General features: G+C 44.9%; 3 protein-coding genes and 3 pseudogenes across 14 annotated transcripts; 5 read left to right on the forward strand and 1 right to left on the reverse strand.

The window, feature by feature from the left end:
* Positions 1-32,798: 32,798 nt before the first annotated feature.
* On the forward strand, positions 32,799-32,871 carry LOC129507411 (U4 spliceosomal RNA; annotated as a pseudogene).
* A 3,929-nt stretch (positions 32,872-36,800) lies between these two features.
* ENTPD6 (ectonucleoside triphosphate diphosphohydrolase 6) lies at positions 36,801-82,807 on the forward strand. 10 transcript variants are annotated; one of them, XM_055321464.1, is made up of 15 exons: positions 37,434-37,619; positions 38,823-38,918; positions 53,622-53,942; positions 55,532-55,608; positions 58,806-58,949; positions 60,070-60,145; positions 60,813-60,848; positions 61,750-61,838; positions 62,554-62,633; positions 63,252-63,316; positions 75,867-75,968; positions 78,441-78,581; positions 80,231-80,287; positions 81,477-81,589; positions 81,701-82,807. In XM_055321464.1, exons 3-15 carry the CDS (start codon positions 53,651-53,653, stop codon positions 81,797-81,799), a joined length of 1,371 nt encoding a protein of 456 aa, XP_055177439.1. In that variant the 5' UTR covers positions 37,434-37,619; positions 38,823-38,918; positions 53,622-53,650; the 3' UTR covers positions 81,800-82,807. The 10 variants fall into 10 exon arrangements, with proteins under 10 accessions (XP_055177436.1, XP_055177433.1, XP_055177434.1 ...); XM_055321465.1 differs by lacking the exon at positions 37,434-37,619 and adding an exon at positions 38,028-38,049; XM_055321461.1 differs by lacking the exons at positions 37,434-37,619; positions 38,823-38,918 and adding an exon at positions 36,801-36,875.
* Positions 82,808-108,691: 25,884 nt separating this feature from the next.
* PYGB (glycogen phosphorylase B) lies at positions 108,692-168,220 on the forward strand. Its single transcript, XM_055320877.1, has 20 exons — positions 108,692-109,031; positions 123,627-123,728; positions 137,644-137,722; positions 140,922-141,025; positions 145,660-145,791; positions 147,626-147,737; positions 148,116-148,198; positions 149,341-149,484; positions 150,065-150,157; positions 151,319-151,465; positions 152,707-152,870; positions 153,736-153,850; positions 154,824-154,925; positions 155,637-155,784; positions 159,077-159,135; positions 160,618-160,759; positions 162,732-162,939; positions 164,268-164,402; positions 165,616-165,682; positions 167,005-168,220. Exons 1-20 carry the CDS (start codon positions 108,789-108,791, stop codon positions 167,155-167,157), a joined length of 2,532 nt encoding a protein of 843 aa, XP_055176852.1. The 5' UTR covers positions 108,692-108,788; the 3' UTR covers positions 167,158-168,220.
* LOC129507410 (U4 spliceosomal RNA) lies at positions 150,562-150,690 on the forward strand (annotated as a pseudogene).
* Positions 168,221-169,821: 1,601 nt separating the features above from the next.
* ABHD12 (abhydrolase domain containing 12, lysophospholipase) lies at positions 169,822-239,718 on the reverse strand. Of its 3 annotated transcripts, none has more exons than XM_055320878.1 (13): positions 239,351-239,718; positions 194,636-194,760; positions 187,303-187,408; positions 184,264-184,383; positions 180,853-180,883; positions 179,191-179,236; positions 177,055-177,184; positions 175,913-175,950; positions 175,418-175,497; positions 174,206-174,288; positions 172,297-172,375; positions 171,268-171,395; positions 169,822-170,375 (listed from the first exon to the last, which is right to left on the reverse strand). In XM_055320878.1, exons 1-13 carry the CDS (start codon positions 239,539-239,541, stop codon positions 170,336-170,338), a joined length of 1,197 nt encoding a protein of 398 aa, XP_055176853.1. In that variant the 5' UTR covers positions 239,542-239,718; the 3' UTR covers positions 169,822-170,335. The 3 variants fall into 3 exon arrangements, with proteins under 3 accessions (XP_055176853.1, XP_055176854.1, XP_055176855.1); XM_055320879.1 differs by lacking the exon at positions 239,351-239,718 and adding an exon at positions 239,161-239,288; XM_055320880.1 differs by lacking the exon at positions 239,351-239,718 and adding an exon at positions 238,756-238,774.
* On the forward strand, positions 228,376-228,837 carry LOC129506894 (ubiquitin-conjugating enzyme E2 L3-like; annotated as a pseudogene).
* Positions 239,719-243,793: the final 4,075 nt, after the last annotated feature.

Raw genomic sequence — 243,793 nt, forward strand, 5'->3', positions numbered from 1 at the left:
CTTTATTTCCCCCAAAGAAAAATTACTTGTAGAGTTGTTTCCTTCACATGCATCTGGATTCAGTGTGACAGCCTTAGAGGCACAGCAAGTATGCAACAGTATCAGGAGGATGGCAACTAGACTCCAGGGCCTGATGGGTGTGACCTGCATGGCCAGCCCAACGCTCCTCAGGAGACTTGGCTTCTGGGCCTCTTCCTCCAGCAGGGGCTCAGCTTACCCCCTGCCAGGAATCAAGCGTATCTCAGGGCAGGGCAGCAAAGGGGCTTGGCAACCCCCAGGACAGAAGTGGTACAGTGCAGTGATGGCTAATTTCACTTTTTGTCAAGTGGCCTCAGCAAATTATGTATTTGTGAAAAACCCGAGGATGCTATCATTGTTCTATAAATGCTACCAGGGGCCCTTCTGTGATCCCCCTCCTTGAGAATGGCCACATGCATCCTAGCCCGGGCATCTCCCCTGGGAGTGTATACACCAAGGACACCAGAGTCCACTTCAGCCCTAAGCACCATGTCTGGATCCCCCTCACAGCTGCCTGAGGTGTGACTATTTCAGGGTCACAAGTGGTGCATTGGGAGGCCCTGGGTGTCCAGCCAGGTGTCAGGTGCCTCCTGACAGGGGCTCGGGAGCACAGCCCCCCAGCACTTCTACCCATGCCCATGTCTGTCTTGCAACCGCACCCATCTGTCTAAGCAGAGCCCCCTGAAGACCTGCTCTCTTGGGTGCCTGCCCCTGCCTCATCTCCCGAGCTCTGACCCACACCATTTCTTCCCAGCTCTCCTAACCCAACTTCCCCTTTTTCATCTCACCCTTTTTGACAAGACACTCCTAATGCCAACTCTACAGGATGAGCTCCCTCCACCACCTATGCCTGGCTCTCAAAATTGTTCTGTGATCTCATCCCCAGAAGTACTCTTGATATGTAGCCTTCTGGAGAGCTCTTCCTGGCACATTATGGGTCTTTGTTCCTAGCACTCTACTGGCTGGACCTCAGATGTCGGTAGCATGAATGGACTGGAGCCATGCCTGCAGTCCGCTGCACGCTGCCCAGCCTTCCCATGGCTTGGGCAATGTCCCCCAGAGGAGGCTTCCAGGCAGTGCTTGGATGGCTGCTCTGCCACCTGCCCCAGGGAACAGATAAGTGAAAAGCCAAAGCTGGCAGAGAAAGAAGAGCTGCCGCCAGTGAGCCAGTGAGGAGGATGTGCAGCCCAGGCTTGGGCCCAGGCCACCCTGGGTCTGAGTCCCCATGCCAATGTGCTGGGTCCTTAGTCCTTTCAATGCCCTGGTTCCGCTGTCTCTGAAATGTGGGTAATAATATCACCTCGCAGAGCTGCTGTGGGGATGCAATGAGAGAAGTGTAAGCACTCAGCGTGAAGCCCGGCCTGTGATAGGCGTCTGTAATGATGCTATTGTCATCATTAACGATCATTTTTCATGTCTTTGAAGCCTCTTAGACAGAAAGCCAGCTGTTATTAATGAACACTTGAGAAAGGAGAGCAGATTTTTGAATCAGCATGACTCAAAGAATTTTTGTCCAGCAAAAGTTGTTAAATACAGGAAGCCTCACAATTTCTTTTAAAAGAGCATTCCGGGGATTCCCGGATGGCTCAGCAGTTGAGCATCTACCTTTGGCCCAGGGTGAGGTCCTGGAGTCCCGGGATCGGGTCCCACATCCGGCTCCCTGCACGGAGCCTGCTTCTCTCTCTGCCTATGTCTCTGCCTCTCTCTGTGTGTGTCTCTCATGAATAAATAAATAAAATCTTTAAAAATAAGCAAACAAACAAAAACAAACAAACATTCCATAGCACCAGATTTGTGGTTTCTGAGAAAGAAGGGGAAAAAGTTTAGATTATTGCTCACGTTCCCCTGGAGCCTCAATATCTTGATTTTAAGATTCCTCAAATCGCCCTAATTAAATTGTCTGGTTAATCCAGCTCCTCCAGCCCTCCCCCTGGCCTCAGTCCATCCCGGGCATTGCAGCCACTCCATGCACACATCCGAGCAGGGGACAACTCACAGCTGCCTGTTTGCAGATTCACCGCCCTTCGACAATATGCTGCACAGACAGACTGCCCTGCTCCACAGCCACCCCCTTTGTGCAAAGGCCAACTGGTAACAGGCAGTTGGAATGTCTTTTCAGCAGACAAAAGAGCCGCTCAAGTGTGCAAGTATTTGGGAACAGCCGCCACACCCCCGGCGGGTGGTTAGGGTCTGCGCTGCCCAGAACCAGCTGCTGAGCCCTAGGAGAAGAATAGACTGGGCATGTGGGCCGGACAAAAGCCACCGGCCCTGTGCCCTGGCCAACCTGCTGCGAAGAGCATCCTCAGCATATGGGTCCCCAGGGCCTCCCCTCATTTGACAATCATGACTTCCCTCTTCAGGAGACAACAATATTTGGAGACGTTAAATGGGCTGTGTGAGTAGCTTAAATTCCCAAGGCAGCCCGAACCAAGATGCTAATTGGCTTGGCTCAAGGTTCTTCCCCTCCATGAAACAGATTGGCTCATTTTTCAGGCCACTAATTATTAATTGAAGCCATGAATAGAAAAAGTGGGGAGGACCTGTCACCTCCCACTTGGTAAATGTTAAAGCTTTGTTATCTGCAGGCACAGTAGAGGGCTGGTGAGGTAGGGGTGAGGGTGGCACAAGTCAGGGATCCAGTGTGTTCGATGTGTCATATTGTTGATTTTCCTCTGTAAAATGTGGTGACAAGGCTGTTTGTGATGAACCATCACCATCAGACAGGGTAGAGGGGCAGAAGGGAATAACGAGGCCATATCATGTCAACAACTTCTGACTTTGGAGACATCACCAAAGATTGCAGAGAAGTCTGTGTAAAGTAGAGCGTAATTCTGACTTATATTGTCAGAATTTAAAAATTAAAAAGTCGTACATACCACTTTCAACCTGTGTCCCATTATGAGAATCTTTGATACTATAACATTTTTAACAAATCTAACAGTTATCTTTTTTCTTTCGTAAAACATTTCATTTTCAATATATTAACTATAAATATATAAGCTTCTCATGATATATATCTTTTGGGTCATCTAGTAAGCTATAATATTGTCCTGTTTGTTCACTAAGAATTCAAGAGGATGTAAAAAGGTTTTCTTCATTAAAACAAACCAAAGAACCCCACAAATAAAAACTATGGTACTTTTCCTGATAGCCTTTCAAACTACAATCATCATTTATTTTATTTATTTATTTTTGCTTTTTTAAAGCAACTTATCTTTGATATAATTCCATTCCATTTCTTTTTTTTTTGATTAAATTCAATTAGCCTACATATAGTAACAATTATCTTATAAATAGTACAACTTTCTTGCCCTGTATTTTGGTGCATTAAAGGCATTTACTTGTTAAATGCAAACAACTGAAATATATATAGCTTTTTGGTAAACCATTTTCCTCCAACATTTCATTATGAAAATTTTCAAATATACAGAAAAGTTGAAAGTTAATCCTTATTCAGCCACCACATACATTCTACAATTGATAAAATTTTGCTAGACTTGCCTTATCACAAATCTATCCCTCCATCTACCCATCATATCAATGAAGTTGGCATCTTTAAGTTGCTGACATCAGTGCCCCTCCCCTAAATGCCTCAGCATGTACATTGTTAACCAGAGTTCAGTATGTGTTGGTGAAATTTTTAGGTAAAACATATAATGTTACACTTGACTCCAAAGTATACTACTCCACATTGAGGTGCACACATTTCATTACCTTAAAGATCTCTCTGGCCCTCCCAAGCAATCTCATCCACCCCCAGCTCACCTTCACCCTCACCCCATAGACGGTAACTATTGATTTTTTTTTCTAGCAGAGTCACAACCCACTTTTGCTAAGTATATTTTACTATTCCTGGAATCTCAACAAATAAAAGTGGTCTGGGACCCTCTCAACCTCTGTGAAGTACAAAGAACTACCTCAGTATTCTTTGTAACAATCACCAAACCGTCAATGCACCCCTCCAAGTCTAAGAAGGCAGAATGCAAACTCCAAAAAATTAGCTGCTGTTAAGCCCCTGGGTATAAGACATCCTTGTCTTCTCTGCAAATAGAGAAAATCAAGCCTGGCTGATTTGGCTGTGGTTATATACTACTTCAGAACAGGCAAGCCAATGCTTGATTGTACATGTTTTAGAGAACACAAAGCTCTTTGAATCTTTTGAATCAAAATAAAACCCTCCCAAACAAATAAAGGAATTTATGTGAGTCCGAATTTCTTAGGCAAAAATCATCAATTCATGAGCAGCCTGGGTGGCTCAGCGGTTTAGCGCCACCTTCAGCCCAGGTCATGATCCCGGGGTCCTGGGATCGAGTCCCACATCCGGCTCCCCACAGGGAGTCTGCTTCTCCCTCTGCCTGTGTCTCTGCCTCTCTCTGTGTCTCTCATGAATAAATAAATAAAATCATTTTTTAAAATCATCAATTCCACCAAAAGGGGTGGAAGTTTGAGGATATTTACTAGTCTCAATGTATTCCCCTACAAGATACATATTAATTTCACAAGGAAATATAATACCTTGACAGCGGAGAAACCAGGCAGACATCACCCTACATCACCAATGAGTAGACAACCAACCCCACCTGCCTTCTGATAGCATACACAGAAAAGAAAGGGCATATCACCACTCTGTGGTTTGCCTGACAAAAATGCATAATCTGAAATTAATCATAAGGAAATATCAGAAGAAGCATAGGGAGAAGCATTTTACAAAATAATTTACTCTTAAAAATGTTCAAGGTGTGAGATGAAAAACTGAAAAATTATTCCAGTTTAAAGGAGATGATTGCAATACATGATCAAAGACTTTCTTTTGCTATATGAAGCATTAATGGAACAAATGGCAAATTCAAATTATGATAAATATATGATAATTATGATATATAATAGTATTACATTAATGTGTTAACTTCCTAATTTTAATTATTGCCCTTGGTTGTAATGGAGAAGATACTTGTTATTCTATAAAAACTTTATTGAGATATAATAGATATAATTATTTATATAAATTATTATGATACATATGATATCAGATGATAAAATTCACAAACTACACAATTCTCCCTATTAAAGTGCAGTGGTTCCTAATGTATTCACAGAGTCTTGCAACCATTACTGTTATCTAGCTTTAGAACACTTTCATTACTCCAAAAAGAAAACCATTAGCACTCACTCCCCATTCCTCCCTCCTACTAGCTTCTGGAAATCATTAATCTACTTCTTGTCTTCATGGATTTGCCTATTCTGGACATTCCATAAAAATGAAAACTTCCAATATACTATGTAGTCTTTTGTGTCTTCTTTCACTTAACAATATGTTCAAGGTTTATCCATATCATGTCAGGTACCAATACTTCGTTCCTTTTTATGGCTGGGTAATATGTCACATTTTTTTCATCCATTTATCAATGGATAGACATTTGGATTGTTTACACTTTTGGCTATGGTGAATAGTGCTACTGCGAACATTCACAAATAATTTTTTAAAATATGTGCTTTCAATTCTTTGGGACTTCTACCCAGAAATGGAATTGCTGGATCATTTTCAAGATATATTTTTAAATATTTGAGGAGCTACCAGCCTGTTTTCCACAGCAGCTACATCATTTTACATTCCAAACAATGATATACAGGGGTTCTATTTACCCTACATCCTCATCAATATTTCCTTTTCTTTTTTTAAATTCTATCCATCCCAGTAGAAATGAAGTAGTACCTCATATGGTTTTGAGCTGCATTTCCCCAGTGTCTAATGATGTTGAGCATATTTTCGTATGCTTGTTGGCCATTAATACAATTCTACATCTTCTTTGGAAAAATGTCTATTCAAATCCTCTGGTTATTTTATAATTGGTTGTTTAAGTTATAAGAATTATTATTATTATTATATATTCTGGATACTTGACCCTACATAAATATATGATTTACAAATTTTCTCTCATTTTGTGAGTTTTCATTTCACTTTCTTGATACTGTCTTTTGATGCACATTTAAAATTTTTATGACATCTAATGTATTTATTTTTTCTTTTGTTACCTCTGCTTTTGATGTCATATTTAAGAATCCATCGCAAATTAAAAATTATGAAGATTTAAATCTATGTTTTCTTCTAAGCTTTGTAGAGTTTTACTTTACCTCTTACATTTAGGTCTTTGACCCATTTTGAGTTTTTTTTTTTTCCATTTTGAGTTTTTATACAAAGTATGAGGTAAGGCTCCAACTTCATTTTTTTTCTGCACGTTGATATCCAGTTGTCCCAGCACCATTTGTTGAAGAGATTTTTCTTTGTCAATGAGTGGTCTTGGCACCCTTGCTGAAAATCAATTATCCATAGATATATCAATTAATTATTGGATGCTCAGTCCTGTGCCATGATCTATCTATCTATCCTTATGCCAATACCACACTGTTTTGATTACTATAGCTTTGAAACTTGAATGTGTGAATCTTCCAGTTTTGTTCTGTTTTTCAAGATTGTTTTGGCTATTTTGGATCCCTTTCAATATCAGATGAATTTTAGGATAAGCTTTTTTTATTTCTGGAGGGGGAAGGCTGTTGGGTTTTGGTAGGGATTACACGGAGTCTGTAGATCACTTTTGAGGCATATTGCCATCTTAACAATATTAAATTTTCCAACTCACAATATTTACCCAAAAATACAAAACTACTAATTCAAAATAATATATGCACCCCTATGTTTATAGCAGCATTAGTTACAACAGTGAAACTATGGAAGTATCCCAATTGTCCTTTAATAGATGAATGGATCGGGATCTCTGGGTGGCGCAGCGGTTTGGCGCCTGCCTTTGGCCCAGGGCGCGATCCTGGAGACCCGGGATCGAATCCCACATCGGGCTCCCGGTGCATGGAGCCTGCTTCTCCCTCTGCCTGTGTCTCTGCCTCTCTCTCTCTGTGACTATCATAAATAAATAAATAAAAATTTTTAAAAAATAGATGACTGGATAAAGAATATATGATATATATGTGGTATATATACACCATGTATATATGTATATACACATATGTACATGTACATATACATATGTGTACATATATGTATATACATACACATACACACAATAGAATATATATACACACACACACACAATAGAATACTATTCAACCATAAAAAAGAATGAAATCTTTCCATTTGCAACAGCATAGGTAGAGCTAGAGAGTAAAATACTAAGCAAAATAGGCCAGAGAAAGATAAATACCATATTTCACTCATATGTGGAATTAAAAAAACAAAACAAATGAGCAAAGAAAAAGAGAGAGAGAGAGAGAAGCCAAGAAACAGACTCTGAGCTATTGAGAAGAAACTGGTGATCACTAGAGGGGAGGAAAGTGAGGGGATGGGTTAAATAGACGATGGGAATTAAGGAGTGCATTTGTAGTGATGAGCACCGGCTGATGTATGAAATTGTTGAATCACCATATTGTACACCTGAAACTAATAAAACACTGTATGTTAACTGTACTGGAATTAAAATTTAAAATAAACTTCCAATCCACAACTACCAAATGGCTGCCTATTTATTTAGATGTTCTTTAATTTCTTTCAGCAATGGTTTGTGGTTTTCACTGTACAAGTCTCATACCTCCTTGGTTAAATATATACCTAAGTATTTTATTATTTTTGCTGCTATTGTAAATAAAATTGTTTTCTTAATTTCCATCTCAGATTGTACATTGCTAGTAGCTATAAATTCAACTAATTGTGTATATTGATCTTGTATCCTGCAAATTTATTGAACTTGTTTATTAGCTGTAGTAAGATTTTGTAGATTCCTTAGGATTTTCTATATATAAAATCATGTTATGCACGAATAATGATTATTTTACTTTTACTTTTTCAATTCAAATGCCCTTTCTTTTTCTTCTAATTTCTCTGACTAGAATGAACAGTGCAGTGTTTGAAGTATTGAAAGCTGGCATCACTATTTTCTTAATGATATAAGGAGAGCTTTCAGCCTTTTGGTTTAAGTATGATGTCAGCAGTGGAGTTTTTCATCAACACCCTTTATTATATTGAAGAAGTTGTTTTCTCTTTCCAATTTGTTGATTGTTTTTATTATGAAAGGGAGTTGAATTGTGTCAAATGATTTTTCTGCATCAATGCAGGTGATCATGTGGGTTTTCTCCCCTTCATTCTATTAATATGGTGTACTACACTAATTGGTTTTCATATATTGAATCACATTTGCATTCCTGGAATAAATCCCACTTGGTCATGGTATATAATACTTTGAATTATGCTGTTAGCACCCCAAATCATAAGATACATAGGAATAAATCTAACCAAAGAGGTAAAGGATCTATACTCTAAAAACTACAGAACACTTATGAAAGAAATCAAGGAAGACACAAAGAGATAGAAAAACATTCCATGCTCATGGATTGGACGAAAAAATATTCTGAAAATGTCTATGCTACCTAGGGCAATTTACACGTTCAATGCAATCCCTATCAAAATACCATGGGCCTTCTTCACAGAGTTGCAACAGATAATCCTAAAATTTGTATAGAACCAGAAAAGACCCCATTCAGGGTCTGAAAAGATTTGATAATCTAAAAGATAAGATAATCCGAAGATTTATATAGACCAGAAAAGACCTTCCAGAGGAATGTTTAAAAAGAAAGCCAAAGGTGAGGTCATCACAATGCCTGACTTCAAGCTGTATTACACAGCTATGATCATCAAGACAGTGTGGTACTGGCACAAAAACAGACACACAGATCAATGGAACAGAAGAGAGAACTCAACTCTATGGGTTCTCAACTCTATGGTCAACTCATCTTTGACAAAGCAGGAAAGAATACCCACTGGAAAAAGGACAGTCTCTTTAATAAATGGTGTTGGGAATATTGGACAGCCACATGCAGAAGAATGAAACTGGATTATTCTCTTACACCAGACACAAAGATACACTCAAAATGGATGAAAGATCTAAATGTGAGACAAGAATCCATCAAAATCCTAGAGGAGAACACAGCAACTTTTTTGACCTTGGCCACAGCAACATCTTGCTAGACACGTCCCTAATGGCAAGGAAAACAAAAACAAAATTGAACTGTTGGGATTTAAGATAAAAAGCTTTTGCACAGCAAAGGAAACAGTAGATGAATCCAAAAGACAACTACAGAATGGGAGAAAATATTTGCAAACGACACATCAGATAAAGGGCTAATATCTAAGATCTGTAAAGAACTTATCAAACTCAATACCCAAATAACAAATAATACAGTCAAAAAATGGGCAGAAGACATGAACAGAAATTTCTCCAAAGAAGACATACACATGGCCAAGAGACACATGAAAAAATGCACAAATCAAAACCACAATGAGATACCACCTCACACTTGCAAGAATGGCTAAAATTCTTCTTCTCAAACCATGAGGGGTTAACAAGACAGGAAACAACAAATATTGGTGAGGATGTGAAGAAAGGGCATCCCTCTTGTACTGTTGGTGGGAATGCAAGCTGGTGCAGCCACTTGGAAAACAGTGGAGAGGTTCTTCAAGAAGTTAAAAATAGCTACCCTACTCAGCCATTAGAAACGACAAATACCCACCATTTGCTTCAACGTGGATGGAACTGGAGGGTATTATGCTGAGTGAAGTAAGTCAATCCGAGAAGGACAAACAGTGTATGTTCTCATTCATTTGGGGAATATGAATAATAGTGAAAGGGAATATAAGGGAAGGGAGAAGAAATGTGTGGGAAATATCAGAAAGGGAGACAGAACATAAAGACTTCTAACTCTGGGAAATGAACTAGGGGTGGTGGAGGGGGAGGAGGCCGGGGGTGGGGGTGAATGGGTGACGGGCACTGAGGGGGACACTTGACGGGATGAGCACTGGGTGTTATTCTGTATGTTGGTAAATTGAACACCAATAAAAATTAATTTATAAAAAAATAGCTACCCTATGACTCAGCAATTGAACTACTAGGTATTTACCCCAAAAATACAGATATAATGAAATGATGGGACACCTGCACCCCAGTGTTCATAGCAGCAATGTCCACAATAGTCCAACTGTGGAAGGAGTCATGATGTCCTTCAACAGATGAATGGACAAAGAAGATGTGGTCTATATATACAATGTAATATTACTCAGCAATCAGAAAGGACCGATACCCACAATTTGCTTGGATGTGGATGGAACTGGAGGGTATTGTGCTGAATGAAGTAAGTCAATCAGAAAGAATTATCATATGGTGTCACTCATATGGGGTAATATAAGAGCTATTGAAAGGGACTATAAAGGAAAGGAGGGAAACCAAGTGGAGAAAGCTTAGATAGGAAGACAAACCACGAGAGACTTTTGACTCTGGGAAACAAAGGGTTGCAGAAGGGGAAGGGGGGTGGGGTAATTGGGTGACAGGCATTAAGGAGGGCACATGATGTGATGAGCCCTGGGTGTTATACTATATGTTGGCAAATTGAATTTAAATTTTTTAAAAAACTGATAAACAATGTAGGTTGGACTAATGCCATCTTAGCTTCAATAGTATCCAAAAACTCTGCTCCTATGCAGCTCCTTCTCTTCTCCTTTATGTTGTTAGTGTCATAAATTACATCTTTGTACATTGTGTGTCCATTAACATAGATTTATAATTATTATTTTATACATTTGTCTTTAAAATCCTATAGAATAAAAAGTTACCAACAAAAAATACAATAATACTGGCTTTTATATTTCCCTACATGGTTATCTTTACTAGCATTCTTTATTTCTTCATGTAATTTTGAGTTACTGTTTAGTGTCCTTTCATTTTGGCTGAAGATTTCCCTCTAAGAATTTCCTGTAGGGCAAGTATACTCACAACAAACTCTATGAGGTTTTATTGATTTGGGAAAATTCTAATTTTCCCTTCATTTTTAAAGAACACTTTTGCTGGCTATAGAGTTCTTGTTTAACAAGTTTCTTCTTTTAACACTTTGAAGATATCATCCCACTGCCTTTGGCCTCCATAATTTATGATGAGAAATCATATGTCAGTCTTATTGAGGAGCCATAAGAAGTCATAGGATTCAGAGCTGCTCAAGGAAAAAGACAGGCCCAGAAGACACCAATATTTTTCAACAAGTTGTTTTGGACACTTGGATAGAACTGAATGAGAAAGGAAGTCCCTCATAACAGGAGACCTTCCAGAGACAGTGGCATAAGAACCTCCCAGAAGGAGGAAAAGGGTAAGGGAAACCCAGGAGAGAGGGAAATGTAGGACAGGGCATACATGATGACTAGGTGATGTTGTACAGCAGCAAGATGGAATCTCTGGGTCAAAGAGTTCTGAAGAGCAACAGTAATTTGGGGACTTTTATATACAAAGAGTTTGTTTTATCTTTGGTTAGCAGATTTGGGTGCAATTTTATGGGATATGCAAAGGTGACAGGCTCTATAAATGACTTTGGGGGGTTATCCATAAAAGTGAATGTGACAGGGGCACCTGAGTGGCTCAGTTGGTTGAGTGACTATCTCTTGATTTCAGGTCAGGTCATGATCTCAGGGCTGTGAGATAGAGCCCTGCATCAGGATCTGCGCTGTATGTGGAGTCTGCTTCAGATACTCTCTCTGCCCTTCCCCCCACTCACATGCATGGTCTCTCTCACTCTCAAAAAAAGTGAATGTGACAAACAAAAAACAAAACAACTCACGACAATTAAGCCAGCTCTGCAAGAAATGTTAAAGGGAACTCTTTGGGTGGGGAAAAAACAAAAGCAACACAAACTAGAAAGGAACAGAGAACATCACCAGAAACACCAATTTTACAAGTAACACAGTGGCATTAAATTCATATCTTTCAATAATCACTGTGAATGTAAATGGAATAAATGCTCCAATCAAAAGACATAAGGTATCAGAACGGATTAAAAAAACAATACCTATCTATATGCTACCTATAAAAGACTCATTTTAGACCTAAAGATACCAGCAGATTAAAACCATCTACATGCTAAAGGAAATCAAAAGAAAGTCAGAGTAGCCATACTTCTATAAGACAAACCAGATTTTAAGCTAAAGTGTTATAACAAGAGATGATTTATGTCATAATTACAGTCTCTTTATCAAGATCTAAGAATTGTAAATATTTATACCCTTAACGTGGAACACCCAAATATATAAACCAATGAATAACAAACATTAAGAAGCTCATTGATAATAATATAATAATAGGAGGGCACCTTAACACCCCACTCACAGCATTGGACAGATCATCTAAGTAGAATCAATAACAACAACAACAACAACAACAAAAATTGGCTTTGAATGACACATTGGATGAGATGGACTTAACAGATATATTCAGAGCATTTAATCCTAAAGCAACAGAATACATATTCTTCTTGAGCACACATGGAATAGTCCCCAGAATATATTACATACTGGGTCACAAATTAGCACTCAACAACTTACAAAAACATGTATATTTTCAGGCCACAATGCTATGAAAGTTGAAGTCAAGCACAAAAAAAAAATTTGGAAAGGCCACAAATACATGAAAATTAAAGAACACCCTACTAAAGAATCAGTAGGTTAAACAGGAAATTAAAAAATAAATTTTTAAAAATACATGAAAGCAAATGACAATGAACAAAACGCCCAAAACCTTTGGGATGCAGCAAAGGCAGTCCTAATAGGGAAATATATTGCAATACGTGCCTACCTCCAGAAGAAATAAAAGTCTCAAATGCACAACCAAACCTTACACCTAAAGGAACTAAAAAAGGAACAGCAAATAAAGTCTAAAGCCAGCAGAAGAAGAAAAATAATAAAGATTAGAGCAGAAATCAATGATGGAAACAACAAAAAAACAGTAGAACAGATCAATTAAACTAAGCTAGTTCTTTGAAAGAATAAAATTGATAAACCTCTAGCCAGACTTATGAAAAAGAAAAAATAAAGGACCCAAATAAATAAAATCATGAATGAAAGAGAAGTATGAATGAAATCACAATCGACATCACAGAAATAAAAACAAGAATAGAACATGATGAAAACTTACATGCCAACAAACTGGAAGAAATGAATGTATTCCTAGAAACATATAGGCTACCAAAATTGAAACTGGAAAAAATAGAAATTTGGACAGCAAAGAAATTTAGTAAATAATAAAAAATCTCCCAACAAACACGAGTCTAGAAGTGAATGGCCTCCCAGGGGAATTCTACCAAACATTTTTTTTTTAATTTTTATTTACTTATGATAGTCACAGAGAGAGAGAGAGAGGAAGAGACACAGGCAGAGGAAGAAGCAGGCTCCATGCACCGGGAGCCCGACGTGGGACTCGATCCCGGGTCTCCAGGATCGCGCCCTGGGCCAAAGGCAGGCGCCAAACCGCTGCGCCACCCAGGGATCCCCTCTACCAAACATTTAAAGAAGGAGTAATACCTATTCTTCTAAAGCTGTTTCAGAATATAGAAATGGAAGGAAACCTTCCAAACTCATTCAATGAAGACATTACCTTGATCCCAAATCCAGACAAAGACCCCACCAGAAAGGAGAATTATAGGCCAATATCCCTGATGAACATGTATGGAAAAATTCTCAACAAGACCAAACAGTACAAAATTGAACATCAATAAAAAATAAATTTATTATAAAAAAAGAACTGTGAGAAAATAAATTTGTGTTGTTTAAGAAAAAGAAAAGATCAAACAGTACATTAAAAGGATCATTCACCACCACCAAGTGGGATTTATTTCTGGGCTGCAAGGGTAGCTCAATATCCACAAGTCAATTAATGTGATAAACCACATTATTAAAAGGACAAGACCCGTAATGATCCTCTCAATAGATGCAGAAAAAGCATTTGACAAAATACAGCATCTTTTCTTCATATAAGTTTTCACCATATTCTATTACTGTTTTTCTTTCTGTGATCTCTTCTCTTTCATTCACGATTTCATTTATTTGATCCTTTCTTTTTTCTTTTTCATAAGTCTGGCTAGGGGTTTATCAATCTTATTAATCTTTCAATGAACCAGCTCTAATATTGTTGATTTATTCTACTTTATTTCTATGTCATTAATTTCTGCTCTAATCTTTATTATTTTTCTTCTGCCCCTGGCTTTAGGCTTCATATGCTGTTCCTTTTCCATCTCCTTTAGGTGTAAGGTTAGCTTGTGTATTTGAGGCTTTTCTTGTTTCTTGAGAAAGACCTGTATTGCTATATACTTCCCTTTTAGGACCACTTTTGCTATATCCCAAAGGTTCTGAATCGTGTTTTCATTTTCATTTACTCCCATTTCTTTTTAAATTTCTTTTTTAATTTCCTGGTTGACACACTTATTCTTTAGTAGAATGTACTTTAACTTCCATGTATTTGTGGTCCTTCCAAAATTTTTTCTTGTGGTTGACTACAAGTTTTAAAGTACTGTGGGCTGAAAATATACATGGAGTAACTTCCATGTATAATATACATGGAGTACAGTATCTTTCTGTACTGGTTGAGACCTCATTTGTGACCTAGTATGTAATATATTCTAGGGACTATTCCATGTGCACTCGAGAAGAACATGTATTCTGTGGCTTTAGGATGAAATGCCCTGAATATATCTGTGAAGTCCATCTGGTTCAGTGTGTCATTCAAAGTCCTTGTTTCCTCATTGATCTTCTGCCTAGATGATCTGTCCATTGCTGTGAATGGGGTGTTAAAGTCCTCTACTATAATTGTATATTATCAATATGTTTCTTTAAGTTTAGTGTTCACGAATTCCTTTAGTTTTTGTTTGTCCTGGAACCTGTTTATCTCTCCTTCCATTCTGAATGACAACACTACTGGATAAAGTATTCCTGGCTGCATAATTTCCCATTTAGCACATTGAATATATCATGCCAGTCAATTCTGGCCTGCCAGGTCTCTGTGGGCAGGTCTGCTGCCAGCCTTATGCCTCTACCTTTGTACATTTAGGACCTCTTGTCTGAAGCTGCTTTCAGGATTTTCTCTTTATCTCTGAAATTTGCAAGCCTCACTATTATATGTTGAGGTGTTGACCCATTATTTTCATTGACTTTGAGGTGGTTTCTTTGTGCCTCCTGGACTTGAGTGCCTGTTTCCTTCCCCAGATTAGGGAAATTTTCAGCTATCATTTGTTCAAATAAACCTTTGGCCCCTCTTTCTCTTCATCTTCTGAGATCCCTATTAACTGGATATTATTTTGTTCTGTGGAATCACTGAGTTCTCAAAGCCTTCATTCATGACCTAGTAGTTGTCTTTCTTATTTTCTGTTTTCTTATTTTCCATCATTTTTCTCTTCTATATCACTGACTCTCTCTTGCTGTGAGAGCATCCATTTGTGACTATATCTCAGTAATAAGATTTTTAATTTTCCAGCCTGATTAGATTTTAGTTCTTTTATTTCTATAGTAAGGGTTTCTCTACTGTCTTCTATGCTTTTTTTTTCAAGTCCAAATAGTATCTTTATAAACATTGTTTTAAATTCTAGTTCCAACATCCTCCTTATACCCATACTGATTAAATCCCTGGCAGTGAATACTATCTCCTCTTTTTAGCTTTGGGGTGAATTTCTCTAATCATCATTATGTCCAGGAAAGAATAGAAGAAAGAGAGAAAAAGACAACAATAACAACAGCAACAGAAAAAAAAATAACACACATACACACAAGAAAGCAGCAGAAAACAGAAACAAAACAAAATAGAAAAATCAAATAAGAAACAAAACAGAACTAAGAATTAGATCCTGGGTGTATTTTGGTGTTCTTGTTAAAGGAAACAAATCCCAAAGTAGGAAAGAAAGAAAAACTTACATATATACAAAAATAAAATAAAATACAGTGAAAGGAAACAAAAAATAAAATATATGTAAATAACGTATACATAAAAATTTTTTGAAGAATTTGAAAAATAACAAAATAGCTGAAAAAATAAAACTGAAAGACTAAAGAATTAAACAAACAAAAACAAACAAACAAAAAAACCTCATGAACGCTATATACTGTTTTCTCTGAGAGCTGAAGCTTTGCAGTTCTCTATGATCAGTAAACTTGGTAAGAGCCAGTTTTCCTGCTGGTCTTCTGGGGGAGAGGCCTGCCATGCTGATGCTCAGGTTTCCTGGTCCTGGTGGAAATGTGACCACCTTTGCCAGGGACCGGACTCAGTGTCAGCACTCTGGATTCCACCACGTAACACTGTTTGCTCCCTGAAGCCCTTCAGCACTGATGGGGGGATGAATATGTCTGTGCCCCACTATCTAGCGCCAGAGCAGAAAGCTCTTGTCCCCCACTCTTCGGTGAGTCCTCACAGGAAAGAAGTAAAACACTCTTGTCTCCCTGGTTTCCATCAAACTCTGTTCACCAAGCCTGTGACTGAGCATTTTTATCTCAGACACACAACTGAATTTTAGGTCTCCAAATTTTATGGACTCCTGCTGACCCAGACTCATGCTGCTCCTCCCAGGGCAGGAAGGGAAGTCTTGCTGTGCTTCTGCCTTTTGCTAGACCCCTGCTGGAAGAGCAGTCAAGTAACCCTGCAGTGGTTTGCAGTTTATGGCAACAGCAAGCAGAAAGCCAGTGCGTAGACCACTGTTTTCAGCCAGCTTCCCCACTCCATTGCCTAGGAACTCTGCTACACTCAGGCACCCCCATTCTTCCTGTGACCATGGGGATCCTGAGACTACACTATCCCACCTGGGATTTTGCTCTGCTTCACCACCTGCCCTTTAAGCCAGGATGTCCCCCACTGTAGCAGACTTCCAAAAGTTCCAATTTTGCACTCTGCTGATTATAATATCTTTGCAGTAGCCTCCTTAAGCTGGCTCCCTCCCCTGCTGCCCTTTCCTACAATATATCACCGCGGATTCAAGTCTCCACACCTCCTACCTTCCAAAAAGTGGTCACTTTTCTAACGTGTAGAATTGCAGCATTTTTTCCCTCAGATCTCTGGTTGATCTTGCATGTGTTCAGAATGATTTGATAACTATCCAGCTGAATTCCAGAGACCAGAAAAACTTAGGGTCCCCTACTCCTCTGCCATCTTAACTCTACAATTGGTCTTTCTATATTGGTATCATATCCTGCCACATCACTGAATTCATTTATTAATTATAATAGTTTTTGTTATGAGTGGATTCTTTAGGATCTTCTGTACATAATATCACATCATTGGCAAATAGGGGTGATTTAAATTTAAGTTTTTTTCTAACCAAGTTTCCTCGTATTTCTTTTCCCTAAGTACCCCTCCAGTGTAATGCTGAATAGGTGTTGTAAGAATTGGCACTCTTGTCTTATTCTTTTTTTTTTGTCTTGTTCTTAATATTAGGGCAAAAGCATTCAGTTTTCCACCATACCCATTATGTTAACTGGGTTTTTGTTTTGTTTTGTTTTCGAGAGAGAGAGGCAGGCAAAGGGAGAGGGAGAGAGAAAATCTTAAGCAGGCTCCACACCCAGCATGGGGCCTGATGTGGGGCTTGTTCTCACAACATGACCTGAGCCAAAATCAAAAGTGAGACACTTTACCAACTGAGCCATTCAGGCACTCCCTGCTGAGCAGAGAGCCTGATGTGGGGCTCAATCCCAGGACCCTGGGATCGTGACTTGAGCTAGAAGGTAGACAGTTAGTGGACCACCCAGATGCCCCTCACTTAACCATTTTTAAGTTTACTGTTCTGTGGCCTTGCATACATTAACATTGTTCTGCAATAATCCAACATCTATCTTTAGAACTTTTCCATCTTTCCACATTGAAGCTCAGTCCCCATTAATCTCTAACTTCCATTCTTTCCTACCTCTGGTCCCTGATAACCACCATTTTACTTTTGTCTCTGTGAATGTGATTATTCTAGGTATTTCATATTAAAGGAATGGAATCATATCCTTTTGTGCACAGCTTATTTCACTCAGCATAATATCTTCAAGACTCATCCATGTTGTAGCATGTGTCAGTACTTTATTCCCTTCTCAAGCTGAACGCTATTCCATTGTGTGGATGTACTACATTTTGTTTATCCATTTATCCAATGATGGATACTTGAGTTGCTTCCACCTTTTGGCTATTGTGAATAATGCTGCTATAAACATGGGTGTACATTTTTAAGATTTTATTTATTTATTCATGAGAGACACAGAGAGAGGCAGAGACATAGACAGAGGGAGAAGCAGACTCCGGTAGGGAGCCTGATCCAGGACTCAATCCCAGGACCCCAGGATAATGACCTGAGCCAAAGACAGATGCTAAACCACTGAGCCACCCAGGTGTCCTGGGTATACAAATAGTTTGCTTTCAATTCTTATAGTTATATACCCAGAATTGGAATTGCTGGGTTATATGGTAATTCCATTTTTAATTTTTTGAAGAACTGCCATACTGTTCTCCATTGTAGTTGTTCATTTTACATTACCACCAGCAATTACACAAGTGTTCCAGTTTCTTCACACATTTGTTAACAGTTATAATTTTCTGTTTTGTGTTGTTTTGCTAGTAAGAGTGATTCTCAATGGATGTGAAGTGGTATCTCATTATGGTTTTGATTTGCATTTCTCTAATTATTAATGACATTGAGCATCTTTTCATGTTTATTGTTCATTTGTAAATCTTTAGAGAAATGTCTAATCAAGTCTTTAGCCCCTTTAAAATCAATGTTTTGTTGTAGACATGTAGGTGTTCTTCATATATTCTATATATTAATCCCTTAGCAGACATATGATTTGCAAATATTTTCTCCCATTCTGTGGATTCTTTCCACTCTGTCTTTTAGCTCTTACATTTAGATCTTTGATCTATTTTGAATTATGTTTTGTATATGTTGTAAAGTAAGGGTCCAGTTCCATTATTTTTTTTTTGCTTGTGGATATCCAGTTTTCTTAAGAATATTTATTGAAAAGACTGTCCTTTCCTCCACTGAGTGATCTTGGCATCTGTGTTGAAAATCATTTGATGTATACACAGGATTATTTTGGCTCTTTGTTCTGTTCCATTGGTCTGTATGTCTGTTATAGCTTATGTTAGTATAGCTGTGGATCTCACAGATACCATTTAACACTTTGAGAATGTTCCCTTCATTCCTAGTTTATATCATGGAGTGTGTTGGATTTCGTCAAATGCTTCTTACCTGTTGAGCTGATCATATGATTTTTGCCCTTTGTTTTATTAATATGATGTTTTATTATGATTTTCATACAACCAATCTTGCATTTTTAGGATAAATTACACTTGGGTATGCTGCATTATCTTTTTTTAATGTGTTAGTGGTTTTGGCTTGCTAGTGTTTTGTTTAGAGGTTTGCACCCATATTCATAAGATATTGGTCTGTACTGTTCTCTTCTTGTGATGTCTTTCTCTGGGTTTTGTTGTCAGAGTAAAATATGCTTCATAGAATGAGTTGTGGAATGTTCCCCTCCATTCTATTTTTTGGGGTGAGATTAGAAAGAATCTCTTTTTTTAAATGAATTTTGGGTTTAAACCATCTGGACCTCAGCTTTCTAGGAAGTTTTGTTTGTATGGGGTGGGGTGTTCATTGTTTTTTTTTTTAACTTCTGATTACTAATTCAATCTCTGACTTATAATAATCTATCCAGATTCTCTCTTTTTTCTTAAGTCAGTTTTTGTAATTGTGTCTTTCTGGGAATTTGTCCATTTTATTGCATACCTAACATGTTTACATACAGTTGTTCATAGTATTCTTATAATTCTTTTTATACCTGAAATTTGGTCATGACAAACATCTATTTATTTATTTATTTATTTATTTATTTATTTATTTCAGAAGATTGAGATAATGCACATGCCCATAGGGGAAGGAGTACAGGGAGAAAGTGAATCTCAAGCAGACTCCCTGCTAAGCATGGAGCCAATGTGGGGCTTGGTCCCACAACTCTGAGATGATGACCTGAATCAAAATTAAGAGCAGGATGCACACTCTACTGAGCCACTAAGTGCTCCATGATAATTATCTTTAATTTCTTATTTTAATAATGGGAGTCTTCTGTCCTTTTTCTCGGCTAGTCTAATGAAAGGTTTATTGATTTTATGGCTTTCAAAAAATTAACTTTTGGTTTCCTTGATTTTGTCTTCTGTTTTTGTAATCTCTATGTCATTAAGTTCTAATTTAATGTTTATTAATTTCTCCCTTTTGCTTGCTTTGAATTTGATTTTCTTTCTCCAGTTGCTCAAAATGGATAGCTATTCATTTGAGATCTTATTTTTTAATACGAGCATTTACAACCACAAATTTCCCTCTAAGCACTGTTTTAGCTGCATCCTATAAATTTTTGTATATTGTGTTTTCCATTTTCATTCATCTCAATTTCTAATTTCTCTTGTGAGTTCTTCTTTGACCCATTAGTTGTTTGAATATGTTGTTTGATTTCCACATATTTATAGATTTCTAATTTCATTCATTCCATCAAAGTCAGATAATATACCCTGTATGATTTCAATTCTTTTAAATTCATTGAGACTTTATGGCCTACCAATGGCCTATCCTGTGCATAAGAAGAATATGTTCATTGTGTGAAATAGTCTATAAATACCTAATGGACCTAGTTGGTTTGTAATGTTGTTCAAATTTTTTATTTCCTTTTTGACCATATGTGTATATGGTCCCTATTCATTATTGAAAGTTGAATATTAAAGTCTCCAATTATTGTTGAATTGTCCATTTCTCCTTTCAATTATTTTAGTTTGCTTCATGTATTTATTTATTTATGAGAGAGAGAGAGAGAGAGAGAGAGAGAGAGGCAGAGACACAGGCAGAGAGAGAAGCAGGATCCATGCACCGGGAGCCCGACGTGGGATTCGATCCCGGGTCTCCAGGATCGCGCCCTGGGCCAAAGGCAGGCGCCAAACCGCTGTACCACCCAGGGATCCCCTGCTTCATGTATTTTAAATTAGGTTATTTAGTTTGCTTCACTTATTTTTAACTTTTCTTAGGTACATTTATATTTATAATTCCTATATCTACTTGGTGGACTGACCCTGTTATCATCATAAAATGTCTTGTTTCTAGTAAAAATTTTTGTCTTAAAGTCTATTTTGCCTGATGTTAGTGCAGCTATTCCAGCTTCCCTTTGGTTACTGTTTGCATGTAACCAAAGGGAAGCTTTGGTTCATTATTTGAACCATTATTTTGGTTAAATTATTCCTACTCTTTTACTTTCCACTTATTTGTAGTTTTGAATCTACTATGTGTCCCTTATAGACAACATACATATTGGATTGCTTTAAGATTTATTTATCTGAGAGAGAGAGAGAGAATGAATGATGGGAAGAGGCAGAGAGAGAGAGAGAGAGAAAAGCTGACTCTCTGTTGAGCAGGGAAGCCTGACATGAGGCTCAATCCCGGGACCCAGAGATCATGACCTGAGCCAAAGGCAGATGCTTAACCAACTGAACCACCCACGTCCCCTACTTGAGATCTCTTTTTGATGACTTGAAATGGACTGAGAGATTACTGGTTATCTTCCCATTTTGCACATCTGATTCTACAGGGGTTTTTCACCTTTGACTTTGAGATATTTATTTATTTATTTATTTATTTATTTATTTATTTATTTTTAATTTATGATAGTCAGAGAGAGAGAGAGAGAGAGAGAGAGAGGCAGAGACACAGGCAGAGGGAGAAGCAGGCTCCATGCACCGGGAGCCCGACGTGGGACTCAATCCCGGGTCTCCAGGATCGTGCCCTGGGCCAAAGGCAGGCGCCAAACCGCTGCGCCACCCAGGGATCCCCTGACTTTGAGATATTTAACAATATAAATTATGTGTTGAAATGCACTTGGATATTGTGAATATTTTTTTTTAAGTTTTAAGTTTTTACCTCTCTTTTTAAACGTATTTCAGCATTTCATATTTGACTATATAATTCTAATTAAAATCTGCCTTTAAACTGGTTGTAAGATTTTACTTACAGTCTCTTTCATTCATTAATGAGTCAAATAGAGCGTTTGGAATGTGAAAAATTTATATGTCTTTGAGAGTCATAATATTACCTTTCTTAAAAATCCTTTAACAATTTGGGATGTATTAACTGATACGCCCAATGGATTTACCTGAAGCCAAGTAAAATACCTTGCTAAAAAAATAAACTACATGGGAAACTTAAGCTCAGGCACCACTTTTGTTGACTTCCACAGGTGACTTTCAAGCACAAGAACTTGAACTTTGCTGATTTGTTGTTTCTCTAATAATTTCCCCCTTCCCCTTTGATTTTATTGTGTTTTTGTTTCCACTTTACTTATATCTGATAAGCGATTCCCCAGTGGTAACAGCAATAATTATGAATTAGTATTTTGGTCTGATCACATGGTGATCTATAAATGGGTTAATGGATTTATAGAGCTATATTTTCTATCGGGTTAGAGATGATAGAGAATTTAGCTTATCATTATTGATTTTTTTGCATATTTGTATTGGGAACACAATAGCCCACTGGAAAATGCTCTTTGACATCAAGACCTATGAATTTTTATATCTTGTACTTTTTTCCTGCAGTTAAAATTGTATAAAGCTATCTCTGTGTGTTTATGTATCTGTGACTCAGAAAGACCTTTTCTTCTCATTATATAATTATACAATGTTGCCCTATCTTGAGAGAGTATTAATAAATAAGCGGGATCCCTGGGTGGCTCAGCAGTTGAGCGTCTTCGGCCCAGGGCATGATCCTGGAGTCCCGGAATCAAGTCCTACATTGGGCTCCCTGTATGGAGTCTGCCTCTCTCTCTGCCAATATCTTTGCCTGTCTCTCATGAATACATAAATAAAATCTTTAAAAAAAATAAATTAGCTTATAAAGGAACTCTTCCTGTTTGGCTTATAGAGCAATTGGATCATTTTTAACCCATTCCAGCAATCCTTGCTTTTTTATTGGAATATTTAGTCCATTTATACTCCAAATAATTATTCTTAAGGTAGGATTTACGTCTTCCATTTTGCTATTTATTTTCTACATTCTTAAACCTTTTTGGTTCTCCCATTATTCCTTGACTGTCTTCTCTATTAGGGTATTTTCTAGGGACACCTGGGTGGCTCAGCGATTGAGTGTCTGCCTTCAGCACAGGGCGTGATCCCAGGGTCCTGAGATTGAGTCCCGCATCAGGCTCCCTGTGAGGAGCCTGCTTCTTCCTCTGTCTATGTCGCTGCCTCTCTCTCTCTGGGTCTCGTATAAATAAATAAAACCTTTACAAAGAAAAAAAAATATTTTCTGATATATCATTTAATTCCTTTTCTGTTTATTTTATTATATTTTTGGATGATTTCTTAGCAATTGCCCCAGGGATTACAATGAACATATTAATTTAAAATAATCTAGTTTTGACTAAGGCTAATTAATTTTAATAGTACACAAAAACTTCACTACAATATAGTTCTGCTCCCTGCTCCCTCATTTGTCCTATTATTGTCAAATAGATTACATCTTTATACATTAGGAGTTCATAAACACAATTTTATAATGATTGCCTATGGAGTGATCTTTTAAATTATATATGATAGGAAAACACAAACAAAAATACAGAATAATCTATTTTATTTTTACCTGTATATTTATCTTTTTGGTATTCTTTTCTTTTTCATGTGGATTCAAGTTATTGTCTAGTGTCCTTGTGGGCAACTTGAAAGGCTACCGAACATTTCTCGTATGGTGGGACTACTAGTGACAAGTTCTCTTGGGTTTTATTTGGAAATATCTTAATTTCTCTTTCATTTTGGAGGATATTTTTGTTGAATATAAATTGTGTGGGGTTTTTCTTTTCACACTTGGAAGGCAGTGTCTTTCTGGTCTCCATGGTTTCTTTTTCTCTTTTTTAAAAAAGATTTTATTTATTTATTCATGAGAGACAGAGAGAAAGGCAGAAACACAGGCAGAGGGAGAAGCAGGCTCCTGGCAGGGAGCCCAATGTGGGACTCGATCCCCTCACCCAGGATCACGCCCTGGGCTTAAGGTAGATGCTCAACCACTGAGCTACCCAGGTGTCCCAAAGTCTCCATGGTTTCTGACAGGGAATCCATTCTAGGTGATGAACCACTTCTCTCTCTCACTGCTTTCAAGATTCTCTCTTTGTTTTTGGCTTTCAGCAGTTTGTTTATGGTGTGTCTTGGTGTAGATCTCTTTGACTGATTCTAATTGAAATAGTTTAGTTTCTGGGATACCAAGTGGCTCAGTTGGTTAAGCACTTGCCTGGTCCTGGGATGGAGTCCTGCATTAGGCCCCCTGCTGAGCAGGGAGTCTACTTCTTCCTCACCCTCTGCCTGCAGCTCCCCCTGCTTGTGCTCTATGTCAAATAAATAAATAAATAATCTTTAAAAACAAGAAATAGTTTAGCTTCTGAAATATGCAGATTATTTTCATATGCAGTGTTAAATATGCAGTGTTTTTCATAAAATTTGGAGGTTTTTTTTACTATTGTCCCTTCAAATATTGTTTGTGCCTTTTTACATCCTTTCCTTCTAGGAATTCCATCATGTGTATGTTTATAGGGCTGATGGTGTACCACAGGTCTTTTCAACTCTCTTCAATTGTCTATTCTTTCTTTCTGATCCTCAGACTGGATAATCTCAATTGATCTATCTTCAAATTTGTTGATTCTTGATTCCATTAGTTCAAAGAGCTATTGAGCTCTTCAGCTATTGAATGAGTAATTTTTCACTTCAGATACTGTCCTTCTCCAATTCTAGAATTCTATTTGGTTCTTTTAAAATAATTTCTGCTTCTTTATTGATATTCTCTATTTGGCAAGGCCTTGTTCTCACATTTTCCTTTAATTCTTTAGGCATATTTTCATTTAGTTCTTCAAACAACAGCCGATTTAAAATACTTGTCTAATAAATCCAATCTCTTGGCTTCTTGAAGGATAATTTCTACTACTACTACCTTTTTCCTCTGTGAATGAGTCACACTTACCTGTTTCATCTCATTCTCTTTTATTGAAAACTGTACATTTTAGGTAAGATAATGTAGCAACTCTGAATACTTATTCCAAATCTATAGTTGCTTATTTGTTTATTGACTTGTCTACACTTTTTCACTGATGTCTATGTCCCTTCCTAGATGTAACCTTCTATGTCATTCCTCAGAAGGCACAATGTTCAGCACTTTCACAGTCACTTTGATCTCTCCCCTGTCCAGGGATGACAATGGTCTTAGTTGGACTTGCTTTGACTTCTCTTTCTCTGAGGAAAGGACTGTTGCCTTTTATATTTCTAGATCATCTGTCTCTACTGATATTGTAGCTAGATTTAACCTTCACTAATTGCTAGCTAATTGTTCTATTGCTTTTGACAACATTCTCAGGCGTAAGTTGCTCTATAGTCTGACCCAATTAAATTTGGGGCCCTTTAAAGGAGTAGTCTTTGAGTCAATATTTGAGATTCGTTCTGATGCCACTAGGGCTCTCCCTAGCTAACTTTTCCCCTAGTTCTATTGAAAGTATAGCTGGCCCACCATTTCCCTTGTTGCTATCAGTCTCCTCTTAATTGCTGACCACCAAAATCTCTATTGCTTTTCACAGTGTGATTAGGTTTGAGCTTCCCCCATGCTCTGTCCCATGTAATCAGTCTCCTTGGGGAGAACAAAAAGCCCTTGTTATTCTTATGATCTGTCTCTTTCCCTCACCGAACTTCTGCACCACTACTTTGATTCTGGGAGAAGGGACAGTGGTCCCCTTCTCTTAAAATGATGGCCTGGCTTTAGTAGCATGGCACTAAGCAGAGACATAGCCCCTCAACTTTTTCCCAACTTGCCTTTTGGTATGGAATATCTATCTTATGAATTAGCCTTGGGTGAAGGCAAACAGACAGGTATTGGCCTGTCATACTTGGAATATTGCTTCAGCCCATTGTGTGGGTGCTCATAGGTGTAGGAAGGTAGCCACAGGCCTCTTGGCCACTCTTGTCTGAAATAGAGCTTCTGCAACATGGAACTGGAGGAAGATGAGAGATGCCAGCAGTTTTTTCCTTCTGGGGTAAATCTGTAGCCCAAGATTGAAAGCCAAAGGGAAGAATCCATCTTCTTAGTGGTATCCACCTAGAATAGAGCTTCAGGGAGTGAGAGGGGGCAGATCATGGTTCAGTGTCATAAACTCTCACTGTTCTTACCAAGAGTTAGTAGAATTTCTTGAGTAAGTTTTTCTACATGCTATAGGCCATTAGGGTTTTCAAACTTTACATGGCTATTTCTTTTAAATAATATTTTCCAGTTTTAGCTGTTTACTTGGGAAAGGGTCCACAGAGCTCATCACACACCATTTCAGAAATGCTTCTACTCTGTGCACTAAGTTTTGGGATGGTTTGTTATATAACATTACTGTGGCAAAGCTAAGTAGTACAACAAGCCTCTTTATCCTAAAATAACACCTAATATTTATTGTTTACTTTGTGCTACCCAAGGGTTAGATATTACTTTTAATCTTCACTTTACATATGATAAGAGTGAAGCTCAACAGGTAGTAATTGCTCTGACATTGACATAGCAACTTTTTTCGAGATAGGTCTCCTGAGGCAAGGGAAACAAAAGCAAAAATCAACTATTGGAACTACATCAAAATAAAAAGTTTTGGGGCACCTGGGTGGCTCAGTCAGTTGGGCATTTTGATTTCACCTCAGGTCATGATCTCAGGATTGTGAGATTGAGCCCCACGTCAGCTTGAGATTCTCTCCCTCTGTCCCTCCCCCCTCGAGTTCACTTTCTTTCTCAAATGGATAAATAAAATCTTTTTAAAAAAATAAATAAAAAGCTTTTGCACAGCAAAGGAAACAAACAATAAAACTAAAAGATAACATACTGAATGGGAGAAGATATTTGCAAATGACATAGTCAATAAAAAGTCAGCATCCAAAATATGTAGAGAACTTATATATCTCAACTCACACACACACAAAAAAAAAACAAATAATCCAACTTAAAAATAGGCAGAAGATATGAGTAGAGATTTCTCCCAAAAAGAACACAGATGACCAACAGACACATGAAAAGATGCACAACATCACTCATCATCAGGGACATACAAATCAAAACAATGAGATATCTCTTCACATCACACCTGTCAGAATACTAAAATCAACAACACAAGAAACAACAGGTGTTGGTGAGGATGTGGAGAAGAAGGAACCCTTGTGCACTGTTGGTGGGTATGGAAACTAGTGCAGTCACTCTGGAAAACAGTATGAAATTTCCTTAAAAAACAAATGTAAAAAGGGATCCCTGGGTGGCGCAGCGGTTTGGTGCCTGCCTTTGGCCCAGGGCATGATCCTGGAGACCCGGGATTGAGTCCCACGTCGGGCTCCTACATGGGGCCTGCTTCTCCCTCTGCCTGTGTCTCTGCCTCTCTCTCTCTCTCTGTGACTATCATGAATAAGTAAATAAAATCTTAAAAAAAAATGTAAAAAGAACTACCTGACGATCCAGGATTGCACTACTGGATATTTACCAAAAAATACAAAAACACTAATTCAAAGGGATACATGCACTCTGATATTTATTGCATTATTTAAAATACCAAAATTATGGAAGCAGCCCAAATGTGCATCAATAGATAATGGACAAAGAATATGTAGTATATACATACAATGGAATATTATTCAGCCATAAAAAGAACAGAATTTTGCCACTTGCAATGATATGGATGGATCTAGAAAGTATGATGCTAAGTGAAATAAGCCAGACCGAGAAAGACAAATATGATTTCATTCATATGTGTTCTTTAAGAAACAAAACAAAGAAATAAAAGAAAAAAAGAGACCAACCAAAAAAACAGATTCTTAACTATAAAGAACAAACAGATTGTTACCAGAGGGGAGGTGGGTGGAGGGATGGATGAAATAGCTGAACAGAATTAAGAGTACACCTATCCTGATAAACACTAATACATGGAACTGTTGAATCACTACATTGTATACCTGAAACTAATATAACACTGTGTTATCTACACTGGAATTAAAGTTTGAAAAAATGAAAACAAATTTAAAAAAATTAAAAAAACAGTGAAGTTCAGAGAAATAAAAAAAATTCAGGAACTTTCCCATCTGAGTTTCCTCTATATAAATACACTGCATAATCCTGACTCCATTGGGGGAGAGGGAGAAAGTGGACTAGATTGTTTCTGAAACCCCCTATCTACTCTAAAATCCTAAAAGCTCATGAAACAGGTTGGCAGGGCTCTCACTGATCACCCTCAGGCCTTACCTTTCCAGTATCAACTATAGGCAACCTCAACTGCCCTATGTGATCCTTCTGCTTGAGAGCTCTTCCAGAGCCTACATGCACAATAGGCCAGATATGCAGGGAAACTAAAGCTTAACAAGTGACTGACAGGTGCTGAGGTATTAACACTTCAGGTCCCCCCTGCCCCAGGTCCTTCTGGAGGACCTAAACCAAGACTGAGAATCTGGAAATATTACTGCAGAGGAAATTTGACCAAATGAAAGCTGGAGCTGTGCCAGGTGTACAGAAGGAGTATATGGCAAAGTATATGTTATGAACAGTTGAGGAAGCAAGGCATTGGAAGACCAAGAGCTTTTTAAGGCTTAGCAAGGGTGTGCGGGAAGACAGGTCAAAAGAATTGGAAGGAAGAACAAACGATCAAGCATAAGTCTGCTCAGACGATGCTTGGTGCCTGGGGGTGTCTAGCCCTCAGTGAACTTGGACATAATAGATAGGGAGTTATCTGTGAAACAGGTCTGTAGCTCTTGTTCATATGGCATTCCAAAATACAGACCAACTCTTTTTGTTCACAACTCAATTATGACAACATTTTTACTATGCTTCTACAATGCAAATCATGGATGCAGCCAAGAAACCCAATGTACTCATTGGGAGTACATCAGGACCTCTCAACAAATACAAGGAACTTACTCTCAGAATGGGGATTTGGAATGATGTTAATCTCAAGCCAGTTGCTCTGACATTCTAGAGAAGAGGGACAGGTCACACAAACTGTACCTCGGGCCATCCTTCACAAAATTATTCACAGAGTAATGTACCCAGCTCCATGCCGGACATGCTGATAAAAATGCTTAATCCATCACACCTCACCCTTCTAGCCATCCACATATTCCCGGCCTTCCAATGGTTTCCACAGGCCAAGCGCATCAAGTTTTCCAGCCCTAACAAGCTCCTTCCAGTGTGGCAGCTATTGAGTGTTTGCTTTGGTGCCAAAATAGCTGGGTTGGGATCCTGGCGTATGGATATGACTTTGAGCAAGTTATTCATGTCTTTGTGCCTCAATGTGCTATCTGTAGAATGACGATAACAATTTAATCTGAGGAGTTAAAGAGTGTCTGTACCCAAAGATTCAGATGCAATGAAACGCTGGGACACCTGCACCCCGATGTTTCTAGCAGCAATGTCCACAGTAGCCAAACTGTGGAAGGAGCCTCGGTGTCCATCGAAAGATGAATGAATAAAGAAGATGTGGTCTATGTATACAATGGAATATTCCTCAGCCATTAGAAACGACAAATACCCACCATTTGCTTCAACGTGGATGGAACTGGAGGGTATTATGCTGAGTGAAGTAAGTCGATCGGAGAAGGACAGTGTATGTTCTCATTCATTTGGGGAATATAAATAATAGTGAAAGGGAATATAAGGGAAGGGAGAAGAAATGTGTGGGAAGTATCAGAAAGGGAGACAGAACATAAAGACTCCTAACTCTGGGAAATGAACTAGGGGTGGTGGAAGGGGAGGAGGGCGGGGGGTGGGGGTGAATGGGTGACAGGCACTGAGGGGGACACTTGACGGGATGAGCACTGGGTGTTATTCTGTATGTTGGTAAATTGAACACCAATAAAAATTAATTTATTAAAAAAATAAAAATAAATAAAGAGTGTCTGTAACAAAGTGAAGAAACCTAGCAGATACTATCTCAGCCAAGTGATTAAAATTAACATCACCAATAATGAGCTGTTGTGGGCTCCTAACACAATGCGGTGAGAAGAACACAACATCACTTCTGTAGCATCACTACCCTAAACACACAATCTGAACTGAATCATGAAGACACATCAGACAAATCCAAATTAAGAGACACTCTACAAAGTAACTAGCAAATATTCTTCAAAGATGACAACATTATAAAATATAAGGAAAGGCTGAGGGATTGTTCTAGATTGAAAAAGACTGGGAGAGACAACTAAATTCAGTGCACAATCCAGGATTATATCTTGGCCCAGAAAGGAAGAAAAGTAAAGGAAAGAATTTCTTATTCTGTTTTGTTTTTGCTATAAAAGACATTATCGGTACAATCAGTGAAACTTGGTCTGTATAGATTCCACGGTAGTATTGCATTAGTGTTTTCTAATTTTGATGAGTGTGCTGGCTATGTTGGAGAGTGCCTTAGAGCCTTAATAAGAAGGCTAATTACAGCTATTAAATTAAGCAATTAATCTACCCCATTAATCTACTATTATATATCATTTTATTGCTTATCTGTTTAGCAGACAGATATTTGATCCTTGAGGGTGTTACACATTTGTAACAATCCTAAGATCTAATATATCAGCATACAAATGTGTTTACCCAATAGACACTGAATTAGATCTGAATTTGCTAGCCACTGGGCCAAGCACAGGAATGCAAAGACATGAGTCCCAGGTCCAGGCCCTTGGGATGTGTCTGTTCTAGTGGGAGAGGCTGAAGGTTGCCTTAAAGGGAAGAGCAAAGGATGCAGGATACTAATTGGTGAGACAAGAACAATAGGAATTCAAAGAAGGGAAAGGAATCTGTATAAAGATAGAAATGAAAGGAAGACATAGCAAGATCAAAAAGGCCCTGTTTAAAATTACCTTTATGTGTTTTCTAATGAGGTGAGTTTGGGCTTGCCTATAAAGGTGAAAAGACAAGAGGTGGCACATGTTCCAGGATAGTCAGTGTATCCTCATTTGTAATAGCAAATAGTGGAAATTCATGGCTAAATAAGTCACTACCATACATCAGATTACCATGCAGCCATTAAGAAGAGTTGATCTTCTCCCTGTAAGTCACAGTTGTGGTAACTTGGAGGAGGTTGTGACTAGGAGGGGCAAGAGGGGCAGGCTGGGAGCTGGGATGCATTCTATGTCATGAGAGATCGGTGGTGACACGGGGCTGAACATCTGCCAAAAAGCATCAAAGCCCCACACTTATGATTGCCCTTGACTATATGTAAGCTATAGCGTAATTTTTTTAAAGCTTTAACAAATTATTCTCTTTATATATTGATAAATAACTATTCCAGGGTACATTGTTAAATGAAAAATGTATATACAATAATGCATGTAGAATGCAATCTATGATGGGGGAGGGTTTTCAATAAAGGAAACGTATACACTTAACCCTAACTTCATTAGAAGGGAGGAAGTGAGGGAGGCATTGTCACTAGAAGAGAAGAGAGGGGGTGGCCATGGACATGGGGCTAGGACCACATGTAGAGAAAGTAGTCAAGGGAAGGGAAAATCTTAAAGAATGGGAAAGTCAGGATGCCCCCATTGTTACTTTAACACCTCAGATTATGTATGTTGTGTGGGTTTATATCATTTGAAGCTAACAATTCTCAGGGATGAGATTTAGGCATGTACATGATCTTGGAAGGCATGTCAAGGAATCTGGATTAGGAGTGGCTTTAAAATCGTTGGTTTTTTTCAACAAACAGAAGTCCTATGTCAGATACTATGGCTGCATTTTGTAATATATTTAAAATTCAACCAAGGGCAGCCCGGGTGGCTCAGCGGTTTAGCGCCACCTTCAGCCCAGGGCCTGATCCTGCAGACCCGGGAGTGAGTCCCACGTCAGGCTTCCTGCATGGAGCCTTGCTTCTCCCTCTGCTGTGTCTCTGCCTCTCTGTGTGTGTGTGTGTGTGTGTCTCTCATGAACAAATAAATAAAATCTTTGATAAGGAAAAAAAAAACTCAACCAAGAACTCATTTATTAAAATCGGGATCCCTGGGTGGCGCAGCGGTTTGGCGCCTGCCTTTGGCCCGGGGCGCGATCCTGGAGACCCGGGATCGAATCCCACATCGGGCTCCCGGTGCATGGAGCCTGCTTCTCCCTCTGCCTGTGTCTCTGCCTCTCTCTCTCTCACTGTGTGCCTGTCATAAATAAAAAATAAAAAAAAAATTTTTAAAAAATTGGGTAGGGATCCCTGGGTGGCGCAGCGGTTTGGCGCCTGCCTTTGGCCCAGGGCGCGATCCTGGAGACCCGGGATCGAGTCCCGCGTCGGGCTCCCGATGCATGGAGCCTGCTTCTCTCTCTCTCTCTCTCTCTCTCTCTCTGTGACTATCATAAATAAAGAAAAAAAATTAAAAAAAAATTGGGTAGGCATTTACCTACACACCTATGCAGACACACAGGGCCAGGAGAGCTCAGGAGACCTGTTGTACAAAGGATAACCATGTGAAACTGCTGTTTATTTTTGGAAAGACTCCCCCTCCACACACACAACCCACTCCTACCCCCACCCCAGCCCACCTCCGTCGTCTGGTGGTATACTGCCACCTAATGTCCCTTCAACAAACTGACACCAAACACATTCTCAGAAATGTGAATTCAGAGCAACAATGCCCACAAGTAGCCAAAATATGGAAAGAGCTCAGGTTTCTAATGACAGATGAATGGATAAAGAGGAAGAGGAATATATACAAAGTAGAGTATTACTCAGCCATCAGAAAGAACGAAATCTTGCCGTTTGCAATGTCATAGATGGAACTAGAGGGTATTATGCTAAGCAAAGTAAGTCAGAGAAAGACAAATATATGATTTCACTCATAGGTGGAATTTAAGAAACAAAACAGATGAACATAGGGAAGGAAAGGAAAAGTGAAATAAGATGAAAATTGAGAGGGAGGAGGAGCTTTGTGCAGTGGCAATATCACAGCCAATGAGATTTATCTGAGGCGCGATTATTGCTAATTGAAAATTGAGAGGAAGGCAAACCATAACTCTAGGGAACAAACTGAGGAATGCTGGAGGGGAGGTCGGTGGGGGATGGGGTACTGGGTGATGGGCGTTAAGGAGGGCACTTGGTGCAATGAGCACTGGGTGTTACATGCAACTGATGAATCACTAAATTCTACCTCTGAAACAAACAAAAAATCATGCTTTCTACTGGGAGTCAGGAGTGATTCAACTTTAAAATTTGACTTCCCAAGTTTACGAAATAACGAAGAAAATTAGATAATTGCCTCAGTGGATTAATAAGATGCACAAAATAAAATTCAACATCCATTAACGATTTTTTAAAACTCTTAAACCAAATTTAAAACTCTTAAAAGAAAGTTTTCTTGGGACTCCTGGGTGGCTCAGTAGTTAAGCGTCTGCCTTCGGCCCAGGGCGTGATCCCAGAGTCCTGGGATCAAGTCTCACATCAGGCTCCTTGCATGGAGCCTGCTTCTCCTGTCTCTGCCTCTCTCTCTCTGTGTCTCTCTTGAATAAAGAAAAGAAAGTTTTCTTAATCTGATAAAGAGTACTTTCATATTTAATGATTAAAAATATCATGGAAGGGAGAACACCAAATACACAGCTACTCAAGGAGAGAAACAGGAAAACCCATTAGTCCACACCAGTCCATCTCTACTCTGATAGTTAACGCAATCACCCAGAACACTACTCACCCTTGTTATAGGCTCATTCTTGTGGTCCCAAAGATTGTCACTATGGTGCAGGTGGCCTCTGTTGACTATATATCAGGAAGTCAAAGGAGACCTTGTAATGGCCAATGTAGCAGCCAGAAATAATAAAAGCCAACCTCCTTGAAGCCAGAGGAAGTTTTCCCTCACATCTTCCATGTATGTCTATATTTTGGAAAATGAAAGGCTAGCCATGAGTGCAGAGGGGCTGACTTTTCTGGAGATTTTAAAAAAATAATTTGAATGGGAAGGCAGTAATTTGTGGTTACATTCTTCATGGAATCAAAAATGACTGAGATATTTTATTATCAAAATATCAAAACCTATGAGCAATGGGCGTCTTAGAACAAATCCCCCCAAGACAAATTATGAAAAATGAGTGTAAGTAGTTTACTTGGTATGTAACCCCAGGAAACAGTAGTAGAGCGGAAAAGTAAGACAGAGACAGAAAGAAAGCCAATATGGGTCACCACTTTGGGCAACTGGGGCTCAATTCCACTGTAAAACTTGCCAGAGTGTTGTCCTACTTGAGGCAAAGGATCTAGGGTACCCACCTGTCATTGGCTGAGGGAAAGCATTAGCTAGCTCCCTGGTACTTCCAGTTGTTGGGTATGCTTGGGCCAAAAGAAAGTTGTCATGGGGAAGATTTCCACTGATTGCACCTTGAAGGATACAGGTAGGGAGGGCACTGGTAGCATCTGCTAACAGGGCACTGTGGAGTCCATGTCATCCTGTTTCATCAAACAGATTTGCAGCTGTCCTCCTGGACTGATGTGAGTAGATGGACAAATCTGAGCAAGCATCTGCACAATATAATGGGCTTCCTCTACTCTGTCCTTAATCACATTGGGTAAACTGAGCAACTGAGTAACTCACCTACCTCTTCTAAAAACTTCCTCACCTCCCAAAAGCAGAGTCAGTCATGCCTCCCTGCTGTCAGAGCACTTGCACACATTTTCTGCCATAGCCCATATTGTTGGTATCTGTCCCATTTCCTGCATGTCCAGACTAGGTGCCAATTGGTTTCCATCATTTCCACCTGCAGAACTAAGCTGCTGCTTCTTGGCTGACCAGTGAGAACTGCAAAAGCACTGTAATTAATCTTTGCATTCCTTCAAATAAATATTTATTGGGCATTGTCTTGGCTTGGGTTTCCCCAAAGGCAGTCTGAGATAAGAGTTTAGATGTAAGTAGTTTATTTGAGAAAGGGGGCCCAGGAAGAAGGAATAGTCCACCCAAGGGGCTGGGCATGACTGAACTGGTTACCACTGTGGACAACTGATGCTCAATCCAACTCCCATAAAGCATGGGGAGCTGAAGCATTCAACCCCAATGAGTTAAGGGGTAACTTGCCTGAACTTCCAGGCTGTGCCTGCTCTCAGGGCTGCCAGACAAAGTTCTAAGGTAAGCTCTATAAGAGGAGAGCAAAGAGCTACTTGAAGTGGCAGCATTCATGGGAGCTCTCCACTACCACCAGAGAGCTGAAGATAGAAGTGGGCTGAGGGAATAAATAACAATAGAGTTTCTTGCAGTTACCTACCACATGCCAGGCAGAGTGCTAGGTGCTGGCCATGCAACAACCATAAGGACAAAACACTTCCTTGCTTTCATAGAACTTACCTTGCAGTATGATATGAAGAATATACCAATGTACAAATCAGCAAATAAATAATGATGGGTTTGAAAAGCACTATGAAGTAAACAAAGAAAGGGGGGGGGGACAGAACTACTCTAGATAAAATTGTTTGAAGAGATGACATTTGAGTCTTAAATGATGAGAAAGAAGCCATGTCTCAGTCCATTCAGACTGTTATAACAAAAATACCATGAACTGGGTGGTTTATAAATAGCAAACATGTATTTCCCACAGTTCTGGGGGCTTGGGAGGCTAAGATCAAGGCACTGGCAGATTCCGTTTCTAGGGGCTGGCTTCCTCAGAGGGCTGCCTTCTCACTGTGACTGCACATGACAGAAGGGGCAAGGAACTGTCTGGGGTCTCTTTTATAAGGGCACTAATCACATTCATCTCCCAAAGGCCCACCTCCTAATACTATCACCTTCAGGGGTATGATATGAACATATGAATTTGGGGAGTACACATTCAAACAATAGCAGTTTTCTTTTTTTTTTTTTTAATAGCAGTTTTCTAAAGAAAAACCTGGGGGAAGAGCTATCCAAGCACTGAATGGCATATGCAAAAGTCCATGTCAGTAAAATTGACAAATTCTAGAAACTCTAGGAGTGAAATATGGTGAAGGTGATGTTATTTTTGAGTGAGGAAGACAGAAGCAAGGCCACCACAGTTCCACGAATAGAGATTTCAAATGTTAGAATAAATGTAAATTGAAACTGTATATGAGAATTCTTAGAACAGTTGAATTGGCAAAGATCCAAAGGTCTGTAAAGATCTCACTGGTGAAAACGTGGGGAAACCACGCTCCTATACATTACTGTGGATGTGTCAGGGCATTGTGTAAGGAGCAATTTAGTCACATGTATCTAATACTTAAAGAAAAAGGGACAGGACATGAGAGAGAGACTCCTAACTCTGGGAAACGAATTAGGGGTGGTGGAAGGGGAGGTGGGCGGGGGGTGGGAGTGACTGGGTGACGGGCACTGAGGGGGGCACTTGACGGGATGAGCACTGGGTGTTATTCTATATGTTGGCAAATTGAACACCAATAAAAAATACATTTATATTTAAAAAAAAGAAAGAAAAAAAAAAAGAAAAAGGGCTGAGGGGACACATCCTTTACCATAGAAATTCTAAGAATTTTTCCTATAAGATATACCCACACATGCACACAATAATAGTCCTCCAGGATCCTGTAGCATTATTCATAACAGCAAGCGACTGGAACAAAGGACCATATGAGCAAACTGCTGTATAAAACAAATTTCAGCGGTTTGGCCCGGTGAAGCAGGGTAGCATCCAACCAGGTGCTCACGGTGACCACATGCCCGGTGCCCACTCCTGGTATGTGGCTGTTGTCCCTCCATCCCGTCTGGTTAGTATCCACTCTGGTTAGCATCCACTCACTCTCACAAGTGCCACCATCCTGAGCACAGACCGGAGCAACGGGTGGGTCAGGAGCCCGCTGAGGACCGTCCCAGGGTCTCCCCCCTCCTCCGCCTGCGATTCCGAGGCCGCCCCAGAGGAGGCACATGCACACGCCACCGTCGCAGGGCGGCGCAGGCGCAGGCGCAGGCGCAGGGAAGCCGGCACGCAGCTCCCGCCGGGGCACAGCCACGGGGACCGAGCGGAGGACATCTGGGAAGACCCACTCCCAAGACCCTTCAGTAAGCTGGGGCCTGCGCGGACGACTGACCCAAGTCAGGACCTGGCCACCTCGGCAACTTGTTAGAGTTAGGAGGATGGGGGTCGAGAACAGGAGATTCGCCGCGCACCTATTCTGCTGTAATTGCATTTTCTATCACGTACCACCTTGTGGGGAGTGGGGGTGCTCCAGGTGTGCAAGGACCCCAGGGAAGTTCACGGCTGCTCAAGGTCAGGTGGTGAGGTCATGGGGGTAAGCACAGCATGCTCTGCCGCGCAGAGGCACCCCTAGAGCTGGGACAGGAGCGGAACGCGGCCGGCGGGGCCGCACTGCGCCACTGAAGGCCACGCCGGCCAAGACCTCAGGCCCAGCTGGCCCCAGCGGCCGCCCCTGAAACTAAACCACGCGACCCAGCAGCGCAAAAACCACGGCCGCGCCTGCGCACCGGGGCTCCCCAGGCCCCGCCCCCACGCCTGCGCACCGGGGCTCCCCAGGCCCCGCCCCCACGCCGCGCCTGCGCACCGGGGCTCCCCAGGCCCCGCCCCCACGCCGCGCCTGCGCGCGGGCCCCAACGCCCGGCTCCGCCCTCCCCGGGCCGCGCCGTGCACGTGGGCGGGGCCCAGGCTCCAGGATCCGCGGGCGAGCGGCCTGTGGGCGGAGGCCGTGGTCGCGCCCGCCCCGAGCTGGAGCTGCGAAGGTTCTTCGGTCGCCCTCCCGCTCCCGGGAAACGGAATTCCCTCCGCGGAGGGGCGGAGGGGACTGCAGGGTAAGGGCGGGCCGGGGGCGCGCGGGGCTGGCGGGTCGCTGGGGGAGAGGGCTCGAGTGCAGGGGGTCGGGCCGCGGGGTGCGGACCCTTACACCTGCCGGCTCCTCGGTCTCCAGCAGCGGGGCCAGGCGCCTCGGGGTCGTTCCTGCCGTCCCGTCCGGGCTCCTGCAGTCGTCCCGGACTCGACTCTGCCGACCCGTGAGGGGAGCGACCCGTGAGTGTCCTGGAGGCGGTGGGCGGGCCGCAGGGACCCTGCTGTCCTGCTGCTGTCCTGCTGCTGCGCTCCTCCCCTCAGCTTGGCCGACCTGTTCCCAGCGCTGGGCCGGTTGCGTGAGGTCCAGTAGGGAAAGGACGGGCGGCCCAGTGAGGGAGCCCGGGTAGCGGACAAGACAAGACCGTGTCCTCTGACAGGGCAGCACATGCAGGGACAGTAAGTTCTGGGATTGCTGTGCGACCAGGAGAGCTCATGGGGCGCTCGAGGTGGGGGCCAGCATGCTCCAGAGAGAGAGGCCCTGAGTGGGCACAGCTGGACGCTGGATTCCACGCCCTTCAGTGGCCCTGAGTGGACACAGCTGGACACTGGGCTCCACTCCCTTCAGTAGAAAGCCCTGAAGGAAGAGTCGAGCGAGTAAAAGGGAAGGGAGAGATGAGCAGGGGGCCCTTGCGGGAAAGGTAGTGGTTATCTTAAGTTCAGCTAGGAGCCATAGAATGGTTTTCAAGGCTGGAAGAAAACCTGGATTGTTTTTGTAGATCATGATGGGCACAGCCCCCCATATCCCGGGCATCCACTCAAAAGGGGTAAGTCACCCAGAAGTTCAGGGTAGCTCCAGTTGTCCTTCCAGACGCATTCCAGGATCGTGCATACCAAGCCCCACATCCTCCATCCTTCAGGATCCTGTGTAGGTCTTAGCCCATAGCCCCTCAGTGAGGGAATCTGAAACTTTAGGTTCCTTGGGGACGGGTGAATAGCAACTGCGATTACAAGGGCTTTCTGACCCACTGCAAGAGCCATGATGGATGGGGGATGAGGGTTTGTCCTGGGGAGGTTGTTCTGTTGACCCTACCAATGCATGAACAAGGTGGGGGGGGGAGCATAGTAGTATAAATCCAGGAATTGTTTTCTGTCCCACTCCCCCTGCCCTCATAAGCATCAGTTGTCTAATATGATGTCTCTCCCTTGTGGAACCTCGCATGAAAAACCAGAGGGGGACAGCCATGTAAAGAGATCTGCAAGAGCTTCCCCGCCCACTCTGTCTTGTGAAAAGGAAACAACTGGTGGTGTTAACTGGGCTGACTCATGTATGTATCCTTTTTTTTTTTTTTTTTTTCCAGAGAAAGAGATAAAAGCCCATTTAAACCTACCAGGAGAGTAAGTAGTGGTTTGTTAATGTTTAATTTTGGATAGGTTTTCAGCATATGTGGTGGTCATTTTGCATATATGGCTCTTTTGTGTACTTAACTGAAAACCTTGAAGAAACTGGCCAACAGATTAGCCACTGATCCAAATCAGATAGAGCTTATGTTCCAAGAGCCACCTACCTTCCCCAGCTCCTAGAAAGCTAGCTGGGAGCAAGGCTTACCAAGCCAAACCTCTGTTGACCTTTGTGCCCCAGCCTACTCCCTATTCCCTGCCTGATAGCCTTGTTCTAGACTCTCTCTCTTTAAAGGACAAAAATCAAACTGAATAACAATTCAGGTCCTGAGTGGACCTCTAGGGAGGACCTGATCGACATATTTACACTGTGGTGTTAGTGGTGCCCATGGAAATGCGGTTTGCCCCTTCGTAAATTATCTTATGGTCTTAGTATTACTTAGTGTTACCTTAATTCAATGAAGTGAAACTGGCCTTTAGGTTTGGGCCTCCAGGTCATGGAGCCAGGTTGTTCCTGGCTCTGTGCTCCCTAGATGTTATTTTCTGTTTGGACTATTTACGTTATGCTGAGTTTGTTGGTGTATAACTGTAACGATTATAGGCATGTAACTTCATGTATTTTTTTGGTTGTCTTAACATTAATAGGGAAAGTGAAGTGATGGAGCACATTTGATGTGGAGACAGAAGCCAGAAAGTCTTGTCTGTACCTTACCACATGCCAGCTGTGTGATTACAGACAAGTCTGTTTTCAAATATTCCTGGGCCTTGGCGCTGTTGTATGATAATAAGTTGTTGCCTGTTGTGTGGTATAAGTGCCAGCCTTGTGAGCCTCTGCTAACACGATATAGCTTATGTAAAGGATATTTTTTTTAGTTTAATAAAAAGCAACCTTTGCCTCAAAATTTGGTATATCACCTGTTAATCTGATCATGTAGGTCATGGTTCTTAAACTAATATTGAACAAGACAAAAGTTGATTATGTAAAAGGGTCTTAATAACTGTGCTGCACTGGCCCACTGGTTGCAAGGAACAGGAAAGCAAGCAAAAAAAAAAGAAAGAAAAAAGAAGGGTCTTAACATCTTACACTGTCGGAGTTGTAAGAAACATCTTACGCTGTCAGAGTTGTAAGATGTTAGTATTACTTTTGTGTCCTCGTTGTTCATCCTTAGAAATAGCTGCTTTCAAACATTGTCTATAAATACCTTTTTGTTTAATGATCTCTTAGCGATGGAAAACTCTGGGATACAGTAACCTAATGAAAGGAGGCCTATGAGAGGACTAGTTCTAGAGTGAGCGCTAGATGCCTAGGATTGAGCATTCCCCAGGTTACATCTCAGCCTCTGCTCGTTCCTGGGTCTTCTCTCTGTCCTTGATTTCTTCACTCCTGACCTTAGCTTATACCCCTTCGTGCCCAATTTCCCAGGTCCCAACCCCAAACCTGCTATCTCACAAGGGTCAACTCCATTTCTGACCAAATGTCCTGCTGTCATTTCAAACTTAACATGCTGAAAACCTGGTCATTGTTGTCTCCTGCCCAAATTGCCCCTTCCCAAATGCCTACTTCTGTTGGTGCCCATCATCTGGATCCTGAAGCATTGTTGATGGTTCCATCTTTCCCTGACTACAAGTGAGTTGCTAAGCCATCAGCTAGCCTCCTTTAACAGCAACTATTGACTGAATGGCTGCTGGGCTCTGGCCTTGTGTTGGGGTTGGAAGACCCAGGATGATGGAGCTGGCCCCTGCTTCCCTCTAAACTAACTAGAGGGAAGGCTCAAATAAATAACTCCTTTAGTTGCCAGGGTTCATAGTGGCGGTAAGTATCTTGGGTAGATTTTATAGCGGTATGAAGAAAGAACCAGCAGAACACGATCTTTAAAAAAAAAAGAATTGTTTAAGGCAGAAGGAATCTCAGTAAAGCATGATCTGTTGCTGTTGTCAAGAGAGTGAGACGGGACTGAAACTTTGAAACCTTTGATGTAATGAGCCGGCTCAGCCCTTCTCCTTCTCCCCCAACACTGCCTTTAGTTCTGTGCCCACAGAACTTATTTATGTTACCTACCTGGCCTCAGAGCCATTAAAGAATTTTTTTTCTTGTGATAAAATATACATAACATAAAAATTACCATTTCAACAATTTCAAATATACAGTTCAGTGGCATTCATTATATTCACATTGTCATACCATCACACTCCTCCATCTCCAGAACTTTTTCAGATCTTCCAAAACTGAATCTCTGCACTTATTAAACTCTTCATTCTTCATTAATGCTCTTCATTTCGTGTCTTACCCCAACCCCTGGAACTACTATTCTCCCTGTCACTGTGGATTTGACTACCCTAGGTAATTCATATAAGGTGAATATTTATTGAGTTGTGACTGGCTTATTTCATTTAGCGTAGTATCTTCAGGTTCATCCATGTTGTAGCATGTGTCAGTTTCCTTCCTTTTTAAGACTAAAAATCCATTGTGTGTGTACATCACATTTTATTTATTCATTCATCTATCAATGGACTTTTGGGCTATTTCTGTCTCTTAGCTATTATGAATAATGTGGGAGTGAACCTGGGTATGCAAGTATCTCTTCAAGACCCTGCTTTCAATTCTTTTTCTGATACATACCCAGAAATGAGACTGTTGGATCAATATGGTGATTCTATTTTTAGTTTTTGAGGAACCTCCATACTATTCTCCAACTGTTTTATAATCCCACAGAGGTTCTAATTTCTCCACATCCTTTCCAACACTTATTATTTTTGTTGTTGTTTTTTTTTTAATATAGTGGCTATCCTAATGGGTGTGAGATGAGATACGTCATAGTGGTTTTGCACATTTTTTTTAAAGATTTTATTTATTCATGAGGGACGCAGAGAGAGAGGCAAAGACATAGGCAGAGGGAGAAGCAGGTTCCCTATAGGGAGCTGGTTGCTGGACTAGATCCTGGGACTCTGGGATCACACCCTGAGCCGAAGGCAGAAACTCAACCACTGAGCCACCCAGGTGTCTTGTGGTTTTACACATCTAATGATGAGTGCTGTTGAGCATCTTTTTATATTGCTTCTTGTCCATTTGTATATCTTTAAAGAGGTGTGTATCCAGATGCTTTGCTCACTTATGAATTAGGTTGTTTGGTTTTTTTTGTTTGTTGAGTTTAAGTTCTCTGTATTCCAGATATTAATCCCTGATCAGATAAGATTTGCAAATATGTCCTCCCATCCTGTGTTGCCTTTTTTCTTTCTGTGGTTCGTGTCCATTGATGTATAAAGTTTTTAATTTTTTTGTCCCATTTTTCTGTTTTCACTTTTCTTGTCCTGTTCTTGCTTCTGGTACTCATCCAAAAAATCATTGCCAAATTTAATGTCACAAAGCTTTTCTACTGTATTTGCTTCTAGGAGTTTTATAGTTTCAGGTTTTTTTAGTTAGGTTTTTGATCCATTTTGGATTGATATTGGGTTAATTTCTGTATATGGTGTAAGATAAGGATTCAGCTTCAGTCTTTAGTAAATGGATATCCAGTTTTCCCAGGAGTATTTGTTAAAGAGACTGCCCTTTCCCTCATGAACAGTCTTGGTACGCTTGTCAAAGATCATTTTACCGTGTACGTGAAGGTTTATTTCTGGGCTCTCTGTTCTGTTCCATTGGTCTTTGTGTCTGTATACCACTACCACAAGTTGTTAATTACTGTAGCTTTATAATATGTTTTGAACTCAGGAAGTATAAGGCCTCCAACTTTGTTCTTTTTCAAGATTGATTTTTAACTTGTGGTCCCTTGAGATTCCTTATGAATTTTAGTTTTTTTTTTTTTCCTGTCTCTGCAAAGAAAAAAAAAAAAAGGTTGTTTGGATTTTGATAGGAATTGCATTGAATCTGGGGACCACTATAGAAGTATTGCTGCCTTTATCAGTATTAAATTTTCCAGTCCATGAACAGATGATATCTTTCCATTTATCTGACACTTAATTTTCTCTCAGCTATGTTTTATAGTGTTCAGGGTATAAATCTTTCACCTCCTTGGTTAACTCTGTTCTTACGTATTTTATTCTTTTTGATGTAATTGTAAATAGAATTGTTTTCTTAATTTCTTTTTCAAATTGTTCATTATAATGGATAGAAACAACTGATTTTTGTGTGTCGATATTGTATCCTGTAACCTTATTGAATTTATTTGTGCTAACAGTTATTTTCCTTTCCAATGGAATCTGTAGGGTTTTCTGCATGGAAGATCATGTGATCAATGAATGGATAATTTTACTTCTTCCTTCCCAGTTTGGATGCCTTTTATTTCTTTTCTTTCCTAATTGGTCTGCCTAGAACTTCCAATACTGTGTTGAATGGAAGTGTTGGAAACAGACATCCTTCTTGTTCCTGCTTTTAAAGTAAAAGTTTTCAGTCTTTCCATTGAGTATGATGTTAGCTATTGGATTTGCATATATGGCCTTTATTATGTTGAGGTAGTTTCCTTCTATCCTGTTTGTTGTTTTCATAATGAAAAGGTATTGGATTTTATTAAATGTTTTTCCTGCATCAACTGAAATGATCATATGGATTTTCCCCCCTGTATTCTGGCATTTTTTTAAGATTTTATTTTTTTTTTAACTTATTTTCTTTAGAGAGAGAGAGAGAGAGTGTGTGTGTGTGTGTGTGTGTGTGTGAGCAGGGGGAGGAGCAGAGGGAGAGGGACAGGCAGACTCCATGCTAAGTGCAGAGTCTGATGCAGGGTGGGATTTCATGACCCCAAGATCATGATCTGAGCTGAAATCAAGAGTTGGGATGCTTAATCTACTGAGCCACCCAGGTGTCTCCTTTATTATGTTAATGCGATATATTTGCTTTGATGGGTTTTCAAATCTTGAACCATCCTTGCATTCCAGGAATAAACCCCACTTGGGCCCTTTGCTATTGAATTCAGTTTGCTGCTATTTGTCAAGGATAAATCACTTTTCATCTTGCATCACTATTCATAAGGAATAATGGTCTGTATTTTCTTTTAGTGTCTTTGTCTGGCTTTGGTTTTAGGGTAATGCTGACCTCATAGAATGAGTTAAGAAGTGGTCCCTTTTCATTTTTTGGGAAGATTTTGGAATTCTTCAAATGTTTGGTAAAATCAGTAGTATTTAATACAAATTTAATACAAATCAGTATTCATTTGGTCCAGGGCTTTTCTTTGTTGGGAGATTTTTGATTACTGATTTAGCCTCCTTACTAGTTATAGATCTTTAGTTTTTTTTTATTTCTTCATAATTCCTCTTTGTAGGTTGTGTGTTTCTAGGAATTTGTTGATTTCATCTAGGTTATCCAGTTTATTGGTTTACAACTGTTATAATACTCTCATAACCATTTTCATTCTATAAAATCAGTAGTAATGTTCCGTCTTTTCATTTCTGATTTTAGTTAAATTTGAATCTTCTCTCTTTATTTCGTAGTGTAGCTAAATGTTTCAGTTATGGTGATCTTTTCAAAGAAACAACTCTTAGTTTCATGGACTTTTCTCTATTGTTTTTCTATCTTCTATTTCTCCTGCTTTAATTTTTATTGTTTCCTTTCTTCTAGCTTTGTGTTTAATTTGTTCTTTTTCGGGATGCCTGAGTGGCTCAATCAGTTAAGCATCCAACTTTTGAACTCCACTCAGGTCTTGATCTCAGGGTTGTGAGTTCAAGCCCCATTTTGGGCTCCATGCTGGGCATGGAGCCTACTTTAAGAAAAATAAGTAAATAAAAATTTAACATTTTTTAGTATAAATAAATAATTTGTTCTTTTTCTAGTTCCTTAAGGTGCACAGTTAGGTTGTTGGTTTGAAATTTCTTTTTTTTTTTAAGGTTTTATTTATTTATTCATGAGAGACACACAGAGAGAGGCAGATACATAGGCAGAGAGAGAAGCAGGCTCCATGCAGGGTGCCCCATGTGGGACTCAGTCCTGGGACTCCAGGATCACACCCTGTGCCGATGGCAGACGCTCAACCCCTGAGCCACCCAGGCGTCCTGAAATTTCTCTTTTAATGTAATCATTTACAGGTATAATTTTCCCTATTGGTACTGCTTTCACTGCATTCCATAAGTTTTGATATGTTGTATTTTCATTTTCACTTGTCACAAGATATTTTCTGATTTCCCTTTTGATTCCTTTTATGACCGATTGGTTGTTAAAGAGTGTGGTTTTTAGTTTCCATATGTTTGGGAATTTTCCAGCTTTCCTTCTCTTGTTGACTTCTAGTTTTATTCCATTGTGGTCAGAAAATACACTTTGATTGTGATCTTTTAAAACGTATTGAGACATAGTGTGTAGCCTGTTATGTCATCTATCCTGAAGGATGTTCCATGTGCATTTGAGAGGATCGTGTATTCTGCTGTTGTTGGGTGGTCAGTATGTGCCTGTCAGGCCCTCTCGGTCTTTATACTGTTCAAGTCTCTTATTGCCTTATTCATCTCTGTCTGATTTTTCTATCCTTTATTGAAAGCAGGATATTGAGTTCTACTTTTATTGCACAACTGTCTATTTCTCCTTTCAGTACTGTTTGCTTCATATATTTAGGACCTCTGGTGTATATGTTTATAGCTATATTTTACTGGTGACAACCCTTTTATCATTATACAGTGTCTTTATTTTTTGTGATAGTTTTTGACATAGGCTCTGTTTTGTGTGATGTTAGTATAACCATTCTGCTCTCTTTTGGTTACTCTTTTCATGGAATCTTTTTTCATTCTTTTACTATAAGTCTCTATGGGCCCTTAGATCTCAGGTCTCTTATAGAGGCATATGGTTGGATCTTGTTTTTTAATCCATTCAGCTACTCTCTGTATCGTGGTTGGGGAGTTTCATCCTTTTACATATAAGTATTAACAAGAAAAGACTACTTTTGCCATTTTATTTTGTGTATGTCTTAGCCCTTTTTCCTCTCCGCGGAAATCTTTAGTAAAAGGCGAAAGATTTATACTATGTGTCTTAGCCCTTTTTGTCCTTCATTTCCTCCATTATTGCCTTCCTTTGTATTTGTTTTTTTTATAGGGATAGTATTGATTCCCTTCTCATTTCCTTTTGTATATATTTCTAAGTTTTTTCTTTGTGGTTACAACAGATGTTACCTATAATATCCTTTTTTTAAATTTTTTTTTAATTTTTTTATTTATGATAGTCACACACACAGAGAGAGAGAGATAGAGGCAGAGACACAAGCAGAGGGAGAAGCAGGCTCCATGCACCAGGAGCGCAACATGGGACCTGATCCCGGGGTCTCCAGGATCGCGCCCTGGGCCAAAGGCAGGCGCTAAACCGTTGCGCCACCCAGGGATCCCCTATAATATCCTAAAATTATTACAGTCTATTCTAAATATTATCCCAGCTTAACTCAAATTGCATATGATAACTGTTCCTATATATCTGTATGGTCTCCCTAATTTATGTTTTTGATGTCACAGCATTTGTCTTTTAAATCTTGAAGAAAATAAAAAGTGGAGTTACAAACCAAATGTATAGTAGTACTGGTTCTTGTATTTGTTCAAGTATTTAACTTTACTGGAGATCTTTATGTTTTCTCATGGCTTTCAGTTACTGTCCTGCATCCTTTCATTTCAGCCTTTACCATTTGTTACAGGGCAGGTCTCTTGGTAATGAACACCCTCAGCTTTTATTTATTTGGGAATGCCTTAATTTCACCTTCATTTTTGAAGGACAGTTTTATTGAATACAAAATTCTCAGATGACAGATTTTTTTTTCTTTCAGCAGTTTGAATATATCATTCCACTGCTTTCTGGTCTCCAAAATTTCTGCTGAGAAATAAGTTGGTAATCTTATTAAAGATCCTTTGTACATTTCTCTAGCTGCTTTCAAGATTCCCCTTTTTTTTTTTACCCCCCTCTGGCTTTCACCAATTTGATTATAATGTTTCTCAGCATGAGTCTCTGGGTTTACCTTTTTTGGAGTTCAACCATTATTTCTGTCTCTCTTCTCTTCTGAGACTCCTATAATGTGCCTGTTGGTCCCTTATGGTGTGGCATAAATCCCTTGGGCTCTGTTCGCTTATGTCTTTTACTCCCTGCACAAGCAGGGGGAGCAACAAGTAGAGGGAGAGGGAGAAGCAAGCTCTGTGTTGAGCAGGAGCCTGATGTGGGGCTTAATCCTAGGACCCTGAGATCATGACCTGAGCCGAAGACAGACACTTAACCAACTGAGCCACCCAGATGCCCCTGACTCAGTAATTTTAATGACATATTCAAGTTCACTCATTCTTCTGCTCAGATTTGCTGTTAAACTCCTCTCATGAATTTTTCAATACAGTTACTGTACTTTTAAGCCCCACAATTTGTTTGGTTCCTTTTTACAATTTTAATGTCTTCATTGATATTCTTATTTTGTTGTCCTATATCATTTCCTAATTTCTTTCAATTTTGTGTTTTCTTTAGCTCTTTCAGCATACATAAGACATTTGTTTTAAGTCTTCATCTGGTACATCCAATGCCTGTGTTTTTTCCAGGACAGTTTCTGCCACCTTTTCTTCCCTTTGAATGGGCCATCTTTTTCTGTTTCTTTATATGCCTGGTGATCCTCGTTGTCACTGAAAAATTGAGCATTTGAGAAAACAGCCACCTCTCCCAGTATTTGCAGACTGGCTCAAAGGCATGAAAGACTTTCGCTACTTAGCGGGGTATATCTGAGCCTTGGAGTCAGCCCAAGGCAAAGGCTTAAGATCTTCTCAGGATTTTCCTGAACATGTGTTGCTTGGGCCTATGTGTGTTAGTTTCAATTCCCTCCGTATATTATGGCTGCTTTTATTTATTTTAAAGATTTTATTTATTTGACAGAGAGCATGAGCAGGAGGGAAGAGCAAGGGGGGGAGAGAAGCAGACTCCCTGCTGACCAGGGAGCCCGATGCAGGACTTGATCCCAGGACCTCAGGATCATGACCTGAGCTGAAGGCAGATGCTTAACCCACTGAGCCACCCAGGTACCCAGTAGCTGCTTTCAAATGCCTTAATATCTCCAGCGGTTTCAGTCATGCTCCTTCTTAGGCCTTTGATGTTCTGTTGTTTCTTCCCCGACACACACCCCCAGCCTTTTCCCCAAGCATGTGTGGGTCTGTGGTCACACTCTATCACAAGAAAGTCTGCCTTCCACGGTTTTCCCCCATCTGAGCTCTGAGTTCTAAGTAAAGCAAAATAGACCTCTCTCAGGCAGCCCCAAGACAGGTTAGGATGTTGCCCTGTTCCCTTCAGTTTGATGGAAGGAGATGGACACTGGGCTGCTGCTGCCATTAGACCATACTGTGTAGGGAGGAGTGGGGCAAGGGTAGATGAACACCACAGAACTTCCTACCATTCTGAATGTGACTTCTTGGTTAGGTATTTGCTTACAGATATATAGGTCTTTGTTTTTCAGAATTCATAAAATATTTTAGCCAGTCCTAATTTTTTTTAGTATTTCCATAGGGTAACAAGGACCCCCCCCCATTCCACCATCTTGCTGACATCCTCTCCATTAAAGGATTTGAAATGGGGACTTTTCTGTGTGTCTGGAAACAGTATGGGAGGTAGACGGCGGTAGAGGAGCATCCTCTACCCTTCTAGATTAGAGCCCATGTTCTCAACTGAGTTACAGTGGCACAAATGGTAAGTCTCTGCCTTTGGAAGTTCATAGCCTAGTCGGTGACATGGACCTTTAGGAACTAATCCCACGGACTCTGGCATTGTTGGAGATTGTAGAGATGCCAGGTCAGAGGGGGGAAGGAAGTGCAGAGAAAGCATAATGGGGTTGGGAGCTGTTCAAGTTGTGAGTGGTCGGGGAAGGTGGGGACAGTAACATTTCAGCTGAGCTTGGGGTAGGGGACAAGTTTGGCCTGGTTGGTGCAAGAACATTCTGGGAATGGATAACAGTATGTGCAAAGGGCCTGAGGCAGAGAGGAGCTGCGTTCTAGGGATGGAAGGAGACAGTAGGTTCTCAAAGCACTGTGAGCAAAGGCTAGAGAGGTGACAAAGCTACAGAGGCTGCTAAGGAGCTAGGCCCAGCCAGGGGTACGACATGATCCTGAGAGCAGTAGAAAGCCCCTACTATGTTCGGTGAGACCCAAGAAAGGCCCAAAGTCTGGTATGAGCAGGTGCAGAAGGAAGCTTACTGCATGGTCTTGCCAGCAGAGCCATTCCCCCAGCCTTGTGCACAGCAGATGCTCAGGGAGGGATGATTGGTCCTACCCCCTGTCCTAGTTCGAGGGGTGGGCCACTGGAGAGGCCTGTCCCATAGGTAGGAACACAGAGACAGCCAAAGGTTTGGGCAGTGCTGGTCAGGTCTGAAAGCATCCAAATATGCTGCAGGGCTAGATCCTGGAAAGGAACAGCCACAGAAGGCCTGGACTCTCTTCTCCCTTGCCCTTGCCCCAGGGGCTACTTTCATTCCATTTCTCCTCTGCCCAGGTGCCCTTGGGGTTGACATGAAGAACCACCACAGGCGTGACCTTTGCACTTCTAGCCCTGACCCTCCACAGAAAGTGCAGTCACACTATCTTCCAGCATTCCTGCCCATTGCTGTCCCTGGTTCCAAGGGGATATATTATTTCCCACTGCCCTGCTGTCAAGCCAGCATTCAGTATATTGTTCTGTGTGTCCTCTTCTGGGCACGTGACACATCTTGTTATATCTCCAAACACTGTCACATGGTGGCTTTCCACCTTACAGATGAGGAGACTAGCCCCCTGTGAAGGTTAACTTGCCTGTGGTCACATGCTGCTGTGGGCAGAGCACGAACCCCTGCCCCGCTTTTTATTTATTTTATTTTATTTTATTTTATTTATTTTATTTATTTTAATTCAATTAATTAACATATAATGTATTCTTAGTTTCAGGGGTAGAGTTCAGTGATTCATCAGTTGCATGTAACACCCAGTGCTCATTACATCATGTGCCCTCCTTAATGCCCATCACCCAGTTACCACATCCTTCCAGCAACCCTCAGCTTGTTTCCTATCATTAAGAGTCTTCTATGGGGGGATCCCTGGGTGGCGCAGCGGTTTAGCGCCTGCCTTTGGCCCAGGGCACGATCCTGGAGACCCGGGATCGAATCCCATGTCGGGTTCCCGGTGCATGGAGCCTGCTTCTCCCTCTGCCCCTCTCTCTCTCTCTCTCTCTCTCTCTCTCTCTCTCTCTCTGACTATCATAAATAAATAAAAATTAAAAAAATTAAAAAAAAAGAGTCTTCTATGGTTTGTCTCCTTCTCTGATTTCATCCTGTTTTATTTTTTCCTCTCTTCCTCTAAGTTCCTCTGTTTTGTTTCTTAAATTCCACCCACGAGTGAAATCATATGACAGTTGTCTTTCTTATTTCACTTAACATGATACCCTCTAGTTCCATCCATGTCGTTGCAAATGATCTCATTTTTTTGATGGCTGAGTAACATTCCATTGTGCGCATGTATGTATATGTGTGTGTGCATGTGTGTATGTACATATACATATACATATATGTACCACATCTTCTTTAGCCATTCATGTGGACATCTGGGCTCCCTCCATGGTTTAGCTATTGTGGACATTGCTGCTAGAAACATTAGGGTGCAGGTGCCCCTTCAAATCACTGTGTTTGTACCTTTGGGGTAAATACCTAGTAGTGCAATTACTGGGTCATAGGGTAGCTCTATTTTCTTTTTCTTTCTTTTTTTTTTTTTTAAGATTTTATTTATTTATTCATGAGAGACACAGAAAGAGACAGAGGGAGGCAGAGACACAGGCAGAGGGAGAAGCAGGCTCCATACAGGGAGCCCGACGTGGGACTCAATCGCCGGCCTCTAGGATCACACCCTGGACTCCAGGTGGCGCTAAACCGCTGTGCCACTGGGGCTGCCTGGTAGCTCTATTTTCAACTTTTTGAGGAACCTCTATACTGTTTTCCAGAGTAGCTGTACCACCTTGCATTCCCACCAACAGTGTTAAGAGGGTTCCTGTTTCTCCATATTCTTGCCAACATCTCATCTGTTGTTTCCTGAGTTGTTAATTTTAGCAGTTCTCACTGGTGGTATCTCGTTGTGGTTTTGATTTGTATTTCCCTGATGCCAAGTGATGTGTAACATTTTTTCATGTGTCTCTTGGCCATCTGTATGTCTTCTTTGGAGAAATGTCTGTTCGTGTCTTCTGCCCACTTCTTGACTGGATTATTTATTATTTGGGTATTGAGTTCGATAAGTTCTTTATAGATCTTGGATACTAGCCCTTTATCTGATAGGTCATTTGCAAATATCTTCTCCCATTCTGTAGGTTGTCTTTTAGTTTTCTTGACTGTTTGCTTTGCTGTGCAGAAACTTTTTATCTTGATTAAGTCCCAACAGTTCATTTTTGCTTTTGTTTTCCTTGCCATTAGAGACGTGTCTAGCTGAGGTCAAAAAGGTTGCTGCCTGTGTTCTCCTCTATGATTCTGATGGATTCTTGTCTCACATTTAGATCTTTCATCCATTTTGAGTTTATCTTTGTGTCTGGTGCAAGAGAGTGGTCTAGTTTCCTTCTTCTGCATGTGGATGTCCAATTTTCCCAGTGCCATTTATTGAAGAGACTGTCTTTTTTCCAGTGGATAGTCTTTCTTGTTTTGTCAAAGATTAGTTGACCAGAGTTGAGGGTCCATTTCTGGGTCTCTCTTATGTTCCAGTGATATGCGTGTCTGTTTTTTTTTGTGCCAGTACTATACTGTCTTGATGATCTCAGCTTTGTAATACAGCTTGAAATCTGGCATTGCGATGCCTCCAGCCCTGATTTTCTTTTTAAACATTCCTCTGGCTATTCAGGATATTTTCTGGTTCCATACAAATTTTAGAATTATTTGTTCCAGCTCTGTGAAAATGTTGATGGTATTTTGATAGGGATTGCATTGAACGTGTAAATTGCCTGGGTAGCATAGACATTTTCACAATATTCATTCTTCCAATATGGATTGGAATGTTTTTCCATTTCTTTATGTCTTCCTCAATTTCTTTCATAAGTGTTCTATAGTTTTCAGAGTACAGATCCTTTACTACTTTCATTATGTTTATTTCCAGATATCTTATGGTTTTTGGTGCAATTTTAAATGGGATTAATTCCTTAATTTCTCTTTCATCTGTCTCATTGTTAATGTATGGAAATGCAACTGACTTCTGTCCATTGATTTTATATCCTGTCACTTTGCTGAATTACTCTCTGAGTTCTAACAATTTTGGATTGGATCTTTTGGATTTTCCACATAGAATATCATGTCATTTGCAAGAGTGAGAGTTTGACTTCTTTGGCTGTTTGGATGCCTTTTATTTCTTTTTGTTGTCTGATTGCTGAGGCTAGGGCTTCTAGTACTATATTGAACACAAGTGGTGGGAGTGGACATCCCTGTCATATTCCTGACCTTAGGGGAAAAGCTCAGTTTTTCCCTCTTGAGAATGATCATTGTGGGCTTTTCATAGATAGCTTTTATGTTATTGAGATATGTTCCCTCTACCCCTGCACTGTGGAGAGTTTTCATCAATAAAGGATGCTGTATTTTGTTAAATGCTTTTTCTGCATCTATTAAGAGGATCATGTGGTTCTTGTCCTTTCTTTTATTAACATGGTGTATCACATTGATTGATTTTCAGATGTTGAACTACCTTGCAGCCCAGGAGTAAATCCTATTTGGTTGGGGTAAATAATCCTTTAAATGTTGTAGCCAAATCCTATTGGCTAGTATCTTGGTGAGATTTTTACATCCATGTTCGTCAGGGATATTGGTCTGTAACATGTCCTGCTTTCAACCTGGCACTTTCCTGTCTCCTTATTCTAGGAGTACCCACTCCACTTACCATAACTGACAGAGTGAGGGATGGACAAACAGATGGACATTCCCCAAGAATAGGGCATCCCTGAGTATCAAGTACCCTGCTTCTTGTTCTTTGAAGCCTCAGGTTCCAGCATGGTTCCAGAGGCTGCTAAGAAAGCTTGAATGAATGTTTTCAACATTCATTGGGGGTGTGGGGGACATTGAATCAAAGATAGTGGTGCTGAGTTAGTTCTTTTGCTACTCGGGTAGGATTTTCATAGACTTGGAAAGCATACAGGCATCGTTTCCTCCTTGGCAGAGTATGCTACATGAGAGAAAAAAGACATCTCCTGTGAAACTTCCAGGAAAATGAGCTGTGTTTCTCAGACGTGGCTGGGCTCTCTGTCGTCTCCAAGGGATGAAACTTGAAGCCTTTTAGAAAGTGAATACCTGTCATAGAAGAGAAAGCAAGAATTGAAAGAGTGGATTGGACATGTGTTCTTGTACCAAATCTTGTAAAAGATTTGGGGACAGCATTTAGATGTGGCTTTTTAAAGTGGCAACAAGTCCCAAAGCAACTTGTCTGTAACACCACTTGTAGGGGACCAGGCTCAGGCCTTGGTTGTGGGTCTGTGCCCCAGGTCAGCCCCTCGAGGACTTAACACCTCAAACAAGTTATCTACTCTTTGTAAACCCCGGTTCCTGCTCTTTTCTGTAAAATGGGCTCAAACCTTCTGGAAGCATTTTGAGGACCAAATGAACCTTCTGATTCCAGGAAGAACTTGCAGACCTGTTTCTGGCTGAATGTTTTATCCCTGAGCACAGGGACTTCTGACTTGCCCCAGAAGCTTATAGCCTGACATGTTTTTCCTGCTCCTCCTCCCTTTCCACCAACAGCTGCGACACAGTTCTCAGCAGACAGAGAAATGAGAAAAATACCAAATAATGGGAACCTGAAGATGACAAAGGTGGCGTACCCCCTGGGGCTGTTCATTTGCCTGTTCATCTATGTTGCCTACATCAAGTGGCACTGGGCCTCCGCCACCCAGGCCTTCTTCAGCATCACTGAGGTGGCCTCGGGGGCCCGGAGGGGCCAGCAAGCTCACAGCCCCCCAGGAACAGCTGCACGTGGTCATGAGGTTTTCTATGGCATCATGTTTGACGCAGGAAGCACTGGCACCCGTGTCCATATCTTCCAGTTCACCCGGCAGCCTGGAGGTATGCTGGGCAGAAAGCCTTGGCCATTCACTACTTGGTTCTCCTGGCTCATGGCAGAGCTCTTGGGGTCTCTTCCACTTACAGACAGTGGTTTCTCAGTGGGTGGGCTGGGTGCCCTGCCTTGGACTCACTTGGGAGCTTGTCAAAAATGCAGGTTCCCAGAGAGGCTGGCTCAGCCTTGGGTTGGGGCCCAGGAATCTAAATATCTCAGGAGCCTCAGACTGTCTTTACTCACACTAGTGTCTGGTGACTGCCTAAGGCCAGCTGAGATCCCCAAGGGTGTTGTGGCCTGTCCTGTCCCAGCATTCAGCAGCAATTCAGGTGACTGGGATCATAACATAGGCCGGAAGCTGTATTGGGAGAATTTAAGGCAGGAAGTTGCCCCGACTAAAGCTTGTATGAGGCAGAGTCTGGGAAAGTCATGAAGTAGCAAGGACCTGGGACCTAGGCTGATGTGGTGCTGCCCAGTGGGTCCAGTCAGAGGGGGGGTTGACAGAACAGATGAGAGTGGCCTCAGCAGTGAGTGGGGAGCTGGAGCTTGAGCCTCATTATAACCTGAAGGTAGGGGCCAGGCTTCTGGCAGGAGGGAGGAGGGAATTTGTATATGCTCTCCTGAGCTGCTCCTCTGGGGACATCCAGCCACTGCCCTGCTTTGCATGTTTTCCCTTCTCCTTTTGGTCTCCTTTCCTGGCCCCTGCAGCCTTGAGGGTCATCCTCTGGCTTCTGGCCCCGAGTGTCCCACCCCCGCCCAACTGCTCAGTAGGTCCACTGGCCGCAGCTGGTTCTTTGTCGACCCTCGATACCTTTTGAGTAGACACTGAGCTGGTGCAACAGATTCCGTTAGTTACTCTCTCCTAAGCTGTCATGCATGTCTTATTTACTTTTCATCTGCTTTATTTTTTAACTCAGTCCACTAGTTAAATTTTTATATACCAGACCTACCTACCTTCAAAAGTGATTTTTAAGCTTTTAAGACAACTTGTCAGCATGTAATCCTTTAATAGATGTGTTCTGATGTTTTATCTCCAAAGAAATGTCCTTTTAAAAAGTTCTGTCCCTGATCTTTCCTCTTGGGTCTTCATGTCCAGATTTGGGTCAGCATCCCTTGGCCACCAGTGTGCCTCTGAACACTCCCTTGCTGTATGCACATGGATTCAGGCCCCTCATAACTTAAGACACTTCTTTAAAAAAAGAAGAGAAAAATACATGTTCTTTAGAACATATACTACGTCCATCCCAGGATAGAGAAATAACTTTTATATTTGTGGTTTGGATCATCTACCCTGCTCCTCTGTTGATTTAATGAGAATTAACCATGTTAAAATTTAGCAGTTTCGATGGCTATAATTTTGTATGTAAATCATAGCTCAGTAAAGTTTTTTTTTTTTTTAACAGTTCTGACAAAAGCATCGGGTAGAACACTCATCGTGTTTATTTGAGCTAAAGAGGCAGCATTCCAGTCATGTTAGGATTGGTCTGATTTCAGATGTCTGCCTTTCAAAAGGGTGGCTAACCATAATTGCATATATTCACATATTCATGTATATGTTCATAGCTGTACTTTTTTTTTAAACATGTTTTCTCCTTAGAAACTCCCACTTTGACCCATGAGACCTTCAAAGCACTGAAGCCGGGTCTTTCTGCTTATGCTGATGATGTTGAAAAGGTAATGATTTTGTCTCATGTCTTTTTGTTCTTCAGATTTGTCTTCCAACTGTGCAGTTTGTTAAAGCCAACTCCCTTTCTCTTGAGTACGTAGGCCTTCTTCACAGAGGAAAACATCTCTGATGGTGCTGCTCTGGGACATTTCCTGCTATTTAGGGTGGTCAAAAGAGGGAAACTGGTACAGTGCATGAGGCACTGACTGCTGTCTCTACACCAGGCATGCTACCTAGAAGTCTCAGTGCCATTCAAAAGCACAAAGGCTACAAAGTGGCAAAAAAGCAATATTTGAGAGTTTAACCTGTTTTTGTTTCAGTTCCTCCAATTGAAGATGACAAAAGTTGACTAAAAAAAATTGAAGTTAAAAATGTATTATGCAAAATCCACAAAACCAAATAAGTGTAAAAGTAATTTAAACTGTCAAATAATGATTTTCATAGTTTGTAGCTTTTATACTTCTCAAGTCCTTAAAGCTTACAGCTGCACTAATACAGGACACCTGTATTAGTATTTCTGCTAAGGCACTGATCAAACAGACCAGGTAGTAATATAGCTATAAGTTCCTTTTGATTCAAGCGTGTCTTAAAAGCCAATACATCGGGGTGCCTGGGTGACTCAGTTAAGCATCTGCCTTCAGCTCAGGTCATGATCCTAGGGTGCTGGGATCAAGCCCCACCTTGGGCACCCTGCTCAGTGGGGTGTCTGCTTCTCATTCTCCCACTGCTGTCTCTCTCTCTCTCAAATAAATAAAATCTTAAAAAGCTAGTACATCTTTTTTGCCCACAGGTTCATCTTGATCTCAGACAGTGAAGTCATGGCATGCTTACCTGTGGCTTGGTTAAAAAACAAATTGGAAACAAAAATCGTGGGATGCGTGGGTGGCTCAGTGGTTGAATGTGCCTTTGGCTCAGGGCATGATCCTGGATTCCCAGGATCAAGTCCCACATCAGATTCCTTGCATGGAGTTGCTTCTCCTCCCTCTGCCTGTATCTCTGCCTCTGTTTTTGTGCCTCTCATGAATAAACAAAATCTTAAAAAAAAAAAAAAAGAAAAGAAAAAAGAAAAATTGAAATGAGTGATGATAGAGTATAACCTTATAGTTATAAGGTAACACATGAGTAAATTAGATAGCTTTAGAATAAATTCATAGGATTTTTAAAATTATACTTGTAGTAGGCAGTACACATTCAAGTGGGACATATTTCACAGCTTCACAAAGCAGATGGTGTGAAGTCCCCTCCTGTTTCAGTCTCCCCAAAGAAGGCTGAGGTCCCCAGTTTCTTATGTGTCCTTCAAGGGCTAGTTGACATACCTGTGAGCAAATGCATCTATAGTCTTCCACCTCTTTATCTTATATATGTAATAGAGTGGCATTCACATTGTTATGTTACTGGGCTTTTGTTACTCAACAATGTGAAGAGCCTCCTTGATTTTTTTTTTTTTTTTTTTTTTTTTGGCAATGATATTGCAGTGTGTGCGGGTTCATTGAATTTATGGAACCAGTCCCCTCCTGAAGGATGTTCATATAATGTCTAATGTTTCACTGTTAAAGGTATAGCAAAGGCTATAGTTGGTCACCTTATATGAACTTCATTACCCACACGTGCAAGGGCATCCATCTCAGATGAATTCTTAGAATGAGATTCCTGAGTAAAAGAAATGTATGTTTTCTCCTTGGTCAGACATTGCCAAATTGTTCCCATAGCATTGTACCTGTTGGTGATGTCCAGGGGAGTCACAGCTCATCTTTACCAAAGTTGTTACTCACCTCTGCACTGACACACAGGTCTTAGCCAGCTTTAGGATCCCAAGCGTTCTGGCAGGTATAAATGATTCCTCTGGGATTTTCACCGTGAAGAACCCCAGAATTCATTCATGATGTCCAGGGGAGTCACAGCTCATCTGAGGTCACCAGTGGGGTTCTGGTTGCTAGAGTGTAGAACAACAGGACTCTTCTTTTTTTTTTTTTAATAATAAATTTATTTTTTATTGGTGTTCAATTTGCCAACATACAGAATAACACCCAGTGCTCATCCCGTCAAGTGCCCCCCTCAGTGCCAGTCACCCATTCACCCCCACCCCCTGCCCTCCTCCCCTTCCACCACCCCTAGTTCGTTTCCCAGAGTTAGGAGTCTTTAGGTTCTGTCTCCCTTTCTGATATTTCCTACCCATTTCTTCTCCCTTCCCTTCTATTCCCTTTCACTATTATTTATATTCCCCAAATGAATGAGAACATACACTGTTTGTCCTTCTCCGATTGACTTACTTCACTCAGCATAATACCCTCCAGTTCCATCCACGTTGAAGCAAATGGTGGGTATTTGTCGTTTCTAATGGTTGAGGAATATTCCATTGTATACATAAACCACATCTTCTTTATCCATTCATCTTTCGATGGACACCGAGGCTCCTTCCACAGTTTGGCTATTGTGGACATTGCTGCTAGAAACATCGGGGTGCAGGTGTCCCGGCGTTTCATTGCATCTGTATCTTTGGGGTAAATCCCCAACAGTGCAATTGCTGGGTCGTAGGGCTGGTCTACTTTTGACTCTTTGAGGAACCTCCACACAGTTTTCCAGAGTGGCTGCACCAGTTCACATTCCCACCAACAGTGCAAGAGGGTTCCCTTTTCTCCGCATCCTCTCCAACATTTGTTGTTTCCTGCCTTGTTAATTTTCCCCATTCTCACTGGTGTGAGGTGGTATCTCATTGTGGTTTGAATTTGTATTTCCCTGATAGCAAGTGATGCAGAGCATTTTCTCATGTGCTTGTTGGCCATGTCTATGTCTTCGTCTGTGAGATTTCTGTTCATGTGTTTTGCCCATTTCATGATTGGATTGTTTGTTTCTTTGCTGTTGAGTTTAATAAGTTCTTTATAGATCTTGGAAACTAGCCCTTTATCTGATATGTCATTTGCAAATATCTTCTCCCATTCTGTAGGTTGTCTTTGAGTTTTGTTGACTGTATCAACAGGACTCTTCTTATGTGTCCTCACCCCACCATGCTCCACAGCCAGGGGTCCTCTGTGCCGGCCTGGGCTCTGGGCCCCTCCAACTCGTAGCACCACTTAACTCATTTTCTGCAAATTTGGAAAATTAGAAGAAAATGTATTTATAAGTTGATAAAACCAAAAGAGTTGGTGGAGCATTTGTGACCCTGTATGCTGAACTTTGACAGACCCTACTTTTACCATATTCACAGAGCACTTCAGGAATTCAGGAATTACTGGATGTTGCTAAACAAGACATTCCTTTTGACTTCTGGAAGGCCACCCCCTTGGTCCTCAAGGCCACAGCTGGTTTACGTCTGTTACCAGGAGAAAAGGCTCAGAAGTTACTGCAAAAGGTGATCTTACCTATTTCCCCCTGGGGTGGGTAGCTTCTGATAACTGAAAACACCAAAGATTCAGCCAGTGTCTGAACAGTCCAACAGGCTATGTAGAAGCTTCCTGAAGAAGAAAATACATCAGAATGTTAACAGCAGCACCTTTAGCTCTTCCTGTTTTCTAGAACGAACTGGTGTTGTGTAATAACAGCAACTTTGTTTTAAGAATACACTGAAGCCTTTTGAAAGGCTTCCTTTGGTGCAAAAACTAGATGCTTATAGAGGGCCATGGAAGCCCAGATTCCTGCCGCCTCATCTCCAGCTCTCCGTGTTCTCATGGATACTTCTTTTGGTTTCTGGTTCTTCTTTTGCTCTGATGCACAGATATAACTGCTGAGGAGGCCTTTGCCCTTCTTCTGCCCAGGTCTAGCCCTCACCTGGCTGGGATTGACACCAGGCAGCCCTGCAGAAGGGTTCTATTTCTTACAGGTGCCTGGATAGTTCTTACTGTCAGGCAAATGAGGGAAACTGCTTTCAAAAACACGGTCCCTCTCATGCTCTTCACTCTTTTTAAACTATACAGCCGCTAAATGATGAATTGTTGCACATTGGTCAGGATCCCTTGTGAGAGTTACCTTACATGCTCAGGTCAGAGCATGGGCCGTAGTGCGATTGAGATGTGCAGATACCAAAGGTTCTTTGTGTCAGTACTTGCTCAAAAATGGGGAAGCAAAGGCTCCCAGAGGCAGCTGCTCACTGCTTTCACCTCCCCGCTGCAAGGTTTTCCTGGGTCCCGGGCTGAGCTCTGCCTTGAGGGGTTTCCAGTGCCTCATCTCCAGTCTAAAGCAAGGCAGTGTTTGAGGGCCCAGCACACTCAAGGTGCCCCTGAGCTCTTCAGCCCAGTGTGGCTCCAAGGCAGGGCTCTTCAGAATAGCATCTACCTCTGCCAGCACAGGCAGTAGATAAGGATACCACTTGCAGAGGACTACAGAACTATAAAAGAAAAAAATGAGCTTTGTTATTTCACAGCACCAGCTAACGCCCTCTGCTGTTTTGTTAACAATCTGCTAAAAGCACAGTGTAATTGGGAGCTTTGAGTTTAGATTTTAAAATACAAAGATGTGTCTCCCTTTACATCTAGGTGAAAGAAGTGTTTAAGGCATCACCCTTCCTTGTAGGAGAGGACTGTGTTTCCATCATGAATGGAACGGATGAAGGTAGGATCTCCAGAAGCTCTCTGTTGTGATGAGGCTGTCCTGGGAGACGGACCGTGTGCAGGGCTGCTGTTGGCATCCCAAGTGGGTGCTTTCTCCTTGGTCAGAAGTGGCCAAGCAAGAACTAAAGTGATGGCCCTACTCCATTCACAGTTTAACTGTCTCAGAGGAGCTTTGGGGGACCAATATTAGAGACAGTGTCATCTTGAGTAGCTCCAAATCTGGCACAGGTGAAGTTTCTGAAAACAGATGTTTTCAGCTTTAAGAAAATTTAGGGAGAATCTCCAATTGCTATACATTTAGAAGTTTGCTATTGCATTGTTAATGCTGAGAGAGAGATCATCAGGTTCTTCACCAGCCCCTGATTTTTAAAATATGATGAAGGAAAGGGAGAGCAACATTTGGTTCTTTCAAAAAGAGGAAGTTCATGATAAAGAATAGGAAGTAGAGACGTTTGGCAGAGTGCTGTAGTGTTTTAGTTTGGCATCTTCTGGAACAGTCTGCCAGAAACTGTTGGGTGACTTGATGACTGATGCCTCTTCTGTAGCTGGTCTGAGGGAGGAGTGAAGGACACTCACTTCGAACTCCTAGAATCTAAAAGTGGTCATTTGAGTGCATGTGTCCTTTATAGCATCTCAGGTGGTTCATGTGCTGTGACCTTTTCTTGTAGGTGTTTCAGCATGGATCACTGTCAACTTCCTAACAGGTACATTCTCCCCTCCCCACCCCACCCCACCCCCAAAGCTCACAGTTCACAGGTGCCATTCTTGACAACAGAGGTCTCATATCCACTCTTTAAAATAACCCGCTGGGTTTCTCCAGTGTTGCTGGCCCAGTGTAGGGCAGGTAGGGCACACATCGACCTTGCAGATAAAAATGCTAGGAAAAGTAGCTTCTCTGTAGGCCTGGTTTTCTCCAGCATAACTCCTGCCCCTTCTTCTGCAGCTTCCTCTGCCAGGGACCCCATCCTCTCCTGTCTGAGGGAAGTCATGAATAAAACCAGTCATACCTTAGGTATTAAATGTGGTAGGAATGCTCGTCACTAGAATTGAATTCCTCTGCTCTAGGTAGAGGAGGAAACAGAAACTTCTGTTCTTAGAACAAGGTGGTAAGGAGTCATTTTTCTTAGATTATTCTCAGTACTGGTTGATTTTTGTCCCTTTACTGTAATCATGGCAAAGAATAATGTGTGTGTGACATATGTATGAAAAAGAAGCTTTGTAGCAGAATTTGCCCCTTGTGGGGGGAGAGCCATGTTAGGGGACAGGTTAGGAGTGCGGTGCTGCAGAAGGCATACCTCTGGGCATGAAGGGACATCGGGGAAGTCAGTGTCTCTGGGGGTGAGCCGTGATATGGCAGGTCCCACGTCTCTGCTAAAGGTCGGTGTTGTCCTGTATTGTTTAAATTAAAGCCACAGCTGGCGGAGCCACGTTCATGTCCCTTAAACGTCTGTATCCTTCCATGAAGATTGTTAAATACCCACAGCTGTTCTGTTTTTCTTTCCACTGAGGTGGGGGGTTGGCTCCTGAACTCTTCACTTTTTCGGCTATTCTCATATATTTACTAAAGTGACATTACTGTGTTGGTTTCTACTCACTGTGCTCCAGGCAGTTTGAAAACCCCTGGAAGGAACAGTGTGGGTATGCTGGATTTGGGCGGCGGATCCACGCAGATCACCTTCCTTCCAAGAGTTGAGGTAACTGGCCCCTGCCTCCCCACTGTAGCCCCCACCCTCCAAAGGCCACCTACCCCCCAGGAGTGTAGCCCGTTGACCTGGTGCGTCTAGACCTGTGCAGTCAGTTCTTGTCCTCCAGGCAAGATTCATTCACAGTTAATACTTTTCCACTTGATTTTAACTCTGCCTGGGGGAAATAAATGGACATTTTATTTTTAGTGGGGTGATAGATTAGATACTACCTGGAATCCTCAAGGCCATAGGATGTGAGATGCCCCTCCTCCCCCGGGGAAAGCCAAAGAAGGGGCCTGGCTCCTAGTCTGGCTCCCAGAAGGGGAGAGAGCCTCAAGCCCTGTGTGATAGGACATTGTGAAGGAGATGAAAACACTTCTAATCTAGACCATCTGCTGCTTTAAGCACAGTGCCTTCCTCACCCACCACTTTTTTATTATTATTTTTAATTTTCAATGGAAGAGCATTTAAATTTACTCATAATTGTCTTGCTTGGGCCATATTTGTCAGAATGGTAAATGTTACTTATAAGAAGAAAAAACATTTCATTTTGGACACGTTTAGGTTTTCATTTTAGTCGTTTTATTTTTCATGGCTTGTTCAATCTCTTTTGCAACATGTCACTCAGTGAAAAACTAATTTAATTGAATACATTTATGAATATACTGGTGTTTTCAAATGAGAGGCCAACAGGAAGGATAGCACCCCTCATGTTCTTCCTCAGGACACCCTCCAGACCTCCCCACCTGGCTACCTGACGTCACTCCAGATGTTTAATCGGACCTACAAGCTCTATTCTTACAGGTTTGTTTTGGGAGTGGGGGTGAGGGGCTGCCCATCCAGGAATGTGGCTCAGCTAGGCCTGTGCAGTAACCAGAGCCCCTGGTCAGGAACAGGCCAGGCCCGGAAACCCCTTTGCTTGAGACTCTTCCTCCAGCACTTCCTCCTCCCTTACGATACCTTCCTCCTCCTGCCTTCTCCCTGCTTCATTTTTCAATTCACCTACAGTAAAATTTCATTTCTTATTTTGTGTGTGCTTATTTTGCTCTGCTTTGGAGGAGGTTTCTCAAAGGTGGGAAAGAGGCCATGGATTGTGCAGGAATTTTCTGGGCCATCTGTTTACCACCTGGCACCTTCAGGACATCCTTGATGTAAAGCATACATACTCCATAAAGATGAGGGAGCATGTGTCCTTCACTGGCATCCACTGCTCCTAGGCAAGCTCCTGTCAAGTAATAAATGCCCAAAACTCCACAAAGGGAGGCTTCTAGAAACAGAAAATCTGCCTTGCCACAGGTTTCCCCTCTCTCGCACTTGTTTTGGATTCAGGCCAGGTGAACATACTTGAGGCAGAATTGAAGATATTACCAGGCACTTCCCATGACAGGCCAGCCCCCCTTACCCAGGATTTTCTTTCTACAGCTACCTGGGGCTTGGACTGATGTCAGCGCGGCTCGCAATTCTGGGTGGCATGGAGGGGAAACCTGGTGAGTAGAATGAGAGTTCAGAGCCCTCCCTCCTTGCTCAGCAGGCTTGAGGAACCCCTCAGGAAAGATGTTCCTGCCTGCTACCGTTCCAGCAACCCACTGGGCCCTGGTTCACAGGACTAGGGGAGCCCATGGGGGATGTGTGTGGAAGAATGTGCCCCACAGCTCGTTGCGACTATGATGGTGACAGATGATGATATGTTTTACCTGTGTGTATATGCTAAGTTATTTTTTAAAAGGAAGAGATGCTAGAGAATTCATTTCTCAAACACTGAGCCTCTGCAATTTTAGCTACCAAGTAACTGTGTTTAGTCGTCTGCTGCATTTGGAGTGGACTGGTTCTTAAGGATCCAAAGGAGGGGATCCCTGGGTGGCGCAGCGGTTTGGCGCCTGCCTTTGGATCCTGGAGACCTGGGATCGAGTCCCACATCGGGCTCCCGGTGCATGGAGCCTGCTTCTCCCTCTGCCTGTGTCTCTCCCTCTCTCTCTCTCTCTCTGTGTGTGTGTGACTATCATAAATAAATAAAAATTAAAAAAAAAAAAAGGATCCAAAGGAAACCTTATTCTTCATGACAGTACAGGACGGGGCATGATTCTGTGGCTGCTGCCATGGAGCTGGGGATTGTTTTTCCCTCATTACAGTTATTCTAGTGTTGTGAGAATGTCCCTCCATTTTCTCTTGCTCTGTGAAAGGATCATTAAACATGGACTTGGCCCTTCCTACAGAGAACTAGACTAGAGACAGAGCCTATATCAGGTTAGGATGTTTCCTTCCAGGTCTTCTCTGATCTTTCCTGACTGGCCTGGCTAAGGAGATGGTGCTGGCCACCAGGGTACATGAACTCGTAGGAGGTATTAGGGGATCACCGTGCCCCAATTTGGGAATAGGGACCGCTGCTCTAAGGCTGGCATTGGCCTGTCGTTCCTGATAATGTCAATCCAAAGACTTTGACCCATGCCCCTGGTCCAGACATGAGCATGTGAGCCCATGTGTACCCTCCAGCCACATGCCGTTCCCTCAGGCCTGACTCTCCTTGCTGCACACCTGCTCCCCTCCACAGGCCTAGCACTTCCCTGCACTTCTTCCAAGGGCCTGGTGGTTCTGACAAGGTGGTAATGTTCAACTGGAATTTTTGTTTTTCATGTATATCTTCACTTATCTTCATGTATATGTTCACTTATTTTAAATCCTGGTATTTAACCTCATTATGGAATTCCCTCTGTTGCAAACCAAAAACCTGTCCATATCTCAGAAACACCTGCAGCCTTCACTCTGGGGCCAGAAAACCCCAATTTAGCCAGCAGGAAGAAGGCAGGTACCCATTTGCCTGTCCATGGCTAGCCTTAAAATCCCATCAGCTGCATGAACACATGGGGCTGTGTGTAATACCTGCCAAGAAGGGTATGGACAGCTTTCTGCCACAGAGGAAACATCTCCCTGTTGTGTTATCTGTTGTTGCACAACAAATACACACCAAACTAAGTGGTTGAAACAGCAGTCATTTTATTGTAGTATCTTGTGAGGGCACAGGCTTGATCTGGGTAGTGCCTCTCCTGGGACCCCTAAGGTCTTGTGTAGCGACAGCTGGGGTGGCTGGGTGAATGTCTTATATCTCACTGCTCCTCCATGTGGCCTCCTCCCGCAGAGCAGCCTGCATTTTCCCTGGCAGCTTGGGAAGGAAGACTGCCCTAAAGTCACATGCCATCATATCCCTGTACATTCCGCTGGGGAGAGCAGGCCCAGGCCAGAATCAAGTGCAGGCATAGGGACTCACTTCTTAGCATGCACCTCCTTGAGAGGTGGCATTGTGGGGCCAGCCTTAGAGGCCAACCAGCATGCTTCCTTTGTTATTTGTGGGACCCCAGATTTTGTGTCGTGGGGTAGCACAAAAACATGGCATGGTGGCATTGTCCGGGGCCTGCCAGGTTACTTGCAGCCTCATTCATCTATAAAACTGGGTGCTGTTGGCTCCCCTTCCATTAGAGTGGTTGTGACAATTGACCAAACAGCACTTGGCCCGATGACTGAACCCTGAAGCCCCCTCAGTGCATGTAAGTTGGAATTGGCTATGTCTCTAGAACTGAAGAGGCTGGGGTAGCTTCTGTGATAGAGAAAGGCTTGCCTCTAGTTGAGCTGGAATGTTTCCACAGGTCAAGTCTCATCTGGCAAAAAGGAAGTGTGTTCCTTTGGGCCCCCCCAATCTCCAGTACCTTCATTACTAGTTTTCGGGAGGAAATAATTTTCTCCTGCCCTTCAAGATTCTTTTGACCTGTCTATTAAATTGACATAATACAGATTAATATAAGAAAAACAAATTTAATTCTGTATGTACAGGAGCTCCATAAGAATATGACACCCAAAAACAAGTCAGGCAATTGACGCTTATATGTTGTCTTGAACTAAGGGGGAGAAGAGGAGTCTAGGGCTTTAAAGGGGAGGAGGATAATACATAGTACAATAAGAAGAGCAGATGTTTGGTCATTAGATGTTTGCCCTTCCATATAGAGGTCATTCTTAAAAACTTCTCTCTGGTAACAGCTGTCTTTCTGGGCCAAACCCCATATTTAAATTCTTTTAGGTAGTTCAGAGAAAGGTAAATGTTTTTCTTGAATCAGCTGGGTCTTGATTGCCTTTAGCTCAAAATAGTCTGCATCCCAAAGTGGCATATTTTGGGATGACGTATTCTACTTCCTCTCAGTCCTGTCTTTGAAATTTCCCTAAGAAATTTCACAGTCCAGGCACATGGGTGGCTCAGTGGTTAGGCATCTGTCCTTGGCTCAATGTGATCCCGGGGTCCTGGGATCAAGTCCTGCATCAGGAACTTTGCAGGGAGGCTGCTTCTCCCTCTGTCAATGTCTTTGTCTCTCTTTCTGTGTCTCTTATGAATAAATAAAATCCTAAAAAAAAAAAAAAGTCACAGTCCAGAAGTCAAGCTGCCAGATTGCTCCATCTCACTGAACCAGGCTCCTAGTCCCGATAATAGGTGGGTTCATTTAGACCGTTGTGTCTCATTTCAGGAGATGGTGATGCAGGAGGGTTCACAAAGTTAGACCTCTGGTACAAGAAATCAGGTATTTAATAAAAACATAATGGTTAATGATTGGAACAGATTATAATCCCACTTACTGTGTTCTGAAGGCAGACATTTGGAAAGATTTCTAGATGTCTGGCTTGAAGCACCTTCAGACAGAGTGAGGGTAGGCAGTGGCAAACTGATAGGTTTTCCTGTTGGAGTTTGAATGTCTTCGGTGATCTTTCTGATCGGTCCATACAGCAGTAGGCATGAAGATTATCCATACATGAGCTGTTGTGGTTTCTCTCAGGTGAATATCAACTCATCCAGCCTAGGTTGCATGGCTTTGAAAAAAAGGCAATTTTAGTTCTCAGTGATTCCAAATCAAAGGGGAGGGAGAAAAACTGGAAATGTTAGTTTGGAGAGTTACAGCCAAATACCAGAGGAAAGTAAAACAATGAGGATCCAGTCCAACTTACAGGCAGAAAACAAAACCTCGAAGACGGCAGGAGTAGAATCTCATACCTATAGTGTATACCGTGGTTTCTACTGAAACAGTTTTTCTTTGCACAGTCACCCCATTTCTACCAAAGATAAGTAAGTAAGACTAACTTGTTTGCAGATTAAGTCTAGTTTCAATAAATTTGGTCTGATTACTTGCATAAGTGCAGCAAGAATAGGGATAGACTATTTAGGCTCTTTTAATCCTCTTTGCTGAAACTTTTCATAAGGAATCTTCAGTTGAAGTTTTTAAAAGCCTGTTGAAGCTAGAAAGTCAAACCTAGGCCATTAGACTTTACCTCCAATACCTGTAGATTTGAGTGAATTCCTTTCTTTAGATCTCCAAAAATATCTCTTGTGCCTGCCAGGAAACAACCTTTTTAACTCACCTGGTAAGGATGGTAGGAACCCTGCAAGCAAGGTACCAGGCTGGTTTTCCCATGGGGCTTAATTGGCTTCATAAAGTCAGCCATAGTTCCTTCAAGCTGTCTGGTCATTTCTGAATTTACACGTATCCTTCTCAAATATGACATTCCAGTCAAAGCCTTTGCAGTATAACCAGTGTTTCCAGTTGTGTGTGGATACACAAGAACAGATTCTTACTAAACTCATGCACATAACTGCATTGCCAGGAGAATAAGAATATTCACTGAGTTTTCTTTTTTTTTTTTTTCTAAAGATTTTATTTATTTATTCATGAGAGACACAGAGCGAGAGAGAGAGAGAGGCAGAGACACAGGCAGAGGGAGAAGCAGGTTCCATGCAGGGAGCCCAACTTGGGACTCGATCCCAGGTCTCCAGGATCAGGCCCTGGACTGAAGGTGGCACTAAACCACTGAGCCACCCAGGCTACCCTCACTGGGTTTTCAAATTGTGGAAGGATCAGATAGAAAAAGTAAAAAATTTCCTTAAATCTGGAAAAACAAAACATAAAAGAACAGGCAGTGTTTCAAACAACTCATAAAAATTATAATCTTCCTACTCAGTTTGATCAGTTCTATGTACTTAATAATTGTTCCCCTTAAATCCAGTTGTCCCTTTAGTTCTGGAAATTCATAGCCAGCCCAGTTTTATGGTCTTTAAGGTTTTCAGAAACCTCCAGGTTTCTGACAAATTTTTGACAAGTTCACCTGTCCGAAGTCCTTTTCTTGAATCTCCTTGAAGAAAAGTGCTTTTGCAGGAACACTTTCACAAAACATCAGAGTGAAACAGTAAGTGACAAAAGACTTAAAATGCCCATTGTAAAAGATCGATGAGAGTTCACTGTAGCAGACCTGAAAGTCTGGTTATTTCTGTGGTATGCAATATTTTAAGTTAACAGCCAGAATTATGACTGATAACATTATACCAGGGCATATCAGAATTTTCATAAAACTTCTATACTTATGCTAATTGTTGGACTGGTGAGACTGGGGACCTCAAAATGGTCGACCCAAGGCCAGCAACCTCCCAACAACTCCGCCCTACCCCCAACTTCCCGCCAATGCCACCTTGCTGCCCAACCCCCATCTTCCTGCCAATGGTGCTTGCCGCCCTACCCTAACTTAGCTTACGAAACCCTAACCCTTGCCCTAACCAGAAAAAAAAAAAAAAAAAAACCGGGAAAAGACCGAAAACCTGAAAAACACCACCAAATAAGGAAACCTCGCCCCATATTTCCCTACCAACCCTCCCGCCAAAAACTCCTAATAAACCCTCTACGACCTGCCTGGGGGTGACACTCCTGGCCCACGACTCCCCTGCTCTCTCTCTCTCTCCCCTGTGGGCTGCGGAACCTCGCCCCAGAGTGTATCCCATTAAAAGCCTTTTTCAACCAACTTTTGCCTGGCCTCTCTCTTTCATTTCACTACTAATCGGATTAAACCTGACACTAATAACGTTTACCTATATAGTATAACCTAAAATTTATCATCACTTTCTTGACATGCTTAATAGGTATTTAACATACTAGATAAACTCAGTGTAACATCTCTTTTTATAGAGAGAGCATATTTTTTAGATGTCCTAGGGGCCCTCTTGAAAATCTCAAACTGAGTTTAAGGCCATAAAAGATTTCATTTAGAATTTGATTTTGGAAATTTGTCAAAAATTTCACGAGATTTAGACACTTGACTAAATAGGATCACAGATCATTATGCTTATCTATTTAACCAAAGTGACAAAGGATTTTTTTTAAAGATTTTTTATTTATTTATTCATGAGAGACACAGAAAGAGAGGCAGAGACAGAGGCAGAGGGAGAAGCAGGCTTCATCCAGGGAGCCTGACGTGGGACTCGATCCCGGGTCTCCAGGATCACACCCTGGGCTGAATGCAGCACTAATCCACTAAGCCCCCAGGGCTGCCCATGAAAAAGGATTTTAAGGGCAAATACAAAATGTTACACTGCTGTGAACAAAACTATTCAAAGACCTGATAAAACACAGAAAATTATTTTGATGAAATATCTGCTTTTTGAAGAATGGTTACTTACAAGGTGACAAAAAGCCTTTCACAGGTAGTTCCAGAAGAACTGTCCTTTCAGCAGGTGAAAGAACATTTAATTTTGGCTTCATATAAGTACACTACTGATTGTAAAGCTTCATTTGATAACCATTGAAATAAATTCGTTCAGTTTTAGCCAGCTTACCCACACAAGGTAAGATTTTTCTGTCTTTCCAGCTTTCCTTTTTTTTTTTTTTAAGATTTTATTTATTTATTCATGATAGTCACACAGAGAGAGAGAGAGAGAGAGAGAGAGAGAGAGAGGCAGAGACACAGGCAGAGGGAGAAGCAGGCTCCATGCAGAGAGCCCGACGTGGAATTCGATCCCGGGTCTCCAGGATGACACCCCAGGCCAAAGGCAGGCGCCACCCAGGGATCCCTCCAGCTTTCCTTTTAATCAGTCTTTATTCTCCTCCTTCCCATCTGGAAATAACCAGTTTTCTTGGGACAAATTTACTTTATTTCCTTAACAAAAATCCTCTTTAGGGGTGCCTGGGTGACTCAGGCAGTTAAGCATTGCCTTCAGCTTGGGTCATGATCCCAGGGTGCTGGGATCGAGTCCCACATCAGGCTTCCTACTCAGCAGTGAGTCTGTTTCTCCCTCTGCCTTTGCCCCTCCCCCTGCTTGTGCACATGTGCATGTGTACGCTCTCTATCGCAAATAAATGGATAGAATCTTAAAAAGAAAGCCTCTTCACACCTCATACCCCTTCTTACCAAAAATAAATCTTTTGCATACAGAGTTGTTTCTCTTATATTACATTGTTTTTATTAATTTTAGTTACATATATTAACTAGAATTAATTCTAGAACCCTGGACTAAGAAGTAAACAGTAGTGAACTGTGTCACACCAGCATTGTTCAGAACAGCAAACTTAATGAATACATTTAATAATTCCTAGAGACATGCTTACTCATGATCCAAAAACCTTTCAGTTATTCTATAAAAGGAAGTAATAGTGTATAAATCTATGTTAAGCAATTAAAAGCGTGTAAATCTATATCCTGTGCTTTATTTTATTTAGAGATGGTCTGGATATTTAGTGAATTTAACTTAATTCATCAGTTAGCAAAAGTTTAAAGTTTCAGTTTAGGGCAGCCCAGGTGGCTCAGTGGTTTAGTGCCACCTTCAGCCCAGGGTGTGATCCTGGAGTCCCCGGATGGAATCGCACGTCGGACTCCCTGCATGGAGCCTGCTTTCCCCTCTGCTTGTGTCTCTGCTTCTCTCTCCCTCTCTCTCTGTCTCTGTCTCCCTCATGAATAAATAAATAAGATCTTTAAAAAAAATAAAGCTTCAGTTCATCTGAAAGATTTGGGAAAACCATTTTTAAGTACACATACCATAAAACATAATTATTGCTTTTAAAAAGTTCACCTAAGAAGCTTTTATACTACTTATGTCTATTGAGTTTACTTATTCTTAACAACTGTTAGACTGCTCCGTGAGACACTAGACAAAGTCAGCCATTATCCCAAGCTATGTTTCTTGCTGACAAATTTTTGTAAGAGATAGCTTGAACTCATTTGACCTTTAGTAAACTGAGGTAGAATAAAGTATTATATTTCATACTGGTAACTTCTGAAGACATGCCTATCTTAAAACTTAAACTAGTTTTTATTTACTAAGGATTAATACTTGGAGATGGTTGGGTGGCTCAGCGGTTGAGCATCTGCCCTCGGCTTAGGGCATGATCCCAGGATCCAGGATCGAGTCCCACATCAGGCTCCCTGTGGGGATCCTGCTTCTTCCTCTGCCAATGTCTCTGCCTGCCTCTCTCTCTCTCTCTCTCTCTCTCTCTCTCTCTCTCTCTGTCTCTCATGAATAAATAAACCTTTACAAAAATAAGGATTAATACTAGATCACATGACTTGAAAAACATTTGGGTTAGTTTCTTTTTTAAAAATACTTCATTTTTTCATTTTTCAAAGTAGACTCTACGCCAAAGTAGGGCTCAAACCCAGGACCCTGAGATCAAGAGTCACAGGCTCCACCGACTGAGCCCACCAGGTGTCCCTGGTTACTGATATATTCCTGAGAATTCAGTTTATATAAGCACTTAATTTCTTTAAAACAATTAAGTACAGCTTTTTTTACAAATTAGTTTTGTTGATATCATTTGGACATAGAAGATTATACCCAACTTCAGTACATATATAGAATACATAAACATACTGACAGATGCAAACTGAGATCTTACAGCTTTTCCATACACTTAAAATTTCCCTTGAGGCTCAGTTCTAAGTAACCATTCCCTCTTTTTGCTTCTGATAAGAATTATCACCCTGAATTTTGTATTTTAACTTTTAAATCTCAAAGGCACAGTAAGAGGGCAAGTTAGAGGTCTTTTAAGATAAATGCGGGGGTGGGGGGGGATTGGAACAGGTGAACTTTGAGCTGCCTCTAAAGCTGTATTTTTAATTTTGTAAAAATTTGTAAGATAAAGACAGTTGCTCTCAATTCCTTAAAAGAATAGGGTTGCAGCCTAAATGACATCCTAGGTTGATCCACTCATCCAACTACATTATCTTCAATGTTTTTTGTTTGTTTGTTTGTTTTAGAGAGTGTTGGGATGTTTTAGTCAATCCTTTACAGAGGCTTCAGGAGGTTTTTCTTTCCCCCTGGGTACGTGGTTTCATTTAACTTAAAGGAGGAGACCTAAAAAATCCTATCAGGCTCTGAATATCAGCTTCCAGTCTGGCCAGTCTCCAACCACAGAGCTATTTAAAAAACTCTTAAATATCTTGTCATTTTTCAGTCAGGACAAACAGCAGATGTTTTGGGGGATTAATGCAGTATGTCTTTGTAAAGTCTGTATAAAGCATTTTAACAAAGGCCTCGTTTCTGAGTGTACATTTTAACCTTAGACCTTCACTTTAGGAAGAAAAGCCTTTCTATCAGCCCCTAACATCAGCTTTCAGCTGATCATTTGTAGGAGGGCCTAGGAGAAATGCTAGTCATCTGTTTCCTCTGGAGTGGATGGGGGCGGGGGTAGAGGATAGTGTTGGTTCCAGAGGGCTTGTCTGGCTTGTCTGATAACTACAATATAATCATCATCATAGATGAGAAGAACACCCCTTAGCTGTCCAACAAGGTCTCTATGAGTGGGGTTGTGATGGACATTGTTTAATTCCTCTTTTAAATTGGTAGGATCCTCTGAAAGTCAAGGTTTTTATGGTCTTTTAAGAGCTTTATAATTGGGATCCCTGGGTGGCGCAGCGGTTTAGCGCCTGCCTTTGGCCCAGGGCGCGATCGTGGAGACCCGGGATCGAATCCCACATTGGGCTCCCGGTGCATGGAGCCTGCTTCTCCCTCTACCTGTGTCTCTGCCTCTCTCTCTGTGTGTGACTATCATAAATAAAAATTAAAATTAAAAAAAAAGCTTTATAATTGAAAAAATCCACTGCTGTCTAGGCGACAGGAATTATTCAGGCGTAGGATATAGCTGCAGAGGACATTACACAGGAAGGCCTGAAGCTGGCAGAGCCTGATTATAGAGACCTGCAAAATGAGCCTTCTATGTAAACCTTATTCTCCCCTGTGGGTGCTTCTGTTAAATTCGCTCTCTGGCTTTTAGTAATTACATGAGTAACCTGTATATCCTAGGCTTAGAGGTCAGGCTGCAGTATTCTCTGTAAATCTTGTAGGGAAAGGGCAGCTAAAACAAGCAGCTAGGTGTTTAAGGAATTTTCTGGGGGAGTTTGGGAGTTAAGAGAATTTGCTGAGGAGACAAGGTGAGATTTTAAGAAGGGAAATTGATGTTGAATGGGGACTTTAATTTTTGTTCTGAGTCTAATTTGTTTTTCCCTCCCCCATCTTACCAAGAAATGAGTCCCTAAAGCTTACTTTTATATCTCTCTGTGTCTATTTTTTTTAAATTAGTCTTTCCGTAGGTACCAATAAGACAGTTATTTAGGACGAGAGCTCTCAAACATATTTTTTTTTCAACTACTGTCAATTCAAAATATCCATTGTCTGGCCATTGGTGAGCAGGATCTTACATTAATCTCAAGAGTGGCACAAACCAGTAAGCTTTTTTATAGCTTAACCATGAATTTAAGAGGTGTCCCAGAAGAGGGACAAAAAGATGCAACCCTTACAAAATCCAGAAAGTTTACTCCCAGAAATAGTCTAAGAAAGTAAAGGCCTTTGTTGTGATAGGCAATAAGAATGGTGTAGTGAAAACGCTCTCTCCAGTTTCCTTTTTTTTTAAAATATTTTATTTATTTATTCATGAGAGAGAGAGAGGCAGAGACACAGGCAGTAGGAGAAGCAGGCTCCATGCAGGGAGCCGGACGTGGGACTCGACACCGGGACTTCAGGATCACGCCCTGGACCGGAGGCAGGCGCTAAACCGCTGAGCCACCCAGGGATCCCTCTTCTCCAGTTTCCTGTGAGAATGTGAAGCACCTCTAGTCACAGACCTGCGAATCTGACACCAGACAGGCACTACTAGAATGGAACTTCTTTAGCACTAACAAAACAGTGAAGGTTGAGATGACAAAAACCCCTTATGGACCATGACCCCTGTAACAAACTCCTGAGAGTTGGCCCAGAGTCAGGCAGAAGGTGCTGCTTAGGACTTAAAGTATTAGAATCCCAAGCTATTCAATTGGCCACCAAGATGCATATGATATGTACAGAGAGAACATTCTCACTGGTCGTAAAGACAAGCTCTCAAGACATGAACAGGATGAAAGGAAAACCCCTTACAGGCATATTAACAGTTTTATTAGCTGAGCCTTTGGTGTCTCAGAGCCAAACTATACTGAGGAAGGATATGCTACTGGGTTGGAGATTGTGAGGTGTTTTACTGAGTACCTTGCATGGAAGTTTTCTTGAATTTGACAGGTGACCCAGTATCAGTCTGGCCTGTTGTGTGACTAACTCATCCTAACACAGAAGTCTTAGGGTTAGGTAGGGAGCACTCTAACAGCTTTTAAGTGCTCAACCCATGCCCACCAGTTTTGCGGCTTTAGCTTCCAAGATGCCCCTTAGTGACTGCCCTCACCTCATGTGCACATTAACCCAGCAACATTTGTCTAAACAGTGGCCTGGTGAGAAATGTGAACTCATCAGTCTGTGAGTCCAGCTTGAACAGAAGGTTTATAGGACCTAGGCCTGTGTTCTACTTTGTGGTTTTCATTCTTATGACAAATAACACAACAGACAAGAGACAAAAAAGCGGTGACCATCTCTGGGATGAAAAGCATCAATAAAAAAGTAAAGAGTGCTCACAACAAATCTTTACTAGAGTCATTATACCCTAGGAACTGGTCCCTCATATCTTCTGCTAATCTAAATTTAGAAGAGGGGAAAAAAAGATTCTCACCACTTGCTTCCACCAGACCCTGCAGGCAGAGATCCAGGAGTCTCACGTGGTAAGAATTCTTACCTTCTGTTAAGTTTTCTTTTAATGAACACAGAGAAAATTAAAGACAGCAGAGCCAGGTGGTAGGTTTGAGAGTGCTTTAATGGGGAGCGCTCCCGGGTGAGGTTCCGTGACTCGGAGAGGAGACCTGAGTCAGGGAAGTCGCACCCAGGCAAACCACAGGGGGATTTATAAAGCGTTTTCCATGGGAATATGGGGGCAGGGCAGCATTCCAATTAGGTTTCAGGTCTTTGTAAGCTGAGTTAGATAGGGAGGTAAGGTGGTGTTGGCAAGAGGATGGGGGTGGGGCGGCAAGGCTGCGTTATTGGGAGGTTGCTGGCCTCCAGTCTCGCCAGCCCAACACCTTCTGCTGCACCTGTCAGAGGTCTTAGGCTCTCTCAGCTGCAGCAGCCCCAGAACAGGCAGTATGCAGCCAATGAAGTTTCTCCTGGCTGGCTCACCAACTGTTGAGGAGAAAAAAATTTTCTCCTACCCTTCTAGATTCTTTTGGCTGGCCTATTAATTAAATTGACATAAAGCAGATTAATAGGAGAAAAGCAAGTTTAATTTTATACACACACACACACACACACACACACACACACACACACACACACACGAGCCGAGAAGAGTATGACACCTAAGGGCAGGTTGGGCGATTGAGGCTGTGAGTCATCCTGAGCTAAGGAATAGGCTAGGGGTCTGGGAGCTTTAAAGGGGAGGAGGGTGATTCACAGGACAAAAGAACAGATGTTTGGTCATTAGATGTTTGCCCTTCTATATAGAGGTCATTTACATAGAAATTTATCTCTGGTAACACCTCTCTTTCTGGGCCAGACCTCCTATTTAAATTCTTTTTTTTTTTTAAGATTTTATTTATTTATTCATGAGAGACACAGAGAGAGGCAGAGAGACAGGCAGAGGGAGAAGCAGGCTCCATGCAGGGAGCCTGACGTGGGACTCAATCCTGGGTCCCCAGGATCAGGCCCTGGGCTGAAGGTGGCGCTAAACCGCTAAGCCACCAGGGCTGCCCCTATTTAAATTCTTGTAGGTAGTTAAGGGAGAAGTAAAAACTTCCCTTCACTAGCCTACAATCCTCTGTGCTACAGGCCTCCACTCAGCAGAATCCACATGTGTGCCTCACGTCATGGTAATGTGCCTCCTCCTTTTCTGTTTATTTCAGCTGAGGATGGAAAAGAGTTGGTCAGCCCTTGTTTGTCGCCAGGCTTCACAGGAGAATGGGAACATGCTGAAATAACATACAGGATTTCAGGACAGAAGGCAGGTATGGTGGAGTTCTCGTGTATCCGTGGTATGTAAGTCTTAAGAATGGCAGCCTGCCATCTCTCCCATACATTCAAAACACTTCTGAGAAGCAGGGAGACCGTTGCCAAACCTCATTTGCAGAGAAGCCCAGGAAATGAAAGTAGCTCTGGGAACTGTCAGGGCTGCAGGGGCCCCTTGCCAGAACACGTTGAGAACCCATGGCTCCCAGGGGATCTCTGCACAAGGCTCCCTTGTCTGTTGCCACATACTTTATTCCAAAAGACTGCATTTCCTAACAAGCCTCCAATGAGGAAGGACCTGAATATCCTGCTGCTCCAAGACAAATGGCCAACTTAAAGCTATTGGCCCAGGAACAACATGTCAGTGTGAACACATCTCTGAATTGAGGGAGAAACAGTTTCTCCATTAGTGGAATCAGCGTCCCTCCACCCGTCACCTGAGAATGCCTGGTGAGCACAGGAAAAGCTGCTCTGCGCTGTGTAGCCTCCACCTGTGACACTAGATGTGCTGTCCCACAAGCTTGGCCCCTCTCACCCCACCTGGGTGGTCTTTGTTGCCCTGTATTCCTTTAATTTTTGCTAAAAGAAACATTGAAATGTTTCCAGGCTGGGTACATGAGCAAGAGGTTTGTCTGCCTTTGGTAACAGAGCTATTTCTACTCACATTTCTAGCACCAAATATGTGAGAGTTTCCCCACACCAGCCAGTTGTCCATCCCTGAATACTGTTCAGACTCTCCCTGGAGTTAATGCAGACTGCATAGTTAAGGGCTCAGTCCCACAAGGCTCCCCCACCCACCCTCTACCTCAGAAACAGATAGCAAGTCCTAGGCCTCCTATATTTCTGACCAGCTGACTACAAATTGGGGGTTCCCACAAACACCCCCAAATAACTTGCCAGAATAGCTCACAGAACTCAGGAAGGCACTTTACTATCACTATTTTATTATGAAAGATATAACTAGAACAGCCAAATGGAACAGATGCATAGAGCAAGGTGTTGGAGAAGGGGTGTGGAGCCTCCACACCCTCTCTAGGCTCTCTAGGAACACCACCTCCCAACACCCTCCATTACCCACAACGCTCACTGAACCCATCGTTTAAGGGTCTGGGATGCTTCACTACACAGACATAATTAATTAAATCGCTGGCTCTTGATTTAACTCAATTCCCAACCCCCTGCTCTCCCTAGAGGTCAGAGAGTAGGGCTGGAAGTTTCAACCCTCTAATCACATGGTTGGCTCTCTGACAACTAGTGTCCATCCTGAAGCCACCTGGGGACCCACCAACAAGAATCTGCTCATTTCCATAAATTTAGGTATCCTTGAAAAGGTGCTCCTCCCATCCCCATCACTCAGGAAATTACAAGGGTTTTGAAAGCTCTGTGTCCAGAACCAGGAACAAAAACCAAATATTTGCTTCTTACTATCGATTGACCATGGAGGTCACTCTGACTCAGCCAGCCACTTGTGCACTTGTTATGCATCAGGCCCTGCTACAGCCACTGGCACACAGCTGACATTTCTGTGGGAGGAGTTGGTAAAACACATAAGAAAGTAACTTGAAAAAATAGAAGGGGGAGGAGGGCTGTCAAGAAGATTACAGTTTTAATTATAATGGCCGGAGAAGGCTTCATGGGATGGTATTTGAGCCAAGACATGAAGAAATGGGGAATGAACCACCCAGATACAAATTAGCACTTTTCCAGACCAGAGAAGCAACATGTGCAAAGGCCCTGAAGTGCTGTTTTTAAGGAACAAGGAGGAGGTTGTGTAGCTGTCCAGACAAGGGAGAGTAGAGGGAAATAAAGCCCAATAGGAAGGGCAAGGGGAGAAGTGGCTGGAGCTACCTTCTCCAGGGCAGGTCTGCTGGGGAAGATCGGAAGCTGAGTCCAGGGGTGGGTCATAGCATAACAAAATCTGTTTACCTCTTGGGCTCTCTTTGTCATTCTTCCAAGCAGGTGTTTAATCACCATCTGTGTGAGTTTGACAAGCTGCCTATTAGGCCTCTATTTCCTTAAAGGCCTTTCCATAAAGAGGGTGCAGGCCTCACCTCTAGTGTGACTGATGGGATGGAGTAGGGCCTTGCACATATAGAGCTCAGCAAGGGCTGGCAGAGAGTAAACAGTGTGAAGCGAACCCATTGGCTATCCCTCCTCCTTGTTCCTACCTGTGCACAACTGGAGGCTGGCATCCTTTAGGGTTGAGGGCCATGCCATCTCTAGCCCCCTTCACACTTTGGGTTTCTCTCCCTTGACCTGGGCCCGCAGTGCCGTGCCATGGCTCCTAAAAGGTTGCTGTTGGCATGTCTGGTGTTGATGAGCACCCAGACACGGGGTAGGTGCTGTGCAGGCTTCTTGTCCCACCTCACCTTCCATGTGAAGTTCTCAAATCACTGGAAAGGGCTGTGGGGGCTGTATGGCCCAGGGCCTGAGCTCCCTACCATTGTGTTTATGCTTTTCTTTTGCCCCAGTAGTGAACCTCCATGCGCTGTGTGCCAGCAGAATATCAGAAATCCTTCAAAACAAAGTGCACAGAACAGAAGAAGTGAAGGATGTGGACTTTTATGCTTTTTCCTACTATTACGACCTTGCAGCAAATGTTGGCCTCATAGGTAAGGGTGGGGCCAAGGTGTAGATTCTTTGGACACAGGGCCCACAGTAGAGAGTGATCATGTTGTCAGTCACTCTCAATAATGGAAGTAGAGGACGGCAGGTGTCTTGTCATCCATATAGAAAGTAGTAAGCCCTCTTTTTATAAATAATCAGGTCTTTGAGCCAGTTAATAAAGTTATGTTGTCACTGCAGGAACAGTTACTTGCTGTCGAGTTGTTCCGCTCTAAGGCAGAACTGACTCACCCATGTAACTGACCGTCGTGGTTCCTGCCCTGACCCAGGCCTCTGGCTGACATGGTCACATGGCCATCTTCTCCCATGTGGCACCCAGGTTGGCATGGGGAGGAGTCAGCCCATTCCACAGACCACCCTCAGGAGCTTATGGGCACTGTGGTGTCTCAGAGCTTACTGAGCCACCTGCTACCTGGGCCCAGTGTGGAGTGCATCCAGCCAGGGGTGGGTAGGCCAGGTGGAAGGTGACCTGTTCATCCTTGCTTAGGCCCCAGGTCTCTCTGGCACAGAGCAAGGTCCCTGAGGTACCTCCCAGTAGCTGGCCCAGTAGCTACTTGGCCTGCCAGGCCTAATAGCCCCTGTGGGGTTCCCATAGCTGGAGCAAAGTTCTGTTGATCTGTACTCTCCGGACTGTGCCACCAGCAATGGACGTACACTGCTTAGGGCCTGCTACACCCAGACTTGGCCTGGCAGCGTGCTGGGGGCTCCAGCCTTTCAGGCTAGCTCAGAGGGCCCCTCCCCAGTATCAGCTCAGCAATTTGCAGCCCCTCCCCCTGGCTTAAGGTTGCCCTACCCCTAGGGGACTGACATCCTCCTAGAGTGACCTCAGGAGATAACTAGGCTGCTCAGAAAAGCTCTTCCAACTCCCTTTTGTGGTCACACGTGGCTCTGAAAGACCTGCTTGGATCTGTTTTCAGAAATTAAATCCATCTTCAAGGATGACATTTGCTGACTGAGCAAATATCCAAAGTCAAGGAAAAGTCAGCTCACTGAGCAGCAGCTGCCTTATATGAAACATTAATATGTGGGACAGCTTGAAAGACCCTCTTTCGAATGGAGAGTTTTTGGGGTGCATTGAAGAAACCAGTCTTGAGAGTTGGGGGACACTGCTTTCATGCCTCTCTCACTGGGAATGTCACAGAAGCCTAGGGCTCACCTTCTGGAGAGCTTTGTAAAGACTCTACCCATTAGATTTAAGACCTGACAAACTACTTGGCTTTTTTATAGAATTTTTTTTTTCCACATTCGGAAAATTGATGCCAGAATACCATTGCTGAACTCAGGGCCACAGCTCGAAGAAACATATCCAATTCTGTACGTTTGTTTTCTTAACTAAGAATTAAGAGATTATTCAGTCTGTGGGGTCCAGGGATCCTGGTGACTTTCCTGTCAGGGACCTAAGACCCATGAGTGTGGTAATGATCCCTGTGTGGTACTGCATGGAACACTTGCCCACCCCCAGCCACATCACCTCAGACATGTGATCAGTGCATGTGGGGCTGTTGCCCCAATTCCTGCCAGGCTTGTGGCCAGTCTGGACACACTACCCCAGGTCATCCTGTCATGGGTGCAGCCTTAGTGGCATTGCTGCCCCAGGAGTGCTGGTGCAAACCAGGTGTCTGTTCTTGTCCTGCAGATGTGGAGAAGGGAGGCAGCCTCGTCGTAGGAGACTTTGATATTGCGGCAAAGTATGGTGAGTGGCGGCTGCACTGCCTGGGTAAGAAGGGCCAGGGTAAGAGGCTGGGACCCTGTCCCACTGTGTGGCAGATGCAGCTTGGTGCTTGTGAGGCAGTACTGGGAGCTTCTGGATTTGGTTTCTGATTCAGCCAGCCAGACGGAGTGTTGAGAGGTGTGAGAGGGTACTTGGGGTCATTTGCTGGGCCCAGACCACAGAAATGCCATGTCCTTTGTGACCACAGCAGGGGAGGGGAAGCCTCAGTGTCCCAGCTCTAAAAGGGCACATTTCTAATCCTAGGGTAGTTAGGAACAGGTTCCCTTGAGTTCACGTTTTCTGATAACCTCTTTGCTTATAGTTCAGGTCACCATAACAGGGATTTCCCCTGAAAGTATCCCAGCAAATGCACAGTCGTCACACGAACAACCCCTGCACAGCAGAGCCCAGCGTGTTGGGGGGTGAAGAGCTCTTACCCTTTGAGTTTGCAGGTGGCTGACTCAGCAGCTCCAGGGCTGCCCCTCTTCTTCTCCTTTGTCCAATCACAATCCAGCCAGATGGGGAATGAAATGAAGGCTGGTTGTAAACATTCTGCTCCTTGGTTGCTGTTCCCAATTACAGATCAAAAGAGTTAAACTTCGTGTGTTTCTCTATAGAAAGTACCCCCCCACAAGTGTCTTTTTTTTTTAAGCTTTCTTGTCACTTACAGGTTTGTCCCATGGACACTGGGTGTCATGACTCTTCAACAGGAAAAGGTTCTGAGCAGAATTTTGGGTTTATTCATCTGCCTCAAGAATAAGAGTAGAATCTCCTGAGATAGCTTTGTTGGTGTTTACATTCCCCAGAAAGCCCAGAGTCACACCTGGGAGGGGTGTCCCAAGTCACAGATGCAGAGCTATGCCCTATGAGACTGTGGCTTTCGGCTCATGACACCAAAACAAGACCTATGTTCTTGGTCTTGGAGGCCAGGCCCAGTGGAGGCTGGTTGGCCTTGAGACCCTACCTTTTGGTATACTCTTGGTGAATCACCTTCCTATTGTAGGCTGCAGTCCTATCTGAATCAGTGAGGACCTGGGGCTAACACAGAACCTAGCACAGGTTGGGCACCTGGAGTGGGTAGAGCCTGGTCTGCACAACACCCCTTCCCACTGCCCCAGCCCACGAGTGAACCACCTGGCATCTGACTGGGAAAGGGCTGTCTTATCCTCAGTGTGCCGCACAGCAGAGACCCGGCCGCAGGGCAACCCCTTTCTGTGCATGGACCTTACCTACATCAGCCTGCTGCTCCAGGAGTTTGGCTTCCCTGAGAACAAAGTGCTGAAGGTAAGGACAGTGTCTCGGGTGACCCTGTGCCTTTTGTGGCCTGACGGGCTGGGGGCACTGTGTCCAGCCTCCCAGCTATGCCCACTCCACCACTCCCTTTCTGTTTTCAAGCTGACTCGGAAAATCAACAATGTTGAGACCAGCTGGGCTCTGGGGGCCATTTTTCATTACATCGACTCCCTGAACAGACAGAAGAGTCCAGCCCTGTAGTGGTCCAGCCACTCTAGCCATCCTCGCAGAAGCAGCTCCATCTCCATGAGAACAGACCTTCGTGGAACCCCATGGCAAGTTGGGGGGAGGCCGCTGTTCAGGCTGCCACCCCTCCCCCTTTGACCTTGCAGACCTGCCCCTGGACAGGCAGAGGGCTGCAACGTGACCCAGGCCCAGCGCCTCCTGCGTGGCTCCAGATGGGCAGTGAACCAGACAGGGCAAAGGTCACGTGCCAAGGGTGATGCAGCCTCACCATCCCTGACCTGTCCCTATGTGCGGGGTTGGAGTGGCTGTAACATGTGTCTTTGTGATAGTCTTGTTTTATCTTCCTGCCCCTGTCTGGTCTGTCCTTGCATCCCCAGGACACACCTCACCTTCTCCTCAGAGACTCTGTGGGGAGGTTGTACAGGGAGGCTGTCCTGGCTGCTCTCAGGGTGGGCCGAGTGGCAGCCACCACACGCTCTGGGACAATGGGTCTGGTGGATTTGAATGTGTTTGCCACCTCCTTGAATGTGGATGTGTAAGGTCACCGAGAGGTTTGTTTTTTCAGGTTCTTGGATGACTTGGAGCTAACTGACAGAGTTGGCCCTATGAATAGGAAGAAAGGCTGGGGAAAATACCTCTCATGTGCCCCAGCTCTTCAGAGGAGGCCCGGATGTGAGCATGAGCTGCTTACAATATTTATGGCTTTGCTGTGTGAGTGATGTCTCCGTTGTGCGGTGCTGAGTGTTTGTGTAGCTGTGTTCTGAGCCCCAGTGGATGTATAGCTACCGTGAGCCATTGCAGCCGAGCAGTGTTGAAAACGTACACCACCCCCTGTGGGTCAGGCAGCCTGTGGGTCAGGCAGCCCGAAACTGCCTTCTCCTAGCTCTGCTGGGGTGCAGGCCCACACCCACTCCCCCCCCCCAAGATACAAGGAGCTGCACAGGACACTGGGAAATGGGAAATCTCCTGTGGGAAATGTAGGGTACATCATGTGTTCTACCCAAAATAAACGGTTTACAAGGCTTTCTGCTCTGAGGACTCCTCTCAGTGAGTGTCAGCAGTGTTCATCCACCCCAGCACTGACAGGAAAGCCCCTCAGGGCCCTGTTTACTGTAGCTGAAACAAAGAACCGCCCAGGCTGGGTAACAGGTGGCCCAGTAGGTCTTCTCAGCATGCTTCCTCAGGAGACAACCACAGAAGGGCCCACGGAGGACACCCTCAGGCCCTCCTGCATCCCTGTGGTGGCAGGTTCTGTGGAGGCTGAGGCTGTTCAGGGGAGCCCGTCAACTTCCCACCAAGATCCCTCCTCCCTAGGACTGTGACCCGCAGCTTGTGCAGCATGTGCAGCCCCAGCACATGCCCCTCTCCTGCTCGCAGTGTGCTTGGTGGGGACCTGGTTTTAATCTGGAACAGCTGGAAAGGGGTCATATGTCAGAGAAAGACTGGGTAGGAGCACAGGGGGATCCCTGGGTGGCGCAGCGGTTTGGCGCCTGCCTTTGGCCCAGGGCGCAATCCTGAAGACCCGGGATCGAATCCCACATTGGGCTCCCGGTGCATGGAGCCTGCTTCTGCCTCTGCCTCTCTCTCTTTCTCTCTCTGTGACTATCATAAATAAATAAAAATTAAAAAAAAAAAAAAAAAGGAGCACAGGGTCTGGCCCCTTGACCACCTGGAGCTGCAGCAGGACTAGGGCGGGTGTGACTGCCAAATGAGCCCACGAGTGGAGTCTGGTGGGGGAAAACGCTGGGCAGAATGCTGCAGGAGGTTGGTTTTACTCCTCCCTCCAGGGGTGGAAGCGGGTGTGGGGGGGGTGGTCCAGGCCTAAAGCCTTTTTTTTTTTTTAATTTTTATTTATTTATGATAGTCACAGAGATAGAGAGAGGCAGAGACATAGAGGGAGAAGCAGGCTCCATGCACCGGGAGCCCGACGTGGGACTCGATCTGGGGTCTCCAGAATCGCACCCTGGGCCAAAGGCAGGCGCCAAACCGCTGCGCCATCCAGGGATCCCCCTAAAGCCTTTTATGTTGGAGAGGTGCTATGTGTACAGGACACAACAGGAGCAGTTCCCCTCTTTCCTGAGAGTCCTCATCTGGAGGTCTGATCATCACTGCCCCAATTCCAGAAGGCTGGAGACCTCCCAGGACAAAAACCACTGACAAGACGAAGCCACCCACCCTCCGTTCACTGGTTTCCCCAAAACTTAAACCCTAGGGCAGATGTCTGGAGGTGTTTATGTAACATAAGTAGAAACAACAAAGCAGGAAAACTGCTTCCTCTAAATAAAAAGCCACCTTTGGGCTACAGCTAGGAAACCTTCGCTTGACAAGGGCAGGAGAATCCAGCTTCTAGCTCCTTGTCACTCCTGCCTTGACAGGGTCTCGCCAGCCTTTCCTTCCATAATATCTAACCGTTTTAAATATTTAAATAACTCCGGAGGCTGGGAATCAAATATGCATGAAGGTAAAAGTGAAAATTGATTTGGTCCATTTATAGGTTAGTGATCTCACATCTGAAAAAGTGGTAACAACTGGAAGTTTCCCAAAAGATCACCAAATAAGTCATGGAATATTTTCAGGCCCAGCAAAGTATGCAAATCATTTAGTTCTGTCTTTTGTGATTATAGAGTAGGCTCTTGTTTTTTAAAAAAGTAGGTTCATATGCATATCCTAGCATGTAAAAGATGCCAACTAGGAAGACTGTAAGAATTTTGTCACCTCCGTGTACCTCACAGAAGACATGTGCATCTGTGTGCTCAGGTCTTCCTGGCATGCCCCCTACACATGTGTCCTGCACCTTTCAGCCCTCAGAACAGCCACACTGTCAGTGTGCGCACTGAGCTGCCTCCACCTTGCCATGGCTAGATGACAGGACCCCACGGCATTGGGTCGTTTCCAGTGCCACGTCCATGTGCAGGGAACCATCCTCACATTGCCAACGCCAAGAGCTGGAACGTTTTAAATGGTGACTATGTTGTCGGTTTTAACTTCAACCTCCTGGCAGCTTCGGTGCCAGCTTCCCTGAGCCCTCCTCACCAGCAAAGCTACAGCCACACCGTTTGCTCTGCCTTAGGCAGGTAAACAATAACTGGTAATTTTACTATGCACAGATCTAATTCATCTTGTATGTAGGTTTAAGAGCATTTCGTTTTCAATGAAACATCTGTGTCCCATACTGATTTTTCTGAGAGACTGTGGTCATTCTCTTCTGGTTTTAGGAGATTTTTATATATTAAAGAAATTAGCCATTGTGATAGAATGTGTTGCAAGTTTTTCCCCATTTTATTGTTACTTTTTGACCTTATGTTTTTTTTTTTTTGCAATGCACAGTTATTTTTATGTACTTAAATTTATTTAGTTTATATTTTTATACAAATTTATCATGATTACTTCCAGGTTTTGTGTCATAATTTAGAAAGGCTTCCCCACTGATAAGTTTTAAAAGTTAACACACTGTTGGGGTTTTTTTTTTTATGGTTTTGTTTTTATTACTTTAAGAATTCCCAATATGTGCTTCTGAATACCCTCAGGCACAGGAAATCATTGTTTCAAGGTGGATTTGATTTGTAGGACCGTTTTAGAATCACTGGAAGGCAAATGTGATGTTCAAACTTGAGATAATACCATTTTTAGATAAAATCATGGCTGGCTATAAAGTAATGAGGCAGTTTCAGAAGGGCTGTTTCAGAAGTGTGCAGAATCCTAGCCACATCAGGAACAGCCTAGCAGGGAAGCCGCACTGCAAGTGCAGTGCAATAAATTTGTTTTAGTAACTTGTTTGGAGAACATGAGGTATGAGGAATGATTGAAGCCCCTAGGGCAGTCAGTTCATCCTTGTGGAGAAAAAAACCTCTTCCTCCTCTGCTGCCCACTCAGCCCTCTGCTCTCAGGACCTCCCTCTGACACTAGACATGCAGGTTCTGCCCCATGCCCAGCAATGCTCTGACATCAACTGGATGGCCTACAATTCAACCTGACACTGTCCACCTGGACTTAGTGCAGGCCACACAGGTGCCCCTACCCCCACTTCAGGTACCAGGCACAAGTCCAGGTTGGTTCTGTGTTTCTGACCAACTGGCTCTAAGTCAGTGGTTTCCACGACCCCCTTCTTAGATTCCATAATTTACTAAACAGGCTCAAAGAATTCAGAAGAAAAGTTTACCTTCTATTGTTGATTTATTGCAGAGGGTACAAATGAATAGTCAGGTGGAAGAGACACACAGGATAAGACATGGAGAAAGGGGTCTGGAGCTTCTATGTCCTCTCTGGGTATGCCACCCCTCCTCGCACCTCCTTGTGTTAGTTAAACCAGAATGGGGCATCTGGCTGTCTCTGCTGGTAGAGCATGCAACTCTTAATCTCAGGGTTGTAAATTCCAGCCCCACACTGGGTGTAGAGATGACTTAAAATCTTAAAACAAAATCCAGAAGTTCTCCACATCTCTACTTGGGATTTTTATGGAGGCTATATTATGTAGGCTTGATTAAATCATTGAATGTTGGTGATTAGGTCAATCTCCAGGCCCTCTCCCGTCCCAGAGGTCAGGAATAGGGGAGGCTGAAAGTTCCAAACTACTACTACTACTTCTTCTTCCTTCCTCCTCCTCCTCCTCCTCCTCCTCCTCCTCCTCCTCCTTCTTCCTCCTTCTTCCTCCTTCCTCCTTCTTCCTCCTTCTTCCTCCTTCCTCCTCCTTCCTCCTCCTTCCTCCTCCTTCCTCCTCCTTCCTCCTCCTTCCTCCTCCTTCCTCCTCCTCCTTCTTCTTCCTCCTCCTTCCTCCTCCTCCTCCTCCTTCTTCTTCTTCTTCTTCTTCTTCTTCTATTTTTTAAGGTTTATTTATGTTAGGAAAAGTGCGTAGGAGAGAATCTTCAGGCAGACTCCCCACTGAGCTCGAAGCCTGATGCAGGACTCCATCTCAACAGCCTATAAGATCATGACCTGAGCTGAAACAGAGTCAGACACTCAACCGACTGAGCTTGAGCCTTCTGATTACCTGAAGGCAGGTAATTCCCCTTGGCAACTGTCCTGCCACCCTTTGGTCACCTAGGGGCTCTCCATAAATCACCTTATTAACATAAATTCAGGTGTGGTTGAATGGTCTCTGAGACAGAAGACTAAGTATTATAATAAAAGCTGCTCCCTTTCCTCTAAATGCTTAGGAAGTCCCAAGGGTTTGAGGAGCTGAGAGCCAGGAACAGGGATGAAGGCCAAATCTGTGTTTCCTATTCCGAATCACATGCAGTCCTGGAAAGAGGTTTTCAGGTGGATGGGACTCTGACAGCATCTTCAATATGATAAGGATTGTGAGACCCTGGCCTTGGTTGTGTTGCTGAAGAGGCTGCAGCTCAGACATGTGGACATAAGTTACAGGGACATGTTTTCAGGTTTCCATCTAACAGGTGTCCTAAAAGACAGGGTCTGCATCCCTGCCCTGTCAACAATGAAGGGTGCTCAGGAGGAGATTCCTCCCTAGCTGAAAGGTTAAAATCAGGCATCTACAAGGCCTCTCCACACTCAAGATCCTTGGATTCACCTTGAAAATTATCTGGAATGTCATGACCAGGTAAGCATACTTGAAGGTAATATCCCTGAATTTTGAGTTGAAATAATGACAGCGGCCTATGTTGTGGAGTGCACAGGTGATTGCATGGCACAGGTACTGATCTGGGGGGCCCCAAAGAGCTCAAGGTCAGCGAGTGAGGAGTGGATGGCCCCACTCAGACCCAGATCTGGAGGCTTCCAAGCCCCAAACCAGTGTGCTGCATTGCCTTCAAAGTCAAAGATGTTAGAAGATTAATTTTTCCTCCTCACATCAGGGCCTTGCACAAAGCTATTTACCAGAAGCAGGTCTCTCTGCTAAAGAATCATTATCATGGTACTGTCCTTTGAAATATTTAGGAAAAGTAGTTACACAGTCAAGAGAAATTAAAACTAACTCTGGGCCTAACTGCCCCTTTATCATTTTGACAGCCTGATTCCTATTTTTCTGTGTTACTAACTGGTGGGTGGATAAAGGTTTCCGCTTAAGAGCTTAAGTGCAGCTCTGTAAATCTGCATGTCCACCTCAGGATTTATGTAGTTCAAAGCAGACACTCCCCTATATGGCATCCTGTGTGGAGAAGCCTCTCAAGGTCAGAAAAGTGCCAGAGCCACGTTTTATAGCATGGAATAGAAGGCAGTGGGGTGGCTCAAAACAGCTCCCAAGGTGTGAGGTGCTCAGAAAAATAAAACAGCTGCAGGGTTCCCCAGATCCATCTGGAGGTCACCTAAGGATCAGATCATTTTCCAAGTAAAAATGCCAAAGTTCAGAGGCCTACAGTGCTTGTCCTACAAGAAGTGAGACTGTAAGCCAGGGTTTTCAGCTTGCTGAGGATAAAGAGATTTTAAGGACTATCCATACATTGGAATGTTATTTGGCAGTAAAAATGAATGTGCCAAACAAGAGGACTGTTGGCTGCCCAAGGAAATTTGGAGGGTGGGGAGGAAAGGTCAGTGTCCCCTTTCTCAAGGTTTTTCAGTTCTCCTGCTTTCTTCCAGGCAACCTTTAATTATTCGGTAGGCAATTGAGAGCCCCTCTTCAGGAGCCCAGAACTTGCAGGCCCCTGAGGTTCCACAGCAGACTTGACCCCTCTTGGCCCACAGGTCCAAGGGGTGGCCATGACGAGACTGGGAAAAGTCTAAGGCTGGCCTATTTTGTTGAACCCCTTTGCTCTGAAGAAGCCCTTTAGTTCAATGTAGCCCTGCTTGTTAATTTTGCTTTTGGAATCAGATCCAAAAGATCATGGCTATGGCCAAAGCCAAGGAGCTGATCAGACTTAAGTTTTCTCCTGGGAGTTTTATGGTTTCAGGTCTGATACATGCTGCAACATGGATGAACCTTGAAAATACTAGGCTAGTAAGTGAAAGAAGCCAGACACAGAAATCATAATATTACATGATTCTGTTCATATAAAATGTCCAGAACAGGCAACTCCATAGTACAGCAAGCTCATTGGTGGTTTCCCGGGACTTGCATGAAGGGGAGAGAAACAGGGCACAGGGTTTCAGGGGGTGATGGGAAGGTTCTAAACTTGGATTATCTTGATGGATGTGCATGCACCTTTGCAGATGTACTAATAATTATTGAATTGTGCACTTTAAATGGATGACTTTATGGTGTGTAAATTATATCTTAATACAGCACTTTAAAAAATAAGGACTGGAGGGGCACCTGAGTAGCTCAGTTGGTTGAGCATCAACTCATGATTTCAGCTCAGGTCATGGTCTCATGGTTGTGAGATGGAGCTCTGTATTGGGCTTCATGCTGGGTGTGGAGTCTGTTTGGGACTCTCTCTTCCTCTCCCCCACCCTTCTGTCCCCCCTCTCAAATACATACATACATATAATAAAAATATAATTTAAAATGAGGACCAAGGAGTACCTGGGTGGCTCAGTGATTGAGCATCTGCCTTTAGCTCAGGTCATGATCCCAAGGGTCCTGGGATCAAGTCCCGCATTGGGCTCCCACAGGGAGCCTGCTTCTCCCTCTGCCTATGTCTCTGCCTCTCTGTGTCTCTCATGAATAAATAAATAAAATCTAAAAGAAAATGAGGACCAGAACTCCAAAAGGGCAAAAGCCTAAAACAGCAGGTTTTCCTTAAGTGGGTATAACTGACATATAACGTGAGTTTCTGGTGTGCATCATAATGATTTCATATTTGTATACATTGCAGAATGATCACACTAAGTCTAGTTATGATCTGTCACTATACATAGTTACAAAGATTTTTTTTTCTTAAATTTTTTTCTTATGAGGGATTTTGAAATTCTCTTAGCAACTTTCAAATAAATAATACAGTATTATTAACTGTAGTTACTATGTTATACATGACATCCCCAGGACTTGATTATTTTATGATTTTTTGACCATCCTCTTTCATTTTGCCCACACCCTGCCTCCTGCCTCTGGCAACCACCTATTTGTTCTTTGTGCCGTGAGCTTGGGCTTGTTTTGTTTTTTAGATTCTGCATATAAGTGAGATCATATGGTATCCCTCTTTCTCTGTCTGACTTACTTCACTTACATAATACCCTCAAGGTCCATTCACATCGTCACAATGGCCAAGAGTCCATTCTTTTTTATGGCTGAAGAGTATTCCATTACAAGATATACACAGAGCCAGGACGCCTGGGTGGCACAGTGGTAGAGTGTCTGCCTTTGGCCCAGGACATGATCCCAGAGTTCTGGGATCAAGTCCCACGTCAGGCTTCCTGCATGGAGCCTGCTTCTCCCTCTGCCTATGGCTTTGCCTCTCTGTATCTCTCATGAATTAAAAAAAAAAACAACAAAAAAAAACACAGAGCCACACACACCACGTCTTCTTTAACCATTCACCCATTTTTAAATTTTTATTTATTTTTTAATAAATTTATTTTCATTGGTGTTCAATTTACCAACATACAGAATAACACCCAGTGCTCATCCTGTCAAGTGCCCCCCCCCAGTGCCCGACACCCATTCACCCCCACCCCTCACCCTCCTCCCCTTCCACCACCCCTAGTTCTTTTCCCAGAGTTAGGAGTCTTTATGTCCTGTCTCCCTTTCTGATATTTCCCACACATTTCTTCTCCTTTCCCTTATATTCCCTTTCACTTTTATTTACATTCCCCAAATGAATGAGACCATATAATGTTTGTCCTTCTCGGATTGACTTACTTCACTCAGCATAATACCCTCCAGTTCCATCCACGTTGAAGCAAATGGTGGGTATTTGTCATTTCTAATGGCTGAGGAATACTCCATTGTATACATAGACCACATCTTCTTTATCCATTCATCTTTCGATGGACACCGAGGCTCCTTCCACAGTTTGGCTATTGTGGACATTGCTGCTAGAAACATCGGGGTGCAGGTGTCCCGGCGTTTCATTGCATCTGTATCTTTGGGGTAAATCCCCAACAGTGCAATTGCTGGGTTGTAGGGCAGGTCTATTTTTGACTCTTTGAGGAACCTCCACACAGTTTTCCAGAGTGGCTGCACCAGTTCACATTCCCACCAACAGTGCAGGAGGGTTCCCTTTTCTCCGCATCCTCTCCAACATTTGTTTCCTGCCTTGTTAATTTTCCCCATTCTCACTGGTGTGAGGTGGTATCTCATTGTGGTTTGGATTTGTATTTCCCTGATGGCAAGTGATGCAGAGCACTTTCTCATGTGCGTGTTGGCCATGTCTATGTCTTCCTCTGTGAGATTTCTGTTCATGTCTTTTGCCCATTTCATGATTGGATTGTTTGTTTCTTTGTTGTTGAGTTTAATAAGTTCTTTATAGATCTTGGAAACTAGCCCTTTATCTGATATGTCATTTGCAAAAATCTTCTCCCATTCTGTAGGTTGTCTTTTAGTTCTGTTGAGTGTATCCTTTGCTGTGCAAAAGCTTCTTATCTTGATGAAGTCCCAATAGTTCATTTTTGCTTTTGTTTATTTTGCCTTCGTGGATGTATCTTGCAAGAAGTTACTGTGGCTGAGTTCAAAAAGGGTGTTTCCTGTGTTCTCCTCTAGGATTTTGATGGAATCTTGTCTCACATTTAGATCTTTCATCCATTTTGAGTTTATCTTTGTGTCTGGTGCAAGAGACTGGTCTAGTTTCATTCTTCTGCATGTGGATGTCCAATTTTCCCAGCACCACTTATTGAAGAGACTGTCTTTCTTCCAGTGGATAGTCTTTCCTCCTTTATCGAATATTAGTTGACCATAAAGTTGAGGGTCCACTTCTGGGTTCTCTATTCTGTTCCATTGATCTATGTGTCTGTTTTTGTGCCAGTACCACACTGTCTTGATGACCACAGCTTTGTAGTACAACCTGAAATCTGGCATTGTGATGCCCCCAGATATGGTTTTCTTTTTAAAAATTCCCCTGGCTATTCGGGGTCTTTTCTGATTCCACACAAATCTTAAAATAATTTGTTCTAACTCTGAAGAAAGTCCATGGTATTTTGATAGGGATTGCATTAAACGTGTAAATTGCCCTGGGTAACATTGACATTTTCACAATATTAATTCTGCCAATCCATGAGCATGGACTATTTGTTCATCTCTTTGTGTCTTCCTCAATTTCTTTCAGAAGTGTTCTATAGTTTTTAGGGTATAGATCCTTTACCTCTTTGGTTAGGTTTATTCCTAGGTATCTTATGCTTTTGGGTGCAATTGTAAATGGGATTGACTCCTTAATTTCTCTTTCTTCAGTCTCATTGTTAGTGTATAGAAATGCCACTGATTTCTGGGCATTGATTTTGTATCCTGCCATGCTACAAAATTGCTGTATGAGTTCTAGCAATCTTGGGATGGAGGCTTTTGGGTTTTCTATGTAGAGTATCATGTCATCGGCGAAGAGGGAGAGTTTGACTTCTTCTTTGCCAATTTGAATGCCTTTAATGTCTTTTTGTTGTCTGATTGCTGAGGCTAGGACTTCCAGTACTATGTTGAATAGCAGTGGTGAGAGTGGACATCCCTGTCGTGTTCCTGATCTTAGGGGAAAGGCTCCCAGTGCTTCCCCATTGAGAATGATATTTGCTGTGGGCTTTTCGTAGATGGCTTTTAAGATGTTGAGGAATGTTCCCTCTATCCCTACACTCTGAAGAGTTTTGATCAGGAATGGATGCTGTATTTTGTCAAATGCTTTCTCTGCATCTAATGAGAGGATCATATGGTTCTTGGTTTTTCTCTTGCTGATATGATGAATCACATTGATTGTTTTACGAGTATCGAACCAGCCTTGTGTCCCGGGGATAAATCCTACTTGGTCATGGTGAATAATTTTCTTAGTGTACTGTTGGATCCTATTGGGTAGTATCTTGTTGAGAATTTTTGCATCCATGTTCATCAGGGATATTGGTCTGTAATTCTCCTTTTTGGTGGGGTCTTTGTCTGGTTTTGGAATTAAGGTGATGCTGGCCTCATAGAACGAATTTGGAAGTACTCCATCTCTTTCTATCTTTCCAAACAGCTTTAGTAGAATAGGTATGGTTTCTTCTTTAAACGTTTGATAGAATTCCCCTGGGAAGCCATCTGGCCCTGGACTTTTGTGTGTTGGGAGGTTTTTGATGACTGCTTCAATTTCCTCCCTGGTTATTGGCCTGCTCAGGTTTTCTATTTCTTCCTGTTCCAGTTTTGGTAGTTTGTGGCTTTCCAGGAATGCGTCCATTTCTTCTAGATTGCCTAATTTATTGGCGTAGAGCTGTTCATAATATGTTTTTAAAATCGTTTGTATTTCCTTGGTGTTGGTAGTGATCTCTCCTTTCTCATTCATGATTTTATTAATTTGAGTCTTCTCTCTCTTCTTTTTAATAAGGCTGGCTAATGGTTTATCTATCTTATTCATTCTTTCAAAGAACCAACTCCTGGTTTTGTTGCTCTGTTCCACAGTTCTTCTGGTCTCGATTTTGTTGAGTTCTGCTCGAATCTTTATTAACTCTCTTCTTCTCCTGGGTGTAGGATCTATTTGCTGTTTTTTCTCTAGTTCCTTTAAGTGTAAGGTTAGCTTTTGTATTTGAGTTCTTTCCAGTTTTTGAATGGATGCTTGTATTGCGATGTATTTCCCCCTCAGGACTGCTTTTGCTGCATCCCAAAGATTTTGAACAGTTGTATCTTCATTCTCATTAGTTTCCAAGAATCTTTTTAATTCTTCCTTAATTTCCTGGTTGACCCTTTCATCTTTTTGCCGGATGGTCCTTGACCTCCACGTGTTTGAGGTCCTTCCAAACTTCTTGTTGTGATTTAGTTCTAATTTCAAGGCGTTATGGTCTGAGAATATGCAGGGGACGATCCCAATCTTTTGGTATCGGTTCAGACCCGATTTGTGACCCAGTATGTGGTCTATTCTGGAGAAAGTTCCATGTGCACTTGAGAAGAATGTGTATTCAGTTGAGTTTGGATGTAAAGTTCTGTAGATATCTGTGAAATCCATCTGGTCCAGTGTATCATTTAAAGCTCTCGTTTCTTTGGAGATGTTGTGCTTAGAAGACCTATCGAGGGTAGAAAGAGCTAGATGGGGATCCCTGGGTGGCGCAGCGGTTTAGCGCCTGCCTTTGGCCCAGGGCGCGATCCTGGAGACCCGGGATCGAATCCCACGTCGGGCTCCCGGTGCATGGAGCCTGCTTCTCCCTCTGCCTGTGTCTCTGCCTCTCTCTCTCTCTCTGACTATCATAAATAAATAAATAAATAAATTAAAAAAAAAAAAAAAAAGAAAGAGCTAGATGGAAGTCACCAAGTATAAGTGTATTATTATCTAAGTATTTCTTCACTTTGGTTATTAATTGATTGATATATTTGGCAGCTCCCACATTCGGGGCATATATATTGAGGATTGTTAAGTCCTCTTGTTGGATAGATCCTTTAAGTATGGTATAGTGTCCCTCTTCATCTCTCACTACAGTCTTTGAGGTAAATTTTAGTTTATCTGATATAAGGATGGCTACCCCTGCTTTCTTTTGAGGACCATTTGAATGGTAAATGGTTCTCCAACCTTTTATTTTCAGGCTGTAGGTGTCCTTCTGTCTCAAATGAGTCTCTTGTAGACAGCAAATAGATGGGTCCTGCTTTTTTATCCAATCTGAAACCCTGCGCCTTTTGATGGGGTCATTAAGCCCGTTCACGTTCAGAGTTACTATTGAGAGATATGAGTTTAGTGTCACCATGATACCTATTCAGTCCTTGTTTTTGTGGATTGTTCCACTGAACTTCTTCTTAAAGGCGAATTTTAAGAGTCCCCCTTAAAATTTCTTGCAGAGCTGGTTTGGAGGTCACATATTCTTTCAGTTCCTGCCTGTCTTGGAAGCTCTTTATCTCTCCTTCCATTTTGAATGAGAGCCTTGCTGGATAAAGTATTCTTGGTTGCATGTTCTTCTCATTTAGGACCCTGAATATATCCTGCCAGCCCTTTCTGGCCTGCCAGGTCTCTGTGGAGAGGTCTGCTGTTACCCTAATACTCCTCCCCATAAAAGTCAGGGATTTCTTGTCTCTTGCTGCTTTAAGGATCTTCTCTTTATCTTTGGAATTTGCAAGCTTAACTATTAAATGTTGAGGTGTTGAGCGGTTTTTATTGATTTTAGGGGGGGATCTCTCTATTTCCTGGATCTGAATGCCTGTTTCCCTTCCCAGATTGGGAAAGTTTTCAGCTAGGATTTGTTCAAATACGTATACTGGCCCTCTCTCCCTTTCGGCACCCTCGGGAACCCCAATTAAACGTAGGTTTTTCTTCTTCAGGCTGTCGTTTATTTCCCTTACTCTATCTTCATGGTCTTTTAATTGTTTGTCTCTTTTTTCCTCAGTTTCCCTCTTTGCCATCAACTTGTCTTCTATGTCACTCACTCGTTCTTCCACCTCGTTCACCCTTGTCTTTAGGACTTCTACTTTGGATTGCATCTCATTCAATTGATTTTTAGTTTCTGCCTGATTAGCTCTAAATTCTGCAGTCATGAAGTCTCTTGAGTCCTTTATGCTTTTTTCTAGAGCCACCAGTAGCTGTATAATAGTGCTTCTGAATTGGCTTTCTGACATTGAATTGTAATCCAGATTTTGTAACTCTGTGGGAGAGAGGACTGTGTCTGATTCTTTCTTTTGAGGTGAGGTTTTCCTTCTAGTCATTTTGCTCAGTGCAGAGTGGCCAAAAGCAAGTTGTATTGGGAAAAGGAGAAATAGGAGAGAAAGAAGGAAAGAAAAGAGAAAAAGAAAAAAGGAAGGAAAAAAAAAAGAAGAAAAAGAGAAAGAAAAAGAAAGGAAAAAAAAGGTGGGGTAAGGAAACAAATCAAAAACCAAAAAAAAAAAAAAAAAACACAAAAGAAAAAACACGGGGGAGTATCTTCTGAATCTGTAGACTTTAAGTCCCTTGACTTCCCCTGGAACTTGTCCCTCTAGCTGGTCTTCTGGGGGAGGGGCCTGTTGTGCTGATTTTCAGGTGTTAGCACCTGGGGGAGCTGCTCTGCCCCCTGCCTGGTGCAGGGCTCAGTGGGGGCTGTTTACCCCGTGAGGCCCCAGGAGGAACAACCGCAGTGGCGGGGCCAGCTCTGCAACCCTGGAGTCAGCTCCCGCAGTAACCCCAGAGCTCTCCATCTGCAGGGCCTGGAGGCTCCGGGGCGGGGCCGCTGATCTGCTCAGCTCGGGGCAGGAGCGTCCTTGCTGTCCTGGGCCCTCCCGGCCTCTGCCTGTCCCGGGGGAGGCCGGATCCTGGGCTGTGTCCCGGCGCCCTGTGCTCCGGGGCCTGCGCTGGTGGATTCGCGCTCCCGCCCCGCAGCCCCCTCCGCGGAGCCGCCGCCCGAGCCCCTCCGAGCTGCTCCGGCCCCGCCGTGCGCGCTGCAGCCCTTAGGGAGCTCGGCGCACTCTCCCGGGGCGCAGGTGTCTGTTAGTGTCCCCGGGAGCCCGAGGGCATCCCCGCCCTCCTGGGTCCTGCTCCACCTCCCTGCGAGCCCCTTTCCGCCCGGGAAGGTTGGTGCAGCTCCTGCTTCTCCGGGAGGGGGCTCTCCTGTCCTGGGGACACTCGCCCGGGCCTCAGCCGGGCTCCTCGCGGGGCCCCTCCGCCTCGGAGGCCTTTTGTTTCTTTATTTCTTTTTCCCCGTCTTCCTACCTTGATAGAAGCGTGAACTCTTCTCACTGCAGCATTCCAGCTGTTCTCTCTTTAAATCTCAGGCCGAATTCATAGATTTTCAGGATGATTTGAAGGTTATCTAGGTAATTTGGTGGGGACAGGTGACTTGGGGACCCTACTCTTCTGCCATCTTGCCCCAATTCTACTTTCCATTCACCCATTGATGAACACTTAGGTGTTGCCCTATCTTGCCTATTGTAAATAATGCTGCAGTGAACATTGGGGTGTGTATATCTTTTTTGAGTTAGTGCCTCTGTTTTCTTCAGATAAATACCCAGAAGTAGAATTGCTGGATCATCTGCTGGTTCTTTTTTTAATTTTTTGAGTGACCTCCATACTGTTTCCTATAGTGGCTGCACCAGTTTACATTCCCACCAGCAGTGCACAAGCATTCCTTTTTCTCCACATTCTCTTCTATACTTGTTATTTATTGTCTTTTTGATAATAGCCATCCTGACAGGTATGAGGGGATAGTTCATAGTGGTTTTGATTTGCATTTTCCTGTTGATGAGTGATGTTGAACATCTTTTCATGTGTCTGTTGGCCACCTGTATGTCTTTGGGAAAATGTCAATTCAGATCTTCTGTGCGTTTTTAATTGGTTTATTTGTCTTTTTTGCTATTGAGTCATATGATTTCTTTATATATTTTCAATATTAACCCTTATCAAATATTATTTGCAAATATTTTCTCCCATTCAGTAGGTTGCCTTTTTGTGTTGTTGATGATTTCCTTTGTTGTGCAAAAGCTTTTGAAAGACCTATACAGAGAAAACTATTAGACATTGATAAAAGAAATTGAAGAAAACAAATAAATGGAAAGATATTCCATGTTTATTAGTTAGATTAATATTGTTAAAATGTCCATACTATCCAATGTATAGATTCAATGCAATGCCTCCAACAAGATTTCTCACAGAAAAAACAATCCTCAAATTTGTATGGAAACACAAAAGATCCCAAACAACCAAAAAGCAATCTTGGGAAAGAAGAACATAGCTAGAGAACAACGTCCTGATTTCAAACTATGTTACAAAGCTATAGTAATCAAAACAGTATGGTGATGTGGTTTGAAGTGGTGGGATTTGGAGCCAGTAGCCAAGAAAGCATTCTTGAGACATCTTTGGTGCCAGAAGATGGTTTTATTAAAGCATGGGGACAGACCTGTATGCAGAAAGAGCTGCACTGGGGTCATGAGGAGTGGCTGATTATATACTTTCAAGTCAGGAGGGGGTTAGTTGTAACACAAGCCTCCAAGGTATTTTGAAAACAAGGTTTTCAGGATCCTGAGGGGGCTAGCTATTGTTAGGAAAAAGTCATCTATTACTGTTTAGGAACCCCTCACTCTTCAGATGGTATCAGTGGGCCATATGTTTGGAGGATGATTGCTAACATTTATCGGGGGGGGGGGTGGCAATGGGTAGAAATAAAGGAAGTTGCCAAATGAACTAATATATTAAAGTAGACTTACAGGATCCTGAGGTGTCGGGCTAAGATTGCCTTTTGCCCTTAGTGAAGTGTCAACATGGAGGCAGCTGAGCTCTAAGAGGAAGGTCACGCTCCCTGTTTCAAGGACTTGTCAATCAGCTGTGAGTAGGAAGGAAATTTAAAATGTCCATACTATCCATACTCCTTTCTTTTGCCTTTCTTTCCCACATCATATGGGACTGACACAAAAACAGACACAAAGATCAATGGAGCAGGATAGAGAGCCCAGAAAGAAACCTCCAATTACATGGTCAATTAATCTCTAAGCAAGGACAAGTCTATCCAATAAATGGTGTTAGGAAAACTGAACAGCCACACGCAGAAGAATGAAAGTGGACTATTTCACAAGACATAAAAATTAACTCAAAATTGGCTAAAGACTTGAACAGAAGACCTGAAACCATAAAACTCCCAGGAGAAAACTTAAGTCTGATCAGCTCCTTGGCCTTGGCCTTAGCCATGATCTTTCGGATCTGATTCCAAAAGGAAAATTAACAAGCAGGGCTACATTGAACTAAAGGGCTTCTTCAGAGCAAAGGGGTTCAACAAAATAGGCCAGCCTTAGACTTTTCCCAGTCTCGTCATGGCCACCCCTTGGACCTGTGGGCCAAGAGGGGTCAGGTCTGCTGTGGAACCTCAGGGACCTGCAAGTCCTGGGCTCCTGAAGAGGGGCTCTCAATTGCCTACCGAATAATTAAAGGTTGCCTGGAAGAAAGCAGGAGAACTGAAAAACCCTGAGAAAGGGGACACTGACCTTTCCTCCCCACCCTCCAAATTTCCTTGGGCAGCCAACAGTCCTCTTGTTTACTCAATGGGAGTGCCTGACCAGGACTCCACCCAAGCCAAACAGTGAGGTTAAACTGTCAGCAAAGCAAATAGGCTTTCTGTAAGAAGACTTCCTTCACTTCCCTCTTGAATGGTGTCTTCATAGTTGGCTCATTACTTCAATTGGAATACCTCTGCACAAAATGAATCTTAGAAGGAATTTGGTGCCGCTTCCTAGAGATCTAGGTTTGCAAAAGGCTGCCTATGTGATGGAAGCTATGTTTGATCCTGAATATCTCTTTAGCTTTTACTTCTGACCAGTGAATTTTTTTTAAGAATATTCTTGTTGAGATATTTTCATGTAGTGGGATATACAAATCTTACATAAACAGTTCAGTTTGGCAAATACACCCATATGGCCCATATCCCTATTCTGTCAGCCCAGAAAATCCCTAGACAATCCTCCCATCCTTGGCCCCTGGCAACCAAGGTTCTCATTTCTATCACATGTTATTTTTGCCAGTTCTGGTATTTCATATAAATGGAATCCTACAGTATGTGCTCTTTTGTGTCTGGCTTTCGGCTCAGCATGTTTGTGAGATTCACCAGTTATCAGTGTACAGATCAGTTCACTCCTTTTTTGGGTGAATAGTAGTCCATTATTTCCATATACTCCACTTTACTCCCTCCTTTTCCTATTGATAGTCACCAGCACTGTTTCCAGCTTGGAGCTTTAATGACAAGACTGTGAATATTCTTGCACAAATTATTTTGTGGACATGTTTTTATTTCTCTTGGATGAATACAAGCACACTTCATTTTATTGTGCTTTGCTTTATTGAACTTCACAGATAATGTTTGTTTCTTACAAATTGAAGGTTTTTGTCAACCCTGTATCGAGCAAATTTGTTGGTATAATTTTTCCAACAGCATTTGCACACTTTGTGTCTCTATGTCAATTTTGGTAATTCTCGCAATAATTCAGACTTTTTTCATTATTGTTAAATTTGTTATGTGATCTGTGATCAGTGATTATGACACACAGCTCCGATGGTGGCTCTGATTTTTTTATTAAGGTACATACATTTTTTAGACAATACTATTGCATACTTAATAGACTATAGTATAAGCATAACTTTTTTTTAAGGATTTATTTATTTGAGAGACAACAAGAGTGCTCAAGCAGGAGGGGCAGAGGGAGAAGGACAGACAGAATCTCAAGCAGACTCTGCCCTGAGACTGGAACCCAATGCAGGGTATCACAACTGAGATCATGGCCTGAGCTCAAACCAAGTGTCAGATGATTGACTGCACCACCCAGGCCCACAGACTTACAGAGAACAAGGCCCCAGACTTCCTCTTGGAGGACCAGTTCCTGAGACAGTCCTTGGGAGCTTGGGCGAGAAGGTGCCCACCAAACCTTTGTGGTATTAGCACCTGATCTGGAAGCAGGCAGAAAGCCACTGGGCTAAAAAAGCCTCTGGAGCCCTAGTGGCTCTGGAGGGAGGAAATAGGATAAGCTGGGGAGGTAGCTGGTGGAAGGCCACGGACTGCAGTGTGACACCCCCCGCCTCAGTGCACCAGGTCTGTGGGGTCCACCACACCCACAGATGCTCCCCACATGGGGCTGGCTCCTAGTGCGCACATGATGAACTTTCACACTTGTTCACGCCACACTGCAATAGCTTTTCTAGACCCCACAGACTCACATCATCCCCAGTGGTATCTATCCCTGAAATTCAACCACTGTTCCTGGGGCTAGAGGTGTGCCTGTTCTAGAACATCATGTAAATGGAATCATACAAGATGTGCACTAGTGCCAATTCTCTCACCCAGTATCATTCACCCAAGTTACTGGGTGTGGCTGACCATTCTCATCACTGTAGACTGTTCACCTGTGGGAATATGCCACAATGTATTTATCCACTGCAATGTTAATGGACATTTTGCACGGTTTCCAGTTTGGACTGTTTTGAATAGGGCTGTTACATTTTTGCACATGCCTTTTGGCATTCACTTCTCTTTAGTATTTTTTTTTTTTGGACTAGAATAGCTGGTTCTGAGGCAGGTATTTTTTTTAACTTTCAGGAATACTAACAGGACACCTGGCTGGCTCAGTCAGAAGAGCAAGCAACTCTTGATCTTGGGGTCATGAATTTGAACCCCACGTTGGATGTAGAGATTATGTCAATAAATAAACTTAAAAAAAAAAAGAAAAAAAGAGTATAACTAGTTTTTAAAAGTACCAACCCGTAAGTGTTCTTGATGTAGAAACTAGAGACAGAGATGAGGTCAGCATCAGTAGGACCAGGGCTGAAGCCAGGGACCTGATATGGCCTTGAGGAACACCACCAGTGATGTTCATGGGTGTGGATTCGAGTTTCTGGTAAGAGTGAACAAGGGTCTGCAGATAGAAACCAGGTGACCCTGGCTTGGGGCAGGAGGACGAGCAAGAGCAGAGGGGTCCTGAGACAGTCCCACAGCATGGAGAGATGCCTGCAGGAATGTGGACTACAAATCCAGGACCTCATCCTCAGCTCTGCACGTTGAAAATCTCAGCTTATTCATTTATCCAGGGGTAAGGAGACAGCAGGAAATTGTCATGTAGCAGATCTCAGGAGACGCTAGTTAAGAAACAATTTAATGAGGGTTCCTGGATGACTCAGTCAGGTAAGCATCGGACTCTTGATTTCATCTCAGGTCTGGATCTTAGGGTTGTGAGGTCAAGCCCTGTGCTGGGCTCCATGCTGGTCATGGAGCCTACTTTAAAACAAAAACAATTTGATATATTTATGGTGTGGCATACCTGGTCCCCCAAAAGGCACTGGTTGTCCCTAACAGCCCCAGATAAGCTCACTCAGAATCATAGCACAGTCTGGAAATTCCAAGTCTGCAATGTACTGGAGGGACACTTCCATTCAGCCCCATCACCCTGAGAAACTGCCCTCCCCCCTCCCTGCTCAGAACAGTGGCAGGGAGTGTGGGAAATTGTGATTCTTCAAAACCCCCTTTCCAGTAATTTCCATCATTAAAAACTCTGAGCTGCACTTATGCCATAAGGTGTGTTCCTAGAACACAGGAGCCTGTTTAAAATACAGGCTGCAGCCACATCCCACACTAGCTGAATCAGAGCCTGTCTTTTTTTTTAAAGTAGGCTCCTCGCCAAGCATGGAGCCCAGTGCAGGGCTTGAACTCAGGACCCTGAGATCAAGACCTGAGCTGAAATCAAGAGTCAGAGGCTTACCTGACTGAGCCATCAAGTGCTCCCAGAACCAACCTTCTGACCTGACTCCCAGATGATTCTTGTGTACTTTCCAGGAAGCACCACCTCAGGGGCCCTGCTCTGACCGTAACCCAGATGAAGTGGGCTTCCTGGAGGCATGCCCCCACCTGACAAAGTGGAGATGGGACAAAGTGGAGATGGGACTAAAGGAGCCTTTACCCTTATGGGATTTTTACATAGCCCATCTCAAAGCATCAATGTTCGCCTTTGGCCAGCCCCTGTCTCCTTCCAGCCCCCCTCTTTGGGTTTCCTGTGGATGTGGGACACTTGTGTGGCCTGACTTGTGCACAGCAGGTGTTAAGAGTGCCAGAGACTTTGGGAAGCTACCACTCCAGGAGAGCAGGTGCAGTTGACCAGGTGCCTCCTTCTGCAGCCTGAGGGGCACCAGCCTGGCTCAGCCCCACCTCGAGTCTGGCTCCTCTTAGCCTCCTCTGTGGCAGCACATGGATTCACAGGGACATTTCTTTTCCAGGATGACTTCCACAGGTGGCTATTATCCCTCATTTTATATTAATTCAACTGTGCTGAGACAGACCCTCGCTGTGAGCTTAACATATTTCCTGGCCACAACCAGGACCTACCTGTGGACTGGAACCTTTCTCCATATGATGCCAGGAGGTCTGTGCTAAGTGACAAGGAGTAATCCTGAGACCCAGGATCCTTGAAGGGCTGATTTCCTCATGGGGGGTCTGACTCTGGATGAGCAGGAGTTGGCAGGTGCAAGTGTGCACATCAGACTTGCTCTCTGAGCCATCAGAGAGCTCACCTGGCCCTCTGAGCCATCCAGGATGATGGTTTGCCTGGCCACATGGATGAAACCGTGGTCCCCTAGCTTACTCTAGTGCAGCAGAAAGCCCATCTAGTACTCAATTCCAAGCTAATCCTAAAAACCACAAGGGCTTGTCCCTCAAAGTGAGGGAATGTTTCTGGCTTAGAGGATCAGAGAGCTCACCTGGCCCTCTGAGCCATCCAGGATGATGGTTTGCCTGGCCACATGGATGAAACCGTGGTCCCCTAGCTTACTCTAGTGCAGCAGAAAGCCCATCTAGTACTCAATTCCAAGCTAATCCTAAAAACCACAAGGGCTTGTCCCTCAAAGTGAGGGAATGTTTCTGGCTTAGAGGATGGCAGGGCAATCACCCTGGAGTGTGACCAGCTTCCTTTCTTTAGCATGTTCACCACCCTATCCCTCACCAACACATCTGTGCCACCCTCCCTTCCAGAGGAAGGGGCCCCTGAGTAAGAAGAACATCTTAAGCTGAACCTTGCTGACTTTAGACCCCATCTCACGATCACTTAAGAAGTAGCAAACCGGGATCCCTGGGTGGCTCAGCGGTTTGGCGCCTGCCTTTGGCCCAGGGCATGATCCTGGAGACCTGGGATCGAATCCCACATCGGGCTCCCTGCATGGAGCCTGCTTCTCCCTCTGCCTGTGTCTCTGCCTCTGCCTCTCTCTCTCTCTGTGACTATCATAAATAAATAAAAATCAAAAAAAAGTAGCAAATCAGAATGGACAGCTACATGCAAAAGAATGAAATTATTTTCTTATAGCATACACAGAAATAAATTAAAAATGGATTAAAGGGGCACCTGGGTGGCTGGGTTAAGCTTCTACCTTCGGCTTAGGTAATGATCCTGGGCTCCTAGGATAGAGCCCCATATTGGGCTCCCTGCTCAGCGGGGAGTCTGCCTCTCCCTCTCCCTCTGCCCCTCCTCCCAACTCATCCTCTCTTTCTTTCTCAAATAAAATCTCTTAAAAAATGGATTAAAGGGATCCCTGGGTAGCGCAGCGGTTTAGTGCCTGCCTTTGGCCCAGGGCGCGATCCTGGAGACCCGGGATCGAATCCCATGTTAGGCTCCCGGTGCATGGAGCCTGCTTCTCCCTCTGCCTGTGTCTCTGCCTCTCTCTCTCTCTGTGTGTGTGTGTGACTATCATAAAAAAATAAAAATTATTTTAAAGAAATGGATTAAAGGGGCAGCCCCGGTGACCCAACGGTTTGGCGCCACCTTCAGCCCAGGGCCTGATTCTGGAGACCGGGGATCGAGTCCCACATCAGGCTCCCTGCACGGAGCCTGCTTCTCCCTCTGCCTCTGTTTCTGGCTTTCTCTCTCTCTCTCTTCTCTCTCTCTCTCTCTCTCATGAATAAATAAAATCTTTAAAATAAATGGATTAAAGACCTGGGCACCTGGGTGGCTCATTTGGTTGAACATCTGACTCTTGATCTCAGCTTGGGTCTTGAATCAGGGTTATGAGTTCAAGCCCCATGTTGGGCTCTATGCTGGACAAGGAGCCTACTTAAAAAAAATGAATAAACTGGATTAAAGAACTAAATGTGAGTTCTGAAACCATAAAATCCTAGAAGAGAGCACAGGCAGTAATATCTCTGACATCAGCTACAGGAACATTTTTCTAGACATGTCTCCTGAGGTAAGGGAAACAAAAGCAAAAATAAACTATTGGGACTGCATCCAAATAAAAAGCTTCTGCAGAATGAAGGAAGCAAAACTAAAGGCGACCTACAGAATGGGAGAAGATATTTTCAAATGATATATCTGATAAAAGCTTAGTATCCAAAGTCTAAAAACCGATACAACTCAACACCCCAAAAACAATCCAATTTAAAAATGGGCAAATAACATGAACAGACATTTCTCCAAAGATATACAGGTGGCCAACAGAGAGATGAAAAGATGATCAACAACACTGATCATCAGGAAAATGCAAATAAAAACCACAATGAGATAACACCTTACACCAGTCAGAATGCATAAAGTCAACAACACAAACAGGTATTGACAAGGATACGGAGAAAAAGGAACCCTCTTGCACTGTTGGTGGGAATGCAAACTTAGTGCAGCCACCCTGGAAAACAGTGTGGGGGTTCCTCAAAAAGTTAAAAATGGAAGTATCCTATGCTGTAGTAATTCCTCTTCTGAGTATTTTACCCAAAGAATACAAAAACAGTAATTTGAAACGATATATGCACCCCTATGTTTATTGCAGTGTTATTCTCAATAAAATTTGTGGAAGTAACCCAAGTATTATCAACTGTTGAATGAAAAAAAAAATACACACACACTGGAATATTACTCAGCCATAAAAAAGAATGAAATTTTGCCATTTTGCAGCAACATGGATGGATCTAGACAGTCTAAATACTAAGTGAAACAAGACAGAGAAAGACAAATACCATATTTCACTCATATGTAGAATTTAGGAAACAAAACAAAAAAACAAGACAAAAAACTCTTAAATACAGAAAACAAACTTGTGGTTCGCCCAGAGGGGCACATACAAAAAAGATACCCAAAAGTTAGTTGGAATTCTGGATTTGGGGCTTTGGGAATGTGCTTGTAACAAACCCTACAGGGAATTCTCATCAGCAGGTTTGGGAGACAGCCTTAGCTATTATCTGTATCTCTAGAGCTGGGTCTTAGGTGTCTGCTATATTACCATGATATTCGTAGTGTACTATATTATATTCCTATAAGTGATGTTGAGTCCTTCTCAGTGCATTGGATCAGAAAGCACATAGTATCATTTTACCCCCTTATTGGTAATAAGGGGACAAGTTGGATCACTTCATGAAGTCTTTTCCACTGTAAAACGCCTTCCTTCTTTCTTTTTTTTTTTTTTTTTTGTAACTATTAAGGTCATCCGTGGGGCGATACTTAGAACCTTTGTCTGATAGTTCTAGCATCCACTCCTACATTCATTTGGTATTCTGTAGAGAAGAGCTCCTTTTTTTCCTCCACATTCCCATTTTATTTCCTTCTCATAGCACTCTGGTCTCAGATCTCTTATTAACATCAATGTGTTACAACACATGAATGTCACCGTGAGTATCTGTTTCATACCCTTGTGAAGGGAGAGCCCCCATTCCACAATATCATTCTAGCTGGGGGTCTTAATTCTACTGAGGTTTATAATTACCTACCTCTCAAAAATAATGCATTTATTGTTTGCCTCCTATTGTTTACCTCCCTGAAAGACCAGGTGTATGTTCATTTGCAAATACTTAATAGACCCTCGGAGATAGGCCAGTGCTGTTGCTGGGGTCCCAGGCCATCTTTACGTTAGCTTGTGCAGTCTCAACAAGGACTGGCAAAGCTTCCAAGTCACTCACTTAACCAATATTTATTGAACTTTTATGATCAATGAGAGAGTCAAGAAGCTGAAGTAGGCCAAAAGTATCTATTTTCCACACATAATTTTTTCTAACTCCCACAGCATTTCATTCCACACGAGATATCTTTTGTTTCTGTTTCCAAGGCAGGGACTATCTATAGACAGTCTTAAATACGTATTTGAAAGAACTGTGAAGTTCTCCAACAATACAGAATAATAGCTCACTCAAAAAAGTAACAGAAACCAGATAAATACCTATCACTTCTTAGTAAATGAATATTTAAAATGGTCTCTTAATGGGGCACCTAGGTGGCTCAGCAGTTGAGCAGTTGCTTTTGGGTCAGGGCATGAGCCCAGGGTCCTGGGATCAAGTCTCACATCAGGCTCCCCGTAGGGAGCCTGCTTCTCCCTCTGCCTGTGTCTCTGCCTCTCTCTGTGTGTCTCTCATGAATAAATAAATAGAATCTTAAAAAAAAAAAAAAAAAAGGTCTCCTAAAAATAGGGAACCAGACAGTGTGTTACAAGGTGGCCTGACTGGTCTCATGACCATCTCCTGTTAAGTGAGGAGGTGCTCCCACCCAGTCATAGCTGAGGCCAGACTGCCAAAAAACCAGTCCTCTTCCTTGGAGAGGCAAAGCTGAGCCCACTTTCTTTCCATTTTGTCTGTTCCAAAGCCCTACAGTTTTGTTGGAAGATCCAGATTCCTCATCAAAGCTGATGTGGCCCCTTGACCTGGCTTCCCACTTCTAGTCTGGATCTACCCATTGTGCTGGGGAAGAAAAAAAATCTTTTCTTCTACCTATCTCACGTTCTCCATGTGCAGCCCTGTAGATTTGGCTGGCCAAAGACAGATTGACAGGAGAAAAACAAACATAAGCTTATCAGCATGTGCATTACGTAAACACCCAGGAGCAGGAGTACCCAGAGATGAGTAACTCAAAGTGGCGGTTAGACCTTGAGTTTATATATCCTCCTAGGCTAAACCAAACGAAAGGTGTTGGGGCTTCTAGCTAGGGAGGCAAGTTATGCGAAGGTGACCAGAAGTATGGTAAACAAAAGTTGTTCAGTAATGTCTTATAGTCAGACCTGCCAGGAGAGGAAAGATTTCTACAGATGGAAGTGCCCTTTTAAGCCTAAGTTTCCTTTACAAAGGGAAAACTCGTACCCTATTTTTACAGCTTTTCCTGCTTCTGCTGTTTTCTCAGTGCCCTTTAGCTCAAAATAATCTATAGATTATTACTTATAGGGTGTGTGTGTGGGGGGGAGGGTGGCAAATTCTAATGCCCCTCAGCAGCTCCTCTCTGCTCCACCCGCACTGGACTTGCTATTCTGTGAACTGTCCAAGTGGGCACCTACCTACCTACCTCAGAACGTCCGTACTTTCTTCTCCCCCAGATCCATTACTCGTTAGTATTTTCGTGGCCTCAACTCAGATACCCTGTCACTGGTTGCTAAACGTGCTTTTCTTCACAGCACTTACAACCATCTAAAAATCACTTCTCTGAAAGTGGCTGAGATGACCACTGGGTTCATCACGTGTCCCAGTAACATCAGCGGCCCCCTGGAGCGGGGGGGGGGTTTGTGAGTACCTGGGGCAGAGAGGGCACTCCTTCCCCACTTAGTGTCCTCCAAGAGGTACGCAGCTGGGAGCGGCACGGTGAGAACTCTGGAAGCACCACACCCCAAGACTCGTGCATCTGCTTTCAGGGCCTGTCCTGCGGGCAGATCGGCCCTCCGTGTATTCGGGACCTTCACGGCCCGTCGGCCAAGGACTGCCCAGTGCGAACCTGCAGGGGCACAGAATTAGGTTTGCTGACCCCCGCCAGGACCTAACCGCAGGCAATGGGGCCACCGGGCACCCGGAGGACGCGGGGGAGGGGGGCAGGATGAGCTCCCCTGAAGCCGTATCCCCAGGCTCAGGGCGCAGCGGAGCCGCCCGCCAGGTGGGCCCGGTGCACTTTCCTCGGGCCGCCCCCCCCCCCCCGCGTTAAGCAGATGTGGGCGGCGGTGTCCGGAGGGCCCGTGTGGGCTCGCTGCACCCGGGAGGCGCGGAGGGGGCTGCGTCTCTGCCACTGTGACCCAGATGCTCGGCCGGGGCGGGGGGGTCGGGGCGGGGCAGAGGGAGGGCCTGAGACACAGCGAACCAGGGTTCCCGCGGGGTTTCGTCGTGACGCCCGGGGGCGCCGGCCTGTCAGCCCCTCCGAGGGCGGCGGGCACGTCTCTGTGGGAACTGTTCCCCGCAGGGCCACGCCGCCCTGTTCGGGACGGAGCCCGCTTGGGAGCCCGCCTGGCGTCCGCAGCCCTGGGGCCGCCCCTCGCGGCGCCGGCGGCCCGGGGGCAGGGAGCCGCGGGGCGCGGGGCGCGGGGCGCGGGGGTCGCGTCTCCGCCGGCCGAGCCCTCGCGCTGCCGTCCGCCCCGCCGGCCGGGCTCGGCCGCCTCGGGGCAAACCTCGCCGCCGCTCGGGGCTCCGCCGTCCCCCCCCCCCCCCCGGGAGGCCGCGCCCCACGCCCGCCGCTCGGAGGGCCTCGCGCCTCGGGCCGCCCCGCGTCCCCGGGCCCCGGAAGGCGGCCCCGCCCCGGCCCACTGCGCAGGCGCGGCCCGTGCCCGCAGAGCGCCGCGGCGCCGGGCGCTAGAGCGGCGGCGGCGGCGGCGGCGGCGGCGGCGGCGGCGGCGGCATCCTCGGCGTCCGCGCGTCCGCCCGGCCCTGCGTCTCCTCCTCGCCGGCCGGCGCGATGGCGAAGCCGCTCACGGACAGCGAGAGGCGGAAGCAGATCAGCGTGCGCGGCCTCGCGGGGCTGGGCGACGTGGCCGAGGTGCGGAAGAGTTTCAACCGGCACCTGCACTTCACGCTGGTCAAGGACCGCAACGTGGCCACGCCCCGCGACTACTTCTTCGCGCTGGCTCACACGGTGCGCGACCACCTGGTGGGCCGCTGGATCCGCACGCAGCAGCACTACTACGAGCGCGACCCCAAGGTGAGGGGTGGGGCGGCGGCGGGCGGGTGGGCGGCCCCGGGGCGGCCCCCCGCGAGGAGCCGGCGGGGCGCGCTCGCGCGGTCGTCTGCACCGGGCCCCGGGGCCCGCCTCGGCGCCCGCCTCGGCGCCCCCCGCGCGCGCCGCTGACCGCAGGCCCTTTGCACTGCGAGCTTGGGCTTGCGGGGTCCCGCGGGCCTAGCGGCAGTTTCCAGCGCGTCGCGGCCCTGCGCTTCCGCGAGGGCTGCGCGGTCGGTGCTTCCTCCGCCCCTCCCCGCCCCCGCGCCCCACCTTTTGTTTTCCTGCGACTCTGGGGGAGAGAAAAGGGGACTGGAACCAGGCCTGGGCAGTCTTGTGTCGGAAAAGGGTGAGCCCAGTCGATGGCAGGGAATTGTGGGGCCTTTTGTGGCCAGGCAGCGGTCGGAAGAGAATCCTCGAGGATGCCTGCTCAAGCGGGACGGGTCGGGAGCTCAGAGAAGGGGCCCTGGAGGAAGGCTCTGTCTTCAGGGGTCCCACACCTTCCTGACCAACGCTGTTGGGTTAAAGTTCACGGAGATTACGTAATTAATCATGGAGATTGTTACTTTTCATGTTTTGCAGAAATTTAGGCTTACGGCGGAAAGAAACAAAATAGGCAAAAGTCACTGATGTGACTCCATCACTCTTAGCTATATTAAAATAAAGGTGTTTGTCCTCAGATGCAGATTTTTTTTCCAAGTCCTTTTCTATTCTTAAACGTACATACATATTTTTAAAAGTATGCTGCATAGACATATACAGCTTTGTGATTTTTCTGTTTCATTCATGGACGTTTGCGACTTTTTCAGTAGCTTTCCAAGTTAGTAGATAGGCGTCTCCGATACCGTTTGTAGTTTGATAGACCTATCATAGTCTTGGCCACCCATCTTCTGCCCGTTTGGGGTTTTACTTCTTGCTCTTGACATACAGAAGATTGTCCTTTCTACGATACTAAGGTAGAGTGACTGGTGAACAAAGGACATACTTGCGTGCCTGAAACCAGTTTGCAAAGATTTGATTTGCAGTATACACGTAGGCAGTGGATAGTTGCTTTGTTGATACTATTTTAGAGTATTTTCATGAGGAATTAAGAAATCGTTTACTAATTGCTAAGAGTGAGATGGACTTCTTTTTCAGATTTACTCTGGGGTACTTTTTTTTTTTTTTTTTCCCCCTTCAAAAATAGAGATGGTAAGAAGGACAGATTTGTTTAGAGTACTAGCTGGACTGCGTCACATTTAGTATGCAAGACAGCATAGAACAATGTGGCCCCAAATGGATAAAGCAAGTTTTTACAGTAGGCGCTTAGGATGACTTTGCCAGGGACACTGGCCAAGAGGCAGTGGCTCCCCCAGAATTCCCTGCTGATGGCAGAGCTCTGGTTTGCAACATCATTTTTGTTGTCAGTGTAGCAGACGACAAGGGTACAGCTGTGCCTGCACATTCAAGGACATTTCCCTGGACCTGGACCAGGACACACCCCAAAATCTTGTGGTTCCCGTTAGAGTGTTTATGTATAATTAGATCCTGAAAAGGACAGTGAGGCTCAGGGAGTACAGAAATAATCTTTCATGAACAAAATTAATCCCTCTAACAAAACGACTTTCCCAATCCTCAGTGAGAGGTCTGAGTGATTGCTGTGGTGGCTACAGGCAGAAAATTTTGTCTTTTAAAGAAACCACACAGCCTATTAGGGGAAGGTGGTTTGTCTGTTCTGGATAGGAAGGCCATTTTAAAAAGGAAAATTGGAAGTTAAGTGCTTCAGTCTGGCTGATTCACTTTGAAAAATAAGCTCCTCCGCTCCTTTTTCTGCAGAAGTCACATGTTTGCTTGGAATGGACCAAAAACAAGCCCCATAAGGGTCAGAGCCTGATAGGAGGTAGACTCTCAATAGCAGTCCTGCAGAGCTGCACCCCAGCCTGGGAATGACCTCAGCGACTTGTACCACTGCACTTCTCATTAGGGTAGCTGAATGATCTAAATTTAATAAATTAGAGTGCGTTTACTTAATTACTTAATTTTTTTGTCTTTCAGGCAGTTACACAAGTTCTCATGATTATTGGAGGAAAAATTGGAAAACAGATAAGCAGGAAGGAAATATTTCATTTTAATCTCTCTTGACAGCTAGTAATAACATGATAAATGCTATAAACATTTTGTGTCCTACATCTTTTTTCTACACTGATAGAAACACCATTTTTATTATACAAAATAGTATCCTGCTGTACCTATTGTTTCAGAACCCATTTAGCCTTCTATTTTTGGCAGTAGCAGAAGCAAATGAAACTTGTGTTCAGGGGAAGATTTTTCAGGCAACCAGCTTGGCAAATCAGGTAAAAAAAAAAAAAAAAAAAAAAAAAAAAGAAAAGAAAAAAAGAAAATCCTGGCCAGATTGAAAGTTTAGTACTTGGTAGGAGGCAGTGCTTAGTTATAAAGATGGTTCAAGGATTCTCTGAGGTGATGGCAAGGTCAGGAGTCTGGGATGATATTCTAGAGCTGGAACCCCACTCTAAATTCAGGAACGGAAGAGAGCTGGATGGTGAGGGATGACTTAATGACTAAAGCTCCTATAGTCCTGTCTGTATTGGTCCAAGGACTTGGCTGGATTTCTTAATCTTGCTTGGCTTCAGTTTTTTCATCTTTAAAATGAGGGTGGTGGAATAAGGTAACCCTTCCTTCCTTCCTTCCTTCCTTCCTTCCTTCCTTCCTTCCTTCCTTCCTTCCTTCCCTCCTTCCCTCCTTCCCCCTTTCTTTCTTTAGATTTTATTTATTCATGACAGACACAGAGGCAGAGACATAGGCAATGGGAGAAGAAGTAATCCATTTCTGAGGTCCCTTGCCATGCTAAAAAGTTGTGGCGTATTGTTTGCTTACAAAATGTTTCCATTTTATTTTGACATTCCACCTGTACCCTCAGAATCAAAAATGCTTAGGCAAGTCATGACAAAGAAGGTTCAAAGTAATAGACCTCAAAGAGAAGACTGGGGCCAGAGAGTAAGGGTAAGGAACAGGTTGCATTTGAGGGCAAGGTCAGGACACAAAGTGCAGACATTATGTTCTGGCAGCCAAAGCAAATGGCAGCTCATGTCCACTTGTGGGAGTCATGGGATCTCTGTGATAATTGCTAGAATGAGCAGGTGTGAGATATTTTCTGTGGGACTTTAAAGTGGATAGTATAGAATACGGACAGCTGGCCTACTACATTCCTGCAGTGGATGCAATAGTCTGCTTACCAGGGCTTTTTCCCATAAGCTCATGGCATAGCTATGGTGGTAGATTAAGGAAAGACAGCTCCACTGTGGGCTCAAACTGCAATCTGAAATCTTCCTTTTCTTTTCTTTTTTTTCTTTTCTTTTCTTTTTTCTTTTCTCTTTTCGTTCTGTTCCGTTTCGTTTCGTTTCGTTTTGTGTCTTTTTTCTTTTCTTTCCTTTCCTCTTTTTCTCTCTCTCTCTGAGAGAGGCAGAGACAGGCAGGAGAAGCAGGCTCGCTCTCAGGTGTCTGATGCAGGACTGGATCATAGGACCTTGGGATCACGCCCTGAGCCGAAAGCAGATGCTCAACTGCTGAGCCAGCCAGGCATCCCTGAAATATTTCTAAAAAGATAATCATAATGAATATGATTAATTTTATGGTTTGGCTGGGCCCACGAATTGAAGGTGATCTAATTTAGAGCAGTATTTTTGCAGCCTTGGCTGCCCACAGCCCACACTTAATAGATTTTCTTTTAGTAATTTGACCAGCCAGTGGAATCTTTTTAACACACCCAGTTTTGATGTTTCCATTTGTCTTGTGAAGTTAACCTTGTATCCCATGAGCAGACTTCCCTGACACTAAATAGTTCAGTTATTTTCTCTGGCTGGAAGCTTGATGACAGATGTTCTGTGTTGCTGATTAACCTGACGGCTCACCAAGTGGAAGGTAGGATTAAGCCATCATTTTACGAGATTAAGAAGCCTCTCAGACTGTGTGCCATGATTTTTCAAACAAGACAGTATAGCTCTCTTCTTAAGAGCTGTGATGGTTTATTTACTGTGTCACCTTGTCTGGGCCACAGTGCCCGGTTATTTGATCAAATACTATTCTAGATGTTTCTGTGAAGGTGTTTTTTAGATGAGATTAACATTTGAATCCGTGTTAAACGGGTTACTCTCTGTAGTGTGGGTAGGCTTCGTCCAATCTGTTGAAGACCTTAATTGAACAAAGACATACCCCCTACGTACCCTCCACAACAACCCCTCCCAAGCAGGAAGGGATTCTGCAGGCTACTGCCATTGAACTGCAAATACAGTCCTCCCTCCCTCATCAGATTTTAGTCTCAGACCTCCACAATTGTGTGAGCCAGTTCCTTAAAATAAATCTATATATACATATCCTGTTGATTCTGTATCTCTGATTAATATCCAGGTGCTATGGATGGCTGCAAGGACCATTTGTATTTATGAACTACCGTAACTGACCTTACTTCTGAATCCCAGCCCTTTTTAAATGACTTTTTAAAAAATTCTATTTTATATGACAGCAGACTTTTTTTTTTTTATTTTTATTTATTTATTCATGAGATAGAGAGAGAGAGAGGCAGAGACACAGGCAGAGGGAGAAGCAGGCTCCATATAGGGAGCCCGACCTGGGACTCGATCCCAGGTCTCCAGGATCACACCCTGGGCTGCAGACGGCGCTAAACTGCTGCGTCACTGGGGCTTCCCGACAGCAGACCTTTTTTTTTTTAAAAAAATTTTTTTTTTCCGACAGCAGACTTTTAAAAATTGCAAAAATAATACAATAAATTCCTGCTCTTCATGCAAATTCCCAAACATTAAACATTTTAACACGTTTGTTATGTCTCTTTCTATACATATTAGTACATTTTTTTCTGTGAACCATTTAAAAATAAGTTGCAGACTTGATGCTCCTTTACCCTTAAAAATTTTGAGTGTGTGCTTCTAAAAATCAGGGAGACTCTTGGACAAACACCATGAACGCTTAAACCCAGGACGTTCACATTGACATGGTGCTGCTACCTACAGATCTCCTATAGTTTTGCTAATTGCCCAAATAATAAGAAATACAAATAAGAAAATTAAGAGAACTTTCAGATTGTACCTAATTCTTCATTAAAAAAAAATCAAAGCTTTAAGCTATTTAGAAATCTGCAGGTTCTGAGATGTGAAGCAGATAAGCAACAGGCAATAACTGGCTTTTTTCTTTACCTTATACTGGACAGGGTTCTTGGGACACCATAAAGGGAAGAGAAATGAAAACAAATTTAGGAAGATGATCAGATCACAGGAAAGTTTGGTCAGCAGTATCTTGGACAGGATCTCCTGGAGTAGGAATTAGATGTGATTTCAGTTTGAGCTGAGTATCTTCTCAGCCTTGAGACATCATTTAGAATGAAAGGTGAAAGTAGCTCAGTTAATACGCTGACTAGGACCACACAAGTTCTCAGTCTACTTTGACATAGTCCAGGTCACTTAACATAAATTGATTAGGCTCTGGCTTCTCTGGCGGTGATACGGAGGCTTCCATGATTGGTACAGGCCTGGGAGTGAGTAGATATTTTGTAGAGCTTCACAGCGTGGAAGACAGAAGGCAGAGGACTGTAAGAGCGCAAAGTAAATCTGTTCCCTGCAGAGCTGAGTGATCTCTATGTTCCCTGTAAATTCTCAAATTCCATTATTTTATTACATTTTACATTTTCTAGGTTGACTTTGAGCAAACAGACCTGTGTCCTAGTCTAGGTACCAGTACCTAAAGTGAAAAAGGAAATCTGTGATCCACATTGACATAAAAATCTGCCAGTTACTCATAAGAAGCCAAGGTTCCCTGGCACTTAATCCTGAAAGAAAGTGCCTGAGTGTGCCTTCATAGGTTGGGAGTTTAAGAGATGAGATAATGGGGATGCCTGGGTGGCTCAGTGGGTTAAACATGATCCTGCCTTTGGATTAGGTCATGATCTCAGGGTCCTGGGATCAAGTCCCACATTGGGCTCCCTGCTGGGTGTGGAGTTTATTTGCTTCTCTCCCTCTGCCCCCTCCCCCTGCTCATGGTTTCTCACTCTTGCTCAGTAAATCTTTTTTAAAAAAAGAGAGAGATGAGCTAATGCTCAGCATCCTTATGGCAAACACAGTAGTGGTTTCATAAAGCTGTTGTCAGTGTGAGACTCCAAAAAGCCCCTCAGAGCAGAATGGATGCTGTGACATGGCCAGTGAAGACAAGGATGAACCTCAGCTGTATGGCAGATGGGAGGGGAGGATGGCTGTCCCCAGCAGTCTTCTCTTTGGACTGGCAAGGGCAGGGTGGCCCTGGTGCCTTTGGGGTGCCCAGCAGAGCCGACCTCTTGTTGGTCAGTGGGCTCTGTACCTGTGTCCCGTGAGGGCTGGCTCTGTCTGGCAGGGAGCTTGGCAGTGTGCAGTGGCGGCCGCTCTGTGCCTGCTTAACCACCAGGAGAGGGCAAGGGCAAACTCTGATAGAGAATCGGAGTGTTGCTGCCTTTTCCTGGAGGCAGCATGACACGTCTCTGGCCAGAATCCCGTTCTTGGTGAAAACAGTTGCCCCAGTCTATGTTTTGTTACCCTGAATGTTGGAGAAGTTCTTTCTTTCCTTTTCCTGCAGAGCGTTCAGAGCCTTCTGTTAAACAAAGACTCTAAACAGCCTTTTTTGGAGAGGGAAAAGAAATCAGAGATCTGTAGGAGCCCAGTTCTGATAATGAATCTGTTGTGTAAAGAGCAAAATGAGGCTCTGCCTGTTGCTGTTAGGCTCCAGCGCCACAATTCGAGTTCCTTAACTCCTAAAATGTCTTTAGGAGATTACTGTGTTGTGTAGTATTTGTGTTGGTCATCTTTTCGTCCCTTTGTGTCAAAAAAAATAAACCCAATAAAAAATAAATAAACCTGCCTTTTAAGCCGTTTAATATTTGTGACAGTCGTATTGCAAGAAGGGACTGCACGAGAAAGATCCATGGCCCAGATGAGCACCCTAGACACCAGGCCTCCAGGCTGCTGTAGAGGGGCTAGAGGAGTCCTGGTCTCTCTGAGGCCGAAGCAGGAGAGTGTCTGGTTTTTCAGCCTGCATTCCTTGAGCTGGGAGGCCCTGTCCACAGTTGTACAGATGCTGGCTGGGAAAGCCAGCAGGGCGACAGGGGTGGATAGAGGCTGGGCCAGGCCTGGGATGGCCCTGGGCCTGTAGCAGCAGCAGAGTTTGGGGACACCGAGGAGCTGGCCCTTTTGCAGGTGAGTCCCTACACTTATACCAAGCCTGTGTCCTCAGGTGGTTTTGTCCAAAATTGCCACCCTGCTAATTAGATTTCCTTACTCTCCCTGAAAATGTGGCCTGTAAAGGGATCAATATTGCCTCAGTCCAAAGCTAACCATGTGTTGCACCCCGAGGTATACATGCTGTTTCTCAGAGGGGTGAAGGGATCCAGGCCACCCAGTGTGCGTGATTCAAAAGTGTTTCTATCGGGATCCCTGGGTGGCTCAGCAGTTTAGCGCCTGCCTCCCGCCCAAGGCATGATCCTGGAGACCTGGGATCGAGTCCCACATCGGGCTCCCTGTATGGAGCCTGCTTCTCCCTCTGCCTATGTCTCTCGTGAATAAATTAAAAAAAAAAAAAAAGTGTTTCTATCTCCTTGGGCTGTGACGCTGGCAAACCTTCTTGTTTGGTTTTACCCTGGACCATCTTTAGGAAACTGCGGAAAGCAATTTCAGCACATTTGAAGAAACTATAAATGTTCTTAGAACAAATCACACAGCAACAGAAAACAGCACAGGCCAGGTAGCAGAAGCTGCAGCAGTGCCTGGCTGGGCATAGCCAACTGTTGCCAGTCTACGCTGAATGGGTAATATCCAGGAGAGCGCCCCTATGTCACTGCCTCTTCTCCCCTCTTATGCACAGCTGCATCGGGAGGCTCCCTGAACTTTCTGCAGAATTAAATAAACTACTGAGCCCTCGCCAGCTGTGCTCAACTGGGAGGAAAAGCAAAAACAATGATTTTAAGACTGGGCCCAGTGTTTTATGCCTTGGTATCCATCCTTTACGAAAAGATAATCCAGCTGTTTTCATAGTGTTAGTTATAAGGTAGAAACTTTAGCAGAGATTGAATACACCTTTAAAAATATATATTTCCATGGGATGCCTGGGTGACTCAGTTAAGCATCCGATTCTTGATCAGGTTATGACCTCAGGGTCTTTAAATGGAGCACCGTATGGGACTCTGCGCTGGGTGTGGAACCAGCTTGAGATTCGTTCTCCCTCTCCCTCTGCGCCTTCCCCCATTGTGCATGCTCTCTAGAAATAAATAAAATACATATTTCTCAATCAAAGGCAGCATAAACAAACATAAAACATCTCGATCATATTCCTGAGCTGCCAACTTGTTCTAAAGCCTCTTGGGGAGGACCTCAAAAGTAGCTGTGTAAGGAGACACAAGCCTTTGTGTGTACATAGGAAAAGGATATGGTTGTGCTTGAAACCTCACTCACGCGCCCTGCTGAAACAGCTGGGTTTCCTTGGGCTCCGTGTGTTCTCACGTGGCTGAGCCTGGTCTGGAGGGAGGGGCAGCGCAGTACTCTGGAAACCCCATATGACAATAACTCAGTTCAAGTGCAGAGTAAATAGCATCCAAGAAGAAGCAATGGGCCATGAGCAGTGGTGACAGCAGCTGTCCTCAGCAAGGCTGTGGAATCACTCACTGCCTTATTTGTGATTGAAATGATACTGAAATTTAGGCCATAACTGTGAAGGCATACATTCAAATGATTGAAAAAGTGAGGGCAGCCTGGGTGGCTCAGTGGTTTGGCGCTGCCTTCAGCCCATGGTGTGATCCTGGAGACCCGGGATCTAGTCCCACGTTGAACTTCCTGGCTGGAGCCTGCTTCTCCCTCTGCCTGTATCTCTGTCTCTCTCTCTCTCTCTGTGTCTCTCATAAATAAATAAAATAAAAAAGTTAAAAAGTCTGTCAGAGATGTCAGAGACTGCACTGCGCATGATTTTTTTTTAAAGATTTATTTATTTATTTTATGATAGACACAGAGACACAGGCAGAGGGAGAAGCAGGCTCCATGCCAGGGGCCTGACGCGGGACTCGATCCGGGGACTCCAGGATCGCGCCCAGGGCCAAAGGCAGGCGCCAAATCCCTGAGCCACCCAGGGATCCCGCGCATGATTTTTTTGTACGAATGCATTCTCTTTGAATTTGTAGAGTTAGCGAAGAAAGTTTTCTTCCATTATATACTGAAAAATTGTTTTTAGTGTTTTATTCAGGTCCTTTACTTCAGGGATGCTAATTACGCAGATGTTAGGTAGTCTTTGTCTTGCGTATGGATGTTTTCCTCTCCAGTCTTTTTCATGTCTGTCCCCCGTTTCGTTCACTTTTCCAACCAGGTGTTTGTTTACAGCTTTGTCCCTGTTTTGCAGCCTGTGATGCCTCCATTTCTGTGGTGGTTTTATCTCTTATCTATTTTACTTTGCCTTGCTCAGTGCTGTCCTTTTGTTACCTCATCAGTGTTTCTTGACATCTTGGATTAGTCTGTGTTAACAAATTTTATTTGTCCCTTGATAAAGACATGCTGGGTGTTCTTTGCTCATTTTATTTCTTTTTCTGTTTTCCTGTTGTATTTTTTTATTTTTATTTTCTTCCATGAAGCTCCGAAGGGACAAGTTTTCCTGTTTTAAATTTCAGGATGTAGATCCTGAGTTCCATCTCCCTGAGTGGAGGGAATTCTTCCTGAACCAGTTGTTTGCAACTGGATAATGGGGCAGAGGCCTGGAGGGTGTGTGCAGCCTGGAGCAAGCAGCCCTTCCTTGATTCCCAGATTTATGCGTGGGTAGGTGTGTTTGTGTGTGTCCACACGTGTGAGTGCATGTGAGTGTGCAGGTGTATATGAGTGCAGGCATCTGTGAGTGTGCATGTGTGTGAGTGCTTTATCCATTTCTCCCCTTCAGAAAAGCAGAGACCAGCAGTGGACAATCACCCTTGTCCTTCCTTTGCAGCTTGGTGGTAAAGAGGTATGAGGGTCAGTTTTCTAATTTAGTTCTCCCTGTTCTGACTTCCCATTAGTGTGTTTTAGGGAGAAGTGGGCAGAAACATTTTCATTCTATCATCTTTACAATTGGAAATATTCTACTTGATGTACATTTATTTTATTGTAATTGTCAAAATTTTATACATTATTTTTACTATTTTTTATATATATTTTAAAAATTATTTATTAGAGAGAGAGACCATCACACACGGGGGTGGGGTTGAGAGAGAGAGAGAGAGAGCGCGCACGAATCTTCAAGCAGACTCCATGCTGTGTGTGGAGCCCAACACAGGGTTCCGTCCCATGAGCCAAAATCAAGAGGTGGATGTTTAACTGAGCCACGCAGGTGCTCCTAATATTTTATATTTTTTTTGGTAACAGCTTTGAGATAAAATTCAGAAAATTCAATTGAAAATTACCTGCAATTCACCCATTTAAAGTATACAATTAGGTGATTTCAATATATTCACAGATTTGGGCCATCATCACCGCAATCAACTTTAGAACATTTTCATTAAAAAAAAAAAGAACATCTTCATTACCCCAGAAAGAAGCCGAACAGCTTTTAGCTGTTACCCATGCTAAACTCCCTATCTGCCCCTAGTTAAGCAGCTACTAATCTACTTTCTGTTGTTTCTATAGGTTTGTCTATATTTTATAAAGGAAATCATACAATATGTGGTCCTTTGTCACTGGCTTCTTTTTTTTTAAGATTTTATTATTTATTCATGATAGAGAGAGAGAGAAAGAGGCAGAGACACAGGCAGAGGGAGAAGCAGGCTCCATGCTGCAAGCCCAACGCGGGACTCAATCCCGGGACTCCAGGATCACGCCCTGGGCCAAAGGCAGGTGCTAAACCGCCGAGCCACCCAGGGATCCCCTGTGACTAGCCTCTTTTATCTAGTGTAATATTTTCTAGTTTCCTTCTTGTAGCATGTATTGGTAATTAATTCCTTTTTATGGCTGAATAGTATTCCATGATACAAATGTACCACATTTTATTCATTCTCCAATTGATGGACACTTGAATGGTTTCCATCCTCTGACTATTATATACAAATTTTTGAGTGGACATAGAATTTCATTTCTTCTAGATACATGCCTTGGAGTAGAGCTGCCGGACCACATGGTAATAACTCTTTTAACTTTTTGAGGACCTGCCAGACTGGTTTCCAAAGCAGCTAAACCATTTTACAGCTCAATCTCCATACCCCACATATGAGGACTCTGATTTTTTAAAACTCTAGCTAACATTTGTTATCATTTGATAGCTTTTCTATTATAGTTGTCCTATAGTGGATGTAAATTGATGTCTCATTGTGGTTTTGATTAGCATTCCCTGATGATTGGTGATAGGGTAGATTGGGTATCTTTTCATGTGCTTATTTACACTATTTTCTTTACTGAAACATCTGTTCAGATTCTTTGCCCAACCAACCGTTGGGCTGTCTTTTTATTATTAAGTTGTATATATGTTTCAGATATAAATCTCTTGTCAGTTACGTGATTTGCAGTTATTTTCTCCCACTCTGTTTCTTTCCATCCTTTTTACTTTCTTCATCTTATCAGAAGGTTGTTTTTTTTTTTTTTAAGATTTTATTTATTTACTCATGAGAGACACGGGGAGAGAGAGAGAGACAGACAGACAGAGAGGCAGAACACAGGCAGAGGGAGAAGCAGGTTCCATGTGAGGAGCCCGACGTGGGACTCGATCCTGGGACTCAGGGTCATGCCCTGGACCGAAGGCAGGTGCTAAACTGCTGAGTCATCCAGGGATCCCCTTATCAGAAGTTTTTTTTTAATTTCGATAAAGTCTACTTTATCTGTTTTTTCTTACTTGGGCTTTTGATGTCATACAGAAGAAACCATTGCATAATCCAAGGTCGTGAATACCTCTTATGTTTTCTTCTCAAAGTTGTATGGTTTGGGCTCTTGTATTTCATCTTTGACCTACTTCGAAATAGTGTTCATATATGGTGTGAGGGGTACAACTTCATTCTTTTGCATGTGGATATCCAGTTGTCCCAGCACCATTTGTTAAAGAGATTATTCTTCGGACTGAATTATCAGGGCATGCTTGTTAAAAATCAGTTGACCATAAATGTGAGGGTTGGTTTCTGGACTCTGTTCCGTTGCATGGAGCCTGCTTCTACCTCTGCCTGTGTCTCTGCCTCTCTCTTTGTCTCTCATAAATAAATAAAATCTTAAAAGCAAAACAAAACAAAATCCTGCTGCATTAAAGTGTGAAGTAATGGTATGAACAGAGCTATAAAAACCCAGAGGACAACACTGCCGAAATAGTGGATGGCTGGCACATGGCCACAGAGTTTTCTCAAAAGATTTCTGGTCAACTGCTGGTCAGAATTCTAAATGGGGTATAAAAATACAGTTTAAGAGTGCCACTGCATAGAATGTGAATCCCAAAGTGGCTCAGGCAGGTCACCCTACATGGGCATCCCAGTAAAACCCTGGCCCAACAGGCCCCACCAGCAGTCTATGAAAAGTGAATTCTTTCCCTATATTCTGCAAGCAGTAGGAAAGATGATTTTTTTTATTGTATTTTGAAAATCTTAGCCTGCAGGAAAGATAAACCATAGTACAGTCCATACTTCCCTATGGATTCACATCTGAATCTGAGACACACACATTCATCCTTGTGCATGTGCACACACTCACAGACACACCCCTTTTCAAGGCCTGGTTTTGCTTTTTAACTTTTTATTTAGCAGCAACATTAGATTTGCAGAGGGTCACAAAGATAGTGTAGAGTACTATGTAGCACTCACCCAGCTGCCCCTAATATTAATACCTTGCATGACCATAGCAGGGTTATCAAAATAAGCTGGCACTGGCTCAGCACTTTGTTCAGTTTTGTAACACTTTTTCCTCTAATATCTCTGTCCCTGGATTAGATTCAGGGTTCCCTAGTTATTATGTCTGCTTAATCTCCTCCCATCTGTGACAGTTGTTGGTCTCTCATTGTCTTTCATGACCTTGGCAAATCTGATGAATATTGGCCTGGCAGTTCATAGAACAACCCTTAGTTGGGGCCTGTCTGAGGTTCTTTCCTGATTAGTCTGGGCTGAGGGCTTGGAAAGAATACCGCACAGTACCTTCTTATCCCAGCGTATCAGCACAGCTTGGCACTGGTGATGTTATCCTTGTCACCTAAGCAAGGTGGCATCAGCCAGGTCCCTCCCCTGCGAAGTAGTTTCCCCTCCCAGACTTTGTTTAGTAGATGGGAGTCGCCCCGGTTCAGCACACCCTCAGGGTTGGGCATTGGGACCACCTGCTGAGGGGAAGGATATCAGAGAATTTTTGGACATTTGTTAAAATCACCGTGGTAATTAATAAATATTTTGGGAAAGATATTTTTTTTTAATTTTTATTTATTTATGATAGTCAGAGAGAGAGAGAGAGAGAGGCAGAGACATAGGCAGAGGGAGAAGCAGGCTCCATGCACCGGGAGCCTGACGTGGGATTCGATCCCGGGTCTCCAGGATCGCGCCCTGGGCCAAAGGCAGGCACCAAACCTCTGCGCCACCCAGGGATTCCGGGAAAGATATTGAAGGCTGTGCAGATACCCCTCTAGTCTAGAAAGCTGTGCCCACTGGTTTCAGCATTCAGCAGTGGCTGTTGGCCATGGCAGTTATACTCTGCTGTTCTCGTGATTTTCTGCCCTGCTCATTCCATCTGCATACATTCATTGGAATTCTTCTGAAGGGGTATTTCTCGTTTCTTCCCCATTTATTTTACTAGGCCTTACTTTTGATGTCAGGAAGCAGCATAGAGTCCTGTGTAAGAGCAAGACTGAAGGCCAGAGTGTGCCTCAGCAGCTGCCATCCCATGGCCCACTGGGTTGTTGTGAGGAGTAACTGGTACCATGTGTGGGAAGGGCTTAGAACCCCACTCTGCTCCCAGTGAGTGTGGGTGGTCCTCCTGCTTGTTTATACAGACTTGCATATCCCAATCCCCTAGAGCCAGCCAACAGCCAGGAGTCACTTGTTCAGATGTATACCCAGTGGAAATGGATATGTCCATCCATCCATCCAGTTGTGTTGACTGATGCTTACTGAGTACGTAACATGGGTGTCAGAAGCTGTTAATACTTGAAAGTCTCTCAAAAAAAAAAAAAACTTGAAAGTCTCATAGGGGTTGTTTTATCCTGTGTTAAAGATGTAAAGAGGTCAGTTGCTCAAGGGCACATGGTCAGGTAGAGGCCAAGCTAAGTTCAGACCTGGCTCTGTCCATTCTGGGAGCCTAACTCCTCAACACTGTTCTGCTTTGCCTCCTGCTATTTGGGGGAGGCTACCTTATATCCAGCAGGGCAGTGAGCAGAGGCTTTGCTCTATATCAGAAGGGTCCTCTGTGGGCTATTCTTGGAAAGCTGAAGATTGGCCAAGGTTTGGCAAAGAGAGTAAGTCCTTTTGGGGGTGTATGTGAGTGGCCTAAATGAAACACCTAAATAGGTGCTGTTATGAATTTGCTCATCACCCTAATCCTCCTCATGTGCAGGAATGGAATGAGAAATCTAAGATGCTTTCTTTTGCCTCCTTAGCGCATCTATTATCTTTCCCTGGAATTTTACATGGGCCGCACACTGCAGAACACAATGGTGAACCTGGGCCTTCAGAACGCTTGTGATGAAGCCATTTATCAGGTATGGGACCTTGGGGCTTAGCTACTGGGTAGCTTGTTGTGGCACAGTAAGTTTTTTGTTTTTTATTTTTAAAGATTTTATTTATTTATTCACAAGAGACACAGAGAGAGAGAGACAGGCAGAGGGAGAACAGGCTTCACGCAGGAAGCCCGATGTGGGACTCAGTCCCGGGACCCCAGGATCATGCTGTGAGCCAAAGGCAGACGCTCAACCATTGAGCCACCCAGGTGTCCCAGCACATTCAGTTTTAATCCAAGGCCCACAGAGGTGAGCACTGACATTGAGATTTGCCACTATCTGGAGCCAGGAATGATTTATGGCATAGTCTTTCCTACATGGGGGAGAATGAGTCTGGGTGACACTCCTTCTCAAGGGGAAAACGTAAGGATTGAATGGGAAGCTAATGCATGAACATGTGAGCACAGGCTTGTGTTGTGATGCTAAGGTTTCTAGGCTTCTAAAAGCCTTTGCACTCCTCACTCCCACCCCAGGGACAGATTTACCACAGGGCGGAAGTGGTTGGTAGTGTCCCATTTCTCGTCAGCTTATTGAACTAGTAACCCACCTCTGGTCCCCTCTTCCACTTCTAGGCAACCTCTTATGTTCATCTTACCCTCTTAGGCATAAAATTACCCTTTCTTTTCAATCAGAATAAAAACTCCTTTGTTTAAGGGTTCTTCATTAACAGTTATTCACTTGAATGCTAACTCCCATCCATAGTTTGTGGTTTTAGAGCAGAGCCAGAATCCATAATACCTGTTTTCTGTCTCCATACCCTTGTACCTGGACACCATCTTTGTCCTACACTGGACACTGAGTATACAATCCCTGTGGTGTGAATGTGCAGCACTACTGTACTCCTGCATGAGCATAGTAGGGTCCTCACCAGAGTCTTCCCTCCCCTAGCATCTTCCACTGCTTTTGCTTTTGTTCAGTTTTGTCACGGGAGGCACTCTCAGGGACCGTGTTGGTAGTAGTATGGTAGGGACCTCACATGTGTCTCAGGCAGCCTCACATTTCTAGGGCTCCTGTATCCCCCTCTACAACTTAGTAGAGAGGTAGTTTCAATTGGCACAATAAAAATTTTGAAAAAAAAGTTTAACTTCCCCAAATGGGAATTGTATTCTCAAAATTATCTAAAAAGAGACTGGAGGGATCCCTGGGTGGCCCAGCGGTTTGGCGCCTGCCTTTGGCCCAGGGCGCGGTCCTGGGGACCCGGGATCGAATCCCACGTCGGGCTCCCGGTGCATGAAGCCTGCTTCTCCCTCTGCCTGTGTCTCTGCCTCTCTCTCTCTCACTGTGTGCCTATCATAAATGAATAAAAATTAAAAAAAAATCTTTAAAAAATAAAAAGAGACTGGAAAAAAAATAAAAATAAAAATAAAAAGAGACTGGAAGGGAAGATGGTTTGGAGTAAGAGGATCCTAGGCTTGTCTTGTCCCATGAACACCTAAATATTCCAGAAATCGACCTGAAGACTGACAGAACAAACTCTATAACTAAAGGGAGCAAAGAAACTGTATCAAAGAGGGTAAGAAGTGCAGAGACATGAATGTTTTGGGAGAGAAATTGGATCATGGCCACTGTGGTAAGGAGGGAGCCATGATTGCCAAGAATGGTAAGAGACAGGCTAATGCACGGGGGAGCACACAGGGAAGATGAATCCCCACAGTAGTTGACTTGGAAAGTGAGAGGGACCGAATCTCATGACTTCTTGCAATCAGTGGGGCTTAAAGCCTGGAGTTTTAAAGGTCAGCAGGCTTGGCTAGGATAGAACTCAGAGGCATTGCGCTACTATCGGAGGCAAACAGCCTGCAGACGTACAGCATGGAAACAACTTTCTAAAGAGCACCTGGGGCACATAGTGTGGATGTTTTTTGCTCATCTGGGAGTATGTTGCAAAGAGGCAGCACAGACTCTCCTCTAAGAACAAAGGAAGTTGCAGACATCATTTCTGTCCCCTACCTCTCAGCATGAGCACAGGGCCACCTGTGGGAACCAGCACAGTGCCGACACTCACCAGGTAACTTGCTGACACCAGGTCCTCCCCCTGCCCTGCCTCCAATGGAATTGCCCTTCCCGGTCATGCTTGTCTAAGTCCCAGAGTGGTGGATCCCCTCTCACAGAAGACTGGCTCAGATCCCTGCTCACACCATGTCTCATGTTGTGGGAGTTTTAGGGGGCCACGATTTCAGCACTGGTGGAAACAGGTATCATTTCACAAGCAGGCCAGAGCACACTTAGTCAAAACTTGCCACATTAAGGCCAGAGACTAAACACTACCCTCAACAAAGAGAGCCTCCGCAGATGACTGGCCTGAAGGATAAAATGGCCAGGATACAATCGCAGAGCACACACAGTGCACATTGGAGACAGTCCATGAAGTGCCAGGTTCTGGGGAATATGGGACTATACTGTGGAACACTATAGAACCTCTTCTCCATAAAGCCAATACCCTCAAGAATGGGAGATGTAGCTGACTTTCCTAACACACAGAAAGAGACATAGACACTTAGACAAAATGAGAAGATAGAATTTATTCCCAATGACAGAACAAGATAATGTCACAGCCAGAGATCTAAGCAAGACAGATAAAAGTAACATGCCTGATAGAGAATTTAAAGGTATGCTCATAAAGATACTTGCTGGACTGAAAAAATGTGGAAGGCATCTAGTGACATGATTAACACAGATAAGAAATAACAGACATAAAAGGTTCATTATGCAAAATGAGAAACATGCACAATGGAATGAACAGCAGGCTGGAAGAAGCAGAGGAAGGAACTCAGTGACTCCATCAAACATAACATATATGGATCCCAGCAGAGAAAGAAAAGGGGGCAAAAAATTAAATTGAGGAAATAATTGCTGAAAACTTTCCTAATATGAAGAAGGAAACAGACATCCAGATCTAAGAGGCACAGGGAAGCCCCAAGAGAATCAACAAAAGCAGATCCCCACCAAAACATACTGTAATTTAAACGGCAAAATGTAGGAATAATAAAAAAAACCAGCAAGACAAAAGAGGAGAGTTACATACAATGAAAACCTGATAAAGACCTTCAGCATAGTTTTCAGTAGAAACTCCAAACTTAGAAGGGAGTGGCATGATATACTCAATGTGCTAAAAGGAAAAAATCTGCAGCCAAGAATATCCAGCAAGGCTATCATTCAGAATAGAAGAAAAAATAAAATTTCCCAGACAAAAAAAGAAGAATTCATGACCACTAAACCAGCTCTGCAAGAAATATTAAGGGAACACTTAGAGTGGAAGGAAAAGACCAGAAATGATACTGTGAAAGTAGGAAACACAAAGCAGTAAAAATGAACATTTATGTAAAAAAAAAATCAGTCAAACTCACAAAGGATGCGAAATATGATACCATATACCCAAAACATAGGGAAGAAAGGAATAAAGAATTGGTTCACACTTAAACAGCCATCAATTTAATATAAACATATGTGCAGAAGATGTTATATAAAAACCTAATAGTAGAGATGCCCGGGTGGCAGTGGGTTAAGTGTCTACCTTTGGCTTGGGTCATAATCCCAGGGTCCTGGAATCGAGCCCTACATTTGGCTCCCTGCTCTTTGGGGAGCCTGCTTCTCTCTCCTGCCTGTTTCTCCCCTTGCTTGTGTTCTCTCTCTGTCAAATAAATAAGTAAAATCTTAAAAAAAAAAAAAAAACAAAACCTGATAGTAACCACAAATCGGTTACCAATATATACCAATAACAAATATGCAAAAAATAAAGAAATCCAAACATATTACTAAAGAAAACCAGCAAACCATGAAAGAGAAGAAAGGATCAAAGAAAAACTTCAGAAACAACCATGAAACAAGTAATAAGATGGCAATAAATACATACCTGTCCATAATCTCTTTGAATGTAAATGGACTAAATGCTCCAATCAAAAGACACAGGGCAGGGGTGCCTGGCTGGCTTAGTCAGAAGAGTGTGCAACTCTTCATCTCGGGGTTGTGGATTCAATCCACATATGGGGTGTAGAGGTTATTTAGGGACTCAAATAAAATTACTTAAGGACTCCAATAAAATTACAAATGAAAGAGAAATAACGATCAACACCACAAAAATACAATGTTAAGAAAAACTGTATGCCAACAAATTGGACAGAACAGAAGAAATAGATAAATTCCTGGAAACATAACTTACCAAAACTGTGAAGCAGGAAGAAATAGAAAATTTCTTTACCAGCAAAGAAATCAAATCTGTAATCAAAGAACTTCCATCAAACAAAAATTGAGGACCAGACAGCTTCATAGGCAAATTCTACACAACATTTAAAGAAGAGTTAATACCCTTTCTTTTCAAACTATTCCAAAAAATAGAAAAGGAAGGAAAACTTCCAAATTCATTCTATGAGGCCAATATTACCCTGATTCCAAAACCAGATAAAGGTACCACATAAAAAGAGAACTACAGGCCAATCAATATACCTGATGAACATGGATGCAAAAATCCTCAATAGAATACTAAGATCTCCAACATCAGCCATAGCAACATATTTCTAAATATGTTTCCTGAGGCTAGGGAAATAAAAGCAAAAATAAACTATTGGGATTGCATCAAAATAAAAAGCTTTTGCACAGGAAAGGAAGCAATCAAAAGTAAAAACCTACAGAATGGGAGAAAATATTTGCAAATGATGTATCTGGTAAAGGGTTAATATCAAAAGTATATAAAGAACTTAATATTGCTCAACACCCAAAAAACAATCCAATCAGTATGGAAGTTCCTCAGCAAATTGAAAATAGAACTTCCCTACAACCAAGTAATCACACTATTAGGTACTTACCCAAAAAATACAGAAACACTAATTCAAACAGATACATGCACCTCTTATGTTTATAGCAGCATCATTTACAATAACCAAATTTTGGAAACAGCCCTAGTGTCCGTTGACATATAAATGGATAAAGAAGAGGTGGTAAGTATATACAATGGAATGTTACTCAGCCATAAATAATCTAATCTTGCCTTTTGCCATGACATGGGTGGAGCTAGAGTATAATGCTAAGTAAAATAAGTCTGAGATAAATACCATACGATTTCACTTATATGTGGAATTTCAGAAGCAAAACAAACGAGCAGAGGGAAGAGAGAGAAAAATCAAGAAACAGACTCTTAACTATAGAGAACAAACTGATAGTTAACAGTGGGTGATGAATGAGATAGGTGATGGGGACTAAGGAGGGCACTTGTGATGAGCACCAGGTATTGTATTCAGTTGTTGAATTACTATATTGTACACCCGAAACTAACACAACACAGTATGTTAACTATACTGGAATTCAAATTTTAAAATTATCTGAAAACATAGACATTATCCTGGCAGGTGATTTGTCTTTTTTTTTTTTAAGATTTTTATTTATTCATGAGAGAGAGAGAGGCAGAGACAGACAGAGGGAGAAGCAGGCTCCATGCAGGGAGCCCGACGTGGGACTCTGTCCTGGGTCTCCAGGATCATTCCCTGGGCTGAAGTCAGCACTAAACCGCTGAGCCACCTGGGCTGCCCATGATTTGTCATTTGAATTCTGTTTACTATGAACGTCAGAATGCATTTATAAGGACCACTGAACATGTTAAAGTCTCAGTCTTCAGTGGAATTTATTGTGTAGGAAATTTTTTTTCTTTATATAATTACTACAGGTAGTAAAAATTTTAGGAAATGTTTATACCATAAATATGCCATATCTGTTTATAATTTTTATTTGTGAACTTATTCAGAGAGACAGGCAGAGACCTAGGCAAAGGGAGAAGCAGGTTCCATGCAAGAAGCCCGATGTGGAACTCGATCTCAGGACTCTGGAATTACAACCTGAGCCAAAGGCAGATGCTCAACCGCTGAGCCACCCAGGTGTCCTTGTTTATAATTTTATTACACGAATAACATGTTAATTATGGAAACTTAGAAAAGGCAGGGTAGGGATCCCTGGGTGGCGCAGCGGTTTGGTGCCTGCCTTTGGCCCAGGGCGTGATCCTGGAGACCCGGGATCGAATCCCACATCGGGCTCCCGGTGCGTGGAGCCTGCTTCTCCCTCTGCCTATGTCTCTGCGCCTCTCTCTCTCTCTCCCTCTGTGACTATCATAAATAAATTAATTAATTAATTAAAAAAAAAAAAGAAAAGAAAAGGCAGGGTAGCATGTATCCTTTTATATGTACATTTTTTTCTTAAAGGTGGCATTTCACTCACTGTTAAGCTTTTAATTAATCTTGTATTTGAAAGGTTTTCATGATGATCCAAACTTTAGTGTCTCTAGGTGCACAGTTGCTGGGCCCTTCTTGTTGTAAGGTGGAGTGCCAGATGTTTTGAATGGGAACCAGATGATGACGCGGAACTTGGATGGACCTCCTACTCTAGAACCATGTAGTGTGAAAAGTGAAACATGCCACTACTCTATTGTATGGGGCTGGAAAGTAGTTCTGAGGAGCAGGTTACACTAAAAACTGGATCTTCAATAGAAGCAGCTCCCGGGCAGCCCGGGTGGCTCAGCGGTTTAGCGCTGCCTTCAGTCTAGGGTGCAATCCTGGAGATCCGAGATCGAGTCCCATGTTGGGCTCCCTGCATGGAGCCTGCTTCTCCCTCTGCTGGTGTCTCTGCCTCTCTCTCTCTCTCTCTCTCTCTCTCTCTCTCTCTGTGTCTCTCATGAGTAAACAAACAAAATCTTTATTTATTTATTTTTTATAAATTTATTTTTTATTGGTGTTGAATTTGCCAACATACAGAATAACACCCAGTGCTCATCCCATCAAGTGCCGCCCTCAGTGCCCATCACCCAGTCACCCCCACCCCCCGCCCACCTCCCTTTCTACCACCCCTAGTTCGTGTCCCAGAGTTAGGAGTCTCTCATGTTCTGTCTCCCTTTCTGATATTTCCCACTCATTTTTTCTCCTTTCCCCTTTATTCCCTTTCACTATTTTTTATATTCCCCAAATGAATGAGACCACAAATAAAATTAAAAAAAAAAAAGCAGCAGCAGCTCCCTACTGACTGAGCCATCAAGGGTACATTTAAATATATATACATATATATATATTTTTTATCATAGAAAGTTTAAAATATGTACAAAAGTGGAGTGACTGCTATGATATGATGAACTTCTTCCAAATACCCATCACTTGACTCTACTTGTCATCAAGCCACTCTTGACCTCTCTTGTTTCTCTCACATGCCTGCTACTCCCATATTATTTAAGCTAATATCAAACAGCATATTTCATTTGTTGCTATTTCAACAGGTATTTCTAAAGATAGGATCATACCATTATGACCCCTAAGATAATGACAGACCCATAAGATATTGACAGTAATTTTCAGACAGTTGACAAACTTATTGATTGCCTTGTAATTTTTTAACAGTGTGTTCAGAAACTTAGTTGTATTTGGTCAATATGTCTCTTAAGTCTCTCTTAAGCTATAGACTTGTCTTTTTTACTTCTCTGTGCCTTGCAGTTTATTTGTTGAAACTGGCTTTGTCCTATAGAGTGTCCTACAGTCTCTATTTGACTGATGGTGTCCCGAGCTGGTATTTAACCTGATATTTTGTCCCAAGGATTTTGCTCTTACCAATTCTACTTGACATCACACTGATGGTTTTAGCTGGGGTATTTAGGCAAGAAAATGAAATAACAGGCATCCAGATCAGAAAGGAAGAAGGAAACTTCTCTCTATATGCAACTGACATGATCTAGAAAATCCTATGGAAATGAATAAAAATATATTAGTACAAATGAATGAGTTCAGCAAAGTTGCAGAATATAAGGTCTCAGTATACAGAAATCAACTGAATTTTTATATACCTGCAATAAACAGTCCAAAAATGAAATTAAGAAAACAATTCCACTTAAAATAGAATTAAAAAGAATAAAATTCTTAGGAATTAATTTCCAAAAGAGATGTAAACTTATATTCTGAAAACTATAAAACATTATTGAAAGAAATTAAAGGAGATCTAAAAATGAAATGATATTATGTGTCTATCCATGTCTTAGAAGACCTCATCTTAAAATGACAGCACTTCCCAAATCAATCTACAGACTTATTGCAATCTCCACGAAAATTCCAGTTGTCTTCTTTACAGATTGACTAACTGATCCTAAAATCCAGATGAAATGCAACAGACCAGAAATCATTAAAACATACTTGAAAAAGAAGAACAAAGTTGGAGACAGTGTCGTACTGACATAAGGATAAACATATAGAACAATGGAATAAAATTGAGTCCAGAAATAAACCCTCACATTTAGTCAATTGATTTTTTCCCCTAGTTTTTCAAAATTGTGGTAAAATAAACATTACAGAAGTTGCATTCATATTTGTACCACAGTCACCATCATCCATCTCTAGAACCCTTCCCATCTTACAAAACTGAGCCCCTATATCTATTAGACACTAACTCCGCATTCTCCCCTCCCTCAAAGCTCCTGACAGCTACCATTCTACTTTCTGTCTCTATGAATTTGATTTTTTAGGTACCTCATATAAGTGAAATCTCGCAGTATTTGTCTTTTTGTGGTTGGCAAAAAGCTGAATATCTTCAAGGTTAAGCTAGCTTAATATCTTCAGTGTTCATTCATATTATAGCATATGTCAGAATCTCTTTCCTTTTTAAGGCTCTGAAAAATATTCCACTGTATACCATACTGTGTTTATTCCTCTGTCTATAGGCACTCAATTGTTTCTGCCTTTTAACTACTGTGAACAATACTTTTAGAACATGAGTGTATTTGGAGATTAACCCCTTGTCAGATATATGATTTGCGGATACTGACTCCCATTTGGTAGGTTGCCTTTGCATTGTGTTGATGGTTTCCTTTGTTTTGCAGCTTTTTTGGTTTTACATAGACCTACTTGTTTATTTTTGCTTGTGTTGTCTGTGCTTTCCGGTCAAATCCAAAAAGTGATTGGCAAGACCTAATTAAAGGAGCTTATTACTTCCTAACTTCCTATGTTTTCTTCTAAGAGTTTTTGTTTTCAGGTCTTTTTTTTGTTTTTGTTTTTTTGTTTTGTTTTTTTTTTTTTTTTGTTTTTGTTTTCAGGTCTTATGTTTAAGTCTTTAATCCATTTTGAGTAAATTTTTGTGTATAAAAAAAAAAACATGAGTGTAGAAATATCTCTTCAAGTCCTTTCAGTTCTTTTTGGTGTATAGCTAGAAGTGGAACTATTGGATCATATGGTAATTCTCTGCTTAATTTTTTGAGGAAACATCGTACTGTTTTCCACAGTGGTGACATCATTTTAATTTCCTACCAACAATGCACAAGAATTTTAATTTCTCCACATCCTCACCAACACCACTACTTTTTTTTCTTTTTTGATAATAGCCATTCTAATGTATGGGAGACGGGATTCTGTTTGTGGTTTTAATTAGCATTATTTATCTACTGATGAGTGATGTTAACCATCTTTTCATGTGCTTATTGGTCATCTAAATATCTTCTCTAGAGAAATGTCTAAGTCTTTTGCCCATTTCTGAATTGAGCTGTTTTTGTTGCTATTGTTGAGTTTTAGTTCTCTTCTGGATATTAATCCCTCACCAGATATGTGATTTGCTAATACTTTTTCTTGGGTTGCCTTGTCATTTAGTTGATAGTGTCCTTTGATGCAGAAAAATTTTTGTAAAAAAAAAAAAAGAAAAGAAAAGTTGGGATCCCTGGGTGGCGCAGCGGTTTGGCGCCTGCCTTTGGCTCAGGGCGCGATCCTGGAGACCTGGGATCGAATCCCATATCGGGCTCCCGGTGCATGGAACCTGCTTCTCCCTCTGCCTGTGTCTCTGCCTCTCTCTCTCTCTCTCTCTCTCTCTGTGACTATCATAAATAAATAAATTAAAAAAAAATTAAAAAAGAAAAAAAAGAAAAGTTTTTGTATTTCATGAAGTCCAGGTTTTTCTTTTGTCACCTGTGCTTTTGGTAGTCTGTACAGTCCATAGCTTTTTTTCTTTTTAAAGAAAAGAGTGCCAAAACAACTCATTAGAGAAAATAGTTTTTTTAATGAATGGTGTTAGAATAGTTGGATGTCCATGTGCAAATAAATGAAGTTGGATCTCTATCTTACACTACATACAAAAATTAAGTCAAAATAGATAAAAAATCGGGGGATTCCTAGGTGGCTCAGTGGTTTAGTGCCTGCCTTCCCTTCCAACCAGGGCGTGATCCTGGAGTCTCAGGATCGAGTCCCACATTGGGCTCCCTGCATGGAGCCTGCTTCTCCCTCTGCTTGTGTCTCTGCCTCTCTCTCTCTCTCTCTCTCTCTCTCTCTCTCTCTGTCTCTCTCTCTCCCCCGCCCCCATGTCTCTCATGAATAAATAAATAAGATCTTTTTTTAAAAAAAATGGATCAAAAACTTAAATATAAGCACTAAAACCATAAAACTCTTAGAAAAATATATATGGGTAACTCTTCATGATTTGGCACTAAATTCTTAGAAATGACATCAAAAGCATAAGCAATAAAACTGAACATAGTTAAATTGGACAAGACTAAAAACTTTTGTGGATCAGAAGGCATTTTGAAGAAAGTCAAAGTGAAAGAGGGTGACTGTGTGACAGGTACTAATAAGGGCACTTGATGGGATGAGCACTGAGTGTTATACTGTATATTGGGAAATTGAATTTAAATAAAATACGAAAAGTGAAAAAACAAAATAGGAGAAAGTATATGTAAATCATAAATCTGATCAGGGTCTGGCATCCAGAATGTATCAAGACCTCTTACAACTCAACAGCAAAAAGACAGACAGCCTAATGTAAACATGGGCAAAGCACTTGAATCAACATTTTCCCAAAGAAGGTATACAAATCATCAAAAAGCATGTGAAAGGATACTCAGCATCATTAGTCATCAGGGAATGCAAATCAAAACTATGAGATACCACTTCACACCCACTTGAGTGGCTTATAATTGTAAAGACAGAGAACAAGTGTTGGCTAGGATGTGGAGAAATTGGAACCCTCATATACTGCTAGGGGAAAGTAAAATGATGGACCCACTTTGGAAAATAGTTTAGCAGTTACTCAAAAAGTTAAGCATAGAATTACCATGTAAACTAGCAATTTCACTCTAAGTTTATTTCCAGGAAAAATGAAAACATTTGTCCACACATAAAATTGTACACAAATGTTCATAGCTGCATTATTCATGATATCCCAAAAGTGAAACAAGCCTAAATATCCCTCAACTGATAAATGGATAAACAAAACGTGGAATAATCATACTATGGAAAGCTGCACAATGATAAACAGTACCGGTATGTGCTCCAATACGGATCAACCCTGAATACATTATTCTTTTTTTCTTTTAAGATTTTATTTATTTATTCATGAGAGACACACACAGAGAGAGACAGCCAGAGACACAGGCAGAGGGAGAAGCGGCCCCTTTCAGGGAGCCCGATGTGGGACTCCATCCCAGGTCTCTAGGATCACGCCCTGGGCTGAAAGCAGCGCTAAACCGCTGAGCCACCTGGGCTGCCCTTGAATGCATTATTCTAATTGAAAAGCCAGATACAAAAGGTCCTGTGTTTTATGTTTCCATTTATATGAAATGACCAGAATAGGCAAATCTGTAGTGATGGAAAGGTAGACAAGTGATTGCCGAAGTCTAGGGGAATAGGGAAACCGGGAATGATTGCCAGTGAGTATGGGGTTTTATTTTTGAGTGGTGAAGTACTGGAATTAGTGGTGGTTGTGCAATTTTGTGAATAGGCTAAAAACCATTGGATAGTTCACTTTAAAGGGTAAATTTGATATGGAACGTGAATTAGATCTCAATAAAGAACAAAACTAGGTTCAGGGTGCTCTATCATGCTCTTTCTTGGTCTTCAGTACAGAAGGCCGTTTTAGCAAGATTTTGGACTTCCTAATAAATAAATCTTTAAAAAAATAAATCTTAAAAAAAAGATTTTGGATTTCCTGTCAGCTATTTTTTGTGCCTCTTTTGAATACTCTCAAACTCATGGCAAAATGTGTCTGATTAGGCTGAGGTGTGCCTACAACATTCAAGGTGAAAACAAAAAAAAATTCACCTCCCACATCTGCTCTTAGCCTGCTTTTATGTGGTGTGCTGGTCTCTGACTTTAGTAAATGTTTCATGAATAAGAGCTTCCACAGTCAGACAAATTTGGAAAATGTAATTAAACATATTTCTTAACTTGGAGCCGGTGTGTAGTGCTGGGTGAATCCTGCCTCCCCCACATGCTCAAAATATTTTTGGTGGAACATGCTCCTTGAAATTGCTATGGGAATTAAGTCAATATTTTGAAATCTTAGTCTGAATTATTGTTTGTGTTAATACCATTCAATTTACTTAATAGACACTAAATCATCTTTGACTTTGATCTTTATATTTTTACAAGTGTGCTTCCACCCTTCCTAATTTATCAGATTCTTGAAGTGTGGTCCAGAGAACCCTGGGGCTTCTGAGATTTTCTCAAGTGGTCCACTAGGTCAGAACTATTTATTTTTGCTCTTTTATGACTATGCAATGAAGTTTTCCAGAAGCTCTATGAAGTATGATATTTCAATAGGTTGAATGCTAAAGCAGAAAATTTATTGAAGAAATTTATAAAAATGTAAAACACTATTCTCAGTAAATTTGTTTTAAAAACTGTAGTTATATTTCATCAAATTACATTGTTTATGTTAACATTAATGGGTTTATTTGTTTTTAAAATGAATTCACATAATACTTAAAAAAACCTGAATCTATTTTAAATTTCTAACTTGATAAACAATTGACAAATGTAATTCCAATAAAGAATAGCTCTTGGATTTTTTTTTAAAGATTTATTTATTCATGAGAGACACACAGAGAGAGAAAGAGGCAGAGACACAGGGAGAGGGAGAAGCAGGCTCCATGTAGGGAGCCTGATGTGGAACTCGATTCCGGGACTCCAGGATCACGCCCTGAGCCGAAGGCAGAAGCTTAACGGCTGAGCCACCCAGGCATCCTGCTCTTGGAGTTTAAAACACATTCATCAAGATAATTAATGTGAGCTGTTTGTAAAGTTTAATGCACTAAAGCCAGGTTAATGGAACAGTTGCCTATCCAAACCATTCTGGGATGGTTTCGAGTCAGGTGAAGAAGTTGGGACTTTGTTCCTTTCTTTCTGGTTTTTAACATTCCATACCTGTTTCACAAAATTGTGTGAATGCAGTTGGAATGCCACAGGAAAAGTCCTTTTAGGTTTTGGTTTAAAAAGATGTTACATGGGAGTTCCATCGAAGATGGCAGAGCAAGAGGACCCTAAGCTCACTTCGTGCCACAGACGCACTTAGCTGACTTGCACAGCAGTGTGAGTGACCCAGAAAGTGACCCGAAGCCAAGCACAACGGGCGTTCCACAGCTAAATGTCGAGAAGAGGCAAATAATAAATATAGCCAGTTAAAGCACTGGTTTCATTTTTAGGATACATATTGTAATCTGTTCACCATACATAGGTTAATAACCTGGCTATAAGTATCTTTGGCTGTTAAACCATGCCTCGTTTTGATTATTGATTCTTATGTAGTTTGGCAGCTTTTGGAATACCTGGAAACTTTCATGCATTGATAAAATGTCAGATTTTAATATTAGGTTTTCTTTTTTTTTTTTTTTAATTTTATTTATTTATGATAGTCACAGAGAGAGAGGCGCAGAGACACAGGCAGAGGGAGAAGCAGGCTCCATGCACCGGGAGCCCGATGTGGGATTCGATCCCGGGTCTCCAGGATCGCGCCCTGGGCCAAAGGCAGGCGCCAAACCGCTGCGCCACCCGGGGATCCCAATATTAGGTTTTCAAGTCTAAAAGCGGATTCTAATCTTGGATTGATGTAAACTGACACTCAGTATCTTTTTACCTTTGTGTGAGGAAGATATTAAGTAATATTAAAATGTTGCCCCTCTTTTTATTCACAGCTAGGGTTGGACTTGGAAGAACTGGAGGAAATAGAAGAGGACGCTGGCCTTGGGAATGGAGGCCTGGGGAGGCTGGCAGGTAACCCCGCCATCTGGCTAGGGCATGGCCTCTCCTGATGTGGTGCCCTGGTTGCTGATCACATGGTGAGGCCAAGCTCAGCTGCATCCCAACAGCGGTTTGTTGGGGTAGATTGGCCCCTCTGACTGGATGGGAGTGTGTGTCATACGGGTTGAATAAAATACAAAACATTGTTTTCTCACATAAGGATGCCTCCTAATTATCATGAAGGCCAGGCTTGCCAGTGTTGGGTAGCTGGCACTGGGAGGGGTTTCCTATATACCGACCACTTTCCACAGCCAGTAATTGGGAGAAAGATGGATAGACACACACATGCACGCACATAGGCACACAGTATACATACACGCACACAAACACACATGCACACATCTACACACATACACATGTGTACACACACACATGATTTATGAGTGCAGCCCAACTGGCAGGCTCTTCCTGCTTTACTATGGTAAATGGATTGCCCCAAAATAGCAGTTGTTCCTTTTGGGATATTGTTTCCTTGGGCCATTCTGTTTGAGAACATATCCAATTTTGTTTTGTTTTTTTTCTGTTTGAGTTATTTTTGCTAGCCTTTTAGGGCAAAGGGAGCTGAGTGAAGGACTTAGAAGTGGAGGACTGCCTGGTGGGCTCAATTGGAAGAACATGTGACTCTCATGGTCGTGGGTTTGAGCCCTATATTGGGTATAGAAATTACTAAAAAATAAATAAACTTTAAAAAACCCCAAGAATTTAGAAGTGAAAATTGGTTTTGCTGTGTGCTTCAAGGCTCTTGGGCATAGTGTTTCTATAACAGAAATAAGTCAAGTTTTATGTTGCTGTTGTGTGGAGGGCATGGGAGGGTGGACTCAGGCACCTGTCACTGCATTATTGCCCCTTTGGGGAGTTACCATTTTGTAAAAGAGGGACAAGATGCCCTAAAATTTATCTGAGTGTGTGTATGTGTTTATGTTTTCAAATCTTAAGTTAAATTCTTCAGAAATTATAGAAGCAGAATATGTTTCTTCCAAACAAAACAACAAAACAACATTTGGTTCTATATAAGGAAACAATGGCAAGGCCTGTCCCACCTCCTCCTCTTCATGTGAGAAGCCTGTGTGTCCCCTACATCTGCTCTCAAATGCAGGGATCTCTTTTAGTTTATGATGTGAGATCATCCCAGAGAGGAAGCTGAACCTACCCACAGATGGAATCGTGTGCCTCACTGATGGGCAGTATGCCCCCAGGGTGCAGCAAGGCCTTATGGCATCAGTCCCTGCAGCCCCCTTCACCCTTGATGGCCTTATGCTGCTCATAGCCATCTTCCCAGTCAGTAAAAACCAAGCTCAGGGGGAGGTTCTAGACCCCTTGATCCCCTTCACAGCTCAGGGTTGCTACCTAACCTCTCCTCCTATTCTGAGGCTGGTGACTGTTGGCCAGGGCAGTCCCATCCTTGGCCTTCCATCAGGGCTTCAGGGTGTCTGCAGGCCACAGTCAGCTTCCTGTCAACTTCCTAGTCACCTTCCTGTCAACTTCCTAGTCACCTTTCCTGCTACTTATGTGATGCCACAGGTCTCGCCTATGAATGGGTGTGACCTCCTCTGGGGCCCTCTATTTCCGTGGACTCTTCTTACCCTGTGGATGTGGGTAGCCCCTAGCCCACTGTAACTTGATATGTCCTGTGTCCCTCCTGCAAGAATGATTTCTTCGAAACAGGAGCCCAGATCTTACATTTGTGGATATTTTTATTCCTTCCCCTTAACACAAGGTTGATAACAGGGATCTGGGCATGTTTGCTCAATTGAGGAAGTATTTTATTTACTGGTATTTCTTGTAGACTTTTTTTCTTTTTAATCTAGAAGTTTAATAAGGCTGCCTTTTTTTTTTTTAAGATTTTATTTATTTATTCATGAGAGACACACAGAGAGAGGCAGAGACCTAGGCAGAGGGAGAAGCAAGCTCCCTGCAGGGAGCCCGATGTGGGACTGGATCCCAGGACCCCGGGATGATGCCCTGAGCCAAACCACTCAGTGCTCAACCACTGAGCCACCCAGTCCCAAAAAGGCTGCCTCCTGGATCTTTATTTTTTTTATTTTTATTTTTTTATTTTTATTTTTATTTTTTTTATTTTTTTATTTAAAGATTTTTATTTATTTATGAGAAACAGAGAGCACGGAAGAGACATAGGCAAAAGGAGAAGCAGGCTCCATACAAGGAACCCGACTTGGGACTTGATCCTGGTACTCCAAAGGCAAGCACTCAACCGCTGAGCCACCCAGGCTTCCTCTCCTGGATCTTTATTAAAAACATTTTTTTTTTCAGGGCGCCTAGGTGGCTCAGTCAGTTAAGCATCTGACTCTTTTTTTTTTTTTTTTTAAAAGATTCTATTTATTTATTTGGCAGAGAGAGCACAAGCTGGGGGAGTGGCAGAGGGAGAGGGAGCAGCAGGCTTTCCACTGAGCAGGGAGCCTGATGTGGGGCTTGATCCCTGGACCTCAGGATCATGACCTGAGCCGAAGGCAGACACTTAACCCACTGAGCCATCTAGGTGCCTTGCATCCTACTCTAGATTTCAGCTCAGATCATGATCTCAGGATCATGGGATCAAGCCCCGCGTTGGGCTCTGTGCTCAGAGCAGAGTCTGCTTTAAGACTGTCTCTCCATCTCTATCCGCCTCTCCTCACTCTCTCTCACCGTCTCAGATAAATAAATATTTAAAACATTGGTTTTTTTTAAGGCATTTTGATTGGAATAAAGGTTCCTTATGGTGACATGCTGCTCCAGCCACCTTCCTGCTGGCCTTGGGGACTTTGGCTCTTAGGTATTTGAGTCCTTATAGATGGCAAAATGTCCATAGCCAGCCCCATTCCTGTGCCTTCTTTCTTAGTGTGTAGTTATTTTGTGGTGTTACCTTACTGTCCAAACAGCTTGGATTTTAAGTGGAATATGCAGGGGTGGGGAAGCCTTCAGCCTTCATGAGGCTGAGACAAAGCAAACAGTGAGAGGACTTTGCATTCAGGGTTAGATGAGGCTCTCTGTGGGTACCTCACTTCTGCCCTTGTCCTCTCCCCCCGCCCCAACGGGATTGCCATCTGGTGCCGTCTGGTGCCCAGAGGCTGGATCCAAGTGCTTACTTCACGTGGGTATCTAGGCTTTGCTTCCAGTGGGCCTCAAAGCTGAATGTCTTTGAACCCAAGAAGTGCTTTGTGTTTGGAATTTTCAGCCTGCTTCCTTGACTCGATGGCCACTTTGGGCCTGGCAGCCTATGGCTATGGAATCCGCTATGAGTTTGGGATTTTTAACCAGAAGATTGTCAATGGCTGGCAGGTAAGTGAGTCTTCATTTCTTCCCTTGTTTCCAGCTCTCTTGCATACAAGAAAACACTTTCAGTTCAGCTTTTTATATGTTAAAGTCTTTCTTGGAGAGATTGTCTGCCAGTCCTGGGCACAGGTCAGGGCTATCCTGCTCCGTGCATCCCTCAGAGTTCTTCATGGGCTGTCGGAGGCTGGTCTCCTGTGTGAGCTCAGTGCACATAACTTCTACGTGAGCCTGGGAGGCCTCCTGGGTAGGATTCAGGGCCTGGCTGGTCTCACAGAAGCACCAGGGTTTGAGGACTGTGTTCTGGTTCCCACAGTGTGGAGCAAAGGGTGGCCCTCCCTGGTTCACCCTCCATGGGACGACTGATCCAAAGTAGTTAGAGAAACAGTTATTGTAGGCTTTGTTCCTACCTCCTGCCTTCACTCCCTGACGCCAGTGACAGGACAGCATCCTGGGGGTTATAGGCCAGACTGCAAAAGCAAAGTAGTTCTGAGGAAGAATGGCTTGGATTCTGAAGCATCAGACCACAGATAAGTGAGGTGGCTAAGACTGCGTCAGTGGAAAGATTGAAACCTGAGTGCAGCCTCATTGCCCTCATTCAGGACTTCAAAATGGAAGGCACTTGATTGGAGAATAGTTTACGTAATATATAATTTGGGGCCTAATAGTGACATATAAGGCAGGGCTGTGGTTGGGATTAGAAGGTTTGTAACAGAACATGAACAGATGGATGCCTAGGGTGATGGCAAGCTCCTGGATCATGTTGGGGCCTGAGTCACAGGCATGTGCAATTGCCAGAACTCCTCAAGAGTGAGTATTCTTCAGGTTTATACAGTTTGTTGTATATATATTGACCTAAAAATAATAATACAGGATGAACTGAACTTAATGATGTGCATGCTGAACTGTTCGTGGAGAAGTGCACAGATATCTGCAACTGACTTTGAAATGCGTCAAGAAATAAATGAGTTGATGGTTGTGTGATAAATCAAGTATAACAACATGTTAACAATTATGGATCCTAAGTGGAAGGTGCACAAGTGTTCGCTGCCAATTCTTTTAACACTTCTGTATGTTTGAAAACACTCATAATAAAAAGTTGACAAATATGGCTAACAGAGAAAACTTAAAACAGATTTGTATCTCTTGCTTAATTTGTAGATCTACTCTCTCCAACCTTAAAGAGAACTTCACTTTTCCTCCTGGTACATTCTGTATAATTTAATGCACAGTTTCTTATGTGTGTGTGTGTGTCTATCAGAGGTACCCCAGCCCTTTGTACACCTACCTGTGCTTTGACCCATTCAAGCTCTTTACAGTTGGTGCAATGTGTATTCTTTAGACAGAAACTCTGAGGCCCATCCTTTCTTATTTGATGTTATGGTTATAGGTAGGAAGGTTTTTTTGTGTGTTGTCTTTTGCTTGCAGACATTTCTTTCTTCTGGTGTTCTCATTCCTGTACCTCTTATCATCTTGCATAACAGCTTAAAGACAGTTGTGGGATGATAGATGAGTTATAAACTCACCCTCCTCCCACCCAGGTCTCATGGGAGCTGGTCAGTTGTTTTTTTTTTTTTTTTTTTAAGATTTTATTTATTTATGCATGAGAGACATAGAAAGAGAGAGAGAGAGGCAGAAACACAGGCAGAGGGAGAAGCAGGCTCCATGCAGGGAGCCCAACCTGGGACTCGATCCTGGGATTTCCAAGATCCCACCCTGGACCTAAAGCAGCGCTAAACTGCTGAGCCACCGGGGCTGCCTTAGCTGGTCAGTTTTTAATTGAGTTTAGCTACAGCAGAATTAAATTTGGGCAGTGGTCAGACAGCAGTGTTGTTTGTCAGGGGGGCAGAGATGGGGGTCCAGAGAGAAGACCCCACCACCACCTTTTATATTTGAGGAGATGCTGCTTCTGCAAACAACTCATGGAATTACTCTGCAGGAAATGGCCATGCTTTGTGTTGGAGAATCACACTAGTGTACAAGGACGTGGTGCCAGATCAGAAGACACAGGGGTGGTCCCGTGATGAATAGCTGCCTGCACCAGGCAGAAAAGCCCAGCCAGGAGTATGATAGACATATGTGGAAGCAATAACCTCAGCCACGTCACAAACTACAACCAAATATTTTTTTCTAAAGATATATGCATTATTTATTCATGAGAGACATAGACTGAGAGAGAGAGGCAGAGACATAGGCAGAGGGAGAAGCAGGCTCCTCGCAGGGAGCCCAATACGGAACTCGATCGCGGATCCCGGGATCACGACCTGAGCCGAAGGCGGGCGCCCAACCGCTGAGCCACCCAGGTGTCCCCAAATATTCTTCTTGACTTTTTACTTCTGTGTAAGAACCATTAAAAAAAAAAAAACAGGGTGGTTTTGTTTTGTTTTGTTTTGTTTTAAACCAAACCAGGATGCCTGGCTGGCTTAGTCTCAGAGCATGCAACTCTTGATCTTAGGATCATGAGTTCAAACCCTGCATTGGGCATAGGGCTTACTATAAAATAAATAAATAAATAAATAAATAAATAAATAAATAAATAAATAAATAAATAAATAAATAAAAATATTTAAAAAAGAAAACTGTCAAAGTAACATACAGGCACACCTTGTTCTATTGCCCTTCAATTTATTATGCTTCACACATAACCGCTTTTTACAAATTAAAAGATTGTGGCAACTCTACATCAAGCAAGTCTGTTAATCCCATAATTCCAACAGCATTTGCTCACTTTATGTCTCTTTCATGTTTTGGTAGTTCTCACAACATTGCAAACTTTATTGTTACATTATTCTGATGATCTGTGATTGGTGATTACAACTTGCTGAAAGCTCAGATGATGGTTAGCATTTTTTAGCAGTATTTCTTAATTAAGGTATGTGGATTGTTTTTTAGGACCTAATGCTATTGCACACTTAATAGACTACGGTGTAGTGTAAACATAGCTTTCATATGCATTGGGAAACCAAAAAATTCATTTGACTCTCTTTATTGCTGTATTCACTTTATTATTGTGGTGGTTTGGAGCCAAACCTGCAGTATCTTCAAGGTATGCCTGTATATAAGGTTGCTTGTTAAATTTGAAAAAGAAAGGGGCACCTGGGTGGCTCAGTCATTTAGTGTCTGACTCTTGGTTTTGCTTTGGCTAAGGTCATGATCTCAGGGTTGTGAGATTGAGCCCCATGGTGGGTTCCACTGTGTACCCAGAGTCTGCTTAGGATTCTCTTCCCTCTGCCCCTTCCCCAAATGTTTGTGTGCACTTTCTTTCCCTCTCTAAAATAAATAAATCTTTCTTAAAATTTTGAAGAAGAAAGACTCTTGTTTAAATTTTAATTTATAATTCTTTATTCACTGCTTACCAAATTTCTTTATTCCATTGCAACCCCACCAAATTCTTCTACTCAAGGATGGTTAGAGTCCATGGGGCTACTTTTAGCTTTATTTGCGAGGTTCTTTTTTGTGTATTTACTGATTTTGGATGCTACTGGGTGCAGGCTTTGAAAAATAAAGTACTTTAAGGAAGGCCTAGCAGAAAAGCAGTGTCTTCCAGTGATGTATCCTGGCATTCCTGCTGCATAGGCAGCCTTGCCCCTAGTGCCCACTCATTTGTGGTGTCCTTCTCCAAGCAGTAGGGTACCAGCGATTCTTTTTGTTTTTTTGTTTTTGTTTTTGTTTTTAATAACAGCTTTATTGAGATATGAAGTGGCTTTTAATATATTTACAAAGTTGGGCATCTGTCACCACTGTCTATTTCCAGAACATTTTCTTTTTTTTTTTTCTTTTTCTTTTTTTAAAGATTTTACTTATTTGACAGAGCGCACAAGCAGGGGGAGCAGCAGAGGGAGAGAGAGAAGCAGGGAGCCTGATGTGGGGCTCGATCCCAGGGACCCTGGGGTCTTGACCTGAGCCAAAGGCCGTCCTTCATAGACTGAGCCACCCAGGTACCCCTCCAAAACATTTCTCAAAAAGAAATCTAGCGTGGATTTGCAGGCACACCCTAGCGCCTGACAACCATTAATCTACCTGCTGTCTCTATGCATTTGGCTGTCCTAGACATTTCCTGTGAATGGAACCATACACTATGGGGGCATCTTTGACTCAACATGTATGCAAGTTTCACCCATGTTGCAGTACACAGCAGGGCTTCATTCCTTTTTATTGTCAAATTCGGGTGATTCTTTTTTTTTTTTTTTAATTTTTATTTATTTATGATAGTCACAGAGAGAGAGAGAGAGGCAGAGACATAGGCAGAGGGAGAAGCAGGCTCCATGCACTGGGAGCCCGACGTGGGATTCGATCCCGGGTCTCCAGGATCGCGCCCTGGGCCAAAGGCAGGCGCTAAACCGCTGCGCCACCCAGGGATCCCAATTCGGGTGATTCTTAATGTCTTTGTACTTTAAAGCATTTTTCTGACTTTTATCTAAGTTAGTTTCTTTAATAATCCAACATGTTAATTTGTGAACATGAGGCCTTGACTAGAACTGGAAATCTTTGCCTTGTAGATAGGCTGTAGTTTATTTCCATGTCAGGCAGCATCGTCTCAACAGTTTGGTCAGTGTGGGCTGAGGATGGGGGCAGCCCGGCACCCAGGACTGTCTCCCCCTGCTGCCTTGCAAGAGCTCCCCTCACTGCTGGCCCCTTTGCAGGTGGAGGAGGCAGATGATTGGCTGCGCTATGGCAACCCCTGGGAGAAGGCACGGCCGGAGTACATGCTTCCTGTGCACTTCTACGGGAGAGTGGAGCACACCCCCGAGGGTGTCAGGTGGCTAGACACGCAGGTATCCACCCTGGGCATCCCTGGGGCGGTGTGGGGCTAAGTGAGGTGACTGCCATGTTTCATTGTCACACCGGGTTCCCTTTAAGAGTGGGAGGTGTGCTCTTTCCCCAGAGAACCTGACTCAAGGTAAAAGCCTGGGAGGTTTTGTCCTCATACTCCCGATTCTTAAGCATTGCCAGGAGCTTCCCAGTGAGAAAGGCTCCGTGTGAAGCCACGGTCTTTGTATTTTAAGAGACTTGTTTTGGAGTTGAGACCAGCAGTTGTTAAATGGCCAGCAGGACAGTGTTGTGACAGGGGCAGGGCACTGATTCCCTGGGGGACATGGCTGGCCCCCCAGCATCTCCAGAGAGCAAGCACTTGATAAGTGTGCTGACCTCCCACCACAGGCCATAATAGTGTCTCCAGGGTTAAAGCCCTGGGCAGTGTGGGTGAGCAGGGTGGATGTCCCAAAACGGGGCACAGGCACTGCCAAGGGGCCCAGGGCAAGAGCATGGAGAGTCCAGTCCAGGCTCTAGGATGGCAGGTAGTTCACATCTGGGTGGTCTTAGGGGTCTAAGGGAGGTCGCTGGAGAGCCTTCATGAGGCAGGTAGCTGTAATGAACAGTTCAGTTGTCTAGATGTGAGGAGGTGAGCCTGGGAGACCAGGGAAGTCCCAGGCAGGCAAAAGTGAATCATCTAGATTTTCTGCAGCATAAGTTTTAAACAGAGTGCATAGGCTAAAGCTGTCCAGAACCATATTATGTAGGCCTAACATGCCATGATAACTTGTATTTAATTTGAAAGACCAGAGAAGGGGTCAGTTATCCCAGAGCATGTGCTTGTAGAAGACGAGCATATCAGTGTACATAGGGAGGTGTAGAGACCATTGGGGTACTTCAGAAAGAGTATGGCGGAGGCCTTCACCTGGAGGGCTTTTGGCCTTGGAGAGTGAAAGAGAGGTGGTTAGGGATGCTTTGCAGGGCTTGTCACTGGCTTGGACAAGGCTGTGGGGAGCCAAGGACGGGAAGGGAAAGGTAATACTGAGGCTCTAGTGATGCTATCATGCAGTTCTTTTGGCTGTCAGAGTGGATTTCATCTCACAAAGCCACATAGTTGAACCCATATGAGCCCCCACGAGTGTGAGAAGCCCCATCGAGTTGTCTGAGGGTTGGAAGTGACCTTGAGGCTTGTACGTGTCTTCCTGTGCTTGGTAAGAGGAAAGCAGATACTTGTGGACAGAGGGGAGGCAGGAGGGGCCAAGGCAGGCTCTGTGGGTGGAGAGTAAGCTCTTCCTTTTCTGTTGTAAGTGCAGTGTGTGCTGGTTTGGTTTCTCTGAGGGTTAGAAGTCAAGGCCTCCAACAGTAGGAGCCTTATGCAGATGTTGAGAAATGGAGTCAGGAATAGAAGCCGTCTGTGGAGAAGTTGGTTGAGTCCTAAAATTACAAGCAGGGCCTAGCAAGAGGAGGCTGGTGTGGAGAGCAGAGGACAGGGCCCAGGAGGTGCGGCTACTGACAGGGCCTGAATAAGGCTGACACAGTGGCTCCTTAAGCAGCTAAGGGGAAAGAATTCTTAAATCAGTGCCAGTGTTGAAGGAGGTGAGTCGGAGAAGACCCATGCGACCTCACGAGTGTGGTTAGGGCCCTTCCCCCGGGGCCTGGGATGCTGATGGGCTGGGCCATGGCTGATACAGGTGAGTTGCAGGGCTTTGGGGCAGTGGGAGAAGAGCCAGAGTGTGGGTAGGTGGGCCATCGGCAGGGAGCAAAGCGCCACTGGGGGGTGAGGAAGCTGGGGACCAAGGACTGTGGACCAGAGACTGTGTCTCTGGCTGACCGGACTGCCCCTCTTTCCTTGGCCAGGTGGTGCTGGCCATGCCCTACGACACCCCAGTGCCGGGTTACAGGAACAACACCGTCAACACCATGAGGCTGTGGTCTGCCAAGGCGCCCAACGACTTTAAGCTCCATGACTGTGTGTTCTTCCCCTCTTGCTCTCTTTCGCGTGGCTTCTCCCAAACCTGCCCTGTGCAGCTTTTGTCCTGTCTGCACTGTCACTGCTGTGGAGATCATGAGGCTCCCGCAGCAGAGGGTGGAGGGTGGAGGGTGGGCTCCTCAGGGAGGGCCCATAGGCATGGCCAGCGCTCGTGGGACCTGGGCCTTCAGGAAAGAACAAGGGGTCTGGAGTCCCACAGGGTATATGAGGGCGCAGTGGAACCGTGGCTCTGCTACACCTCCTGCTCGGGGATGCCCCTCACACAGCTCAGGGGAGGGAGGGAGAAACTGTAGGCACAGGGATCACTGGGAGCCAGAAGGTAGCACCTGGGTCCTGATCTCATCGTCTTGCTCATAGTTAACGTGGGTGGCTACATCGAGGCGGTCCTGGACAGGAACCTGGCTGAGAACATCTCCAGAGTCCTGTATCCAAATGATAACGTGAGTAGCTCATGAGGTTGGTTCTCATCTGCTAGGGAAGTGTGCTGGGGGGACTGGGGCTCTCTAGAAGGGCCACATTTATCAGCTGAGACCACATAAGTGGCCACCAGCAGCCCTCGAGTGGCTCTGTGGAGTGAGGGCAGCACCGCATGCTTGATGAAGCCTCGTAAGTCCAGGTGTGCCTGTTAGCATCTCCCCTTAGCCCTCTCCCTAAGGGGCTGCCTCGGGGGGGTCTTGGCCTCTTCTCACGGCCCTATATGCAGCCACACCTGAGAGCTGGTCTCAGCTGACTCCATACGAGGCCACGTGCAGGGTGACATGTGGGGAATGTGAGCTCATCAGACCTCACATGCGGCTGGTTTCTGCTGTCTGGGCACCTGAGGCCACTTCCCCAAGAGTTGGGTGATCCATATCTCAAGTGGAGACAGCAGTCCCTATTTTTCAGTGATGCCCCGAGACATACACCAGTCATATGGTTTGAAAAGCTTTTAGTATGTGTCACTACCCACTAGATGAAGTCACAACCGCAAGCTCCATTGCCACCAAATTCAGTGTCTGCTGGCTTTGTTGTTGCCAGACAAGAGCCCTGGAATTTGCCTTAGTGGGTTGTGTGTTTTCTATTTAATCAGAGTAATATGAACATAATAGTCGCAAAGTGCATTGGTGGTAAAAGCTTACGACCAAACGTACCCCATCCTCCCCTCCTCCACCAAGATTTCAAAGGAGATTCAAAAGCTTCTGGTGCAAGACCTCTTAATAATACTGACTCTTTGGAGCTTGTGCTTCTGAGTGGCCCTGGCTATTGAGGATTGAGACCTGCCTGCCTGGTGTGCTCACACAGCGCAGAGTGACCCTTTGTTGGCTGCCTCCCTGTCTGAAGATCACATGTAGGTTAGGCCATCGTGACCTTCTGTCTGTGCCCCTGAGCTGCAGGGTACCTGACTTTGGGCGTGGGATGATGTGGATGGAGGTGTCAGCACCATGCAGCACTCAAGGGCTTCTCCTCATGCACACATGCATCTCTGCAGTCCCTGGAGCAGGATTCCTCAACCTAGTGCCCTTCCTGGGTCTTCAGAGGGCCCTTGAGGGCCTCTGGTGGCCCGCTGACTATTGTTGGTGTCAGCGCTGTCCCATTTCCACAGTTCTTCGAGGGGAAGGAGCTCCGCCTGAAGCAGGAGTACTTTGTGGTGGCTGCTACCCTTCAGGATATCATTCGCCGCTTTAAGTCCTCCAAGTTCGGCTGCCGGGACCCAGTGAGAACCTGTTTTGAGACATTCCCGGACAAGGTTGGTTTGGTGATGGGTCTTGAACCCAGTACGGAAGGACAGGCTGTTCCTATGCTCAATTTCTTCCTCAAGGCTGGGACTTAGGTAGGCAGGGGATGCACAGGACAGCAGCCCCCCTTATCCTGGTCTCCTTGTTGTCAGGCCTGGGCCCCTCCTCCCTGACCAGGGCCATACAAGGCACCTTTAGGAGCAGCCAGGGATACTGTAAAAGGCTCCCGCTGGCAAAGCATGATGCATTTGGCAGGCTGGGCTCAGTGATTTTAAACAAAGCCTAGGTGAGAGGAACATTCTGGGTCATGGAGAGCTGTGGGGAGCATGAGGAGGGCCTTGGGGGTGGGCTGAAGGTCTTGTTGCAGGCCTGCCCTTGGGGTCTTTCTGGTCCTTCCCTGTAGCCTCTCTGGCCCTGTTGCACTCCGTGCTTCTTGGCTGGTTGTCGTGCTGGATTCAGTACCTGTGCCATGGTTTCATCTCCCTGTTGTTGGCCCTATAGACCAGGCTCCTCAGGGGTGGGCGGCTGCTGACCACTGTGGCCACCCATGCAGGCAAGGGGATTGAGGAGGACTGCCCTATTACACTGCAGGTTGCCATCCAGCTGAACGACACGCACCCAGCCCTTGCCATCCCGGAGCTTATGAGGATACTGGTGGATGTGGAGAAAGTGGACTGGGACAAGGTGAGCACTGAAGACAAGGCTGGGACCATGGGGTGAAGGTGTCCCCACAATGATGGGCGTATGTGATGACACTCTCCCTGCCAGAGCTGGACATAGGGAGTGATGGTATTCCTCACGGACCTGGGCACAACATGGGTGACAATGTCCACCCACTAGACCTGGGCACATGGGGTGACGGTGTCCCCTTCACCTTTGATCCTGTCCCAATATAGTGGTGAGTACTGAGCTGGCTCTAGGATAATGAGGAAGGCCTTTCCTGTGTGGCCTGGGGAGAAAGGGACATTTTCCCTGAGAAGATGGGGCTCCAGTGGACCAGGACATAGTACGTGGGGCATGGTGCAAAGGCACAGAAGAGCAGTTTTCTGGAAGACAGAAAAGGATTCTGACACTTCCTAGAGCTTCTCAGCTTTGTGCAGTGGCAGTATTGTAGCCAATGAGGTTTATCTGAGGCACGATTATTGCTAATTGAAAACTTCTTAGAGCTTCTCACATACATTTTCTCATCTTAGAATTGTGGCAAAACCTCCAGAAGTATTAAGTGTAAATAAACATGTTGTTTACATTTTTATAAGTGCATTCTCCTGACTTATTTGGTCCTAGATACTAGTGTAGCAACATTTTCTTGATGTAGTGTAAACCAACCTGTAGAACTGTGAAACAAGTTTCATGTCATTTTGTAGAATTCAGAGTCCCTCTCTGGTTTGGGGTGCACTTCCAAGGGGTGCTGGGCAGCCCTACCATGGTCCTGTCCGCTCCTGGACAGTGAAGGGGCATTACAGTTTCCCAGTGTTCTTGGACTGGGTGTGAGATCAGTTTGGTGGGAATAAAGTAGAAAACTGTTTGGTGCTCAATAAAAAATGGTTTATAGAAGAAAGTGAATGATGCCAGGTGGTGAGGTAAGTGTTACTCATTTATGTGTGTGCTCTGTCAGGAAATAGAGCATACGTAGTCATGTCAGGAATGCGAAAGGCATGGGGCTCACTTGTAGGCTTCGAGAAGGTTCTAGACAGGCCCCCGAGGACAGAGACATGCAGCTGGCTGGGCCCCTTTCTGGTGGGATCTGAACATCTCCCTTTGATCCTGGACTTGCCCCTTGCCTAGGCAGCTGGTAGAAAAACTGTTTCTAAAGAAAACACGTTGGAATGTTCTGGAATGTTGTAGGCCTGGGAGATCACAAAGAAGACCTGTGCATACACCAACCACACTGTGTTACCTGAGGCCTTGGAGCGCTGGCCTGTGTCCATGTTTGAGAACCTCCTGCCACGGCACCTGGAGATCATCTATGCCATCAACCAGAGACATCTGGATGTGAGCATCAAGGGTGCAGGTGGCAGCTTGGGGGTGCTGCCCCTCAGATGACCCCTCCTGTCGTTGAGGGTGGAGATGGTGGGATGTACCTGCACCTGGCAGAAGTGGAGGGTCCTCCCGTCCCCCACATGGGGTCATCTGACCTGGGACACATGCCGTAATAGCCTCTGCCCAGCAGAGGACTTTGGAGTCCCAGGGCAGTCGCTTGGCAGAGCTGATGGCTTGTCCCCACACCTAGACCCCTGCAGTGTATGTGGGAGTTGTGGATTCAAGTCTTTTTAAAATGTTACCATTCCTGAGTGGGGCCTCACATGTATCTTTTCCTGAAATGCCTTTGTCCTAGGACATCATAGTGGCATTTGGGTGATTTGGAAACAAAGCAGCATCTGTTTTATCTCTGTTGCCTGGAGACAGCAGAATGGTACAAGAATAGGGCAGCTTAGGGGCAGCCCCCGTGGCGCAGCGGTTTAGCGCTGCCTGCAGCCCAGGGCGTGATCCTGGAGACCCTGGATCGAGTCCCACGTCAGGCTCTCTGTGTGATGCCTGCTTCTCTCTGCCTGTGTCTCTGCCCCTCTCTCTCTGTCTCTATGAATAAATAAATAAAATCTTTAAAAAAGAAAAAGAAAAGGGTAGTTTAGAATCCTGATGTGTTGTAGTTCAGTTTTTTGTTTTTTGTGTTTTTAAAGATTTTTTAATTACGGGAGAGAGCAAGCAGGGGCATGAGTGAGGGGAGGGACAGAGGTAGAGGGAGAAGCAGATTCCTTGCTGAGCAGGGACCTGATGTGAGGCTTGATCCTGGGACCCTGGGATCATGACCTAAGCTGAGCACAGACCCTTCACTGACAGAGCCACCCAGGAGCCCTTGTAGTTGAGTTTTTTTCACCTTTTGGTAAAAAAAAAGTAGCTGTTCACAACTGGTCAGGCTGTGGTTAAACCCTGCCTAGGCCAGGAGGGCAGCACTCTTGTCTTTTCCTTGTGAGTCACATGGCACACCTTAGCACCAAGGCCCTCTAACTGGCAGGACAGCTTTGCTGAGTCCAGTCCCCCAGTCGGCTCAGGCTCTTCCCTGGGTGGCGGCAGCAGGGAGGAGCTTCCTCCTGCACTCAGGGCTCTGAGAGGTGCATCCTGGGAGCTCCAATGCACATCTGGGGTGCAGCAGCCTCAGGATTTCCTTGGAGGAGGTGGAACCTGCCGCACGGGCCCGTGGGCCTCCTGCTCACAGCTCTCTGTCTTGGCAATAGCACGTGGCTGCCCTGTTCCCCGGGGATGTGGACCGCCTGCGGAGGATGTCTGTGATCGAGGAGGGGGACTGCAAGCGGATTAACATGGCCCACTTGTGTGTGATCGGGTCCCATGTGGTCAATGGCGTGGCAAGGATCCACTCAGAGATCGTGAAGCAGTCTGTGTGAGTGGGGCCAGTATTTGCCCTGAGCTTCCTTCCCAACCCCACATCTGCCTCTGGGGACTATTAGCTGCAGTGGCTGGGGCACAATTGCTCTGCTGCCCTCAGGGGCACTGACCGAACTGCGTAGGATGTATCAGTGGGTGCCTAGAGACACTGAGGCCGCCAGCTCAGCGGGTGATGTTGAGGTGTGGAGCCTTCTGTCACCAGTGCCCACCTCTGTTCTGTGTCCTCTCCCTCCATCACTGCTAGTCAGGTGCCAGAAGTGCCCCCTTCGGGACAAGGGCCCCATGCCTAGACAGCATGGAGGTTAGGGCAGGAAGAGCCAGGGCTCATCAGCGAGAGGAAGGAGGAATTCCCTACCCTTGCTTGGCGGGTTATAGTCTTGGAACTCCTTCCCTCCATCCTCGACCCAGACGTGTATGGAGCACCTCCGTGAGCACCAGGTAGATGCCAAGCAGCTCTGTCCATGTGGGGCTTCTGTGTTCCTAGTGCTCACCCAAGGGTTTTGTGTGTTTGAGTCTTTAATTCCCATGGCAAAGCTCTCAGTGGGGTGTGTCCCCAGTTACAGATGAGGAAACTAAACCCTGGTTCTCAGGCTCTGCAGCCTACACATGTCCAGTGTCATGGTCACTGTGGAAGATGGCCCGTCCATGCTGCCGCCACTGTGCTTATCGCCATGTGGCCAGGTGTGCAGTGCTTTGAATGTGCTGTGGGCCCACTGTCCTCAAAGCATGCGGTAATGCTAACTGCTCTGTGCCCTTTAGAAAACAGAAGCTTCATGATCTTCCAGGGGATTTCCTTATGTTCTCTTGCTCACCTTATTCAAAACACAGGGTTTGTGATCCTTGCCTGTTTCCTGTTTTAGCTTTAAGGATTTTTATGAGCTGGAGCCAGAGAAGTTCCAGAATAAGACCAATGGCATCACACCCCGACGGTGGCTGCTGCTGTGTAACCCGGGGCTGGCCGACACCATCGTGGAGGTGAGACCAGCTGCCTTTGAGTCTCCAGGCAGCTGTGGGCACAGGTAGCACCTCAGCTCTTGCCCATCACCAGCAGGTGCCAAGGGGACAGCGATCACTCCTTTATGTGTTGACCAGCAGTGGCTCTTGGCTGGGGACGTGTGGGGTCAGATTTGGGAGGCACTGGGCCAGGCTGGATGGTTAGTCAGTGACCCCAGGTGCTGTGCTGCCTTGAGAACACAGTGGGTGGCTGCAGGGTGGCGTCTGGAGAGAGACTGCCACAGGGATGCTGCCTGTCCTTGCTGTGTATGTCAGGGAAGGCGTCCCTGGGAAAGGAAACGGGATGGCACAGTGCAGATCCGAAGGGCTAACAGGAGGGAGCTGGGAGGACTGAATCTCTCCTTGTGTGGAGGGCTGTGGTCTAGGACCTGGAAGGCCAGCAGTGCTCGGGACCTGGTGAGGCAGGCAGGAGGAGGACAAGGCCTTGGAGATGACCAGGGCATTTGGAGGCCAGGAGTTTTCCTTATTATCCTAAACTAGCAACAGGGAGACTTAGCTGGGGACTTGATGAGAGGTGCATTTGGACCCACCACCCAATCAGGAAGTGGCTGGACGGTGCCGGCCTTGGGGTTGGGTGAGGAGCCACTGGCCCCCCGTGGTCCCTCATGTTTGTGGTGTGTCTGTGAAGGGGACAAGACAAGGGGTCTGCATGATTGTTGGGGATGTTTGAGCTTGACCAGACTGCAATGTCCTGGTTGGGAGCAGGCCCAGGTCTGATTGAGAGATACCCCCGGGTAGGGTGGCCTCTGGTGGTTGTGGCCATGGTGTGGAGGTGTTTCCTAACAGCCAGGTGTTGTAAGAGAGAAGCAGGCCTGGGGCCAAGCCAGAGCAGATCCAGGGAGGAAAGCAGAGATAGGCATGACAAAATGGGAAGACAGTCTCCAGGTGAGTCCCACAACAAGCAGAAACCATGTGTCCCTTTATGATCCTGCAGAAAATCGGGGAGGGTTTCCTGACTGATCTGAGCCAGCTGAAAAAGCTGCTGCCATTGGTTGATGACGAGGCACTCATCAGAGATGTGGCCAAGGTGAAGCAGGTAGGCCCAGTGTGGGACAGCAGTCCTGTATCACCTGGGTATCAGACCCGGGTGTCTACCAAGTCCACCTACCCCACTCAGTGCTCAGGTCACGAGGAGGCGGGCAGGCAGGTGCAGATCTTAGAGCGGCCCAAGCACACCGTTGCCTCACACCCTGCCGGAAATGCTCATCCACGGGAGGCACTCCGAGAGTCCAGCCCGTCCTGGCATCTCTGCACGCAGCATGCCAGTGGGTTGCACGAGAGCCTCTTCCCAGGGCAGCCAGCCTCGCAGCCAGACCAGCTGGGGCCCCTGGAGCCCTCCAAACCTGACAGGTGGCAGCCATGACCAAGAACGTGGCCTCTCCTGAGCCTGCCTCTCTGGCTGGGCTGCTACATGGTATCATGACCCAGAAATAGTCCCTCATCTGAGTCTTCACGCCCTGCCTGCCCCATGTGTGTCCCTTTAGACCACACTCACAACTCCCTTTCCTTCTGCTTTTATTACTCTTCTGCTTCTGTGCAGGTTTGCTTTTTGGTCTAGTTTCCCGTATATTTCTGCCGCTCCTGGTGTGCGCCCACATTCAGCCTCCCTGCCCGATCCCCCCATCCTCGGAAGGCCTTCAGGAGCTTTTGCTCTGCTTTGTGGCTGGATGAGGGACAGACATGTCCCCTTGGCCCTGACCTTGAGGACTCAGGGGGTTGGAGCATCCTTGTCCTTTCTTCTCCCCAGGAAAACAAGCTGAAGTTCTCTGCCTTCCTGGAGAAGGAATACAAGGTGAAAATCAACCCCTCGTCCATGTTCGACGTGCACGTGAAGAGGATCCATGAGTACAAGCGGCAGCTGCTGAACTGCCTGCACATCATCACACTGTACAACCGTGCGTGTCCCTGGGGTCACCCCACAGGGCTCAGGGGCTGGTTGATGTATTCAGTTTAGTGTTCAGTTCATGTTTAGTTGTTAGCTCTTAGACTTGTCTTGAGTTTTTTGGAAAGCTCTTACTTGCTAGAGACATTTAAAGTATGTTTACCAAAAGTGAAATAGGACATGTTACTTTATGCATGTACCTTAAACTATTTCAGCAGCATTCAGTTACAAGAGCAAATAGGAATCAAAGAGCCCCTACAAGTGAATATAAATATTCACTAGGTTTATAAATAGAATAAAGCTTTAGGGAAAAACTTTGATTTTAGAATTTTGTAATTTAACGCAGTGACTATCAATTTTGAGAACCAAAGGAACCACAAATGCTCTTTTCAAGATACAAAGCTCCTCTCAAGAACATCAGAGCTCCCATTATCCGTAAATAAGACTTGGTCAGGTGGAGGAAGCCGCTTCTGTGTGGACAGTTAAGTAACAGGATAGATAATGTTCCGGTTAAGTGTTTCTGATGCTCCTGCCTCCCTCCGTCCAGGAAAGGCCCCAGGTGAGGGCCCATCTGTGCACGTGGCTGAAGGAGGCACTTCACGATGCCTCCCTGGCCAGAAGTAGCAGTTCACAGAGGCCTTGTTTTGTTTTCTTTGCTATGGTTTTCTTTGGTGGTTGGGATTTTCTGCCTTTTCTTTTCCAGTTTCCCAGCAGTGTGCCTGGGCCTCTGTTGGAACCACCCTGTCAGTCCCCTGTCTGTGAGTGGCTGGGCACCCCTGCCCTCCCTCCCACGCAGTCCTAGGCTCTCTGTGTGGGCCTGTGGGCTTCTCTGTATGGGCCGCTTCTGGGTCCTGCAAGCCCCGCTCTTGTACCAGGCAGGCAGCTGGGGGCTTGTGCCGTTTCCACCCCGTCATCTGTGCTGCTGTCCCTGTCCCCAACTCCATCTCTGTCTCTTCTGTGGATGAACACATTCAGTGCTCACCACCAGTCCTTTTCGCAAAGCTGTTCTGTTTTGCCCTTCTGCTTGGATTTCCCTCTGGCTTACTCCAGCCGCTCGTGGGAACTGCACTCTGAGTTCTTGCTTATTCAGGACATGTAGGACAGTTTGCAGGTGACATACTAGGCTTCACTTTCTTTATTGGAACATCTTTTAGGTCTGTCCCTGCACTGTCCAGAGGGTGGGACATTGGCATGTCGTAGTGTCAAGTGCATGTGCTGACTCTCTGTGCCAGGTGTTGTGGGTCAGTTTTCCTGGATGCTCAGGGCATTCTGAATGCATTGGCTGAGGTCCTGTATTATTTCTAGGAAGGTTTCTTTCTTTCTTTCTTTCTTTCTTTCTTTCTTTCTTTCTTTCTTTCTTTCTCTTTCTTTTCTTCCTTTTATTTCTTTTCTTTCTTTTTTTTTTTTAAACAACAGATTCTCAATTTCTCAAAAAGGTTGAGTTAAGCATCGCAGTGGTGACTTCAACCTCAACTCGGCTTAGTACTGATGGAGGTAATCTGCTTAACAGTCTCAGATCAGTGGGTCACCTGTGGATCCTCATCTGAAAATGATCCCAAGTTTTAGGACCTTCACCACACGGAATTTTTCTTGTAGCAATTCTTAGAGTCTTGGTGGACATCAGAACTGGTCCTTCATTTTGAGATTCTTTTCCTTCGTGCTCTGATGAAGTCAACACATACCTATTACAAAGATTTTACATTGCAGCTGGTTAGAGTAATTCTAATTCGGTGAATTGGCCACCTTTGGTTCCCTGGGTGTCTTCCCAGTGGCTTCCTGCCCAACTTGTTCCCTGGGGAGAGTGAACGGCAGTGAGTGAGGAACAGGAGTTGGGCGTCTGAGGCTCTGCGGTAGTTGCAACCGCGTCTGCCTCAAAGAGCTCTAGGAAGGTTTCTTGAAGGGTATCTTAAACATTTGTTTGGTGCCACTATTTTGGTTTCCTCCTTCCCAGACTCCAGCGAGGTATGTGCTGGCTTCCTTCTACCTATCTTCTTCTTGTCTCTTGATTTCTCTCCAGACATTACCAAAGGTAATTTCCTTTTCTGCCATCTTGTCCGCTTTTCTTGTTTCCATCCTCTGTGTGTGTGTGTGTGCTTTAGTGTCTCCCTCTCGGCGTCTTTTCACCTCTGTGTCCTGCGGGTTCTCATTTCATGCACTGCCATTTCCTAGCCTCCTGGTATCTTGGTTGGACGCTGTGGACTCTTTGGAGCGGATGAGCTGATGGCCATCGCGGGCTGCAGATTCTTACAGGGAGGCCTGTTCCCCTTCTCGTCTATAGCCAAGCGGCAGATTCCTGTTACTGGCTGAATCTGCACCGCCCAGGGCTACCAGCAGGGGCTCCATGGAGCCCAGGGCAGCCACCGGCTTCCTCTGTCTCCCCAAGCCCAGGCTGGCAGGAGGCCGTCTGCCCTGACCCCTGACTTCTGGCCCCTAGGATGTTGGACCCTCCCAGCAGGTTTCCCTAGGGGAGAGGCCCAGGTGAGGTCTGCCTTCCTCTACCCCAGAACGCCGGCCGGCCTTGCTGACAGCTCCCCTGGGGGTTGGGTCCCAACATCCCACCCACCTTGGGAGTTTGTGTGTTTTTCTGAGTTTTGGTGAAAATGTAAGTTGTGTTTTGTTTTTTCCTCATTTCCCCATTGTTCGTCTGATTTCCGGAAGTGGGAAATTTCAGAACTAAGGGACAGCCATGTTCTTGGTAGGACCTGGAGTCTGTGGTTAGAGCTCAGCCATGATTCTCACTGCTCTGGTTGGCTCCTGACCTCTGGTGAATGCGCTGCAAAGTTGCCTCACCCCTCTTTGTAGACACCTCGGCACCTCTCCGTTATACACTGAGGGCCAGGGGCTTGTGCCCTGACCCTCTGGCTGCCCCCATGCAGGAGAGTTTCAGGGTCTCACTCATGCCCCTCAAGGGGTGGCGGTGCCAATTCTATGATCCCAGAGTCCCCTCTTTTCCAAGTATCCATCATGTGCAGAGGCCTTGACAGCCAGGGACTAGACCCAAGCCACCCTCCTGCTTTGTGCTGTTGTGGGAACAGAGGTACAGCTTTTCCTGTGAGTCTTTTGGAAGAGTTTGTTCCTGGGCTCCTCCCTCACCAAAGTGGGATATAAATGCAGAATCTAGGGGGCTTACATCCTTTTTGTAAGCAAGAGTTCCCAGCAGACACACAGGGGCCCGCTGGCTGTACCCTACCACCTGTATTGGGGTTGCTCTGACCCCCAACAGGAAGCTGATTGGCACACCACATCCCAGAGCAGGGCTTTGTCAGGCTTTAGTGCCTTATTTTAATCTCTCATTTGTCCTGCAGGAATAAAGAAGGACCCAGCCAAGGCCTTTGTGCCCAGGACCATCATGATTGGGGGCAAGGTGAGGTGATGTCCTCTTTGCTCCTTGCTTGGTATTTAACTTGAATGCACAAACCACCATGCTTTTTATCCTAACCTGAGTGCCAGTTCCCTGGTGGGCCGGACACTGCAATGGCTCAGAGCCAGCACACACATGGAACACCAGAGGTCCTTACTTCCCCAGGTGTGTTTGTGGACTGAGGTGACTCAGTGTCCATCAGCTCAGCAATAGGAGGGAGCTGCATGGGCCCCCTGCCTGCCAAGCACATGAAAGTGGGAGGTCTGCAGCCCCAGGGGGCTTGCTGGCCTTCCATCTGATAGGGCTGTGCCATTCCTTGCATAACCACCACTCTTCTGCACCTGTGCCTGCTCTTAGGCCCCAGCATGCTGCCCACTGACTGCCTTGCACTCGTGTGCTGAGTGGGCATAGATTGCTGGCTGCTCCATCAGCCAGATGTGCAGCTGCTGGGAGCTCAGCCTAGCTTTATTTCCTGTGTTCACAGTGGTGCATGCTTTTGGACATGCAATCGTGGAGTCCCAGTATGCTGCTGTGACTCCTTAGTGGGTCTCCTCTCCATGCTCTAGGGCCGGTATCCCCATCCTCTGCCACTTTTCCCCAAAAGCCTCAGCATCATCAGAGAACATGAGGACACTGTGGGGTGTTGCTAATTCATGGGCAGCTTGCTCCACCAGCTGAAGCACACATGAGGGTGGACAGGAGGTTTGAGCACCTGCCTGGGGCCAGCAGACGAGGGACACCTCCTTGGCTCCCAGCCCTCTCCCAGCGCTGGCCATTTCCTCAGCCCAGGGTGTGGGCTTTCCAGCAATTTTTAAAATATTCATTACTAAGATTTTTCAGCTTGGAGAAAAGTAGAAAGAATGGTAATAGTATCCATACACCTATCCCAGACCCCTTTGGGACCATTTAAGAGTTGGTTCCAGATGTAGTATCACCTGTAAATGCTTCACCCGTGTTCCCAATGATATTTTCCTCCCAAACCACCGCAGATACAGGCTCTTTCTACCACCACCACGATAGGGTCTTCACATGTAGATGGCAAAGTCCTAAGTATCTGGAGCAGTTTGTTTGACTCTGGACCCTGGCAAGGGCCTAAGCTGGCCACTGCTTGCTGTCTGGTGAATCTCATCATCGGGAGCTTCCCACATGCCTGCATCCTCTGTCTGCAACTGATTTGCTATGGAGGTTGGGTTGTGTGTCTTCCCCAGACACCTGTCTGGCATGTCCTAGTATGTTCCTTAGTTCCTGGTTTCTGAGAAGTGGGTAGTTCTACAAGTCCTCCTCCTTTGATCTCATTCCTAAAGAACTGACGAGTCAGAACAGGTTTGAGGCTGACAGGTTTCAGCACAGGCTGAGGTAGCACATGTGGTGGGTAGCCCCCGGCCCAGCATGACCACAGATCAGCACGGGCCCCGGGACCCTCTGAGGACCCTGTGCTGCCCTGAGCACAAGTGTGTTCATGCTAAATTTCCTGTCTGTGTCCAGGCGGCCCCCGGTTATCACATGGCAAAGATGATCATCAAGCTGGTCACATCCATCGGCAACGTAGTCAACCATGATCCTGTTGTGGGTGACAGGCTCAAAGTGATCTTCCTGGAGAACTACCGAGTGTCTTTGGCTGAGAAAGGTAGGCCCTGGGGGGCTGCATGAGACAGGAAAGCCCGCTCCTGCCTGAGTATGAAATGGGTGGTCATTGCTGGTCAGGCAGATGAATGCTGCCCTGGCCACCAGGCTCTTCTGGCCAGCGGTGACCTTGGTTCTAGCAGTGAAAGGCTTTGGGGGACCTCCCTGCCCATCACTAAGTGCAGAAAATGATTGTCCACCACGGACATCCTTTGTTTCTATCCTTCCTCACTTACTGTGACCTTGCTCCTCTCCTGTTCTCTGTTCCCCAGCATTCTTTCCTGCTCTTCCAGCTTGTTCTTGCTGGCAGGATATGCTTCCAGGGTGGGCCTCCTCCTCCCACCCCCTGAGGATGCTTCTGCTGTCAGCATCTGTGTGCTCTCAAGGGCCTTGCCAGCCTCCGATCTGGGCTGGCATCTGCCTCTTCCAAGGCAGCTGGGGCCTGGTGTCCCACCCCATGTTGAAAGTTTAGTCTGGGACTGTCCTTCAAGGGTGTTTGCTGCCATCTGGGGCAGTTCCTGCAGCCAAATATGCCTTGGAGTGTGACTGTCCTGAGCTGGACAGGGCTTTCTTGTGTTTTTTTTTTTTTTTTAATTTTTTTATTTATTTATGATAGTCACAGAGAGAGAAAGAGAGAGGCAGAGACATAGGCAGATGGAGAAGCATGCTCCATGCACCGGGAGCCCGATATGGGATTCGATCCCGGGTCTCCAGGATCGCGCCCTGGGCCAAAGGCAGGCGCCAAACCACTGCGCCACCCAGGGATCCCTGGACAGGGCTTTCTAAACTGGCCACTCCCTGAGGCCCTGGCAGGAACCTGGAAAACCTGAACCTGGAATCCTGGCTCAGAGCAGTAGGCACTTCTGTAACTCCCCAGCTGCTGTCCTTTGCACTGAATAACTCTCTCCCCTCTCAGGCCAGCTCGGCTGGGTCATCAGACGGTCTCTGGTCCCTCAGCTGTCACAGACCATACACGGCTCAGGGTCAGTACTGTGGTTCTTCACTGAGCTTCTGATGTACCTTACAGCCCTTTGCTTCCTGGAACTCCCCCCTCCTCGCTGTTCTCTGGGGCCAGCTGGCTCCTGGGCACCTTTAGAACCGGCCTTGGGGTTCCTGGTGTGGAGTCTCAGAGCCAGGGTCTGGATCCCCCAAGTGCTCCCCAGCTCTTGAACTTGCTGCAGCAGAGGGTCTGCTGTCACGTCAGCTCATGGGGGCTGGAGATGCCCGTATCTCCCTACCCTGGTCCTTGGCCTTGAACAAAGGCTGGACTCTGACCTTTGCTGACCCTGAGTGCCAGCCACTGGGCTGGGGAAGCCACATCAGCTCCATGGACACGAGGAGGACGTGGGGGCAGGGATGCCAAGGCAGAGTAGGACGATGCAGCTCTCCCAGTAGCCATACCTTGGAGCCACAGGGAGCCTAGCCTTGGGAGAAGCCTTAAGGCCCAGCATTTGGGTGGTCATCATGGCGGGCTCTGCCCAGTCTGAATACAGCATAGGGGGACTTGTGTGCGTGTGAAGACAAGGAAATCACCCCACTGTCCTACTTCTTTGGTTCTTTAAGAGTCTAGATTCTTAAGTGCCCTGAGGAGCCTTATGGGCTGATGGCAGGAGACAGAACTACTGATGGGGTAAAAGGGAATGATAACGCCCAAAGCCAGAACCACAGGTCCCTAGACGATGGTTGGGCCTGGTCCCTGGAAGCTTTCAGAACACAGGTCTTCTGCTACCTTGGGTCTTCTCAGGAGTCACCATCTTGGCTTCAGATGGCCCTGGATCAGGAACGGAAGCCCTTACAGGCCAGCAGGAGTGAGCTGCAGGGCTCAGGCCCATCCTGGAGTGGACAGGAGGTGGCGCCCGCTCTGGAAACACCAGCCATGGGCTGGAGGAGGGCATGTGGTATCCCTACACAATTCCCCTTGCTCTTGTGCTGTGAGCAGCCTGTGATGACGTACCTTCTCGTCCACCTGCTTGCAGTGATCCCCGCGGCAGACCTGTCACAGCAGATCTCCACTGCGGGCACCGAAGCCTCGGGCACAGGCAACATGAAGTTTATGCTCAATGGGGCCCTCACTATTGGCACCATGGATGGCGCCAACGTGGAGATGGCCGAGGAAGCCGGCACTGAGAACCTCTTCATCTTTGGCATGCGTGTGGAGGATGTCGAGGCCCTGGACCAGAAAGGGTGTGTGTCTTTCCCTCTGCCATTGAGGGCACAGCAGCATCCTGGGCACTGCTTGGCGCATGGGGGGTGGGAGTGGGGTGGAGCTGAGAGGGCTCTGGGAGGCAGGCCTGCACTTGCTGGGGGAGAGTCCCGCCTGGTGGATGGGTGGCTGTGGGCATGGTGGCCGAGCTTCCCCCGTCCAGAGCTCCCATGGGCTGTCCCAGGAGGCTGGCTTGGGCGGCAGCTGGCTGCTCTGTGCTGGTCTCCGCTGGCCTAGTCTGTGGGTTCAGAGAGAGTTTTTAAAAGGGCGGAAGACGCCAGTCTCTGGAGGGAAAGCCCTGAGCACTCTGGGCCAGTGTGGGGATTTGGGGCTGGCTTACTGCTGAGATTCTCTGGCCAGATTCTGTACAGTAACCCTATGGTCTTGGAATAATTTCAGGTTTACAGAAGAGTTGCAGAGATAGCACAGAGTTCTGTAGACCCTTCTGCTAATTCCCCTATTGCTTACATCTTCTAGAGTGGTGCATGGTCAGAATGAGCTCACCAATAGCGGTGCAGTGTCATTTATTAAAGTTCATGCTTCATTCACTGTTTCCCCACGAATATCCTTCTCTGTCCCAGGTTCGCATCCAGGGCACCCCCGTGTTTTGACGGCAGGTCTTCTGTCTCCTTTAGTCTCTGACACGTTCTCAGCCTTTCCTCATGTTTCATGACCTCCGATACTCTTGAGTCTGGCCCCAGCTTGATTCTGAGCAACAGTTGAAAAGACAGGATTGCCTAACTGCCTAAAAGTTCTCAGGGAAATTGGTGAGGCCTCAGGGACCAGCTGAGTGAAAACCCAAATGTCACCTAAAGTCACACTTGAGAGTGAGCCAGATGGCTCAGCCTGAGAGCAGCATACTCCCGCATGTGTCCTTTTCCACCTGCTTCTCATTTGGGCTCTCTGCCCTATCCCCTGTCCTGGGAACTCACATGCTTCCACCCCCCAGACTCCCTGATAGCCGTGGCCCTACAGGTGAACACCTGGTTTTGCTGGTCATTGTCATGGCGCCAAGAGGCAGGGTGGTGGCAGGGAGCAGGGTCAGAGGTAGAGATGGCGTGCAGCAGGCAGGTTCTCAGGCAGCCTGCCCCCGTCTTCCAGTAACCGCATTTCTGTGAGCCGGGAGCCCTGGGATTCAGTCTGCATGTCGGGCGCATTGCTGCCTCTTCAGGGCCCAGCAGTGCGTGTGGCCGGGCTGCCAGTGCAGGCCTCCCAGGCCTGGAGCCATCTGGGACCAGGGGTGCGTGCCCCATACAGGCACGCCGCCCCTGCCCGCAGAGGCTGACACCTGGCCCCCCCCTCCCTGCAGGTACAATGCCAGAGAGTACTATGAGCGCCTGCCCGAGCTGAGGCAGGCCCTGGACCAGATCAGCAGCGGCTTCTTCTCTCCCAAGGATCCACACTGCTTCAGGGATGTTGTCAACATGCTGCTGAACCACGACAGGTTCGTTCTTATGTCCCTCCCTACCGGCAGGTCACACAGGTGGGTCATCTTCCTGGTGGGTGGTAGGCTGTGCTTTAGGGGTGACCCCCGGCCTCCCAGCCCAGCCTCCCAGGCAGAGGCTCAGACCATTGACCTGGACCGACTCAGCCACAACCAGGGCCTGCAGGGGCCTCTGCAGGTGCTTAAAGCCTGGGGCACCCTGGCGGTAGGGATTGCCAGCTCATGGTCCACCCTCACCGGCACTGGTTGGCCCCCCAGAAGGGCATGGTGAGCAGAAGGTGGCTTCTCGTGGGGCTGGTGGAGGCAATTCTTCCTGAGCCCTCTCTTCCCCAGAGAAAACGGTGGTGTGGGCAGGATGCCCCAGAAACTTCTGGAAGGCGGTAGGGCAGGGGGTTGTGCTTCACAGTCCCAGCTGAGGCAGATGTTGGGCAGTGTGGCGCAAAGTGGTTAAAGTGGAATTACCCTGTGACACAAATTACAACGTAGTTAATGTTTTGTTACAATGTGTCTACACGTGGTTATAACGGCCCTGCAGGTCAGCAGTGCTGCCTGTCCTCCTTGACGGTTCTTTGCTCCACCCTGTTGGGAAGAGCTGAATCTGCTAAATGCTGAGAACTGACCTGTTCCACTCTCGGTTGCCTTTGGGTTGGTTTCCTCTGTTGCTCTTCAGTGAGGGCTGTGAGCAGGCGTCAGACCAAATGGCAGCCCCACACGTCACAGGGCTAGGAGTGTGACCCTGGCTCAGACTGTGATCATGGAAACATTGTTCATGGTTTCATGAATTGTCTGCATTTCCCTGTTCCTAAGTCCTACAGTTTTGTCCACCACATCCTCTCCCTATAGATCACCAGGTCTCGGCCCAGGTGGGCCCTGGGAACAGATGGCTGCTCAGAGCCTCGCTGTCATCCTGGGAGGTGGGGTCAGCAGGAGGCCTCTCCGCCTGTGCTGTTCAAAGGGACCCCAGCCCCCAGCCCCACCCCCGTCGCAAGGGGACGATGCATTGCTTACAATCCCTTCTTTAAAGAAACCGCTTACAACAAGGTTTTTATAGAACAGTATCCCCAGAAGTACTACTCATAGAGCTACTCTGCGGCCTGATAGACGCCATCATCCCGAGGTGTGGGAACTGGAGTGGCTGTAGTCTGGTGGCCCGTTAGCCAGTCTCTGGCTTGTTACCTACCGCGGTGGCCTAGTCTCCTATCTCCCGTTTCAGGTTCAAGGTGTTTGCAGATTATGAAGCATACGTGGCATGCCAGGCCCAGGTGGACCAGCTGTACCGGGTATGACTGTAGGGCCCCGGAGCTGGTGGGGCAGCCTAGCAGGGGAGCAATGGGCGACATCTCTGAGGTCCAGTCCTGGGAAGCCACAGTTCATCCTGTGGCCCAGGGCAGGGTGGCTGGGGGTTTGGCAGGCTGAGCTGCCTCGTGGACGCGGGCTGGCCAGGGCTGCTTCATCACTTCCTGCTCAGACTGCCTCAGTTGTCCCTCTGCTCAACCCCTGGGGCCAGGCTGCCATCCACGCTGGCATCTGCACAGCCAGTCACACCAGCACAGAAGGCAAGTGAGTGGGGCAGGAGTTTCCTTTGTGCGGACGGCAGAGGCAGCCCCAGCCCGTGGTCTGAGTTCCCCTGCAGCATCATCGGGAGGGTGGGGGGGTGGGTGCAGAGCCACGAAGACGTGTGTGCACAGAAAAACTGGTTTAACTGTGAGAATGCCCGCTTCCTAGAAGGGTGCAAGCTTCTGTGTTAAGTAGAGGGAGGGACACAGCCGTAAGGAGTAGCCTTTGTGAGGCCAGGCCGCCGCAACCAGCTCCCTGCTCCTTAGCGAGGTGGACAAGGGCCCCCCTCATCCATTTCTGTGTGGAGCATGTGCCAGCCTGTACCTGAGGGAGTGGGCACATCCATGTGGGGTCTCGTAGTCATAAGGGCCTGAGCCTGGGAGGTGAAGGAGGGTGTCCGTCCCTCATACCCACTGCCTCCCCTTCCTGGGGTTTTCTAGACACCCAGCCTGTGCGCCTCACCGGGGGTGGCAGTGGGAGAACTCTGGCTGTGCGCCGAGTTGTGAGTCAGATGGATTATTAACCAGGTTCTTGGATGAGGCCTGAGGGGTGTGTGTCCCTGATGCTACGGTCCTGGCCCCCCCACCCCACCCACAGGGAAGCTGCCTGCCCTTGAGGACCTGTCAAAGAACAGGGGATCCCGGGAAACCAAGTGACCAGGCAGGGCTCTGGGGGAGCCTTTGCTCCTGACATGGGCCTCAGCAGTCTGCCCTTTCCGGAAGGCTCATTTTAGTGCTGGCTCATTTGGGGGCGGGGGGGGGGGGGCGGTGGTGAGCTGTGGACGGGAGAGCCCCTGGATCCACTTGGTGTAGAGTACTTGCTTGCTGGTGTTTCTCACACCAGCCGTGCCCTGAGGTTGTGGCACATTTTGAGGCTCCTTGCCCCTCTATCTAGTCATTTGGTAGCTTTTCTGGTCAGCGAGGGGTTGATGGCCACTTCCCTTTGTTCATCAGGCTGCCTGGAGGCTGAGAGCTCATCCGGGAATAGTCCAGAAGGCTATCCTGTGTGGTGCCTGAGATCACTCAGCCTGTCCTTCCCTCTGCAGAACCCCAGGGAGTGGACCAAGAAGGTCATCAGGAACATCGCATGTTCGGGCAAGTTCTCCAGTGACCGGACCATCACGGAGTACGCCCGGGACATCTGGGGCGTGGAGCCCTCCGACCTGCAGATCCCACCCCCCAACCTCCCCAGGGATTAGGTCCCCCGGCCACCGCCTGCTTGTTGCAGGGTTGTTTCTGGAGAGCCTTGAGGATCGTGGTCGTGGCTTAGGGTGAGCCAGGAAGGAAGGGTGCAAGAAGTGAGATGCTCCCCAGTGTCCTGCAGGAAAGCAGAGCGCGCAGCCCCGGCTGGGGTGCCCCACAGCTATAGCTCACCTACCTGAGGAGGTGGGGAAGTGGGAGCCGCTGGCTGGGCTCCTCTGAGACCTTGCACGCACCTGCAGTGAGCTTGTTTTTAGCTTTGAGCCTCTGGATTCTGGGGTCTGGGCAGGCAGCTGTGGCCAAGCCCGGGGAGCTGGCCACAGCTGTGGCCTCCTGGTGTCTGCAGCTGCCGCATGGGTGCCCTGGCCCCGGGTTTCCAGACTGATAGATGGGGGGGGACACCCGCGTCTGGCATCTGGGGGTCCTTGGCTAGGACAAGGCTGGCTGATGCAACATTAGCTTGGTTTTGCTTTTCCAAGAGGAAAATCAACTTCATGGGAAAACGAAAATAGCTAAAACCTGTTTTTATTTTAGTAACTAAAGATTATACTTCTGAAGTTTTGTGCTTGAGAGACAATGCCGGGATGTTTTGCCCAGCCTGGGGCCCCGGGGGCTATGCCCCTGCCGTGTCCTGGGGGCTGCGTCTCCTGTCCTTCACTCCAGGCCAGCCTCCCTCGCCCGCCCTTTCTGCCAGCGTGCCTGCCATGGAAGGGACTGAGCAGGCCCAGAAGGGAGCCTGCTTTGTACTCTGCCTGGGTGGGGGCTGGTGGGGGCAGCTGCCCAGGGGAGAGCCAGGGGCAGCACTCCCCCAGCACCCTCCCACAGGCGCTGCCCTCACTCCGAGTTCTGACTGCTCACAGAATCGGCCCACAGACGACCTACTCACGTGCACGTCACCAGAGCTGCAGGTCTGCTGGGGAGGCCCGTGTTCAGCGGCTGTGGTCACCCCCCCACCCCCTCCTGTTGTCCTGTCTCTTGGGCTATGTGTGACCATCACTGTGCCACTTACTGTTACTGCCTTGTGTGAGTCACCGATTAAACCTTCCTGCCTGTGCTTGGCCAGCCTGGCCCATGTTCCATTCTGCGCCGTGGGCAGGGTGGGGGCTGGTGCCAGGCGCAGGCCTCAGAGCCTCCCTCGGAATGGCCTAGGCCCTGGGATTAAGGACGGACCAGGTTCTCCCACCCCGGCCGTGAGAGGAACGTGGAGTATGTGCCAGAACCACCAGCTCATGAAAGGAGCGTCAGATCTGCCATCAGGGTGTTAGCACTGTTGGTGCAGACTGCATTGCTGCTTTTGCATGTCTCTTGTCACCCACTCCTGGCCCTGGGGACGAGGGCACGTCCCCCTGGAGCCGTCTGGGATCTGGGGGCGCCAAGTGGCTCCCAGGACACACATGTAAACCACAGAATTGACTTGACGGCTGTGCGTGTCTGCATCTGTTCCTTCTGTTCCCCCCTAAGACTGGTTCTGTATCGTTGGGGGTTACAAATGCCACAGCCCACGGTTTGGTTCAGGCTTCGTTAATCACTGGGGGGGGGGGGGCGCGTTTGGAACTGATGAACTGCCATGAGCGAGTGAGGGCCCCGTCCCTGCTTCCTGCTCCCTGTTCCTCAGCCCGCCTGTCAGGCCTGTCAAAGTACTGCAGCCCAACTTCATGGCCTGCCTCGCCCCCAGGAGGGAGCTGGGGTGGCTCACACAGACTGATGCGGCTGCGCAAGCGGCCCTACCTCCAGGCTTCTGTCACCCGGCACAGCAGTTACTGGGGAACATGGTGTGGGGGGGGCCATGCGTCTCCCTGAGGATGGGGTGTGCTGCCGCAGGGAGACCCAACCCAGGAGGCGGCAGGGGCCTGTCCAACAGGAAGAACATACACCTGGCAGGAACACACCTCGGGGGAATGTGTTTCAACCCATTTGTCAGAGGCCTGGTTTCCCGGATGTGAGTATCACTGGGGGCAGCTTGCAGGTGCCTGCCCCTGCGTCGGCACCTGGGCCCCCAGGCAGGCTGAGGGCGAGGCCCTCCATGCCCCGGGGGAATCTGCGCCCCCTCGACTGGAAAGCCCCAGAGCTTCAGGACCTGGAGCAGTCGGCTGTTGGAGCAGTGGGTCTAGGGGGTGGGGGGTGGATCCTCGCTCCGCCTTCCTTACCAGACCCGGCGTCCCTGTCCCCTCACTCCTCAGGTTGCACGGAGCTGGTCCCACTGGGCACCGGGCCACTGGGCAGCAGGGTCTGCAAGGGCGGCCGAAGGGCAGGGCGGCTCTTTGACAAAAGGTTTGAGCCCCGCACCCCCCATTCCTCTCAGTGGGTGAACGAGGCCATGCTCGAGGGCCAGAGCGAGAGATCCCACGCTCTGCTGCCCCAAGGCTCTTCACAGACCGGTGCCAGGGGCCAGCCTGGCATCTGTGGGTGCCACCCCAGAGCCTGCTGAGTGACACCAACATCCTGCAAGCCCGCTCCGGGTGAGGTATTTTAGGGAAACACCCTCTGTCCCATCTGGAGAGCTGGCCCCTCACAAACACACCTCGCCCCTCCTTGCACAGGCCTCCCCATCCAGAAGGAGAAAAGGCAGCTCCAGGACGTCCGTCCTTGTGGAGCCGCCCCTTCTCCCATGGGCTGGACCCTGAGCAGGGCCTGGGGCAGCTGGAGGTGCCACCAAGACATGACAGATGGACCACCACCACAATTTTATTCTTAAATAAATGCTCAGTCCAAGGCCAGGTTAGGTGGACAGGTGGGGAGAAAGCAGAGCAAGTGCAGGTCGTGGACCCATCCCCCACTGTGAGGCCCCGGGGAACAAAGGGTGCTGGGGGGAGGGCTGGGACCGCCGCCATCTCACGCAGCTTGGTCCCCAGACCCCACACCCCCGCCCCAGGACCCCTGGGCCCAGCTCAGCAGGTGTGGGGTCCAGCAGCGGGGGGCTGGCCTGCATGGTCACTGTCTGCCCGACAAGAGCTCAGGTTCAGGGGCAATAAGAGGGATGGGATCACACGCCAACAACCTGTGCCTTCCACGGACAGCCACGCTCCCAGCTGCCCAGGGTGGGCGCCCTGGGTCAGCTGGGCCTCCTCCGCCCGCCCCAGCTGGCATCTGGGTCCTCTGTCCAGGAGCATCAAGGACGCTGTGCGGCCACAGCAGACGGGAGGGCAGAGGTCTTCATGCTCCTTCAGGCAGCAGGACTCAGTGCTGGCGCCCGGGTTCTGACTTCCCCAGGAACTCCCTAGACAGGACAGGACAACCGTCAGCAGCCACCAGGGTCCTGTGGCCCATGGTCTCCGTCAGCCCATCCCAGGAGGACCAGCACCCACACAGAAGGCCTGAGTGACAGACCCAGGGCACCAACGGAAAGGCCTGGTCAGACCCCGACCCTGTAGGGGCAGAGACCGGGTCTCGGGCTGCTGTCCTTCGTTCTAAACTCTAGAGCTACACTCCAGGCTTGATTTTCTGGAACGTGTTCCTCTTGCGCTAGGGAAATCATAGCCCTAGAGCAAAGCCATACTCCTTCAGCCCTCAGGGCCCTGCTGAGGTGACCACGGCGGGCTGATGGGGGTAGGCTGCCATCAGACTCCCCGAGGGCCGGTCCCGGCACCCCAGTGCCAGCAGCCCCATGAAAGCACCCTGCAGGCCACCGGCACAGCGGGGGCTGCCTGTGCCTGGGATGGGGGCAGGGGGTTGGGCCTCACCCTGTCCACACTGCCCTTGGCCACTGTCTTGCCCTCATGCTTGGGCTCCGCACCTGGGAACGGGATGGGTGCCCACAGCCCAGCCACAGTCCCAGCCCAGACTGGCCGCGGTGGTGCAGCCAGGAGCACAGCCTCCCTCCAAGAAGCAGCTGAGGCCAAACAGGCTTCTGGGAGCTGGCCCGGGGTCTCCCATGTGCTATATGCCCCAGGCCGGCCCCAACAGCTGTGTGGGCACCACAGGGTCTGGGGTGCCCCCCGAGGTGGGTGTCTACACAGCCTGCACAACCCACGTCTAGGGGAGTCACTGCCCTGTGTGATTGTGGCAGCAGTCAGCACGCAAGCCCTCTGGAGATGGAAGGCTCTTGAGGGACAGGAACGCCTGGCCTAAGCCTTCACCACCCAGTGAGTCCCAGGTGGGGGATATCTCACCTCAGTATCCGTGGAAGCTCAGGGCTCTTGTAGATGTACTTGTGCCTGTAGCCAAGGTCTGAGTGAAAGGGGATAAACTGAACTTTGAAGTCTCGGAAGCTTCGAGATGGAGCAGCGATGTTGTAGAGCTGGCACAGGGGAGACATGACGGGTCAGCACCCACAGGCACCTGGTGGTCCCCCTGCAGGCAGGGAGGCCGCTGCCCCGGGAGGAGAACCGGAGCACCCCACCAACAATGCTGCTACCCTGCAGCCAGCCTGGCCAGGGCTGCTGATGAGCACCCAGCCCCCAGCCCCCAGCTAGGGACCCCATCCTCACACCTCTCTCCCAGGTGGCCCTTCCTCAGGGGCGGCCGGCCGTGAGGGGCGCGCTGGCCTGACGGCTCACCCCGGGGCCGGGCTGAGGCCCAAGCAGTGCTGCTGGGCGGCCTGTGCCGGCTACAGGGGGCTTTAGGGGAGGACACCTGCACGCTGGCACCCCCGGCCCTCCACACTCGCCCCCCGGCCCCAGCATCGCCACGCCAGGCAGAACGTCCCCCACGACACTCACCGACACATCTAACGCTGTCTCCCGGCAGCAAAGGCAAAACAAACTCAGCAAAAGCAAACACGGAGGCCTCACAACACTTCGGTCCCCGAAGCAGTCCAACCCCCAAGGTTGTGTATCAAGTGTACTGACTGCGACCCCGCGCTGTGGCCGGGCATCCTCTCCCCTGAGAGTTCTCTCCCTCTGGCCAACCACTGTGAGCCCTCCTGGCTAAGCAGCTAGTGGTCAGGCTCCGTCAGGCCAGGACCCCCCCTACTCACCCTCTCATCTCCTTTTGCCATCACCGAACATACTGGTCAAGAAGCCCACACCCTCTGACTGCTCTGTGCTCACAAGGTGTCACCCGTCGGCCGCCACCCAAGTCTCCTTCAAAAGGGGCACCTGCCAGCAGCAGAACCCCTACACATGCACGTATGCCCGGCCTGGCCTCAACGGGAAGCTGCAAGCCACCCGCCCGCACCAGGGGCAGCACCTGACACCCACCTTTCTGCCAAGCTGGAAGGGCACGACCGGGTCATCCTCCGCGTGCAGGATAAGCAGGGAGCAGGAGATGTGCTTCACACTGCGGGAGGACATGGGGCTAGACCACAAGCCCAGGAGAGGACTGGGCCTCAGGCCTGCCTATGGCAGGCACCTGACTTCAGTGCGGGCTTCGCCATGGTGCTCACGGCTAGAATCCCACTGGCTTTCCGTAGAGAACTAAAAGTTGATTTAGTTTTTTTAAAGATTTTATTTATTCATGAGAGACACAGAGAGAGGGGCAGAGACAGAGGCTGAGGGAGAAGCAGGCTCCATGCAGGGACCCAGGATCACGGGACCCCTGGATCACGGGACCCCAGGATCACACCCTGGGCCCAAGGCAGATGCTCAAACGCTGAGCCACCCAGGCATCCCTAAAAGTTGATTTCTTAGATGTTAGTAGCACCATCTATTCAGTCAAGTCTAGAGATCAATTCATTCACCAAATTTGCCCCCTGTGTATTTTCTGGAAATTAAAATGATTATTTCTGCCACTAAATATATTCTTTGAAATTTACAAAACAATATAATTTAGATGGGCTAAGAAATTTATTGCAAATGAATGTTTACTAAAAAAGCCCACACCCTCTAACCTTTGTTAAAAATGACATTCAGGTCACCCTGTTTACAAATAAATTAATGTTTTCAACAGGTTCACAGATCCAAGCCCTCTAGCAAACCACAGACGGGCCTGGTTCTGGTGGTTCCAGACTGATCTGGGGGCTCCATGAAGACAGCACTGGGCAAGCCTGGCACCTGGCAGGACCTGGGCCAGGAGACTCGTCACCCCACAGACACCCGGCCTGTCTAGCACTCTGTGCTTCTGCTACTGGTGCACATACCCGCTCCCCCTGCCCTTTGCTTCCAGGGAGGGGCCTTTCTGCTGCGAGGGTCACACTTTGACAGTGGAATCTTTTTAGGATTTCCACTGTAAACAGTACATCCTAACCTTTACCCACCTCTAGAGAAGGCCAAGTTCACCCGATGTCGCCTGCTGTCACCTCAGAGCCGCCCATGGAGGGGCTTGTGACTCCCAGTGGGGGAAGCACGACCAGCCCCCCAACTCTCAGCCAGGAGCATGGCCAAGGGGCAGCTTCGGGGGGCCCAACACTCACTGTGGTGCTTGTGGTTGGAATCCAGGTTTTTTCAGATTATTCTTCTCTAAGTTCCAAAACAATATTTATAAATAAGCAGGTTTTGTGCCTATGTCTACTCAAATTTTAGTTTTAGAACCAAAACACATAATTAAGGGGAAAAATATTCCATTTTTCACATTTACTTCAAAGTGTAAATTCTTAAATGTTAACTGAATATTTATTGTTTTTTAAGATTTATTTATTTTAGAAAGCGAATGGGGAGGGGCAGAGGGAGAGAATCTCAAGCAGATCCCAGCTGAGCGCAGAGCCTGACATGGGGCTAAATCCCCCAACCTTGAGATCAGGGCCTGAGCCGAAACCAAGAGCCGGATGCCTAACTGACTTGAGACACTCAGGCACCCCAAGAGAAATATTTTAATAGTGAACTTTGTAACATCTTTCTATACCAAACATATGTCAAAAGGCTGAGGCAGCATCCTTCTTTGAGTGACAGTTCCTGTTACTGCTCTAGAACCTGTGGGGAGCTCTGGTTCTGAGGGACTATTGTCAAATAAAACCGCCATACAGACATGCTGTCTCCCTGTTGCTTTACCACCACTACAGTCTTTTCAAATCCCTTCTCTCCCATTTGCAGCTCACAGCCTGATGTGCCCCCTACAAAGGCTGGATGGTTAGAGGAGAGCCCCAGTATTCAGAATCTGGTGAGGGTGACTGGTCCTGGGGGTTCTTAGTGTTTTTTTAAATTGAAAAATGAGATATTGTACTGCAGTACTTACTTTTCATCATTAGCAAATTTAATTCCGCTGCTTGTAATGGGGTCAAGGAAGAACCAGTCAAACCCAGGGAAGTATCGATATATCTGAAGGCGACATGGAAACAAGAGAGGCAGAGGCACCGGTTACAACAGCCACAGAGAAGGCTGGGCTCAAGGGTTTAGACAGGCTGACGAGTGCCCAAAGGTCTCCCCTGCTTCCAAGTGGACTGAGCTGAGGCCACACCACCCCTGCCATTGGACCACAGCCTCCCTGCTTGAGAGGCTCCTGGACTGGCCTGGCATGGCTGTCCCCAAAACAGGCTCCCATGCCACAGGGCAGCAGCTGGGCAGAACTGGCTCTGAGACAATGCTTCCCACAGACACTAGGGCCTCCAGCCCTGGGAAAACGAGTCCATGTGACTTGGGAGTAAAGCAGCATCAGAGGAGACTATACAGGACTCCTCTGGTCACCAGGACACAAGGCCTACAAGACACAGCAGGACACAGAGAAGACTCTCTGGGCCAGGCTTGGAAAGGGAGGGTCCAGGGCCTCAGTCTCAGCATGGAAGGAGGGCCTGATTCACCTGGAACCCCCACCAGCGTTCGCCCTAGATGTTAGCTGGAGCCACACCTGGGAGAGCCTGGCTGCCGAGCACCATCCATGTGTGCAGGGAGCAGGGCACCCACCAGCTCCAGGTCTGAGGAGGCAGCCACTGGCCTGGGCGGAGCTCTGGGGTCAATGAACCCTGGTGGGGGTTCCAGGGAGGCAAACCACACCAGAGGCAAGGCCTCCCAGGGGCCTGTTGTCCTTGGACAGTCCAACTGTGAACCTGTGCTTGTGCCTGGCCACAGAGTTTTAAAATTCCAGGCAGCTCCATTTCAGGCCAGTGCCCTGAACTAAACAAGGATTACATTTTAACACAATCTGCATTTCTCCAAATATTTAAATGATATTTCCTATGATTTTTATTATTTATTAATATTATTTATTCATGAAAGACAGAGAGAAACAGAGACACAGGAAGAGGGAGAAGCAGGCTCCCTGCAGGGAGCCTGATGCAGTACTCGATCCCAGGACCCAGGATCACGACCTGAGCCAAAGTTAGACGCTCAACTGCTGAGCCACCCAGGCGTCCCCCTATGATTTTTATTTTATACTTGCTTTCTTAAGAGTTACCCTTATAGTAATCATTTTAATAATAAAAAGTCAATTTTTAATAAGATCTGTACTTACCACTGAGAATGGATGACTCTTAGCTTCCTCACGGATATTAGTGAATGGAGATTCCAATATAAGGGCATCTGGAGGTGTCTCTAGATAAATACAACAAACAGGGAGCTATGAGGTGGGCAAGGCACCGCCACAGAGGCCCATGGGAGACACTGGTCCCCCAGACTTTGCCCCATTGGCCCCCCCGCACCGTTGGTGTGTGAAGAGTGCTCCCAGGGGACTCTTGGATGGCTGTGATTTGCTCCCTAGAGCCACACCTACTGACACTGTGTATCGGGAGCTCAGCCCTAAAGAGGCTCTGCCAGGTGCTCTAGAATCCAGAGGGAATGTGGGCGTGGGTCAGTTGAGGCCTTACCCAGACCCTGGTCTCAATGCCTGCCCCTGGGGCTCCGACACGACACCAAGCATGGCTGCGTGCTGCTCGTCCACCAGCATCCAATTCCCAAGCGGAGCCCACACCCACGCAACCAGGACTCACATGTCCACACAAGCCCTTACCTCGCTCACAGAGGCGCCGCACCAGATTTGTCGCCACCCTGAGAAGGGAAAAAGAAACAGTTCAGGTGAATGACGACGGAAGCTGTGAGATGAAACCAATCTGGTCTTCAAAGTGAACAAGAAGCTGTTGGACCTGTGGGGCGGTTGGTGGGGCGTGGGGGAGGGTGTGGACACAGATGCCCTAGGACGTGGGTGGGCCCTACCGCCCCTGCCATCAGCCGCCCCCCTCAGCCAAGGATGGTGCTGACACCCCCGGACCTCCCGCCACCCCAGGACTGCACTGGGAGGGTCCCGTGCAGACCGCACAGCAGGACGGCCTGCTCCTGCTCTGCCCGGGCTCCTGTGGCAGGCTCCACTCACTCTCCCCGGCACCACCCAGCCCGCAGCCCCCGCCCCGACTGCCGGGTGCTGTCCGAGGTAAGCAGCAAGGGGAGGCAGCAGCTAGGGTCACTGCCCCCAAGGAAGCCCCGCTGGAAACAGGATGGGTGCCAAAGGTCTCAGGACTCTGGGCAATGACAGCCCCACTCCTTTTACAGATGCCTCTGGACCTTCCATCAGCAGAGGCAATTCAGGCAGCCCCAAATGCAACATTAAACTGTTTTCCCATCTTGGCAGATGTAGGAAGGGAACCACCCGCTGCTTCTCCCCCAGGTTCTTTCTTGGGTGAGCCAAGCACAGGCTAAGTGGCCAAGGCTGTTTACAAACGTGCCCAGTTTGCAAGTAATCAAGGCCCAGCACTTGGGCATCTAAGCCAGCACCCACCCTCCAGAGCCAGGAGATGCAAAGTCTTTGTGCATCCAGGACCCGAGCCCCATCTCACGTTGCTCTAAAGACATCTCTCTGGGTGCACCCTTGGAATGGAGGCAAGTGCGCCTGTCTCCCGGCAGAGGGCGATGACCTACCCACCACTGCCTGGGTGTGTCTCAGATCATTTCTTGGGTTGAGGGGTTAAAGTAGCTCCAACTCTTTATGGGTTTTGTGGTGCTTCATCCCCTACCCTCACCAGGGGAATAAGGGCTGAGGCATGTTGGGACCCATGGTGTCATGGATCCAGAAGCCACAGGGCACTCTTGGAGAGACTGGGTAGAAAGTGGCCCCATGAAGACCTGCTCCCCCAAGGCTCCACCATGATGTGAACTCACCCAGTGCCTAGGGAATGACCCCAAATATACACAGGGTTGTCTCCACTCCGGGCTTTGATCCAGTCAAAAACATGGAGTGCATCATAGGTCATGCCTCGCTCTGATGGGGTTCCTACTGAGTCACCCCAACCTGGCAGGGGAGAAACAGCAAGAGGAGGAAGTCAAATCCAGCCTGTGGAACCTCCAGAAGAGCAGACTCAACCCTTCTTTCTCAACACGCAGCCCGGGCCTGTCGGGGACAAAGGAAGTCTCTGCCACCATCATCCACAACCCCATGCAAGGGGTATCTGGGCAAGCCCCCTCCTACTTCTCCCATATCCTCACCCCATTACAATTCCTGAACCCAGCCACCCACACACCCTTGTCCAAAGTCCCGATGAACAACTGACAGGACAGACAGACCCACAGATTCCTGCGGGCAGATGGCTCACTGGTGGGTGGCCAGCGTGACGGGCCAGTGAGAACCCACCCTGTCCAGGGGCCTCTGCAGGACAGGGAGGGGAGCCCACGACCAGCTCAGCCCAGCTGAGGACAGATGTGGGGAGTCAGGCTGGAGGCAGGGGCAGGATTCCAGGCTCAGGACAACTCTGACCCAGAAAGGGAAGGGGGTCCTAGAAGAGTAGAGGAAAGCTAACCATCTCTGCTCCTAGACCACATGTTCCCCCAGAGCCCTGCCCCAGGCTCTTGGAAAGGACAAATGCCACTGTCGTTTCTAGCAAGTCAGCAGTGAGTCATCATCAAGTGATCTGAAAGCCCAAGGCTCAGAAAGAGCCAGTTCTGCTGCATAAGCACACCCACAGTTAGTGAGCACAATGAGCTGCTTCCCCTGGGCACTCTGGATGCCAGATTAGGGGAGAGACGAGGCCTGATGAAAGGCCCAGGTGTGGACACAAGGAGGGACACAGGGACACAGACATCCAGAGCCCCCAGGAGAACTGGAGTAAGGAGGTGCTACAGAGGGGCACAAGACAGTGACACAGCTGCCTCTCTCTCACCGTGAGGTCTCTAGCCCCCCACAAGAGCAGAACACCCTGTAGCACGGAGAAAAGAGTAAGTGGGCTACTTTCTAGATGCTTATGTGCAGTTTTTCCCAACCCAGAACTTTCGAACGCTTTTCCATGAAAGAACCTTCCGTGCCACAGGCAGAGTAAGGCCCCCAGAGGTCCCATCCACATGTCTGGAGCTGGGGACTGTGTGAGATTATGTGGTTGGGGGAGGGGGAGGATGCAGAAGGGATTCAGGCCGCTGATCAGCGGATCTGAGATGGGCAGCAACGGCTCTCAGGCGCCGGCACAGTAGTCATATTGTGAGTAATCATAATGTCTACACAATGTGTGGCAGAGACAAAAGCCAGGGTCGGGGAGCCCAGGCCCAAGGACAGCTCTGAGAAGCTGGACAAGGTAAGGGACCTCCTGAAGGGACTGGCCCTGCCAGCACTTGGACATTAGCCCAGCGGCTGAAGATTCTGGACTTTTGGACCTCCAGAACTGCAAGATGAATCTGTGGAATCTGTGCCCTTTTAAGACGGCACGTTTGTGGTAATTTGTTACAGTGGTAAGAAGGAACTAATAACACAATGCCCACGCTCACTGCCTGAAAGCGTGGACACCACCACCCTCGCTAGCAGGTCGAACCAAGCCACTGAGACTCCAGGAGGCTGCTCACAGCCTACAGGAGATGGTCTGTCGTCTCTTCAGCACCAAGCCCTCTAACTCATTCAAGAAAGAAAAATCACTCGGCCAAGGAAGAATCTTCCTTCTCTCTCAATAGTTCTTTTTCCCGCTTTTAGAACTTCAACAAAACCAGCTCCCCTGCCCATAAGTCATGTCTGATGACCAGCTTTGGAGGAGTCAAAGTCCAGGAAAGAAAACCCAGCCTTTTCTGCACATAAAACGTGGCCAATAGAGACACGTGCAAGGGCTCCAGGCACCAAGGCCTCCCCTACAGGAGGGGTGCCCCTGGCGGCATGCAGGACACACACAGGGGCCCGTGTTCCCCCACGACCCCCATACTCGCCATCACTGCAGGGCAGGGCACCGCCCACTGCCAGCACCACCTCGGTCTCCCAGGGGACACCCCCTCAGCGGAGCCTGCCGTGGGGGGCGGGCTCAGACTCGTCCCTGCATTAAGACTCACCTCTGTAGTCAAAGGTGACCACGTGGTAACCAAGGGAACTCAGCACCTGTAGAGTGAAAAATAAATACCTGGGCAACAAATCCACACGTCCGAGATGGAGGGCCACTGGCCTCTGATGACCCCAGCTTGACCTTGGTCTCCATGCCCCGCACACTGTGCCAGCTGAAGAAAGTCTGCCCCCAGGCTGCCCCATCCTGTAACCGCACGTCCGCTGCTGCTGCAGGGCACACGGACGCCCTCCGCCCCGGCGGGACACGGAAAGATGGCTCTCTGCAGCTCAGACCAACAGTGCACCCCCGTGCCCTCATGGGCTCATGGGCAGCCGCCTTCCAGGAGAGACACCCAGAGACCAGGGACCCAGAAGGAGGGCTCTACAGTCAGGGTGCAACCCAGCATCTCAGACATTAAGTTTTGTTTTTTTTTTTTTCCAGACATTAAGCTTTTGTCAAATCTTTCTTTATAAAAACAAAATCCCTCTAAGACCACATGATCTCCTGGGTTAGGTGATAGAGTCCCTGCCTGAGCTCTCCTGGGGTGTGTCCAAGGCCAGGTGAAACTGGGCAGCCACCAGCACCCCCAGAATCACCTCAGGGAGGTGGTGTGCCTCCTCCAGGACCTCAGCAGGGACCACAGCTCTGCAAGCACACGCCCGCCCCGCCATGAGCCAATTCTGCCGGGGAACAAACCCTCTACAGCCCACAGCAACCCTCACCCTTGGTGCAGGAGGGACAGAGGACAAGACGCAGGTGCTTCCTGGCATTCTGTCCCTCTCTGTTGGCTTAGCCACTGCAGGCGTCCCTTCTGTGAGGGAGGATGAGGAAGATGGCCCTGGGGCCCCAGTACCTTTCCAGCTCTGACACTCGAGCTTCCAAAAATGATCACCAAGCAGCAGCGAGAGTCTGAGCGCTGGGAGACCCGCGGCCCCTCCGTGGTGGGCCTGAACCCAGGCTCCAGGGAGGGACCTGGCCGAGCGGAGCTCCAACCTGCAGCGAGCTGCAGGACGGCGGCTCCCTGGCCCTCGGTGCTCTCCAGTCGTGCCAGAGGAGAAACGCAGCACGTAACAATTTCATTGCCAATATCTGCTATATGATCCCCAATGTCCCTCATTCTGCTCTGGAAGCTTTCCCTGGAGCAGCATGACAGGGAAGCACTCCATGGCAGAAGCGGCCACGAGGCATTGCCATCAACCCTCTCACAAGGGCTGAGGGACCCCCTGCGGTTCACGCCTCCTGCAAGGGCGGCGGGGAAATAACACTGTGGTGACTTGCTTTCCTTCCTATACCACATGCACACCGCGGGCCTGCCACACACACTGTGCACGCGGCTCTGCCCTTCCTATGCCCTGCGACCACGAATTTGCCCGCCAAGCACCCTGCAAACGCTGCTCGGTCCTACACTATGTGGATACCACTGCCCAACATCACCCCACACTCTCTGCCCTCCTGGCAGCATCAGCCCTCCCAGCATCACCCACCCCACCCCTCCAGGCATGACCCCGCGCGCCCCACCCTCCTGGCATCAGCCCTCCCACCCCACCCTCCTGGCATCACACTGTGCACACCACTCTGCTTGTCCTATACTGTGTGGACACTGCTCTGCCCCCCCCCCACAGCCTGTGGACACCACTCTGTCCATCATACACTGTGTGCTGTCTTCACCTACCTTATAAAGCTCCACCCGATGGTCACCTCCTCTAGAGCGTCAAGGAAAAGGAAACAAGAATGGGTGTTAGCACATCTTCTCAAAAAGGCAGGCCCCAGGTCAGCACTGGAGTGTCTGGGTCCTTAGTGACTTGGTCCCCAAATCCATACAGGGAGGGTCAATGGTGGTCAGGTGACCTCCTCTGCAGGGCGTCATCGTGGCTCTATGCTTGTTTCTGGCAATACTGAGATAAGCAAGGGATAGTCTTAGCACTTTGGGGATATTTCTTAATTATTACCTTCTCCTATTTTTGACCAGGTGATACACAGGTACAATAGAAAACCCAGAAGATGGGATCCCTGGGTGGCGCAGCAGTTTGGCGCCTGCCTTTGGCCCGGGGCGCGATCCTGGAGACCCGGGATCGAATCCCACGTCAGGCTCCCGGTGCATGGAGCCTTCTTCTCCCTCTGCCTGTGTCTCTGCCTCTCTCTCTCTCTCTCTGTATGACTATCGTAAATAAATAAAAAAATTTAAAAAAGAAAAAAAAGAAAACCCAGAAGACACAGCAAGAAACACTCCTGCCCAGCATGCAGCCCCCCAGCTCCCCAGTGACCAGCATGTAGGCAGAAGTGAAAGTGCTTCTTTACTCAACACACACTCACAGGGACCTGCCACAGCCAATTCCAGTACTCTTTTTTTTTTTTAATTTTTATTTATTTATGATAGTCACAGAGAGAGAGAGAGGGGGGCAGAGACACAGGCAGAGGAAGAAGCAGGCTCCATGGACCGGGAGCCCGACGTGGGATTCGATCCCGGATCTCCAAGATCGCACCCTGGGCCAAAGGCAGGCGCCAAACCGCTGCACTACCCAGGGATCCCTCCAGTACTCTTTTTAGCAGTGGTTCACTTTCCTTTTTTTTTTTTTTTTTTTTTTTTTTTTTTACGATAGTCATACAGAGAGAGAGAGAGGCAGAGACACAGGTAGAGGGAGAAGCAGGCTCCATGCACCGGGAGCCCGACATGGGATTCGATCCCGGGTCTCCAGGATCGCGCCCTGGGCCAAAGGCAGGCGCCAAACCGCTGCGCCACCCAGGGATCCCAGTGGTTCACTTTCCTTCTCTTGCAGTCAATCTGGTTCTTTCCTGCCTGCTGTGAACCTGAGTTTTGCTGCCACGGCCATACCCTTCTGCATATGTGCACTCCACGTGTGGGATGCGTTCCTACACATAGAACTGCTGGGTGGAAGGTGTGTGTGATTGTAAGCTTGACAACTGCTGCCCAGGCATCTTCAGAGGGGTCCTGGCCCATCTCCCAGCTTCACACCCACAGATTAAGACTATGGTGGGCACTTGTCACAGACCTAAACAGGCTTCTATGGGTCCCAACTGTTTTGTGTCTCTACTTCTTTGTCCAAGGACTATCTATCCCTTCTCACACTTTGTCTAGTTGTTGGGCAGCCATTACTGTGGATGGACAGCAAAGTGGGGACGAGATCACCTCAGGCAGGAAAGCCTGTCAGCAGGCGAGCTCACCCTCTCCAGACTTCTCAGTTTTCCTTCTCTAGAGTGAGCACCACGGCCACTGCGGGTGTCGGCAGGGGCAGACAAGGAGTGTCCAGAGAGAGACAGGAATGAGACAAAGGAGGAAAAGCAATGCATTGTGCCACAGAAATACAAGGGAATGAGTTTCAGGACCAGAAGGAAATACTACAAAATGTTTCCGGTGATCTTTGGAAAAATTCCTGCTGGCTCTCGTTGGGATTGTTCAAATTTCCTACGTCAAGCAAAAAGAAGAGAGTTTAGCACATGACTCAGTGCGCAGCAGTAGCCGACGACTGGCTCTAAGGGAGTCAGGGCCGCTGCAATCCTGCCAGGCCTGTGGTGGGGAGTGGGGTATGGGGGAAGGGGAAGTACTTCCAAAGTCACAGTGTTCCTTCAAACTGAAGTTTCAGCTGACTTGGTCTTTTTTACCATGTGACTGGTATTGCTTAACTGAATCTTATTCCCAGGAAACTAGAAAATTTGCTCATTTATAGAAAGATGCTACCAGAGCAGTTATAACCACTTGCTCTTTGAAAAGCAGAAGAGAAACCCACTGGGGCTTATCCCAGAAAGAGAAGAAAGCAAACTGCCAAGTGCTTGCATGATTCCACTGCCAAGCACTCTGCTCACCAGGCACACCATCCTCATGAGCCGCACTTCCCAGACTCCCCGCAGTGTGCAGCCTCCCTGCCCTGACACCACCATAATCTCCTTGTTGGTTCTGCCTATAAAATGACCCCACGCCGAACCTCCCACAGTGGCCAAGGCGCCACACTGACCCTTATCTGGGCCCTGCAGTGGCCCTGTCTCCTGCCAGCTCCCGCCAGCTCTCTCTCATGCATCCCTAAGGAAGCTGCAACAACGGTGACCCTCCTGGGGGTTTCCAGGCAATGCTCTGTTCAGAAAATGCACCTCCTCCCTCACCCATGCTGTGCTCCCACAGATTCTCCTGAACAAGGTCGACCATGTGGGTAGAAGCAGCCAATCCCCAGCTAACCTGAAGGACATGCCATTAAAACCACTCTTGAAAAGCATCTGGGATAAACCTGAGCAAGGGCATGGCCTGCCATAGACAGTGCGTGCCTCAGCAGCAGCCCAGCAGGACACACTGGCATTGCTGGCTTCCAGCTGAGAGAGAGAATTCACACCCATCACCAACCCAACAGCATGGCGGGGTGGCCAGTGTGGCTGGGCTTATCTGTGTGCACTCAGCTGGGATACCTCTGCTTTTAGCCGTCCCACCTTCAATGTCACCTGACTCCTCAGCACTCACTGGCTCTTGCCAGGAAGTGTGCCTCTTCCCCCAGAAGGGCATGCCTACCAGCATTAAATGCCAGACTGCCTCGCCCCTCAGATGGGATGACAAACCAGCCAGTGAACAGGAGACCACACTCCCCAGGGGCGCTGCGGCCCTCAACTATCACAACGACCCCTCACTCACCGGGAACCCTCATTCACTGTGTCATAGGCCCTCCCTTTACCCCCCCCCCAGAGATGTCAGGAAGAAGGGACCCCCTGACTCTGGCTGAGGATCTGGGTCACAATGACAGAGACACAGCCTCCTCCGCGCCACTCAGGTGCAGCGAGCCCAGATACGGGGCCTCTGGACAACGCTGCCCACATCTGCTTAACACGGGGTGGGGGGGGCGGTCCCGAGGAAAGTGCACCGGGCCCACCTGGCGGGCAGCTCTGCTGTGCTCTGAGCCTGGGGATATGGCTTCAGGGGAGTTTCACCCTGACCCCTTCCCCACCAAGCCCCTCTGCTTTTTCCTGTGTTCTTGGGATGCTTCACAGCCCCGCTGCCTGCACACTCCCTCACTGCAGTGGGTCAGCAGACCCAACCAGGCCAGCACTGCAGCGACCACACGCCACGTGGGGTCCTCTCCCTCACCTGGTGCCTGCATTCCCATGGAGGTACAGGATGATAGGGTGGCTGGAAGCCAAGGCATCCTCGTACCACATCTGGTCCTTTCCTTGGGCGTCCTTCCACCAGACAGCAGGGACAGTGTGCCTGGAAACAGAAGCAGCATGGAGTGGCATGATCAGATGAGGGTGACTGCTGATAGAAAGACACAGGATGAGAGTCACAACCAAGCAGAGAGCAGGACAGGTGGGCCGGGGAGGCAAACTGCCTCCATCACCAAACGAAAGAACTACAGAGCTCTCAAGCTCTAGAGCTGGCTGCTGACAGCCTAGGTAGATTTTCTGACTTGTACCCAGGCCCCTCTGGGCCACAGAAGCTCCCCTGGTAGCAGTTGGCCAGGGGTGGGGGTGGGGGTGGAGTTTCTCCCATATGAACTGGACACTCTGTAAGGTAAGATCTAACCTGGCTTGGTCACCAGGCCTTCACTCAGGCCTCCCACAAAATGAATGCTTAATAAATACTAGCTGAATAACACCATCCCCCCTCACACATACCCATATTTTTAAGCTATACACAATTTAATTCACAACATACTTAAGATAGTTCAGGCTGTCACAGATGCTAATTCAGCAACACTGATCTTTTTTTTTTTTTTTTTTTGTAATTTATGATAGTCACACAGAGAGAGAGAGAGGCAGAGAGAGAAGCAGGCTCCATGCACCGGGAGCCTGACGTGGGACTCGATCCCGGGTCTCCAGGATCGCGCCCTGGGCCAAAGGCAGGCGCTAAACCGCTGCGCCACCCAGGGATCCCTTTTTTTTTTTTTTTTTTTAAGCAACACTGATCTTTACAAGCTGGATCAGAAGCCTGGAAATCCTTAAGCACCATTTCTAATGTATAGCACATTGCGGAGCCTGCTCACCAGGCATCTGGGAGCAGACCTGTCTCTGTAGGAGGAGACACTACAGGCGAACATGCTGCATGAGTGACCTGGCAGTCAGCCTGGCTCATCCCACACCTGGCCGGGCAGGTGCACTCTGCCTCTCTAGCCAGAACTACCCCTCAGAGAGATGCTCCAGTGAATCTGAAGTCAGTCCACACCAAATACTGTTAATCCCTGGGGAGGGTCTGAATTAATGAGATTTTTCTATAAAACACATTCACATTTATTAGCAAGAATTCTTGCAAATATTAAATGGCCATTTTAAAATTTTCTAGCTCTTAAGTTTTGGCATTTCACTTTTTTTGGGCAGTGGGTGGGGCAGAGAGAAGAATCTTAAGCGGACTCCACACCCAGTACAGAGCATGATGTGGGGCTCGATCTCACAACCCTGAGATCACTATCTGAGCTGAAACCAAGAGTCAGATGCTTATCAACTGAACCACCAGGTGGCCTTGGCGTTTAACTTCTAATGTTTCTTTGACCATTTCTAGAGGATCGCATTTTGGGTGGTTCTGATCTTAATGATCACTTCTTCAGCAATTACAAACCCATGGGACCGAAAGGCACATTTTAAGGTCTGGAAGCTGATGCACTGCCAAGAGCCAACTGACCCTAAACCACGGCTCCTAACACAGGCCCCAAAAGCTCCAAGCCAGAGGAGAGGGACCTGTTCCCAGGGCTCTCCTGCCCCCTGCCAGGTGGAGAGTTTACGCCCCCAGAGAGGCAGCTGAAGACAAGACTGCTGCCCCAGGGCTTACACTGTCCTCACAACAGCAGAGGGTGCAGACTTGGGCAGGCAGCCAGGGCCCAGCAGCACACAGCCTGGTGTCAGTATGCTGAGTCTCCCCATTGTCGTCACTAAGTACAATCTTCTTAGGTGACTGCTGTGAGAGCTTTCAGCCTAAATATCCACAGCACACACACCCCTCTCAGAGTAGACCACCCTAAGCACTAGCCACGGAAGAGGTCCTCATCTTCACCAACAATCCCTGTCCCATCTCAAAGCACAGACCACACTAATCAGCGGGAAAGCCGACTAATTCCCAACCAACAAGTTCTGAGCAAAGCACATCACGCTTCTGACCGAAGACATGAGAGCAAAGTGTCCCAGGTACACACATTGGTCAGTAAATACAGGACTGAATTAAACCAGAAATAACAAAAGCCTAATCCCAGCATCAGCTCCTACAGCAGTAGGAGCATTTAATGTTCTCTACCCAGGACCACAGATGTGGCTACAACCCTTCACAGCCCACAGCACTTCGCCTTGAAGCATCTCCCATGCACAGCACTCTTCTGTGAGGGCAGAGGGAGACATCACAGCTACTGAGAGAAACCCTGCTAAAGGGGTAGGGATGCCAGGCTACCTCTGAGAGAATACAGAAAATGAAACAGAAAACTTGGTCATTTTAAATTTAGTAGCAAAAACATCCACTTGTCCGTAGGGAAAAGTAAGAAAACACATTCCAAGGGAACAGAAAGAAGTCATAGGACTTAAGTCCCACTTAAATTTGTGACTCGGGGGATCCCTGGGTGGTTCAGCAGTTTAGTGCTTGCCTTTGGCCCAGGATGTGACCCTGGGGTCCCGCGATTGAGTTCCACATCAGGCTCCCTGCATGGAGCCACCTTCTCCCTCTGCCTGTGTCTCTACCTTTCTCTCTCTCTCTCTCTTTCTCTCCATCTCTCTCTCTCTCTCATAAATAAATAAATAAATCTTAAAAAAAAAAAGAAAGCAGCTTATTTAAAAAAATAAAAAATAAAAAAATAAATTTGTGACTCAAAAGAGTCAATACAAGAGGGAAAAGCCACATTATCAGTGGCTGGAAGCGCTGCATGTAAAGACACTCAGCTGTTCTCAAGGTCCAGACATTTCCCTTGTCTGAGGAGACAGGGGCTCCCGTGCTCACATTTCTTCCTTCTCCCTGGAAGTAAGGCTCTTGCCCACAGACAACCCGGTTCACACAGCCTTCGCTGTCTCAAAGCCTCGGAAGAGCTAGTGCCGTCTCATCGTGCTCCATTATGATCAAACTTAGCCAAGATCTCTGCTTTGGAAACGGAGGGGGAGGGTAAAAACGGATGGGCAATCGTCCTGGGCAATCCCGGCCATGCTGCCGCCCACTCACCAGACTCCAATGGTCACATCTTCCTCTGGCTGGAGGTAGTAATTACACGTGTGATTCAAACCTTGATCCTGTGGTTTTTTCAAGTCAATGAAATAGGGAACCCTCACTGTGGAGGACAAAGAGATGGAAACCAAGATTAGTGGGGGCAGACGGACACACATGTACATGCACAGCAGATGCCAAGCTCTCAGGAAGTGCTGAGTCCTTTCCAACCCAAGGCATCCCAGTCCACACAGCCCTCTGGCCTCAGGTGCAGGGCTGGCAAGCAAGCACAGGAACACTGTGAGCACGCCGGCACATCCCTTAGCAAGGGCGAGGTCTGAGCACAGATGGACCCCCTGATGGTTGCGGTTGTGTGTGTTTTTTTTTTTTTGTTTTTGTTTTTGAGAGAGAGTGTGAGACAGAGAGAGTGAACATGTGAGGAGGGAAAGGGACAGGAGAGAAAGAGAATCTGAAGCAGGTTCCACACACAGTATGGAGCCTGACAGAGGACTCGATCTCATGACCCTGAGACCATGACCTGAGTTGAAATCAAGAGTCGGATGCTTAACCAAGTGAACCAGGCACCCCAAAGATTGAAAAACTTAAAAAAAAAAAAAAAGTTGAGGTGAGATTTACTCACTTTATAAAATGGCGACTCCCAAAAGGGCAGGATGGTCCTGACCTCTAGCCAATCCCACCTTACATAAGGGAGTCACACACATCAGCACAGTTTTCTCTGGCAAAGAAAGTAGTTTCATTACGTAACTGCACATATCCACGTGGCACAAAAGCCAAACGTGCTCATCTCCTACTGCCGTCCCATTCCTGAGCCACAAGCATTGACCTCCCACCTCAGGGCCTTTTTCACTTACTGTCCTCTGCATCTGAGTACCCTCCCGCCACATTTAGCTCTCATTCCTCAAATGCCCACTGTAGCTCGCTACACATCTGCTGAAGAAATGAAATACCCACTCATGAGGACATGGGGATGCACACATGCTCATTCCCCAGAAATTCCCTGAGCATTTCAGACCATGCAAGGAAAGAAATCCTTCCACGAGGGTGGTTTTTGTACCTCCAGCTTCTTAACCCACCTCTTCCCCAAGAAGACTACATTTTTTAAACTTTATTACTTTCTCCAAAAAGAAAAAGGGCCATGAAAGGAAGCGGCACCACATGTCCTGGTGCTTCCCACCATTCCTGAGCTGTGCGTGTGTGCCCTCTTGCAGCACCTCCTGTGACAAACACACCACCTCTTCCACTCTATAGCTCCGTTAGCCACCAGCTCACACATCACAGGCCTGGGACTTACATGTAGGCGGCCTGACTCCACAGCCCACACTCCTGACCCATCACACAGGAAGGAAGGTAATGGTAAATGATACTGACTGGCCCTCATGTCCTTCTTAGGACGTTGATGTGTGCCCTCCCCAACCCCAGGATACACTGCAGTCCCAACCCCCAGCCCATCAGAATGTGGTCTTACTTGGAAATAGGGTCTTTACACAGATAATCAAGCTAAAATGAGGTCAGAAGGTGGACTCCAATCCAGTATAGGTGGTGTCCCTATTGACAGGGGAAATTGGGATACAGACAAGGACAGACGAGGACAGTGTCAAGACAGCAGGAGAGGGCTGTGTGCGGACAGAGGCAGAGGCTGGAGGGGTGCAGCTAGAAGCTGAGGGACACTGCACACTACTGGCCACCACCAGAGGCCAGGGGGAGGCAAGGAAAGACTATGCCCAGAGTCTCAGGGAGCCTGGCCCTGCTGATACCTTCATTTCAGCTTCCAGGCTCTAGACCTGGGAGACCAGAAATTGCTATTGTGTTAAGCCGTCTAGTTCGTGGTATTTGTTACAGCTGCCTCCAGGGACCAAAGCAGCCATGTATGGAGGTAAGATTTTACTCTAGCAACAGGACTCAGAGAAGCTCCTGAGCAGAGAGAAAGCTGGCAAGGGCCTCTGTTTCCCATGCTGTTTCAGATGCAGGTACCTCCTCCCACAGTGTCCATTCTGGGACACTGGGCCATGCTGTGGAAGCTGGTGGCTGCAGCCTCATGCATCTCATGTACCAGCTCATCATCTGACAACTGTGAATGAAAGGACGTCCTCCATACAACTCTGAAAACCCAAACCCGGCCCCAGATTCCCTTAATTCCACTCCTGAGACAGGAGTTATTCACCTCATGTCCCCATGCCAAACAGAAAGTGGGCGTCATCAAGGCTGAGGGCACTTGGCTTCCACCAGCTCAGTGCTCGGGCCTCAGCTTGTTCTGTGTTGGGGGAGAAGGTGGCCAAGCTACTTCCACACTAGCCCAGAGCCCCCAAGAGGACCCCCTACCTGTGAACGATGTTCACTGAGGATTAGCAGCTAATTCCCAAAGCTTCCAGGCCTGAGGAATTTAGAAACTGAGAAGCTGCCAGATTCTACTTCAGGAAGACCTCATTCCACAAGACTTGTCCTCCCATTCACTTTTATTTCCATTTTAGAAATAATTGTGAAAAAGAAGGCAGCGAATGTATCAAGTCCAGCAGACTTGGTAACAGAGGAACCTCTGGCCTCCAAGTGCCTCTCTTCTCATGGGGCCCCTCCAGAGAGTAGAGGTCCGTGGTCAGTCCTGGGGGGTCAACTCCAGAGACTTGTGGCCAGAGGAACCACTGGCAACCACTGGTCTAAGCAAGCAGAATGCCACAAAGGGATGGGGTCAAGGAGTGCAAGGGTAGGGTTAGATTATATGCCCAGGCCAGAACACACCTCACTCCTACTGGCTGGTAACAGCTGGGTACCAGGGCCCCCTGACCTCCTGTGCTATCCTTTGGCCAATGACCCTCGGGGCCCCACTTCATTCACAGCGTTGGAGCAGGGACACAGCACAGGGCAACCATAGGGCACATGGCAGGGGCAGGAGTGAGGAGTGTGGGACAGTGACCTGGCCCCTCACTGTTAGCTATGCAAGGTCGGCCTCACATGCAGCTAAGTGCACACAGCCTAGGAACCCAAAACACAGGCTGCTGTGCCTACAGGCCAGCAAGACCCATCCAGCTGCTTCAACCCCACTTCTGGCTTTTCTTCCTTCCCTTCTCCATTATCTACCCTCCAACCCACAAACTATGGGCATGATTTAGAAAGGATCTTGCACAAATGGTCTTCAGTCAATAATAGTGAGTCCATGAATAAATGGAAAACAACCCATTCTATCATCCCTTCTTTAGTCCATCTGCAAATGCACAATACGGTGAGAGGCTACAGCTACTTAGTCACAATGGACACTTCTGACCATCTGGGGATCTTACAAATTGGGGCACCCCCTCATCCCAGTCACAGGTGCACTGGAAGAGGGGTGGTGCCAACAAAAGGAGGGCCAGAGGGCTCTCTGGGTTTTATCAAACTCTAACACTGTGATGGGGGGCTGCCGGACTTCCATAAAAAGAAAAGGAATAAGAAAGAGTATGGAAGTTCCTCAAAAACTTAAAAATAGAAATATCATATGAACCAGTAATTCCACTACTGAGTATTTACCCAAAGAAAATAAAACACTAATTTGAAAGAATACATGTATCCCCAGCAGCCTTATTTATGATAGCCAAGATACAGAAAAAACCCATGGCTAGACAAATGGATAAGGACAACATGGTACACACACACACAACTATTACACAGCCTGAAAAAGGACAATCCTGCCATTTGTGACAACATGGAGTGAAGGAAGTCAGACAGAGATAGACAAATACCGTATGATTTCACTCATATGTAGAATCTAAAACAAAAACAGAAACAAATGAATAAACAAACAAAAAGCAGAATCAGACCTGATCTGTTTGTAAACACAGAGAACAAACTGATGGTTGCCACAGGTGGAGGCATGGGGGATGGGCAAGATAGAGGAAGGGGAGTGGGAGGCCCTAGCTTCCAGGTGTGGAGTGAGGAAGTGACGGGGATGGAAGGCATGGCGGAAGGAGTACAGTCAATGATATCATAATCATGTTTATGGTAACACATGGTGGCTACACTCATGGTGGAAAGAGAGAAAGCTATTAAGGGTTAAAGAGACTGCTAAAAGGAAAAAGAAAGAGGAAGCTTAAGGATTATTGTCCTGGAGAATGCTGAAGCAGGTTGGCTGGCCTCTGCTTTAAAAACAAATATATAATTCATAAATCTAAATTATTAAAAAAAAAAAAAAAGCCCAAGGAGTTTGGTGCAGGCCTCTGAACTGAAATATTCCTTCTCACTGAGAGATCCTTCTAGATCTGAGGGCAAAGAAGACCAGAGAAGATATCTAGACTTCATTACTCAGCCATAAAAAAGGATGGAATCTTGTCACCTGAGGCAATGTGGTTGGACCTAGAGGATATTATGCTAAGTGATGTAAGTCAGAGAAAGACAGATTTCACTTACATGTGGCATCTAAAAAACAAAATAAAGGAACAAGCAAACTGAAACAAAAAACTGAAACAGACCCATAAATACAGAGAACTGGTGGTTGCCAGGGTTGGGGCCGGGGGGAGATGGGCAAAACAGGGGAAGGAGACAAAGAGGTACAAAGTGCCAGTTAAATACACACATCATGGAGGTGAGATGTCAACACTACTGTGGTAAGTAAGCCTGTTGCTGACAGAGGGTGACTCCACTTACTGTGACAGGTGCTGAGTACTGTACACAATTGTTGAACCTCTGTGCCACACCCTTGAAACGAGCATCATACCATATGCCATCTATATTTCAATTCAGCAACAAGAAAAAGTCATGTAGACTTCGAGACCACAGAATACTGGGCATCAACCGCCACCACTGACATGGAATCAGACTTTTGAATCTGAGTAGTGAAAAGCATATATGCTCATGTTTATGTGCAGAGACTCAGACAAAAGAGACCAGCAGGAAATAGATAAGCAACAACATTAACAATTTTCTCAGAATTTAATTTTCTTCTTCACTGCCATTCAGGGCTTTTCAGTTAATCTTCTGTGTTTGGAATGCACATGCAGTTCTTGCTTATGAAAATATATTTAAAGTAGAATAATACCTTAAATCATAGGTGCTATGCTTTTTCTAAAGCTTATTTATCTGATTCATGAATGTGATTTCAGATAGATTTGATGTGAACTTAAGAATATTCTCTAATTATGTCCTGAGGCCCAAAAGACCATTTGGACTTCCTTTAGAGTCCAAATGGAAATCCACAGGATTGTGATTCCCATTTTGAAGAGAGAAAAATGGAGGTGCTATCCCCAACACACTGGCCCTCCAGCACCATGGCGTGAACGGCCAACCACTGCAGGGTAGCCCTGGAGACCCTCATCCCCCATAGGGGAGGCAGCACAGACTGCTAACAAAACGATCTCTAAAACTGGGTAGTAGGTGACCCCGCTGCCACACAGCAGACACATGTGAGGAAAGGATAAGCGGCCGGCATCTTCTTATGGAGGTGCAGCGCACTGGACTAGGAGAACCCAAAGCTCTGCTCCTGTGCAACATCCTGCCATTTCATTAAGAAACCAACCAGCAACATTTGTGGGCTGTGTCTGAAGTACTCCAAATAATGGATTAGAAGAAGACCAATTCCATTCCAATATTTGTTGGGACCCCACCATGTGGCAAAGGCACCCAGAAGCCAGCACACTTGGAAAAGGCAGTCAGGGTCCATCCTGAGGTCTGCCATCAGGCTGTCTGCAGCCCCATAGCTTCATGTTTAATGTAAACCCAAACTCCCTTCTGTGCTAGACTGTGGACCTGTGGACATTTAAGGGTTAAAGTCAGAAAAATCAAAACTCCCTTGATTTTAGTTATGTTGTTGGTTCATTTTAAGTTTGTGCTTCTCACACTGGCCAAAACTCAAGTAGATAAATTCCTCCAGGTTCAGAGTATGTTTCCGTTAGCAAAATCAAATGCCTCTTGGTATCCTACAAGTATTTTACACTCGAAACACCAAATAAAAACAGTTCAGATTTACAAAGTATTAAACACGGACTTTACTATTTTTCCTCCTCCTCCTAGTCCTCTTTGAGCAGAAAGTCGCTTTTTAGCAAGTGACTCCTAAGTTCCTGTGATCAAGCTCACTGTAGATTTAGCAAGCCTAACTCATCTGTACGCCCAGGTAGTCATCCTGCCGGCCCCAGTGCCACCCCTATCGCCCTGCTTGTCCCAGGCCACAGTCACACACGGGCCATCTCAACACCTGTCTGTCCTCCCTGCTCACTTCCATGCTCTTCCCTCTCCCTCCTCTCTATTGGCAACCCTGCTGCCTTCTAGGGAATCAAACCCAGCTTTCAAACCCCTCCTCCCAAATACACAAGGTTCAAACATACTCTTTGCAAACCAACAACTAAGAGCATGCACACAGCCCACCTCAACTGGTTCAGATGCTACCCACCCCCGAGCTGAAGGCCATCACTTATGAGTACCTGCTCTGTGTACCAAGCACTATGCTCTATCCTCAAACTAATACTTGCACACCCAGCCTCTTCCATCCTAGCCTCATCTTGTAGGTGTAAAATGATGCTCCCAGCAATTATGTACCTGGGAGCCCTCTGTCTTCTATTTCCTAAGCTTGAGACTTCTGGACCTTTCTCTCCCACTTGCACAAAAGTAAATACACAGTGTGAAAAAAAAAACCACCTTTGGAACACACAAGGTCTAAGTTAACTCAGGGAGACTACAACACCTATAAAGCCAGCATATAATTCCACAGAAACCAAAGCATGTCAGGCTGATTCCCCGCCCCCTCTCCCCCCCTAAAAGGTCCTGGGCTACTTGGGTAGCTCAGGGTTAGGTGTCTGCCTTCAGCTCAGGTCACAATCCCGGGGTCCTGCGATGGAGCCCTGTGTCAGGGGTCTCTGCTCAGTGGGAGTCTGCTTCTCTCTCTCTCCCTCTGCCCCTCCCCCTGGCTCATGCTCTCTCTTGTGCTCTCTTTCTCAAATAAATAAATAAATAAATAAATAAATAAATAAATAAATAAATAAATAAATAAGGTCTTTAACAAAGAAAAAAAGAAAAAGAAAAAGTCCTAATTATTTTTTTAAGGTGATCACTTTTCAGTGGTCATCTTTTCCAAGGACAGTGAGCCTCCTAGATGGCACAAGGGCAGACCACCTGCAACACAACCCTCTTAACATCCTTACCCACAGCAGCTGAAGGACCCCAGCCGTGCAGGAGTTACCTGTGCACCCAAGGGTCAGCCCTGGAGAGCAGCACAGTCACTGCAGCAGCCTGGACCTGAGAAGGGGCACAGGGAACTTTCTGGGCAATAGAAATGTTCTATTTCTTGATCTGGGTGGTAGATATATAAATACATAAATCATCATGCAAATGAACTCTTACTAAAGTTAAAGGCAAAGTGGGCACATGCACTTACCAAAATTCAAGAAAATCAGTTTGGCCTGTATCCCAGGACACAGTTTGATGAGAAATGGAATGGCAACATACAACCCCAGAACACAGAGAAGTATCTTCTTCATTCGGAACCACAGGCCCTTTCGCCTGCAAGAGAAGAGCAATTAACAGGTCAAAGACCGTAGTGCAATTTTGCTACCGTTTATTTTATTTTATTTTATTTTATTTATTTTATTTTTGCTACCGTTTATTAATAGCATTATCAAAATCACTAACCAAAATCCACATGCAGTGTTCCCATAATAATTGTGCCAGTAATATGACTCCCACCTGCTTTTGTTAAAATTATTATTTTAGACAATCTTTCCATTTGAGCTTAGAACTCTCTATTGTGGGGGTAGGGGAAGGGTACGTATTTTTCTCCCCAAAAGCCAAAGGACTGGACCATCTTGATGATTTTCTATGCCCACCCTGGGATCAGAACACAGCACAGACATTAGCTCCTCAGCAAGTGCCCAACCTGACGTCAGATACTAACCGAAGTTTCATCTCCAGAAAGCGGCCAGCCAGCCTTAGGCCGCGTGACCACTGTCCTTCCTGTAAGCCAGCCACAGGCGTAGGCTGCCCACTGCTCCTTGTAGGAAGCAGGAACATGAACAGAACCTGCCCAACCAGGTATGGGGAGGGAGCGAGGAGGGGCAATAAGACTGTGGCCTGTAGCTGACACTCCCTGTCCCTGTGTTCCAGCCCATGTTCCATAGGGCACCACGGGACGGAGGTCCCTTTCCCAGGCACTGTGGGCCAGGTCTCCAGACCCTCTCCTAAGCTCACCAGGCTCCAAGGCTTCCTCATCCTATTCCTGATGCCTTTTCAAAACTGTCCCAAATCCAGAGATTCTAAACTTCTTGGACTAAGGATTTCTCTACAACTAGAAAACTGAAGCCCCCAAAAAGCTTCTGTTTACATGACTTATATTTATTACTATTTGTCATGCAAGAAGTTAAAACAGAAATTTTAAAAATATTTATTCATGTATCTAATAACAAGAAAACCACTAAATGTTAATATAATTAACACCTGTTATTTAAAAAGTGATTATATTTTCCAATTCAAAAACTTTTCATGAGAGAATTTACAAATTTTTTTAAGCCAGCCGCTTAACAGAAGACAGATGGATTCTACATCTAATCTGTTGTGATACGACATGTTATGTAGCATCTGGAAAATTCTGAGAGAATGAGTGAAAAAGGCAAATACCTTTGGGTTATTATGAAAATCATTTCAACCTTTTGGACACTCTGGAAAGATCTTGAGGAGCACTCTTGGGAACCACTGCTCTAACTTGTGAACCACATCTAAACTTCAGTGGAGCCAAGTATTTATTTCTGGACTGCTTCCAAAATAACTATTTAAGGTGGTTTTAAATATAGATCTAGAACTGCTGACACATGCAATGATATAGATGCATCTCAAAAGCATTCTGATAAATAAGACACATACAAAAGACTACATATTGTAGGATCTTATTTACCTAAAATTCTAGAAGAGACAAAACTATAGGGACAGACAAAAAGAACAGTGGTGGCTAGGGGTTGGGGATGCAGGGAGATTACAAGGGGCACAGGAAACTTTTAGAGGAATCCAAATAATTTTATCTTCATAAAAATGTGTGGGTACACATTTGTGTTAAAATAATACCTTGACAAACATGCATAAGACAAACATGCATATCTGAGAGTATAATCCATTCACTCATTCGCCTGCTTTATTTGATGCTAGTCCTCTTTGGGCAGTAGATACTAGGGGAAGAAAAGGAAGGCATCTGCATGTATGCTATGTTCCCAGTTCAGTGGGGCAGACACAGAGCTCTGAGAGAGGCACCTGGTGTAGGGTGATCTGACCCAGTCTGGGCTGCCAAGGAAGAGGCCACTGGGAAGAAACACTAAGTTAGCAATACAGAAGTTAACTAGATGATGCGCAAGAAGAATTTGAAATGACATCTTAGGGGTGTGTGGGTGGCTGGTCTTCAGCTCAGGTCATGATCTCAGGATCCTGGGATGGAGTCTCACACTGGGCTCTCTACTCAGCAGGGAATATGTTTTTCCCTCTCCCTCTGTGCTCACACGTGTATGGACACACACTCTCATTCTCTCAAACAAACAAATAAATCTTTAAAAAAAATAAATGACATCTTAAATTCCATGCACAATCTGCCCTTTCAATGATGAAGAGTGTACAACATTGTGGGTAAAGGTGCTGGGTCTGAACTCAGATGAGCTAGATCAACATTTAACCTACCACTTACTAGCTGTGCAATCCTGGACAACTTACTTAACCTCTCTCAGCTGTGGTTTCCTCCCTGCACAAAGGGCATAAAAGTGGTACCTCCTTTGTGGGGATTACACATAGAGTGCACACATGAGTTCCACGTCCACAATATCTAAGCCGTCATCACCATCTTCTAATTCTCATTAAAGGAAAGAGCAGGGACTGGGCATAGTGAACAGACCTGAAAGGGAAGGTTGAGCACAACGTGATAAGTCCAAAGAGGCCAAGAAGAATTTAGGACGTCATTCTGGGAGAAAACAGAGAACCCATAAAAAAGAAAACAGCTTGCAATCAAATGCACAACCATCAACTGCCAGATGCACAGCTCATGCTTGGGTCCTCCACTCCAGCCACACTGGCCATTCCTATGTCCCTTGCATAATTTTGGTCACTCACCCTCCAGAGCCTGCATAAATGTGCAGTAACACATTTAGTATGGTGTCTAGGCAGCATGGAATTTTATGTCCTCAGAGAAAGGAAAACATAGGACCGACCATACAAAGACTTGATCAAAAACATTCACAGTGGTGTGAAGCCTGGGTGGCTCAGTGGGTTGGGCTCCTGACTCTTGGTTTTGGCTCACATTGTGACCTCAGGGGTCATAGAAATGAGGCCCATGTCGGGGCTCTGCACTCAGCATGGAATTTGCTTGGGGTTCTCTCTCTCCCTCTGCCCCTCCTCATACTCACTCTCTCTAAAATAAAATACCATAAAACAACCAAAAACATTCAAGAAGGTTTTATTCAAAATCGCATTGAGATAATGCAAATGTCTCTCAGCAGGTGAATGGATGAACAAATAATGGTTTGTCCTTAGAATGGAATACTACATGGCACGAGAAAGGAGCCAGCTACTGATATATGCAAACACATGGATGAACCTCAAAATAATTATGCTGAGTGAGGGGCACCTGTTTGGCTCAGTCAGAAGAATGACCCTTGATCGCAGAGTCATGAGTTTGAGCCCCACACTGGAGACAGATTACATAAAAAAATTAAATTAAAAAAACCCCAAAAACAAAAAACCTATGCTGAGTCAAAGAAGCCCAACAAGATGGCCAGGACACCAGCAGACCTGCTGTGATATATCATTTCACCTAAAAAGTATTCCTGTTCATCAGTAAAACCAGCATTGTCTTTTCTGTGCTGTTTCAGGGTGATGGTTCCTCCACAGACAGTGGCTTTTCATCTTCCTCATATTTCGAAATAGTTTATATAAGATGGAAACTGTTCCTTATAAAGTTAAAATAATCTATCAAGAGAAACAAGAGAGAAGAAGGATATAAACAATGTCAGGGAAAATATATAATTTTCTTCATTTCTTCTTAATTATACCTACTTCTTGGGACAATTTTGTTAATTTTCTCAGAAATTCCTTTAGTTGCAACTCTCACTATTGCTGGTAGTATTGCTACTTATGTAGTTACTCCTTGCTAGAAGCATTCACTGTTCTCGATCACTGATAAGAATGAACATATCCCACACAGCCGAGGAAAGCATCACCTCTAGGTGCTAAATAGCACCTGCATGCGACCTGGAGTAATCCTGGAGGCCCACCTTTCTCCACACTACACATATTCCCATGCATAGCAACAATTTTTGCCACAGGCTATACAATGATTCAGTGTGTTTGTCTGTAAAGGTTATTCATATTATTAGTACCATAAACAGATAATCTGAATCCCTTGTTAAGAAATAGGAACTGTAAAAATAAATGCAATGAATGGACTTAGGATGCAGCCCATCACTTGCATTCTTGGGCATTTATTCCAGTGAAATGAAGACTTATTTTAACACAGGAATTTGTACAGGAATGTCTACAGCAGCTCTACTCATAATAGCTCCACCTCAGTTGCTTCTCAAGAGGTGGATAAACAAACTGTTCCTATTGGCCATGGAGCACTAATCAGCAATAAAAATTATTGATTGTGCAACAACTTGGATGAACCTGGGAATTATGCTGAGTTTAAAAAGTCAATTAATCCCAAAAGGTCACATATTGTGTGAGTCCATTTATAAAAATGTTCTTGAATGATAAAGTGAGGGGCGCCTCGTGGCTCAGTTGGTTAAGCATGATCTCAGGGTCCTGGGATTGAGTCCCAAGTCGGGCTCCCTGCTCCTCTGCCTCTCCCCCTGCTTGTGTTCTCTCATGCAAATGAAGTAAAATATTTTTAAAAAGAAAAAAAGAAATGCCAAAGTGACAGATATGGAGATGAGATTAGTGGTGCCTGGGTTTAGGGATGGGAGGGCAAAGGTGTGGGTGGCAATAAAGTGGTGGCAGGAAGCCTGATTAGGGTGGTACATGTGGTACCTATATCCACATGCAAAACAATCTAGACACAGACTTACATCCTTCACAGAAATGAACTGATAATGGCTCACAGAGCTAAATGTAAAATGTGAAGCTATAAAATTCCTACAAGATGGCAGAAGAAAATGTAGGTAACTTTGGGTGGGGTGGTGACTTATTGGATACCACATCGAAGGTTCAATCCAGCAAAGAAACAATTGATAAGTTAGACTTTACTAAAATTAACAACTTCTGCTCTGTAAAAGACAGGATTAAGAGAATGAGAAGAGGGGATGCCTTTGGCTCAGAACCTTGTCATGATGTCATGATGTCATGATGTCAAGGTCCTGGAATCAAGCCTTGCATCAGGCTCCCTGCTCAAACAGGAGCCTGCTTCTCTCTCCCTGCCCCTCCCCTTCACTACTCATGCTCTCTATACAAATAAATAAAATCTCTTTTTGGGGGGATCCCTGGGTGGCTCAGCAGTTTGGTGCTGCCTTTGGTCTAGGGCGCGATCCTGGAGTCCCGGGATCGAGTTCTGCGTCGGGCTCCCGGCATGGAGCCTGCTTCTCCCTCCTCCTGTGTCTCTGCCTTTCTCTATGTCTATCATAAATCAATCAATCTCTATGTCTATCATAAATCAATCAATCAATCAATCTGAAAAAAAATAAATCTTTTTTAAAAAAGAGAACATGAAAAGAGAAGCCAGAGACTGGGGAAAAAACATTTGCAAGAGACGTATCTGAAAAAGGACTAGTTTTAAAAAATACAAAGGATTCCTAAAATTCAACAATGAGAAAACAATCCAATTAAAAAAAGAGCAAGAGACTTGAACAGATACCTCATCAAAAAAGATATATAAATGAGAAGCATATGAGAAGATGGTAAATATTATGTCATTGGGGAATTTCAAATTAAAACAATAAATTACCACCAGACACATATTACAATGGACAAACCCAAAATACAACGCCAAATGCTGATGAGGACATGGAGAACAGGAACTCTCACTCACTGCTGGTGGAAAGACAAAATGATGCACCCTCAATGGTGCTTTCTTACAAAGCTAGACATACTCTCACCTTGCCATCTGGTAATCTCACTCCCTGGTGTTTACTCAAATGAGTAGAAAACATGTTCACAAATAATTATAGTAGCTTTATTCATAGTTGCCTAAAGCCAGAAACAACGAAGATGACCTCCAGCAGGTAACTGGATAAACAAACTGTGGTACAACCAGACAACAGGATGTTATTTAGCTTAAAATGAATGAGCTATTTAGCTATGAAAGGACTTGGAGCAAACTTAGTATCAGTCAGTGGAACTTACTGCTCCTTGTTGTGCCCAAGATCGCGAATCCAAGAAACCACCAAGGAGCCGACACCGATGCAAACACATGAGGGTTCATTGACAAGCTCGAGCTTGGGTCCAAGTATATCCCACACAGGAGCAGGGACTTGGACCCCGAGACTAAGAGGGGTAGCAGATTTATAGGGACCAGTGGCCCATGGGATACGCAGAAAGTTGCACAGTCATGTGGGTCCACACGCAGGTGGCCGATTGAATTACACCTTAGCCTCTAGTATCCACTTGAGCTGGCCTAGTACTGTGGTCAGAATCAATGCGAAGTTTTGGCGGGCACAGAGTGGGGTTACATTTTTGTGAGCCGATTTCCGATTAGGGTGTGCCCAGCGGCTTGCCTAGGGTGGGGCAGCACCTTAAGCAATAAGTAGGTCATGTGGGGGTCATACAGGAGGTGGCAGGTGCAGCACAAAATGGAGTTAGTCCTGCTCTGCTTGTCCAGGGGTAGGGGATTTTTGTTAAATTTTCTGGGTCCCACATCCTGAGTCAAAGAATCCAATCTGAAAAGGCTACATACTATATGATCACAACTACATGACACCTTGGAAAAGACACAACTACGGAGACAGTAAAAAGATTGGTGGTTGCCAGGGGTTAGCAGGGATGGACGGATGAACGGGCAGAGCACAGAGGAACAATTGTGCATGGTACCACGACAGTGGGGATATGTCATCACACAGTTGGTAAAATCCCCAAATGTACAAGTTGAACCCGAATGTAAACTACGGACTTTGGGAGGTGATGATGTGTCCCCACGGGCTCACGACTGTAATAAATGTTCTATTATGGCGCAGGATTGGCAGTGGGGGAGGTTCCCTGTGTGGGGGCAGAGGTATACTTGGAAGTGTCTGTACATTCTGTTCAATTATGCTTGAATCTGAAGCTGCTCTAAAAACAAAGTTTAAGATCATCAATCTCGCAGAATCAAAATAGAATGGCGGTTGTCAGGGGCTGCAAGGAGTGGGAAATGAGAGTTATTAATCAAATGCACCAAGTCTCAATCATGCAAGACGAGTAAGGTCAAGAGATCTACCATACAACACCACTCCTACAAGTAACAATATCCCATTGTACACTTCACATCTTACTAAGAGAGTAGGTATGCTAAGTGTTCTTAGGAAAATAAACTAAAACTTAACCTCTTGCTCTTGTTTTTAAGTGAACAACAATAAGAATGTTGCTTGTAGCTATCAAGTGTTTTGGGACTCCCCAGGAAACCTGAAGCCAAGGGTGGAAAATGAGGCCAGTGCTGGAGTGGTAATTAGTGGTCAGTGACAGCAGATGGAACCAACAGTAAAGAGCACAATAAAGAAATTCACAGCACCAGCAAAAAAAAAAACAAAAAACAAAACAAAAAAAAAAACACAACGCTTTTGTTTCAAAATCTCCACCGCTCTTATATTAATTAGAAAATGTATACCATTCTTATAATCAGAAAGTTCTAGACTTGTAATAATAGGTTCTGCAAGAGTTCCATAACTAAAGGAAAAGGTTTTTGTAATCTAGAAATACAAGGTCTGCATGGTGTTCTCAGCATGCTCCTTCCTCCTTGTCCCCCAACTGCAGTGGTGCCCTAGCTGCCTACAAGGTGTGCCTGGGTAGCTCTCTGGGGCATGCTTCTTTCCTTCTCATCCTGAGAGCCTCTCCTTATATGTGACATGCGTTTCTAGATTTCTGATGCTATTTCTTTTCCTTTTTTCTTTTATTAAAGATTTTATTTATTTATTCATGAGAGAGAGAGAGAGAGAGAGAGAGAGAGAAGAGAGAGAGAGGCAGAGACACAGGCAGAGGGAGAAGCAGGCTCCATGCAGGGAGCCCAACATGGGTCTCGATCCCGGGACTCCAGGATCACCCCTGGGCCCAAGGCAGGTGAGCCAAACCAAACCGCTGAGCCACCAGGGGATCCCTCTGATACTATTTCTTGATATGAATACAGGCACATCTCATTTTAGCGTGCTCTGCTTTACTGTGCTTTGCAAATATTGAGTTTTTTACAAATTGAAGATCTGTGGCAACCCTGCATCAGGCAAGTCTCCTGGTGCTATTTCTCCAATAGTATCTGCTCCCTTCATGTCTCTGGGTCACATTCTGGTAAGCCTCATAATTTTTCAAGCCTTTTCATTATTATTATATGTGTTATGGTGACCTGTGATCAGTGATTTTGACCTGCTGAAAGCACAGATGATGGTTAGCATTTTTAACAAGTATTTGCAAATTAAGTTACATACATTTTTTTAGACATCATGCTATTGTATACTTAATACACAAGAGTATAAACATAATTTTTATAGAACTACCTTTTATATGCACTGGGAAACCAAAAAAATTTTTTGGTTAGCTTTATTGCAGTATTTGTTTTTATCAGTGGTCTACAACTAAACCTGTAACATCTCCAAGGTATGCCCATATTTAATAATTAAGTATAAGTTCTTTTAATACCCAAAAGTATAAACTCCCATAATGAAATTTAATTTCTCTAGATCTTATTTCAATCAGTGCTATGGTCGGTAATGAATCTCGTCAGGAAGCCTGAGTCTTTTTAAAAGGCGTACAGAGAAAAAAAATCTATTATTACCACTTGCATAATCAGCAAGATAAAAATATTTCGTTTAAAAAAAGTTCAAACAGAAAAAATACAAAACTGATTAACAAATCCAAGAGCTGTTTCTTCAAGAAAAAGCAAGAAAAAAATCAGCGAGTTCTGGGCTAGAAAGAGAATATACAAAATTAGGGATCAGAAAAGTGAGGTAACCCCATATGAGATAATCTCTTTTAATAGAGAATATCATGTGCTTTGCTAAGCTAATAAATTTTTATAATTCAATTATGGCTATTTTGTAAGAAAACATAAATAGTGACAATCTTCTCAAATTGTTAGGGAAAAAAAATGAATGAAACCTATAACTAAAGGAGGTACTATTGAAGAAATATATCCTGAAGGACAGTGAACCCAGAAACACCAACAGGCACTCCCCCCTAACTTTTAAGAAATAATTATCAAATCATACCATTAGCGGCAGAACACGGGAAACCAGAGAGAATGTTCAAAAGCAAAGCTGGTTTTAGTATAATTGACAAATACAATCAATACAGTCCCACAAAGAAAACTACCAATGAATTTCAAAGTACAAATCCTGGTAGTATAAAAGCATATTAGGTAGGAATGTAAAACAACGCAGCTGATATGGAAAACAGCTTGGTAGGTCCTCAAAACGTTAAGCACAGAATTACCATATGATCCAGCAATTCCAATTCTTGGCTAAATACCCCACAGAACTAAAAACAGGTACTCAAGATACTGCAGACCGATGCTTACAGGTGCATTGTTCACAGCAGCTAAAAGGTGGAAGCAACCCAACTGTCTCTCAATAGATGCATAAACAAAATGTGATACACACATACATGGAATATTATTTAGGCATAAAAAGGAATGAAGTTCTGATACAATTATACACGATACAACATACACGAACCTTAAAAACATTATGCTGCATGAAACAGGCCAGACACAAAAGGACAGACGCCAAAGGACAAATATTCTATAATTCCACTTATAGGAGGTACTTAAAAATAGTCAAATTCATAGAGAAAGAAAGTAGAATTCTGTTCGCCAGGGGCTAGATGGTGCATGGGGTGGGAAGGAGGAGCTATCATTTAATTGGTACAAAGCTTCTGTTTGAGATGATGGAAAAAATTCTGGAAATTGATAGGGGTGATGTCGCACAATGTGAATGTATTTAGAAATTGCCAGATAATAAAAGAAAGGTATTAAAAGGTTAACAAAGTTCAACATGTAGTCCCAATAACAAATATTTAATTAAGGACATTCCCTTAAGACCATATTCATACCTACCTCAAACCAGTAATTAAAAACAAGCATTACTGATGCGAAAGACACTAGACAGATGATTTCACTATCAGCATGATTTAATACTGTTCTAGAAGTGTAATTTAATAAAGCAAGAGAAGATACAAAGTGTAACTATAAAAACTGGAAGAGAAAAAATACTAGATAGTTGTCTTCAGACAAAATTCAAAAAACTACAAAAAACTAATGAATGAGAAAGTGGCCATTTGCCAAATAAACTCCAATAGCTTTCTGCATACCAAAATTTACAAATTAAAATGTGCATTGGAAAAGGTCCACACCACAATTAGGAAAAAGAATGTTTTAATTCTCCAATAATTGTCTTCACAGGAAATGAGAAAATTATGGAGCTATTTTATAGTCAGGGGTATGAAGTAAGATTTGGTATAATGATGAAACTGTTATGGGTCCTTTATGAGAAGATTTAATATTTCAGGGTATCTTTTCTCTTTTTGATGCTACTATAAATGGAACTATTTTATTAACTTCATTTTTATTGTTCATTGTGAATGTATAGAAATACAATGTTATGCAGTTGGACCCTGATCCTTTTGTGTCTGGCCTGTTTCATGCAGCATAATGTTTTTAAGGTTCCCAGAGTGGAGCCCAACATAGGGCTGGATCTCACCACCCTATGAGACCCTGAGACCATGACCTGAGCCGGAATCAAGAGTTGGACGCTTAACCCACTGAGCCACACAGGTGTCCCTAATCATAACTTTTTTTAAAAAACCTGATAACTTTTGGCTCCCTGAAAAGTTAGCTATTAACAACCTACTGTTGACCAGAAAGAAGCCTTACCTATAAAACAACCTATATTGTATATATTATACCCTGTATTCTTACAATACAGTAAGTCACAGAAAAGGAAATATTAAGAAAATTGTAAGAGAAAACAGAACTGTACTATATAAAATCCATGAATAAGTGAACTCACACAGTTCCAACCGGCATTGTTCAAGGGTCAAGTTTATACTGATCTTATATCCAATAACCTAGCTGAACTTACAAGTTCTAATAGGTTTTCAGTAGATTTCTTACGGTTTTCTCTCTGTAAGACCATGCCATTTGCAAAGAGAAACAGTTGGGCTTCTTCCTTTCTGGTGTGGAGATAACCTGTCATTTCTTGCCCAATGGCCCTGGATGGAACCTCCCACTACAATGATGAATAGAAGTGGTGAGAGTAGACACCCTTGTCTTTTTCTAGTTATTAGGGGGAAAGCACTTAGTCTTTGTCATGTATGATGTTAGCTGTGCAGTTTTTTGATGTGCTTTATCAGACTAAGAAGTTCATTCTATTTCTAGTTTGTTGAGGGTTTATCATGGAAGGGTATTGGACTTTGTCAAATGGTTTATCTGTGTCTATTAAGATGATCATGTGTTTTTTGTCCTCTATTAATATGGTGTATTTCACCAATTGATTTTTGTATGTTAAACCAGTCTTGCAGTCCGGGGATAAATCTCACTTGTTCATGGTGTATAGTGATTTTCTGTACTGCTGGATTTAGTCTGCTAGTATTTTGTTGAGAATTTCTGCATCTATATTAATAAGAGATACTGTCTATAGCTTTGTTTTGCAACGTGTTTGCCTGATTTTGGTATCAAGGTAATGTTAACCATATAGAATAGGTTGGGAAATGTTTCTTTATATTCTTTTTTTTTAATTCATGAAGAATTGATATAAATTTTTCTTTATTTTATTTATTTATTTATTTACGATAGTCATACAGAGAGAGAGAGAGAGGCAGAGACACAGGCAGAGGGAGAAGCAGGCTCCATGCACCGGGAGCCCGACGTGGGATTCGATCCCGGGTCTCCAGGATTGCGCCCCGGGCCAAAGGCAGGCGCCAAACCGCTGCGTCACCCAGGGATCCCATAAATTTTTCTTTAAATGTTTGGCAGAATTTACCAATGAAGCCACCTGGGTGTTGTTTTGTTGTTGTTTTTCCTAATTCAATCTCCTTACTTGTTACAGGTTTACTCAGAGTTCCTGTTTCTTTTTAATTCAGTTTCAATAATTTATGTGTTTCTAGTAATTTGCTTATTTCTTTTTTTCAAAGACTTTAAAAATTTATTTATTTGAAAGCGAGTGAGAGAGAGCACAAGCAGGGGGAGGGGGCAGCAGGAGAGGGAGAAGGAGAAGCAGACTCCCCGCTGAGCAGGGAGTCCAATGCAGGGCTCCATCCCAGGACCATGACCAGAGTCGAAGGCAGATACTTTCTTGCCTGAGCCACCCAGGTGCCCGGAATCTATTTCATCTATGCTATCTACTTTAGTGGCATACAATTGTTTATTCTTCCACAATCCTTTTTATTTTTGTAAGGTCAGTAGTGATGTCCCAACTTTCATTTCTGATTTCAGTTATTTGCATCTTCTTCTCTTGGTCGGTCTAGCCAAAGGTTTGTCAGTTTTGTTTCTCTGTTCAAAGAACCAACTTTCGGTTTTGCCGATTTTCTCTACTATTTTTCTACTTTTTTATTTCATTAATCTCTACTCTTCATTATTTCCTTCTGCTTGTTTTAGATTTCGTCTCGTGTTATTCTTTTTCCAATGTTTTAAGGTAGGTTAGTTTATTGATTTGAGACCTTTTAAAAATTTTGTTATTTACAGCTATAAATTTCTAAGTAGTGCTTTAGCTACATTCCATAAAGTTTTGGTATGTTGTGTCTTGAAGTAGTTTCTAATTTCCCTTGTGAATTCTTTGATCCCTTGATTATAAGGTGTCTGTTTCATGAAACTGACCCTCAATATAAGGAATGCAATTTAAATACATGAAACACACTTTGCGCTCAGCTACTGGGAAGCTGATGATGGTATCTGCTTAACAATGTCAAAAATCCCTTTTGAAATTCACTGAATTCATTTTATTATGCACTCATGGGCTGACACCTGCAATTTCAAAAACAACTCACCATGTTCATAATGTCAACATGGGTCAGGGCAGAAAGAGAGAAAGACTAGAGAGAAAGCAAGGAGCAGAAGCTGCCCCTGGGAGTGGAAGGAGGAAGTCTTAAATAACTGATGCAGCCTCAGATGTCACCAGGGACCAAGCAGGGAAATGGACCTACACGAAGTGGTCTCTTCTCAGATCATGGGGAGAGAACATGCTCTACTGAATGGCAGATATTTCCACCCTAAAGTAATCTTTACATCACTTCTGGTGATTATCAATCCCTACACTGCACTGCTTAACACAGCTCTGGAACTAGGGTGCCCACGCCCCTGCAGAGGAGCAGTGCACAGCCTAGGTACAAGCAGCCGGACATGTGTCCACTTTTGACAAGACGGGTAAGCATGTAAGGACTTGAGGACCTGACTTTTTTTCCTTCTTTAAACATGTTTTCAGATAATATCTGGACCAGTCTTCTCCCATTGCTTTTGCTATCTCACTCTCATAAGAATTTTAAAATTGTGTATCTCTTTGCACATTTAAAAGTTGACACCTAAAATTTGTTATAAGTTTAAAGGGGTGCCTGGATGACTCAGTTGGAAGAATATGCAACTCCTGATCTTGGGGTCGTAAGTTCCAGCCTCAGGCTGGGCACAGAGATTACTTTAAAAAAATAATAATAATAATACATAGATACATACATACAAACAATTTAAGTTTAAAAGTTGCTGGGGCACCTGGCTGGCTCACTTGGAAGAACATGCAACTCCTGATCTCAGGGTTGTGAGTTCAAGCCCCATGTTGGGTGTAGAGATTACTTAAAAATAAAATCTTAAGAAAAATCAAGGGTGCCTAGGTGCCCCAGCACTGAACTCTTGATTTCGGCTCAGGTCATGATCTCAGGGTCATGGGATCAAGCCCCACATTGGCTCTGTGCTCAGCAAGGAGTCTCTCTCTCCCTCTGACCATCCTGCCCACCACTCCCTCTTACTCTCAAACAAATCTTAAAAGTTTTTAGGGGTGCCTGTGGGGCTCAGTCAGTTGGGTGTCCAACTCTTAGTATCAGCTTGAGTCATGGTCTCATGGGTCCTGGAATTGAGCTCCAACTCGGGATCCCAGATCAGCAAGGAGTCTGCTTGAAGATCCCTTCCTACTCGTGAGCACTCTCTTGCTCTCTCTCTCAAATAAATAATGTCTAAAAATTTTTTTAAATTAAATAAATAAGTTGACACACTTAAATAGGAAATAATTTTTGATATATAGTAAATACCGATCATTTAAAGTATACAACTCTCTTAAGTGTATGCAACAGAATCAAAATACCATAGTGACTTAATACCTACTATCATCCCCTCTGAAAATACATGAATATGCTAATTGTTAGGTCAGAAACTTGTGCTTCCTTTTTCCCCTTGAACTTACACTCATATTTTGCTTCCCACAGTATAATCCTAATGTAGTATGTTTTATACTTCAAACTATTTGTTGATATTCTTGTTATATCCCTCTTGAACAAAAATGTATATAAACAGAAATAAAAACATTTTAAATCTCTGTAGCAATAAGATTCTACATTAAAACTTTCTTTCTGGGGATCCCTGGGTGGCGCAGCAGTTTGGCACCTGCCTTTGGCCCAGGGCGCGATCCTGGAGACCCGGGATCAAATCCCAAGTTGGGCTCCCGGTGCATGGAGCCTGCTTCTCCCTCTGCCTATGTCTCTGCCTCTCTCTCTCTCTCTCTCTGTGACTATCATTAAAAAAAAAAAAAAATTAAAACTTTCTGGGGGATCCCTGGGTGGCTCAGCAGTTTAGCGCCACCTTCAGCCCAGGGCATGATCCTGGAGTCACATCGGGCTCCCTACACGGAGCCTGCTTCTCCCTCTGCCTGTGTCTCTCTCTCTCTCTGTCTCTCATGAATAAATAAATAAAATCTTAAAAAAAAAAATGAAACTGTTTCCTTTTGGATGGAGTTATTACAATTATTAATATACATAGTAATCAAGATGACAAATATATTTTGACAAATACACCTGTAAATGAGATGGATTCCACTACTTTTCCAAGTGCATCATGTGTATAGATGTATGTAACTTATTGACAATAAAGGCAGGGGTTAGCATCAATTCTATTTGTTTTTGTTTTTAAATTGTAAGTGCTAGGGACTTCTTCAATCAATAAACCGAAGTTTAGTATTACCACCACTTCTTTTAATTCCTTCAGGGTTATATGCCAAAAATCAGAGTGAAAAAATTATTTTTGATGAACTGGTAGCTTAATTAAGCCCTCTTTAATATTTGTTGACAGCCAAGAATTTGATACCACCTAACTTGTAAAATATTTTTACACCATTAGACATTCCCTATTTATTTCTCAGCTTTTAACAAGATCTGAGCCTCTTCCTCACTTGGAGTCAACCTTGGTCTGCCCTTAGCATGGATCCCAAGAAGTCACCTCCCCCACCCTGATAACTGATCAAGCCTCTCATCCCCTGCTTTTGATGTCTCAGTCCTTGTCCTGCCATTGGCAGGAATTAGGCCAATTTAGCAAGAATTGCTCTACATTTGATATGTCCTCTTAGTAACTCCATCCACTGATTTCCTTAAATCTGCTTGTTGGCTATAAATCCCAAGCTGTCTCCTCAAACGGATTCCAGACAGGACAGGGAACTGACCTTTCCCACCTGGCTCCTCCTTCTGCCTCCTCCAGCCCTCAGTCCACCCCCTAGACCTCTCCCTTCCCCGCAGTCAGTAGGACTTCAGGGCCTGCCTCCATCAGGGGCTCTGAAGGGACTCGGGGACCAGCAAACGCAAACCCTTGAGGCCTAAGAGAATGAGAAACAGGCTGGATATTCTACCCCCTTGGTTGAGCTATGGAAACACGTGAACTGCTGCTTGGTGTTTCCATAAAGTCCCTCACCCAAAATTACATATCAGGGGAGACAACAATCTTAAAAGCCTCTCCCACAAATATCAGCCCTCATATTAAGTATCTTAACTTGCTCCATCTCCCAAAAACACAATTCAGATAAAACCATCCAGCAGGGCCAGGAACCAACTCTTACATAAGCTACTGAGTTTTTTATTAGTGTGTTTATGCCTGACTCATGGCTAGAATTTCAGAATGAAAGCAGTAAGATCTTTATTTGCATTGTTGGCATTTCATGTATGTATGTATGTATGTATGTATGTATGCATGTATGTTTATACACATTACCTATATGTGATATTTTCCTACCTTCAGATGGTATTACCAAATTAAGTTATAAAATCCCTTAAAGGAGCTCTCTTCTAATTGGCTTAGAGAGAAATAAGCACTGATATAAATTAAATATTCCTCAAAATCTCAGAAATATAGGAACTAATCCAAATGTGCTTCAAGTTCACGTGTAAAGATCAGTTTGGTATTGTCAGTTTAATAAAAACAGGTACATTCTTCTGAGTTATCAGCATTAAGTATACTATGAGCATAGATTGTAATTCCATTTGAGTAATAAAATAATCTCTCTACAAGTAAATCTAGTAAATTTGCAGTAAAAATTGTCTGATATCCATTCCTTCATGCATATATTAAGCACAGCAATAAAACATAAAAAACATGTATTTAACTTTCTTAGGGTTTTTGCTTTTATAATTTTTTTGATACCTGCCTAACATGCACATGTTATACAGTTAACAGGGAAATAACTTTGATGATGGCTAGCTTTGCTTAATGTCTTATGGAATCTTTTCAGAACAACCCAAGCATAATTGTTAAGAACACAGATATCAGGTTGATATAAGTGAAATAAATATGTTATAAATGGGTTTAACAATAATTATGTTTCATAATATATATGCCTAAAAATAGTTTTGAAAATCTTTACGTTAGGATAGGTTAAGGAATAAATACTCCTTAACTATCTAAATTAATTCTAGGTAAGAAAACATTAAAACAATCTTTAAACATAAGTTTAACGTTATATACTTTTACCTTTTTATATTTATACAGTAAAGATGCTAAAAATAAGTATTTGAGATTGTTAATAAACATGTCCCTTTGGTCACACTGAAAAACTGTACTGTGAGGAAGCATTTACCTATAAAAATGGAAATGGTATATTCAAAAAATTTGCTAATCTGCTACAAAATGCTGGTATATGACAGACAATTCACAATCATTTTCATTTTCCTCTATAAGATAAAGATTAATGGTTACAAATTTTAACCATAATATGTAAATGAAACCATTAGAAATAAGCGTGAAAGGCAACTTTGCATGAAAAATATACAAGGAACACAATGTATTTTTGTTAAGAGAAAAAAAGATTTTACACTAAAGTAAAACAACTTATTTTTCCAGAATAAGAAAAAGGGAGAGCAGATGGATTCAGAAAGTTGCAGAACTTTTTTCAAAAAGAATTTCATGTTGTGTGGTCAAAGCTGGCTAAGACTGGATGAATTTATCTATAAGGTTTTGTTTGTTTGTTTTTTAAATAAGCCTTGGTATCAACAATACCTATGTAAACTAGAGTTTGGTTTCTTACTGTTAAAATTTTCTTAGGCAATAATTATGCCCTTAGAAGGAACTATAAAAGGTTTTTTCTTTACATTTTAAGCTATCTGCCTAGAAGACAAAGACTCTATGTCTTACCAGAATACTTTCCTGTGCCTTATTTTAATCTTTATCACGTTTTTGACTATTTAACCAAATATTCTCACTTTTAAAACACCTAGGGTTGTTTTGTTACAATCATATTATTTCCTACAGCTACTTTGAATTCTTTTATTGTCAATTTGCTTAAATAAGTAGCTATATATTCTTTCATAGTGACCTAGGATCCTAGTTAGCGAAGCATTCAAACCTTTTGACATTGTTGACAATTTGCGATAGTCTGCCTTCCTTCCCCATATCAAATCCTAAATAAAACCTTCATCTCAAACTGACCTTGGGATTTCCCAGAAAGTCCCTGGAAAATCACAAAGATTTGTTCTTTATCTTGTGAAAAGAGAGATGTTAAAAATAATTAGGTTTCTGGGATGTGTGGCTGGCTCAGTCCATAGAGCCTGTGACTCTTGATCTTGGGGCTGTCAGTTCAAGCCCCACGTTGCGTATAGAGATTACTTAAAATAAAAGCTTAAAAAAATTAGGTTTGATATGTTGAGTTGCATATCAGCATTGTCAAATAAGAGATGTTCAACCTCCCCTAGGTTATATTTACATGAGAAATATCAGTAATATAAGTATTTCAGAAATTGTAGGCAGTTCCTAGAAATGTGTCAATGCCCTTACTACCCATGATATGTATACCTGGCATAATGTAATATATATGCCTAGTGTAACCAGTCATAACTCTGGTTAAGATTTAAAATGCTATCTGTCACAGAAATAACCAAATTTCCTTGACAATTGTTTTTTTATAATGAACTCTCATCAGATCTTTAACCGTGGTCATTTTAAGTTTTTTGTCATCCACAGATAGTTGTTTTTACACTACACAGATTCTTCTCTGAAAGTGTTTGCAATCCATTATAGTTTATAATTTGAGTGGAGTGTCATACTTGGGAATGATGCATACCATCACATATAATCAGACAGCTTTAAGGAACTAACATCTACTATTTGGAGCCACTGCTTACAAAGAAGCTCTCTTGGAAAAACAGTCCTGGTACGTGACTTAAAAGGTCCCAGCCTTACTTACAGGTAGGTCACTATCTGGCAGGCCCAATGACCATAAAATATTTTGGGGACTTCAAGACGAGAGGAGTTCCATCCAAACCTACCAGTACTGCACTTCCTGGAGTGGCTTCCTAGCTTTGAGTGGTTTTAGAAGTTTAATCTGAGATCCCTTATAAAAAGTTCTAGCAAAACAGACTTAAAAACACTATGTGTTCAATTGGCAATCTTGCTGCACTTTTGTAAATAATCAGGCCAAATCTAATGAGAACTATTTTGTAAAGAAAAATCATCTTATTTTGATTATCCTTGATCTAAAAAGGAAGTGAATGTATCAAAAAATTTTATGTTTCAACAAAAAACCATGTGGGTTATCAGATTCTGTTTCTGTTCATTAACTCAGAGGTTTTATTATCTACTCATAAACAGGACTGGATCCTGCCACCTTGCACATTTTGTCAGTGCCTACTAAATTCTTGATTCTTCCAGTTTCCTTCAAAGATTTTAAGTAATCTCTCCACTCAATGTGGGGTTCCAACATACAACCCCAAGATCAAGAGTCACATTCTTTACCAGCTGAACCAGCCAAGTACCACCCATTCCCTCTTGCTTTCAATATCTGGTTACAACCTTCCAATGCAACACTTCTGATTTTTTGCCCAGCTTCCTGACGTGGGGTGACTGAAAACTACAACTTGGCTGTCCAGACCCATACTGGGACTCCAGACTGTTTTGTAGTTTCCACTTTCCCCAAGGATGGGAGCAGTCTTGCAAGTTGAACCCAGTCAACTTGATGTAAGCTCCAAAGGGCTCATTACGGTAACAGAGAGGGTGTAGGACAGCATTGCCAGAGATACTCGCTTCAAACCAGGGAATCCTTTGTGTTGTCACTGCCACTCTCACTCCACCACCTAAAAATATGTCAAATTCAGTGTTTAAAAATCCTCAACTGACTGCCCTCTGGACTCAGATGCTGGCTTCATAATCTGCTGTGGCCATTCATCTTTGTTTTCTGTTTCACTTCCTTGTTCTGTATTTTTTTCCCTTTGCAGATCTGTTATCTCAACCTCAGTAACCAAGTCCTCCCTGCAGCAACTAACCACCCCTTGTTTGGGAAACTGCCTGGGAAGTTGCAATGAGGGGAATGTGGGGACTGATAACCCATCAGAAACAGCTTAAAGGTCACCTCAAAGTGAAAACATCTGAGCTACAACTTATACAGAAAGGCACCTTATCTCAACTTTCCCTCTCTGACTGGAGGTTTGTAAGAGTCAGTTGCCACAAATTGCCCTTCCAGCAATGCCTCCAGTCAGGGAGGTGACTGACCCTTGGCACAGGGACATTAAGAAAAAACTGTGTAAAGAGGGCTCATCAGAACCTTCCACCCTATAGAGGTTAATCCTAATCCTGCCCCTCCCTCTATTAAACTAGTATATAAACCTTTATATAGCTGTTCTGGGAGCTTCTCTCTCCTTAGAGTACTCCTACGTGCATAATAAACTTTTCTCCAGTTACTTTATCTATTCTCAGTTAACTCACAGGCCCAACCATTCAAATCTAAGCTGGTAAAGGAAAGCTCTCTTCTCCAACATGATGAACTCATTCTAGCACAGACTTTGTCTTTCACCTTTGTAGACGCCATCAATGCCATGCCTAGTTTGTGCACCATTGAAACCTTTATCAAAGAATTACTGTCCTATGATCATTAAAGCAGAAAAATCAGAACCATCAGCAACTTTTTCCACTGCCTAAGATTTCCACAATTTTTTCCATTTCACAGTCTGTGCCTCCAACCAAGCAACTACACTAAAAGTTACTCTAATGACAGTCACTTGGTTGTTTATTAGACTCTTCCGGTAAGTTCACAAAACACAAGTGACTAACAAAACAGGTAGGCAATTGCAATAAATACATGTCTGTCAGTAATTACTTTGAATATAAATGGACTAAACACTCCAATCATGGGATCCCTGGGTGGCTCAGCGGTTTAGCGCCTGCCTTTGGCCCAGGGCGTTATCCTGGAGTCCCGGGATCGAGTCCCCGCATCGGGCTCCTGGCGTGGAGCCTGCTTCTCCCTCTGCCTGTGCCTCCACCTCTATCTCTCTGTCTCTCTCATGAATAAATGAATAAAATCTTTATTAAAAAAATCCCATTTATAATTGCACCAAAAAGAATAAAATACCTAGGAATAAACCTAACCAAAGAAGCAAAAGACTTGTACTCTGAAAAGTATAAAACACTGATGAAAGAAATTGAAAATGAAACAAAGAAATGGAACATTCCATGCTCAAGGATCCAAAGAACAAATACTATTAAAATGTCCATTCTGCCCAATCTACATATTTATTGCCATTCTTATCAAAATACCTCAGCATTTTTCAAATAGCTAGAACAATCCTAAAATTTTTATGGAACCACAAAAGACCCTGAATAGCCAAAGCAACCCTGAAAAATAAAAACAAAACTAGAGGTATCACAATTATGGAATCAACTAATATTACAAAGCTGTAGTAATCAAAACAGTATGGAGCTAGCATAATAAGAGACACATATATCAATGCAACAACACAGAAAACCCAGAAATAAACTCACAATTATATGGTCAATTAATCTTCCCAAATAAAGAAAAGATATACAATAGGAAAAAGTCTCTTCCAACAAATGGTGTTGGGAAAACTGGACAGTGACATGCAAAAGAATGAATCTGGACCACTTTCACCATACACAGAAATAAATTCAAAATGAATGAAAGACCTAAATGTGAGATCTGAAACCATAAAAATCCTTGAAGAGAACACAGGCAATAAGACATCAGCTATAGCAACATTTTTCTAGATATGTCTCTTCAGGCAAGGGAAATAAAAGCAAAAATAACTATTGGGACTACATCAGAATAAAAAAGCTTCTGCACAGAAAAAAAAATTCAACACAACTAAAGGGCAGTCTACAGAATGGAAGAAGATATTTGTAAACAACATATCCAATAAAGGGTTAGTATCCAAAATTTATAAAGAACTCATTAAAACTCAACAAACTGATGGAGAGCAAACTGATCGTTGCCAGGGGGCAGATGGTGGGGGATGGGCAAAATAGGGGAAGGGGAGGGGGAGGTGCAGGCTTCCAGAAGGACATGAGTAAGTCACCGGATGGAAGCTGCAGCACAGGGAACACAATATGGTTAACAGTGGTGTCTGGTAACAGATGGTAGCTACACTTGTGGTTCAGAGAAGCACAACCTACTGAAGTTGTGCAGAATCACTAGTTGCACTGAAATTAATGTAACATTGTGTGTCAACTATACTTCAACCAAAAAGATAACCAACTCAAAACACATGCTTAAGAATATGGTAACTTCTTTATGCACACTCAGAAATGCAGAGTCCAGAGGGGGAAACAGAGCCAAACCGAAGCCAGTCCTATGCATCCTCTGTGGTGGCCGAGCAGCGGCTGGGTGCACTTCAGAGCAAGACCTGGGAACATTAGTTTCTGTCCCTGGAAACCAGACCCAGGTCTCCTGCTGGAGAACAACTGTGATCTCATGGAAGTTGAGGAAACAAGCATATTTGGCCTGGATCTAGAGACCATGCCAGCAGCTCCCTGCAGACCTCAGGCCTGGCTGCCCACTTCACCTGCAGTGCCTTTCCATCTTACCTGAGGAGCCAAACTCAGTACTGACCCTCGTCTGTGCTCAATCAATATTTCATCAAAGAATGACTGCCCTTGGGACGCCTGGATGGTCTAGAGGTTGAGCATCTGCCTTTGGCTCATGGAGTGATCCCAGGTCCAGGGATAGAGTCCCACATTGGGCTCCCTGTAGGGGGAGCCTGCTTCTCCCTCTGCCTATGTCTATGTCTCTGCCTCTCTCTCTGTATCTCCCATGAGTAAATAAATAAAATCTTTAAAAAAATAAAGAATAAGAATGACTGCCCTTAGGAGCATCGAGGTGGCTCAATCGGTTAAGCCTCCAACTCTTGGTTTCAGCTCAGGCCATGATCTCACAAGTTGTGAAATGGAGCCCCACTGGTCTCCTCACTCAGCAGAAAATTTGCTTGAAGTCTCTCCTTTTGTCCCTCCCCACCACATGTGTCCATGTGCTCACTTGCTCTCTAAATAAATCTTTAAAAAAGAAAAAGAGGGATCCCTGGGTGGCGCAGCGGTTTGGCGCCTGCCTTTGGCCCAGGGCGCAATCCTGGAGACCCGGGATCGAGTCCCACGTCGGGCTCCCAGTGCATGGAGCCTGCTTCTCCCTCTGCCTGTGTCTCTGCCTCTCTCTCTCTCTCTCTCTCTCTCTCTCTGTGTGTGACTATCATAAAAAAATAAAAAATAAATAAAAAAAAAAAGAAAAAGAGAATGGCTGTAATCATTAATGTGTTGCCCCCTGAATCTCCGAGTTTTAATTGGTATCTTCCTCCCCCAGCATTAGGAAGGGTGCTGAGGATGACTGACTCTTTCACCCCTAGTCTCTGTGTAACCTGGGAGGGATGGAGAATTTGGGGACAAAGGAAGTCTATCCTAGAGTGGCCAAATGAATTCCTTAATCCTTTATCTCTAGGATCTAAAGGTTCTTATTTTCAAGACTTAAACCATAAGCAAATAAACAAAAAGGATAGGAGTTTCTGGCTTCAACAAATCAAATAAGTTTAATAAAGCAGGACGTATCATTTGGCAGGAAGCAAAACCTAATAACCAGAATTTGGCCCAAAAGGCTGTTCCGACCTGCAATGCCAATCCACAGGCCTGACACAGGGGTTCCTGGCAGGTAGAAGGGTGTGGGTAGAGCCTGAAGCAGGAAGGGTCAGAAAGGAGGTTGCAGGGGTGCCTGGGTGGCTCAGTGGTTGACTGCCTTCGGCTCAGGTTGTGATCCCAGGGTCCCATGATAGAGTCCTACACTGGGCTCCCTGCAGGGAGCCTGCTTCTCCCTCTGCCTATGTCTCTGCCTCTGTGTGTGTCTCTCTCATAAACAAACAAACAAACAAATAAATAAATGCTTTAAAAAAAAAAAGGAGGTTGCATTGTACCTACTGGTTCCTACTGCCAACAGCAGGAGGACCTTCAAACTGGACTCAGCTCTGGCACCAGAACATGTCCTTCCACTGAAGTTTACTCACACTTTACAGCTCAGAACTTTTTTAAAAGATGGACTGATTGATTGACTGATTTGAGAGAGAGTGCCTGCCACAAGTGGGGGGGGGGCAGGGAGAGAGAATATTTAAGCAGATTCCCTCACTGAGCGCAGAGCCAAATACGGGGCTCCATCTCATGACCCATGAGATCATGGCTAGGTGCCCAACAGTTCAGAATCTTTAAGCATCTGGTTTTTCAGCATCAACTGCCAGGCCTCATGCCTTCTGAGCTAAAATGTTGCATGTAAAAAATAAATAAATAAATAAATAAATAAAAATAAAAATAAAAATAAAATGTTGCATGTCACATATTACAGATGAAAACTGCAGCTTGTATATAAGAGACATTGTCCATGTGGAAATGAACGCAGACCATTTTTGCTGATCTCCAAGACAAGGATACTCTTGGGTCACACAGGATACAGATACACAGGATCTTACGCAGTCTGGGGAACATGGCAATACCACAGAAGTCTTGCAAGTCAAAAAATTAAGTTCACAAAATCCTATGCAAAACAGGACTGTACTGTCAGAAAAAATTAACTTTTAAAAAATATATATACATACATTTAAGTATATATAAAATATATATATAAACACATATATAAATATACATATATGTATGAACTTGTCTGGTCTGCATAGTTTTTGCCCATCCTTCCCACTTTCTTAGGCTGACAGTGTTCAAGCCTCTCCAGAAGCTCAGAATTAGAAACCTGCCTCAATCACATGTCTGTCTCTTACCTTAACCCGACTTTGTTTTCTCTTTCCTATCTTCTCCTTCTGGGCCTTCTAAAGAGATACCCAAACATAACTGAACAATGGAGACGTTATTTTTCTCTAAGAGGTCTGAGTTGTCCAAGACTTTGTACTTGGACCAGGAGATAGAAAAAATAATGGTACAGTCATTCCCAAAAGGCCCCCACCCTCATATAAATGCTATCAAATTCTCTGAGCAGCTATAACTGGGTATTCTGAGCCAAATGGTATTAGGAAGTGAGTCTGTTTTAGACTGTTAGGACTAGCAGAGCCTTATTTTCATTATCTGCTATCACCTTTCACAAGGAAACTGGAAGATTTTAAATAAATGAAGCTATTAAAACACAGATCCCTGTCCTCAATTTTAATGGCAATACAGAAAAAAGAATGAGGCTGAGTTTGTCATGCTAAGGAGAAATACTGTCTCTCTGAACTCAAGCTAAGAAAACTCCTGTTGGATGAAGTTATCATTTGTTCGTTTTAATTTTTACCATTTCCTGGTAAAAGAGCAAAATATTTTCTTTGAGAAAATTCAAAAGGCATTATTTTTTTAAAAGATCTCTGATTTCATGTCACAAAATAAAAACTGTCATACTTTAAGGAGGCAGTCTCCTTTTTCCCCACTCTGAGCTATAAAAGAGGGTAATAGTATGAGGTACTGATGGTGGATAAAGAAAGTCCTCCTCCTGAGAGAGTAGAGCCAAATCCAGGAACCAAGGAAGCCCCACAGATGAGGAAATCTTGGGTGAATGAGCTTGCTTATATACATGCAGTTCCTGCACTTCGAGCTGAAAAAGGAAAGTATAGCTTAAGGGTATTATCCAGAACCTTCCAGTCAAGTAGTATCTGCAAAACATCCAAGGGAAAATGACCCCCAAGGTCAGGACCCCCAGTCACTCCTCCTGCTGGTTCCTTTCTGCTCCTGGTACCCAAACTGCTGAGGTTTGCATAGTCCATGGGCCCCCCACGGGGCAGCTGGCACATGCCCTCACACTCCCCTCAAGATGCCACAAATCAATCAACACCCAGCACTTGCAAGGTTCTCTATTCAAGTCAGACCTGTGTGCTGCCAGATGGTGGCTTTCCATATTGCAATGACACCCAAGCATTTAAAACTGTGAGGAATGTAGCCGCCCTGGCCTTCCTGGGGGTGTGACTTCAGCCAGTCCCTGCTGCCCCAGACTGCTCACCTCCCCACAATCAGGACCTTTCATGCACTGCACCGGGGAATGACTCCACCTGCACAGGCTCCATAAACATCCCTCAGATGCACCACAGATGAAGAACACACACTGCCTGGTAGAAGGGCTGAGCTACCTTCTCCAGCTGTGGGAAACCAATGACAACTGGGCAGGCCCTGCTGAGGTGGGTGCTACAGGAGTGCTGCCTGCTTCCCCTCTGGCCTCCCAATTGATAGTGATTAGCTCTTCATCTTACTATCCCCAGGATAGATGTTCAAACAACCTGCCCTGATTCCTCTACTAGGGGAGGGAACAGACTTGGCAAAGACCCAGAGAGAGGCCCCCAGTTAAGCCCTCTCAGGCAGCTTGGGTCTTAGTGTGTTGTGATTCCTTCTGGGCGGACACTGCACCAGAGCGGGGCTGAGCTGGCTTGTCACTCCTCACAGCCCAGACCCCTGGGCAAACCAATTTGGAGCCTCAGTGTCCTCAACTGTAGGGGAATCTGCCTATAAGGCCCATTGTGCAGAGTAAACGAGCAAGGAAACGAAATGCTTAACTCAGTACCTTGCAGATGGAGCAAGCAATGTTAAACTGAATGGAGAGGGCCTCTGTGGGGCTGGGAGTGGGTGAACACATCCTGAGGGCCACATCTGGCCCTGACAGGGGCCCTTTCCTTGGCCAAATTGTCCACCTGAGCTCTAATTTCTTGCTCTGGTAGCCTAAATTACAATTACTCTTTAACCACACCAGTGCTCGAAAGCAGTAGTTTGATGCAGAAATGACTCCAGCAATGCCTTATGCAGCATCAGAAAGGAAGTGGGGCCAGACCAGGTACAGGTCTTGCTGTGGGGCCAGCAGGCTCCTAAGGGGTGGTCTCTGCCCAGCCCTAACAGCTGACAGTCGGACCCTTGGGCCTGAGAATACTTGAACCTTCTACTGAGTAAAAGGACCTTCCTTGAAGAGAGTTCTTCCCGAGTCCCCCTGGGGCGCCCAAAGCCAAAAGAAGGCCAGGAGGGCACGATGTTCTCTGCTATGCATGCCGGGTGCTCCCCCACTATCAACTACTAAAGATGGCAAGCCCATGAGCCCCCTCTGCAGAATTACCAGCAGTCACCAGTGCTGCTCACCAATTATCTCTGGTTCTCCGCCCACCCACCGGGGTCATGGTAGGATGGCCATCCCCATCCGTTTTAAAGTTAGAGACTGAGGAAATGTAAGCGAGAAGAGACTTTAGGAGCAGCAACCTTGGGCAAGATGGAGGAAGGGAGGAAGCCCCTGCCCTGGCCTGGCTCCCCAGGTGACCTCAGTGAGGCAAGCCTACAATGGACATATGGCTGGACATGTAGTGGGAGCGAGAGACATACCTGAAAGCCAGGGGTTCTGCAGCATGACCTGGTCTGTCCTCACCAAAATTCCTCTCCCTGCCAGAGGGCCCTAAGGTAAGACCCAACAATGCGGAACCTGAAGGACTGAATGGTCTCCTCACCATCTCCATTTGGAGTCTCACAGACTACTCAAATTAGCACGTCCAAAACCAAGTTCTTGATCTTCTACTCCCAAAATCTGCTTCTCCTCTAAGTTCTCCACCTCAGCAAACACCATGTGCCCAAGACCCACACAGGCCCCCAAGAGTCATTCCTGACACTAGTCCCTCACCCCTACCTCCCTCCACTTCCAACCTATACCAAGTCTCCAAAAGACATCTCAACTCCATCTGCCTCTAACCACCCCAAATGCTGTCTCTCTGGGGCAGGCCAACAACATACCTTGCACAGAACAGTGGGCCCAAACTTTTTTTTTTTTTAATTTTTATTTATTTATGATAGTCACAGAGAGAGAGAGAGAGGCAGAGACATAGGCAGAGGGAGAAGCAGGCTCCATGCACCGGGAGCCCGATGTGGGATTCGATCCCGGGTCTCCAGGATCGTGCCCTGGGCCAAAGGCAGGCGCCAAACCGCTGCGCCACCCAGGGATCCCGGGCCCAAACTTTTGTGACTATACCTTCCACCAACATTTTCTGCAGCATGCCCTCTGTATGTATGCATTTAAAATTAAATTATACGCATGTATAATTGGTCTGCATGTGTATGTTGGTTAATTTCAAATATGAATATAATTGTAAGTTGCAAAATTTCCTTCCCATACCCCATTGACTATGTGTCATATACTCTCTGGATGAACAGACCCCGCTTTCAGACCAATACCCTGGCCTTCCAAAAGAAACACCTAAATGAAACCTCCATCTCATTACCCTCCTATTATACATCCAGAGAGACCTTTTTCTTTTCTTTTTTTTTTTTTTTTTAGATTTTATTTGGGCAGCCCAGGTGGCTTGGCGGTGTGGTTACCTGCCTTTGGCCCAGGGCATGATCCTGGAGTCCTGGGATCAAGTCCCACATCGGGCTCCCTGCGTGGAGCCTGCTTCTCCCTCTGTGTCTCTGCCTCTCTCTCTCTCTCTCTCTCTCTCTCTCCCTGTGTCTTTCATGAATGAATGAATGAATGAATGAATGAATGAAATAAATAAATAAATAAAATAACTGCAAAGATGTCTGTGAGAAGGAAAGGGAAAAAGGGAATATACTTGCAAGATTCAACAGGGATTACTTTTTCAGAGCTTTATGAAAAAAGCTGATTAACAGATAAATGTAGAAAATTTGCAAGTTGTCAACAAAGCATTAAAAAGAATTAAAATCATCTCGTATCATATGATCCTAAACAAGCACTGTCAACGTACTAATGTAGTATGTCTGCATAAGCTCAATTCCATACTGACTATATCTTATAAAGTTAGGGTCTGTGGTGGAGACACAATGGGCATGGAGCCCATTGTGGTGCTAAAACTCACAACCCTGTGATCAAGAGCTGAGCTGAAATCAAGAGGTGGTCAGAACCAACTGAGCCACTCAGGCATCCCATACTTTGAATTTTCCTATCTGGGAAGACTGAGTTTCTAGACTCTATTAAAAGAGTGTACATTGATAACACAGAAATCATTACTGGAGTTGACTACAGGTATCCTGGACAGATTCATCCTTCAATGTTTGTGGTCACTTATGCTGTGAACTGGAAGGTCCCCTTGACTCACAGTCACTGACCAGACAGCCAGAGGGGCTGGCAAGGTGAGCTTCATGCAGTGCTTTCCCTGGAGGTCTGCTTTCCCCACAGCCTCTGCAGCAGGTATCCAGACCCTGCCAGCCACTCTGGCAAAACTGATAAGATGGGAGCTGCTAAACTACCGAGAAGGTCCCAAAGGAGGCCATCAACCCGAGGAAAGGCTCTGCACAGGCTTGTGACCTCAGAAGCCCACCCCTTAGCACTCTAGCTCCTTCACCTACCTTCCTTTCACCCATCATCAGCAATCACCAACTTGCTAGATGCTGTTTTTGAAAGACAGGGGAGTCTGGGACACAAGATATGTAGGCTGATCAGGAAGACTGCTGCTTTCAAAGCTCTGCAAACATAGCGTTCCTACTGTTGAAGGGCCTCAGATCAAGACCTGGTGTGGTAGACTCAGGTCCTACACAAAGGTCCACTGAGTGGACACAGGCATTTAAGTACAGTGGAACCATACCTGCCCACTGCACACAAGTGGCAGCCACCCATCAGATCTTTCTGTGGCCAGCCCTCATATGCAGTCAGAGCCTGGAATCAGCAGCAGGCTTGATTCACCTCTTCAGAGGTGGCTTCTCCCAACCTACCCCTACCTGTCCCCCACTATGCAAATGTGCGTGCAGGCACACACACACACAAACACACAGACAGCAGTTCCTAGATTTTTGTAAGCTACAAACTAGCAAAATTTTCCACAAAGTGAGGACTGACACAGTGTTAACCAATTTTTTAGTTTTACCAAGCAAGGATTTCAAAAACTAGCTAATCTGATAACATTTTAATACCAAAAAAGATACAAAGGACACCGTCTCAGTATTCAAACACTACATAAATTTACCTTTATAAGATACTTTCTTTACTGTCCTTATTCTTTCATTTCTCTTCCATGCAGCAAAAATTTACTTCAAAAACTGCCATGGCCCCTAAGCCAATATTCAGGACTCCTGCTTCTCAGGAATGGTACCACACCACAGATTTCTTCCATTTTTCCTGCCTTCCCCTTCACACCTGTTGTCCTGTTTTCTGTTTGCTTTGTACACAAGAGGGACCTCATTTCAGGGCAAAACTCGTTCCAGAAACCCCCAGATCTCACTTCAGGGCTCTTGTTCCTTTATGCTTTCTTTCGTTTATGGAAGCAGTACTGGTTACAGGCAAGAAGATAAACTTCTGGCCTCACTCCTCAAACGGAGCTAGCATAATGATATCTCTTTAGCATCTAATATGGGGTTTTGCTCTTCCTGGCCCAGTCAGGACAGCACAAGTCCTGGATTTTCGATGGTGGTAAGAGCTAATGCACAAATGATAGGAAGGTTTATACTGGCAAATATCAATAAACTGCTTTCCTTTTTTTATACACTGCTTCTCTATCTTATCAACAGTGCAAGTACAGAAAATAATTTTAACTTTCATCATCCCTAATAAAAATAAAGCCGTCTCAAAGAAAATGTGGTTATGTACACACAATGGAATATTATTCAACCTTAAAAAGGAAGAAAACTGTGACATATGTCACACCGTGGATGGACCCTGAAGACGTTATGCTAAGTGAAATAAGTTAGACACAAATGGACAAATATTCTGATTCTACTTCTATGAGGAACCCGAAGTCATCAGAAGGTTTAACAGTTGTCATTAGGGGCTGAGGTTGGGAGTGAAAAGTTAGTGTTTAATAAGTACAGAGTTTCTGTTCGGGAAAATGAAAAGGTTCTAGAGACGAAGAGTAGCAATGGCTGAACAACTTCTGAATGTGCTTAATGCCATGAAATTGTACACTTACAAATGGTAAACTATGTTACGTGTATTTTCCCACAATAAAAAATATTTCCAAAAGGCTGTCTCATTTGGGAAATTAGTTTAGCTCCTTTTTCATTTAGCTGTTCACTCAAGAAGCATTCTGTTTGTCTTGCTCTAGAACTGTTTATCAGAACTAAGTACTTTTTACCAACCAGAACAATAAAGTACCTGCTTTCCAAACCTACTTTCACACCAAAAAAGGTATCTGAGAAAGTTCTGAAACCTGTGGCAATGCAAAGCAAAAATACAAGAACTGAACATGTATTAGCAACATAAGTAATTTAATATCTCAAAGAAGTATATACACACTGGGAAAACAAATTAACATGTAAAATAGATGTCTCCTGTGAAGTTCTTTTAAATTAACAGAAATGGTAGAATGACTAGACAGAGAGAGAAAAGCATTATGCCACTTTATACTTGTTTAATGCTGATCTGATCTTGCTGCAATCTTAGCATAACTGAGTGAAGCAGGCAGGACAGTGAACACTCCCAGTATAGAGATATGGAAACTAAGCTCATAGCTATTAAATAATTTGCTCAAGATAAGGCCTCTGCTGGGGACTGAGCTCAAGTCCTTGGACTAAGCTCAGGTCCTTGGATCTGGTCTACTCTTCCAATCCAACAAAATCCTCATTTGGAATGATATCCAGAAAATTTTTAGAATGAAAGAGAATAAAATTCAGTCCCCCTGGGTTTTCTCCTTAGGGTTTCAGATCACCCAACCATGCTCAGAATCCCCAAGGCTGGTGGCAGCCAAACCCACATAAGTTCTGGGTGGTGTCAAGTACACAGGTGAGAATGAAAGTTAGGGAAAAAAAAAAATTTTTTTTTTTTTTGTTTCAAAATGCTCACATAAAAGCTCTATAACATTTGTTTTATTTTTTAAACAGCTTTGAGATACAGTTAATATGAACTGCACTTGTTTAAAGTTTCTAATTTTATCAGTTTTAATACATGTGAACACTTTTGAAACCATCACCACAATCAAGATAGTGAACATACTCATCATCCCAAAAGTTTCATCTTGTCCTTGTTAATTCCTCCCTTCTGCCCCTCTCTGGTCCCCACTCCCCACCCCAAAAAGTCACAGACCTACTGTCTGCAACTACAGACTAGTTTCATATCAATGGGTATCTTTCGACCAGTTTCTTTCACTCAGCATAATTATTTTGAAACTCATTTGTCTGTTCATTATTGCCTGTATCTTTCCTTTAAAAAAAAAAAACAACTTATTTTTTAGAGTTTGCTCTGCAAAACTGAGTGGAAGGAAGGTACAGAGATTTATCATATACCTCTACTCCACACAAGTGCACAGCCTCCCCTATAATCAACACGGGCACCAGAGTGGTATGTTTGTTACAAGTGATGAAGCAATATTGACACATCTTTATCACCCAGAATCCATTTACTCTAGGGTTCACTCTTGGTGTTGCACATTCTAATTGTTCTGACAAATACATAATGGCAATGTGGCTACCACTACAGTATACTGCAGAGTCATTTCACTGCCCTAAATGTCCTCTGTGGTTCATTCCTTTTGATTGCTGAGTAATATTCCACTGTAGGGCTATGCTACTCAATTTTAAACACACTTGCTGATGGGTATTTAGACTGTTTCTGGTTTTCTTTGTTTAAAGGCTTTATTTTTAAGTAATCCCTCCAACGTGGGGCTCAAACTTACAACCCTGTGATCAAGAGTCACATGCTCCACCAGCTAAGCCAGCCTGGCACCCAGGATTGTTTCCAGTTTTTGCCTATTAAAGATCAAACCTGCTATTACTAATATTTTTGTTTCCTATTTCTTTGGTTTCTGCTTTGATCTTTATTATAGGCTTTTTTTTCTTTTTACTTTGGGTTTAATTCACATTTTCTGTTTATCAGTTTCTTAATATGGAAACTGAAGTCACTGAAGAAGACCTTTCCTCCTTCCTATGGGCATTTGGTGCCATAAATTCCCCAAGGATGCTTTGGAAGCATACACATGTCTTTATTTTCATTCAACGTGGACTACTTTCTAATTTCCTCTCTGACTTCTTCCGTGACCCATGGCTTTATCAAAAGTATATTATTCAACTCTCAAACATTTCAAGATTTTCCAGACATCTTGTTTTTACTAATTTCTAATTTAATTACTTATAGTCAGAAAACAGACTTTGCATGACTTAAATTCTCTTAAAGCTATTGAGACTTGTTTTCTGGCCTGGAATATGACCTATCTGGTAAATGTTTGATGTGCACTGAAGGACAACATGTATCTGCTTTTTGTTGGACGAACTGCCAATCAAGTTAAGTTGGTGAATAGTTCTGTTTAGTCTACTACATTCTTGCTGATTTTCTGCCTCCTACTTCTATCAGTTACTGAAATCTCTGGCTATAATCATGGATGTGTCTATTTTCCTCACAGTTCTATTTCGCTTTACAGATTTTAAAGCTCTGTCAATTACATATAAATATGTTCAAAGTTATGTCCTCTTAATTAATTGATCTCTCTGTAATTATGAAATGATTTATCACTGGTAATTATCTTTGCTCTGAAATCTACTTTGATATTAATATAGCCACCCCTCCTACCTTTTCCTTATGATTTTAATATAATTTTCTTTTTTTAAAAGATTTTATTTATTTATTTATTCATGAGAGATGCAGAGAGAGAGGCAGAGACATAGGCAGAGGGAGAAGCAGGCTCCCTGTGGGGAGCCTGATGCGAGACTCGATCCCAGGACCCCAGGATCACAACCTGAGCTAAAGGCAGATGCTCAGCCACTGAGCTACCTAGGCATTCTTAATATTATTTTCTTATCTCTAGCTTACTTTATGTAGGAATACAGTATATAATACACATAACATAGAAAATATGTGTTAATCACCTGTTCATTGGGAAGACTTCTAGTTAACAGTAGGCTACTAGTTAAGCTTTGGGGACTCAAAAGTTATATACAGTTTTTTGAGCGTGTGAGGTTGGGTACCTCCATCCCCCATATTGTTCAAGGGTAAACTGTACGGAAAATATATATGTAATATATAATATGTAAACATTTCCATAACATGTGAAAGCCAGGATTCATTCCCCAAGACTAAGAGTTGGTTACATTTTTCTTAGTTCACAGGTAGAGACCTGAAGAACAATCTTCAAAATCTTATTCGAACCCAGGGAGTAACGGGGCCAATTTCACTCAATAGAATCGAAAACACTGAGGCCTTGGGCAGCCCAGGTGGCTCAACGGTTTAGCCGCCCACAGCCCAGGGCACGATCCTGGAGCCCCGGGATCGAGTCCGCGTCGGGCTCCCTGCGTGGAGCCTGCTCCTCCCTCTGCCTGGGTCTCTGCCTCTCTCTCTCTCTGTGTCTCTCATGAATAAATAAATAAAAACTAAAAAAAAAAAAAAGAGCAGTACCAGATCCAAGATGGAGGCCAGCAAGAGGCTGATGAAGGAGCTTGAAGAAACCCGCAGATGTGGAATGACAAACTTCGTAACATCCAGGTTGGAGAGGCTGATTTACTGACTTGGCCAGGGCTTACTGTTCCCGACAACCCTCCATATGATAAGGGGGCCTTCAGAATCGAAATCAACTTTCCAGCAGAGTAACCCATTCAAGCCACCGAAGATCACATTTAAAACAAAGATCTGTCACTCGAACATGAACATCGATGAAAAGGGGCAGGTCTGTCTGCCAGTAATTAGTGCTGAAAACTGGAAGCCAGCACCCAAACCCGAGCAAGCAATCCAGTCCCTCAGAGCACTGGTGAACGACCCCCAGCCTGAGTACCCACTTTGGGCCGACCTGGCTGAAGAATAAATACTCTAAGGATCGTAAAACGCTGAAGAGCTTACAAAGAAACATGGGGAGAAGCGACCTGTCGACTAAACTCTGCCACCACGATTCCAGATTCCAGTGAGCGGAGACCCCAGCGGCGCATTCAGACCCCCCCCCCCCCCCCCCGCAAAGCAGGACGCCAGCCGCCACCTGGCTTTTGCTTGCCGCAGTTACTAACTTTCTACAGTTTTCTTAATCAAAAGTGGTCTAGGTAACTTGTAAAGAACGGATTAAAAATTTAAGATGTTCTAAAAAAAGAAAAGGAAAAGAAAACATTAAGGCCTTAATAAAATACACAAGAACAATCCATAAATGTCTCTTTGTTCCCAGAGAAGAAAACAAAAACTCATGAGGATGTTGGCAGAATTGTGCTGCTGTGAAAAGGCCTTATTCTCCTGCCAGAGACTAGAATGTTTTACACTACAGTATAGTTTGTTTTCAGGTGCTTTACACACAACTGCATTACCGATTGTTACATAAAGCCAAAGATTCAACGGAGTGCATTTTAAAGATCTTATTGGCTTTATTCAACAATTCATGACTCAGCCAGCATCTAATTCAGCAGACAGAAAGGAGCATGGAAGAGCTATACAAAATGAAAGGCTTTTACAGGCAGAAGTGAGCATGAACAAGGAAGTTACAATGGGCAAAAAAGTGGATTGTTTTTTGTCTGGTCCCTTTCCTTTAAGGGATGGCAGGGGCCTGTTAAGGCAGATTAACTCACTAGTGCTGATCAGGCATTTCCTGAACAAGTGGTTTAAGATTCCATTTTTGGGAGAGCTGAAGCTATAATTAAGTTAGGTCTTGGTTTGGCAACGTACGGCTTAGCATAAGGGACTCCATTTGAGGCCTGTTGTCTCGTGTTTAACACCGCCTTGTTTTATTTTTCTTTATACCAACTTGCACCCCTTCACTTTTACTGCATATTTAAGCACTGCCTTTTCCGCTGCCTTTGTCCTTCATGACAATGTAAGCCCTGTAAAGGCTGGGACCTGTCTGGCTGTTGTGTAACATTTGTCCATACCCCCTTGCACATAGTAGGGGTATGTGTAACAAGTATTTGTCAGATGAATGAGAGAAGAAGCATGCAAGCAATACTGTTAATACTAATTACCTAAGGAAATTCCACTTTATCATTATCTTCATTGTTTTAAATTTTTATTAAGGTATCTTTATTACTTTTATTATCAGAAAAAAAATTTAAATGAGAGACTAAGAGAGGGAGAGAGAGGGTTCCGTGGGGACTGCCTTTCACCATGGTGATCACCATCCCCTGGGGTAGGGTCACATGTGGAGATCCTTCCCTTGGTGACTGCAGAATCTCCCTTGTGCAGTCTCCTGAGGCCCCGGGGCTGTAATGGCAGGCTCCCAGCTGGCCTATGCTGGTCTAACAGTCCCTTCCTTCTGGAACCCTAAACCAAATATCAAATGTCCTGTCTTATTTTCCTTCCCATAGGTTCTGCCATGACGTATCTTATTGAAGCATGCTGTGTCCCCAAACTGTGAGAATTTCTTTTCTTATACATACAGAAATCTTAGTATGCCAGGGATGCATTGATAGGATGCACTACATCCTGTCAATGAAGTGAGAGCCTGAAAGATGAGATTCTCTGAAGATAAATCGGCACACACAAAAAAAGTCAGAACAACAAAAGACAAAAGTGAGATCAGACTCACCATCTCCTGCCATGCCTGCATTTTGTATTTACTGTAGATATCATTAAAATATTTGAGCGTAAGAACTGATGGCTGCTATAAGAAAAACTGACAGACAACAAACTCCCCGAGAATACGTACTGTTTCCTTCCATCTTCACATTCCCAGTGCCTAGCATGCATGTGACCAACAACCCAAGTAATATAACTATGTGCTGAATAAAACAACCTATGGGCATCCATTTCCAGGTAGAAGCAAAATGATCTTCCAGGACCAGGAATGGCACAAGTCAAGGATGAAAGAAGAAAGGGTGGGAAGTCTCTGTTGTACACATGACCAGGAGAAGAAAACAGTTAAAAGCCATATACGTCTCTCAGGGACCCCTGGAACTACTACTACGGCATCAAAATGGCCTGCTTCAGCCCTGAACATTCCTCCCTTCCCATATGAATAGTCTAGTTAATACACCTAAACCTTGCATGGAGATCCCACAAGTTTGGTAAGAACTGAAAACAATCTGAACTTTCTCTTCTTACCCTAAAGCTCAGGGCAACTGTTTTCAAGCTTCAGAAACAGATCCAAAAGTCAAGCATTCCTGAAATCTGCTTGTATTCCTTCTGTGACGCCTCTTCTCTATCTTCATCTTTGCAAAACGAAGAGTCTTACTCTTCTGAAAACTATTCACATGGACACTCATCAACCTTACCCTCTTTTTACACTTTTGGACACTTCCATAACAGAGCACAGATATTACAACTCCACAAGTGCCATCTCAACAAATTCTACTCAAAAACAGCTATTTGTGTATTAGCAAAACCTGAGAGGTAAGGATTCTGCCTGGGTCCCACACAGTCACTCTATGTTGACCTCAGTTCATGCTGTTCCTCTTCCTACCTCCACCTCTAATCCAGCTGTAACCCCCTCATCATGGGGATGTGTGCAGGATCCCTGTGGAGCCACTGCCCTCCTGCTCAAGGCCCCCAGAATAGGCAGCACTCAAGTACAGGAACAAGCGTGGTTTCTCGGACACGCAGCTCACAGCTGAAATGACTTCCCGTGACAGCCACTTCTGAAATGTTACATGTCAGAAAGAAGAGTCCCTGCTAGGTAGCATGATTATTCACATTAATGTTTAGCAAATATGGTGGAACAGTATGTTTAGGTCAAGGACAAAGAACTAGGACTATCCAGGTGGAGAAGTGAAAGGGAAACACCTGCAGTGCCTCCGCCCCCACTAGCCCTCAGTGGATAACCATGCTCTTATTTCACAGAGAAAGTAGAAGCACGAAGACAACTTCGAACACTCCCTCCACAAATCTAACCACCCCCTGCACCTTCTTGGGCCGCTTGGCCAATTTTCATGTCTGGCGATCCTCCAGTTAGCCTTGGGGTACTGGGTCCCAAAGACACCATGCCACCAGTGTCTACAAGGCCAGCCTATCCCTACTGGACCATCCCACTGAGCATGGCAACAAGCTTTAACAACAATAGCACTGGTCAGAAGCCTCTCCCTTATCTTTGTTCTGTTTTATAGTAAAACTCCTTTTAAAAAGCTATCTGCATTTCTTCTCTCCACCTCTCCCTTGAGCCACTCTTTCAGGTTTTTACCCCCATCATTCCAAGTACTCACTCTTGTCAATCACTCAACTCCATGTCACCAAATCCAAAAGCAGATCAACTTTCTCTGCAACAGGCTTCTCTTCACCCAGCTGCCGCCCATCCGAGTCCTCGTCCTAATCCATTCTTTTGCTTCTTCCAGGTCTCTTCTTCTCCCAGCCCCTAACCACTGAGGACCTGCAGCCCAGCCCTCAGACTCCGTCGTGATTCTAAATACCTTATTCAGGTAACAGTCAGAAGTCAGCCTAACTCCCTGGATCTCTGGCTCCTCCTACCAACTGAATCTGCAAGAGGAGACACCACAATATGCCCCAAACCAAACTCATAACCTCCCAGAGCACTTGCTCTTCCCACAACTGCCCCATCTCAGCACATGGCAGCTCCTTGCCTCTGGCTGCTCAAAAGAAAACTGGCGAAGCATCTCTGACCGTCCTTGCTCTTTCACAGTAAACTACCGCAAATACTGTTGACCTCTCCTTTGCAAGAGATCCAGACTGCAGCACTTCTTCCCTCCACAGCTACTGCCAGCTCAAGCCCCCATCTTCTGTTGCCTGGATGACTCCTAACTGGTCTTCCTGTTCTCTCTGGCTCTCCAGTCCATACCTGTCACAAGTGTCAGAGTGACACGGTAATGACACACATCACCTCAAGGCATTTCTCCACTCTAAAGAAGCCAGTGGCTTCCATTCAAATGGCCCTTATCAGAAGGGACTCCTGCCACCTAAATCATGCTTATGTCACAGGTGCTCCTTATTGGCCTACTTTTCTCCTTAGCACCCCAAGCACCTGACACAGCTCGTTCTCACTTGTTATCTGCCTCCCCTATCAGAATGTAAAGTCCATGAGATGTGACCCGCCTCCACTGCTATGGCCTCAGCACTGAGAGTTACTCTATATAACAGGTACTCAAACTCTGCTAAGTGAACAGGTGAAAGAAGTGTTGAATAACCCAACAGTATTGTTGCAAATGTTGTAATAGCCACAGATACATTCACTGATCATGATGATAACTGGCTGGGAAGACATCCTGAAATAACTTGGGGGCAGAAAAGAGGGGGGTAAATTCCTCCTGACCTAAGTTAACAGAGCTTTCTCAGTACTCCCAACTAACAATATTAGCAATAATCCTGGGGGTGACCAAAGTAGAAGGTGCCACTGACTCAATGCTCACTGTGCACCCAGCTCTTCTGTACACCTGAGCTTCACCTCAATCCTACAGGGAAGGTATTTCTAGCCCATTACAGAGGAAGAAACAAACTCAAAAGGTTAAACAAGTCTCCCCAAGTCACAGAACCTGAAAACACACTTGGGGCTCCGTCATCTATGTGGGCTTTCCTTTAAGACATCAAATGATACTACAATGAGGAGGACCGGGCCCAAATAATGGGTCTATTGGCTAAATGGACATCTCAGCCAAAGCTTCCTGCTACTGTTCTTCCCTGTGTCAGCATCCCCCATCCTAAGTAATCCTTCAGTTCAGAACAAGATGATTTACCCACTCCTGGTGCTGAAAGAGCCCTCTGTCAAAGCACAAACCCACCCAAACCCAAGTTCTGTGGCATCGTCTCTGGAAGAAGAGCACTGACTTAATCTGCCAGTTTCCAATATCATATTACAGGAAAAATTTTTCCTGTAGACTTCATTTTGGAAAGAAAAGTGCCCTAGTGGGTTGAAGAGGAGGATCACAAGTCTGGAAAGGCAGCCCATCTCCACTGCTGTCAGTATAACCCTGACAAGATGACCCATCTTGGGTAGCCCAGGTGGCTCAGCGGTTTAGCGCCGCCTTCAGCCCAGGGTGTGATCCTGGGGACAGGGGATTGAGTCCCGCGTAGAGCTCTCTGCATGGAACCTGCTTCTCCCTCTGCCTATGTCTCTGCGTCTCTCTCTGTCTCTCCCATGAATAAATAAATAAAATCTTAAAACAAAACAAAAAAAATGACCCATCTTCTACACCTCTCTCCAAGGCTACCTTTATGGTAATGTCTTTAGGAGCCTTTATCTACTCAAAAATATCTCCAACATATGAGCAGTGTTTGCCCAGTTACAAGACAGACACTCCCTTGAGAAAGGAAAGTATGCATTGGCTAAAAAGGAACTGGAAAGGAAGCAAAGATACAGGGCACAAAGTCCCACCAAAGAGGGAGACATCAGAGAAGCGCTAGATCCCAGTGTCCTGGGTCCGGAGTTGGAGTGTGGCCTTGATAAGATAAACCACAACTGGGAAGAGATGGACCCAGCTGGGGGCCCCAGCTGAGGTGCCATAAACAAAGCCTGCCCCCTTGCTTGTCCCAGTCCAGGCACAAAACGTACTCTCGGGAGTGGAAGGAGAAGGGGAATGGAACAAAGTAAACTGGGCAGCCTGGGTGGCTCAGCGCTTTAGCGCCACCTTCAGCCCAGGGCGTGATCCTGGAGACGCAGGATCGAGTCCCGCATCAGGCTCCCTGCATGGAGCCTGTGTCTCGGCCTCTCTCTCTTTCTCATGAATAAGTAAATAAAATCTTAAAAAAAAAAAAAAAAGTAAACTTTAACTGCAAAAGCTAGCTCAGAACCTTCTAACCTTCTCAGTATATAAAGGAAGAAAACACATTCTAACCTCTCAGTATACAAAGAGGTACCACACAAAGAACTTCTGGGGTGAGCTCAGGAAGGCTGATGTTGAAGGAGATGAGTATTATTAACCTCAGCCACCTGCCTTTCTGGATTACAGTGAAACCATTAGCAGCTGGATGAAGTTCCTTGCTTTGGGTCAAAGAGGGACTGAGGGTGATGCCTCAGGTTCCCTGTATTTACATGCAAGGATCAGCGGCTATAAAATGCAGCCTCCCATGCAGCCCACTGACCTCAGTCACTGGCAGAACCACTTATGAGTTGGGGGTAGAAGGATAAAGACTAATTCACTGAAGCATGCAGACCCATAAATCTCACTATCACCTTCCTAGAGTCCAAATTAGACCACTTAGGCCTTTAAAGCATAGTCCCCAAAACCCCAGGGTTACTGAAAAAGAACAGGAAAGGCTCATGAATCACTTCTTTGCCAAAAATTACCAGATATTGTACAAAATTAATATCTAGTCCTTCCTCTCAGGAAGTCCAGGGTCAACATATGAGTTAGATAAACATTTACCTTTAAAAATGACCAATCCAGAAATTTTAAAAAACAAAAAATGTTTTGTTTTATTCCCAAGTTATTGTTTTTATCTGAATTAGTTGCCAATGTTAACAAAGTTTGAGTTCACACATACACACACAAACACACAACCAGCTACTCTTCTAGAGAGACTGGGTGATCTGGCCATCTTAGGACCACGTTTCTTGCCAGGGTCAGTGACAGGAGAGGGTGCAGTAGCTGCTTTCAGACAGAAGATGTTCTCTCCACTTCTCCAGAACCCTCAGCAGCATCCTGGTCTCCCAGAATTAATTAATAAAAAAAAATATTTTCTTTGGGAGAAGAAATTTCAGTGTTTATCTCTGTATTGATATACCACTCGCTAGACTAAATAATCAAGGGGGGGAAAAGCATATAAGCACACAAAATTAGGGAACAGCCCCAGATATAGAGGAAAAAGTTAGATAAAACAGATGATTTTCTATGAATGTATAAATCACCGAAACGAAACCCAGAAAGAGAGCAAATCTAAAAGAGCACCAGGCTTAGGTAGTTTTACAGGGCAATTTCACCAAAATTTGAAAAAACAGATCATTTCAAAAGCATTTAAACTGGCTAAAGCAGAGAAAAGAAAAAGCTTTTAATAAAGCTAAAGAAAGTACTAAAACAACTTGATAAGGGTTACATTTAAAAACAAAATTACACACCCGTCTCACAAATGACAATGTAAAATGACTAAGTTAAATATTAATACAATCTGGCTACACATTAACAGAGTTTTCAATGATGATTCAATATAAAAACTGTTACTAGAATTCATATTAACAGGTCAAGGAAAAACATCTACATGATAATTTCACAGACACTAAAACAGCATTTGATAACATTCAAGAACCATTTTTGATTTAAAAAACAAACAGCAACAACACACCCTGTAGTAAAATAACTAGTGTGGCAAAAATATTAAAAGTATTCTCAGTAAAGTAAGGAACAAGACATCATCCCTTGTATATATTCTGTTCTAGAAATATAATGCAACCAAAAATGAGAAACAAGAGATATAAAAAAGTAGAAAACATGGGATGAAATTCATATTATTTGTAACTGACATATGATATCTGAAATTCCAAGAGAACCAACTGCAAAAACAACTAGAAACAATGATTACATAAGTTGCTGCTTACAAAATTAGTAAATACAATAATAGAAATATGTAATATAAGGAAGGATTCTATTTTCAACAACAAAAAAGATCAAGTAATTAGAAATAAACAAATTACAGGATTTTTAAACAAACCAGATTTTATTTTATTTTTTTTTAATATTTTATTTGTTTATTCAAGAGAGACACAGAGAGAAAGAGGCAGAGACACAGGCAGAGGGAGAAGCAGGCCCCATGCAGGGAGCCCGATGCAGGACTGGATCCCAGGTCTCCAGGATCACACCCCAGGCCAAAGGTGGCACTAAACCGCTGAGCCACAGGGCTGCCCAACAAACCATATTTTAAAAGACATTTCTGAGACAACTGGAGAAATGTGTATATATATTGGGTATTAAATTACTAAGAGGCAATAAATTGTTAATTTTGATAAATATAAAGAATTTTTGATAAATATAGCAATGAGATTATATATATTTCAAAAGTCCCTATTTAAGCTATACTGTGAAGTAGCTATGTATAAAATCGTTTTAAAATATTCTAGTCCCCCACCCTACAAAAATATGGAGGGAGGAGAGACAAATGATTCAAGATCAGCAAAATATGGCTGTTTAAGAAGACCTGATGGATACATCGAGGTTCATTATATTGTCTTCCCTTTTGTCTATCTGAAATGTGCCAAACAAAGGCAAGTAATGAGAGACCCAAAGGTATACAATAGGCTTATAAAAACACACAAAAACTGCCACCTAACAATTAAAAATGCAAATTAAAGCTACAAATCAGATGGCATTTTCATCAATCAGGTAGAAAAAAAGATCAAAATATTTGGTAACATTAAGTATTGACAGGAAGGGGAGGCAACCGACACTGCTGGGGAAAGTACCCATCAGTACATTGGAGGGCACTTTGGCCTCACCTTTCAAAATTATAAACACACACTCCTCGGTCCAGCAATTCCACTTCTTAGTTATCTACTCTACATATACTATTTGAATATGTATTTTCTACCACCTACTATGTTCATGCACTGGAGACAGAAAAATGGAAGAAACAATGCCCCTGCTCTCTTAGGGCTTCCATTCTTATAGGGGAGGAGACAACTAATAAAGCAAGTCAAGTACACAGACAATTGCAAGGTCAAGAGAGAGAGATAAAAGTGTGATGATAAAAGCAAACAGAACACGGGCGTTGGGAGTGGCAAGAAGTCTATTTTGAATGGGCTGGTCTCAGGGAGGGCCTCTCTGAGGACGTGACAGTTGAGCAGAGACCTGGGTGAAGGAGAAAACAAAAGGAGACGAATGTCCAGGAGAGCATTCCAAGAAATAGGGAAGGAAGACATGGGGCAACACAAATTTGGCTTTCCTGCCATCTGCTTTTCTTTTTATTACCTAAGAGCCCTTCCTTCCTCCAAGGGATATGAGTACCAATTGAATGTCTTTCTCCTGACACACACAAAAAAAACAAAAACAAAGCATATCATTTTAATACCGTACATCTTTCCAGGAAGGTACCAGGCCAGCACTGTTTCCCCAAACACTAATGTGCCTAACAATTTCATTTCTTCAAAGGAAGAATTCCCAAACTTATCTAGGTGTTAGATAAAACCGATTAAACAAACAAAAAAACCCACAAAAGTACATCAAAGCTACTTATGAGTCTTTAGTGCAGATAACCTTTCCACAAAAAGAGAACAAATTAGTTTCACAAAAGACACTGACCAGTGTAAAGATAACTTTACACACACACACACACACACACACACACACACACACACACACACAAATACTGTCAGCTCTTGCCCTTCAGGAAGAATGTTAACAGAGGAGACTACAATTCGTTCCATGACTTTTTAAACAATGAGGTTAAAATATTAAAGTGTCTATCTGGATACATATTTCTATTTTTTTCAATTTCATGATCTTTTAGGCAATGGTATTTTTTAGGGACTATTTGGATAAATATTTGACACTGAAGCAGCCAGTGTCAATTAAGGACATTCCAGCTGACCCCAAAAGAAATGACTCTGCAACACCTGAGAACGTCACATACTAACTTCTTCAAAACCATGAAAGATCCAGATTTCAAAATTGCCTTGAATGATACGTTCTGAGAACAGCCAGATTAATCATGGAGTCAGCATACGGGGAGAAATCTGTCCCTATGAAATACACTACCTCAGTCTGGGAATCGACTCTACCCGGATACATTCATCCCCTACTCAGAGGGAGAAATCAAAACACTCAAAGACTTCCAGATTCTCCATGTAGACAAATTTCAAGCACCACTAGCCATCTGCACACCCACCCACAGGGTTCCCTCCGACAGCTGAGGATGCGGCATACCCTTGGCGACAGCTCACCATCTAACCTTTCCCCCAAAGGCCTCATTAGTTCTGGGCAGAGAATGCCACTTCTTGACAACTAGTTACCGGAGAAACTCAGCAAAGTGAGAACCGGGACCAGGTAAGCTTCCGCAGACGCCAGCCCAGCGAGAGGGGCGGTCGGTTCCGAGTTCCCCGCAGAGCTGAGGCGAAGGATCCCGGCGCTGCCCGGATCTGCAGCCCGCCGCTCCGCGTCCCCGCTTCCCTGCGGGGCGTCCGGGGGCCGCGGCAGGGGCGCCCCGGGGCCCTCCCCCACTCCCCCACTCCCCCACGCCGGGCGGTGACCGCCTGCGGCTCGCAGCCCCTGGGAGGGACGCCGGTCCAGCCCGCGGACGGGGTCCCACTGGTCACCTGGGGCTGGGATGCTGGGGGCGCGGCGCTGGGCCCCACGGAGGGCCAGAGGAGGGCACCGGAAGGTGGAAGGACGGTCGGCGCGCTCCCGCAGGCAGGTACCTGAGGGAAGGATGCCCGCGGGCCACACCTGCGGGCCAGGCGAGGGGGAGCGATGGAGGGAGGCTGGAAGAGGACACCGGAGGGTAGAGGGTCGACGGGGCCGCTCCCATCAGCAAGAACCTCGCGGAGAGGCGGGGGCCCAGGGACTGCGCGCCTGCCAGGTCTGGCCCGCCCCGGCGCCCTACCTCACCTGCCCAGCGCCCGCTTCATGCCCGCGTCCGCGGCGCGGCGCGGCTCCGCTGGCCCCTTGCCCGCCAGGCGCAGCTTCTGTTTCAGGCGGCAGGCGGCGTCCAGCGCCGCGGCGGCCGAGCCGGAGGAGGATGAGCCCGGGGCGGCGCAGCGCTCATGCTCCAAGGCGACGGGCTCGGCCCGCTTCCTCATCCCGCGGCCGACTCGGCCAGCTGCCGACGGTGCCCGCTGGCTTCGCCCGCCCGCCCGCAGTCGCAGTCGCAGTCGCCGCCACTCACGGGAGCCGCAGCCGCCGGGAGCCCGCAGCCCCTAGCATCCCAGCCCCAGGCCGCGGCGGCGGCCGTACGGACCGGCGCCCGGGACAGGGCGGCCGCGCCGGCCAATCAGCGCCCGGCTCCCGTCGGCCCCGCCCCCGCCGTGCTTCCGCGGGGAGCGCGCCCAGCGACGCCGGCGCGCACCTGCGGCCATTTTGGAGAAGGGCGGCCGAAGCCTTGCAGGGCGTCACGGTGCGGGCAGGGCCAGGGGACCAGTGATGCTGGCGGGTATGGGCTGGCGGGCGCAGGGGCGCGGTTGCCTGAGCCAGGGTCCCCGGCGCCGCGAGCGGACGCGCCTGGCTCTGCCCCGGGTCAAGGGCCCGCGCCGCGGGGACAGCTGGCTCTTTCATCTCCCGCTCTGGCTCGTGTTCGCTAGGGCTGGAGACCCAGTGGGAGGGAGCCCCTCGGAAACCTGTTTATGAGGACAGAAAGCAGAAGGTAACAAACCACCATCCTCATGATTTATGACTATTTTTCCCACAAGAGTATACTTTGAAAAATATGCTTTTAGGTACTTTTTGTTGGGCACAAGCATATAAGTAATTTAACTTTTAACTTTGGGGCTGAACATATGAAAACTGAATTAGACAATTTACTTCTTAAAAACCATTTCATTTTAGATTTTTGTGAAGCAATTTAGTAGCAGCTGGTGGCGGTCCGCCTTGCTGCGCACTCAGTGGAGTCAAACTTGGCCTGGGCTTGTAGGTTCCAGCCCTGGATTGGGTGTGGGGATTACTTAAAAATCTTAAAAAAAAAAAAAAAAAAATCTATTTCAAATGTGAAACCCAAGTTAAGAACTAATTCAACTCATCTCACAAAGAGTAGTTTCACACAGTTAATTTTACAGCTTTGGCATTCTTTAATATGGCATTATTTCTTAGAAACGATCTACAACTGATAGATTTGCTTACTTATTATAAAGTGAACTTTCACCATTTCAACAATTAAACTGATAATTTAAAATCAATTAGAAATGCTTTTATAGGGATCCCTGGGTGGCTCAGCGGTTTAGCACCTGCCTTGGGCCCAGGGTGTGATCCTGCGGTCTTGGGATCGAGTCCCACATCAGGCTCCTTGCATGGAGCCTGCTTCTCCCTATGCCTGTGTCTCTGCCTCTCTCTCTCTCTCTCTCTCTCTCTCTCTCTCTGTTTCTCATGAATAAATAAAATCTTTAAAAAAAAGAAATGCTTTTATAAATTCAATAGCTCCTATTAGCTTTGTAATGATACTTGTAAATTGCCAAAGAATTTCATTGACTGTGGTACAGAAATTCCACAACCAGCGTTCATAATTGTGTGGATATCTCCAAATACTCATTTTGAATTTATTAAAGATTTTATTTATTTATTTATGAGAGACACACAGAGAGGGTAGAGGGTCGACGGAGGGGCACTCGATATCTCCAAATACTCATTTTGAATTTATTAAAGATTTTATTTATTTATTTATGAGAGACACACAGAGAGGGTAGAGGGTCGACGGAGGGGCACTCTCATCAGCAAGAAACTCGCGGAGAGGAGGGGGCCCAGGGACTGCGGCAGAGAAACAGGCAGAGGGAGAAGCAGGCTTCCCTCAAGGAGCCCCATGTCCCCAGGCGTCCCCTCTTTTAGAATTTAAATGGTGAATTCTTTAAAGTGTTATACCAGCACATATTGGAGATTAGGAATCCAGAAACTGAATTTAAAAAAAAAAATGACCCTATTACTCACAAAATCTTCTTTAATAGAAAAAAAAAAAAAAAGCAAAGTGAGGGATATTGAACCTGGCTGGCATTAGGCCTAGTCTTCAGCTCTTGGTCCTGGAGGGGCCAAGGGCCCGGCCACTCCAAGGTAGACACTTTGGCTTGATTATTTTGAGCTAAAGGCCATCAAGACCCTATGGACTTCCTCCCTATGGAAGAAGCTTCTTGTCCCTCCCTTAACTACACAGGAGAATCTAAATTGGAGTCTTTCCCAGAATAATGTTTATTACCAGAGACAAATTTTACCTGAGTGACCCATCTATATGGCAAGGCAAGCATTTAATTACCAGACTTCAGCCTGTGACTTGCATTCTTTCCCCTCAAAGTCCCAGACCCCTACCGGATTCTCTTTAGTTCAAGATAATATATAACTTTATTTTGTCCAGCTGTCCTTGGAATTTCCATATCAGTGTGAATTTCCTGTAGGCAGGAAACTAAGTTTGATTTTCTCCTGTTAATCTGTCCTATAGAAATTTGGTTCTTAATACAGAAGAGGACCTAGAAGGGGACAGGAAGTTCTTGCTCTCTGATATTCCACATTCACTGTCCATGTGGTCTGTTTTTAAATACAACCCTACACTGATGACACCCACATTGCATCTCTAGTCCACACTCCTTCCTTGAATTGCAGGTTCCTCTAATGGTTTACTCATTCACTCATTTCACCTAAAGTTATGTTCAAAGCTGAGCTCCCAACTCTTTTCCCCACCCCAACTCCATGTGTAACCTTCCTGCTTCAGGAATGGTAGCCTTGTATTTGCATTTCCTTAGGCCACAACTCTGGGATCATCCTTGAATCTTCTTATGCCTGATTCAGCACTCCTTTCAAAATCTATCCAGGATGCAACCACTTCTCACCACCTCCTCCATCCACATGCTGGGCCAAGTTGCCATCCTCTCTCACTCGAATTATTTTAACAATAATTTTAATAAGTGGTCTCCTGCCTCCACCTTTGCCAACTTTTGCTTACTTTGCTGTCAGAAAGGTCCATTTAAAGATGTAGGTCCAGTCCTGTCACTTGTTTTGCTCAAAAATACCTATATATAGTTCCCTAACTCACTCAAGTTTTCTTTAAAACAGAAAGCTTATGATAGGGCCTACAGGGTCCTACCTGGCATGGCCTCAAGCCCTCATTCTGATTTCAGCCACTAGAGTCTCCCTCCCTTACTTTGCTTTTGTTTTGTTTTTTTTTTTAAGATTTTATTTATTTATTAGTGAGAGATAGAAGCAGAGACATAGGCAGAGGGAAAAGCAAGCTCCTTGAGGGGAGCCTGAGCCACCCGGGAGTCCCTCCCTCCCTTACTTTGCTCGAGTGTCACTGCCTCCTTGCTGATGCAGGGGCCCCAAGGAGAGGTATGGTTGGCATTTGTATGAGTCACCCAGTCCCCCTCCTTGGGACCTTTGCACTTGCATTCCTGCTGCACGTGTAATTCTCTGCCTATCCTATGGCCCCATCTGCACATGGTTTATTCCCTCCCCACTACAGGTCTGTGCCTTCTCTGAACACTAACTCCAAACCCTCAGATCCTCTCATCATCACTGACCACAGAATTATTTACCTGCCCTGGCTTATTCTTCTTAGCACTAAACTAATAAATTTATCATCAATATATCTGTATCCCACACTGGAACATAGACTCTGAGAACAAGAACTTTGTTCACTACTTTATATTCAGTGTCTAGAACAATGCACAGTATATAGTAGGCACTTCATAAATATTTGCTGAAGGAGTAAAGAGTCATTACAACCCCTCAGAAATCCATACCGTTGGCCCCATTGTATAGGTAAGGACCTGAAATTAAAAAGGTTTATGACACAGGAAGGTTGTGGATACTGGCGATTTTTGGCATGCAATCCTGTAGCACAGTCCATTATAGATCTGTGTATTTAATAACACTTACTGTAGAGCTGAAAAGGAAATGTCACTTAATTTAAAGATTCAAAGGCTTTGTAGGCCATTCCCATGCTCATTCTCCAGATTACACATCTATTGTATATATATTTGCAAAAGAGAAGGTTTCTAGAGTTAGCTGGAATGAATCCAGCAATATTACCTTTTTAAAAATATTGCTTTGTAAAAGGTAGCCAAGTAAAACAAATCGTTTGTATAGCAGTCATTTCTTCGATAGAATCAAATCTATGCGGTTACGAAAATTTCCGTACTCATGTAGGTAAGATTATGGCTCTGTGAATTTGTGTTCATCTAGGGTATTTTACCCTTCTGTAGACTTTGTGATTAGTTATTTTAAAAGCGTTTTAAAGCCAGCCCAGGTGGCTCAGCGGTTTAGTACCACCTTCGGCCCAGGGCCTGATCCTGGAGACCCAGGATCGAGTCCCATGTCAGGCTCCCTGCATGGAGCCTGCTTCTCCCTCTGCCCCCCCCCCCG

The sequence above is a fragment of the Nyctereutes procyonoides genome, unplaced genomic scaffold, assembly GCF_905146905.1.
Source record: "Nyctereutes procyonoides isolate TBG_1078 unplaced genomic scaffold, NYPRO_anot_genome, whole genome shotgun sequence".
Classification (NCBI taxonomy): domain Eukaryota; kingdom Metazoa; phylum Chordata; class Mammalia; order Carnivora; family Canidae; genus Nyctereutes; species Nyctereutes procyonoides.

Coding starts and splice junctions, on each gene's coding strand:
- ENTPD6 (XM_055321458.1), top strand. CDS start 36,951: ATGGGGGTCGAGAACAGGAGATTCGCCGCGCACCTATTCTGCT. Junction 63,317..75,866: donor TGGCATGGAGGGGAAACCTG/GTGAGTAGAATG, acceptor TGTTTATTTCAG/CTGAGGATGGAAAAGAGTTG. Junction 75,969..78,440: donor GATTTCAGGACAGAAGGCAG/GTATGGTGGAGT, acceptor CTTTTGCCCCAG/TAGTGAACCTCCATGCGCTG.
- PYGB (XM_055320877.1), top strand. CDS start 108,789: ATGGCGAAGCCGCTCACGGACAGCGAGAGGCGGAAGCAGATCAGCGTG. Junction 152,871..153,735: donor GAGATCGTGAAGCAGTCTGT/GTGAGTGGGGCC, acceptor TTCCTGTTTTAG/CTTTAAGGATTTTTATGAGC. Junction 153,851..154,823: donor TGGCCGACACCATCGTGGAG/GTGAGACCAGCT, acceptor ATGATCCTGCAG/AAAATCGGGGAGGGTTTCCT.
- ABHD12 (XM_055320878.1), bottom strand. CDS start 239,541: ATGAGGAAGCGGGCCGAGCCCGTCGCCTTGGAGCATGAGCGCTGCGCC. Junction 187,409..194,635: donor ACTGATTTTCTTGAATTTTG/GTAAGTGCATGT, acceptor TGTCCTCCACAG/TGAGGGTTCCCTATTTCATT. Junction 172,376..174,205: donor AAATTTGCTAATGATGAAAA/GTAAGTACTGCA, acceptor GTCCTCCCGCAG/TGTGAAGCACATCTCCTGCT.